The following is a 288,358-nucleotide window of genomic DNA, read 5'->3' as shown; positions in this document are numbered from 1 at the left end:
ATCATCATTGTCACATTTTCTGTTTCAAAATTTGACACATTCTTTATTGGGGACAGAGGGGACAGGCACCCTCTTCTTCTACAAGCCTTTATAATGTGTGCAGAATGTAGTTTTGCACTGTCATGTTGAAATATATATGGGCATCCCTGGAAAAGATGTAAGCATATGTTGCTCCAAAATCTCAAAGGGCACTGACACAACCCCATACCATGACAATCCCTGGCTTTTGGACTTGTTGCTGGTAACAGCCTGAATTGTTTGGAGTGCATGGCATCCATTTCTTCCAAAAAAGACCTAGAATACTGATTTGTCTGACCACAATACATGCTTCCATAGTGTGATAGTCCAGTTCAGATGCATTAGAGCTAAGTCAGCGATGCTTCTGGATAAAGTAAACATAAGGCTTTCTTTATACATAGTAAAGTTTTAATTGCCATTTGTGGATGTAATGCTGTATTGTAGGGTATGAGAAAGGTTTGCCAAAGTAATCCTGAGCCCATGTGGTTATATCAGCTATAACTGAATGATGATTCTTGATGCAGTGTTGTCTGAGGCAGTGTTTCTCAACCACTAGGCTACAGCCCATTAGTGAGCAGTGAAACACTATCTAGTGGACCGCGAATTTTTTTTTCCAAATTGAAGCTAATTTTTACTTGAAGTAGGGTACAATTGCTGGGTTGCATCTGACATCACATCCACCTCATTAAGCTATGGTCATGCTACAGCTCTCGATGCTTTGTGAAGAGTTATTGATGAAAATGAGGCATTTTGGTGGTGATGCATGGCGATATACACATGAGCTAAAAGTTCTGGTCACACAGCAGGCAAACACTTGACTGTCATGCCTTTGCACGCTTGAGCTCGAGCGGATGCATGTGCTCACGGGGAGTCAGTGACCCAGTTGTTATGGGCAACACCTGATGCTGATTTGAGCACAATCAGCACATGCAGATACAGACACTTTTCACAGAGGCTTTGCGAAGAATTATCATTATCACTGTCATGTTTGTTTTGAGCCATGTTTATAATGCTGTTTAAATACTCTGCTTTATGATTCTGCTTTGCTTTCATTTGTGTTTTGTTTTTGGAAATATCACGCCTACTAATAAACACTTCCTGGGGGTCACGTGATGACGGCCTAGGAGACGGTCGGTTTTGCGGGAGCTCTGCCAACACCCTTCATATATTTTGCATTCTCTCTTAAACCACGTTATCTTTTTATAATGCCAGTGCAGTAGTATGACTCTCGAACAATTCTGGACAAAACAACACCAAACAATGCCAAAGGGAAAGACTAAGTCGCAACAGCCAACTGACAACATGGCTTTAGAGCTAGCCCAACATGGCGGCGAGCATGATGAAGATGATGAGGAGGCAGAACTTGAACCCGGACTCGCCAAAGCGCTGGATTTAATGACTAATAAGCTAATGATGGATATTAATGACAAGCTCGAGCCTTTGGCTAAAACAGTCCTCTCTCATACTACCGAACTGAAGAGAGCTAATGACCACTTGGATGAAGCAGAGGCTAGGATGCTGCAGCTTGAGACTGTTAACAAGCCACAAGCTAATCATATAGCAGCCTTGGAAAGAAAAGTTGGATCCCTCCATAACCATATAGATGAACTGGAAAACAGAGGGTGGCGAAAAAATATCCGCATCTTCAACCTGCCTGAGAATATGGAGGGGAGAAATGCTTTGGACTTCTTTCAACACTGGCTACCAGATTTTCTCAGCATGGATACTAAAAGGGGCCAAGTTAAGCTAGAGCGGGCTCACCGCTCTTTAATGCCCAAGCCCGGGTCTGACCAGCGACTGTGTCCTGTCATCATCCGGTTCCACGTGTTCCCGGACAAGCAGAGAGTGATGGCAGCAGTATGGAGAAAAGCAGCGGACGGGAATATTACTCTGGAGGAAAGGAAAATGTCCTTCTACCATGACCTGTCTGCCGCTGTACTTCATAAACAGAAAGAGTTTAATGAAGCTAAACAACATCTCAGACAAATCGGCACTGATTACTCTATGCTTGTCCCTGCAAAGTTACAAGTATCACTGAATGGCACCAAGAAAACCTTCCTCTCCCCGACAGAGGCTCTGATCTTTGCAACCAGTGCAGCACATCAGGAATGACGGATTCTCCGACCATATGAGAGCTAAGTTTGGACACTCATGTATACTGGTGATTATACTCTGTTATGATACATCTTACATACATGTGAATGATTACTCATCATCATAATATGTATTAATGTGCCCCCCTTGCTTAATTATACACCAGTATTCATTCAGTGGAAGTCCAGCTGGTTTAAGAATAGATGACGATTCACATTTAGAGGCTTATAAGTTGAAAACTTTTGTTTATCATGTAATAATTTGGTGTTGCTGTGAGCCCCAGTCAACTGGGTTATGTCACTTGCTTTGTTTTTTTTTTTCTGTTTACATGGTGTGAGAAACACATTCGGCCCTAGTGGAGGTGCCTTACAGAACAGCAATCCCCCCACAACCTGGGGAAGGACCCCCATTATCCATTTTCTTTTCTTTCAACATTTCCCTTTTTTGCTTTTTTGACATGCATACTTTTTTTCTGTTATGGTTTCATGTGTTCTGTTTTTGTTTCTTGTAGTTCATGCTCAGTACTGGTTTCCCACATTCAGTGTATCATGTCGACGTATTTGGATAAACTGCCTAAATTATATTTGCCAATAGAATGATGCCACCTTATAAGTTAAAACTCTGTTCATGGAATATAAGGGGTTTAAGAGGTAATGTGAAGCGAAGAAAGGTCTATTCTTTGTTGAAAAGGGAGGGGGTAGATGTGTCTCTATTACAGGAGTCCCACTTAAAGGACAATGAGCTTCTTAAACTTAAATACAGTTGGGTTGGCCAGGTGTACTTTTCCTCTTTTACCACCAGTAGCAGAGGGGTTGTTATACTGATACACAAGAATCTACCATTCCAATTAAAAAAGTGTATAAAAGATAAGTACGGAAGATTTGTGATTATAAATGGTGTCTTATATGGCAAACAAATTACTATTATGAATCTTTATTGCCCACTTAACTATTCCCCAGATTTATTAACTAAAGCATTCTCAGAATTTGCAGAAGTATCTTCGTCATTGGCCTTGGTGGGAGGTGACTTTAATTGTTTACTTAATCCTCGACTTGATAGACATCCCCCATGAAATTCTCCTCTGTCAAACCAGACTAAGGGCCTCTGCATACTCTTGCGACACGGCTTTCGCAGACAGCTTTTCGCAGACAGTTGTAATTTATCATTGAGCGGGGAGTAATAGGCGTGTGCGATGTTATTCACTGCCACAACGCAAGGGGGCGCGAAGTCGCGAAATCACTAGGAGTAGTTGGTGGGTGTGGTTAGTGGAGTGTTTATCCTCCATTTACTTATAATGACTAGAACTGGAGTCGTATAGATGTACGTACTTCCTCACTTCCTTGATCAACTGCTCTTCGTGCTGCTCCATCTTCGCTTGTGTTTTTAAAAATGGCGGTAGTGAAAACAAACCAAACCGGGAAAGTAGGGAAGCGGAAGTGCGTGTACAGCGGATGCAGAGTGGACCAATCAGAGCCCTCTTGTCTGCGACGCTGTCTGCGAGGCTTCTGCGGTGGTCACAATTTTTGGGAGGTGCGCGCAGAGCATCTGCGAAGGTGGGGGGGCTACGCAGACACCATCTGCGATGCCGTCTGCAGGACTGTGTTGTCAGCAGAAATTGGCCTTAAGGCCCTCTTGTCAACTTGTGGGGAAATCAACCTGGTTGATACATGGAGAGTATTGCATCCATCTGATAGAGAATTCACCTTTTACTCCCCTCCTCACAAATGCCACACACGGATTGATTATTTTTTCGTACCCGTCTGTGATGCAATTTGTGTCTTCCTGCTCAATAGGCAATATTGTGGTTAATGATCATGCAATTCTGCTCCTCGAATTGTCTCTTGACATAGAATCTGCAAAAAGTAAATGCTGGAGATTTGATATGCGTATCCTGAAAGATGACAAATTTATCTCTCATCTGAAAAGTGAATTTAGGATATTCCTGTCTATTAATTCACAATCTACTAGCAACCCATCCTTACTGTGGGAAACTGCCATACGTCAGGGGTTTAATTATAGCCTACTCAGCCTCGAAAAAGAAAAAAACAATTGGAACAGCAACTAAAACTTGAAAAAGAACTGGCAGATATTAAAGGTGCACTTTGTTTAACATCAGACCTATTACTGTTGCAGAGGAAATGCGCAATACAGACTGCTCTGGACACTTTACTAACCCAACAGGCTTAGAGTGCTCTCCTCTTCTCAAAGCAAAGGCTATATGAGTATGGAGATAAGCCCAGTAAGTATTTATCTCATTTGACCAAAATTAAAAAGGACCTTCAAGTTATTCCTTCAATTTTAGATGGGAATGGCATCCGCCACTTTGACATCAAAAACATTAATAACACTTTCAGGCAATTTTACACTAGGTTGTATGAATCGGATCAACCACAGGGAGTCTCGGATATGATGGAAACCTTTTTAGGGAGACTAACCTTTCCAACCATTTCTGATTATCAAAAATGTGAATTAAACGCTCCCATCTCCAGGGAGGAGGCCCTGTTAGCACTTAAAGGCCTGCAGTCAGGCAAGGCACCAGGGCCTGATGGCCTGAGTAGTGAATTTTATCTAGAATTTCAAGGTGTGCTTATAGACCCCTACTTGGAAATGTTGGAACATTCTTTCATCACTGGTAGCCTCCCCCAGTCACTAAGAGAAGCCGATATCACCTTAATTTTAAAAAAAGGAAAGTCCCCTGAGGACTGTTCAGGATACAGGCCTATTGCTCTTCTGAACCAGGACATCAAAATACTATCCAAAATATTGGCAGTACGTCTCAAGAAAGTTCTACCTTTTCTTATTAGAGAGGATCAGACAGGCTTTATCAAAGGTAGAAGTTCTAGTTACAATATTAGGAGGCTCCTACATATTATCAATATTTGTCAGACTCAGGAAATTGATTGTATGGTCATTTCATTGGATGCAGAAAAAGCATTCGATCATGTCGAATGGTCATACCTGTTTAATGTCCTACATAAATTTAATTTGGGAGATAATTTTATTAGATGGGTCAAATTATTATATAAAAATCCCATGGCCGCAGTCATCACCAATGGCTATAGATCTGGCAACTTCCCACTTCATTGTTCAACACGTCAGGGCTGCCCTCTTAGTCCTGCTCTTTCTGCCCTTGCAATAGAACCTCTCGCTGAGGCCATAAGGCAAGACTCTGACATAATTGGCATAAAGGTGGGTGGGATCCAACATGAAATTTCTCTTTACGCGGATGACTTTTTGCTTTATGTGCTGGAGCCTGAAACTTCTGTTTCACGTCTTGTTGACGTAATCACTTTGTTTGGATGTTTTTTGGGTTACAAAATCAATTTCTCAAAATCTTTAGCTATGCCAATGGGAAGTCTTAGAGATAGAACTGACACACTACCCTCATTCCCATTTAAATGGTCCATAACAGGTTTTGTCTACCTGAGTATTCATATCACACCTTTGTTTCATGGACTGTTTAGGGCCATTTTTAACCCCCTCCTAGACTCCATAAGGAAGGAGCTGAACAGATGGGCTCCACTCCCCTTGTCATTGCTTGGTAGAGTTTCTATTATTAAAATGAATACTTTGCCAAGATTGTTATACCCCCTACAGATGATCCCATTACTCTTGTCAGGCAAGGTACTGAAGCTGCTTAATGGCTGGCTGAGTGACTTCATTTGGAACAAGAGAAAGCCCAGGCTAAAAGTAGCAAAACTACAACTTCCCAGTTCGAAGGGTGGTCTAGATCTTCCCAACATCAGATGGTATCAGCTGGCATCCCATTTAAGATTTATAGCAGAATGGGTCAAGGAGGAACCTACAACCCCAATTCCAAAAAAGTTGTGACAAAGTACAAATTGTAAATAAAAACGGAATGCAATAATTTACAAATCTCAAAAACTGATATTGTATTCACAGTAGAACATAGACAACATATCAAATGTCGAAAGTGAGACATTTTGAAATTTCATGCCAAATATTGGCTCATTTGAAATTTCATGACAGCAACACATCTCAAAAAAGTTGGGACAGGGGCAATAAGAGGCTGGAAAAGTTAAAGGTACAAAAAAGGAACAGCTGGAGGACCAAATTGCAACTCATTAGGTCAATTGGCAATAGGTCATTAACATGACTGGGTATAAAAAGAGCATCTTAGAGTGGCAGCGGCTCTCAGAAGTAAAGATGGGAAGAGGATGACCAATCCCCCTAATTCTGTGCCGACAAATAGTGGAGCAATATCAGAAAGGAGTTTGACAGTGTAAAATTGCAAAGAGTTTGAACATATCATCATCTACAGTGCATAATATCATCAAAAGATTCAGAGAATCTTGAAGAATCTCTGTGCGTAAGGGTCAAGGCCGGAAAACCATACTGGGTGCCCGTGATCTTCGGGCCCTTAGACGGCACTGCATCACATACAGGCATGCTTCTGTATTGGAAATCACAAAATGGGCTCAGGAATATTTCCAGAGAACATTATCTGTGAACACAATTCACCATGCCATCCGCCATTGCCAGCTAAAACCCTATAGTTCAAAGAAGAAGCCGTATCTAAACATGATCCAGAAGCGCAGACGTCTTCTCTGGGCCAAGGCTCATTTAAAATGGACTGTGGCAAAGTGGAAAACTGTTCTGTGGTCAGACAAATCAAAATGTGAAGTTCTTTATGGAAATCAGGGACGCCGTGTCATTCGGACTAAAGAGGAGAAGGACGACCCAAGTTGTTATCAGCGCTTGGTTCAGAAGCCTGCATCTCTGATGGTATGGGGTTGCATTAGTGCGTGTGGCATGGGCAGCTTACACATCTGGAAAGACACCATCAGTGCTGAAAGGTATATCCAGGTTCTAGAGCAACATATGCTCCCATCCAGACAACGTCTCTTTCAGGGAAGACCTTGCATTTTCCAACATGACAATGCCAAACCACATACTGCATCAATTGCAGCATCATGGCTGCATAGAAGAAGGGTCTGGGTACTGAACTGGCCAGCCTGCAGTCCAGATCTTTCACCCATAGAAAACATTTGGCGCATCATAAAACGGAAGATACGACAAAAAAGACCTAAGACAGTTGAGCAACTAGAATCCTACATTAGACAAGAATGGGTTAACATTCCTATCCCTAAACTTGAGCAACTTGTCTCCTCAGTCCCCAGACGTTTACAGACTGTTGTAAAGAGAAAAGGGGATGTCTCACAGTGGTAAACATGGCCTTGTCCCAACTTTTTTGAGATGTGTTGTTGTCATGAAATTTAAAATCACCTAATTTTTCTCTTTAAATGATACATTTTCTCAGTTTAAACATTTGATATGTCATCTATGTTCTATTCTGAATAAAATATGGAATTTTGAAACTTCCACATCATTGCATTCCATTTTTATTTACAATTTGTACTTTGTCCCAACTTTTTTGGAATCGGGGTTGTACTTCTGATCTGCTGAGTTTAGAGAAGCCACAGACCTCAGGCTCCCTGTTAGGCTTTTTGGCCTTCAAAGACTTAAAGGCAGCCAGGAGCCATTATAAAAATAACCCTATAATCTCTAATACTTTAAAAGCATGGTTTATTACACAAAAGCTTGAAGGGAGGTCTGGTCTAACATCTTCATTGGTTCCAATTAGGGCAATCCTAACTTCTTACCAGGCATAGTGGATGGTGGGTATAGCACTTGGACATCTCTAGGGATAAAAAGGATACATGATTTATTTCAGGGTGCATCCATGCTATCATTTGTACAACTTCAAGAAAAGTATAATCTTCCCAGGCATGACTTTTTCAAATACCTGCAGATTCGGGACTTCATATACAGGGAAACTACTCTTAATATTGATGCCACTACATCTGCAGTTGAACTATTACTCCTCCTTGGCCCAGCTAAGAAATCCATTACTCGTTTTTACAATGTCTTAAGCCAGACTGATGTGATAAATGTACAGGATGTTATGCAGACGTGGCAAGGTGAACTTGGTATAGACATTGATGGGGATAAATGGACTAAGATATGGACTCAAACAAAGAAAATATCTGTGTGTAACCGTGCCAGATTGCTGCAATTTAAGATTGTGCACCATTTACAAATCTCTCCCAACAAAAGACATAAAATGAACTCTCAACTCTCACCTGCATGTTTAAAATGTAAAATCTCAGTGGGCACCTATACTCATTGTATCTGGTCGTGTCCTAAAATTCAAGCATATTGGATGGATGTCTTGCAAGATTTGGAAAATATATTTGGTGTTGTGTTGCACATGGACCCTCTTTCCTTAATCCTGGGTTACCCCAGTCAGGATACTATTGTGGATGCTAACTCTACCAAACTGTATAAATATCCTCACATATGCAGCAAGGAAGAACATCCTTTTGTCTTGGATAAGTGACAAACCCCCCACTACATCAAACTGGCATAAGATAATTATGGAATGTTTTCCCCTTGAGTACCTGACCTGTCTGCTTCACTCTTCAGAGGGACGGTTTATGAATATTTGGACTCCATATCTTAACTTTTCCAACTCTACAGTGGCTTCAGTGCTCTCGAGTGTTGTCCTTGGCTAGCCTTTGGCTCTTTATCTGTGTCTTGTTGTCATTGCACTGCTCGGGTGCATGCGAGTTGTAAGTATGTATAGACTGTCTAGATCAATGTTGTAGTGAGTGTTGTTGTTTTGTTATGTTAATATATAGAAAGCTCAATAAACATATTCGAGAAAAAAAAAACACTTCCTGCACTTAGATCCGTCTACCGCCATCTATCTTCTTGTGTCCTGATCCCCGGATCTTTAACCCAGCCATATAAAAAGTTGTATGCCTCCATGGTCTTCCAGGTTTTCATCTGTTTGTCTGAGTAGAATGATGTCTGCAGCACCAGGTAGTTTAAGAGGTCAGGGAACTCAACTGATGGATAATTTTCCAACTCATAGGAAAAAATCCTTCTTTGTTAATGTGTAAGGATCTATCCCATTAAGTGGTTTTTATATCCAATTATTTTGAGTGTACTTCTTGGTTTTAATAACTTGTTTGTTTGCTTTACACAAACATGGCAATTAAGTTCATGTTAATTGACCAGACTCCACTTTTAGATCATTAATCCCTTTTGACGGAGAATGTCCTGCATGCATGGTTTAATGTTGGCTTCTGGCACATACATACAGTTATAAATACATCCATCCATCCATTATCCATAACCGCTTATCCTGTGCAGGGTCACGGGCAAGCTGGAGCCTATCCCAGCTGATTATGGGCGAGAGGCGGGGTACACCCTGAACAAGTCACCAAATCATCACAGGGCTGACACATAGAGACAAACAACCACTCACACTCACATTCACACCTACGGTCAATTTAGAGCCACCAGTTAGCCTAACCTGCATTTCTTTGAACTGTGGGGGAAACTGGAGCACCCGAATGAAACCCACACAGACACGGGGAGAATCTGCAAACTCCACACAGAAAGGCCCATGTCAGCCACTGGGCTCGAACCCAGAACCTTCTTGCTGTGAGGTGACAGTGCTAACCACTACACCACCAAGCCACCAGTTTTAAATACAATAAAGCAATGTTGCATTCCATTAATATACTTTACAATAGATTAGATTCTAATAGAATAGATGAGCCAAAATAATTGGGGATCTTTTTTAATGGGCCCCAACTCATGAGTATGAATAGATGGGCCTCAAAGCAGAAAATGTTGAGAACCCCTGGTCTGAGGAATTGGGGATCACAGTTGTTCAGCTTAGGCTTGCATCCTTGCACTTTATACACTGAAATTCCTCCAGATTCTTTGAATCATTTAATGATATTGTGCACCATAGAGGGTGAAATATCCAAATCTCTTTATAGCTTTCTTTGAGGAACCTTGTTTTTAAGCATTTCAATAATTTTCTCATGCATTTGTTGACAAACTGGAGATGCTCGGACCATCTTTGCTCCTCAAAAATTAAGACTTCCTTGGATACTGTTTTTGTACCAGATCAAGATTACAGTTACTTTTTGACATCACCTGTTTCTTATTACATCATAGTTTTAATTGCTTTACCTCATTACTAGTCCTAAATTGCCCCGGTCCAAATTTTTTTTGGAATTTGTGTGTGACTCTCTCACGGATTGGGAAATGAGTAACTGGGATACAAGCTTAACAACTCAAGGTGCATTTTATTTTCTCCTTCACTTACACATTCCAGTGATTTTATTTTACTACAAGCACACACAGACACAGATGACACACGTTGGGTGACACAGCTCTCTCTGGTTACTGGACAATGAATAATAAAAGACACACCTTAGTAGACAGCCAGTAATTAACCACAGGTGTTACTCATCACATGTTACCTACTGGTTCATCTGACTTCTTGCCATTCACAACCGATGCTCGACCATGTCCCTACTACCACATACCCCCACCACCCGACTCAGGCCAGGGAGCCATCCAGCCTAAAGCTAACTACCCACCGGTGGGAGAGGTAATCTGCCACCAATACGCGTAATATGCGTGGCCCACCTCAAATGAAAAGGCCTGAAGAGCTAGATATCAACGATTGATCCATGCATTGGCATCCTTCATGCAGTGTGGAAACTGAAGTGCGGCATGGTCAGAACAGAGGGTGAAAGGGTATCCTAGCAGGTAGTACCATTGAGTGAGGACCACTCACTTGATGGCCAGACACTCCTCCTCTATGGTGCTGTACCATATGTAGAGTGCTTGCAGTTGACACACAGCACTGGGTGCTCCTCCCCCTACACCCCCTGTGACAAACCTGCCCCCAGCCCTCTGTCTGACATAATTGCTCTGCAAAACAAGAGGGAGAGAAAAGTCAGGTGATTGCAACAATAGGCCCCCGCACAAAGCTGCTTGAACCCGAGCAAAAGCCTGTTTGCATGGTTCTGTCCACTAGAATGGATCTGCTGTCCCCTTTTTAATGAGGTCAGTCAGTGGATTTGCTGTTGGTCTAGTGGTGTTTCTTGGTCACACTTATTAATTTGGGCAGACAGTGATTGCCATGTAGGATTACATCATGAAGACCTGCATAATAATATATTACAAAGCTGATTAAAAAAACCCTTAAACATTTGTGAAAACTGTGCCTTTTAATTGGTGATAAAGCTCACACAATAATTCAAAAAAATTCACACACACACACAGAAGGAGAAGGGTTTGAGGAGACATGGAGAGAGATACAGATTGAGGGAGTGGGTTTCGGGGAAGTGGCCCCTGTTTCTGTGCAGCTGGGGTAGGAAAGGGGTGAAGAGGGGGGTTGAGAGGAAGAGAGAGAGACATTGCAGGGCTGCCTGCTTCCAGAAACACCATCAGGCAGGGTTCCTACACATTTTCCATTTCAAAATTCCATACTTTTTACATATTCAAATTTGCAGACTTTACCGTATATTTTTCAGACCATATTTGATGCCACAGTACAAGTAGCTCATACAAATCAGTTAAAACCAAACCCAGACAAGTACAATGCACAACATTTTATTCAAGCTACAATACTAAAACAATGCAGTGTTACTTTGTTTTTGCCATGTAAATTAAAAAAAAAAACTAAACTGATATCTTCTACCTGTAACAGTAACAGGAGAGATGTACAACTCTTCAAAAGAAAAGGGAACAGAAATCCACTAACTTTGCTTCATTGAATATTAGATGAAGTAAAACTGTTTAAAAATCATTGGTCACAAAAACTTTAGAACACTCTCCCCCATTGTCTTAAGGCTCTCCTTCTGTCATAAGGACAGGACATATACATCATATTTTATATATATCACACAAATACACACACCACAATGGAAACACAGAGGAAACCAGTTGGATCTTGCTGCAAAGACTGATTGAATGACAGAGAAATCCATACACACATGCTCAAATATGAAGATAAAACATGGTAGTATGACAGTTATTAGGATAAGAGGTCTTGTGCTAGTGCACCACACACAAATAAATAAGGGCAACTATGTTTTCTCTCTCTCTCTCTCTCTCTCTCTCTCTCACACACACACACACACACACACACACACACAATACAAATGCATTGTCATGCAAATACACAAATACACAGAGACATACACACCAGGGTTGGAAATTAGCCTTTTTATCCACCTGCCACTGTGGCTGGTGGATTCTAAAATCTACCAGCCACTCAATTTTTTTTTTACCAGGCACTTTCCTGTTTTTACTAAAAGTGTGTAACTGCTTGTGAAAAATAATACAGTAAGAGCTACAATATTCAATAATGGTTATTGAGGTAAATAGGCTATTTTATTTCATAAGTTAAATCTTTAAACTTGATTTTATTTCATAAGTTAAATCTTTAAAATACTGACATATTTCTCTCATGTGCACGTGCACACACATACTCACTTGTGAACTGATGGAAGTTAAGTTTGATGAGTTGGGCAGATTTAAAAAGAAACATGAACCATTCACAGGACTCTCCGTTGTTGGCTTTTCTCCACTTCTCATTAAACAATGTTTTTTGACCTCCCCTTCTTTGGTCTGTGTCTCCTGGGAGGTTTTCACTTCAGACCTCTAAATCCCTACGATGAAACATTTGTTTGTTTGTTTGTTTGTTTGTTTGGTGCAATGTTATCCCAGGTTGCTTGACCTGAGGTAATTCTCTTTATCTCTTTAACTCTTAAATATAGAATATAATGTAGTTTGCATTCTATGCTCAAGTTTCCACATTCAATCTCCTCATTAAAGTGTCTAAGGGGAACAAGAAGACTTGCGATTCAATGTGCACTGTGGAATGTCACAAATAGGTCTGTTACAATTGCATTATTTCTTTGTTTATGCTACTTTTATTTACCCACCACTGCAGCTAGTAGGTTGAGCAAATTCACCCGCATTTGGCGGGTATCAGGTGTTAATTTCCAACACTGAAACACACACACACACACACACACACACACACACACACACACACACAGACACACACACACCATGCCTGGAGCAGCCCCAACACCGGCAAAACTTGCCAGCTCTTCGAAAACTTGCAGTTACCCATTCTTACATTTGTAGTGTTGCAATGTGTACTTGTGCCAATTTTTTTTCGTTCTGCAGATATACAATGGAGCCCAATGTGCGAAGGTCAGATAGTTCACTGATGGCACATGCCACAGAAATCACCACAGACATATTGTGCACGTCTTGCCTCGCTTAAATTCAATGACATCAGACTCACATTGGTTTGAACATTTTGCCTTAATTTTATATTTTAGAAAAGAAAGTCAGGGCAATAGTCTGGAAACAGAAATGTTTTGCCATACTCTAGTTTCCTTTTTCCATATTTATGCAGACCTGGATTTACTAAAATCAAATTCCATACTTTTCCATACTGCATAGGAATCCTGATCAGATGATCCTCTGCCAGTTGGACCACCTCTTCCAATAATGCTACACGGTGACACCGGATCCAAGTCAATGTTTCGCTTGGCAGTTGTGTGAGAAACTGCTCCAATACCACTCAATCAATGATGCCCTTGGCTGTATGCTAGTGCACAGAAGTGCTGGCGATGCTCTTCTGGTGCATGGCTGACCCACTGCAGTACAGCCTGCTTCAGGTCCGGGCACTCCAGCATGGTGGTGACAGAGAGCTGCTGAACCACTAGCTGGGCTTCCCTTGACAGGAGCAGCAATAGACGGGCCACCCACTGTGAGGTTGGCTATGAGTTTGCCTCTGTGAAATGCTCAAACAACTCGATGAAAGCTTCTGGGTTGTCCTGCAGCCCCATCCTGACCAGCTGGACAGGAATGCTGGCCGCAGGAGTGACTGCTAGAATACCAGCTGACTGGACCAGGCTCTGGATCACATCCTGGTCCTCCACCTGGGCCTCAAGCACAGCCCAGAAGCATTGCCCCTGATCTATGGACAGTGCGATGAGGTCTTGATCCTGGCACTGAAGGTTACTGACAAGTGTCTGGAGGAGCTCTTTGGCTAGGTTGGACTCCATATTTGTTCCTTAGTCCCAGGTTTCATCACCAGTATGACACTCTTACAGATTGGGAAATGAGGAACTGGGAGACAGGCTTCACAACTCAAGGTACATTTTATTTTCTTCTTCACTTTCACTTTCCAGTTATTTTACTTTCCCATGTGTACACAGACAGATGAAACTCATTCGGTGACATAGCTCTCTCTCTAGTTAATGGCCACTGAAAGACAAAAGACACACCTTAGTAAACAGCCAATAATCAACCACAGGTGTAACTCATCACATGCTACCTGCTGGTTCACCTGATTCCTTGCCATTCACAGCTGATGCTCAACCATGCCCCTGCTTCCAGAGTGTTGCATGCCTGAAATGCAGGAACAGATGTATATTAACAAATGAAATGAAATTCACCAGATAGAACATGAAATATTTTGGGTTTATACTGTCTGCAATGAAGTACAAGTCATAGTAAATTTAGAAATCACTGCTTTCTTTTTTTAATTTGTATTTTCCATCCTGTCCCAACTTTTTGTCATTTGGGATTGAAATGCGTAAGTGTAAAGTTCTGTTTGATTAATTTCTTTCATTTCTGAAATTTGTTGTTTTAAGTCTACTTAAAACAACACTACTTTCTTCAGCTATCATGATATGACAAACTCTGCTAATGTTGACCTGATTTTAGAAAAGTATTTTGGCCTAATTTCAACCCCCCCGGCCATACAACTTGGCCCTACCCCTCTGTTTTGTGCGTTCCTGCGTTGAGAAGGGTGTCCCATTTCTTTTTAGGATTGAGGGGTAGTGCTCATCTATCTAATCTCATAAATGTATATATAATCTTCAAAAATAATCATGAAAAAAGTAAAAGCCATTGGAACATCTTATACAAAGGAATATATAATCAGACCCTTATCACAAGCATTTCAGAAACATTACTATTCACAATGTCAATAGATGTAAACAACTGTGTAAATGATGATTTGTAAGTAACAGTACAGGTATTTATTTCCATGTCCCATGTATGAAGCTTGAAAAATGACTGAGCAGCAAATTTTCTGCACTTCCCCGCTCATCTGATATCAGTGTCGGTAGAAATGTCTATAGGCAGGACCACACCTAAATAGGTGATGTGTAAACATGCTTACTGGCTATTGTCATTTGATTAATCTGTGCCAGTATTGTGGAAACCTCTGTCTAGAATCCCTCCTTTATTTGGTTTATAAATTATTTCTCTCATCACTTAAAACTGTACTACAGTAAAATAGCAATAAATATTTGTGGGGCTATATCTCATTTCTTCTTTTGATTTATGCTAACCATTTTTGAAATCTTTGCTCTTCCCCCCGTCCCTCTGAGTAACATGTCAATCCTGAGATTGAGATGCTGACCTCTTCTGCTCCTCAGACCTGCCTGATCCATCCTGATGGCCTGTGTCTGGTTGGAGTCTCATCACATTGCTCCTGTGGAAGATGGCCCCATATGGACAGTTGAAAGTCACACTTGAAAGATGCTCTGGACACTTACAGTAATGCTTTTATGGCCGAGGACTACAGTTGACTTGTTAACTTTAGGACTGCAGTTGTCATGAATAGTTTTGCACTCAAGTTTCCATCAATGAAGAGTTATAACATCAATTAAACTGACTTCATGTTAAAACTGTTAATGTTATAATCATGTTGCCTGTTGTCACCCAAATGAGGATGGGTTCCTTTTCGAGTCTGGTTCCTCTTGAGGTTTCTTCCTCATGTCATCTGAGAGAGTTTTTCCTTACCACCATCACCACAGGCTTGCTCACTGGGGATAGATTAGGGATAAAATTAGCTCATGGTTAAATTCATTCAAATTCTGTAAAGCTGCTTTGCGATAATGTCTATTGTTAAAAGCGCTATAGAAATAAACTTGGCTTGCTCTTTTTTTGTTGTTCTTGTTTTATCTATGCCTAGTGATTTAGAAATAACTGCACTTTTATACTGTGCATTTATGTTTTTACTATAAATCCTCCATGTTTTTTCTTTACTTATGTTGATAGTGCTTATATTGTTTTATATAATATTTACATCGTCTCTAAGTTCTGGTATGTTCTTTATGTTTATTCAGAAACTAACTAACTAACTACAGTAAATAAGTAAATGAATAAATAACCAATCAATCCTCTGTCTACAATGTGAATAGGGATTGGGCCTTTGATGCCCATACTTATGAGGAGAGACTGAAAAATAATGATGTATGCATTTACTTCAAACTGGAGTGGTTCAGTTATGTTTTGGGTATAGTAGTGGAGAGGAGTGTGTGATCATCAGAGGGTGGTAACTTTAACTGACGTATTTGCATAATGTGGGGTGGCACCATAAATATATTGTAGATTCCTTATGGGTGTCTCAGGCCACATGTATACATGTATATGTTTTTGAAAATGTAAGTGTGGCAGCGGGGGCGTGGTCAAGCACCGGTCTGTGACAGGAGGGCGGAGTCAGGGAAGGTAAGTGGCAGAATCACTACACCTGATGTCAATTAATCTGTGTCTGTGTGTCTTCCCAGTGACCGCGCCCTACTTAAGGAGGGAGAGCGAGAGCAGAGGAGCTCTTCCCCGAATCAGACGCTGGTTGTGAGTGTGTCTGATTAAGTTTATGAAGTTGTTCACTGCAAAGTGTGGCAATAAAACCCCGTTTTCGAACCTGATCTCTGTCTTGCCATCCTCTGTGCTCCACCCACCCATACAAACCGTTACAGTGGTGCTGAAACCCGGACCCTGGACCGCAGAAGCCAAACAGCCCCATGGAGTCTTCCCCGTTTGCCAACCTGGTCCACGCCCTCACCACGGCCCAGCAAAGCCAGCACCAGGCGCTAGTCACTCTCCGTAAGGAGCAGGAGCAGCGGTTCAAGGCCCTGGTGTTGGCCCAGCAAGAGGATCGACAGGTGTTCCGGCACCTCCTCACGTCAGCGGGGTCCACCAATGCTCCCACCGCGGGCCTGTCCCCCCCCACCCTAACAAAGATGGGCCCGCAGGATGACCCCGAGGCATTTATCATGCTCTTTGAGCAAGTTGTGGAGACCTCGGGAAGGCCGATGGATCAGCGCGCGGCGTGCCTCCTCCCCCTGCTAACGGGAGAGGCGCAGCTGGCCACGCTGCAGCTCCCCGCCGACCACTGGCTGGCCTACGCAGACCTTCGCCGGGCCGTCCTCCAGCATGTGGGGTGCACCCCCGAACAGCAGCGCCAGCGCTTCTGCGCTTTGCGCTTGGAGGAAGTCGGCCAGCCGTTTGCGTTTGGCCAGCAACTCTGGGACGCCTGCTGGCAGTGGTTGAGGGCCGACAACCGCGACACCGAGGAGATCGTCGACCAGGTGGTACTGGAACAGTTCATCGCACGCTTGCCAGCAGGAACCGCGGAGTGGGTCCAGTGCCACCACCCGGCGTCGCTGCATCAGGCCATCGAGCTGGCGGAGGACCATTTGGCGGCTGTCCTGGCGGCAGGACAGCAGACAGCCTCTTCTCTTCTCTCCTCTTCTCTCTCTCTCTCCCTCTCCTCCTGTGTCCCATCCTCGCTCCATTCCCCCACCGCGGAGGCGGGGGCCGGCGCCACCCCAGCCGGCCCACCGCACCCGCGGTGCCCTCCCGTTTCTCCCTTCCGTGTCTGTCTCTCCCCCCCCTCAGGTGAGTGAGTCCCAGAACACTGGTGCAGAGAGGAAGCCCGGGCCGGTTTGCTGGTGCTGTGGGGAGCCGGGCCACCTCCAACAGCAGTGCACGGCAATGGAGGTGGGTGCAGTGGTTTGGATCCCCGACACGCCAGGAGCCGCCCTTGATTGGGCCAGAGCGTATTGCATACTGGTGAGTATTCAAGGGGATACATATCAGGTGTTGGTGGATTCCAGTTGTAATCAAACCTCAATTCACCAAAGCCTGGTGCAAAACGAGGCATTGGGGGGAGCACAGGGGGTGAAGGTGTTGTGTGTGCACGGGGATGTTCACAGCTACCCTTTGGTGTTGGTCCACATTTTTTTCCGAGGGGAAAAATTTATAGTAAAGGCGGCGGTTAATCCTCGCCTCACCCACTTGATAATTTTGGGGACTGATTGGCCAGGATTCGGGGAGTTGATGAGCCATTTAGTGATGAGTGGGTCCTGCCATACGTCAGCAGGGGGAGGTCCCGGTGTCGCCTTGGCGGGAGCAGCTGTCACAGAGCCGTCTATGTCATCTCCGCGTCAGAGTGAGGAGCCACAGGCACCTCCTCTCTGTCTCGGGGAATCCCTTGCGGATTTCCCGTTAGAACAGTCGCGAGACGAGACTCTGTGGCATGCATTTGACCAAGTGAGAGTAATCAATGGTCAAATGCTCCTGCCGAACGCCACCCCGTCCTTCCCCTATTTTTCTATTATGAAGGATAGATTATACCGAGTGACGCAGGACACTCAGACGAAAGAGCAAATCACACAGCTTTTAATTCCAAAGAGCCACCGGGAATTGGTATTCCAGGCAGCTCACTTTAATCCCATGGCTGGACACTTAGGGCAGGATAAGACACTAGCCCAAATAATGGCCCGATTCTATTGGCCGAAGATTCGCGGCGATGTTCATAGGTGGTGTACGGCGTGCCACAAATGCCAGTTAGTAAATCCAGCGGCCATTCCAAAAGTGCCTTTGCGCCCTCTACCATTAATCGAGACCCCGTTCGAAAGAATTGGGATGGATCTTGTCGGGCCATTAGATCGGTCAGCACGAGGGTACCGCTTTATATTAGTTCTGGTGGACTATGCAACGCAATACCCGGAAGCAGTGCCTCTGTGCAATATCTCAGCACGCAGTATTGTGGAGGCGCTCTTCCGCGTTATCTCCCGAGTTTGAATCCCGAAAGAGATTCTGACTGATCAAGGCACCACGTTTATGTCACGGACACTGTGCGAACTGTATGGGTTATTGGTGATTAAGCCGATCCGCACCAGCGTGTATCACCCACAAATGGACGGTTTAGTTGAACGGTTCAACCGCACCCTCAAGAATATAATTAAAAAATTCATAAGTGAGGACGTACGTAATTGGGATAAGTGGCTCGAGCCCTTGCTGTTTTCACTGCGAGAGGTCCCCCAAGCCTCCACGGGGTTCTCCCCATTCGAATTATTATATGGCCGTAAGCCGCGTGGCATTCTAGATGTGCTGCGGGAAAATTGGGAGGAGGGACCTACACAAAGCAAAAACGAAATTCAATATGTTATGGACCTGCGTGCAAAAGTCCACACCCTCACCTACCTAACCCAGGAGAATTTGCGGCAGGCCCAAGAACGGCAAACCCGCCTGTACAACAAGGGTACATGCCTTAGAGAGTTTGCACTGGGAGATAAAGTACTTGTACTGTTGCCCACATCGAGCTCCAAATTGGTCGCCAAGTAGCAAGGACCCTTTGAGGTCACACGGCGAGTCGGGGATGTCGACTACGAGGTGAGGCAAACGGACAGGGGTGGGGCGCTACAGATTTACCACCTCAATCTGCTTAAACTCTGGAATGAGGAGGTCCCCGTGGCGTTGGTGTCGGTGGTTCCGGAGAAGGCGGAGCTGGGGCCGGAGGTTCAAAAAGGGGCATTTGCGTCACGTACCCCTCTGGTCCCCTGTGGAGACCACCTCTCCCCGACCCAACTCGCGGAGGTCGCCCAGTTGCAGACCGAGTTTTCAGATGTGTTCTCGCCCCTGCCCGGTCGCACTGACCTCATTGAGCACCACATAGAGACGCCCCCGGGGTGGTAGTGCATAGCCGCCCTTACAGGCTACCCGAACACAAAAAAAAGGTGGTTCGGGAAGAACTCAAGGCCATGCTTGAAATGGGCATCGTCGAGGAGTCCCACAGTGACTGGAGCAGCCCGGTGGTCTTGGTACCCAAGGCCGACGGGTCGGTCCGGTTCTGTGTGGACTACAGAAAAGTCAACGCGGTGTCTAAATTTGACGCGTACCCAATGCCTCGGATTGATGAGTTGCTCGATCGACTAGGCACGGCTCGCTTTTATTCGACACTGGATTTGACAAAGGGATACTGGCAGATCCCCTTGACTCCACTATCCCGAGAAAAAACGGCCTTTTCCACACCATTCGGATTACACCAATTTGTCACGCTTCCTTTTGGGCTGTTTGGGGCACCCGCTACATTTCAGCGGCTGATGGACAGGGTCCTCCGCCCCCACGCCACTTATGTGTCCGCTTACCTCGATGACATTATCGTCTATAGCAATGACTGGCCGAGGCACCTCAAACATCTGAGGGCCGTCCTTAGGTCGCTGAGGCGAGCGGGGCTCACAGCCAACCCAAAGAAGTGTGTGATTGGGCGGGTGTAAGTACGATATCTGGGCTTCCACTTGGGCAATGGGCAGGCGCGTCCCCAAATTAACAAGACAGCAGCGATTGCGGCCTGCCCGAGGCCCAAGACCAAAAAGGGGGTGAGACAGTTCCTGGGGCTGGCTGGCTATTATCATAGGTTTATACCTAATTATTCGGACATCACCAGCCCGCTGACTGATCTGACTAAAAAGGGGGCACCAGATCCGGTCCAGTGGATGGAGCAATGCCAGCAGGCTTTCTCTGAGGTAAAGGCTGCACTGTGTGGGGGGCCTCTTTTACACTCCCCTGACTTCTCTCTCCCCTTCTTGTTGCAGACGGATGCATCGGACAGAGGGCTGGGGGCTGTTTTGTCCCAGGAGGTGGAGGGGGAGGACCGCCCAGTCTTGTACATCAGCAGGAAGCTGTTGGTGCATGAGGGGCACTACAGCACCATCGAGAAAGAGTGCTTGGCAATCAAGTGGGCGGTCCTCACCCTCCGTTACTACCTGCTGGGACGCCCTTTCACCCTCTGTTCGGACCATGCGCCCCTCCAGTGGCTCCACCGCATGAAAGATACCAACGCGCGGATCACACATTGGTATCTGGCACTCCAGCCCTTTAATTTCAAGGTGGTCCACAGGCTGGGGGCGCAGATGGTCGTGGCGGACTTCCTCTCCCGTCAAGGGGGGGGGGGGGAGTCGGCTGCAGGCCAGACAGCCTCCCGGCCTGAGTCGGGTGGTGGGGGTATGTGGCAGCAGGGGCGTGGTCAAGCACCGGTCTGTGACAGGAGGGCAGAGTCAGGGAAGGTAAGTGGCAGAATCACTACACCTGATGTCAATTAATCTGTGTCTGTGTGTCTTCCCAGTGACCGCGCCCTACTTAAGGAGGGAGAGCGAGAGCAGAGGAGCTCTTCCCCAAACCAGACGCCGGTTGTGTGTGTGTCTGATTAAGTTTATGAAGTTGTTCACTGAAAAGTGTGGCAGTAAAACCCCATTTTCAAACCTGATCTCTGTCCTGGCGTCCTCTGTGCTCCACCCACCCATACAAACTGTTACAATAAGTTTTACACTTTCATTTTAAAACAAACAAAAATCCTGTTGTAGAGACTCACAACTATGACAGACAGAACACAAACATGGACCCAGGCACATTGGCAGGCTAAGGTGCTCTTTTATTCAGTCTTCTGTGAGGAGGGATTGGAACGGGAGCAGAAAGAGCGTGCAGGTAGTATCCAGGGTGAACTGTGCAGGTAGCTTCACATGGGGACATAGTTGGGACCTCTGAGTGTTGGGCAGTGGGGTGCAGCAGACAGTGGGTGTCATGGAGGGAGGTTAGGAGCTCTTCTTGGCAGTGAGAGAGTGAAGGGATCCAGCCAGTAAAGGTTTCAGTGGGAGTGTGTTGGTCTTGGTAGTTGTCTGAAAAGATAGCAAAAGATACCCCCTGCTCTAAGCCTACTGTCCATGAAGTGTGAGTCCAGAGGACTGTTTGGGAGTGGCCATCTGCAGTGCCATACTAGACCCCCACCCAGTGTTGGACCTGAAATAAAAAATCCTGCAATGAGACAAACCAGTGGGCTATGTGGGCTTTGGTGTCCTTAGCCTTTGCCATCCATTATAGTGGAGCATGGTCAATAGTAACTGAGCACCTCCACGGCCACACAACACTGTTCGGCAGGGGTCAGTTTCCTACTTACATACAGTAGGGGGTGTTCTCTCTTGATGGTCTGAGAGATTATGGCACCCAGGCTGGTTTCTGATGCATCCATGTGCACAGTGAAGGGCCTGTCAAAGTTGGGGTTCCTTAGCACTGGCAAGCTGGTTAGCACTTGCTTCAGGGCCTGGAATGCCTGCTCTGCTGCTTCAAACCACTGTACCATGTTTGACTGTCCCTTCTTTATTAGGTTGGAAAGGGGAGATGCTAGGGAGGAGAATTTGGGGACAAAGCTCTGGTAATACCCCACCAACCCCAAGAAAGCACATACCTGTCACTTGGTGGTGGCTCAGGGGTACCCTTTAATGGCCTCAATCTTTTTCTCCTGCAACTTCAGTGACCTCTGGCCTATGCAGTAACCCAGGTATTGTGCCTCGGTCAGCCCCAGGTGGCACTTGTATGAGTTCACCATGAGTCCTACCTTTCATAGTTCACCAAGGACCTCTCTCTGGTGGTGTAGTTGGTCCATCCATGTGGACAAGTGAATAATGATGATGTCAAGGTAGACAGTGGTGACGTGGCAATGGGGAAGAGGACAACATCCATGAGCCTTTAGAAGATCACTGGTGCACTATGGAGGCTGAAGAGGAGGACCCTATATTGCCAATGGCCTGACAAGGTGCCAAAAACTGTTTTTGGTCTCGCCTCCAAGACCAGGGCCACCTGCTGGCATCCCTTGATTCTGCTCCTCCTACTCAAGCGAGTAGGACGCTTCTTTGCTTTGCTCCTGCTTTCTTAATCTTTATTTCTATACTTTACTTTCTCATTGAATTTCCACTATTTTATTTTTTTTATTTTTTATCTTTATAAGCTTTTAATTTAATTTTAATTTAATTTCCACTTTTTTTTTTTAAATGCCAGGAAGCAAAAAATCCTGCAGAAAATGCATGGAATTAGAACAGAGGATTTCTATTCTGGAATCAAAGATTAATGCTCTGCCAAAGACGGACGAATTAAAAGCGATATCTCAGGAAAGGAGTACTGAAACAGTGGCTGAGAATGCAGAGATTGCACTCTGACAGACTGAGGACATTGCAGACCAAGTGGAAGAATTCATAACTCAACCTGTAAGTACTGAAAACTGGCAAATGATGGGTGCTAAGCCAAAAAACAAAAACAGAAGAGTAATTACTTCAACACCAGCTCGTTCTACAAATTACAATAGGATCTACAATCCTATGGAAAATCCACACCCCATAAGGCTTCAGAACAAATTTGAATGCCTCAGGGATGTGGAAGAGGATTTGTCAAGCGGACAAACACATAGTAAAAAGAGATCACACCAAGATCGAAGAGCTGTGAGAAGAGGCAAAAAGCAGCTCGTAACACCACCTGATCCCACAACCCTTGTTCTTGGTGATTCCACTGTAAGACAATTAAAAGGTTATGAGATGATTATTTGTTGTCTTCCAAATGCATCCATCTCTGACACCAAAGACAGCATTTTGAAACTCATGTCCGAGCATAAAACTATTAAACATATCATTGTGCATGTGGGAGCAAATGATGTTTTCAGAGAACAGCTGTTTGTCCAAGATGATTTCAGAAAACTTTTCTGAGCTCTATAAGACTGGAATTCAATCTTTTATCAGTGGCCCACTCCCAGCGAGAGGAAGTTTTGCTTTTTCTCGACTCTTCAGTCTTAACACCTGGCTTGGAAAAACTTGTTCTTCATTTGGTATGAATTTCATAGACAATTTTAACCTTTTTTGGAATCGCAAAGAATTTTACAAGCCAAATAGCACTGAACTCAGCTGGATTGGAGCCAAAGTCTTAGCAGACCACTACAAACTTGTAATCTTTTCTCAGCCAGCACCGAGGAAAACAGTTGATAAGATGTCGCAGACTGACATAGTTACAAAGCCTAAACAATCATCTTTGCAAGTCGTCATCAAGGACACACAAACATCTGACTTGCAGGCCTCCCAACATTCAAGGACAGACGACTCCACTTCTCCTCGGATGGATTTCCCAAATAGCATGAAAAAATTGCTCCCAATGGCTACACTTTCCTTTTCCAGCCCAAATCTGTCGCGACAAGCAGTGTATCCAGTTCATCAAAATTGTGTTCGTCCAGGACTTTCAGCTGGCTACAAATCTTTTTCACCATCCAAAAGATACATGTCATCTCCAATCCTTTCACCCTCAAACCAAATGGAACATTTAGAAAGTCTTGTTTGATGTACTCTGGGTCCCTGCAAATGGATGTAATGTTGAAAAAAACCTGGGACCCGATGTTGACACTATTCCTGTGTTGATAAGAAACAGAAAACATAGAGCACATTTAACCCTGGGGGTGAACCAATCTAATCTCCTTCCTGTTTTAAAACAGCATCAGAGTGCACAACCAAATATTGCTTCTAGAATTTCTGTAAAGCTAGCTCTTCTGAACATTAGATCACTTTTAAACAAGTCATTTTTAATTAATGATCTTATTTGTAAACACAATCTTGATTTTTTGCTTCTAACTGAAACCTGGCTGGATCAAGCAAATAGTGCTACCACCCTTATCGAAGCAGCTCCCCCAAATTTTAATTTTTTGAATGTTACCCGACAAGGGAAAGATGGAGGGATCGCAAATATATTCAAAGTCTCTTTTCAATGTAAACAATCCTCACTTGGTGATTTTACGTCCTTTGAACACTTATGTGCATTTGTTACATGCTCTCCTAACATATTATTATTAACTGTTTATAGGCCTCCGAGACATTCAGCCAAAGTCTTTCTTGAAGAGTTTGGTGAACTGTTATCAGTCATTTGCTTAGAGTTTGATTGTCTTATTATATCTGGGGATTTTAACTTGCATGTAGATAATACTGATAACATTTATGCCAAAGAACTATTTGCAATTATTGATAACTTTAGCCTGGTACAACATGTACAGGGACCGACCCACTCTCGTGGTCATACTCTTGACCTCGTCATCACAAAGGGTCTTACTGTTTCTAATACTGTTGTTGACCTGGCCTTATCTGATCATTTCTGTGTTTTCTTTGAAGTTTCTATGTCTCCTCACATTCAGAATAGCTCAACGACTATAGGTAGGAGAGTCATAAATGACAACACGTGTTCTTTTTGAGCAAGCTCTCTCTCAGAACTCAACCAAAATGTCAGACTCTGTAGATGATTTACTGGAATTTTTTAATTTAAATATGACCCAAATTATGGATGATATTGTTCCATTCAAAATAAAAAGAGTCAATGATAAGCAGAAAGCACCATGGAAGCAGTACCCGGCTGTTAAACTGCTAAAGAGAGAATGTAGAAAGACTGAAAGAAAATGGCGCAAATCTAAACTTCATATCCATTATCAAATCCATAAAGAGATGCTTTGTAATTATAATTATGAAATTCATAAAGCAAGACAGTCTTTCTTCTCCAACATCATCAGCAGGAATATGAACAATGCCCGTGTGCTATTTTCAACAGTAGAGAAGCTAACTAATGCCCCACCACAATTAGCACCTGAACTTCTATCAGTTAATAAATGCAATGAGTTTGCATCTTTTTTCAAAGGTAAAATTGATAAAATAAGGCAGAATATTTCTCATAATGTATCTCAGTTGCAAAAAATTGAAAAACTGCAATCACCAATGACACAGATAGATAACTTTAACACAATGTCAGAATTTTGTTTAATTGATTATGAGACTCTTGAAAAAACTGTACAAAAATCTCAGTTCTTCAACATCTGAACTGGACATTCTGCCCACCAACTTTTTTAAGTCTGTTCTTCATCTTATAATTACAGATGTGCTTCAAATTATAAATACATCCTTGGAGACTGGCGTTGTTCCTGTGTCCCTAAAAAAAGCTGTTGTAAAGCCCCTTCTTAAAAAAAATAATCTGGATCCTTCAGTGTTAAATAACTACAGGCCAATATCAAATCTACCATTCATCGGGAAAATCCTGGAAAAAATTGTCTTCAATCAATTAACTGCCTTCTTGATATCAAACAGCCGTTTTGATAATTTTCAGTCAGGATTTCGTGCCAATGAAACAGCGCTGATTAAAGTTATAAATGACATACGTCTTAATACTGATGCAGGCAAAACATCGGTCCTGGTATTACTGGACCTCAGTGTAGCTTTTGATACTGTTGATCACAACATACTGCTATATTGACTTGAACACTGGGTTGGATTGACTGGTAAAGTTATCAATTGGTTAAAATCTTACTTAAAAGATAGAAGCTTCTTTGTTACCCTGGGAAATTGTTCCTCAACGTCAATGCCCTTGACCTGTGGTGTCCCCCAGGGGTCGATTCTTGGACCATTACTTTTCAACCTTTATATGCTCCCACTTGGGCAAATTATCAATAAAAATTAAATTTTGTATCACTGCTATGCAGATGATACCCAAATTTATTTTGCTCTATCACCTAATGACTATGCCCCCCTTGAATGTCTCTACCAGTGTATCGATCAAATCAATAGCTGGATGTCACAAAATTTTCTTCAGCTGAACACAGATAAAACAGAAGTAATTCTATTTGGAAAAAAAGACGAAAGACTCAGGATTACCACTATTCTTGACACAAAAGGGATTAAAACTAAAGAAATGGTTAAAAATCTTGGTGTTTTCATTGACAGCGAGCTAAACTTTGATAGTCACATGAAAGCAATCACTAAAACGGCATTTTATCACCTAAAAAACATTTCCAAACTAAGAGGACTTATGTCAAAAAATGATCTGGAAAAACTAATACATGCCTTCATCTCTAGTAGGGTTGATTACTGCAATGGCCTTTTCACAGGCTTGCCAAAAAAGACCATCAAACGACTTCAGCTGGTTCAAAATGCAGCGGCAAGGGTTCTCACACGAACAAAAAGAACAGAGCACATTACTCCAATTCTAAGGTCCCTTCACTGGCTTCCAGTAAGCTACAGAATTGACTTTAAAGTATTGCTGCTGGTATACAAATCTCTAAATGGTACAGGGCCCAATTACCTCTCTGATATGTTGCAGCGGCCTAACCCAATCAGATCTACCAGATCGCAACAGAAAAATTTACTATTAAAACCAGTTGTTAAAACAGTGTGGTGAAGCAGCTTTTAGCTACTATGCAGTACATCTATGGAACCAACTGCCAGAGGACATTAAAAATGCTCCTGCTGTTGGCAGCTTCAACTCTAGGTTAAAGACCAAGCTGTTTTAAGATGCTTTCTGTTAAATAATTAATATTTTTACATTTTTTATAATCTTTACTTTCTCTGCATGTTTTAAATTTACTTTAATTTAATTCTATTTTATTCCGCTGGTTTCTTTTTCTTTTTCTCCTTTTTTCTTTTTGGCATTTTATTACTTTATTTCTACTATTGTTTAATTCTTATTATTTTCTTTTGATTCTTTTAATTCTTTTAATTAATTGTTTTAGAATAAAAATAAAATTATTTTATGTAATTTTATTTCTCTATTGTTTACTGTTTTTGTTTTTGCTTCTGTAAAGCACATTGAACTGCCATTGTGTATGAAATGTGCTATATAAATAAACTTGCCTTGCCTTGCCTTGCCTTGATGAGGTCTAAGGTGGAGATAAACTGGGCCCTCCCAAGATGGTCCACAAGGTCATCTACAGTGAATATAAAAAGTGTACACACCCTGTTAAAATGATAGTTTTTTCTGATGTAAAAAAATGAGACCACGATAAATAATTTCAAAACTTTTCCTACCTTTAATGTGACCTCTAACCTGTACAATTCAATTGAAAAACAAACAAATCTCATTCTTATTATCTCTATCCGCTTTATCCTGTTCTACAGGGTCGCAGGCAAGCTGGAGCCTATCCCAGCTGACTACGGGCGAAAGGCGGGGTACACCCTGGACAAGTCAGCAGGTCATCACAGAGCTGACACACAGACACAGACAACCATTCACACTCACATTCACACCTACGGTCAATTTAGAGTCACCAGTTAACCTAACTTGCATGTCTTTGGACTGTGGGGGAAACCGGAGCACCCGGAGGAAACCCAAGCGGACACGGGGAGAACATGCAAACTCCGCACAGAAAGGCCCTCGTCAGCCACAGGGCTCAAACCTGGACCTTCTTGCTGTGAGGTGACAGCGCTAACCATTACACCACCGTGCCGCCCACAAACAAATCTGTTAGGGGAAAAAACAAAAAACAAAAAAAACATACAATAAGCTGGTTGCATAAGTGTGCACACCCTTAAACTAATACTTTGTTGAAGCACCTTTTAATGTAATTACAGAATTCAGTCTTTTTGGGTAGGAGTCTATCAACCTGCCACATCTAGACTTGGCAACATTTGCCCACTCTTCCTTGCAAAAGCACTCCAAATCTGTCAGATTGCGAGGGCATCTCTTGTGCACAGCCCTCTTCAGGTCACCCCACAGATTTTCAATTGGATTGAGGTCTGGGCTCTAGCTGGGCCATTGCAAAACTTTTTGGGGGTCATTGTCATGCTGAAGGATGAAATTCCTCTTCATCTTCATCTTTCTAGCAGACACTTGAAGGTTTTGGGCCAAAATTTTCTGTTATTTAGAACTGTTCATAATTCCCTCCACCTTGACTAAAGCCCCTATTCCAGCTGAAGAAAAACAACCCCAAAACATGATGCTGCTACCACCATGCTTCACTGTGGATATGGTGTTCTTTTGGTGATTGTGTTCTTTTTGTGCCAAACATACCTTTTGGAATTGTGGCCAAAAAGTTCAATCTTGGTTTCATCAGAACATAACACATTTTCCACATGCTTTTGGGGGAGTTGATGTATTTTTTTTTTTTTCAAAATTTAGCCAGGCCTGGATGTTTTTCTTTGACCCTACCTCATAGTCCAGACATATGGAAAATATGGGAGATTACTGTCACATGTAGTACACAACCAGTACTTGCCAGAAATTCCTGCAGCTCCTTCAGTGTTGTTGTAGGCCTCTTGGCAGCCTCCCTGACCAGTTTTCATCTTGTCTTTTCATCAATTTTGGAGGGATGTCTAGTTCTTGGTAATGTCACTGTTGTCCCGTATTTTCTCCACTTCTTGATGACTGTCTTCACTGTGCTCCATGGTGTATCTAATGCCATGGAAATGTTTTTATACCCTTCTACTGACTGATACCTTTCAACAATGAGATCCCTTTGATGCTTTGTAAGCTCTCTGCGAACCATGGCTTTTGCTGGAGGATGCAACTAAGTAAATGTCTGAACTTTATTTGGGGTTAATCAGAGTCATTTTAATTGATGGCAGGTGTGTACCCAAAAAGACTGAATGCTGTAATTAAATCAAAAGGTGGTTCAACAAAGTATTAGTTTAAGGGTGTACACACTTATGCAACCAGCTTATTCTATGTTTTTTATTTTTTATATTTTCCCCCCTAACAGATTTGTTTTTCAATTGAAATGTACAGGTTATAGGTCACATTAAAGGTGGGAAACGTTTTTAAATTATTTATCATGGTCTCATTTTTTTTTTTACATCAGAAAAACCTATCATTTTACTGGGGTGTGTGCACTTTTTTTATCCACTGTACCAAAGGAAGAGGATACTTTGAGACCAGGTTGAGCTTTGGGACCACAGCAGTGGGGCTGGACCAAGGGCTGGTGAACTCCTTGATAACACGATCATGAAGCATTCTGGCCACCTCCTCCTTGATGGTCTGGTAGTGGGTCTCTGGAATTTGGTAGGGTCATTGCTGGACTATGACCCCAGAAAGGGCTTTTATGTTGTGCTGGATTAGATGGGTCTAGCCTGGCTCTGCTGAGAACACTTCATTGAACTGGTCTATCAGCTCCCCAAGCTCCTGTTACTGTGAGGGGGTGAGGCCATCTCCCCATTGGACCAGGGTACACAATGGCAGCTCTGTGGGGACAATGACAAATGCTGACAGGACAGGCAAAGATTCTATCAACTTTTTAAGCAGGTTAATGTGGCACAACTGAGTGTTTTTGTGCTCATCCAGGTGTTGCAGTCAGTAGTTCACTGGCCCCCACCACTTGAGGAGGTGCATTTGGCCTTGCCAATGGGTGAGAAACTTGAAATTGGCACTGGGTAGCAACAGGAGCACACAGTCACCTGACTAGAATTTGTGGGGTTGTGCCTGCCAATTTTCCATCTGGCTCTGCTCTATCCTGGACCTCCTGCAAGTGTTGGCACACAATCAGTCTGCTCTTGCGTATCCTGGACAAATTCGATCACCAAGCAGAAAGAAGTTGACTGTTCTTCCCAGACATCTTTGGCCACATCAAGCAGACCCTAGGGCCACTAACCAAACAGGAACTTGAAGAGGGTGAAGCCCAGGGATGTCTGTTGTGTTATGTAGCTGTAGAACCCAGTTCTTCCCCTTCTTGTCCACAGTTTGGTGATGATAGAAAGAGGTCCTGGTTTGTTTGACCTGTAACAGCTGGCACATGTCAAGTTTATTTGTATAGTGTTTTTAACAACATATTGTTGCAAAGCAGCTTTACAGAAAATTAAAGACTTTTAACGTGAGATAATTTTATCCCCAATTTATCCCTGATGAGCAAGCCTCTGGTGACGGTGGCAAGGAAAGACTCCCTCAGACGACATAAGGAAGAAACCTTGAGAGGAACCAGACTCAAAAAGGAACCCATCTTCATCTGGGTGATAACAGATCGCATGCTTATAAATAACTTGCTTCTATAACTGTGTCCTATATAGTCACAAAGTACAACTGTGCAACCAGGGAATTCATTATAGTTTTAGCATGAAGTCTATTTTGTTGAAGTTATCAACTGTTCATTGATGGAGATTTGAGTGCAAAACAGTTCATGACAACTGCAGTCCTAAGGGTCTCATGTCAATTGTACAACCCCGATTCCAAAAAAGTTGGGACAAAGTACAAATTGTAAATAAAAATGGAATGCAATGATGTGGAAGTTTCAAAATTCCATATTTTATTCAGAATAGAACATAGATGACATATCAAATGTTTAAACTGAGAAAATGTATCATTTAAAGAGAAAAATTAGGTGATTTTTGACAACAACACATCTCAAAAAAGTTGGGACAAGGCCATGTTTACCACTGTGAGACATCCCCGTTTCTCTTTACAACAGTCTGTAAATGTCTGGGGACTGAGGAGACAAGTTGCTCAAGTTTAGGGATAGGAATGTTAACCCATTCTTGTCTAATGTAGGATTCTAGTTGCTCAACTGTCTTAGGTCTTTTTTGTCGTATTTTCCATTTTATGATGTGCCAAATGTTTTCTATGGGTGAAAGATCTGGACTGCAGGCTGGCCAGTTCAGTACCCGGACCCTTCTTCTACGCAGCCATGATGCTGTAATTGATGCAGTATGTGGTTTGGCACTGTCATGTTGGAAAATGCAAGGTCTTCCCTGAAAGAGACGTCGTCTAGATGGGAGCATATGTTGCTCTAGAACCTGGATATACCTTTCAGCATTGATGGTGTCTTTCCAGATGTGTAAGCTGCCCATGCCACATATACTAATGCAACCCCATACCATCAGAGATGCAGGCTTCTGAACTGAGCACTGATAACAACTTGGGTCGTCCTTCTCCTCTTTAGTCTGAATAACACGGTGTCCCTGATTTCCATAAAGAACTTCAAATTTTGATTTGTCTGACCACAGAACAGTTTTCCACTTTGCCACAGTCCATTTTAAATGAGCCTTGGCCCAGAGAAGACGTCTGCGCTTCTGGATCATGTTAAGATACGGCTTCTTCTTTGAACTATAGAGTTTTAGCTGGCAACGGCGGATGGCACGGTGAATTGTGTTCACAGATAATGTTCTCTGGAAATATTCCTGAGCCCATTTTGTGATTTCCAATACAGAAGCATCCCTGTATGTGATGCAGTGCCGTCTAAGGGCCCGAAGATCACGGGCACCCAGTATGTTTTTCCGGCCTTGACCCTTACGCACAGAGATTCTTCCAGATTCTCTGAATCTTTTGATGATATTATGCACTGTCGATGATGATATGTTCAAACTCTTTGCAATTTTACACTTTCGAACTCCTTTCTGATATTGCTCCACTATTTGTCAGCGCAGAATTAGGGGGATTGGTGATCCTCTTCCCATCTTTACTTCTGAGAGCCGCCGCCACTCCAAGATGCTCTTTTTATATCCAGTCATGTTAATGACCTATTGCCAATTGACCTAATGAGTTGCAATTTGGTCCTCCAGCTGTTCCTTTTTTGTACCTTTAACATTTCCAGCCTCTTATTGCCCCGTCCCAGCTTTTTTGAGATGTGTTGCTGTCATGAAATTTCAAATGAGCCAATATTTGGCATGAAATTTCAAAATGTCTCACTTACGGCATTTGATATGTTGTCTATATTCTATTGTGAATACAATAAGAGTTTTTGAGATTTGTAAATTATTGCATTCTGTTTTTATTGACAATTTGTACTTTGTCCCAACTTTTTTGGAATCAGGGTTGTAGTCCTCAGCCATCATAGCAAAACTGTAAGTGTCCAGAGCCATCGTCCAAGTGCAACTTTCGACTGTCCATATGGGGCTGTCCTCCACAGGAGAAACGTGATGAAACTCCAGCCAGATGTAGGGCATTCAGATGGATCAGGCAGATCTGAGGAGTAGAAGAGGTCAGCATAACTGGTATCTCAGGATTGACATGTAACAAGAGAGAGAGAGCACAAGTTGTTAGATATCCCCAGTGTCACCTAATGGTTAAGAACAGTATACATGGTTGTGGTGTGGTGTGCTGGCCCTGAGGATACCACTGACAGAAGTTATGCACTTTGCCTTCCATACCAGGCCAGTGAAAGTGGTCCCTAAGCATTTTTTGAGTGTGTTATGAACTCCCAAGTGGCCTTCCAGCAGGTGGGAGTGGGTGAGGTGCATCACCACATCTACCTTTGAGTGGGGAACTACCAAGAGGTCTCATGCTTGGTGTGGTAATATAGCAGGCCACCCTGGATCAAGAAATAGGCTGATGGGAGGGCCTGATCACCAAGTCTTTACCCTTGACCTGGTGCACCTGCCCCCAGCAGTGTTTGAGCCTTTTGTCTTCCTTCTGCTCATGACTGAAGTTCCCTTTGCTCATGACCTTGTGACATAATTAAGACAATGGGTAAGTGGCAGGATTTAACTCATCCTCAGCTCTGTCGTCAATGCTATCCTCCTCAAACTGGGCCAGGTAGGTAGGATGTGATGGGGCTGGGCAGCACCAGGGCTTCCTTGGTGACCTAGGGCTTCTCTCCCTCTCTCAGGTGAGTGGGAGCTCTGTGGGAAATCTGGACCAGTCTTACTGTAAGAAGAGAGGGGGAATATCTACTGTAAATATTAATTTAGCATGTACATTCCAAAACACTTTGGTTTAATGTGCCCCAGTAATGTATTTTGTCAGACAATGCTCCTGGTTAAAACCCAATATATTTCCATTTTGGTACCAAAAAAAAAAAAAAGTTTTGGCTGCAATATCTATTGAACAATAATCCATAATACAGCACTTACAGCTTATTGTATCATACTGACCATCATTATCATTGCTGTTTAGAATCTTGACTTTGCAAATATGGAGGACACTCTGAGCTGATTAGGGACTTAAATGGTGTCTTCAGTCTCCTTTTATTCACTGGTCATTGCAGCTATAGTTATAACAGCTGCTTGTTATAAGAATTATAAGCAAATCATACCAACAGATTTATTCACCCCAGGTTTTAGGACAATCAATCAATCAATAAAAATATCTTAAAATCGGTTTAGTCATCTAAATTTAGGTAGAATTGCCTTCCATTGAGATACTATGTGTAAAAAAGGATAGTCCCATTATGACTAACAAAATATCATGCTATGTTACAGTTGGTTGCTGCTGCTGGCTTTAGGCCATTTTAAAATGACTTAAAATATACAGACAAATCTGACAGTGTCCAAGAAAATACTGATGTGTTCTGTGTCAGCAAGGTTTGTGCCAGCAAGGTTTTATAGCAAATTTATGAGTTTTGCATGAACCAACTATATGATATGGATAGGATGAGTGGGGCATTTTTGCTGAGATTGTTTTTAAATAGATAAGTGAACTGAAAGGACTAAGGACAAATGGACAGAAGAAACATACATGGGCTCTCTTAAAGAACATTTTAGTACATATAAATACTGGAATATGTAGAGCTGCATGCCAGGCACAGCTCCAGGTAACAGGGTGGGCCAGGGATATATATATATATATATATATATATATATATATATATATATATATATATATGTGTATGTACGTGTGTGTGTGTGTGTGTGTGTGTGTGTGTTAAGAACCTAAAAATCAGGGAGAGCACAAAAATAAGAGAGTTAACATATAAACTGAATTTATTTAACTAATGTTAACTAAAACACAAAAACAAATTAAAATTATGTAAGTCAGTAGAGTCAGGAATGTGGTGAGTGTGTAAATATGAGGAAAGGTATTGTCAATAAGTACTTAAAACAAAAATAAAAAGCTAACACCCAAAACCAAAGCCCAACCCAAATGTCCAGCCTGATGGAAGGGGGGAGGGAGGGGTGTGAGAGAGAGAGAGAGAGCAAATTGACTGCATCAGTCCTCTTATATAGTAATCAGGAACTGAGTAAGTGCAGATGTAACTCCCAGTCTCCTGACACAACAGGACCGCCTCCTAAAGAGGAAGAAACAACAAACAAAGAAAACCAAAACAGCAAAGAAAGAGTCATCCCCCCCCCCGCATAAGAGCGGAGATCAATCAGGTACTCCACCAAAACAGCTACCAAAACATTTACATTAACTTACACTATGGAAATGGATAAAACACTACAAAGACAAGTCTCACCGATATTATAATAGCACTGTTCTGAAGACAAAAGTCACAATCAACTTCTAGATAGATGCATTCTGCCTATTAAAAAATAAATAAAAAAATAGGCAAATACCTCATAACCGTTCTGCCAAGATCACCACCTACCCTCCGTAACCTTGGTACCTATAGGAGCAATTTAAGAGAGCAGGACGGGACAAAGAAAAACAGAAGGCACAAAAATAGGCAAGTATTACAGACTACCCCACTAGAAGGCCCAAGAGCGAGCATCAGCCATTACATTTTCAGAGCCTTTTATATGGCGAATATCCAAATGATATGGCTGTAAAAATAATGCCCATCTCATCAAGCATTGATTAGGATTTTGTAAAGAGTCCAAAAAAGTAAGGGGGTTATGGTCTGTGTACACCACAAGAGGAGTTCCAGAACCAACATGCACATCAAAATGTTTTGATCCCCAAACTAATGCTAAGGCCTCTTTTTCAATGACAGAATCAAAAGTTCAATTGATAGGAGTTGAACTTTTTTAAAAAGAATCCTACTGGCCTCTCCACCCCCACATTGTCAGCTTGTAACAATACTTCCCCTGCCCCCACATGACTGGCATCAACCTGCAGAATAAAAGATTTATCAAACTGCAGTACTGCGAACACAGGAGATGAACAAAGGAGAGCTATTACATTTTCAAAAGCACCCTGGGCTTTAGCTGACCAAACAAACTTGACCTTTGACTTCAAAAAGGTCAGTAAGGGGTGCAACAACTAAAGAGAAGTTCCTACAAACACTTCTATAATACCCCACCAGGCCTAGAAAATGCATCAACTCCTTTTTAGTGGTAGGAGGTGGAAAGTCCTTGATGGCTTCCACTTTAGCCTCAACAGGCCAAACTTCCCCCTGCCCTACCACTTTTCCTAGGTAGGTAACTGTGGCTCTGGCAAATTCACACTTAGCCAAATTCACTGTTAACTGTGCCCACCGCAACCTGTCAAACAGTGCATGTATCCTCTGCAGATGGTCCTCCCAAGTATCACCAAAGATAACATCATCATCTAAATACACAGCACAACCAGCAAGGCCATCTACCACAATGTTCATTAGCTGCTGGTATGTGGCTGGGGCATCATGTAAACCAAAGGGCATCACTTTATGAGAATACAGGCCAGTAGACGTTATAAACGCACTTATCTCTTAGGCCCATGGAGACAGTGGCACCTGCCAGTATCCTTTAAGTAAATCAAAGTTGCTTACAAACTTAGCTGCACCTACTTGGTCCATGCAATCCTCCATACGTGGCAAAGGAAACATCTGGTTTTGGGACACTATTGATTTTCCTAAAATCAGTGCATAGTCGAAAAGTGTAATCAGGTTTTCTTACCAGCAAACATGGGGATAACCAGCTTGAATTACAAGATTCTGCACTGTTATTGTCTAGCATATACTGAACCTCTCTATCCAGTTGTGCCCTCTTATCTGGTGAAATCCAATAAAAACGCTGCTTGATTGATTGTGCTTCTTCAACATCTATGTCATGTTCAATCAGAGGTGTTTGAGATGGGATATCTAAAAATAAGGATGGATAAGCATTTATCAGTGAAAGAAACTCCTGATGTTTTCCCTCATCCAAGTGCCCAAGTACTAAAGGCAATGATTTTAAGGCCTCTGAATTATTCAGCCATCCCTGCAACACCCCTTCCTCAGCCTGCCATCCCCCCCCCCCCCCAGTTCCCCCACCTGAGAAGACATTTACACAGAGTGCAGGTTTTACCTCTGGGACCTCATTGGAGACAAGGGACAGTGATACATGTGCATAAGGCTTCAGCAAATTGACATGACACAACCTCGTTTTTCCTTTAGGCATTGATATCAAATAATCTTTTTCAGAGACTTGATGTTTTACTGTAAATGGACCAGCAAAACGTGCCCAAAATGGTGAACCCACCACTGGCAAAAGAAACATCACCTGATCTCCAGGACTAAATTGCTTCTGTTTAGCTTTACGGTCAAACAATGATTTCATCTTCCTCTGTGACTTTCAATCTACATTTTGCCATTTGCCCAGCCATATACAGTCTGTGCCTGAAACCATTCACATAGTCCACCAAATTTTGGGGTGATTCAGACTGTTGGCAACCATCCTTCAATACTGACAATGGTCCATGCACTGAGTGCCCAAAGACCAACTCATTTGGACTAAACCTACTGCTCACTTGAACTACCTCTCTGGCAGCCAGAAACATCAAAGGCAGGCCTTCCTCCCAATCATGACCCAACTCTGTGCAATAAGCACACAGGAGTGATTTCAAACTTTGATGGAAGCACTCTAAGGCATATTGACTTTGGGGATGGTAGGCCATCACCTGGTTATGCTTAATATGAAGCTGCTGCAAAACTTGTGAAAACAATTGTGAACGAAAATTCGAACCTTGGTCAGTCTGTATGACCTTAGGAATACCAAACACTGAAATGAACTGAGACAAGACTTTTACCACAGACTTAGCTGTAATGGAACGCAAGGGATAAGCTGCCGGATAATGTGTAGCCTGACATCACAGTCAACAAATATTAGCTACCAAATTTTGAAGGAGGCAGCAGACCCACACAATCCATAATCAAGTACTCAAATGGTTGATGTATAGCTGGAATAGGATACAGAGGGGCTGGGCTTATAGTTTGATTTGGCTTACTTGTCAGCTGGCAAGTGTGACATGTTTTAATGAAAGCTGACACATCCCTCTTCAACCGTGGCCAAAAGAAGTGACACAAGATACAACTAAGTTTTCTGAACCCTCATATGACCAGCCACCCCATCATGGGAGACTTTTAATATAGTTTCTCTGAACTTAGGCACCACAATTTGCACAACTAGGACTCCCACAAAATAGTCCCTTTGAACAGACCACTTATGCAACAGCACCCCATTTTGCGCAAAATACCCCTGAGCTGCTGATTCCATCTCAAAAAGGGCCATCAGAGAGGGATCAGACTTTTGTTCCTGAGCTAAGTCAACATGAGAAAGAGATTGAAGAGGCACTGCTATGGTTACACCTTTTTGTACCTTCTCCACCTGCGGAGTATCCTGATTTCTACAAGCTATAGCTCAAGTTACTGCACAGACAGGGAACAACTCCACCTCCACTTGTTCCACCTCAAAAACAGGCTCCCTAACTTTACAAAATATTCAACTCTGATGTCACTAGTACAGGAACCTGGGTAACAACATTAGGTGGTGGAGCATCAGCCCAAACTTTACATCCTGCAATATCATTCCCAAGAATCATATCTACCCCTCCACCGGCAATGCTGGGCATACCCCCACTGTTACCTCTCCCGAACACCAGAGGTGGAAAGAGTACTAAAATATTATACTCAAGTACAAGTACTGTTACCCTGATGAAATTTTACTTAAGTACAAGTAAAGTTACCAGACAAAAAAATCTACTCAAGTAAAAGTAAAAAGTAGATCATTTAAAATGTACTTTGAGTAAAAGTAAAATGTTACTTTTAACAATGGGTGTTTTCTGCCTCCATTGTGTTGTGCAAAAATGAAAAAGAAGAGGAAACAAGGATATATGTACATCTCAACCCAGATGTTTTATTTAAAGGAAGTGTATCAAATTGAATGCTTAGGATAATGCTGCATTAAAACTGAGACAAACAAAAAAGGTCAATACACACAGTCATGTCGTTTACATCGCCCTGACCACACACAAAGCATTGTACACGAAATATGAAAGTGAAATGTTGCACCAAAATCTCGTAGCTTGCCTGTGTGCACTGTGTTATTGAACAATTCAATTCAAACATTATTTGTTTTGCTTAGTATTCCTTTCTGGCCTGTTGGATGTAGAATGGTAGGAGGACTGATCACGTCAGGTTGGCGAGCTAACTTGCTTGCATGATTAGCCAACCGAATAACAGACTAGTTACCGTTATGTTACAGTACCAACAGGTTGCTACTTCAACATTAGCAATGCCATCCACTATTTTTGGAATATAACCAGCCTATTGTCGGTTTTACTATGGAAAGGAAACATTATGATCAGGGGCGCAGATACGTTTTTTGAACTGGGGGGGACAAAAAACTGGGGGGGGACAAAGCTGCCAGCAAACCAACCCCAATCCCGATATGCCTGTCAAACTTGTTGTGGGTAACCATAGCAACCAAGCTCGATCTCGCAACCTGTGCAGTCTGCGCAGCTCAACCAACCGAATATCAGTCTTTGTTTTGTTTTATGTGAGTTGTTGCAACTATGTATACACTGCTGTGCACCTCAATAAACCGAATGGTAATTAGTCTTTTGATTTTTCCATGAGGTTTGCCTTATGCAAAGAAAGACAGCAAAGACGTTTTTTCCTCCCTATAAGTGGGGGGGACCGAACGAGGTGAATTTAAATCTGGGTGGGACGAATCCCACCCGTCCCACCCTCTATCTGCGCCCGTGATTATGATGCCAATGACAATACTTACCTCAACATGCTTGCGCAGATTAGACATCGAATTTTTGTATGCCGCAATGGTTGTCTTCTTGGGCACACATAATCTGCATTGCATAATGAAACTGTCACCCCTTTTCTCTACGAAGCTGAAGTGATCACGTATGTAGGGCCAGGGGTGCACTTCATTACTGGAAGAAATTGCGTTTTCTGCAGGGTCGTCCACCACAGGTTCCTCGGTCTCATCCATGTCCGCAAGGGCGTTTTATCAACACCCGTGGCCCAGGGGCTAGGCCCCTCATAGGCTACCTGTCAACCCTACCCTTACCGTTGGCCAGGAAAACACTCTTATTTTATTTGCAATACGTGTCAAGCATTTACAGTGTAAGCGTGTAATTAGCCTAGAAGCCTACGATAGGTTATGTTTGGCTCAGCGTAGCTGCGCAAGGCCCAAGCTCACATCGCTCAACACATCCGACCACAGAGGGAGAGAAGAACGCGCGCATTATCATTACAGAGCCGGTTCTGATTATTACCACGGACAGGACAGTGATACTGCGTAACTTTCACGCAGGGGCATGGCCAGAGATAACCACACAAGCACGCGTGCGCTAATGTAGACCTATGTGTTCTAAACATAAAACACACACACCTACAGACAAGTCCTTTTAAAAAATAAAATACATAAAAATAGCTCGGCGGCATGAAAACAAACATTCACTGCAAGACAAGGTGCCCTAGAATCGCCATCAGTTTTTAATATCTATATGGACTTTGTTGTCAGGATTGCACAGCATGAGATATCAAAACTGTACCCAGATACAGGCTTCAAGTTCAGATATTGCATTCCAAATGAGGTATCCACAAGAGAAATGCGTACGAAAGCACAAGCATCAGGAGAGGGTTGCATAACAGAGATTCTATACACAGATGATCAGGCCATACTCACTGGATCCATCGAGGAGCTTCAGAATATTCTTCAGTTGTATGATAAGACCTACACCCGCTTTGGTTTACAAATATCATATGTCAAAACAGAAACAATGGCTTTTAACGTCAATGAGGATATCAAATGTAAACCAAGTATCATTTCCCTTGGCAGCACTAATATTAAAAACGTCCGCACCTTTAAATATCTTGGTTATAATGTCAGCAACTGTGATGAATCCTCACACTTCCTGCATGCTAGGATAAGTGCTGCATTCATGAAATGGAATGAACTGAAACACGTTCTAACCGACCACCAAATACTACTAAAAACCCGTATAAAGTTCCTAGTGGCATGCGTTCAATCTCGTCTCCTGTACAGCACACAGGCATGGCAACTATCATCCAGTGAAATTCACAAAATTGAGGTAGTGTGGCACGGCTTCCTAAGGAAAATGATTAAAGGTGGATATAAACGAAAGAATGCCCCTGACCAAAAGAACACTACAAATGAAGATATATACTGGAGCTACAAGATGTCCAATGCTGACCTCCGGAAACTGACAGGAAGCCAGGATATAAAACTATCCTGCTACGTACAACAGCTAAAATATATTGCACACGTTTGCCGGATGGGCAATAACCAAGTGCAAAAGCAGCTCCTGTTTGACAAAAATGGTTACAAATGGACGAAATGGGAAAATCTGCTGGGCATAGACACCCAACAGATAAGACGTATGATGATGGACAAATCAAACTTTGAGCAACTGCTGCAACTGCTACAGCAGAAGCACCCCTAGAGAGTTTAACTTTTGACAGGGGAACATGATGATGATGATGATGATGATGATGAAGGTACTTGGCTCGGCGGCCACATGAAACGTAAACACCATGGACAGCGGCCAAACTCATAACTCTACAGACCGAAATACACGAAACCAAGTCCTACTAGGGTCTATTTTACCAATCTATGTTCAAGCATCATGCAAGTCTTCCTTCTCCTTGAATAAGACCGTGCATTCAACTGCCTTTTTGACATGACTGCATAGAAATACCACTTGCAACAATATTTCACGCACTCCATCAAGAAAAAAGTTAAACATGATGAACACGGGCATACTGTTTTGAGCCTACGATTTTTTAAAAAGAAACTAGCTACATCAAAGTCCTTCAATAAACCCATCCTTTAGCGCAAATGAGCTTAACCTAGTTCAAAGCATGACGCTAGCAGTAGCTGCATAAGGCAAAATCATGTGGGCCTTTCGTCAACAACAAGCCACGGCGGGCAAACAATAATCAAGTGTCCTTACCTTAAAACATTGTCTTGACCACAGAACTTCTCAAGTATTTCACTTAAATCCACACGGGTTAACAACACACCCAACACAGCTAGCGAGAAATGTGGATATGCGCTAGCTTTGTATTGCTATTCCCCTCAGTATGCTTACTCTGTCTGCTGCCCGAACTGTGAACATTATAGGCTACAATCTTTTCATCAATTTCTTCAGTAGATGCCGTTTTAGACAGGGGCGTCAGAAGCATTTTTAATGTGGGGGGGGGGACACACTGGTGGGGGGGTCCTCTGCCAGGAAATTTTTAATTAATTTTCAACAATAAGTCCTCATTCAAGTAGTCCATATATTCATCAGCCTGTTTTTAAACCCACCGCTATGCCTAAGATAATGAGATGAATGTGACACAATTTATCACCAACAATGACTTTATGGGTGCATTTTACTTTTTATTTTGTGTTTTCTATTTAGTTTTAGATGTAACACAACATGCCACTGGGCCAAGCAATAGTGACACTCAACTGTATGTTTAAAAATAAGAATATTCATAATCTCACACAATGAACAGGCATGACATGGCATCATGCAAACTTCATAACACAAAATCACACTGTGTCAAGCAACGGTGACACATAAAAAATAACTTCACACAATGAACAAGTGCAGTTTTGTCAACCTACATGCAATGGTGGTACTACAGTAGCATTTACAGATTAGTATAACAAATAGATTTATAGATATAACTCCTTCTTACATTGGTGCCACCACAATTTCTACCACTTCATAACTTTTATCCCCCTTTCCTTCACAATCCACCTGGAATAACATCCATCTCTCTCCATCGCTTTCCTCTCTACTATTCCTTTCCCATACACTGATTTCCCATCTTACTTTCCAGAAAACTGCCAGAGACCAGACAAAACAAGGAATCAATAAATATCATCAGAGCAGACTTGACCTCATTCTTGGCATTACAGTAAGGCAGGCCTACTGCATTTGAATTAAATGATAGCTAACGTTAAGCTAGCTGATACATCTCCTAACATTGACTAGCCAGCTAACTGCACTAACATTTCCATTGGGACAAAAAACCCTGTCCTGTGGGGAAATTTTGACTCACTTTCCGCTTCTTTGTAAAGAATGTCCTTATGTCCATTGTGTCTGGGGAGGAGCAAATACTGCAAACAATTCATCATCAACCAAGAATACCCCATTAGGCTAAGCTTATTTCACTGTTTAGTTGAATATTAATTTAACATGGCCTAGGGTTGATTTTGAGGGCAGATAACAAAAGAATACGGTTTTAGCAAAAGCTAGACATTGTGAGGTTGCAATGGGGCTGACGTCACCTCCTCCACTTTCCAGCAGCTGCACCAACATTTCTCTGCTCGCACTGAGATTCACTTCACTCGCGCGCGGTGAGTTGTTGTAGGGAACGCCCGGAAAACCCGGAGTGGATTTTCAGTGGTCTGTGTATTCTCTTATCGATCAAGTGGAATGGATTCTTTCACGAAGCAATAGAAACGGCGCTGGGTGAACTAATATTTTATGTTAAATGTGGGGGGGTCCAAACGAAGAATTATGAAATGTGAGGGGGACATGTCCCCTTCACATTCAATGGTGGCGACGCCCATGGTTTTAGACATTTTATTATCCCCATCGAAATATGCTATTATACTAACAGGATTATAACTCAAATCACACGACACGTATTCAAATCACAACTGATTTATTTTACTGTTGGACAGATCATAGCATATCTAGCCTAGCTGCACATAGCCTAGCTGCTGGTAGGCTGATAACTGATAAGTAGCTGATATTCTGAACAGATTGGTGATCCTTACCTTAAAAAAGTCTGTGACTTTAGGCAACGATTCTATCATTACCTGCATCTCTCTCTTTTTTTTCCTTTTATGCACCCCGCTAACATGTGAATGCTTCATCTTTCAAAGCCTCTAAATTTGTGTCTCAGTAGTCTGCAGTCTTTGGCGCGCTTTCGTGCGTGACGTTACATTTTGTTACATTTTATTCTGGTACAGTTGTGGGTGTTCGTTTCGCAAACCACATCCACCATGTCTCTTACAGTAGGCTACTGTGTGCTCATTTATTTCTAACCTTATTTCTATCTATACATTAATGTAGGCCCACGATTCTGACAGTTTATTATTTTATTAATATTACAAGGCCCCTGATTGGCTGTGGCCCAGGGGCTTGAGCCCCCCGAAGCCCCCCCCCTTAAAGCGCCGGTGCATGTCCGCCATCGTCTGTGTGAGACTCGCGCGCGTGACAACTGTCCTTCCCGTGATTCATTTCCAGAACGCATTTCCCCTTCTCCGTTTTAGCCTTTTTTAATTTATTTATTTTTTTACTCAGTAACAGTTGTGATATAAAATGTACCGAAGTACACTACTTAAAAGAAAACATACTTAAGTAAAAGTAAAAGTACACTCTTTAAAAATTACTTGAAAAAGTATAAGTACACAAAAAAGCTACTCAAGTACAGTAACGCGAGTAATGTAATTCGTTACTTTCCACCTCTGCCGAACACAAACTACAGACAAGCTCCATTCTATGCACTGGTACTGGAATAATAGTCATACCCATACCCCGCATCAAAATAAAACCCTCAGTGTTTGTATCTGAGGAGAAAGGAAGAACTGAAGCTTGAATAAAAGAATACATTGTGCCAGTGTCTCTCAGGATTTTAATGGCTACTTCCTTCTTTCCAGGTAGCGACACAACCCTCTGAAATAAATGCTGATTAATAACCTTTACTTTCCAGTACACATGAAGAGGGACACAGAACATCAAAATGACTTTTTGGTGGAACCACCAGCTGGTGTGAAGGAACCACGGGGCAGTCAAAGCAGCAGGCATTACTTGTACATTACTTGAACTCTTTGCTTTCCCTTTAAGGGCCGAACATTCACTTTTCCAGTGCCCTTTACGTTGGCAATAATTGCAGGTGGTACTGGAATCACTCTTCTTCCAAGCACCATGCTCAAGTCTGTGTACATTGGACTCACCATATGATGCAGAAGATCTATCAGCACGTGCCACAAAACTATTTTGCTGAACATTAGCATAATCTTCACAAAATGTACTTTTATTCGTCAGAATATACTCATCGGCCAAAACTGCCACTTCTTGAGGTATTTTAACTTTTCTTTCATTTATGTATGTAGCAATATTCTTTGGAACACAGTTTTTAAATTGTTCAAGTGTTACACTAAATCACACAGCCCCTGAAAAGTCTCAACCTTTGATGCAGAACACCAGCGATTAAAGTGTACAACCAACTCCCACACAAATTCAACAAAAGTCTGGTGGTCTTTCTTTCTCGAATTCCTGAACCGTTGCCGATAAGCTTCAGGAACTAACTCATATGCTCTCAACACAGTTGACTGAACATCATCAGAATGTTTACTTTCAGCAACAGTCAAAGAAGCATACCGGTAAACTTCCTGTGCCTTACCTGTGAGGACACACTGTAAGAGTAATGTACGCTCTTCATCAAACCAGCTGTGGCAGTGGGGGCATGGCCAAGCAGCAATCTGTGAATGGAGGGCGGGATCGGGGAAGGTAAGTGGCTAAGTCATTCCACCTGCTGTCAATTGTGTGTGTGTGTGTGTGTGTGTGTGTGTGTGTGTGTGTGTGTGTGTGTGTGTGTGTGTGTGTGTGTGTGTTACAGGGATGGAGCATAAAAGGAGAGAGAGAGAAGAGAAAGGGAGCTCTCTCCCCGACCACAGCGCATGTGTGAGTGAGTGAATGAGTGAGAAAGAAAGAAAGAAAGAAAGAAAGAAAGAAAGAAAGAAAGAAAGAAAGAAAGAAAGAAAGCTAAATAAAGTTGTTTGGGTAATATCAATTCTCGCCTGCCGTGCTTCTGTGCTCCACCCACATCAGGGATTGCTACACCAGCCCTGTGACTCTGCTACCTGATCAAACAAAGAAAAAAAAAAGAGTCTGGATCTTTTTCTGTGAACTTGGGAAGCAATTTCAGGTTAGTTCCAACATCAAATTTATTTTCAAATTGAACAACACCCTGACCAAACATCTTCCTCTCATTTATCACTTTCAGTTTATATTGTTCGAGTTCCAGCTTTGCTTGCTCATTTTTTTGTTTCATCACTTCCAATTCCATATTTTTCAGTTGCAGCATCTTATGTTCTAATTTCATCAATAACAACTCTTTTTGCTGTTATTTTTTAAAATAGCACTTTCATGTCTCAAGATCTGAAATATTAAATTGCAAATTTGCAGAACACTGCAACACTATTACACTGTTAACCCGAAAGTTCATTCTATGCAAACAGTTTGAGTAAATACCACTTTTAAAGATTAGTTTTATTGCATTACTTAAACAGTATGAGTATATGAAGAGTATATGAGACAGTCATTGGGTGTACTAATTTTTGTAATTTAAACAAACTTAAACTACCATGTTTTACCTCATGGCCACAGTGCTGCCCTGTTGTGATTGGCTCAAAACTCAAGACAAGTCTGTGCTTGTCCATTGACGGCTACAGAGGAAGTTGCGGCATTTTCTAATTTACACAGAGCAATTTTAGGTCTTTGCACTTTTGACAGCAAGCTAATTAGCATTTGTTACCGGCTACAGTTGGTACTCGGCACATTAAAAGTGGGTCAGTGTTGTAACGACATAACATTACTGTACAAGCAATGCTTATTTAACGGTAACAAACTTAAGCCCTGTATGTTGAAATTCCTATCTTATTCATTCGTTAATTTATCACACAGTCTTACCTCAGTCAACTTCTTCCCTCCTTCTGTGAAAATTCAACATCTCAGACGTGGACACAAGTGGGCGGGGGATGCGTTTGATTAAGTCTCCTGGTTGGCTGGTGATAGATTGGTGTCATTATAGCACGTCGGAGCGGTTCATGCCAGGCTCGAGTCTGATCCACCACTGATGAGTTGCCCAATAAGAATCCAGAATGTCACCAAAAGATGTATTTTTTTCTCAATAGACGCAGGTGATGTTAAAGCCTATTGGCAGTCACAAGGCAGACTACAAAACCGCAAAACTGCAGGGCATCAAGGCCACTGTGGCCTTACGGCAGATATTTTTTTCCAAGGGCACAAGGCCAAATTGAGAGGGCATGAGGGCCATGGCCCTCGTGGCCCTCATGAAATTCCTGCCCTGGTACAGTGGTATAATACATGGAGGATAAGAGATATGATCACAATATTGCTATCAGTAAACCTACTAGAAGGGAATAGAATACATTTTTATTCCATGGAAAAAGTGTCCTACAGTGCTAAGCGTACAGTGGTGCTTGAAAGTTTGTGAACCCTTTAGAATTTTCTATATTTCTGCATAAATATGACCTAAAACAACATCAGATTTTCACACAAGTCCTAAAAGTAGATAAAGAGAACCCAGTTAAACAAATGAGACAAAAATATTATACTTGGTCATTTATTTATTGAGGAAAATGATCCAATATTACATATTTGTGAGTGACAAAAGTATGTGAACCTCTAGGATTAGCAGTTAATTTGAAGGTGAAATTAGAGTCAGGTGTTTTCAATCAATGGGATGACAATCAGGTGTGAGTGGGCACCCTGTTTTATTTAAAGAACAGGGATCTATCAAAGTCTGATCTTCACAACACATGTTTGTGGAAGTGTATCATGCCATGAACAAAGGAGATTTCTGAGGACCTCAGAAAAAGTGTTGTTGATGCTCATCAGGCTGGAAAAGGTTACAAAACCATCTCTGAAGAGTTTGGACTCCACCAATCCACAGTCAGACAGATTGTGTACAAATGGAGGAAATTCAAGACCATTGTTACCCTCCCCAGGAGTGGTCGACCAACAAAGATCACTCCAAGAGCAAGGCGTGTAATAGTCGGCGAGGTCACAAAGGACCCCAGGGTAACTTCTAAGCAACTGAAGGCCTCTCTCACATTGGCTAATGTTATTGTTCATGAGTCCACCATCAGGAGAACACTGAACAACAATGGTGTGCATGGCAGGGTTGCAAGGAGAAAGCCACTGCTCTCCAAAAAGAATATTGCTGCTCATCTGCAGTTTGCTAAAGATCATGTGGACAAGCCAGAAAGCTATTGGAAAAAATGTTTTGTGGACGGATGAGACCAAAATAGAACTTTTTGATTTAAATGAGAAGTGTTATGTTTGGAGAAAGGAAAACACTGCATTCCAGCATTAGAACCTTATCCCATCTGTGAAACATGGTGGTAGTAGTATCATGGTTTGGGCCTGTTTTGCTGCATCTCAGCCAGGACAGCTTTCCATCATTGATGGAACAATGAATTCTGAATTATACCAGTGTATTCTAAAGGAAAATGTCAGGACATCTGTCCATGAACTGAATCTCAAGAGAAGGTGGGTCATGCAGCAAGACAATGACCCTAAGCACACAAGTCGTTCTACCAAAGAATGATTAAAGAAGAATAAAGTTAATGTTTTGGAATGGCCAAGTCAAAGTCCTGACCTTAATCCAATCAAAATGTTGTGGAAGGACCTGAAGTGAGCAGTTCATGTGAGGAAACCTGCCAACATCCCAGAGTTGAAGCTGTTCTGTATGGAGGAATGGGCTAAAATTCCTCCAAGCTGGTGTGCAGGACTGATCAACAGTTACCGCAAACGTTTAGTTGCAGTTATTGCTGCACAAGGGGGTCACACCAGATACTGAAAGCAAAGGTTCACATACTTTTGCCACTCACAGATATGTAATATTGGATAATTTTTCTCAATAAATAAATGATCAAGTATAATATTTTTGTCTCATTTGTTTAACTGGGTTCTCTTTATCTACTTTTAGGACTTGTGTGAAAATCTGATGATGTTTTAGGTCATATTTATGCAGAAATATAGAAAATTCTAAAGGGTTCACAAACTTTCAAGCACCACTGTACATCCCCTTTGAAAAGGAACATTTTAAACAATATCTCAATGAACACAAACAATTTCCAAAATGTTGACAAGACAAAGTTTAATATAACATCTGTTTAACTTATAACATGAAAGTAAGGTTAATAATATAAACTTAGATTACACATTTTTTTCAGTTTTACTCAAATTAGGGTGGTGCAAAAATGAGTACACCCCACAACAAAAACTAGTACTTTGTATGGCCTCCATGATTTTTAATGACAGCACCAAGTCTTTTAGGCATGGAATGAACAAGTTGGCAACATTTTGCAACATCAATCTTTTTCCATTCTTCAACAATGACCTCTTTTAGTGACTGGATGCTGGATGGAGAGTGATGCTCAACTTGTCTCTTCAGAATTCCCCAAAGAAAATAATTTCTTTACACCACAAAGGTGAAGGCTACACGAAGATCAGCAAAGCTTTACTTATCAGTCAGAATACTGTAGCAAAAGTGGTACAAAAATTTAAGAAAGATGGAACTGCAACCATCTCACAGAGACGTCCAGGTCGTCCACAGAAGTTAACACCTCGACAGGAGCATCTTCTGATGAGAAGGGTTGAAGAAAATCGGCATGCAAGTTCACTGCAGTTATCTAAAGAAGTAGAAAGCCAAACTGTGGTGACTATTTCCCATGACAGAATACGGCATACACTGCAGAGGAATGGCATGTATGGATGCCGTCCACGAAAGAAGCCTCTCCTAAAGCCCAGGCACAAAAAAGCCCACCTAGAGTTTGCCAGGGCCCATGCTGACAAAGATGAAGACTACTGGGACTCTATACTCTGGAGTGATGAGACCAAGATAAATGTTTTTGGAACTAATGGCTTCAAAACTGTATGGTGTCGCAAAGGTGAGGAATACAAAGAAAAATGCATGGTGCCTACAGTGAAACATGGTGGTGGCAGTGTCCTTATGTGGGGCTGCATGAGTGCTGCTGGTGTCGGGGAACTGCATTTCATTGATGGCATCATGAATTCACAGATGTATTGCTCTGTACTGAAAGAGGAGATGCTACTATCACTCTGTGCCCTTGGTCGTCGTGCACTTTTCCAACATGACTAAACACACATCTAAGGCTACTGTTGGATTTCTGAAGAAGAACAGGGTGAAAGTGATTCATTGGCCAAGTATGTCTCCTGATCTGAACCCAATCGAACACCTATGGGGAATTCTGAAGAGACAAGTTGAGCATCACTCTCCATCCAGCATCCAGTCACTAAAAGAGGTCATTGTTGAAGAATGGAAAAAGATTGATGTTGCAAAATGTCGCCAACTTGTTCATTCCATGCCTAGAAGACTTGGTGCTGTCATTAAAAATCATGGAGGCCATACAAAGTACTAGATGTAGTAGTTTTTGTTGTGGGGTGTACTCATTTTTGCACCACCCTAATTTGAGTAAAACTGGAAAAAATGTGCAATCTAAGTTTTTATATTATTAACCTTACTTTCACGTTATAAGTTAAACAGATGTTATATTAAACTTTGTCTTGTCAACATTTTGGAAATTGTGTTCATTGAGATATTGTTTAAAATGTTCCTTTTCAAAGGGGGTGTACTCATTTACATTGAGCACTGTATATGTATAATAATGATGTATATTTAGCATATTGTTTTTGTTTGTGTCTATATTACAGTCTAATCAACAAAGCTGCACAAGAACCATAACTAGGACAGGCAATCCATCAAGAACCATTATTAATATTTTATACACTGTCAGAAACAGGGGTACAGTAGGAGTCCATTTCTTACCCCCAAGGTACAGTCTACACTAATGTACCCCCTAGTGCTCATTACTGGACCTCAAAGTAACTGTGTGTACCTTGTTCAGGCCAAAAGGTACATGTATGTTCCCAAGCAGTATGATGAACCAAACACTGGCTTTGGAGAGCACCTTTTCATGTTTTGCGTCATTACAAGTGGCAGCTTGAATCCAGTACTGGAAGGAAGACGAAGATGATGAAAGAAGAGGTAAACGTCAGTGAACTTGCATTCTTGCTTGTGTAATTGTTTCAGTGGTTCAAATAAAATTATATGACACTCACAATAAGATGATGCTCTGTTTGAAGTAAAGTTTTATTCCTGCACATGTAGTGTAAGTGTACACATAAAGCCCAGACAAACACAAACCACATACAGGCTTTCAGTTTTCAAAAAGAAAAAAAAAACGTGAAGGGTTCAAAACAGTTTATGACACAAGTGTCGTTTTATTTTAGTTTTATATCACAAATTTATCCATAACAATTGTTGAGGAGTCTAATGCCTCGGTCACAACCGGCCATACGTGCTCCTACGGCCGGTCTACGTGCAAAAAACTCAAGAAACACATGGAGGGCACGCGTGTAACGTGCTGATTTTCGAGTCGTAGACTGGCCGCAGACCGGCCGCAGAGGTTCTTTGTCATGTCAAACAAACTCTTTGGGCGCTTACGTTTTTTTCAGATTGCAAGACAAACTTACAGCCAACGTGAGTCTTTCTCCATGAACAAAAAAAACGCAGCGATTTGGGAAATGCCAAAAATTGCACAGCCAAAAAATCGTACGTCCGGTTGTGACCTAGGCTTAACATTCACTATGATAAACCAAAAAAAAAGTGTCCACACATGCTTCAGCTGGGATGAAACTGCTGGCAGAAAACTGCAGCTCTCCAAACAGATGTTATTGCACCTGATGCACTTGACAGTAGTGTTGTAGGACTTGAGTAGACTGGTCTCAAGACCACTTTTAGAAGGGCTTGGTCTCATCTTGGAATCGAATGCATTTTTACTTGGTCTTTTCTCAGTCTCAGACATGGAGGACTCAGGATTTTATTTCAAGACCACAACTGTGAGGATTTCACTAAATTGCCTATACATTGGGGTTTTGGTGAACTGCTCTTAGTCTGGCCTGTCACCTAGGACCTGTCTGCCTTGGGAGACCCTAACAGGGGCGTAATGCCCCCGACAACATAGCTCCTAGGATCATTCAAGCACACAAACCCCTCCACCACAATAAGGTGGCAGTTCTAGGAGGGGTTCACCAAAACCCCTTATGGATAACAATCTATCAAGGACCGTGACGTCGCCCGGTATGGCGCAGCCGGGGCCCCACCCTGGAGCCAGGCCCGGGGTTGGGGCTCGTATGCGAGCGCTTGGTGGCTGGGCCTTTGCCCACGGGGCCCGGCCGGGCTCAGCCCGAAGCAGTGATGTGGTCCCCACCTCCTGTGGGTTCACCACCCACAGAGGTAGCCGTAGGGGGCTGGTGCAGTGTGGATTGGGCGGCAGTTGACGGCAGGGGCCTCGACGACCTGATCCCCGAACACAGCGGCTAGCTGTTGGGACATGGAATGTCACTTCGCTGGGGGGGAAAGAGCCTGAGCTTGTGCGGGAGGTTGAGAGGTACCAGCTAGAGATAGTCGGGCTCACCTCCATGCACAGCTTGGGCTCCAGAACCCAGCTCCTTGAGAGGGGCTGGGCTCTCCACTTCTCTGGAGTCGCCCATGGTGAATGGCGGCAGGCTGGTGTGGGGTTGCTTATAGCTCCCTAGCTCAGCCGCCATGTGTTGGAGTTTACCCCAGTGAACAAGAGGGTCACCTCTCTGCGCCTTAGGATCAGGGAGAGGGCTCTTGCTGTTGTTTGTGCCTATGGGCTGAATAGCAGTATAGAGTATCCGGCCTTCTTGGAATTCCTGGGAGAGGTACTGAGAGGTGCTCAGACTGGGGACTCCATTGTTCTACTGGGGGACTTCAACGCTCACATGGGCAACGACAGTGACACCTTGAGGGGCGTGATTGGGAGGAACGGCCTCCCCAATCTGAACCTGAGTGGTGTTTTGTTATTGGACTTCTGTGCTAGTCACGGTTTGTCCATAACAAACACCATGTTCGAGCATGGGGTGTCCATAAGTGCACGTGGCACCAGGACACCTTAGGTCGGAGGTCGATGATTGACTTCGTTGTTGTTTCATTGGATCTCCGGCCCTATGTCTTGGACACTCGGGTGAAGAGAGGGGCTGAGCTGTCAACTGATCACCACCTGGTGGTGAGTTGGATCCGCTGGTGGAGGAGGAAGCCGGACAGACCTGGCAGGCCCAAACATATGGTGAGGGTCTGCTGGGAACGTCTGGCCAAGCACTCTGTCGGGGGGGTCTTTAACTCCCATCTCCGGGAGAGCTTCTCCCAGCTTCCGAGGGAGGTGGGGGACATTGAGTCTCAGTGGACCATGTTCTCTGCCTCCATTGTCAACGTGGCTGTTCAGAGCTGTGGCCGCAAGGTCTCCGGTGCCTGTTGTGGCGGCAATCCCCGAACCCGGTGGTGGACACAGGAAGTAAGGGATGCTGTCAAGCTGAAGAAGGAGTCCTATCAGGCCATGTTGGCCTCCGGGACTCCTGAGGCAGCTGATGGGTATTGGCAGGCCAGGCGTGCCCCAGCTCTGGCAGTTGCGGAGGCAAAAACTCGGAACTGGGAGGAGTTCAGTGAGGCCATGGAGGAGGACTATCGGTCGGCCTCGAAGAAATTCTGGCAAACCATCCGGCACCTCAGGAGGGGGAAGCAGTACTCTGCCAACACTGTTTACAGTGTGGGTGGGGAGCTGTTGACCTTGACTGGGGATATTGTTGGGCAGTGGAAGGAATACTTCGAGGATCTCCTCAATCCCACTGTCACGTCTTCCATTGAGGAAGCAGAGACTGATGACTCAGAGGTGGACTCATCCATTACCCAAGCCGAAGTCACTGAGGTGGTTAGCAAGCTCCTTGGTGGCAAGGCACCGGGGGTGGATGAGATCCACCCCGAGTATCTCAAGTCTTTGGATGTTGTGGGGCTGTCTTGGCTGACACGCCTCTGCAAAATCGCGTGGTGGTCGGGGACAGTGCCTCTGGAGTGGCAGACTGGGGTGGTGGTCCCTCTTTTTAAGAAAGGGGACCGGAGAGTGTGCTCCAATTATAGGGGAATCACACTTCTCAGCCTCCTAGGGAAGGTTTACTCCAGGGTACTGGAGAGGAGAATTCAGCCGATAGTCGAACCTCGGATCCAGGAGGAACAATGTGGTTTTTGTCCTGGTCGCAGAACACTGGACCAGCTCTATACCCTTCATAGGGTGCTCGAGGGTTCATGGGAGTTTGCCCAACCAGTCCACATGTGCCTTGTGGATTTAGAGAAGGCATTCGACTGTGTCCCTCATGGTATTCTGTGGGGGGTGCTTCGGGAGTATGGGGTTCGGGGCTCTTTGCTAAGGGCTGTCCGGTCCCTGTACGAATGTAGCAGGAGTCTGGTTTGCATTGCTGGCAGTAAGTCAGACCTGTTCCCAGTGCATGTTGGACTCCGGCAGGGCTGCCCTTTGTCACCGGTTCTGTTCATAATCTTTATGGACAGAATTTCTAGGCGCAGCCAGGGGCTGGAAGGAATCCTGTTTAGGAACCACAGGATTTCATCTCTGCTTTTTGCAGATGATGTTGTCCTGTTGGCTTCTTCAAACCAGGACCTTCAGCATGCACTGGGGCAGTTTGCAGTCAAGTGTGAAGCGGCTGGGATGAGAATCAGCACCTCCAAGTCAGAGGCCATGGTTCTCTACTGGAAAAGGGTGGCTTGCTCTCGCCAGGTTGGTGGAGAAGTCCTGCCTCAAGTGGAGGAGTTTAAGTATCTCGGGATCTTGTTCACGAGTGAGGGAAGTATAGAGCATGAGATCGACAGGCAGATCGGTGCGGCCTCCGCAGTGATGCGGTCGCTTTATCTGTCCGTCGTGGTGAAGAAGGAGCTGAGCCAAAAGGCGAAGCTCTCGATTTACCAGTCGGTCTATGTTCTGACTCTCACCTATGGTCATGAGCTTTGGGTAATGACCGAAAGAACAAGATCGCGGATACAAGCGGCCGAAATGAGTTTCCTTCGCAGGGTGGCTGGGTGCTCCCTTCGAGATAGGGTGAGAAGCACAGTCACTCGGGAGGAGCTCGGAGTAGAGCTGCTGCTCTTCCACATCAAGAGGAATCATCTGAGGTGGCTCGGGCATCTCTTTTGGATGCCTCCTGAACACCTCCCTGGGGAGGTGTTCCAGGCATGTCCCCCCGGGAGGAGGCCCTGGGGAAGACCCAGGACACGCTGGAGGGACTATGTCTCTCGGCTGGCCTGGGAACGCCTCGGTGTTCTTCCTGAGGAGCTGGCCAAGGTGTCTGGGGAAAGGGAAGTTTGGGCTTCCATGCTCAGACTGTTGCCTCCGCGACCCGGTCCCAGATAAGTGGAAGAAGACGAGACGAGACAAGGCCTGTGCATTGTCTGATTCATTTGTTAACATCATTACTGTGATTGAATGTAAAACTTCCTGCTTCAAATTCTAAATAACGTGATTCATTGCAATGTCTATCACCCCTCCCCATCCCCCTTCACACCCACTGGTTTGGTCCTGGTCTTAATTAGGTCTCACCCTGCTATGGTCTTGGTCTTGACTTGGTCTCAACCCTTCAAAGTTATGATGATATGGAAATCATTCTCGATCTTGATACACTTTGGTCTTGGTCATGACTTGGTCTTAGTTGAGCTGGTCTTGACTCCAATACTCCCTGACAGTCCCTATAGGTTCCAGTACATGCTTGGAAAGAGAGGAGTATTCCTTTGGGTGCAATCTGCATCCTGACTACTAGATGCCACTAAACCCTACATCTTATGGGAATCTGTCGTGTCCGATGACGACTAGGAGGTGTTTAGCATTTGTTTGCTCACTTTGTTTGCTCATAATAAAACTACGGCCATATCTTTCACATATAATGTTTGACACCAACTGCCCATGACGTGATATGTTCATATGTTTATTATGATAACAACATACTGATATTCCTCCTCCCTTTTCTCCTCAACCGTTTCAACCGATTGTTTCACAGTCTTTCTTCACTTGTATCTGTCTCTGGCTTTTTCTTCCCAGTTGTTCTTCACAGTCTATTCTTTTAAGATGAAGCCAAGGCCTAGTGGTTAGAGGAGCAGCTTTGGGACAAAAGGTCATTGGTTCGATTCGGGAACTGGGAAATGTGAACTGGGAAGTGGGAAATGGGAACAGGGTGGCTGTAAATGGAAAATTGGAGGATGGATTAGAAGAATGGAAGGAAATAGAAAATTGGGTGATGGATGAAAATGGGAAATTGGGAATGGGGTGGATTGAATTGGGAAATGGGGTCAATGGATTTGAAAAATTGGGGGATGGATTGGCAATTGGATGCAAATGAGAAATTGGGGATGGGAACTGGGAACTGGGAAGCCGGAACTCGGAAGTGGGAGTTCGGAACTGAGAACTCGGACATGGTAGGTGGGAACTCGGAACTGGGAAGTCGGAACTGGGAAGTCAGAAGTGGGAAGTCGGAACTCGGAACTGGGAACTCGGAACTGGGAAGTCGGAGTACCTACTCATCTTAAAATTCCTACAGGAGTGCTCGACATCCTACACTGCGAACACATACAGGTCCAAAAGCAGCAAGGGTTTTGGCGTTTCTTTCTGATAATTTACAGTCCACTAAACCTTAAACTTCCTACAGGTTATATTTGTTGTAGGGCCTAAACCATCATCCTACTGGATGAATGGTAAGTAAGTTGCTGCAGGATATATAGACTGCATTTAATTGTCGTGGACCAAACATACTGTGAGACTTTTATTTCGTAATTTAAAAAAACCCACCCCTGCACACACCTTTATTCATGCATATACTTAATTTCAAGGTCATTAAAAAGAAATACAAATGCATGCTCAGTTTCAAATCCAAACACTTCTGATACTACCATTTTACCAGATACCCAAATTATGTCACATAACTGTTTATTAGTCTTCAGTATAGACAATTCCTGATGACATTTGATAGACATTCTGCCTTATCAAACAATTGAAAATTTCAGTTGAGTAATTATATAGGTTGCTCATAAATTAATAGTTGTACAAGGCAAAACAACAAAATAACCACAATATTGGAACTACCTTTTAAAAGGGTAAAATTACCTCCATACACAAAAGTAAATTAAAATAGTTGTTGAACTCCCCACTTTCTCATATCTAGTGGTCATTTTTCACAAAGCCTGACACAAAATGATATAATTAAATAATATTGGCTGGCTTTTTTTTGTGGTCTATATTCCATGCTAGCATGATATTGAACAAGGCCAGCATGGTGGTGTAGTGGTTAGCACTGTCGCCTCACAGCAAGAAGGTCTGGGTTTGAGCCCCGTGGCCGGCGACGGCCTTTCTGTGTGGAGTTTGCATGTTCTCCCCGTGTCTGCGTGGGTGTGCTCCGGTTTCCCCAACAGTCCAAAGACATGCAGGTTAGGTTAACTGGTGACTCTAAATTGACCATAGGTGTGAATGGTTGTCTGTGTCTATGTGTCGGCCCTGTGATGACCTGGCGACTTGTCCAGGGTGTACCCCGTAGTCAGCTGGGATAGGCTCCAGCTTGCCTGCGACCCTGTAGAACAGGATAAAGCAGCTAGAGATAATGAGATGAGATGTTGGCTGGCTTTTTTTGTGGTCTATATTCCATGCTAGCATGATATTGAACAAGGGCGGCACGGTGGTGTAGTGGTTAGCGCTGTCGCCTCACAGCAAGAAGGTCCGGGTTCGAGCCCCGTGGCCGGCGAGGACCTTTCTGTGTGGAGTTTGCATGTTCTCCCCATGTCCGCATGGGTGTGCTCCGGTTTCCCCCACAGTCCAAAGACATGCAGGTTAACTGGTGACTCTAAATTGACCGTAGGTGTGAATGGTTGTCTGTGTCTATGTGTCAGCCCTGTGATGACCTGGCAACTTGTCCAGGGTGTACCCCATAGTCAGCTGGGATAGGCTCCAGCTTGCCTGCAACCCTGTAGAACAGGATAAAGCGGCGAGAGATAATAAGATGAGATGTTGAAGATGAGTTCAGTACCATGCTAGCTGAACGGAATATATCTGATAGACCACGAAAAAAGCCATTATTATTATATGTATAATTATTATTATACATACACACTCTCTTCATATCAACATTCTCAAAGGCCAATGCTAGCTTACCCATGACTAGATGCTGTTAGCATGGCAGTCCAGTTACCTTCCAGCTGGTGTACTGTGAGCAAAGGCCAACATTAATTTACCCGCGCCTCGGTGCTGTTAGCGTGGCAGTCCAGTTACTTTCCAGCTGGTGTAGTGTTGGCGAAGGCCAGTGCTAGCAGAGTCAAGCTGATTATTATTATTATTATTATTATTATTATTATTATTATTATTATCATCTTTCCTGTGGAATTTACTTAATTACTTTTAAAATCAACATTGACAACTACACACAACAGAGTGACCTGGCAGCCAAAATTATCTCAAAATCTTCTGTTTTTAACGAAAAAAACCTGGCAGCCATGTTTGTTTGAAACTGTCACAGGCGCTCACTAACATGGAAGTTTTATGTCGCCGACGTCTGATGTGTTTTCTTGACAACGTGCAATAGGGCAAGGCCACTTGGCCTTTTGTGCTGTCAATTTTTTGAGGGCACAAAGGCCAAAAGCCAGGGCACCAAGGCCATAAAATAAAACAATTATTTTAAGTTCAGATCTATCATGAATTTAATTTAAGGACTAGTGACTCTTCTGAGGAAGATTGGAGTCCCAGTCGAAACTATCAAGCAGGCAAAGAAACATCTCCTACACTATTATGTCTGAAGATAAGAAAATATTGAACACATCTAAACTTATCAATCCGTCACTCACTTCAAAAATTTTAAAACTTATTAAACCTATATCCTCCCACAATTTTTGTTCAATTGACACCGAATGTGCAAGAGCATCTTCAGACTGTACTACTACGCAGATTTTTGATTAATCAAAATTGAGCCTGGAGTACATCAAAATGTTTGACTGTAAATGGAACATACTAGCATGCAGGCTACTGATTAACCCATAAGAGCCCAGACCGATTTCTCAATCAAGGAAAATTATTGAAATAAAATGAACTAAATAGACGACAAAGAAAACATTTCTGACCTTTTATTTTTTAAAATAGCACTTTCATGTCTCAAGATCCGAAATATTAAATTGCAGATTTGCAGAACACTGCAACACTATTACACTGTTAACCCGAAAGTTCATTCTATGCAAAGAGTTTGAGTAAATACCACTTTTAAAGATTAGTTTTATTGCATTACTTAAACAGTATGAGTATATGAAGAGTATATGAGACAGTCATTGGGTGTACTCGTTTTTGTAATTTAAACAAACTTAAACTATCATGTTTTACCTCAGGCCACATTGCTGCCCCTGTTGTAATTGGCTCAAAACTCAAGACAAGTCTGTGCTTGTCCATTGACGGCTACAGAGGAAGTTGCGGCATTTTCTAATTTACACAGAGCAATTTAAGGTCTTTGCACTTTTGACAGCAAGCTAATTAGCATTTGTTACCGGCTACAGTCGGTACTCGGCAAGTGGGTCAACGTTGTAACAACATAACATTACTGTACAAGCAATGCTTATTTAATGGTAACAAACTTAAGCCCTATATGTTGAAATTCCTATCTTATTCGTTCGTTAATTTATCACACAGTCTTACCTCAGTCAACTTCTTCCCTCCTTCTGTGAAAATTCAACGTCTCAGACACAGACACAAGTGGGCGGGGGATGCATTTGATTAAGTCTCCTGGTTGGCTGGTGATAGATTGGTGTCATTATAGCACGTCGGAGCGGTTCATGCCAGGCTCGAGTCCGATCCACCACTGATGAGTTGCCCAATAAGAATCCAGAATGTCATCAAAAGATGTATTTTTTTCTCAATAGACGCAGGTGATGTTAAAGCCTATTGGCAGTCACGAGGCAGACTACAAAACCACAAAACCGCAGGGCATCAAGGCCACTGTGGCCTTACAGCAGATATTTTTTTCCAAGGGCACAAGGCCAAATTGAGAGGGCACGAGGGACATGGCCCTCGTGAAATTCCTGCCCTGGTTGTGAACATCACCGTGCACACACAACATCTTCACCATTCGTGCTTTGGTGGATTGAGGTCTGGTTACAGCCGGAATCCTCCAAAGCCTGATACGTATCCTCTTGGACACTTACCGGTATTTGATATGCTCCGGCCCGATTGAGGGCGGTTTCTGGTGTGTAGGGGACCCGGACCACCGCACCCACTTCCATCGCGGAGCACTGATGTTGGAGATGTCCCGGCTCCCCGCAGCACCAGCACACCGGCCCAGGCTCTCCCTCTGCACTAGTGTTACAAACATCACTCACCTGAGGGGGAGGAGACACAGACAAGGAAGGGGGAAACGGGAGGACACCGCAGGCGCGCCGGGCCAGCTGGGGGGGAGCCAGCCCCCAGCTCCGCGGTGGGGGAATAGGGCGAGGACAGGAAGCAGAGGGAGAGGGGGAGAGAGGAGAGAGAGGAGAAGAGGAGGCACACCTTCCTGCTGTCGGAAGTGCCACCATGTGGTCCTCTGCCAGCTCAATCACCTGGTCCAGCGATGCCGGGCGATGACACTGGACCCACTCCGCCGTTCCTTCCAGAAGTCATGTGACAAATTGTTCCAGTTTCACTAGGTCGATCACTCCCTCGGCAATGCGGTCGTCTACCCTCAGCCACCGCCGGCAGGTGTCCCAGAGTTGCTTCCTGAACGCGAACAGCCGGCCGACCTCCTCCAAGCGCAGCAAGCGGAAGCGCTGCCGCTGTTGCTCTGGGGAGCGGCCGACACGCTGGAGGATGGCTCTCCGTAGATCCGCATACATGAGCCGGCTGTCGGTGGGGAGCTGCAGCACGGCCAGCTGTGCCTCGCCCTGGTCCACCGGCCAACCCCACGCCCCCACTGCCTGCTTGAAGAGTGCGAGGAAGGCTTCCAGGTCATCGTGCGGACCCATCTTCATTAGGGTGAGGTGAGGAGGATCCGCTCCGGTGGCGGTCGTGGGCCCCGCCGATGCGAGCAGGTGCCAGAACGCCTGGCAGTCTTCCTGTTGGGTCAGCACCAAGGCTTCGAACTGTTGTTCTTGCTCCTTCCGGAGGGCGACCAGCGCTTGGTGCTGGCTCTGCTGGGTTGTGGCGAGGGCATGGATGAGGTCCTTGAACAGTGAGGACTCCATGGGGCCGTTCCCTTCTGCAGTTGTCCCGGGTTTCAGCACCACTGTAGCAAGATTCGAGTGTGGGTGGAGCACAGAAGCACGGCAGGCGGCTGTTTGCGTTGAAGAGGGGTTTTATTTTTACTGCTATTCAGCAGAGGGCTCCAAAAAACTCTCACTCTCTCACACAGACGCACACACACACATACAGGCAGTCAACGAGCCCTCGGCGCCGAACTCCCCTTCTCACTCTCCTTTTTTGGGTGCAGTCACTGAAGGAGAAACACAAACACACGTTAACTGCCAACAGGTGTAGTGAAATGACCACTCGCCTTCCCTGACTCCGCCATCCATTCACAGACCGATGCTCGGCCACGCCCCCGCTGCCATATATATACAGTATCTCATCTCATCTCATTATCTCTAGCTGCTTTATCCTGTCCTACAGGGTCGCAGGCAAGCTGGAGCCTATCCCAGCTGACTACAGGCGAAAGGCGGGGTACACCCTGGACAAGTCGCCAGGTCATCACAGGGCTGACACATAGACACAGACAACCATTCACACTGACATTCACACCTACGGTCAATTTAGAGTCACCACTGAACCTAACCTGCATGTCTTTGGACTGTGGGGGAAACCGGAGCACCTGGAGGAAACCCACGTGAACACGGGGAGAACATGCAAACTCCGCACAGAAAGGCTCGAACCTGGACCTTCTTGCTGTGAGGCGACAGCACTAACCACTACACCACCATATATATATATATATATATATATATATATATATATATATATATACACACACACACAACCCCGATTCCAAAAAAATTTGGACACAGTACAAATTGTAAATAAAATCGGAATGCAATAATTTACAAATCTCAAAAACTGATATTGTATTCACAATAGAACATGGACAACATATCAAATGTCGAAAGTGAGACATTTTGAAATTTCATGCCAAATACTGGCTCATTTGAAATTTCATGACAGCAACACATCTCAAAAAAGTTGGGATGGGGCAATAAGAGGCTGGAAAAGTTAAAGGTACAAAAAAGGAACAGCTGGAGAACCAAATTGCAACTCATTAGGTCAATTGGCAATAGGTCATTAACATGACTGGGTATAAAAAGAGCATCTTGGAGTGGCAGCAGTTCTCAGAAGTAAAGATGGGAAGAGGATCACCAATCCCCCTAATTCTGCACCGACAAATAGTAGAGCAATATCAGAAAGGAGTTTGACAGTGTAAAATTGCAAAGAGTTTGAACATATCATCATCCACAGTGCATAATATCATCAAAAGATTAAGAGAATCTGGAAGAATCTCTGTGCATAAGGGTCAAGGCAGGAAAACCATACTGGGTGCCCGTGATCTTCGGGCTCTTAGACGGCACTGCATCACATACAGCCATGCTTCTGTATTGGAAATCACAAAATGGGCTCAGGAATATTTCCAGAGAACATTATCTGTGAACACAATTCACCGTGCCATCCGCCGTTGCCAGCTAAAAGTCTATAGTTCAAAGAAGAAGCCGTATCTAAACATGATCCAGAAGCGCAGACGTCTTCTCTGGGCCAAGGCTCATTTAAAATGGACTGTGGCAAAGTGAAAAACTGTTCTGTGGTCAGACGAATCAAAATTTGAAGTTCTTTATGGAAATCAGGGACGCCGTGTCATTCAGACTAAAGAGGAGAAGGACGACCCAAGTTGTTATCAGCGCTCAGTTCAGAAGCCTGCATCTCTGATGGTATGGGGTTGCATTAGTGTGTGTGGCATGGGCAGCTTACACATCTGGAAAGACACCATCAATGCTGAAAGGTACCATATATCCAGGTTCTAGAGCAACATATGCTCCCATCCAGACGACGTCTCTTTCAGGGAAGACCTTGCATTTTCCAACATGACAATGCCAAACCACATACTGCATCAATTACAGCATCATGGCTGCGTAGAAGAAGGGTCTGTGTACTGAACTGGCCAACTTGCAGTCCAGATCTTTCACCCATAGAAAACATTTGGCACATCATAAAACGGAAGATATGACAAAAAAGACCTAAGACAGTTGAGCAACTGGAATCCTACATTAGACAAGAATAGGTTAACATTCCTATCCCTAAACTTGAGCAACTTGTCTCCTCAGTCCCCAGACGTTTACAGACTGTTGCAAAGAGAAAAGGGGTTGTCTCACAGTGGTAAACATGGCCTTGTCCCAACTTTTTTGAGATGTGGTGTTGTCATGAAATTTAAAATCACCTAATTTTTCTCTTTAAATGCTACATTTTCTCAGTTTAAACATTTGATATGTCATCTATGTTCTATTCTGAATAAAATATGGTATTTTGAAACTTCCACATCATTGCATTCCGTTTTTATTTACAATTTGTACTTTGCCCCAACTTTTTTGGAATCGGGGCTGTGTGTGTGTGTGTGTGTGTGTGTGCATATATATATATATATATATTAGAAAGTCCCCTGTGATGACCTGGCGACTTGTCCAGGGTGTACCCCGCCTTTCGCCCGTAGTCAGCTGGGATAGGCTCCAGCTTGCCTGTGACCCTGTAGAACAGGATAAAGCGGCTGGAGATAATGAGATGAGATGAGATTAGAAAGTCGAATTGGGGACAGGGCATCTTCTTGGTATATGCTGCACTTGATGGTGACCTGTGTTATTGACTTGAAGTTAGCCTCTAGGTTTGTTTTCCACAGCCTCATTGAGTTCTTGATGAAGGTCCTGAGAGTCCTGTTGATGTTGTACAGTTTCAAGCATTCCAGGATCCATGTCATAAGCTTTCTCATAGTCAATTCAGGTGGTACACAGATTGTATGTCTGGTTCTGCAGTCTCAAGTTACTGCACTCTCTACCAGTAGCTAATGTTTTGCTCCTATGGTGTTTCTACCAATTCCTTTCTGGGCCTCACTCATATATTGAGTCATGTGCCGACTCATCTTATCTGCTAAGATGCCTGACAGGAGCTTCCATGTTGTGCAGAGGCAGGTTATCGGGTGGTAGTTGGATGCAACTGCTCCCTTCTGTTGGTTCTTCAGGATCAGGAATGTCCAACCTTCAGTCAGCCATTCTGGGTGAGTCCCATCCATGAACAGCTGGTTCATCTGTGTTGCCAAACGCGCATGTATTGAGGTTAGCTTCTTTAGCCAGGAGGCGTGAACCATATCCGTGCCTGGTGCTGTCCAGTTCTTCATTTTCGAGACTCTTACTTGGATGTCTGCCATAGTGATGGTTACTGGGTCTTGTTCAGGGAGATTGCTATATTTGGCTCTCAGGTCACTTGGCCACTAAGCACTGTTGTTATGTAATGTTATCTTCTCCCGTATCCCTTTCCAATATTGTTCAGTCTCCAGCCTTGGTGGATCTGGAACCATGTTGTTATTACCCTGCCACTGGGTTTACACCTTTGATGGTTGAGTGGAGAACATCCTATTTATTCTCCTGGCTTCAGCTTTGCTTGTGTACCTCCTTAGGTGGGTAGCCAGGGCTATGAGTCTCTGTTTGGCAGTCTCTAGGGCCTCAGGTATGGACAGCTTGCTGTATTTCTTAGGTAAGCCTTTCCTTGCCATACCTTTCTGGAGCTCTGATAGCTGGCTAACTTTTCTCCAGGTTGCCTTGGTCTTAGCCTCTAAACTTCTCTTCCATGGTGTATATTGCACCTTCTGGTTAGTATCCAACTTATAGCCAAGCATTTGCCGGATCACTGTTGCTGTGATGTATATCAGCTTGTTGGTCTCAGTGATGGTTGTAGTAGGGATCATTCATACTGCTGCATTCACATCTTCTTGGAGATTTTTCAGGAGGTACTTCACACAGTCATGGTAGTCGGACATGGTGGTTCCAGATGTTCAGCTTTGTTACTATATAAAAAAAAAAAATCTCCTTCTCACCCCCGGCGGGGGGGTGGTATCCATGTCATCCTCAAGCTCGGGTCCTCTACCAGAGGCCTGGGAGTTTGAGGGTTCTGCGCAGCATCTTCGATTTTCCTAGTACTGCACTTTTCTGGACTGAGGCTTCAGATGTTGTTCCTGGGATTTGCTGGAGCCACTCTCCCAGTTTGGGGGTTACTGCCCCAAGCGCCCCCACTACCACGGGGACCACGCAACCCTTGACCTTCCACATTCGTTCCAGCTGCTCTTTCAACCCTTGATACTTCTCAAGTTTCTCATGTTCCTTCTTCTTGATGTTGGCGTCAGCTGGGATCGCCACATCTATCACCACCACCCTCTTCTGCTCTTTGTCCACCACCACTATGTCCGGTTGGTTAGCCAGGATCTGTTTGTCAGTCTGGAAGCTGAAGTCCCACAGAACCTTGGCCCTGTTGTTCTCAGCCACCTTCTGTGGTATGGCCCATTGGGACTTGGGTACTTCTATTCCATACTGGTTGCAGATGTTCCTGTATACTATCCCAGCCACTTGGTTGTGCCTCTCCATGTACGCTGATCCAGCTAGCATCTTGCACCCTGCTACTATGTGCTGGACTGTTTCAGGGGCTTCTTTGCACAGTCTGCATCTTGGGTCTGATCTACTCTGGTAGATCCTGGCCTCTATGGCTCTTGTGCTTATGGCCTGTTCTTGTGCTGCCATGATTAGTGCCTCTGTGCTGTCTGTCAGTCCTGCATTATCCAGCCACTGGTAGGATTTCTTGATATCAGCCACTTCCTCTATCTGACGGTGGTACATGCCATGTAGGGGTTTGTCTTTCCAGGTTGTCTGTTCCTCCTCCTCCTCTGCACTCTCATCAGGGTTCTGCTGCCTGAGACATTCACTTAGCAGTTCATCCTTTGGGGCCATCTTTCTGATGTATTCTCGGATTTTCGATGTTTCATCCTGGACCGTGGTCTTGACGCTCACTAGCCCTCGGCCTCCCTCTTTCCGCTTAGTGTATAGTCTCAGGGTGCTGGACTTGGGGTGGAACCCTCCATGCATGGTGGGGAGCTTTCTAGTCTTGATATCTGTGGCTTCTATCTCCTCCTTTGGCCAGTTTATGATACCAGCGGGGTATCTGATGACTGGTAGTGCGTACATGTTGATGGCTCGGACCTTGTTCTTACCATTCAGCTGACTTTTCAGGACCTGCCTTACTCTCTGGAGGTATTTGGCTGTGGTTGACTTCCTTGTGGCCTCTTCATGGTTTCCATTAGCCTGTGGAATGCCAAGGTACTTGTAGCTGTCTTGGATATCACCTATGTTGCCCTCTGGTAGGTCAATCCCCTCAGTCCGGATCATCTTGCCTCTCTTTGAGACCATCCGGCCACACTTGTCCAATCCGAATGACATCCCTATGTCATCGCTGTAGATCCGGGTGGTGTGGATCAGCGAGTCTATTTCTCGCTCGTTCCTGGCATACAGCTTGATGTCATCCATGTAGAGCAGGTGGCTGATTGTTGCCCCACTACGGAATCGGTACCCGTAGCCGCTCTTCGTGATGATCCGACTGAGGGGGTTCAGGCCTATGCAGAACAGCAGTGGTGATAGCGCATCTCCTTGGTATATGCCGCACTTGATGTTGACTTGGGCAATGGGTTTTGAGTTGGCCTCTAGGGTTGTCTTCCACATTTCCATTGAGTTCTGGATGAAGGTCCTTAGGTTCCTGTTGATCTTATACAGTTCCAGACATTCCAGTATCCATGTGTGTGGCATTGAGTCGTAGGCTTTCTTGTAGTCAATCCAGGCAGTGCACAGGTTGGTCTGTCTCTTCTTACAGTCTCGGGCGACTGTTCTATCGACCAGTAGCTGGTGCTTGGCTCCTCTGGTGTTACTGCCAATTCCTTTCTGTGCCTCGCTCATGTATTGAGCCACATGCTTACTCATTTTTGCCGCAATGATGCCTGACAGGGCCTTCCATGTTGTGCAGAGACAGGTAATTGGCCGGTAGTTGGATGGGATGGGTCCCTTCTGGGGGTCCTTCATGATTAGGACTGTCCTGCCTTGGGTTAGCCATTCTGGGTGGGTTCCATCCCTCAGCAGCTGGTTCATCTGTGCTGCTAGGCGTTCATGGAGTGCAGTTAGCTTCTTCAGCCAGTACGTATGGATCATATCGGGGCCTGGTGCTGTCCAGCTCTTCATCTTTGACACTCTTTCTTGGACGTCTGCCATTGAGATGGTTACTGGTTCTTGTTCTGGGAGGTTGCTGTGGTCAGCTCTTAGGTCCACTAACCATTGGGCATCGGTGTTGTGTGATGCCTTTCTTTCCCATATGTCTTTCCAGTATTTTTCCACCTCAGCTCTTGGTGGGTCTGACCGGTTGTTGTTCCCCTGCCACTGAGAGTACACCTTGGCTGGTTCAGTGGAGAATAGCTTGTTTATTCTCCTGGCCTCTCCCTCCTTGGTGTATCTCTTCAACCGGGTGGCCAGAGCTGTTAGTCGCTGTTTGGCAGTTTCGAGTGCCTCTGGTATGGAGAGTGAGTTGTACTTCCTGGGTGCCCCTTTATTCACCATGTTCCCTTTCTGTAGTTCAGCTAGCTGGCTAACTTCTCTCCGTGCTGCCTTTATCTTGGCCTCTAATCATCTCTTCCATGGTGGATACTGTTTGTTATGTCCCGAGCCCACCTTGTGTCCAAGCATCTCCATGATTACTGTTGCTGTACTGTGTATCAGCTTGTTGGTCTCAGTGATGGTTCTTGTGGAGATTGTCTTCAGAGCAGCATTCACATCTACTAGTAGATCTTCTGAAGGTACTTGGCAACTCAGCTTCGGTATTCGTCGGGGGCTCCAGGTTTCCAGTTGGGTCACGATCTTCCTTCTCAGGTCAGCAGCTCTTGTGTTGAGGCTGTTAGTTGTTGGGGCTTGGTACCCAATCTCTGGTTGTGGGGATGATGATATCTCCCCGCTGACCTGTCTTCCTGGCTCCCCCTTGCCGTAGCATCGTTGTTGTATTTCATTAATCTCTAGTTGTGATAGTAGATTTCGATTACGGATGTTGGAACACTGGGCTAATAGCTGTTTCTTTGTTAGCCTTGATTGTGGGTTTCGAAGTATCCAATGGTCCCACATTCGCTGCATGTATCCCCTCTCTCTGGGATTGCTTGTATAGTAGCATTCCAGCAAATCCGTATTTTCTGTCCTCGTCCATCGATGTCTTGTTCCAGTAGCCCATTTCTCATCAGTTTGCCCTGGTTCCCTAGCAACTGACGCAGACCTTGTTGACCCGGGCGACGTCTGAGCCGGTATGACTCTATCAGTTATGTCTTCACTCATATATATATATATATATGTGTGTGTGTGTGTGTGTGTGTGTGTGTGTGTATACAACATTCATTATAGGCAATCATCAACGTATTTTTCAATATAACTACACATAACTGAGTTGGTCAAAGCACACAGATTTAAACAGTCAAAATATAACTGAACAGTCAAGACGTGCAGGAGAGGCCTGGCCCACCCACCCAAGAGGGAGAGTGCTAGAAAAATTGCGCTATCACAAGGATATCAAGCACAACTTTTTTCATCACACACTTGTGAAATTCCTCTTTGCATTTAACCCATCTGAAGCAGTGAACACACATGAGCAATGAGCACACACACATACCCAGAGCAGTGGGCAGCCATGCTAACAGCGCCCCGGGAGCAGTTGGGAGTTACGCACCTCAGCCCAAGGCTGTCCCATATTAACCTAACCGCATGTCTTTGGACTGTGGGGGGAAACCGGAGCACCCGGAGGAAACCGGGAAGAACATGCAAACTCTACATAGAAAGGCCCCTGCCAGCTGCTGAGCTCGAACCCAGAACCTTCTTGCTGTGAGGCGACCATGCTAACCACTTACACCACTGTGCCTTGTGATTATATATATATATATATATATATATATATCATCTCATCTCATTATCTCTAGCCGCTTTATCCTATTACAGGGTCGCAGGCAAGCTGGAGCCTATCCCAGCTGACTACGGGCGAAAGGCGGGGTACACCCTGGACAAGTCGCCAGGTCATCACAGGGCTGACACATAGACACAGACAACCATTCACACTCACATTCACACCTACGGCCAATTTAGAGTCACCAGTTAACCTAACCTGCATGTCTTTGGACTGTGAGGGAAACCGGAGCACCCAGAGGAAACCCACGTGGACACGGGGAGAACATGCAAACTCTGCACAGAAAGGCCCTCGTCAGCCACGGGGCTCGAACCCGGACCTTCTTGCTGTGAGGCGACCGTGCTAACCACTTACACCACCGTGCCACCATGCCTTGTGATTTTATATATATAATCACAAGGCACGGTGGTGTAAGTGGGAGTCTTTGCACGGTCGCCTCACAGCAAGAATATGTGTGTATATATATATATATATATATATATATATATATATATATATATATATATATATATATATATACACACAGTTAGGTCCATAAATATTTGGACAGAGACAACATTTTTCTAATTTTGGTTCTGTACATTACCACAATGAATTTTGAACAAAACAATTCCGATGCATTTGAAGTTCAGACTTTCAGCTTTAATTCAGTGGGTTGATCAAAATGATTGCATAAAAATGTGAGGAACTAAAGCATTTTTTAAACACAATCCCTTCATGTCAGGGGCTCAAAAGTAATTGGACAAATTAAATAATTGTGAATAAAATGTTCATTTCTAATACTTGGTTGAAAATCCTTTGTTGGCAATGACTGCCTGAAGTCTTGAATTCATGGACATCACCAGACCCTGTGTTTCCTCCTTTTTAATGCTCTGCCAGGCCTTTACTGCAGCAGTTTTCAGTTGCTGTTTGTTTGTGGGCCTTTCTGTCTGAAGTTTAGTCTTTAACAAGTGAAATGCATGCTCAATTGGGTTGAGATCAGGTGACTGACTTGGACATTCAAGAATATTCCACTTCTTTGCTTTAATAAACTCCTGGGTTGCTTTGGCTTTATGTTTTGGGTCATTGTCCATCTGTATTATGAAATCCCGACCAATCAGTTTGGCTGCATTTGGCTGGATTTGAGCACACAGTATGTCTCTGAATACCTCAGAATTCATCCGGCTGCTTCTGTCCTGTGTCACATCATCAATAAACACGAGTGACCCAGTGCCACTGGCAGCCATGCATGCCCAAGCCATCACACTGCCTCCACCATGTTTTACAGATGATGTGGTATGCTTTGGATCATGAGCTGTACCACACCTTTGCCATACTTTTTTCTTTCCATCATTCTGGTAGAGGTTGATCTTGGTTTCATCTATCCAAAGAATGTTCTTCCAGAACTGTGCTGGCTTTTTTTAGATGTTTTTTAGCAAAGTCCAATCTAGCCTTTTTATTCTTGAGGCTTGAGTGGCTTGCACCGTGCAGTGAACCCTCTGTATTTACTTTCATGCAGTATTCTCTTTATGGTGGATTTGGATATTGATATGCCTACTTCCTGGAGAGTGTTGTTCACTTGGTTGGCTGTTGTGAAGGGGTTTCTCTTCACCATGGAAATTATTCTGCGATCATCCACCACTGTTGTCTTCTGTGGGCGTCCAGGTCTTTTTGCATTGATGAGTTCACCATTTCTTTCTTTCTTTCTCAGGATGTACCAAACTGTAGATTTTGCCACTCCTAATATTGTAGCAATTTCTCGGATTTTTTTTTTCTGTTTTAGCAGCTTAAGGATGGCTTGTTTCACCTGCATGGAGAGCTCCTTTGACCGCATGTTTTCTTCACAGCAAAATCTTCCAAATGCAAGCACCACACCTCAAATCAACTCCAGGCCTTTTATCTACTTAATTGAGAATGACATAACGAAGGAATTGCCCGCACCTGCCCATGAAATAGCCTTTGAGTCACTTGTCCAATTACTTTTGGTCCCTTTAAAAACAGGGTGGCACATGTTAAGGAGCTGAAGCTCCTAAACCCTTCATCCAATTTTAATGTGGATACCCTCAAATGAAAGCTGAAAGTCTGGACTTTGTCCATGTCATGTCCATTATATAACTATAACTTGAATATGTTTCAGTAAACAGGTAAAAAAAAGAAAATTTGTGTCAGTGTCCAAATATATATGGACCTAACTGTATATCTCCATATATAAAATTTGATTTGATCCTTGTGATAACACGATTATATAAAAAATCGCGTTACCACAAGGATATCCTTGTGATAACACAATTTTTCTAGTGCTCTCCCTCTTGGGTAGGTGGGCCAGGCCTCTCCTGCACGCCTTGACTGTTCAGTTATATTTTGACTGTTTAAATCTGTGTGCTTTGACCAACTCAATTATATGTAGTTATATTGAAAAAAATGTTAATGCTTGCCTATAATGAGTGTTGAAATAATTCAATAAAGCTTGATTTTAGAAGGTAAGAAGGCCTGACCACTTATAATTCATGCGTCACTAATGAGGTTATCCAGGCTAGTTCTAGCCTACTCAGAACATCTGGCCTTTGATTGGCGCAAACTGATCTGCGTGGCGTGTTGTTTTTACATCACAGGCGAGGAATCTTTTTAAAAGCATCGCCACACAGAGATCATTGTTAAATGGTAGCACGAGTTTCACATGTTGCACTCTCTCGACTACTTCATCAGATTTTAACTTCATGATGCTTTTGAGATCCTGCGCCTGAACTGTAACTAGTAAGCAGGTTTGGACGCGGCATCTGTCTTGTTATCACTCAGCAGGCGTCATCAGTTTCTAGTAGGCCCATAGATCTGGCTCTGTAGGGACTTAGTTGGTTCTCACTTTGTTCGCTCGCACCTTCCCACACTCGAGTGTCTCTCTCCTCCTCTCTCATTACGTACTTAATCCTGTTCAGCGTTCGCGCTGCCAGAGGAGCACTCACTCACTCACTCACTCACACGGAGCAGTGATGCATGCGAAGTGATGTAGACTGTCGTAGTCAATAAGGAGGATATCTATAACGTACAAGGGCGCCGCTTTCTTTTCTTTCCTTCTTTGCATCGTATTGCTTCGGTGTGCAACGAAACGGAGGCACCGTAAGTTGCTCGCGCTTCTCTGACAACCGACTGTTGCGCCTGGAGAGCGTCCGTCAAACATGAGCGGAAACGCGGACGGCGGAGACGCGCTTGCGGAAAACGAGCTTCTCGCCACTTCATGAGGCGCGAGCTTCGATTCTTTCTGTGTTCCAGATCTTGGAACCGGGTATTTAAAAAAGGAAGAGCGCGCGCAGGATGAGAAGCACGGAGCTGTTGCTCGCCTACTTTCTCGTGAAAGTTGTGGCGTGCGATGGAGCCGGTGAGAGCGCTAGACAGGTCGGTTCGGTGGCTGTGTCTGGCTCCAATGAGTCCCGAGACGATGAAAGTGGTCTCTCGGAGCCTCCACACACAGAGGATAAATGTAGGGGCTACTACGACGTGATGGGTCAGTGGGACCCACCGTTCGTGTGCCGCACGGGCAGCTACCTGTACTGCTGCGGGACGTGTGGCTTCCGCTTCTGCTGTGAGTTCAAGGAGTCGCGCCTGGACCAGCGCTCGTGCTCTAACTACGGCACACCGCCGTGGTCAATGACGGGCAGACCGCCACCCAAGAAGAACGACCCGGCGCACGACCCCACAAGGGATAAAACCAATCTCGTAGTGTACATCATATGCGGAGTAGTCGCCATCATGGCTCTGGTGGGGATTTTCACCAAACTCGGGCTTGAAAAGGCGCACCGACCCCAGAGAGAAAACATGTCTAGGTAGGTGACACGAGGGAACACTTAATACCATCACCTGTAGAGATAAATCACACACACACACACACACACACACACACACATATAGGCTGATAAATATCATGGCAAATATCAGTGATAAATTTCACACACTATAATGAACCCATATAGCTCAGTGTGCCAATCCATTATCCACACTAATACAGCAGTAATATATAACTATTCATCCTAGACAACTCATAGAATCATAATTCTTAACAATGTTACAAGAGTTTGCCCCTCAGATAGATCATAGCTTGACATGTTAACAGGTAGATGAATAGATACATAGTACAGGAGTCTTCAGTATGATTTGCAAAGGGCTGAAGTGGCTGCAGGCTTTCATTACAGCCAAACTGGAGACACACTTGATAGTTGATTGAAGATGAAATGATTGAACAAGTGAAATCAGGTGTGGCTCCTGTTTGGTTGTTGTGAAAGTCTGAAGCTACCTTTTTGGATAAGATTGAAGACCCCTGACATGATATAGCTTAGTTGCTCTCATATTTAACCATTTAAATGCTATCAGCAAATGATCTTACCTGTCAATGAAATGTGTTTGAAAGTGTGTGGGGAAAAAAAAAATCAGAAATAAAGGGGTGTAGGAGTGCAGAGTGAAATGCTGTGAACATGGTTTTACACTACGTCAAAAATTAATTCTAGATTATAGAGATGGAAAATGTGTGATTTTTAATGTAGTTAGCTCCACAGCAGCAACTGCCAGAGTTTTTACAACTGCAGTTTTAATATAAATACAGTTGGATATATTTTAAACCCTGCTTCGAATTAATGTCACAATTTATCCCAATCACTAACTAGTTAGATTATTGATGTCCTCATCAGGGCCGGCTCTAGGTCTTTGGCTGCCCTAGGCGAGATTGAGTTTTGGCGCGCCCCCCCCAAGAAAAAAAACCCCTCTAATAACATCTAAATAACACTTTAATCTAATCACTCTATTCTATTACTATTAAACAATATACGGTGCATGGACAATAAACAAGAAGTCATTTTTATCTTTTTCATTATTGTTATTATTATCATTATTCACATAAAGTGTCACAAAGTAAAATGACCACACAAATTCAATACATATCTCCATATAATGGGCAAAAACTCTTCCGCACCCTGTTCAAAGTGTAGTGCATGGACAATAAACAAGAAATTATTTTTAGTTTCTTTTTTGCTATTAAAAGTTAAGTCATCTCTGAAGAATTAACAAATTAAATGAATAAAAAATTCTACAATTCTAAATTGTGCAAACTTAAGCGCCCTGTTAGGACATCAATGGGCTGTATTTTCAAACAAAAGTGCTATTATGGGTACTTTGTTATTGAAGTAACATTACAATGGGACTCATCTGGTCTTCCTAATGGCAAATTAATATCATCAAATGATATTTCTCTTGAGATCTCTTGGTTGATGCTCATCAGAGCAAGCCCATTCAGACGTTCTTGACTCATTGTTGACCTTAAGTATGTCTTCAGCAGTTTTAATTTTGAAAAGCTTCTTTCAGCAGAAGCTACTGTCACAGGTAGTGTAACAGCAGAGGTAAGGAGCGCGTATTTCTACATCCCCAGCCGCATGGGTGTTGTAAAAAAGGTTTTCAACCTTTCATGAGCCAGGGCGCACTTTTTTCAATGAAAAAATCTCAAGGCACATCACCAATAGAAAATGTTGACTGAAACTAAAACGCTGTTGCCAATATTTACAATATACAGTCATTCTATAATTTTCCACGGTACACTTGGTGATCTCTCACGGCACACAATCGGTTCTGCGGTACTAGAGTTCGGCAGCACAGTGGTTGAAAACACTGTACACCACTGATGCACTTGGTAACATCTCCATTCAGTAACTCCATCCCTCCTTTTTGGTGGGGTTTTGGTCGCCCTTGGCGCCCCTGGGCACACTTTGCGCTCTAGGCAATTGCCTAGGTCGCCTATAGCAATCGCCGGCGCTGCCACCCCACTTTTTTTTGACAAATCGCACCCTGACTACATGCTTTGCTGTACAATTAAATTAGGCTAAGACATTATAATGCTGACTTGTTTTCAGAATAGTGGAAGTCATAATTTTTCTCCCCCCGTTTCTGTGCCCCTGGGTGGACGCAGCGCCCTTAGCATTTGCCTATATTGCCTATGCCACGGGCCGGCTCTGGTCCTCATTCAGGACACGTCTACTAGGCTTTACCTATACAAATCTATTTAGATTAGATCAGGCAAATTATTTTCAGTCACCATGATTTCTCATATCCATTTTTAAATGTGCGATTTATGAGTAATATATATCATGCATGGTTTTTCTTTTTGAACATGGCATGATCACAAAAATACAAAATCGACTTCATGGTGTTGTGTGTCAGTTTTCGAATGAGAATTCAATGACATGAAAATACATCAAGAAAGCAGCACAGTGCCACATCTCTAATAGTTTCAAGACCTGAAAGTATGACATGTGTCTCTCTGTAGAGTGCTGGCGCAAGTGATACGGCAGACAGGAGGAGAGGATCATGAGGAGAGCATGGCTGTGCCTGGACAGCCTTATGAGAACCTGCAGGGCAGGACAACTGGAAATAACCTGCGTGAGTATACATGCTTTTAGAACTGTAAGACCAAGATCAGTGTTTTCCAGCTGGCAGTGCAATATAGGGTGTGTGTATATATAAAGTAAGTAAATATTTAACATTAGTTATTGAGAAGATGCAGTCTTGTAGCACTTATCTGCTGAGTTTTATTTGAGTTTCCCTGTTGTGTACAAGATGTTTAGATCAGATCTCCTGGGATACACGTGGATCACGGACCTCGAGTAGTAATCAATTACAATGGAGTTTCAACTAAGTAAACGACAGTTTTATTTCAGATTGCGGTAATACATTTGGGCCCTTGAAATGGGTTAAGTGTGTATTAACAGAGTTATAGATCCTATATATTTCTGATGGTGAAAGTCTTTATGGTTCATTATGGATCCCAGTATGATTTTTCTTCAGGGTGGATTAGATTTAGAGTCAAGGCAAATAAGATTTAGAGTTGGGTTAGTTTGATTCAGAGTAAAGGTGATGCTGATTCAGAGTCAGGTTGTGATTGATTCACAGTGAATTACAGGGAGAAAACAGATGCAAGAGAAACTGTTAGAAGCAGCTGAAGCTTATTCACCTCAGAGAGGCAGCTGTGAGGTCTTCCAGCTATTCACAAGGGTACAGATCTCTGACTTGGCCTTCGTTGTGGAAGGGAAGTTGTTACAACAGGCCATTTTTGGCACATCCGGTGGGCCACAACACCCCTTACATCAACAGTGATCATTTAATCCGCTGGGGTGGTAATTGCCTTGGCTGACTAATACACTTAGCAATGCTCTCGCTCTCTCTCACTTTCTACACACATGCATTCAGAAACATGCTGTGAACGCATACGTAAGCAGGACTCTAATCACCATGATAGCAAGCTACTCATGCTGCGCTGCTACCAGTGTGCACACCTCCTGGTCTTCCCCATTAACCCAGCTTGAAGGAATCAAACTATTGATTTGAATTTATGTCAGAGATTACACTTGATTATTATTTTTTAATAGAAAAACAAAAAAACTGTGTTTGTGACAAATCTTTATTGTGCAAATGTTCAGAGTAAATGCTTGTTGCCCAAGTGTGTCCTTCTACAAATACTGTCTGATGTGGTACATCAGTGTTGCCATGGCACTAGTGGATAGTCTCTGTTGAGCTTTCCTGTTGTTTCTGTTGGGTGTGCAGATCAATATGCTTATAATAGACTATATGGCCAATAGTTTGTGGACATCTGACCATCTTCCCTACAGTGCCCTCCAAAAGAGCTGTAATGGCAATGATAAAATATGTTTTCCCTTTTGCTATAGACTGAAAACATTTGACTTTGAAATGAAAAGATGAACATGACATGATAGATCACAATTTCAGCTTTCATTTCCTGATATGTATATCTAGATGTGTTAAACAACTTAGAACATAAAATGTTTTGTTTGAACCTACCCATTTTTCACATGATCAAAAATATTGGCCCATGTGACTGACAGCTGTTTCTTGTTGCCCAAGTGTACCATGTTAGATTGACTGTTAAAACAAGTAATAGCTCTGAATATCTAACCTTGATTTGCACCCTGGGTTTAACCTGTAAAGACTGCATTTGTTATTAAAAAGGATAAATCAACATGAAGACCAGAGACCTGTCTATGGGAGAAAAGAAGGAAAATTTTACTAAAAATTATACATCAAACAGTTTACCAAAGGAAAACGGCAGTTGATAGAATTATTGTGTGAGCTGTGAAGAAAAACCCCAACAACAACATTCAGTGAAATCACCAACAACTCATTGGTCATTCATGGTGGAGGTAGTGTCATGAATTGGGCTTGCAGGACTGCTTCTAGAACAGGCTCACAAACCTTTATTGGTGATATAACTCATGATGAACAGCAGAATGAATTCAGAAGTCTACAGAAACATTTGGCAAATTTACAGAGAAATGCATCCAATCTAATTGTGAGGAACTTTATCATGCAGCAAGGCAAAGACCCAAAACACACTGCCAGTACAACAAAGGACTTCATCAGGGGGTGAAAAGTTTAGGCTTAGGCTTTAGTCAATCACCAGACCCGAAGCCAGTTGAGCAGCATTTCACCTCCTGAAGAGGAGACTGAAGGGAGACCCACCAATATAATATCCATCCATCCATTATCCATAACTGCTTATCCTGTGCAGGGTCGCAGGCAAGCTGGAGCCTATCCCAGCTGACTATGGGCGAGAGGTGGGGTACACCCTGGACAAGTCACCAGATCATCGCAGGGCTGACACATAGAGACAAACAGCCATTCAGATTCACATTCACACCTACGGTCAATTTAGAGCCACCAGTTAGCCTAACCTGCATGTCTTTGGACTGTGGGGGAAACCGGAGCACCCGGAGGAAATCCACGCAAACACGGGAAGAATATGCAAACTCCACACAGAAAGGCCTCTGTCGGCACTGGGCTCAAACCCAGAACCTTCTTGCTGTGAGGCGACAGTGCTAACCACTACACCACCAATATAATATCACAGCTTATTTCAGCTACAACTGAAATAAGCTGTGATACAAGCCTGGAACAGCATCACATAAAAGAATGGAACAGTTTGATGATGTCAGTTGGCTTTGATGCAGTTATTTCAAACAAGAAATCCATCCATCCATTATCTGTAGCCACTTATCCTGTTCTACAGGGTCACTGGCAAGCTTGAGCCTATCCCAGCTGACTATGGGCAAGAGGCAGGGTACACCCTGGACAAGTCACCAGGTTATTGCAGGGCTGACACAAAGACAAACAACCACTCACATTCACACCTACGATCAGTTGAGAGCCACCAGTTAACCTAACTTGCATGTCTTTGGACTGTGGGGGAAACCGGAGCACCCGGAGGAAACCCACGCAGACACAGGGAGAATGTGCAAACTCCACACAGAAAGGCCCTCACCGGCCACTGGGCTCGAACCCAGAACCTTCTTGCTGTAAGGCGACAGTGCTAACCACTACACCATCGTGCTGTCCCCAAAGAAGAAATATGCAACCAAATATTCAGTCTATTTACTTAAACTCTATTGGTTTCAATACTTCTGCTCACTGAAAATTGCCATGTTCAAAGTTGTTTAACACAAGTAAATGTACATATGGGGTAATACAATACAAGGCAAGGCAAGTTTATTTATATAGCACATTTCATACACAGTGGCAGTTCAATGTGCTTTACAGAAGTAAAAGCAGAACAGTAAACAATAGAAAATAAAATTACATAAAATAATACAGTCATGTGTGTGTGTGTGTGTGTGTGTATATATATATATATATATATATATATATATATATATATATTTTTTTTTTTTTTTTTCTATCCACATTCACTGGATATGAGCAATCGCGTGCTCTGATTGGCTACTCTACTACTAGGATATCAGCTCATATACCATGAGTAGAGAAAAACAAAATGGCAGAGCATGTTGCTGAACCAACCGAGGATGAAATAAAAACTCTACTTGAAAACAAAACCCCAAAAATTATCATCAAGTATTTAAAAGAAAAAAATAGCTAAAATAATGTAGTATTTTGTTTGCCCCCCCAATATCTCCTGTTTCACACTCCAACCCAGTCAGTAGCAGTGTCATTTCCTTTTTTCTTTTCAGAGGACCAAAATGGAAATAAGTTTATTGCTTTTTTGGTGTCATCCTTGGCAATGTATTTTTTTATGTACTTTATACACATGTACTTTTATTACCAAATAAATCAAATTTTTAAAAATGCACCTTTAAGTTGGTTTGTCAGCTGAGAAAACCCCTAAAGAAGAAGACAAAAAAAAACAAAATAGAAAAAAGCAATCTCTAGAGTTTACACAGAATGGTGCAAAAAACAAACAAAAAGCAAACAAACAAAAAAAACCAGAGTGAGCGGCAGTTCTATGGGTAGAAACGCCTTGTTGATGAGAGCGGTCAGAGGAAAATGGCCAGATTGGTTTGAGCTGCCAGGAAGGATATAGCAACTCGTATAAACACCTTATAACTATGCTGAGCAGAAAAGCATCTTAGCATGCAACAGCAGAACACCACATTCGGTTCCACTCCTGCCAGCCAAGAACAGGAATCTTAGACTCATGAACAGTGGGTGGTGAGTGTGTGTGTATACATACATACATACATACATACATACATACATACATGCATACACACACACACACACAGACAGCAGACATGGACAGATTTGTTGGTAACCTTACAGCTCGTTGAAACAATGCTTTATTCCTCCTGAAAATTCAGGAAATTAAAAGTACTTTTCTCATGTATACTTGCATGCCTTTGGTATGTCATGGAGTAAACAAAAAAAGTGTGAAAAGAAATTATTTATTGTTTATTTTACAAAGATATTCTAAAATAGCATGGACAGACTTGTTAGTACCCCCAGAAAATATTATAAATAAGTGGATGATATTGATATTTCAAACTATTTGTTTCCAGGGCTGTAGCCAGCATTTTAAAATCACCGAGGTACGTGATGCGCAAAGCACATGCCGAAAAATTTTCAACATATTTAAATGAGAGGGGTGAATTACACGTCACACAAGAGATCTATTCCTGAAATTACTTTTAATGGTGTTTGAACTGAATATCATCAGTTTTTAAAAAAAAAAAATCATGTATGTGGCAAGAGTAAGAATAATTTAAGCTCGTTTAATGGTTTGATCTGGCCCAAGCAATGATGACAAAACTGCGCTGCTTTGAAAATGTAAATTTAACAGCTTCATGAAAGTGCACTGATGGTTACCATGAAAAAAAGGTGTTTACTGCACTGCATTCCCTCCTCTGAGTCGCACACTCTTTCGTTTTTGTGTTCTTGGTCTCAGAGCCGCACGTATGAAACAGACACAGAAGACAGAATCAACGTTTAACATAATTAACAACGCGCTTTTTACGGAGACGTTTTAATGTTATTCTTTATTTTTTTATCCAGTTGAATATTTAGCGTACAAATGTATTTTCAGCTCTTAAAAATGACCGAGGTCCGGACCTCGGTGGCCTCATAGCTGGCTACGGCCATGTTTGTTTTACCTTAATTAGTATCACAGGTATCTTCAATCTTGTAATCAGTCATTCAGTCTCTTTAAATGGAGAAAAGTCGTCTGCTGCCATTTGGTATAGTTGTGTGCACTACATTAAACATGGATCAGAGAAAGCAAAGGAGAGAGTTGTTTGAGGATATCAGAAAGAAAATTATAGACAAGCACGTTAAAGGCAAATGCTATAAGATCATCTCCAAGCAGCTTGATATTCCTGTGAATACAGTTGCAAATATTATGAAGAAGTTTAAGTTTCATGTGACTGTAGTCAGCCTTCCTGGATGTGACTGTAAGAGGAAAAACCATCACAGATTGGACAGAAGGATAGTGCCAATGATAGAAAAAGAGCCAAGGACAACTCATCTCATCTCATTATCTCTAGCCACTTTATCCTGTTCTACAGGGTCGCAGGCAAGCTGGAGCCTATCCCAGCTGACTACGGGTAAAAGGCGGGGTACACCCTGGACAAGTCACCAAGGACAACTTCCAGAGATAAAAGTTGAACTCCAAGGTCTAGGTACAGCAATATCTGTTTGTACCATCTGTCAATTTTTGAGTGACAGTGGACTCAATGGAAGAAGACCCAGGAGGACTCCATTGCTGAAAGTAAAACTTAAAAAAAAAAAGTCAGACTGGAATTTACTAAAATGGATATTGACAAGCCACAATGCTTCTGGGAGCATGTCCTTTGGACAGATGAAACAAAACTCAAGCTTATTGGCAAATCACATCAGCTGTATGTCCACAGAAGAAAAAAAAAGAAGCTTTCAAAGAAAAGAACGCCATACCTGTGAAACACGGAGGAGGCTTGGTTATGATTTGGGGCTTCTTTGCTATGTCTGGCACGGGGTGCCTTGAATCTGTGCAGGGCACAATGAAATCTCAAGACTATCAAGGCATTCTGGAGCGAAACACACGACCCAGTGTCAGAAAGCTCTGTCTCAGTCACAGGTCATGGGTCCTCCAACAGGATAAAGACCCAAAACACACAGCTAAAAGCTCACAAGAAAGGCAAAAAACAACACATTGGACTATTCTGAAGTGGCCTTCTCCGAGCCCTGATCTGAATCCTGTCGAACATCTCTGGAAAGAGCTGAAACATGCAGTGTGGAGAAGGCACCTTTCAAACCTGAGACAGCTGGAGCAGTTTGCTCAGGAAGAGTAGGCCAAACTACCTGTTGCAGATGCAGAAGTCTCATTGAGAGTTACAAAGGTCACTTGTCAGCAGTGATTGCTGTTAAAGGTTGTGCAACAAAATATTAAGTTCATGGTACCATCATTTTTGTCCATGCCATTTTCATTTGTTTTGTTATGTAAAATATTCAGTTGAGTAAAAATCAAAAGCAAAATTTGTGCTAAACATGGAATAAACAGTGATGGATGCCATTAATTTTTTCAGTTTCCAGTTATTCCAGAGATAGTTATGTTTTTTTTTTTGTGGAAGGGTACCAACAAGAGTGTGTGTGTGTGTTACATTACATACACTCACTAGCCACTTTATTAGGAACACCCATACATCTGCTGTTTTATGCAGTTATCTAATCAGCCAATCCCTTGAGAGCAACATAATGCATAAAATCACGCAGATACAAATCAAGAGCTTCAGTTAATGTTCACTTCAAACATCAGAATGGGAAAAGAATGGCTTAAAAAACAAACCAAAACAAAAACATTGAGTGAGCGACAGTTCTGTGGATGGAAATGTCTTGTTGATAAGGATAAGAGGGGTTAGAGGAAAATGGCCAGATTAGTTTGAGCTGCCAGGAAGGATATAGCAACTCTTTACAACCATAGTGAGGAGAAAAGCTTCTCAAGTATGCAGCAGCACAAGACCACATTGGGTTCCACTCCTGCCAGCCAAGAACAGGAATCTTAGAATCAAGAACAAGTTCCTGTTAAAGTGGCCTGTGTGTGTGTGTGTGTGTGTGTGTGTGTGTATTAGATTCAGATGTACTGAGATACCATTTTCTTTAGAAAATAACTTTTAATAAAGATTTAACAGGAAATCAACAATTAATAACAGATTAAGGGGATTTCATCCAGAATAAATATATTATGATCGGCCCATTATTATTATTATTTTTTTATCAATTGGACTTTTAACATTATTTTTAAATAAATAATGCCTGAAAACACTTTGTTTAATTATAATAAATAATTTGATTTTATATTAATAGTCTATATATTATGAAAATAATTGAAAGTATTCAAATCTATCAAAGTATTATAAAATAGCTCATTTTTGTTAACTTGGCTTTCCATTGATTTTTCTTGTCCACAGAAATCTTTTTTGACTATTTTCTACATTGTAGAACAATACTGAAACATCAAAATTACGAAAGAATATATGGAATTATGTGGTAACCAAAAAAAAGTGTGAGGAAAAACATTTCATATTTTAGATTTTTCAAAGCAGCCACTGTTTAACTTGATGACACTTTGCACACAATTGGCATTATCTTAACCAGCTTCATGAGGTAGTCACCTGGAATGCTTTTCAATGCTTTTCAAATTTTGTCTCATCAAAAGTTAATTAGAGGTGTTTCTTGCCTTCTTAATGTGTTTGAGATTGTCAGTTGTGCTATGTCAAGGTAGTGTTGGTATACAGTAAATAGACCTATTTGACAACTTTATTAATCCATATTACAACCCTGATTCCAAAAAAGTTGGGACAAAGTACAAATTGTAAATAAAAACGGAATGCAATGATGTGGAAGTTTCAAAATTCCATATTTTATTCAGAATAGAACATAGATGACATATCAAATGTTTAAACTGAGAAAATGTATCATTTAAAGAGAAAAATTAGGTGATTTTAAATTTCATGACAACACCACATCTCAAAAAAGTTGGGACAAGGCCATGTTTACCACTGTGAGACATCCCCTTTTCTCTTTACAACAGTCTGTAAATGTCTGGGGACTGAGGAGACAAGTTGCTCAAGTTTAGGGATAGGAATGTTAACCCATTCTTCTCTAATGTAGGATTCTAGTTGCTCAACTGTCTTAGGTCTTTTTTGTCGTATCTTCCGTTTTATGATGTGCCAAATGTTTTCTATGGGTGAAAGATCTGGACTGCAGGCTGGCCAGTTCAGTACCCGGACCCTTCTTCTACGCAGCCATGATGCTGTAATTGATGCAGTATGTGGTTTGGCATTGTCATGTTGGAAAATGCAGGGTCTTCCCTGAAAGAGACGTTGTCTGGATGGGAGCATATGTTGCTCTAGAACCTGGATATATCTTTCAGCATCGATGGTGTCTTTCCAGATGTGTAAGCTGCCCATGCCACACACACTAATGCAACCCCATACCATCAGAGATGCAGGCTTCTGAACTGAGCGCTGATAACAACTTGGGTCGTCCTTCTCCTCTTTAGTCCAAATGACACGGCGTCCCTGATTTCCATAAAGAACTTCAAATTTTGATTCGTCTGACCACAGAACAGTTTTCCACTTTGCCACAGTCCATTTTAAATGAGCCTTGGCCCAGAGAAGACGTCTGCGCTTCTGGATCATGATTAGATACGGCTTCTTCTTTGAACTATAGAGTTTTAGCTGGCAACAGCGGATGGCACGGTGAATTGTGTTCACAGATAATGTTCTCTGGAAATATTCCTGAGCCCATTTTGTGATTTACAATACAGAAGCATGCCTGTATGTGATGCAGTGCCGTCTAAGGGCCCGAAGATCACGGGCACCCAGTATGTTTTTCCGGCCTTGACCCTTACGCACAGAGATTCTTCCAGAGTCTCTGAATCTTTTGATGATATTATGCACTGTAGATGATGATATGTTCAAACTCTTTGCAATTTTACACTGTCAAACTCCTTTCTGATATTGCTCCACTATTTGTCGGCGCAGAATTAGGGGGATTGGTGATCCTCTTCCCATCTTTACTTCTGTGAGCCGCTGCCACTCCAAGATGCTCTTTTTATACCCAGTCATGTTAATGACCTATTGCCAATTGACCTAATGAGTTGCAATTTGGTCCTCCAGCTGTTCCTTTTTTGTACCTTTAACTTTTCCAGCCTCTTATTGCCCCTGTCCCAACTTTTTTGAGATGTATTGCTGTCATGAAATTTCAAATGAGCCAATATTTGGCATGAAATTTCAAAATGTCTCACTTTCGACATTTGATATGTTGTCTATGTTCTATTGTGAATACAATATCAGTTTTTGAGATTTGTAAATTATTGCATTCCGTTTTTACTGACAATTTGTACTTTGTCCCAAGGGCAACACGGTGATGTAGTGGTTAGCGCTGTCGCCTCACAGCAAGAAGGTCCGGGTTCGAGCCCCGGGGCCGACGAGGGCCTTTCTGTGTGGAGTTTGCATGTTCTCCCCGTGTCTGCATGGGTTTCCTCCGGGTGCTCCGGTTTCCCCCACAGTCCAAAGACATGCAGGTTAGGTTAACTGGTGACTCTAAATTGACCGTAGGTGTGAATGTGAATGGTTGTCTGTGTCTATGTGTCAGCCCTGTGATGACCTGGCAACTTGTCCAGGGTGTACCCCGCCTTTCGCCCGTAGTCAGCTGGGATAGGCTCCAGCTTGCCTGCGACCCTGTAGAAGGATAAAGCGGCTAGAGATAATGAGATGAGATGAGACTTTGTCCCAACTTTTTTGGAATTGGGGTTGTATGTGAATAACCACTCAAAGAAATAAAGAGAGATGACAATCCATCATTACTTTGAAACAGGAAGGTCAGTCAATCCAGAAAACTGCAAGAACTTTGAATATATCTTCAAGTGCAGTTGCAAAAACCATTAAATGCTCTGATGAAACTGTATCTTATGAGGACCATCCCAGAAAAGGAAGACTAAAACTTTCCTCTGCTGCAGAGGATAAGTTCATTTGAGTTACCAGCTTCAGAAATTGCCAATGAACAGCACCTCAGATTAGAGCCTAAATGAATGCTTTACAGAGTTCAAGTAGCAGACACATCTCAACATCAACTGTTTGGAGGATACTATGTGAATTAGGCCTTCACGGTTGAATTGCTATAGAGAAACCACTGAGAGAGGCCAATAAGAAAAGAGAATTGCTTGGGCCAAGAAACACAAGCAATGGACATTAGACCAGTGGAAATTGGTACGTTGGTCTGATGAGTCCGACATTGGTTCAAATCATTGTATCTTTGTGAGATGCAGAAAAGGGGAATGGATGGTATCTGCATGTGTCGTTCCCACTGTGAAGCATGGAGGAGGAGGTGTGATGGTGTGGGGGTGCTTTGCTGGTGACACTGCTAGTGATTTATTCAAAATTGAAGGTACACTTAACCAGCATCACGACCACAACATGCCACCCCATCTGTTTTATGCTTAGTGAGACCACCATTTGTTTTTCAACAGGATAATGACCCAAACCAGGTGATGTAAGGGTTATTTAACCAAGAAGGAGAGTGAAGGAGTGCTGCATCAGATAACCTGGGCTCCACAATCACCTAGACCTAAATCCAAGTAAGATGGTTTGGGATGAATTGGATTGCAGAGTGAAAAAAAAGTAGCCAACAAGTGCTCAGCATATGGTTATACCTTTAAGACTGTTGAAAAGCCATTCCAGGTAACTGTCTCATGAAGCTAGTTGAGAGAATGCCAAGAGTATATAAAGCTCTCATCAAATCAAAAGGTGGCTACTTTGAAGAAGATAAAATATAAAACATTTTTACTTTGTTTACACTTTTTCTTTGCTTACTACATAATCCCATCTGTTATTTCATAGATTTGATGCCTTCAGCATTGTTGTACAATGTAGAAAATAATAAAAATAAAGAAAAGCCATTGAATTAGAATGTTGGTCTAAACTTTTGACTGTTACTCTACATACATACATGCATACATACATACATATAGACAGACCTTTACATGCTTCTCTTCACAGGCATGAGCACACATAATAGTTGGATGGAATATGCCATAGACAAGAATTGTTTTCTTATTTGATGTTGGTATGATTAATGCTGACTTTATGACATGCAATATTAAATATTATTTATATCAGCATAAATATTCTCTATGCCATAAATATTATTATTTATACCTGATCATTCATGTAGTTCTCTAGTCAGCTAATCATGTGGCAGTAGCAGAATGCATAAAATCATGTGTATACTGTACATCAAACACCAAAATGGGGAAAATGTGATCTCAGTGACTTTGAATGTGGCATAGTTCTTGGTACCAGATGGGCTGGTTTGAGTATTTCAGAAACCACTGATCTCCTGAGATTTTCCTGGAGGAACAGTCTGTAGAGTGTACACAGAATTCTGAAAAAAAAAAATGGACTGAGTGTCAGTTCTGTGCGGTAATACCTTTTTGACCCAGAGTTCAGAGGAGAATGACCAGACTGGTTTGAACTGTCAGGAAAGCTACAGTAACTCAAAAACCACTCTTTACTACTACATTGATCATTAAAAAATGCAGATGGGCTACAACAGCAGAAGACCACATTGAGTTCCACTCTTATCAGCCATGAACAGGAATCAAAGGCAACAGTGGGCACAGACTCTTCCAAACTGGACAGCTGAAGATTGGAAAAATGACTTGGTCTGATGAATCTTGATTTCTGATCTGACTTGCAGATGGTAGGGTCAGAATTTGGTATCAACAGCAGGAATCCATGGACCCAATTTGCTTTGTGTCAGCAGTTCAGGATGGTGGTGGTTGGTGGTGTAATGGTGTGGGGAATGTTTTCTTGGCATAAATTGGGTATTGTGTTGCACCTGAGTATTATTGCTGACCATGTGCATCTTTTATGGCCACAATTTGCACTTCTTATCATGGATGTGCCATGTCATAAAGTACATATTGTCTCAAACCAGTTCCATGAACATGAAAATGAGTTCAGTGTATTTCAGTGGCTTTCAGTCGTAGAATGAGAGATTCACAACATGAATATACAGCTTACAAATCTGCAGCAATAATGTGATGCAATAATGTCAACATGAAACAGAATCTTAAAGGAATGTTTCCAACACATTGTGGAATCCACGTCATGATGAAATGATATTCTGTGAGTCCTACCGAGTATTTAATATGATCAAAAATATAAAATGGGCCATTTTGATCCAAATAAAACATGAAGCAGGTTAAAGCAGGTTACACAAAGAAAACAGGCCAAGAAAGTAGGTCATTTCAAAGTAGGAGTATTTCTATAAAACAATATGAAGCCTTTAACAACCACAACAACAAAACACTGTACAGTTGTTTTAAGGTGTATATTAAAATGTTTACTTTTATTGTTAATTAATTTAGAGAACTAATTGTTCTCTGATAAAAAAAATCAAACTAATCTTTATTGATTTATATTATATTATCCATCCATTACCTGTAGCCGCTTATCCTGTACAGGGTCGTAGGCAAGCTGGAGCCTATCCCAGCTGACTATTGGCCCTTTTCCACTACCCTTTTTCAGCTCACTTCAGCTCACTTCAGCCCGACACGGCTCGCGTTTCGACTACCAAAAACCAGCACGACTCAGCTCGTTTCAGCCCTGCTTAGCCCCTAAAACTCGCACCGTTTTGGAGTGGGGCTGAAGCGAGCCAAGCCGTGCCGAGTGAGGTTGGGGGCGTGAGCAGACACTCCCCTGTGCACTGATTGGTGAGGAGGAGTGTCCTCACATGCCCACACACGCCCCGCGAGCGCGCTGGGATCTGTAAACACCGCAAACCCGGAAGAAGAATAATTACGAATTACGAGAATTTCTGAAGCCTTATGCGCCTCGCCTCATCTATACGCTCTTGCCAGTATCTGCTGGCGTTGTCGGTGACAACAAGCCACAGCACCAAGACCAGCAACACTAACGACTTCATGTCCTCCATGTTTATTGTTTACTATTCGGGTCGTGAGACTACCGCTTAAAAGCTCACTGAATCAGTGACATACAGAGCATCGTGGACGAGTTCGCGGAGCGCAAGGCTCGTCGTATGCCCTTCAAATAATGCGCGCAGTAGGCTATTGATGTTTTATTATGAGCCATGTACAGTATGTCGCCTAATGTTTTTTTGTTTCTGAGTTACATGTTTGTTTGAAGGACTTAATGTACAAAATAACATAGTTGCACCCCGTAGTGTTGAAATTGGTAAACACAGTGCATTCAGTGAGGTTTGCACCGCCCTCCTTTTATTTCTGACTCTTCCTGTCACCGTTGCAACCTCTGAGCGCTCATTCGTATGCCCTTCAAATAATGTGCGCAGTATAGGCTATTGATGTTTTATTATGAGCCATGTACAGTATCCTAATGTTTTTTGTTTCTGAGTTACATGTTCGTTTGAAGGACTTGATGTACTAAATAACATAGTTGCACCCGGTAGTGTTGAAATTGGTAAACACCGCAGTTGCGGACATTTTGTAGCCTAAAATGATGTTATGATAAGCTTTAATAAAGGGCCCGGTCATTTGCCCCGCCCCCGGCCCGGCTCTGACTTGTTCCGCCACTGTCACTGATGTCACTGTTTGCGCTGCTTAACGACATCACGTGACGTCCACCCACTTTCGCTAACTCCACCCAATGTGTCCACCCACTTCCAGCCAGCACGGTTCAGCGCGGTTGTAGTCGAAATGCAACTCCAACAGCCCCGCTCAGCTCGACTCAGCTCGACTCAGCACGGCACGGCTCAGCCGCGTTTGTAGTGGAAAAGCGGCATAAGGGTACACCCTGGACAAGTTGCCAGGTTATCGCAGGGCTAACACATATGCCGCTTTTCCACTACAAACGCGGCTGAGCCGTGCCGAGTCGAGCTGAGTCGAGCTGAGCGGGGCTGTTGGAGTTGCATTTCGACTACAACCGCGCTGAACCGTGCTGGCTGGAAGTAGGTGGACACATTGGGTGGAGTTAGCGAAAGTGGGTGGACGTCATGTGATGTCGTTAAGCAGCGCAAACAGTGACATCAGTGACAGTGGCGGAACAAGTCAGAGCCGGGCCGGGGGCGGGGCAAATGACCGGGCCCTTTATTAAAGCTTATCATAACATCATTTTAGGCTACAAAATGTCCGCAACTGCAGTGTTTACCAATTTCAACACTACCGGGTGCAACTATGTTATTTAGTACATCAAGTCCTTCAAACGACCATGTAACTCAGAAACAAAAAACATTAGGATACTGTTCATGGCTCATAATAAAACATCAATAGCCTATACTGCGCACATTATTTGAAGGGCATACGAATGAGCGCTCAGAGGTTGCAACGGTGACAGGAAGAGTCAGAAATAAAAGGAGGGCGGTGCAAACCTCACTGAATGCACTGTGTTTACCAATTTCAACACTACGGGGTGCAACTATGTTATTTTGTACATTAAGTCCTTCAAACGAACATGTAACTCAGAAACAAAAAAACATTAGGCGACATACTGTACATGGCTCATAATAAAACATCAATAGCCTACTGCGCGCATTATTTGAAGGGCATACGACGAGCCTTGCGCTCCGCGAACTCGTCCACGATGCTCTGTATGTCACTGATTCAGTGAGCTTTTAAGCAGTAGTCTCACGACCCGAATAGTAAACAATAAACATGGAGGACATGGAGTCGTTAGTGTTGCTGGTCTTGGTGCTGTGGCTTGTTGTCACCGACAACGCCAACAGATACTGGCAAGAGCGTATAGATGAGGCGAGGCGCATAAGGCTTCAGAAATTCTCGTAATTCGTAATTCTTCTCCTTCCGGGTTTGCGGTGTTTACAGATCCCAGCGTGCTCGCGGGGCGTGTGTGGGCATGTGAGGACACTCCTCCTCACCAATCAGTGCACAGGGGAGTGTCTGCTCACGCCCCCAACCTCACTCGGCACGGTTTGACTCGCTTCAGCCCCACTCCAAAACGGTGCGAGTTTTAGGGGCTAAGCAGGGCTGAAACGAGCTGAGTCGTGCTGGTTTTTGGTAGTCGAAACGCGAGCCGTGTCGGGCTGAAGTGAGCTGAAGCGAGCTGAAGTGAGCTGAAAAAGGGTAGTGGAAAAGGGCCAATAGAGACAAATAACCATTCACACCTACGGTCAATTTAGAGCCACCTATTAGCCTAACCTGCATGTCTTTGAACTGTGGGGGAAACCGGAGCACCCGGAGGAAACCCATGCAGACACAAGGAGAACATACAAACTCCACACAGAAAGGCCCTCGTCAGCCACTGGGCTTGAACCCAGGACCTTCTTGCTGTGAGGCAACAGTGCTAACCACTACACCACTGTGCCACCATTACAGTATATTATATTAGTAGATTTACAATATCAGCATTCAGACATCATCTGGACAATCCAATGCTAAAAAATAAATAAATAAAATAAAATCATCTTACCACACACAGAGCACAGATGTGCTGTGCTGGGTCAGTAGTCCCTAAGCTGTGCTTTTAAACATATTATTCAGTAACCACAGTGGATATGTCAGTTTGAGGAGCAGCTTAGCCAAGTTGTGGCTGCAAATGACACTGTAATTAATTCTCCTGAGAGCTTGTTGTGTGCCATGCTCTGTCCCTCCAGCAACAGTCAGCTCAGCTCTGACGGATACTGAGAATTCATTACAGTGGAGTAAACTTACATTCGGCTTCATCATCTACTTATGAGAACAGCTGAGAGAGCATTGGATTTAAGCAGAATTTGGGTTACAAAAATAATGGCCGTCCCATTTGGAGGGCAAAAGAAACACAGCTTTCTTTATTTGAATATGGTGAAAGAAGCCACATTATTCTGTTTACTGGGTGAATATGAAATACAAGTCAGACATTAACAGTCCTAACTGTGTTTGTTGACTGCTCATATTATGATAACATTGTAAACCACGAGGCGGCACGGTGATGTAGTGGTTAGCACTGTTGCCTCACAGAAAGAAGGTCCTGGGTTCGAGCCCAGTGGCTGGCGAGGGCCTTTCTGTGTGGAGTTTGCATGTTCTCCCTGTGTCTGCGTGGGTTTCCTCCGGGTGCTCCGGTTTCCCCCACAGTCCAAAGACATGCAGGTTAGGTTAATTGGTGGCTCTAAATTGACCGTAGGTGTGAATGTGAGTGTGAATGGTTGTTTGTCTCTGTGTCAGCCCTGTGATAACTTGGCGACTTGTCCAGGGTGTACCCTGACTCTCGCCCACAGTCAGCTGGGATAGGCTCCAGCTTGCCTGCGACCCTGTAGAACAGGATAAGCGGCTACAGATAATGGATGAATGGATGGATGTAAACCATGATGCATGTTTATGCCATTTTTTATATGTAAATTTTAGGTATACTTACCAGTCATGTATCTTATCCTTATTTCACATGCTAATATTGCAAGGCATATTTTAATATGTTTTATTACAATACAGTATATGCTTTACAAAAACTGTCCTATCAGGAAAAAAGTAGGTTATGGAGCTAGTAAGTAAGCAAGCAAACAAACAAAACCCACGTGAGCTCTATGGCTGTTTTTAAATATTTTATATATCAGGGATCCCAGACGTCCGCTATTTAGCGGAATTCCGCTATTTTTCTAGCCAAAGTGGTGGTGTTTTTTTTTTTTTTTAAATCTCTTGTATATCCGTTAAAAATATGTTTGTTTAAGTAAAATGACCAGGAGAATACGTTCTGATTTGGTTTGCTTGTTTAGCGATGTTTTTGTCAGCTTCGTTTGTTCTCGTTGACATTCGGGAACACTCGGAAGTTAAATTGATGTAAATACCGCGAGACTGTACGCGATAGAACGAGAAAATAATATAGCTGCGCCCATTTGCTAGAAAATGTGTTTTAACTCCTTTCGTGCTTTTGTTTCTAATGCGTTGAACTTAATTCAATATGTCGTGGAAAAAAGATATCGTCCATAAAAGAGATAGCGGAACAGTGTCCAGGTTAGAAGAAGTATATTCTTCAAAGCTACATTTTCATCTAATTTTTATAAATAACAATTTTTTTTTTGCCACTTATGTCATTGATTACAAAATATGGCATCAAATAGATACACATTATTGTTAAATTCTGTTGCTTTTCTATGTTAAATCTATGTAAAAAATGTGTTCTATAGCATCTTTAAATGTTAAAATCTCAACAGCTTCAGGGGGCTTGCAGCCCCCTTGACCCCTGCTGATAGTTTCTTACATTTCTCTATTTTTTTCAATTACTGCTGGGATCCCTGATATATGAAATATGATTTTAAATATTATTTTATTTTATTATTATAATTATTTGGGCTTGGCAAGATGGCAGCACGCATAGACGCAGTGGCTCAGCGCTCTCCTTTTTGGTGCTTTGTTTGGTTTGTTTGTTTGTTTATGTGTGAGTTGTTACTCATCCTGACAACATTCTCTAGGGCAAATAAAATTTACAGCCGGCATGATCTTATTGAAATGGGATTACACAGCGAGCAGACTGTTACAACTGAGTTTCTCCGCTCCCATGACATCCCGCTGGATATTGCTAGCCCCCCCCAGCGCTCCATGGATTACCATCCCTGCGGAAAGGTGACGAAGGCGGCGCAGGGAGAGGAGGCAAAAGCAAAGCTACAGAACCGGCATGCTGGTGAGGCTACAAAGGCAGCCACATAAACCACCGCTCCCTGGTGTTTTTCTCACCAACGCCAGATCTGTCACTAACAAGATGGATGAACTGGAACTACTGGTTGCAATGAACAACATTGTGAAGAACAGCTGTATCCTGCTCGTCACAGAGACCTGGCTTCACTCATCCATTCCAGACACAGCTGTCGAGCTAGCAGACCGTACATTACAATGGCACGACAGGACCAGGGACTCTGGTAAGAGCAGAGGAGGGAGGTTATGTATTTATGTGAACAACAGCTGGTGTACCAATACCAAGACTGTTAGTAGTCACTGCTCTCCGGACCTGGAGTATATGACTGTTAAATGCAGGAGTTTACTGTTGTCATGGTAACTGCTGTGTATATTCCACCAGATGCTAATGCTAACTCGGCCCTTGGATGTTTACATGAGATCATTAGCAGTCAACAGAGTATTTATCCAGAGGTTGTTCACATCACGGCAGGGGACTTTAATCATGATGATTTAAAGACAGTGCTCCTTAAATTCCATCAGCACGTCAAGTGTGCTACGAGAGGAGCAAACACACTGGACAAGGTCTATTCTAACATCAAGATGGGCTTCAGGGCAAAGCCACTACCACACCTGGGCCAGTCAGACCACATGTCCCTGTTCTTTTTTTTTTTAAATATTTTATTTTCAGTTTCTTATGTAATGTGTAATGAGTACAAACATATCAGTATACCAACAGTATAGAGACATAACAAAGGACAAAGTGTGAAGGATAACCCCCCCTCCCCTCGTCGAGTGCCGAGTGCAGAGCCCATCCCACTGGAAATGCACGGGATGGGCTCTGCACTCGGCACTCAACTTTTACGGACTGTCCCATGAAGATGGCGTCTGGAGAAGACCAAATTCAGGTAAGGTCACTGGCTTTGTATTTACTCTTCTACACACTCTATCCGTGCACTTGCAGAGCCAGGGACACTTTGTTTTGTTTGTAGGAACCCTCTACTCACTTCCACAGAACTGTCATGTTGTTTTGAGCTTTGCAATGGTTGTAAAACTAGTGTTTTGTATCGGCAAAAAGACATGCTCCGCGCACTGCCGTGTTAGCGCTTTCCGGTTGAAATTGCAAAAAACTAATTTTCTCAAAACACATCCGATTGACGTGATTGTGGTAGCAACTCAACGTATGCACTCCCAATAATGCGAAAATAGACCTAGAAAGCATTTCACTCCGGAGTATTCCTTTAAGTCATGAAGTATTTGGTGTAAGAGATGTACCAATATGGTCTAAATATGGCTGCCAAATTTTCAAAAAGGTGTTATATCGTTTTCTGAGACAATAAATGATTTTTTCCAGGGGGATGCAACTATTCATCTCAACAGACCACCTGTCAATAAGAAGAGGGGAGTCAGATTTCCATGACACTGCAATGCACTTCTTAGCCACACATAGAGCAACTTCAATGAATTTGAGTTGTGCATTGGTTAGAGAACGGCGAATACTTATGTTCCCCAGTAAACAAAGTTCAGGGTCTACTGGAACATTAACTCCCATGATCCTGGTTAAAGTGAAGCAGTTATCATGCCAGAAAGGCCTAACTTTCATACACAGCCAGGTACAATGCAAAAAGGAACCAACTTCATTATCACATCTAAAGCACATTTCTGACAGGTTAGATTTGAATGAATGTAATTTTTCTGGGGTAAAGTATAATTGATGTAGAAAATTATAGTTAATCAATCTGTAACGGGCATTGATAATAGTTGACAAGCTGTTTTGACATAGTTCTGTCCAAAATTGTTCGTCAATCGTAACATTCAGATCTGACTCCCATTTCATTCTAGACTTATGCACACCTGGTTTTGGGCCCTCAATCAACAACAGGCGATACATTTTAAAAATAAATTTATGTGTGTTCCCATCATAAAGCAATCTTTCAACATCATTCATAACAGGCAGTGTCATTTCAGGACCCAAATTAGCCCTCAGAAAGGATCTTAGTTGGAGATAACAGAAAAAGGTTTGATTGGACAAGTTATATTTCCTCTTCAGGTGTTCAAATGACATGAAAAGTCCTTTATCGAAGCAATCCTCCAAGTGTTGGATTCCCTTATGGTGCCATCTGTCCAGAATCTTATTATCAAGAGTCATGGGTATAAGTTCATTTTGCTTTAAATGTGTTTTAGGTGACAGCCCCACCTTCAATCCAAGACTTTTGTGAACCTCATACCAAATTTTTATCAGATGCCTCAATATAGGGTTGTCTGTCCTGTTGTTTACAGTTCCAGAATTATGCTTATAAATGAAGTCACCGTGGACCTTTTCATTCAGGGGGTGCAGTCTGATTTGTGTCCAAGAAGGGGCGTCACTGCTCTCAGAAAAGGATGACATGAACCTCAGTTGGGCTGCCAGGTAGTAGTTTTTAAAACTTGGTAGTTGAAGTCCTCCCGAGCCATAGTCCCATGTTAGCTTCCCCATAGATATCTGGGGTGCTTTAGAATTCCATAAAAATTGTCTGACATATCTGTTGAGAGCTTTGAAGAATGATTGTGGCAATGGAATGGATAGGGATTGAAACAGATATTGCAATTTCGGTTGTACATTCATCTAAATACAATTCACTCTTCCAATCAAGGTGAGAGGCAAGCCCATCCAGCTACATAAATCATCTTCAATCTTACTGAGCAGTGGGAGGTAATTCAATTTGTACAGGTTTTTGAGGTTGTTGTCTACAAATACAGTATACCAAGGTATTTTATACCATCCATAGACCATCTAAATGGACTTGTGCGGTGGAGCTCGGAGTGATCAAAATTTGTCAATGGAATAATTTCACTTTTTTCCAAATTCACCTTATAACCTGAAACACTACTATAAGTATTTAATACAGTTTGTAATTTGGAGAGAGAGTTATCAGGGTCTTTTAAGTACAAAATAACATCATCTGCCAGCAAACTAATTTTATGAACTGCCTAACCCACCTGAAAGCCTTTTATATCAGGATCTTGTCTGATTGCTTCAGCTAAAGGCTCAATTGCCAAGACAAAAAGTGCTGGAGACAAAGGACATCCCTGTCGACTTGATCTGCTTAAAAGGAATGTAGATGAAATCTGTCCATTGGTGCTGATTTTTGCCTGGGGTTTATGATATAGAGTTTGAACCCAACTAATGAATAATTGACCGAACCCAAACTTGGCTAACACTTTAAATAAATATGGCCACTCTAGCCTATCAAAGGCCTTCTCAGCATCCAAAGCCACAGCTACACTGGGTTCCGTTTCAGATTTTGTTGAATGAATAATATTAAAAAGCCTACATAGGTTATTAGCTGAGGAATGCTTTGAAATAAAGCCACACTGGTCTGGATTTATTAGTTGTGGCAGGTATTGGCCAAGTCTGTTGGCCAGGGCCTTGGAAATTAATTTATAATCTGTATTTAAAAATGAAATTGGCCAATATGAAGAGCATCTCAAAGGATCTCTTTTTTTTTTTTGTGAATTACAGTAATTATGGCTGTAGAGAATGACTCAGGGAGTGTTCAAGTCTTGGGGGCCAAGTTGATGACATCCATGAGAAGTGGGAGGAGTAAATCCTTAAATTCCCTGTAAAATTCTGGAGGGAACCCATCTTCTCCTGGTGATTTGTTTGCTTGTAATGAGCCCAGAGCTTTTTCAATTTCTTTTTGTGTAAAGGGCATATCAAGACTATTTTGATCTTCCTGGCCAAGTTTGGGCAGTTCAATCATGGACAAAAATTCATTGTAAAACTTCGAGCGGGTGGGTGGAGCACAGAAGTACGGCAGGCCAGAACTGAGTTTCCAAAACTCTTTATTTTCGCACTTTTCAGTGATTTACAATCTCCCAGCCACACAGACACGCACACACACTTAAGTTGTCTGGTTGGGGAGAGAGCTCCCTTCCTCTGCTCTCTCTCTCCTTTTATAGGGTGCGGTCACTGGGAAGACACACAAACACAGGTTAACTGACATCAGGTGCAGTGATTCTGCCACTTACCTTCCCTGACTCCGCCCTCCTTTCCCAGACCGACGCTTGACCACGCCCCCGCTGCCACATACCCCCACCGCCCGACTCAGGCCGGGCAGCTGTCCGGCCTGCAGCCAACTCCCAACTCCCCTTGACGGGAGAGGAAGTCCGCCACAACCATCTGTGCCCCCGGCCTGTGGACCACCTTGAAGTTAAAGGGCTGGAGTGCCAGATACCAATGGGTGATCCGCGGGTTGGCATCCTTCATGCGGTGGAGCCACTGGAGGGGCGCGTGGTCTGAACAGAAGGTGAAAGGGCATCCCAGCAGGTAGTAACGGAGGGCGAGGACCGCCCACTTGATGGCTAGGCATTCCTTCTCTATCGTGCTGTAGCATCCCTCATGCACTGAAAGCTTTCTGCTGATGTACAGCACTGGGCGATCCTCCCCCTCCCCCTCCTGGGACAAAACAGCCCCCAGCCCTCTGTCCGATGTGTCTGTCTGCAACATAAAGGGGAGAGAAAAGTCAGGGGAGTGTAACAGTGGCCCCCCACACAGTGCAGCCTTCACCTCAGAGAAAGCCCACTGGCATTGCTCCGTCCACTGGACCGGATCTGGTGCCCCCTTTTTAGTGAGATCAGTCAGCGGGTTGGTGATGTCCGAATAATTAGGTATAAACCTCCGATAGTAGCCAGCCAGCCCCAGGAACTGTCTCACCCCCTTTTTGGTCTTGGGCCTCGGGCAGGCCGCAATCGCTGCTGTCTTGTTAATTTGGGGACGCACCTGCCCATTGCCCAAGTGGAAGCCCAGATACAGTACTTCCACCCGCCCAATCGCAGACTTCTTCGGGTTGGCTGTGAGACCCGCTAACCTCAGCGACCCCAGGACGGCCCTCAGGTGTTGCAGATGCTGCGGCCAGTCATTACTATAGATTATAATCTCATCTAAGTATGCGGCCGCATAGGTGGTGTGGGGGCTGAGGACTCTGTCCATAAGCCGCTGTAACGTAGCAGGCGCCCCAAACAGCCCAAAAGGAAGTGTGACAAATTGGTGTAAGCCAAATGGCATGGAAAAGGCTGTTTTTTCTCGGGGTAATGGAGTCAAGGGGATCTGCCAATAACCCTTTGTCAAATCCAGGGCCAATCAGTCCCCAAAATTATCGAGTGGGTAAGGCGAGGATTAACCTGCCGCCTTTACACTAAATTTCTCCCCTCGAAATAGAATGTGGACCGACACTAAAGGGTAGTTGTGAACATCCCCGTGCACACACAACACCTTCACCAATTGTGCTCTCCCCAATGCCTCGTCTTGCACTAGGCTTTGGTGGATTGAGGTCTGATTACAGCCAGAGTCCGCCAAAGCCTAATACATATCCCCTTGGATACTCATTGGCATGCGATATGCTCTGGCCCGATCGAGGGCAGTCCCCGGCGCGTCGGGGATCCAGACCACCACGCCCACCTCCATTACCGAGAACTGATGCTGGAGGTGCCCCGGCTCCCTGCAGCGCCAGCAAACCGGCCCGAGCTCTCTCTCTGCACCGGCGTTCTGGGGCTCACTCACCTGGGGGGGGGAGAGACAGACACGGAAGTGGGAAACGGGAGGGCACCGCAGGTGTGGCGGGCCAGCTGGGGTGGAGCCGGCCCCCGCCTCCGCGGTGGGGGAATGGGGCGAGGATGAGGAACAGAAGGAGAGGGGGAGAGAGAGAGAGAAGAGAGGGGAGAAGAGGAGATATGCTGTCCTGCCATCGGAACAGCCGCCAAATGGTCCTCCACCAGCTCGATGGCCTAATCCAGCGATGCCAGGCGATGGCACTGGACCCACTCCGCGGTCCCTTTGGGGAGTCGGCCGATGAACTGCTCCAGTACCACCAGATCGACAATTCCCTCGGCGTTGCGGTGGTCAGCCCTCAGCCATCGCCAGCAGGCGTCCCGGAGTTGCTGGCCCAACACGAACAGCCGGCCGACCTCCTCTAGGCGCAGAGCGCGGAAGCGCTGGCGTTGTTGTTCTGGGGTGCGCCCCACATGCTGGAGGACGGCCCGGCGCAGGTCTGCATAGACCAGTCGGCTGTCGGCGGGGAGCTGTAGCACGGCCAGCTGCGCCTCGCCTGTTAGCAGGGGGAGGAGGTGCACCGCGCACTGTTCCACCGGCCAGCCCCAGGCCTCTGCTGCTTGCTCATAGAGCGCGAGAAAGGCCTCGGGGTCGTCGTGCAGGCCCATATTCGTTAGGGTGAGGTGGGGAGGGCCCGCGGTGGTGGAGGTGGTGGACCCCGCTGACGCGAGGAGCTGCCAGAACACCTGACAATCTTCCTGTTGCGCCAGCACCAGGGTCTCGAACCTTTGCTCTTGCTCCTTTTGGAGGGTGACCAGCACCTGCTGCTGGCTCTGTTGGGCCGTGGCGAGGGCATGGATCAGGTCCGCGAAGGGGGAGGACTCCATGGGGCTGTTCTCCTCTGTGCTCCGATTCCTGGGTTTCAGCACCACTGTAGAACTTTGGGCGGGTGGGTGGAGCGCAGAAGTATGGCAGGCCAGAACTGAGTTTCCAAAACACTTTATTTTTGCACTTTTCAGTGACTTACAATCTCCCAGTCACACAGACACGCGCGCACACACATAAGTCGTCTGTTTGGGGTGAGAGCTCCCTTCCTCTGCTCTCTCTCTCCTTTTATAGGGTGCGGTCACTGGGAAGACACACACAGGTTAACTGACATCAGGTGCAGTGATTCTGCCACTTACCTTCCCTGACTCTGCCCTCCGTTCCCAGACCGACGCTTGACCACGCCCCCGCTGCCACATTCATCAATGTTACTCAGATTCTCTGGTGGTTCTGATGTGCATAAATGTGTGTAAAATTGTTTGAATGCATCATTAATTTCTGTTGGGTTATATGATACAGAACCTGTTTCAGTTTGGATTTAATTAATTGTCCTAGAGGTTTCTTCTTTTCTCAGTTGCCAAGACAGAATTTTGTGTGCCTTCTCTCCCAATTCATAGTATCTCTGCTTGTTTCTTAGAATGTTTTTTTTTTCATTTTTTTAAGTATGCAAAGTATTGTATCTAAGCTTTTTGTTTACCAATAACTGGTGTACTTCTTTAGACCTTGATTGTTGAAACTCCTTTGCCAGTTTCAAGATGTCTGCTTCCAATTCTTCTATTTCTGCCATGTATTTATTTTTGATACCTTTGGTATAAGAGATTATTTGTCCCATTAAAAAGGCTTTTAGTGTGTCCCATAATATAAAACTATTGGGAGAAGAAGCACAGAATAGCCCAATTTGATCCCTTATAAATTTGCAGAAATCTGGCTTTTGAAGGAGAGTAGGGTTCAGACGCCACCTATACATATTAGTAGTTTTTTCAGGCATATGAATGGACAGGGTCAGAGGTGAGTGATTTGATAGTGCTCTAGATAAGTACTCAGATTCTACTGCCCTGTGAATCAGCTGTGTCGACAACAAGAAAAGATCAATCCGAGTAAAAGAGTTGTGGCGACCAGAGTAAAAAGAATAATCTCAGGTTTGAGGGTGCATTTGTCTCCACACATCAGTTAAGTTTAATTCCTTCATGAATTCTACTGTGATTTTGGCTGCTTTAAATTTGGATACTGATAGAGCTGACTAAAGGCCAATTTATGCTGACAACCCAGTCCTCGCAGATAGCGTCGCAGACAGTGTCTGCGTAGCCCCCCCCACCTTCGCAGACACTCTGCGCGCACCTCCCAAAAATTGTGACCACCGCAGAAGCCTCGCAGACAGCGCCGCAGACAAGAGGGCTCTGATTGGTCCACTCTACATCCGCTGTACACGCACTTCCGCTTCCCTACTTTCCCGGTTTGGTTTGTTTTCACGACCGGCATTTTTAAAAACACGAGCGAAGATGGAGCAGCACGAAGAGCGGTTGATTGAGGAAGTACGTACATCTATACGACTCCAGTTCTAGTCATTATAAAAAAAAAGTTCGTCATTATAAGTAACCGGAGGATAAACACTCCACTAACCACACCCACCAACTACTCCTAGCGACTTCGCGCCCCCTTGCGTTGTGACGGTGAATAACATCGCGCACGCCTATAACTCCCGCTCAACAATAAATTACAACTGTCTGCGAAAAGCTATCTGCGAAAGCCTTGTCGCAAGAGCATGCAGAGGCCTTTACTCAGAACAGGATCTAGGCAGAAATTAAAGTCACCCCCTATAAGAATGTTTGGCCGTCCTGCTGACACCTTCAGGAATATGTCCTGTACAAATGACTCATCGTCATAATTGGGTGCATAAAAATTTAAGAGAGTCCAGGATTCTGAGTAAATCTGACAATTCACTAAAACATATCTCCCCAATGTATCAACAATGGTTTCTCCAATTGTTACAGGTGTGTTCTTATTTATCAAGATGGCCACTCCCCTGGCTTTAGAGTTAAAGGATGATGATATTACATGCCCTATCCCAGGGGTTTTCAAAGTGTGGGAGAGTCAGCCCCCCCTCAGAGAGCAAATAAACAGCGCCCCCCCTACAATTTTTGTTGTTGCTATACTTAATGTTCCATTCGTATTTAAAAAAAATGATTGTTGTGCACATTTTTATTTTTTTCTTTTACACATTTTAAACATCTGTGCTTTTTAAAACATCTTTTTTTACACATTTTAAACATCTGTGCTTTTCTTTTTAAAACATCTTGTTTTACACATTTTAAACATCTCATAGCATCGTTAGCTAGCACGTCTTGGCAGACAACACACTGTGGCAGTGGAGCATCTTTAGATCCAGTCCATGAAAATGCAAACTTTAAATAATCGTGGTCATACTTCCTTCTTTTTTCAGTCCCCCCAGGATTCCACGGGCCTTTTTTGTGATTGTTGCGGGCTAAAATGTCTGATGTTGCGGGGGTTTTCCAAAAAATTGTGATGAAGGTTGCGGTGTTTTTTAGGTTTTTGTTGCGATTACATTGCGGGAGGAAGTGAAAGTTGCGAGAAATTGCTGCGATTTTCTCTTTTTGTGATTAAAATTGAGTGATATGTTAAATATTAAGTTATTACTGAAAAACTATTGATTAAAAAAACAGACACTGAGAAATGGTCCTATAAACAACTTTACCAATATAAAAGATTACCAGGACTACAAAAATGCAGAAAAATAGGCTTTACTTATCCAAATGCACCTGTTGGTTCAAAAGTTAAAGTGCAGAGAACCTCACAGCACAACATGAAGTTACCTTAAAATATAATATAAATGCCTCAGCTTTCATATAAGAAAAAAAAAAACTATTAATACTAGTACTGTGTGCAGGCAGTCTCTCCTGAAGACTAAATTAAACAATAATTATAAACTAATAAAATAAATGGCTCAGGCTTCATAGAAGAAAAAAAAACAATTTGAACAGAATCTCACAGTATGATGCTGAAGCTGCCTAAACAATGGAAAATAAAATTCCATTTTGGCAAAAATGTTGGCATCCATTAATTTCTTGTATTAAGTAAAAAAATAATGTAAAGTGCACACAGTCCTTCACTGTAAACATAACACACTTTCAGTAACAGAATTTAAGCCTATATAAACATTGTCTCGCACATGCAGTGTTGCCAGATATTGCTGATGTTTTCCAGTCCAAAATATGTTCAAAATCTGCCAAAAGGCATTTAAAACCGCCCAATCTGGCAACACTGCACGCAGGCGGAAGGTAGTTTGTCGACGTCACCTCAAGACGACGCCAACGATTGGTCAAATTTGCGGGAAGGTTGCGATGATTGGATATAATTGCAACACTGCCTTGAATTCGCGGGAATTGGTTGAATCACAACATCGCGAAATCCTGGAGGGTCTGTTTTTTTGCCTGGCCCAGACTCTGTCTCCTCACTCACTGTAGCTTTAGGTACTAAAAATCGATCCATTTTGTCTCTGGCAAAGGCTAGCTGAAGTTCGCTAAATGTCCGCAATAGTAACTTATTCTGGCTTATGTTTCCTCACGTTGCGCCCCCCCCGAAGAACTCTGGTGCCCCCCAGGGGAGGCGCGCCCCACACTTTGAAAAGCCCTGCCCTATCCAATCCCTTTTCAATTTTCTATGCTCCAGGGGCGTCAGATGGGTTTCCTGTATAAAGGCAATGTCTATTTTCAATTTTTTCAAATGTGTTAGTACTCTCTTCCGTTTAACAGGTCTGTTTAACCTATTCACATTAAAGCTCACAAATTTCACCACCCTGTTCATCAATAGCAAATGATTTTACAGAGATATTGCCCCTTCTATAAGACAAATGTGTCTCTTACGACCAAGTAATGTAAAGTAAAGCACTGACCATATGAAAAAAAACAGTAGAAGACAAAAAAAGAGAACAGTAACATCCCTCCCACCCCGCCTTGTGCCTCCCCGAACCTGGCACATAGCATCTTGTATTCATCTCAAAGGGAGCTACTGGGCAAATAATTAGAATATGTGACCCCTCACCGAATCCAGGGACACATGTCGGCCGAAACGAATCCGAGATAATCGCAAAAGAAGCATTTTTTTTTCGAAATTTGTGATTTTTGTTTTTCCATCATGTGCAAGTTGAGATCTTGAAGAATGCAATCAGTATTTCAGATAATAGATTGTTTTGTTGGAAAAGCATACATTTTTTGTTGCAAATTGTCTCGTTTTTGTCAGGACTGTAGCCTGCTGGGGGGTGTGGGTAAATTACCATATGGGCCATTCACATGAAGATTTAAGTCATTTGTTTTTTTTTTCCGCGAATCAGCTGTATGATCCGACTTGAGCGCATGGCTACTTAACCTGCATACAGGCGTGTGATTTCACTATGGAATGAGTTACTAAACAGAGCGCAGAGGAGCAAACACCGCGAAGCAAACAGACACACGGTATTTACATCGGAGATGACCATTTCTAGCAAAAAAAAACGCAACCTCGTTTTCCAGATTGAATGGAATACTTGAATGATTGGATGATACACGGACTGTTCTAGGATTACATTCCATCGGAGGCATTGGTGTGTGCAAGGCGCCGTTTCTCTTTCTGATGGGGTAAGTTTATTAATCTAAGGCTGTGTGGTTATTTTTGCATGTAACAGAGAGTGTTGTGGTTTGGTTAAGCCTAGGTCACAACCGGACGTACGATTTTTGGCCGTGTGATTTTTGGCGTTTCCCAAATCGCTGCGTTGTTTTTTTTTTCACGGAGAAAGACGCGCGTTGGCCGTAAGTTTGTCTTGCAACCTGAAAAATACGTAAGCGCCCGTAGAGTTTGTTTGACATGACAAAGAACCTCTGCGGCCGGTCTGCGGCTCGAAAATCAGCACATCACACGCGCGCTCTCGTGCGTTTCATGCGCGCTCTCCGTGTGTTTCTTGCGTTTTTTGCGTGTAGACCGGCTGTAGGAGCGTGTACTGTACGGCCGGTTGTGACCGAGGCTTTACATGAAACTAGTGTTGTGTTAGTTGTGTCATCATCGTGCTATCTTTCTTTCTTACGGTGTGAGTAATTTTTCAACCACAAAACGTTAAAGTATACTTTAGGACTTATTTTTGTACTTCATAATTGTGTTGGGCATACTTTGCATGGAAGGAAAATTGACGTGGTGATCTTTGTTTACATGAAAGTAGCATTGTGCTAGCTCGTAGGGGGTAGGGCTTTCCTTAATGTCATGCAAATGAGCACCATTATGTGCCCGCCCTACACCCAGAGTAGCTGAGATGGAAAACTTTGAGGGCAATTTTCTCCCTTTTCTGTTTTAAGAAGTATACACTTTCAAAAGGCCACACATTCTTCAAATATTGTCAGATCTCCACATGGAAGGCATCATTGGAAAGCTTAGAAACTGTACTTTCTGAATCTGTCAATAACTCAAAATGCCCCCGGGCCGACATGTGTCCCTGGATTCTGTGATCTGCCACATATGTTACCACTAGCCCCCTCCCCGTGACAATATAGTAACATTAACTATATGATACCACGATATAAAGCAATTAAAGCAGTGAAAGTATAAACAGTATCAGCACCTCAGGTTTTGCGGATATGGCAGCAGTTCAAAGTGGGCTGTTGTAATATAGTGTATATAAAACAATATGCAAAAAGGTCCCAGTGCTGCGAGCAGCAGGTCAGCTGCTTTGAACAAATAGTTGCCTCACCTCGGCGCAACCGTGAATTGAATGAAGAATGTCAGTGTATGGACCTACTCCCCTTCTCGTACATTATTCCTTTCCAGGGACTTTGCCGCCTCCTTCGGCTCCACGAAGATCCTGGGTGCTTCGCCATCTCGGGGATAAACATAAAGTTTGGCCGGGTATCACAGAGTGTGTTTTATTCCTTCATTGCACAGAGCCTGCTGCACTTCTCTGAAGGTGCGGCGCTGAGCCATGACCTCGCTGGTGTAATCCGGGAAGACAAGGACCTTGTCTCCCTTGTACTCCATGGACTGTTGTCTGCCGAGGCGAAGAATCAACTCCTTCTCCTGAAAGTGATGGATGCACGCCAGGATGGTATGCGGTCTGGCGCCGGCAGCTGGTTTCGGTTGGAGGCAGCGGTGCGCCCGGTCGACTTTTACTGGATGCGGAAAGTGTTCGTCGCGGAGCAGTTTGGGGATTAATCTGGAGACGAATTCTGTGGGTCTACCGTCCTCCTCACCCTCTTGGATCCCCACAATTTTGATGTTGTGCCTCTGAGAGCGGGCCTCCAGGTCAAGCACCTTGGTATGAATCTGAGTGTTGCATCCTGTCAGCTCAGTGTATTTAGCTTCAAGTACTAGCATGCGGACATCAAGGTCGCTAGTAGCTTGCTCCTGGTTCGCTACACGGGCTTGCATTTTGGCCTGTGAGGCTGCGAGTGATTGAAACTTAGCCTCAAAGGCATCGAAATGTTCATTAATGCAGCGCAGGACTGACTCTGACACCTCTTTGCACAGCTCCTTACACATTTCATAAGTTTTATCTGGAGGTATGTCCGACCTAGTGGGAGCAGGGCTGCAGCTACCGGTGGCACTAGCTCCAGCTCCAGCAGCTTGACTGTAGGTGGATTTGGCTTTGCTGGAGACGTTTGGCATCTGCATTTTGGATTTTCAGTTTGATAGAGTTCTTAGGGAGATATATACACACACACTTGTGGTCTATGGGCAAAAAAGACGCGGTATAAAGATGATTTTGTAAGTCGCGGAGAGGAGCACAGACTAAACATGTCTACATCATTTGCATGCGCACTAGCACCCCCCATGTCCCTGTTCTTGATCCCAGCATATACCTCCCTCATGAAAAGTGCTCGGACCATATCCAGAACTGTTAAAACATGGCCGGAAGGTGTCTCTCAACAGCTACAGGACTACTTTGAGTCAACAAACTAGGATGTTTTTGAGCATCAGGACTTAGAGCAGTACACAACAGCTGTCCTGGGATACATCAAGTTCTGCACAGACACTGTTACTGTGGATAAGTGTATCCAGGATTATGCCAACAAAAAGCCCTGGATGAAAAAAAAAATTAAGAGCCTGGTCAGGGAGAGGAACATTGCCTTCAGGTCTGGTGACAGAGCATTATATAGTGCTACCAGAGCCATTCTGAAGAGAGGCATCAGAGAGGTCAATGCTGCTTACAGGAGGAGGATAGAGGACTGCTTTCAGAGCAACAACTCCAGGCAGGTGTGGCAGGGGGTCCAGCATATCATCAACTATAGACCCAGCAACCTCATAGCTGATGGTGACTCCTCATTGGCAGAGGAGCTGAACCACTTCTTCACCCGTTTTGAGGTGGAGTCACAAGAAGCAGCCATACTACATTCACAAGCCCACAACAGCCACACTCTTGTGGTGGAGGAGCATGAGGTGAGGCACACGGTGAGCACGGTAAACCTGTGGAAAGCTGCAGGACCTGATGGCGTCTCAGGACAGGTACTGCAAGTCTGCGTGGATCAGTTGGCTGGGGTCTTTACCGAGATCTTCAATCTGTCCCTGTCTCAGGCTGCCATCCCACCCTGCTTAAAGTCCTCCATAATTGTCCCCCTCCCAAAGAAGAACACCATTAGCAGCTTTAACAATTACTGGCCAGTAGCACTTACACCTATCATTATGAAGTGTTTTGAGAAACTGGTCCGAACTCAAATTATTTCACACCTCTCACCCAGGTTTGACCCTCATCAGTTTGCCTACAGAGCTAATAGGGCCACAGAGGATGCAGTGGCCATGGTTCTCCACCTTGCTTTGTCCCATTTGGAGCAGCAGGGGAGCTATGTACACTTCGGCTCTGCCTTTAACACCATCCTCCTGAACAGACTGGTGACCAAACTTACAAACCTGGGAATATCCCCCACCATCTGTCGTTAGATTAAGGACTTCCTCACTGATCGCTCCCACAAGAGTGAGAGTAGGCTCCTACATTTCCACTGCCCTCAGCATCAGCACTGGCTCCCCTCAGGGCTGTGTGCTGAGCCCCCTACTTTAAACCCTCTACACCCACGAGTGCATCCCTGCCCACTCCAGTAACAGCATCATCAAGTTTGCTGGTGATACCACTGTGGTGGGGCTCATCTCCGGAGGTGAGGAGTCCGCATACCGAGATGAGGTGGAGCAGCTGTCAGATTGGTGTACAAATAACAACCTGGTCTTAAACACCACCAAGACTTAGGAGCTGATCATAGACTTTAGAAGGAAGAAAACAGACATTCTGCCCCGTTTATTAGTGGGAACTGTGTGGAGAGGGTCTCAGAATTTCGGTTGCTGGGGGTCCACATTCAGGATGACATGACCTGGAGCGTCAACACTACAACTGTTATCAAGAAGGCACAGCAAAGACTGTATTTCCTGAGAGTGCTCAGGAACTACCATCTTTCACAAAAACTACTGGTGTCCTTCTATCGTTGCTCCATTGAGAGCATATTGACTTACTGTTTCTGTGTGTGGTTTTCTAGTTGCACAGTAGGAGACAGGAAAATGCTCCAGAGGGTCGTCACTATGGCCAAGAAGATCATCGGCTGCCCTTTCCCTTCTCTGGAGGATCTGTACAGTTCCCACAGTATAAAAAAAGCAAAAACATTCTCAGGAACCCATCTCACCCTGGACACACTGTGTTTGAACTGCTGCCTTTGGGCAGATATTACAGGTCATTAACAACTAGGACAAACAGGATTAGGAACAGTTTCTATGCCAGTGCCATAAGGGCATTAAATAAAGCAAACCTGTATATTCAATAATACAAATATGATACAATATGGGATTATGCAATGCCCTCCATACCATAGGATGTGAATGTTTGCGAGTGATGACTGCTGTTTTAAAAAACTTTTTAAATTATTTATTTATATATTTATTAGTTTATCCTGTTGTATTATTTTCATAGGTTTTTAGATGCACTTTTTTTGCATCAAGGATTGCATTTTAATTTCACTGTATTTATTTACAATGACAATAAAGATATTCTCTTCTCTTCTATTCTATTTGCCATCTTTTGTACTGATCTTTGTAGGTTTATAATTACAATATTCATGCAATAATATGGTGTAATGGTATAGCATTTAATTGTGATTATAAATAAATATTTTAACTTTTTGCATTATTATTATTATTATTATTATTATTATACATGATATGCATAATCCATTGATCACATCTACCAGTGGCTCTACCACCAACATGTCCTAAGAGTTTACATGGTTTAACATCATGCTACACTATACATGTACCATATTATGATTATGTGAGGAGGAGTTTATCAAGTGGTTACTGCAAATGACACTATAATTAAGTCTCCTGAGAGCTTGTGTGTGCCATTTTAAAAAATAAGAACTCACATCCTTTCTTTCCTATCCATCCATCCATCTATCCATCCATCCATCCATTATCTGTAGCCGTTTATCCTATTCTACAGGGTCACAGGCAAGCTGGAGCCTATCCCAGCTAACTATGGGCGAGAGGTGGGGTACACCCTGGACAAGTCGCCAAGTCATCGCAGGTCTGACACATAGACACAGACAACCATTCAAACCTATGGTCAATTTAGAGCCACCAATTAGCCTAACTTGCATGCCTTTGGACTGTGGGGGAAACCGGAGCACCCGGAGGAAACCCACGCGGACACGGAGAGAGCATGCAAACTCCACACAGAAAGGCCTTCATCGGCTGCTGGGCTCGAACCCAGGACCTTCTTGCTGTGAGGCAACAGCGCTAACCACTACACCACCGTACTGCCCCTTTCTTTCCTATTAGCCATTATTTTCTTTATCATTTTGGGAGAAGGTCATGACAAACTCTTTTCAATACAACTCACAAGTGACATTTCCTATCAGGTCAGAGCAAATGAAATACTTATTTCAAGTGTTACAAAAGTTGTGGTACCTGAAGCTGAAAAAACACAGATGAAAGCATGGATATGATAGATAAAAAGGATGTCAGATACATAGACAAACATTAGGGTGACCAGACGTCCCCGTTTTACCGGGACAGTCCCGGTTTGGGGTTGTGTGTCCCGAGTCCCGACAAAAGTCTGTCGGGACACGGATATGTCCTGGTTTTCACCACTCGCGACGTTTGCGACTGAGCAGCGTGGGAATCATTAGCGGAGAAATGTCTGCATTTACTATTTTGATGAATTGACAGGAATTTCAAACTTTCCTGGTTACTGCCCCCTGGCCCTGTGGCATGGGTGTTTATTTAGCCACATTATTCCAGACAACAGAACGGGTTGCCATGCAACAATAAAATAAACATTAACTGGCGTGAATGTTCTTTGTCTAGCAGCTAGCAGCAGTAATGCTGCAACAATTATGCCGAAAAGAAAATTTACCTTTTCCAAAGATTTACAGGGCACCTACCCCTTCCTCCGAGAGGTGCAGAACAATGCGCACGAAGCCTACTGCACACACTGTAAGTGCTTTGTTCTTGTACTGAGTTGGGTAGCCTATGCTGCAAATGCTGTGCGCTCCTGTGGAGGCTTTCCTCGGGCTGTCGCCCCTCTCCTCCTTTAGTGCTGTTTTGTTTGAGTGTATATTTACGGAAGCTGCGAGAGGCTCTTCATATAATCTTTTTTTATTCACCTTGTTATCCCGAGATAATGACATAATTAATTCAGGATCTCGAGAAAACAACACAACTAATTCGAGATCTCGAGAAAACAAAACTGTTATTCCGAGATCTCGAGAAAACAAAACAATTGTTTCATGATCTCAGCTGGATCACTGTATCTCCGTCGGTAGAGACGAAGCCGGGCCAGTCTTCTGCGGAGGTGCCGCGGACTAATTTTGAAATTATCCCTTATTAAAAGACTTAATGCAATCTCTCTCTGTGTCAACCCCTGATCAAAATATTGCCTTATTAGGTGATCAATTATTCCAGACATTCTAATGACCAAAGTTGCGTCTATACAGAATGAGAAATAGCCCCAAAGTCAGCATATCACAAGTCTCTTGGCGTACCTGAATGAACCATTTCTCAGCTGTTTACTTGAGATCTCGGAATAACGGTTTTGTTTTCTCGAGATCTCGAATTAGTTGTGTTGTTTTCTCGAGATCCTGAATTAATTATGTCGTTATCTTGGGATAACAAGGTGAATTAAAATAAAGGATTATATGAAGGGTCTCTCTCGGCTTCCGTAGTATATATTCTCAAATCACTTGTCTCTTTTTTGTGTCTGTTTAACATACCATTCTGACAGCAATATGGCCAAACTGTGTTGAACAGCTTGTTGCACCTTCCATTAAAGTGTTCACTTTTGTACACATCTTCTTGCTTTATTCATTCAGTTGTGGGGAATGGTTAGTAAGGTTGATTCTGACCTAGGCTATGTTGAGGTCACATATCTACTTTTTAAGTTCATGCTATAGTGCATACAATTTTAAAGATATAGCCTACATGTGCATATGCATTCTTCTTGGTGTTCTCACAAACAGGTGAGATAAATCAGTTTAAATTTAGCCTATGGACATAGCCTGGCCTATTCTCAGCCATTACAAAATCTGTTGTCTGACCATAATTTAACTGATCTGTATACCACCGTGCTACTAGATAACAAAATGCCTGTTTGTTTTATTTCATGTGAGATGTTGATAAACGTGAGCTTCAACAAAATAAGAGCACCTCTCTGAGTGTCACGTTTACGTAAAAAAAAGGTGTGCGTGCACGAGCATGGTCGCGCGCAAAAGTGTCCCGGTTTCAGACTAGGGAAATCTGGTCACCCTAACAAACATGCATGGAATTACTTTGATCCCTAGTAAATCTCAGAAAGGATTTGAGCAATTTATATGAAATTATAACATTTATTGCCATTTTAGCAGCATTTATTCTTCACACAAATCCTGTTCAGTATCCTGTACCTTCTTAGCAGTAAAGTCACATGCTGCATGAGAATAATGTTGAAACAATGGGTTACTTGCACTTAGGTCTGTGCACATTTCTTTTTTGAAGTTGTATAGTTCTTGAGCTTCTAGTAGCAGTGTTTACATGTAGAGCTCTGGGACATGGAGAACTTTGGGAGGAAGATAAAATTAAAGATAAAGTTTGATCTATACCAGAGAGAGGTGAAAAAAGGGCTTATGATTAAAAAAAACCTCCAAAAACCCCAAACAGCATTCCATCTGATCTCTGAGATATAACGCTATGGGCACATAGGTCTGTCTGATTAACTGGTTCACTTATTTTTACTGAGGTAATGGTTGGCAGCAGTAGCAGCTGAATTAATTCTGAAGAGTATAGAAGCACCTTAACCATACATGTCACCCTTTGGTCAATCAAACCTGTATAACCAACCTCCAAAATCCGTATTTCCCTTATAAAATCCGTATAAGATGCAAATTAAAATAATTTACCTAAAATTTGAATGATAATTAACAATGATATATCCAAGTTACTTTTTATTCAATATTAATAACAATAAACCTTCAGAATGAATACAAAGCTCCAATGTTCGACAAAAGCACAAAGTGTCACTCTAATGTTCTGAATTGTACTCCATGACAGCTTTTTTTAGCACTCTGCACCAATACTCACTAGGCTGCATGTCACAGTAAGTGTCTGTGTTCATCTTGCCGGAGTGCCCATTCAGAATCTTTTCAGTCGCTAGTGAAAGTCGCTCAGGTGGAAATACGCGTTTCAAACAAAATATTTCCCGGTTGGCGGGATTCTCGTAATGCGGTGTGCACATGATCAGAAGTGGAACGAAGTCTCGCTACCACAAGATAACGCACGATTTCATAAGACTCTTTACTGGCTGTTTGTGCTTTCTGTGATGTACAGTATGTTTATAAATGTTATGCGCTCTTTTATCATCGTGGGAATTGATTATAGCTCTAAATAAATATTGAAGTTTTTTTAAAGAATCCGTATAACTTTATTTGTACGCCCATATACTACGTTTATTGAATCAAATCCGTATAAAATACGGACATTCCGTATAGGTTGACATGTATGCTTAACTGGCAAGGATCTAACCAAGAGCAGCAGATGGCATTTCATTTTGCAACAGGAAAATGACCCAAAAAGTATTATCTCATCTCATCTCATCTCATTATCTCTAGCCGCTTTATCCTTCTACAGGGTCGCAGGCAAGCTGGAGCCTATCCCAGCTGACTACGGGCGAAAGGCGGGGTACACCCTGGACAAGTCGCCAGGTCATCACAGGGCTGACACATAGACACAGACAACCATTCACACTCACATTCACACCTACGGTCAATTTAGAGTCACCAGTTAACCTAACCTGCATGTCTTTGGACTGTGGGGGAAACCGGAGCACCCGGAGGAAACCCACGCAGACACGGGGAGAACATGCAAACTCCGCACAGAAAGGCCCTCGCCGGCCCCGGGGCTCGAACCCAGGACCTTCTTGCTGTGAGGCGACAGCGCTAACCACTACACCACCGTGCCGCCCCAAAAAGTATTATCAAGTTTTTAATGGCTCAAGTACATTAAAAGTAGCCCAGAAAGGTCTTCTTAAATGCATAATCCCCCCGTTCTCAAAAGTTGTTTTGTCAAGATCTTAACTTATTTTTCTGATGTGTCAAAATGTATTCAGTGTTGCTCCTAAGTTTACTGGTTTGGGGTGGGGTGTGTGTGTTTGTGTGCTAGATGAGGATGGTCCTGCAGAACCCCTCCCCATGGCTCCTATTATAGAGCATTTGGACCCGAACAAACAGTTAAAGGAGTCATATTTAAGCCTTCACATTTATTTTAGAACAAGAATTAGAACACTTTTTACAATATATATATATATATATATATATATATATATATATATATATATATATATATATATATATTTTACAACAGAACAATTATTTTATAATAATTTGTTTTAGAATCTTTTTTAACAAGTATTAAGAGATTAAAATGACTTGACTTAAAATGGCATTTATAATTCTAATTGATGTATAATTTGAATTAGAAAGTCAGATAGCTTATTTCTTCTTTCTGTAATTTTTCACTCACCTCTCTACTGCCTATCACTACTTTGATTTATGTGTTGAGTGAAGAAGTACAGTAGTCGACTGACTATGCTCATTTGAAAGAACGTAAGAAATGAGTCATTTTCTATGGCTAGTGTAACAGTTCCTGATGTGGGTGGAGCACAGAAGCACGGCAGGCGAGAGTTGATATTTGTACAATATCTTTTATTCGGGCTTTTCAGCTTGCTTATTTGCTTCATTCATTCATTCATTCATTCATTCATTACTCACTCACTCACTCACTCACTCACTCACTCACATGCATTGTGGTTGGGGAGAGAGCTCCCTTTCTCTGCTCTCTCTCTCCTTTTATGCTTTGTCCCTGTAACAAACAAACAGAGACACACATTAATTGACAGCAGGTGGAATGACTTAGCCACTTACCTTCCCCAACCCCGCCCTCCATTCACAGACTGCTGCTTGGCCACGCCCTCGCTGCCACAGCTAGCTAACTTAAAGATGTTTACAAAGTGATATCATATTCCAACATGATCTCACTATAAATATTCTTAACATACAGTAACATTAGCTAACTTAAAGTGATACTGACACAAACAGGTCTCCTCTGTGTCATTTTATAGATTTTAATACAAACTTTCAATTTTTGATGTAATTGCAAGGTGTGGAGATGAAAACTCAACAAAATAAAACATTTAAACCTTCCATCATGAAGTGATGCCTGGAATTCCCTTCCCTCCTGCTGAGAATGGCTCCAACCGGAAATGACATAGATCGGGGAACCCCTGCCTGGAAGGGGCGGTGACAGAACGTGTTTTCATGACAGAACATGAGCTGTGAGCTGTGTCCAAAATCACTCATTCATTCACTACTCCCAACTCATTATCTAGGGAATTCTATATAGAGGACTATATAGTGCACTCATAGGTAAAATGAAAAAACGCTTTTGGACACTACTCCGCTGCACTGTTTTTTACGCCATTACTGTCGCACACTTAAAACACGCCAGATCAGTTGGCTGGTGGGTTTTCAAAATAAATACATGCATGTATTTTTGTGATAAATACATATTGTACTATTTCCCACATTAATAAATACAAAGTACCTTGTGTCTGCTGTATCTTTCAGTTCTTTTAAATCAAGGCTGAATACTTTCTTCTTTGCCACTGCCTATGAGTCCACTATATAGGGTGTAATAATTCTCACTATATTAGGACAGCACTACAAAATGGTGAACTCACTATATAGTCCACTATATAGTGAGTAGTGAGTGATTTCGGACACAGCACACATCTTGTATGATGGGGATGAAGAGGAGTTAGTTGAGGAAGAGGAGATTGGAGAGGAGGAGAGGGATTGGTTTCAAGATACATCTTTATGATGTGCTGGGATGCATCCTCAGTGATGTGCCTAGGGTCATTGGGGGTTTTGGGTCTTGCAACATCAGACTCCCTCGCCCAGGTGACCCAGCAGGGGTTGATCAGGTCCCAGCTTGCATCCCAGCAGTAACAAGCCATGGGTCTCCCCTCTTCATCCAGAACCACCTTGTAGCTCTTTCTGTGGCTTCAGTGATGGAGCGTATGGCTCCCCTTCTTTGTGCTCCAGTCACTCCCAGCACTGTCAGGGCCTTGCAGAGAGAGTGGCCTATGAACCCTCGACAGCCCACTTCGATGGCGTAACAGCGAGCTCGCCAGCTGTTGCTTCTGCACTCCTCCACGAGCTCCTGGTATTTGCCCAATTTCCTCTCATGGGCCTCCTCCATGTTTTCTTCCCAGGGCACTGTGAGTTCCCACATGATGACTTGTCTGGTGGATTCTGAGGAGATGACCAGGTCTGGGCAGAGTGTGGAATTGGTGATGTGCTCTGGAAACTTTAGTTGTTTTCCAAGATCCACTCTCAGCTGCCAGTCCGGGGCTGTGGAAAGCAGGCACAGTCTTGTCCGCAGTGGTGGGGGAGCCTTGCCAGCTTTTAGGAAGTTAATGGAAACCTTCCCAGGATGGAACTTTCTGGAGTTGATGGCAGTGCTTACCACTTCCGCAAGCACCTTCAGCACCTGGTTGTGGCGCCAGCGAGAGCGACCATCAGGGAGAATGTAGTGCTCAGGATGGAGCCCTACCAGTTTGAGCTGTACCAGGACCCTTATATTGACAACCACAATGAGGTGAGTGACTGCCACTCAGGTCTCGGCAAGCTGACAAGTGGACATGGTCGAGGGATGATTGTAACAGACCACCTGTTTTTGTTTACATTAATAATTACCAATACCAGGTGTTGCTAGAATCTTCATCTCATCTCATTATCTCTAGCCGCTTTATCCTTCTACAGGGTCGCAGGCAAGCTGGAGCCTATCCCAGCTGACTATGGGCGAAAGGCAGGGTACACCCTGGACAAGTCGCCAGGTCATCACAGGGCTGACACATAGACACAGACAACCATTCACACTCACATTCACACCTACGGTCAATTTAGAGTCACCAGTTAACCTAACCTGCATGTCTTTGGACTGTGGGGGAAACCGGAGCACCCGGAGGAAACCCACGCGGACACGGGGAGAGCATGCAAACTCCGCACAGAAAGGCCCTCTCCGGCCCCGGGGCTCGAACCCAGGACCTTCTTGCTGTGAGGCGACAGCGCTAACCACTACACCACCGTGCCGCCTTGCTAGAATCTTTTGCTGACGTAATTGTGAGTATAATAATAATTCCTGTCAATAAGTTATAGCTCAGGCCAAGATAAAATAATAATTTTTTTTCCAATTCAACAATTGCCTACCCAATACTGACCTCCTGAAAGCACAGTGTGGCACAGAGATATGTTGCTTAGTGTGTCAGGTGGGCGAAGTATTCTGTCAGGAATGGGTGGGAGATGGATGTAAGTGCAGAAGATAGTTTATTATTAAGAAAAGTGAAAACAGGCAAACAGTCCAAATCAGCGAGCATAAATCAAGAAACGGTGAAATAGGCAATAGGCTGAGTGAGGCACAAACAGACGATCAAAGGCTAGGCAGGAAACAAACACGAGAAACAGGAAATCAAGGCTCAGAAACCAAGAGAAACAAACAGGAACTATGGCTCAGTAATGTGTTAGCAATGCAATGCTTCACGATCTGCGAGGGTTTTCCAGGTTCTTATATAGGTACGCTCATTGTGCCTTAATCCTGTGCAGGTGTGAGTCATTTATAGTGTGCGCGCTGTCTGGAGTGCCCCCGAGAGTCAGCCTGATGTATGCGTCATGGCAAGCAGGTGTGACATAGCGTAGACAACTGTTGTGGAAAGTAGTCACTAGACTGCAGCCAGTGTACCAGAACAGTGCTAGTTTAGATCTACTCTACTTATTTTCTTATGGTCCGTGAGGATGATAAATGGATGAGTAGCTCCCTCTAACCATTGTCGCCATTCTTCAAGGGCTATTTTTATGGTGAGCAACTCTCTGTTCCCCACATCATAATTCCTCTCAGTAGACGAGAGTTTGCTGGAAAAAAAAAGCTACAGGATGAGTTTTCAATTTCTCCCCAAAATGTTGTGACAAGATGGCCCCTACCCTGGTATCTGATGCGTCTATCTCAAGGATGAAAGGCTTCGATGGATGGGGGTGCTGTAATATTGGAGCAGAGATGAAAGCTTGTTTCAAACAATTGAAGGCTTCTTCTGCCGCGGGGTTCCACTGGAGCCGTTTGGGACCCTTCTTGAGCAAGGCAGTTAAGGAAGTGGTGACCATGCTGAAACCCCCAATGAAGCAGCAATAGAAGTTTGTGAAGCCCAGGAAATGTTGGAGGTCCTTGATGGACTTGGGAGTCGGCCAGGATATTACTGCTGAGGCCTTGGATGAGTCCATGCTAACCCCTTCAGCACTGATGACAACCTAAGAAAGAGATACATTTCTGATGGAATTCACATTTCTCCGCTTTGACATATAGGTAGTTCTTGAGCAGGCGATTGAGAACCACTGTAATGTGATCCACGTGGGTTGCTTCATCTGGAGAGTAGATGAGGATATCATCTATATACACAATGGTGTATTTGCCTAGCATGTCCTGTAGAATGTAATTTATTAGGTACTGGAACAAACTAGATGCTGAACAAAGGCCATACAGCATTACCCGGTATTCAAAATGGCCGGCGGTAGTGTTGAAGGCGGTCTTCCACTCATTTCTCCTTTTGATTCTTATGAGATTGTAAGCACTGCGCAAGTCGAGCTTGGAAAAGATTTTCACAGACCTGAGTTGTTCCAAAGCTGCCGGAACCAGTGGAAGAGAATATGGATACTTTACGGAGACTTGATTAAGTCCTATATAGTCGATGCAGGGCCAGAGACCGCCACCCTGTTTCTCCACAAAAAAAGAATCCCGCTGATGCTGGGGATCTGGAAGGGCAGATGTAGCCCTGCTTGAGGGCCTCCTGAATATATTCCTCCATAGCTGCATGCTCCTTCTGGGAGAGTGGGTAAATGCAGCTTCGTGGTGGTGACATACCTGGCAGCAAGTCGATCATGCAGTCATATGGATGATGAGGTGGTATCCCACAGGCTTTTCCCTTACTAAATCCTTCCTTGAGGTCCAGATAGCACTCTGGGACGTTGTCAAGGGAATCGGGTTGAGGACTTTCCACCGAGATTGATGAAATGTTGACTTGGGGTCGATCTGTGCAACGTTGGAAGCAGGCTAGTGACCACTGGAGTATTTCTTTATTTTGCCAGGAGATCAAGGGGTTGTGAAGTTGTAGCCAAGGGTAACTGAGGATGATGTCGTGGTTCTCTGTAGAGGTGACACAGAGAGAGATGAACTCGGAATGCAACACCCCCACCTGGATGTGAAGGGGGTGGTGTGCCTTGTGATGAGACCCTCTCCTATGGGTCCTCCATCAACAGCTCAGATGCTGAGTGTGCTTTGGAGAAGGGTAGTAGGTAGGTTGAACCTCTGGGTAACTGAGTTGCTGACAAAAAAACTGCCTTCAGAGCTGGATCATTCCACCCACTGGCTGCCGCCAGTGTTCTGAAGTCCAGGGCGTATTCAGCCACGCTCTGGGAACCTTGAAAAATGTTGAGAAGGCTCTCTCCTACCTCAATTCCCTCAGGTTCATGGTCGAATACCCTCTTAAATTGAGTGAGAAACTGCTCATAAGACTTTGCTCCTCTCCTTGGTTCCAAATGGCACTGGCCCATTGGAGTGCTTTGCCAGTGAGAAAAGAAAAACTTTGCAATTTTATATTCATCAGACAGGTGAGGCATATTAGCAAAATATATGCAGCATTGTAGCAGGAAACCCTTACATGCATTAGTGTCCCCAGTGAATCTTTCCAGAGCTGGAAGTTGCAGCGCAGGGCTGTCAGAATGCAGGCACTTACGGATGTATGTGCAGAAGAAGGCATGAAAAAAACTGTTAATGAAGCCAAAACATGAGACAGGAATTGTGGTCGGTAACAAGCAAAGGTCAGGCGATCAGCGAACAACGTGATAGAGAAGAGACAAAGGGGGAAAACAAGAAAGAGCAAGCAAAAAGTCAGAAAACGATAAGCAGTCAGAGAAACATGGCTTGGTATGTAATGAATAGAGCAGAACGATACTTCACACTGAAGTGGCGTGTGTGAGAGGCTTAAGTGGGGAGAGCAGTGATTAGGGAAATGAGTGTCAGCTGAGTTCAGTAATCGGGAGATAGAGGGTGCTGTGAAACTTGGTAATTGTAGTTCGAGGTGTCCATGTTTGTAGTCAGAGTGTTCTCAGCCGATTCACTGACACACACTGCAAAGTGTGCATGCCATTAGGACTAATTACCATGCACCTGTTCCTGATTAGAGATCAATCACAGCACCTGACAACTTAGCAGATTTTGGAAACAAAATAAATTTTACAGGCTCCTAATTTTGGAAATTAGTGGTTTTGATTGTAACATTCTGCTACACACTTATTTATTAGAATATATCACAATACTTTTGGTTAATTTAATGCTTTAGCATACTTTTAATTAAACTAGACTTCAGTCTGTCTCACCTTATGTTTGTCAGGATTAGACCAATTCCAAATTAGTGTCTGTCTCTTGACAAGGTATCTCAGAAATCTGCAATTATATCATAGTGATCCTGAACTTATGGTCAGTTTAATTGCCAGTCAATTTGCGGGATTAGGATGTCTCCATAATTAGACAGATAGATGTACTTTATTGAGCTCAAAGTGGAAATTTGGGAAGAACATTCACCCAAGCTCAGGATCAAATCCACAACTTTGGAGCTATAAGGCCATAAATCTACCACTGTACCAGCAACTTACTTTCAAGGAGCTGCCTGATGTAAAGTGTGTATGCTCAATAATGCATTTCGATATTAAAAAAAAAACATGAGTCATGATCTCAAGAAAGCAACTTTTTTATCTTGAGCAAACAAGAAATCTTGAGATCACAAGAAAGAAAAAAAAAGAAATTACATTTGGCCTTTCTGGACTTCCATACTCCTGTGATTCTGTGAGGCACACACATAAGGCAGTATTTCATTTCATAAGTTATGCAACCAAGTACTAAACATACTGAGAGCCTGTAGTAAGTATTGTAAAAGTTTCAGTGTAATGAAGGATCTCTAGAGCTGGAATTTTATGTAGCAACAGGTAGAATGATCCACATAGTGATATGTCCCAGATATTTATGTAAAATGTTAGCACTCTTGGAACACCGCTCGTCCAATCAGATTAGTGGACCAGAACTAACTGTGGCCCTGTTGCTAGACAGATTCCATCATATGAAATCAAAAAGTTACATGATTACTCCTTGTTTGTTTCATAAGCAAGAACATCTGCTTGGTTGTGAAGGGAAGTGAGGGAGTATTGAATTTAGCTGATGACAGAGATGGTTTAATGATCTGACGCACTCACACTGAACACCAAATACTCTTGAGTCATGAAGATGCTATAGCCTATGGTACAGTAGCCCATGTGTTTAAAAGCTTTTTTCAGAAATGTGTCAGACTCTAAGATCTTTGATAGACACCCAGCATGACTGGGAATGCTTAGGATAATACAGTACAGCCTCAGTCTTTTCCTAAAATTACTGCTCTAAATTCATTAACATTAATAAGCAGAGGAGTGAGGCCCAGCAGACCAATCATTCATCTTTCTTTAAACAGAGACCTCTCCTTTTCTCTCCTACCTCCCCCTTCTGTAATAATTATCAGTTAATTTCCTGCCAGCAGCACTGCTGATAGGTAGGTGGCTATGCACTGTGGCAGCTCAGGTGGATGGCTGTAGTGGCTGGCACTCAATGTGCTGAATTCTGTTTCACAAATACCACAGACTCAGGATAGATATATAAAAAAATGAGCACAGACGAAATCACAAACATATAAATAAGCATTCATTAGCATTATGGCATAAATAGTAAGTGGTTTTGGAAAGGGAGCGCAGATTGTGGATCTTCGCGCTTCTAAAGCTGACATTCACAGATGAGAGCCAAAAAAGGGATACATGTGGTGCAAGTGTGTGATGTGGCTCTGTGGAGAGCTCTGAGCCAGCAGGGCTGGCAGACTTAACTGGGTCCTCATCAGAGAGTGCCATCAGTCAAACATTCCTGTTGTTCCCTCTGCAAGTGATTATGGGTGATTGTAGGTATAAAATTTCTCATTTGATGTATTGTGAGCTATTAGATATTAGTTTGTATATTCACTTAAAAGGGCAAAAAACAAACAAGCCCAAGTTTAGCTAGGTGTAACTGTAACAGCACCTGGATTTTGATTTCGGTTAGTGTATGTTAATACAGAATTAAGATGGAGGACAGCTGTAGGCCTACAGGCTGATGGTAATGCACAACAATTAATACACTTTGATACCATAAGCCATATACCATACCATCTTCAGGGTATTAACTAGACCAAAATATCAGCATAGTGGCACCACTCATAATGGCCGGGGCTTTGGGGGCCGCCTTAGGCTCCTGAAAGCTCATGGGTTCTACATGCTTGGAGATGCATTCTAGTACATTTCCTGGCACTCGCCAGATCTAACTCATATCATACCTTCCCCTACTGACCGTTACTCCGATGATTTCAATGAACTGTGTTGCGTCACAAAAAAATTGCTGGGGATCGGCATGTATTATGTGCATGGTGCGTAAGCGCCTCTTAACAGGGATGGCACTTTACCATGACACAGCATAAGGAAGGAGGTAAACCGGACTAGCATGATCAGTGACAGTCTCCACACGGAACTACTCGGGCAGCTATGCAGTAGGCGCTTATGTGAATGGGGAGTAGAGTATGTCCGAATGTAGAACGTTTGCATGGCAGCACACCGTCGCCCCTGCGTGGGGTTAACAAGAGAAAATTAAACAAAAGACCACATTTTCAAGATTGACAAGTCTTTTTATTAGTGTAGCAGCAACTTTTACAGACAGGAATATTGTGGGTGTAACAGTAAGGAAGCATTGCGTATCAGCCTGATATGCTGAAAAGGCCAAGTTAGAACCCTGTGTCTTTACATTGTGGTGGAAAAGCGTAATACTTCAGTACCTCGAGACTATTAGGAAAAAGCAGACATAAATAAGGGTTTATTATACTCTTGCGGGCAGCACGGTGGTGTAGTGTTTAGCACTGTTGCCTCACAGCAAGAAGGTCCTGGGTCCAAGCCCAGGAAAACCACTGTCCCTTCATACAGCTTCAATATATGTCCATCAAAAAGTAAATCGTACAAATTTTGTTCAGGTTACATTTGAAAGGGCATTATTTCACAGCATGTTGAAGGTATCGATTCGGTGGTTGGAAAAATAGGTAAAAATTGGATGAATGAAAAAAAATCCTTTATTTCATGCTTATCTAGTCCATTTAAGATTGCTTTGTTAAAAAAAAGATAAAAATAAAAAACAACAAGTGAATTTTTTTTTTCATATTTATTTATGGAAAGAAAATTTACAATAGGTCCACAATCTAATATTCATTCCAAGTCCTTGGTGACATTGCAGAGTGGTGTGTACTCATGCAATACTGTGAGAGTGTTTGGTGGGCAGATGACTATTGTTTTAATGTTTGAGTAAATTGGTAGCAGGTTTCAATGACAGCAGTGTTAGAGACACTGTTGTGACTCAAAGGTGTTTTCACACATGGTGGATGAACTTAATTTGAACTTGCTCCTTTTGCTTTTACTGAGAAAATCATTTTATATATATATATATATATATATATATATATATATATATATATATATATATGGAACCAAGGGTTTTCCTGGGAAATACATCACTCGTATTTTTCATATGTGCTATATCTGGGACATGGAGATCCAAAACTGTGACAGAAATCTTGATATGTCACTTATGAGGAAATTGCTAAATTGTTTTGATAAATTTGGGTACTTTTTGTTTGTGAATGTGTTTATACAATAAAAAGAAAATCACATGTTGGCTTGACGATATGAAGTTTATCTTCTCATGTTGAAAAACTTGCATTTTTCATGTGAAATACATTGCGAATCTGACTGACATATTTAAATAATATTGACTGGCTTTTTTTCATGGTATATCAGATATATTCCATTCAGCGAGCATGATATTGAATGAGTCAAAGACGAGTTATACAACCCTGATTCCAAAAAAGTTGGGACAAAGTACAAATTGTAAATAAAAACGAAATGCAGTGATGTGGAAGTTTCAAAATTCCATATTTTATTCAGAATAGAACATAGATGACATATCAAATGTTTAAACTGAGAAAATATATCATTTAAAGAGAAAAATTAGGTGATTTTAAATTTCAAGACAACAACACATCTCAAAAAAGTTGGGACAAGGCCATGTTTACCACTGTGAGACATCCCCTTTTCTCTTTACAACAGTCTGTAAACATCTGGGGACTGAGGAGACAAGTTGCTCAAGTTTAGGGATAGGAATGTTAACCCATTCTTGTCTAATGTAGGATTCCAGTTGCTCAACTGTCTTAGGTCTTTTTTGTCGTATCTTCCGTTTTATGATGCGCTAAATGTTTTCTATGGGTGAAAATGGCGGCGCACAGTAGAGCAGCGGCTTCTCGAGCTCCCGGGACTAAGCCCTTTTTTAGCTACTCAGAGGCCGTTTTTAGCGCTAGTTTAGAGCTAATTCAGCGTGTGAAGTACAGCCCAACCGAACTTATGCTCATCAGAGATAGTTCGGTTACTACGATCTCACCGAAGCTGAAATCCGCACTTGGAAGACAGGGGCTCCTGAGGACAACGGAGTGGCGCAGCAGAGTACGGGGAGCGGCCGGCAAGAGGAAACGATGTGCCCGAAAACAAAAGTGAGGAAAACGGGCAGGCGCGCTTGCCCAGCTGAAAGCTAGCAGGCCACCAGTTCCAACTCTCTTCCTGGCCAACGTCCACTCCCTGGACAACAAGGTGGACTTGTTACGTCTGAGGCTGAGTGTTTCCACAGAGATGAGGAACTGTGCTATCCTTTGCCTCACGGAAACCTGGCTAAATCACAACATGCCAGACTCAGCGTTCCAGATTGACGGCCTGCAGCTCTTCCGGGCGGATCGCGACCACCGGTCGGGGAAGTTACGAGGAGGAGGGCTCTGTGTGTACGTGAATGAAGGTTGGTGTACAAATTGTGGACTGATAAAAGCCTACTGCTCTGAGGCGATAGAACTTATGACAGTGAAATGTCGGCCGCACTATCTGCCTCGGGAGTTCACCGCGGTGTTCGTCACCATTGTTTACATCCCTCCGGGTGCTAATGCTAATGAAGCGCTACAGGAGCTACATGAAACTATTAGCTCGCTGCAGACTAGGCACCCGGAGGTGTTTTACGTGGTTGCGGGGGACTTTAATCACGTGAAACTGACGGACACTCTGCCCAGGTTTTATCAGCATGTCACCGTACTCACACGGGGAAACAACATTCTGGACTGTGTGTACACCAACATCCGCGATGCATATAGAGCTCTTCCTCACCCCCACCTTGGCCTCTCCGACCACATCTCCATCCTGCTGGCGCCAGCTTATTGCCCCTTGCTGAGACGGATTAGGCCAACAAAGAAGACTGTCACTGTGTGGCCCAGTGATGCAGCCTCTGTGCTTCAGGACTGCTTCTAGTGCACAGACTGGCAGGTCTCCAGAGAAGCAGCTACATATGAGGGAGAGGTGGACCTGGAGGAATACACCTCCTCCGTCCTCGGCTTTATCTCCAAGTGTGCTGATGATGTCGCCACCACCAGGACAGTAACCTGCTTTCCCAACCAGAAACCCTGGCTGAATGCTGAGGTGAGAGCTCTCCTGAAAGCAAGGGATGCTGCGTTCAGAGCAGGTGAGGCATCAGCACTGAGAGTAGCGAGAAAAGAACTGACGGCAGGCATCAACAGGGCCAAAGCCACATCTGCTCGTAAAATTCAGGGGTACCTCACCTCCAACGACCCCCGGAGCATGTGGATGGGCATAAAGTGCATCACGGACTATAGCATCAGAGATGCACAATGCCCAAGGGACCCCTCCCTGCCGGACAAACTCAACAGGTTCTACGCTCGCTTCGAGGATCCTGACACCCCCCCCCCCCCCCCCGCACTAGACTTACACCACTACCCGGTGACACACCCCTCTGTGTGTCCACAGCGGATGTGAGGAAGACCCTCAAAGGTATCAACCCCCGCAAAGCTGCTGGCCCAGATAACATCCCAGGGCGTGTACTGAGGGACTGCGCACACCAATTGTCTGAGGTGCTGACAGACATCTTCAACACCTCACTGTCAGTGGCGTCCGTCCCCACTTGCCTAAAGACTGCCACTATTGTCCCCGTTCCAAAGTGTTCCACAGTGACAGGCCTGAATGACTACCGACCCATAGCTCTGACCCCGGTAGTCATGAAGTGCTTCGAGAGGCTGGTGATGGCACATATCAGAGACTCTATCGACGTCACAGTGGACCCCCACCAGTACGCCTACAGGAAAAAATGCTCTACGGATGACGCCATCTCATCAGTGGTCCACACAGCCCTCACCCACCTGGAAAGCAGAAACTCCTACATCCGCCTGCTCTTCCTGGACTTCTCCTCTGCTTTTAACACCATCGTCCCACAGACCCTGGTACAGAAACTCTCCACCCTTGGTCTGAGTCACACACTTGGGAACTGGGTCCTGGACTTCCTGACCAACAGACCTCAGACTGTCAGGATCCACAACTTCACCTCCTCCTCCATCACCCTCAGCACTGGCTCCCCCCAGGGCTGTGTGCTGAGCCCCCTCCTGTTTACTCTGCTGACGTACGACTGCTCAGCGAGGCATCCCAGCTGTCACGTAGTGAAGTTTGCAGACGACACAGCAGTGGTGGGACGCATCAACAACAACAACAATGAGTCGGGATACAGAGAGGAGGTGGAACACCTGGTGCAGTGGTGCAGAGAAAACAACCTCTGCATCAATGTGACGAAGACCAAAGAGATGGTGGTGGACTTCAGAAAGGACAGGCACCCCAGCCCTCCCCTGCACATCGGAGGAGTAGCTGTGGAAGTGGTCTCCAGCTACAGGTACCTTGGTGTGCACCTAACCGAGGACCTTACCTGGAACACCAACACTTCCCAGCTGGTCAGGAAGGCCCACCAGCATCTCTACTTCCTCAGGAAGCTGCGGCGAGCTGGGCTTGGGAGCTCAGTCCTGAGGAGTTTCTACCACTGCGCGGTGGAGAGCGTCCTCTGCACCTGCATTACTGTGTGGCATGGCAGCTGTACTGCTGCTGAGAGGAAGGTTCTGCAGAGGGTGGTAAAGGCTGCACAGAGGACCATGGGGGGCTGTCTCCCCACCACCTCAGACCTCTACACAGCACGATGCAGGGGGAGGGCCCTCCGCATCATGAAGGACTCCACCCATCCAGCACATGGACTCTTCCAACCCCTCCCCTCAGGCAGGCGGCTGAGGAGCATCCGGAGCAAGACCACCAGGCTCAGGAACAGCTTCTTCCCCGAAGCTGTCAGACTGCTGAACTCCAGCCATGCCCTGTAGTCCCCCCCCCACCCCCCTATATCCATATACACACACACACACACACACACACACACACACACACACACACACCCTTGACCCCCCCTCCCTCCCCACCCCCCACTCCCGTGCACTACAAACACTTTATCCTATAAGTGCAATTGCAATATTAAGGACTCACAAGTGCAATAGTAAGGACCCACGAGTGCAATACTAAGGATTACTTTTTGGATTACCTCATACTTGCACACACTTGCACATGCATATTTAGGCTGCTATATGTTAAAACCGGCTTCTTATTTAAGTTTGTTTAGCTTATTTAAATGTCTCGTTTTATATTCTTTGATTTTATTTTTTGTTAGTTTTACTTCGTATTTTATATTTTTATATTTTATAGTCCATTTACTGCTCCCGGGACCTGAGTCCTAATTTCGTGCCATAAACATGTGAATGTGAGCTGGTATGACAATAAAGCTCCTTGAACCTTGAACCTTGAAAGATCTGGACTGCAGGCTGGCCAGTTCAGTACCCGCACCCTTCTTCTACGCAGCCATGATGCTGTAATTGATGCAATATGTGGTTTGGCATTGTCATGTTGGAAAATGCAAGGTCTTCCCTGAAAGAGACATCGTCTGGAGGGGAGCATATGTTGCTCTAGAACCTGGATATACCTTTCAGCATCGATGGTGTCTTTCCAGATGTGAAAGCTGCCCATGCCACACGCACTAATGCAGCCCCATACCATCAGAGATGCAGGCTTCTGAACTGAGCGCTGATAACAACTTGGGTCGTCCTTCTCCTCTTTAGTCCGAATGACACGGCGTCCCTGATTTCCATAAAGAACTTCAAATTTTGATTCGTCTGACCACAGAGCAGTTTTCCACTTTGCCACAGTCCATTTTAAATGAGCCTTGGCCTAGAGAAGACATCTGCACTTCTGGATCATGTTTAGATACGACTTCTTCTTTGAACTATAGAGTTTTAGCTGGCAAGGGCGGATGGGACGGTGAATTGTGTTCACAGACAATATTCTCTGGAAATATTCCTGAGCCCATTTTGTGATTTCCAATACAGAAGCATGCCTGTATGTGATGCAGTGCCGTCTAAGGGCCCGAAGATCACGGGCACCCAGTATGATTTTCCGGCCTTGACCCTTACACACAGAGATTCTTCCAGATTCTCTGAATCTTTTGATGATATTATGCACTGTAGATGATGTTCAAACTCTTTGCAATTTTACACTGTCGAACTCCTTTCTGATATTGCTCCACTATTTGTCGGCACAGAATTAGGGGGATTGGTGATCCTCTTCCAATCTTTACTTCTGAGAGCCGCTGCCACTCCAAGATGCTCTTTTTATACCCAGTCATGTTAATGACCTATTGCCAATTGACCTAATGAGTTGCAATTTGGTCCTCCAGCTGTTCCTTTTTTGTACCTTTAACTTTTCCAGCCTCTTATTGCCCCTGTCCCAACTTTTTTGAGATGTGTTGCTGTCATGAAATTTCAAATGAGCCAATATTTGGCATGAAATTTCAAAATGTCTCACTTTCGACATTTGATATGTTGTCTATGTTCTATTGTGAATACAATATCAGTTTTTGAAATTTGTAAATTATTGCATTCTGTTTTTATTTACAATTTGTACTTTGTCCCAACTTTTTTGGAATCGGGGTTGTACGTGTATACACACACACACACACACACACACACACACACACACACACACACAGAGTATTACATGGTTCTGCAAAGATATAACTTTTATCTTCAAGTGATGAATATATTAGCCCAGTTACTGAGTTTGGCTGGATGCACAGCTCTAGGAAGAGTCTTGGTGGTTCCAAACTTCTTCCATTTCACAATGATCAAGCCCACTACACTCCTAGGAACTTTCAAAGCTTTAGAAATGGTTTTCTACCTTTTCCCAGATCTGTCTTGACACACCTTGCTCACAGAGGTCTACAGAGAGTTCCTTAGACTTCATGGCTTAGTTTTTCATTTGACATGCACTATGAGTTGTGGGACCTTATACACACAGGTCTGCATACTGTACATGTCAACCTATACGGAATGTCCGTATTTTATACGGATTTGATTCAATAAACGTAGTATACGGGCGTACAAATAAAGTTATACGGATTCTTTAAAAAAACTTCAATATTTATTTAGAGCTATAATCAATTCCCACGATGATAAAAGAGCGCATAACATTTACAAACGTACTGTACATCACAGAAAGCACAAACAGCCAGTAAAGAGTCTTATGAAATCGCGCGTTATCTTGTGGTAGCGAGACTTCGTTCCACTTCTGATCATGCGCACACCACATTGCGAGAATCCCGCCAACCGGGAAGTATTTTGTTTGAAACGCGTATTTCCACCTGAGCGACTTTCACTAGCGACTGAAAAGATTCTGCATGGGCACTCTGGCAAGATCAACACAGACACTTGCTGTGACATGCAGCCTAGTGAGGTATTGGTGCAGAGTGCTAAAAAAGCTGTCATGGAGTACAATTCAGAACATTAGAGTGACACTTTGTGTTTTTGTCAAACATTGGAGCTTTGTATTCATTCTGAAGGTTTATTGTTATTAATATTGAATAAAAAGCAACGGATATATCATTGTTAATTATCATTCAAATTTTAGGTAAATTATTTTAATTTGCATCTTATAAGGATTTTATAAGGGAAATACGGATTTTGGAGGCTGGTTAAATACAGGTTTAATTGACCAAAGGTTGACATGTATGGGTCTGTACCTTTCTAAATAATGTCCAATTAACTGACTTTGCTGAATGTGAACTCCAGTCAAGTTCTAGAGACATCACAAGACAATCAAAGCAAGCAGAATGCACCTGGGCTCAATTTGGAGTGCCTTAACTAAGGGTCTGAATACATTTTTTTTTTTTTTCATTTTTGATAAATGTGCATAAATGTTTTAAAATTATTCGATTTGTCATTATGAAATATTTTGTGTAGATTAATGGCAAAAAGTAAATTTAATCTATTTTAAATTAAATCTATAATGCAAAAAATGTTCAGAACTGATGGGGTCTGAACTCTGTCTTGTGTATATTTCAAGGCCAAATATTGGGTATATATAGTACTACAATTGATTGAAAAGGTGAATCACTGAAAAGATGTGCTGCTTTCATATTTGCATATTGACACATTTGATACTTTCTTTTCCTATCCACATTTGACTTGTCCAGTGCAAAATTGTTGAAGCTCTGCTCTCAACATGGCAGCATAAAAAAAGCTGCTATTATGGTGTCAGTGCTGCAGAAGCATGTAATCCTTTCTCAATACCTGAATAACATGAACAGCCTGTCAAGAGACATCAAAGTTGGTAATAATAACAACAGCTTTGTCTTAAAACCAAAGGAATCCACTAAAGCACTCAACATCCTTTTCAAAGAATAATGATTCTTCTTTCTCTTCATATGATTGTGTTGCCTGCAGAGTCTTAGAATGAATAATTTTGTCTGATTTTATCTAGTGCATCTAGTGATACATGTAGTAAAACATTTTGTGACACTTTATGTTGCTTCCTGGTGGATTACATAATATTGAGATGGCTATGGAGTAGGTCATGGACCTTGATAGGGAAATCTGAAATTCTTACTTGATTAATATTACAGTATGTTATAATGTATTATATATCAGATTAAACAAAGTAGGGAAAACAAATGAACAAACACAAAATCAGGTGTGTAATAAGTTACAATCTTAGTAAATTAAATTCTAGAAATAATAAATAAATAATATATGCCCTGCCCTATATCAACAACGAAAGATGTGTATGACACATCTGACAACCTTGCCAATGTGAAGCAGGTGGGGTCCAAAAGTCTGAGCCCACTTGTGAAAATGCTTCTATTTTGCATTTATTTCTAATTTAATATAACACTTTTCATTACAAATTATATTAGTGACAACAACTTGAATGAAAAGGAGACTCTTTAAAATGTTTGAGTTTCAGAGTGTACACTTGAACTGGCATGGATTGCACAAGTTTGTGCAAAACTTTATAATCCATTTTAGATCAAATCCATCCACTTGTCCTCTGAACATGCGCTTCAGTAGATTAATTAGACATGAGGAAAATCTGACCTTTTGTACAAATTAGCTAACATGGCCCATATCACACATTTGCTTATATTTAAATAGGGACTTAGAAATAGTGCAGAATATTGAATATTAAATATTCAAGATATTGAACATTTACTTTCTTTCTCTTAAATATTTCAAAATTTTACAACCTTCTGTTTATTTCCAAAAATGATCACAGTTTTTCACTGTGATCTTAGACTTTTGGAATCCACTGTATCTTATCGACATGAACTTAAGAGGCTGATCTAAGTCACCAACTTATCTACATCATGGGCTGTATTTTGAGTATGAATGTCACTGAAATATTAATGTAATGCAAGCATTTTATGAATTTGAACAAGGGGCCACACTGAAATAATAATGTGAACATATTTAGGGGCCATTTAGGTGGTCTGTGAATTATCACTAAATTATTGTTTGTTATTAAATTATTACTAAATTACCATTTATTATTATATTATCACTAATTATCACTATTAATTTATTTTAACATTATTTTTACATTGACTCACAATTGTATAACAGTGCAATAAACAACATCTTAGCATGTGAAAATATCTTAAGTTTAAGTCAGATTTATCTAATATTTCCTATTAAAGTGTTACAACAAACAAAATATGATTATTAATCCTATTTATTATTTTTTTTTTACAATACACTGTTTAAGAAGTTGTTACTGAATATTTTTGGAGTATCTCTTTTCATTGTTGTACTTTATACATGATCACTGAGCATTTGTCTCACAGCCGGCTGCACAGAGACCAGTGTTATTTTGTCCAGCTTGGAGGATGGCGCGTTTGGATGAAAATTAGGTTGTAGCTTGTTATCTACTTTACTACGATTGAAAAGAAGTGTCTTTTGTATTTTAACGTTTCGCTTATGGTTTTTTGATCTGGGAACTTTGAGTCTATGAATATCTTTCCAACTTTACGGAACTTGCCCCTGGTCTGTTGGTCAGACGCTGCAGCTGTGGAAACATTCGTCAGGATTGATTCTTTCCGCCATTAACAAGGTAAGCTGACTAATTAAAATACATGTTTTGCTATGTGTGAAAGTTTAGATTGATTAAGAGGTTATATGTCTAGCTAAAAAAACAAACAAAAAAACAACAACCCAATATTACATGATAAAGTTACTTTTAGACTTGAATGTGAGTGATGACTGGTTTGCCAGTGCTAATCCTCATTTAGTCACTAGCTAGCTAACATGAACCAACACGATTTAGAATATAGTACATTATTAATTTGTTTTATTCAACAAAGTAATATAATCTATTAAATAATGTAATATTTCAGTAAAATTAACTCATTAAAAATTATCTTTTTAGGTGCAAAATGCACCTGGACACATCGCTCATTCACACTCACTCACTGATCGGTGGCTAAATTCAAAAATGGTGCTAGCACAGTGTGTCCTTAATAAATCATTGAAACAAGGCCTTTTTATAAGAAAAGTCTCAGGTTGAACGGAGTTGGTCATTCAAGCCTGAATCAATTAATATTGATGGTCATTTTAGTTGTAAGGCATCCTACCTCCATTCTTGACTGGGTTTACAACTTTTTTTCACAGTGTACTATGTCTAGGAGGAGGCCTCTTGTACTGTGGAGTTAATTCAATGGTAAGACACCTTGTTTCTTAAATCTAACTTTTTGTACTTTGCATGCCTCATTTCACTTAAAAGTCACCAAATAATTGCTGTTGTATCCTGCTATGTTTGCAGACATTTCATTGGGATAAACCCAGAGAGGGGTTCAAAGACTAGCTGGGGCAAAATGTTGTCAAAGAAGACAGTAAAACCATCAACAAGAAATCTCTCACAGCCAACCTTCATGTCTCCACTCTCCTGAAAAGTCGCATGGACTTTCGGTGGCACTTCATTTAGGCAAGAAAATTTTCACACACTCACAATAATGCAGACACTAGTTTATAAAGAATTTTGGACATATGAGAAATTGGAATGCTGTTTTTTCAACAAACAAACCAAAAAATCTAGGAAAGAACATTTTAGCTGGATTGTACTGATTTCTCCCAAAAAAGTATCCTGTTTACATGTACTTATGTGCCTACAAACTTTTATTCAGCTACAAATGACCTTTTTCCAGATTGTTCAGACTCATTCAGTCTTTTTACTCTGAGGTTGTTAATGTGTTGTCATTTTATTTAACAATGTACATGAATACATACCATCTGAACATTAATCCTGGTATGTTTATAAAATTTATCCTTATGTGCATTTTTGTCATTATTTAGCATTTAATGTATTGTGTAATTAGCATTTTAATGTATTTTAACTGTAATTCAGAATACAATATTATACTGTAAAGCTTATATTCTATACAGCACAGTATTGTGATATTGTACAGTAATAACCTGTTATCAATTACAGTAGTGCACTGTAGAGAAACAGTTCAATGCTGGTGACTGTAGCTGCCTGTAGTTTACTGTAATTTAACAGGGAAATTTGTTGCAGCGTGTGTTTTGTTGTGGTTGATTCAACTGTATTTATTAAACTGTATTTAATTACTGTATTTAACTGTATTTATTATTTAATCAGCAGTATTTTTTTTTTATTTGAAGAGGTTAACTTCACAGAAATATTCACCAGAAACACAGAAAGTATGAATCTGTGGCAAACTTGCTGCGAACCGTAAACATTTTAACAAACCTGTAGCAGCAAATAGAATTTTGAATCAATTGTTTGCCATAATATTTACAGAGAATTAGCCAGAAGTCCCCCAGATGTTTGCCACAAAACTAATTTTCATGTGAAGATATGACCTTGCCACAAATTTGTGGCAACTTAGCCAAAGGTTAACCACAATTGTCTGCCAGAAACCTAAAATTTGTACAGCCTTGATAGGCCTAAATACTGTTTTACTCAGACCCAGTCTTATGTGACAATTTTAACTGCTTTAGTTTAAATGAACTACAGTATATTAACACCTGTAGGTAAAAAAAAACAACAAAACTGTTTCTGATAACCATACACATTTGCATACTTTTTTACAGAAGAACTACTGAGCAATTAGAGATAAAGTAACAAGTGGGTTTATTCTACAAAATACAAATACACAATATTCAATAAAAATGCAGATTGCTTACAGAGTCATGGGCATACAGAGGGGAATCGTCAGGGCCTTCTAGGCCTTCAGAGAAGGCCCAAACATATCAGCATTTCAAATGCTATATTTAATTTATTTCATTCTTTAATTTCTTTCATTATTTCATGATAATTATTCTCTTCTAATTCTAATTTGGCCCCATTTTCTATCAAATTTGCTTCCAGAATGAAAAGGTTATTGTCCTGAAAACATTAAAATAGAGTTATCCAATGAGATATTTTTGTTTTGTTGTCCCTAGGCTGAGAAGAGTTTAGAGCTGGCTCACTCATTGGTTAGAACTTCATTACGAGGACAGAAGGCCATGGCAGTGTATGTTTATGTAGGAAGTGACAGATGAATTAAGCAATCAGATTTTGATTTATAGTGGGAGGGAGCAAAAACTTATCGCCCTCTGCCTTCTCAAAGGCCAACACAAGCTTAACCGTGAGTCAGTGCTGTCATCGCATCAGTGAAGTCATTTTCCAGCTAGTGTAGCAGTCATCAGTAGTGTTAGCAAATGCTAATAAAGCAGTCAAACCAGTGCTATTGAGAGCAAGTCGCACAGGCTAACAACTGAGAAACTAAGATTTCTGTCTCCAGACTCTTCTTCCATGTACGGTATGTTCGCCACAGTATTTTTTCACTCAGACTTAAATATTCATTTCCCTGTGTAATTTACTTAGTTACTTTTAAAATCAACATCGACAGCTACACATAATGGAGCTACCTGGCAGCCTGCTACTAATCCCTTGCAAAATCCTTTGCCCTCTTGCTTTTTTGGTCTGTCTGCTTAAGTTTTGGCTGAGCTGAAGTCCCAGCTCTAATAGTAACGGTTTGCCACTGCGGGCATAAGATGTGTGATGGTCAAAGCATCTATGGAGGCATGATGGAAAATACCTCTTGATGCATGATGGTATAGCACATCTCTCAGGGGCATAATGGAAAATGCCTCTCTTACATTGTGTAATGCATACCTTTATATACCTCTGAGACTCCTTGAAATGTATACTGATCAGAATAGCAACTGAGAGAGACACAATATGTTTTATGGCAGGATGGACCCCCAGCTCTATAGCACACCCTACTTTATGTTAATGTTAATTAGGTTCCCAAGAATGAGTCTGTGAGAACAAAAACAGGTTGTCCCAGTATGTAAATTACACATACACATTGCCAAATACGAAACTGTGTAATGTACAAGTTATTTCCTAAACTTATGTGATAGTTATGATGTCACCACATTGTTTGCCATGAAGCATGGATTATATTGATACTAAACCTAGCCTGAGAACTGCTGTAGTTAAGCATAGTTTATATATAATTTACATTTCTAATCATTTTAATCATTTTAATTAAAGACAAGTTACCGCCACAGTTTCTAGTTTTACTATATAATTATAAAGAACCTTATTATCTGGTTAGTTGGATTACATATGTTAAACCAGGGACAGCAACAAAATATTCAGAACAGAGCTCTACTCGGACCAGGTTTGGAAACTGCTGGTCTAAATCACATACAGCCTGACAGCAGTACTGAGTAATAGCTTTGGGATTATTTTTCCATTAATATTTATAGCATTTCAGGCACAGTACTGAATATTTATAATAACCACAGGAGAATGTTACTGTTAGGGTTTTGCTGGGATTCGAACCTGGTTCGTTGGTGTGATAATCCAGCAAACCCCCACTAGGCCACCAGGGGGATGACTCAAATGCAGAGGCGTGAGGCGGAAGTAGAAAAAGAATCAAAAGGTTTATTTAAACTATATACACTATATACAGGGCAAAACAAAAGACAAAAAAAAACCAAAGAGTATAATCCAAAAGAAAAGCAAAGTGCAAAAATTCAAAAGCTAAGAAGATCAAAAAACACAGTACAAAGGAAACTGGAGATAAACATAACAGCACAAAGACTCCGTGACAAGAGGACTGAACTCAGGGGTATAAATAGACAAACTAATTAAGGACACAGGTGAAGATAATTAGGCAATTAACACAAACACAAAACACAGGAACAGTGGCGGCCTCTAGAGGCCAAAATAAACACGACATGAAAAGGAAATAACAGCGGCCTCTAGAGGCCAAAACAGTCCTAGTCCTAACAGGACCCCCCCCTCTAGGAGCGTCTCCTGACGTTCCCAGGGCGATCCGGATGGGCCGAATGGAAGTCCCGACATAGTTCTTTATCAAGGACATCCCGAGCAGGAACCCAGCAGCGCTCCTCAGGACCATAGCCCTCCCAGTCCACCAGATATTGCAACCCGCCGCGGACCCGGCGGGAGTCAAGCAGGCGATTCACAGTGAACACAGTCTGCCCCTGGAAGATGCGGGGGGGTGGGGGGTTCCTAGGGGCAGGGGCATACGTAGACGTCAGTACGGGCCGTAACAGGGAAACATGGAAAGTGGGGTTGATCCTCAGAGTCCGGGGCAACTGGAGCCGGTAGGAGACAGGGTTCACCCTGCGCACCACCTTGAAGGGGCCAATGTAGCGAGGAGCAAGCTTGCGGTTCTCCACCCGCAGTGGAAGGTCCTTAGTGGACAGCCAAACACACTGCCCAGGGCGGAAAGCGTGTGCAGGTCTTCTATGGGGGTTGGCCTGAGTCTGGTTGGTTCTGGAGGTCTGTATGAGGGTCTTCCTGACCTTGCTCCAGGTCTTGCGACACCGTCTCACATATTGGTTGACCGAGGGCACCCCCGCGTCCTCCTCCTGGTCCGGGAACAGAGGTGGCTGGAACCCGAATTGGCACTGGAATGGCGACAGCTTGGTGGCCGATGACTGCAGGGTGTTGTGGGCGTACTCCGCCCATGGCAGCCAGGTGCTCCACGATGTCGGGTTATCCATAGCCAGGCCTCGCAGGGTGGTTTCCAGGTCCTGGTTGAGCCTCTCCGTCTGACCATTGGACTGTGGGTGAAACCCAGAGGAGAGGCTGGCAGTGGCTCCGATGACCTTGCAGAACCCGTGCCACACTCGGGAGGAGAACTGGGGCCCTCGGTCTGAGACGATGTCCTGTGGAAGACCAAAGACTCGGAAGACATGATTAAACAAAAGTTTCGCAGTTTCAAGAGCAGAGGGGAGTTTGCACAGTGGTATGAAGCGGCAGGCCTTGGAGAATCTGTCAACTAAGACCAAAATGACCGTGTTACCTTGTGACTCAGGGAGACCCGTGATAAAGTCGACTGCCACGTGGGACCAGGGACGCCGGGGAATGGTCAGAGGATGCAGGAGACCCTGGGGACGCTGTCGTGGGTTCTTGGTTCTGGTGCAAACCTCACAGGACAGGACAAATGACCTTACTTCCTTCTCCATGTTAGGCCACCAGAAGCGTCTTTTCAGGAAGTCCAGGGTCCTCCGAGCTCCCGGGTGGGCGGTGAGAGGGGAAGAGTGACCCCACTGGAGAACCTTGGCCCGGGCTTGATGTGGGACGTACAAGAGGCCTGGTGGCCCCGTCCCAGGACCGGGGTCCTGGCGTTGGGCTCGTCGGACAGCCTCCTCAATACCCCAGCGGACAGGGGCCACAATCCGGGACACAGGGATAATAGGCCCGACTTCATTCTCCCTGTTAGTGGCAGAGAACAGTCTGGACAGTGCGTCAGGTTTGGTGTTCTTGGAGCCGGGGCGGTATGAGAGGGTGAAGTCAAACCGACTGAAAAACAGGGCCCACCTAGCCTGTCGAGGGTTCAGTCTCTTGGCTTGCTGGAGGTACTCCAGGTTCTTGTGGTCAGTCCAAACCAGGAATGGATGTTGTGCTCCCTCCAGCCAGTGCCTCCACTCCTCAAGGGCCAGTTTGACCGCTAGCAGTTCTCGATCCCCCACATCGTACCGGGACTCAGCAGGACTCAGGCGGTGGGAGAAGTAAGCGCAGGGGTGCAGCTTTCCTTCCGAACGTTGAGAGAGCACCGCGTCGACACCACTGTCCGAGGCGTCCACCTCCACGATGAATGGTTGGGAGGTGTCCGGGAGAACCAGAATGGGTGCCGTGCAGAAGCGGTCCTTGAGGTCTTTGAACGCCTTTTCTGCCTGAGGAGACCAGCCATAAGATCCACCTGTCCCTTTGGTGAGGTCTGACATGGGTGCTGCCACAGAACTGAAGTTCCTGATGAACTTGCGGTAGAAGTTAGCGAATCCTAAGAACCGCTGAACCTCCTTAACGGACTTGGGAGTAGGCCAATCCCGGACGGCCAGGGTCTTGGCAGGGTCCATTTGGAGTTGGCCTGTCCGTACAATAAATCCCAGAAAGGAGACCTCGGGAACATGAAATTCGCATTTCTGGGCCTTGGCGAACAGATTGTTCTGTAGCAGCCTCTGGAGAACCTGGCGGACATGGTGGCGGTGCTCCTGCACGGTCTTGGAAAAGATAAGGATGTCGTCGAGGTAGACAAAAACGTATAGGTTAATCATGTCCCTTAAGACGTCGTTGATTAGGGCCTGAAAAACAGCTGGTGCGTTGGTGAGTCCGAAGGGCATCACCTGGTATTCGTAGTGCCCAGACGGGGTGTTAAAGGCAGTCTTCCACTCGTCTCCCTGTCGGATACGGATGAGGTGGTATGCGTTCCGTAGGTCCAACTTGGTGAAGACGGTGGCGCCTTGGAGCAGGTCGAAAGCTGTGGACATCAGCGGAAGGGGATATCGGTTGCGCACAGTGATCTTATTCAGGCCCCTGTAATCAATACATGGTCGGAGCCCCCCATCCTTCTTGCCGACAAAGAAGAAGCCAGCTCCAGCAGGTGAAGTGGAGGGTCGAATAAACCCAGAGACCAGGGCATCTTTGAGGTATTCCTCCATGGCCTTGCGTTCTGGCTGAGAGAGTGAAAACAGTCTGCCACGAGGAGGGGTAGTCCCAGGGAGCAAGTCGATGGCACAGTCGTAGGCCCGGTGCGGAGGAAGAACGGCGGCCCTGCTCTTGCTGAATACCTCCTTGAGATCCCAGTACTCTGTGGGAACTTGAGATAACTCGGTGAGATCAGGGGGCTCGGCAGGAGACACAGGAGAGCTAGAGAGCAGACAAGAGGCATGGCATGCAGGGCCCCATTCCACAACCTGGCTTGTTACCCAGTCTATGCGAGGGTTGTGGTGAGTAAGCCAAGGAAGGCCTAGAATAACTGGGAACTCAGGTGAAGGAATCAGGTGCAGGGATATTTCTTCCTTGTGACCTTGAGACTGGAGGAAAACTGGAGAAGTAACTTGGGTGACTCTTCCATCACCTAACGCTTGGCCATCGAGGGCAGACACAGACAGTGGGACTTCAAGAGGTGCAGTCGGAATATTGATGCTTTGGGCGAAGTGAATATCCATAAAGTTCCCAGCCGCCCCTGAGTCTATCAAAGCTTGACAAGAGTGGACAGACTCACCCCAGGAGATGGAGACCGGGATGTAGATTCCTTGGCCAGGGAGTCCGGGAGAGAGGGTAGGCCCCGTCACAACCCTCCCTCGGCTGGACGGGGCGGTCCTTTTCCCAAGAGTTCGGGACATGATGCTCGGAAGTGACCAGGCTTGCCACAGTAGATGCAGCACTTGTCCCTCCTTCTGCGCTCCCTCTCAGATGCGGAGAGGCGAGTACGACCCACTTGCATGGGTTCTGGACAGTCACTGAAGGAGGTAGACGGTCTCCAGGTAGAGGTAGGGAGGCTGGGGGGGCTCAAGGCTTGGTGGCGTTCTCTCATCCTGTTGTCCAGACGAATAGCATGTGAGATGAGGGTTTCGAGGTCACTTGGGCATCCAATAGAGGCCAGACCGTCCTTGATGGGGTCAGACAGACCATGGTGGAAGGCTGACACCAGGGCAGTCTCGTTCCACCCACTTACTGCTGCGAGTGTTCGGAACGAGATGGCGTAATCTGCGACGCTTCCTCCTTGCCGGATGGACATGAGCTTTCGGGCTGCGTCGGTACTGATGTCTGCCTGATCGAAGACCCGAAGCATCTCTTCAGAAAACAGCTGGAAATCAAAGCACTCAGGTCCCTGTCTTTGCCAGATAGCAGTAGCCCAGGCTCGCGCCTTACCAGCTAATAAGGTGATCACAAAGGCAATCTTGCGGCGATCCGTAGTGTAGGTGGTAGGCTGAAGCTCAAAGGTGAGTTGACACTGGGTAAGGAACTCTCGGCACTCACTGTGCTTGCCGTCATACCTCTGTGGTGCAGGAAGGCTGGGTTCGCGAGGTGAAGAAGGCAGCATTGCAGGAGGCACTGGAGCAGGAGTGGGAGCTGGATCAGGAGCAGGAACTGGATCAGGAGATGCAGGCAGAGATGTCAGCTGTGCCAGGGTTTTCCCAATTTGCTGAAGCAGTTCCTCGTGGCGAGCGAGGGCCTCACGTTGGCTGGTGAGCGTACGTCCATGAGCGTCCATGGTCGCTCCGAAGCGTGTCAAAGCTGCCATAATTCCCTGAAGGTTGGCCGGGTAGACAGTTGAAGCAGCCTCTGCTGAGTCGGTCATGACGGAGTCTTTCTGTTAGGGTTTTGCTGGGATTCGAACCTGGTTCGTTGGTGTGATAATCCAGCAAACCCCCACTAGGCCACCAGGGGGATGACTCAAATGCAGAGGCGTGAGGCGGAAGTAGAAAAAGAATCAAAAGGTTTATTTAAACTATATACACTATATACAGGGCAAAACAAAAGACAAAAAAAAACCAAAGAGTATAATCCAAAAGAAAAGCAAAGTGCAAAAATTCAAAAGCTAAGAAGATCAAAAAACACAGTACAAAGGAAACTGGAGATAAACATAACAGCACAAAGACTCCGTGACAAGAGGACTGAACTCAGGGGTATAAATAGACAAACTAATTAAGGACACAGGTGAAGATAATTAGGCAATTAACACAAACACAAAACACAGGAACAGTGGCGGCCTCTAGAGGCCAAAATAAACACGACATGAAAAGGAAATAACAGCGGCCTCTAGAGGCCAAAACAGTCCTAGTCCTAACAGTTACACTGTGATGATGACTCCAACTTTTTTTTTTTAAAGAATTTCATGGGAAAGCATAGACTGCCACATTGGTAAAGTTGTTACAGTTTTTGAATGGCAGATCTCGAGTGATTGCCTTTACATTTTACAGTGGTGCTTGAAAGTTTGTGAACCCTTTAGAATTTTCTATATTTCTGCATAAATATGGCCTAAAACATCATCAGATTTTCACACAAGTCCTAAAAGTAGATAAAGAGAATCCAGTTCAACAAATGAGACAAAAATATGATACTTCGTCATTTATTTATTGAGGAAAATGATCCAATATTACATATCTGTGAGTGACAAAAGTATGTGAGCCTTTGCTTTCAGTATCTGGTGTGACCCCCTTGTGCAGCAATAACTGCAACTAAATGTTTCCGGTAACTGTTGATCAGTCCTTCACACTGGCTTGGAGGAATTTTAGCCCATTCCTTCGTACAAAACAGCTTCAACTCTGGGATGTTGGTGGGTTTCCTCACATGACTGCTCGCTTCAGGTCCTTCCACAACATTTCGATTGGATTAAGGTCAGGAGTTTGACTTGGCCATTCCAAAACATTAACTTTATTCTTCTTTAACCATTCTTTGGTAGAACAACTTGTGTGCTTAGGGTCATTGTCTTGCTACATGACACACCTTCTCTTGAGATTCAGTTCATGGACAGATATCCTGACATTTTCCTTTAGAATTCGCTGGTATAATTCAGAATTACTTGTTCCATCAATGATGGCAAGCCGTCCTGGCCCAGATGCAGCAAAACAGGCCCAAACTATGATACTACCACCACCATGTTTCACAGATGGGATAAGGTTCTTATGCTGGAATGCAGTGTTTTCCTTTCTCCAAACATAACACTTCTCATTTAAACCAAAATTCTATTTTGTTCTCATCCATCCACAGAACAGTTTCCAATAGCCTTCTGGCTTGTCCACGTGATCTTTAGCAAACTGCAGACGAGCAGCAATGTTCTTTTTAGAGAGCAGTGGCTTTCTCCTTGCAACCCTGCCATGCAGTCCATTGTTGTTCAGTGTTTTCCTGATGGTGGACTCATGAACATTAACATTAGCCAATGTGAGAAAGGCCTTCAGTTGCTTAGAAGTTACCCTAGGGTCTTTTGTGACCTCGCCAACTATTACACGCCTTGCTCTTGAAGTGATCGTTGTTGGTCGACTACTCCTGGGGAGGGTAACAATGGTCTTGAATTTCCTCCATTTGTACACAGTCTGTCTGACTGTGGATTGGTGGAGTCCAAACTCTTTAGAGATGGTTTTGTAACCTTTTCCAGCCTGATGAGCATCAACAACGTTTTTTCTGAGGTCCTCAGAAATCTCCTTTGTTCATGGCATGATACACTTCCACAAACATGTGTTGTGAAGATCAGACTTTGATAGATCCCTGTTCTTTAAATAAAACAGGGTGCCCACTCACACCTGATTGTCATCCCATTGATTGAAAACACCTGACTCTAATTTCACCTTCAAATTAACTGCTAATCCTAGAGGTTCACATACTTTTGCCACTCACAGATATGTAATATTGGATCATTTTCCTCAATAAATAAATGACCAAGTATAATATTTTTATCTCATTTGTTTAACTGGGTTCTCTTTATCTATTTTTAGGACTTGTGTGAAAATCTGATGATGTTTTAGGTCATATTTATGCAGAAATATAGAAAATTCTAAAGGGTTCACAAACTTTCAAGCACCACTGTAGATCCCCATTTTCTAAATATAAACTGTCTCTATGTGACAGATATTTTTGTGTCACTGTTTGCAAATTCTATAAATATAAACTGTTTAAAGCCTTTATTTGCATCCATAGTTCAGTGACTGTTCTTGCATTCATACATTCTCAGTGAATTTTAATAAAGCAATATGACCATGAGGGCAAAAATGCCCTTTGAAATTCACAGCTCTCTGTGGTGCTTGAAAGAATGTTATTATAAGGTAATAAGATAATATTATTAGGCAAGGCCAGGTTGGTTAATATGGCTTATTAGCTACCAACAACCGGGACATCCATTTAAAAACAACTTTATGATGTGGAATCTTCTTCTTTTTCCAAAGTGTTTTTGCTAAGACAACTCTTCCAAGTGGAAATATCTATCTTAAAAATATTCCAAATACTTTCCACAGTTTCACTTGTAAACTTCATACAGTGCTGTTTGAAAGTTTGTGAGCCCTTTAGAATTTTCTATAGTTCTGCATAAATATGACCTAAAACATCATCAGATTTTCACACAAGTCCTAAAAGTAGATAAAGAGAACCCAGTTAAACAAATGAGATAAAAATATTATACTTGGTCATTTATTTATTGAGGAAAATGATCCAATATTACATATCTGTGAGTGGCAAAAGTATTGTATGTGAACCTTTGCTTTCAGTATCTGGTGTGACCCCCTTCTGCAGCAATAACTGCAACTAAACGTTTCCGGTAACTGTTGATTAGTCCTGCACACCGGCTTGGAGGAATTTTAGCCCATTCCTCCGTACAGAACAGCTTCAACTCTGGGATGTTGGTGGATTTCCTCACATTAGCTGCTCGCTTCAGGTCCTTCCTACAACATTTCGATTGGATTAAGGTCAGGACTTGGCCATTCCAAAACATTAACTTTATTCTTCTTTAACCATTCTTTGGTAGAACGATTTGTGTGCTTAGGGTCATTGTCTTGCTGCATGACCCACCTTCTCTTGAGATTCAGTTCATAGACAAATGTCCTGACATTTTCCTTTAGAATTCGCTGGTATAATTCAAAATTCATTGTTCCATCAATGATGGCAAGCCGTCCTGGCCCAGATACAGCAAAACAGGCCCAAACCATGATACTACCACCACCATGTTTCACAGATGGGATAAGGTTCTTATGCTGGAATGCAGTGTTTTCCTTTCTCCAAACATAACACTTCTCATTTAAACCAAAACTTCTATTTTGGTCTCATCCATCCACAAAACATTTTTCCAATAGCCTTCTGGCTTGTCCACATGATCTTTAGTAAACTGCAGATGAGCAGCAATATTCTTTTTGGAGAGCAGTGGCTTTCTCCTTGCAACCCTGCCATGCACACCCTTGTTATTCAGTGTTCTCCTGATGGTGGACTCATGAACATTAACATTAGCCAATGTGAGAGAGGCCTTCAGTTGCTTAGAAGTTACCCTGGGGTCCTTTGTGACCTCGTCGACTATTACAGGTCTTGCTCTTGGAGTGATCTTTGTTGGTCGACCACTCCTGGGGAGGGTAACAATGGTCTTGAATTTCCTCCATTTGTACACAATCTGTCTGACTGTGGATTGGTGGAGTTCAAACTCTTTAGAGATGGTTTTGTAACCTTTTCCAGCCTGATGAGCATCAACAACGCTTTTTCTGAGGTCCTCAGAAATCTCCTTTGTTTGTTCCATGATACACTTCCACACACATGTGTTATGAAGATCAGACTTTGATAGATCCCTTTTCTTTAAATAAAGCAGGGTGCCCACTCACACATGATTGTCATCCCATTGATTGAAAACACCTGACTCTAATTTTACCTTCAAATTAACTGCTAATCCTAGAGGTTCACATACTTTTGCCACTCACAGATATGTAATATTGGATCATTTTCCTCAATAAATAAATTACCAAGTATAATATTTTTGTCTCATTTGTTTAACTGGGTTCTCTTTATCTACTTTTAGGACTTGTGTGAAAATCAGATGCTGTTTTAGGTCATATTTATGCAGAAATATAGAAAATTCTAAAGGGTTCACAAACTTTCAAGCACCACTGTACCGTATGTAGTGCCATCCATCTTTCCTTCAATCCTGACCAGCTTTCCTTTCCTTGCAGATGAAAAACATCCCCACAGCATGATACCACCGCCACCACCATGCTTCACTGTATGAATGGTGTTCTCAGGGTGATGGGAAGTGTTGGGTTTGCGCCACACATGGCATTTCCCATGATAGCCAAAAAGTTCAATTTTAGTCTCATCTGACCAGAGAATCTTCTTGCATATGTTTTTGATGATTCTGCCACATGCTGCTGGGCAAACTCCAAACCTGTTCTCTTATTATTTTTTTCTTTAAGCAATGGCTTTTTTCTGGCCACTGTTCCATAAAGCCCTGCTCTGTGGAGTGTATGGTTTAAAGTGGTCCTATGCACAGATAGTCCCATCTCCGCTGTGGATCTTTGCAGCTCCTTCAGCGTTATCTTTGGTGTCTTTATTGCATTTCTGATTAATGCCCTCCTTGCTTGGTCTGTGAGTTTTGGTGGGTGGCCTTCTCTTGTCAGGTTTGTAGTGGTGCCCTGTTCTTTCCATTTTGCTAGAATGGATTTCATGGTGCTCCCTGGGATAGTCAAAGTTTGGCATTTTTTTTTTCATAACCCAATCCTGATCTATACTTCTTCACAACTTTGTCTCTGACCTGTTTGGAGTACTCCTTTGTTTTCATGTTGCTTGCTTCATAGTGTTGCAGAGTCAGCGTCCTTCCAGAACAGGTGGATTTATACAGACATCATGTGACAGATCATGTGACACTTTGAGTGCACGCAGGTGGCACTTAGTCAACTAATTATGTGATTTATGAAGTGAATTGGTTGGACCAGCTCTTATTTAGGGGTTTCATACAAAAGGGGGTGAATGCCTATGCACTCCAGATTTCTGTTTTTTTTTTCATCTTAATTGTTCTTTGTATCACAAAAAAAAAAAAATTGCACCTCTAAAGTGTTACACATGATGTGTAAATCAAATGGTGTTAACCCCCCCAAAAATCTATTTTAATTCCAGCTTGTAAACAGCTGGAACAAAACAAGACAAACACCAAGGGGGATGAATACTTTTGCAAGACACTGTATTTCCATTATACTCACCCATAAATGAAGGATCACATCCTTCCTCAGCACTACCGCTATATTAATAATGGATATTTTAAGATTAAGTTACATCCATCCATCCATTATCTATAGTGCTTATTCATCAGGGTTGTTGGGGAAGCTGGAGCCAATCCCAGCTGACATAGGGAGAGAGGCAGGGTACACCCTGGGCAGGTCGCTAATCTATTGCAGGGCTAACACAGAGACGAACAACCATCACACTCACATTCACACCTATGGGCAATTTAGAATAGCCAGTTGTAGGCATGTAACAATATATCATGTGATGATAAATTTCGATACAATTTATCATGATTTGAATCAATGAAATAAAAAAAAAAGAATCATGATTATTATCAAGCTGTGTAATCTCTTAGTTTTTCCTAGATGTAATTGCATTAGTTAGACAGCAAATAGCGGAATAATGTAAACTAGCGGGAATGTACGTGATTTCACCATAGGTAGAAGTAACACATCTCTAACACAGCTCCATGAAAACACACAAAAACAGATCTAAATTGGGAAAGAGCTGTTGTATAATTGACTGTACAAATAGATTTAACAAGAAATCAGAGCTCTCTTTTTACAGACTGCTGAAAGATGAAAGGAGAGGCAAGTACAGGTAGTATTTTCATGAAAGTTTATTTAAAAAAACTTATTTTTATTATTAATTTTTTCATTTTTAATAAAAAAAATATTTTAGTTAATCGGCTATTATATTTTATTCAAACCTTTACAAATGTGGATAAATAATTATTGTTGGTTATGAAGAAAATGAAAAAAAAGAAATTTAGACTACATTGATAAATAGAATTTATTTGTTAAATAAATAGAATTTAACTTTAGCAAAAGGAATATTTAAGTTGATAAAGAACAGGAAAATAAACGTTGCTTTTTTGGTAATAAACTTTTCTTCATTTAATATTTTTCAAATATGTCATGGGAAAATCAAATTGTGAATCCAATAGCATTGTGAATTGAGTGGATGGGTACCTGCCTAGCAAGTTGACCCAAACTGCGTGTTTTGGACTGTGGGAGGAAACCGGAACACCCAGAGAAAACCCATGCAGGCATGAGGAGAACATGCAAACTCCACACAGAAAGGTCATGAGGTTCGAACCCATGACCCTCTTGATGTGAGGCAACAGTGCTAAACACTGCATCACTGTGCCACCCTAACATTAACTGTTGTAGTTAACTTATTTGAAGCAACAGTCTTTATTGTGTTTGTCACAGTATCAGTTAATACACTGATCCCTTTTGGCAAGGTTTTCTCCTTTATAATCCTTTTGGTAAAAAGTACATTTGAACTATTAACAGTTTCTACTTTCAGTAAAATGTACATGACATTTATACAGATCTATGTTGTGAAGTTTGATGACAGATTGTTTACACTGACACTCATTTCAAAGGCTATTTGAAAAAAAATGAAGCGCATGCTGTTATCTCTTACTTTTTCTCTAGCACTGGAAAGCAATTTAACTTTTTGTGCTGTTTGGAACCCATGTTCTGTTTGGTATTACTGAACATAATTCTGTCTTACCTCACAGACCTTCACTGCTTGATCTCGGAAAAGAGCTCAAATTGAATTGTATGTCAGATATGGCATATTTTATTTCACACACACACACACACACACACAATATACAATATATATATATATATATATATATATACATACACACACACACACACAGGGCGGCACGGTGGTGTGGTGGTTAGCGCTGTTGCCTCACAGAAAGAAGGTCCGGGTTCGAGCCTCATGGCCGGCGAGGGCCTTTCTGTGCGGAGTTTGCATGTTCTCCCCGTGTCCGTGTGGGTTTCCTCCGGGTGCTTTGGTTTCTCCCACAGTCCAAAGACATACAGGTTAGGTTAATTGGTGGCTGTAAATTGACCGTAGGTGTGAATGTGAGTGTGAATGGTTGTCTGTGTCTGTGTGTCAGCCCTGTGATGACCTAGCGACTTGTCCAGGGTTCCCCGCCTTTCACCCGTAGTCAGCTGGGATAGGCTCCAGCTTGCCTGCGACCCTGTAGAACAGGATAAAGCAGCTAGAGATAATGAGATGAGATATATACACACACTTGTCAGTAATGCTGTCGAGAGCGCCAGTCTGAACCCAACTACAAACATGGTCACTCAGAACTACAACACCCATGAACCACAGCACCCTCTATCACCTGTTTATTAAATACACCAGTCACTCATTTCCGTGTTCATCAGCCCCCGCTATATAAACACCTCTCCTACTCTCACTTGATGCGAAGTATCGTTCAGTGTTCATTCCTGTCATACCGAGCCTTTATTCTACTGCCTGTTCTCAACCCTCGCTCTCATATCTTTCTCGTTATTCTCTAGCCCTGTCCACATTGCCCCGTCTACCGATCGATCGACCCTCGCCTGTCCCACAACCTTGATTCTGGTCTCACCTTTTGGCTTTGTCTCCAGCTTGCTTTCCCCGCTCTCCCCTGCACATACATCCATAAGTGCCTGCACCCTGACAACACTAGAATTTGGTGCACAAGTTTTCATTTTCTTTGGGTTTTCTGAAATCAACAGAGGGTCAAAATTATATATACAGGGTCAAAAATTTACATATGCTCACTTAGATTGTTAATTCAGAGGTGCTGAAACTTCCAAAATGTCCAAAATCTTGCCAAGGCCAAGGTCTCTTAACTTCCTATTAGTGATCATTATTGACTACAGCTGGTAGCTTCTTTGTGCCTTCATAAAAAGGGTTTGTTTACAGCACTCATTGGATTGACCAACACACAATACAATGGGAGCTCAGTGCAGATCTGAGAAAGAGGATCGCAGATGCACATAACTCTGGAATGTCTCTTGGAGCCATTTCTAAACAACCGCAAATTCCAAAATCAGTTCAAACAATTGTATGCAAGTTATTGTGAGGTGTAGTCACTTTGCCAAGCCACTTTGCTTCATGAAAACCCAAACTGTCACCCTCAGCTGAAAGGAAATTGGTTTGGATGGTCAACAACAACCTGGGAACCACCATGGCACAGCCCTGCCATGAACTGGAAGCTGATGGATCACTGTCTACAGTTCAGATCACCATGGACTAAGAGGCTGCTATCCAAGAAATAACCCCGTGCTCCAAAATTGACACCTTCAAGCTTAACTAAAGTTTGAAGCTAACCACATGGACAAAGAAAAAGCCTTCTGGAGCAAAGCTGTATGGTCAGATGAGACAAAGATTGAGTTGTTTGGCCATAATGACCACCATGTACAGAGGGACACTGTACCAGCTGGTGGTGGTGGTAGCAGCATCATGCTCTGGGGCTGTTTTGCTGCCAGTGGAACTGGTTCACTGCACAAAGTGGATGGAATAATGAAGGAGGACTATCTCAGAATTCTTCAGCATAAGCCATCAGAAACTTGAGCATGACTTGGGAGTTACAACAGGACAATGAACCCAAACACACATCAGAGCTGGTTGTGGAGGATAAAGCAGGCTAATATTAAGCTTAAAACAAGTCCTGACTTCAACCCTATTTAAAATATATGGACCGTGCTTATAAGTTGAGTCTATGCCAAGAAAAAAAAAACAAGTTTAATTGAACTCTACTAATTCTACTATGAAGAGTCATGAAATATCCAACCAGAATTCTGCCAGAAGCTTGTTCATGGTAAACAAAAATGTTTGGTCAAGGTGAACCTTGCGAAGAGACATTTTACCGAAATATTAGGTGTGCTGTATGTATATTTTTGACCCTGTATGTATAATTTTGACCCTGTGTTGATTTCAGTAGACCCAAAGACAATTAAAACTCATGCACCAAATCTCATCTCATCATCTCTAGCCGCTTTATCCTGTTCTACAGGGTCGCAGGCAAGCTGGAGCCTATCCCAGCTGACGACGGGCGAAAGGCGGGGTACACCCTGGACAAGTCGCCAGGTCATCACAGGGCTGTGCACCAAATTCTAGTGTTATTTATTTATTTGTAATTAAAGATGTATGCTGTACATCTGCCACAGAAAAAGAACAGTTCAAAGAAATTACCCAAAGCCCAAATATTGCCATGACATTCATATCCAAGATAACATTCATGTCACTGTACCGGTATGTAAATTTCTGACCCTGTTAGGGTTTTGCTGGGATTCGAACCTGGTTCGTTGGTGTGATGATCCAGCAAACCCCCACTAGGCCACCAGGGGAATGACTCAAATGCAGAGGCGTGAGGCGGAAGTAGAAAAAGTAACAAAAGGTTTATTTATACTATGTACACTATATACAATCCAGGGCAAAACAAAAAAAAACAAAGAGTATAATTCAAAAAGAAAAAGGCAAAAATGCAAAAGCTCAGAAGATCCACAAAACACAGTACAAAGGAAACTGGAGATAAACATAACAGCACAAAGACTCCGTGACAAGAGGACTGAACTCAGGGGTATAAATACACAAACTAATTAAGGACACAGGTGAAGATAATTAGGACTAACAGGCAATTAACAAAAAACACAAAACACAGGAACAGTGGCGGCCTCTAGAGGCCAAAATAAACAAGACACGAAAAGGAAATAACAGCGGCCTCTAGAGGCCAAAACAGTCCAAGTCCTAACAGGACCCCCCCCTCTAGGAGCGTCTCCTGACGTTCCCAGGGCGATCCGGATGGGCCGAATGGAAGTCCCGACACAGTTCTTTATCTAGGACATCCCGAGCAGGAACCCAGCAGCGCTCCTCAGGACCATAGCCCTCCCAGTCCACCAGATATTGCAACCCGCCGCGGACCCGGCGGGAGTCAAGCAGGCGATGCACAGTGAACACAGTCTGCCCCTGGAAGATGCGGGGGGGTGGGGGGTTCCTAGGGGCAGGGGCATACGTAGACGTCAGTACGGGCCGCAACAGGGAAACATGGAAAGTGGGGTTGATCCTCAGAGTCCGGGGCAACTGGAGCCGGTAGGAGACAGGGTTCACCCTGCGCACCACCTTGAAGGGCCAATGTAGCGAGGAGCAAGCTTGCGGTTCTCCATCCGCAGCGGAAGGTCCTTAGTGGACAGCCAAACCCGCTGCCCAGGGCGGAAAGTGTGTGCAGGTCTTCTATGGCGGTTGGCCTGAGTCTGGTTGGTTCTGGAGGTCTGTATGAGGGTCTTCCTGACCTTGCTCCAGGTCTTGCGACACCGTCTCACATATTGGTTGACCGAGGGCACCCCCGCGTCCTCCTCCTGGTCCGGGAACAGAGGTGGCTGGAACCCGAATTGGCACTGGAATGGCGACAGCTTGGTGGCCGATGACTGCAGGGTGTTGTGGGCGTACTCTGCCCATGGCAGCCAGGTGCTCCATGATGTCGGGTTATCCATAGCCAGGCCTCGCAGGGTGGTTTCCAGGTCCTGGTTGAGCCTCTCCGTCTGACCATTGGACTGTGGGTGAAACCCAGAGGAGAGGCTGGCAGTGGCTCCGATGACCTTGCAGAACCCGTGCCACACTCGGGAGGAGAACTGGGGCCCTCGGTCTGAGACGATGTCCTGTGGAAGACCAAAGACTCGGAAGACATGATTAAATATAAGTTTCGCTGTTTCAAGAGCAGAGGGGAGTTTGCACAGAGGTATGAAGCGGCAGGCCTTGGAGAATCTGTCAACAATGACCAAAATGACCATGTTACCTTGTGACTCAGGGAGACCCGTGATGAAGTCGACTGCCACGTGGGACCAGGGACGCCGGGGAATGGTCAGAGGATGCAGAGGCGTGAGGCGGAAGTAGAAAAAGTAACAAAAGGTTTATTTATACTATGTACACTATATACAATCCAGGGCAAAACAAAAAAAACAAAAACAGAGTATAATTCAAAAAGAAAAAGGCAAAAATGCAAAAGCTCAGAAGATCCACAAAACACAGTACAAAGGAAACTGGAGATAAACATAACAGCACAAAGACTCCGTGACAAGAGGACTGAACTCAGGGGTATAAATACACAAACTAATTAAGGACACAGGTGAAGATAATTAGGACTAACAGGCAATTAACAAAAAACACAGGAACAGTGGCGGCCTCTAGAGGCCAAAATAAACAAGACACGAAAAGGAAATAACAGCGGCCTCTAGAGGCCAAAACAGTCCAAGTCCTAACAGACCCAAACTGTGTGTGTGTGTGTGTGTGTGTGTGTATATATATATGTGTGTGTGTGGACATGTGACAAATTAAAGGAAAGTCTGTGGCTCTGATATGCTATGGAGGGCATTTTGCTGCATTGGCTTGGCTCTACTTGTCCTCTTCGAGAGAAGGCACACTGCAAATCAAAACAAAGTCATTCTGACCAATCACCTTTATCTAATGATTAAATGTTGCTATCCTGATGTTGATGGTTCACCTCTATCCTTCAGGTTTTAATAGTGTCTTGGACAGTTCTTAACCCAATTCCAGTCATTTCAGCAATCTCCTTAGTTGTTTCCTTTGCTTGATGCAGGCCAATTTTTTGACCCTTCTGAAATACAGTAACATTATTTCCACGACCACAGGCATGTACTTAGTGCGTCAATTAGGGTTAAAAGAATTATTGCCAGCTGAAACATATTAAGCACTGCAGTAATCATCCAATCAAAGACCCTTAAGTATTTGTTTATTTACAAACCCCAAATCAGAAAAAAAATTAGGACAGGATGGAAGATGCGAATAAAAAAAGAGAGCAGTGATTCCTAAATTTACTTTGATTTGTATTTCACTGCAGACAGTATGAACCAAATATATTTAATGTTTTACCTGATCAACTTTATTTAATTTGTTAATATACAATCACTGGCCACTTTATTAGGAACACCCATCCACCTGCTGTTTTATGCAGTTATCTAATCAGCAGCACAATCTAATCACCATTGACAGCAGCACAATGCATAAAATTATGCAGATACAAATTAAAAGCTTCAGGTAATGTTCACTTCAAACATCAGAATGGGAAAAATTGTGATCTCTGTGACTTTCACTGTGGCATGGGTGTTAGTGCCAGATGGACTGGTTTGAGTATTTCAGAAACTGCTGATCTCCTGGGGGGGGGGGTTACACACAACAGTCTCAAGAGTTTACACAGAATGGTGCGAAAACCAAAAAAACTTTGAGTGAGTGACAGTTCTGTGGGTGGAAACACCTTATTGATAAGAGAGGTCAGAGGAAAATGGCCAGATTGGTTTGAGCTGCCAGGAAGGATATAGCAACTCATAACAACTCTTTACAACCATGGTGAGCAGAAAAGCATCTTTTTTTTATAAATTAATTATTATTTTTATTTAGGTTTGCCATAGTGAGATATGTACATATAATGGTTGGGAAACTACTGCAGTCTACGCCAATTACAGTGGCCCCACTGTACCTAATATTGCATGTCTTTGCATGTCTGTGAACATCTCAGCATGCAACAGCAAAAGACCACATTGGATTCCACTCCTGCCAGCCAAGAACAGGAATCTTAGAATCAAGAACAAGTTCCTATTAAAGTGGCCGGTGAGTGTACACCCATTCTTGTGTTTCAGACCTGCAATATATTCCAAAAAAAGTTGGACCTGGGGCAATTTAGGGCTAGTAATGAGGTAAAGCAATTAAATAATGATGTGATTTGAAACAGATGATGTCAGCAGGTGATTATAATCCTGATTTGGTACAGTATCAATCAAATCAGTATCCAGGAAAGGCCTAGTCTCTGAGGAGCAAAGATGGGCTGGGGATCTCCAGTTTGTCAACGAATGCATGAGAAAACTGGTGAAATGTTTAAAAACAATATCGCTCAAAGAAAGATATGAAAGGATTTGAATATTTCACCCTCTATGGTGCATAATGTCATTAAATGTTTCAAGGAATCTGGAGGAATCCTGCACATATCTGGTGTATATATCCGGTGCAAGCCTAAGCTGAACACCCATGATTTCTGATCCCTATGACGGCACTGCATCTAAGAGTTTCATTTCTCTGGAACTGATATAGATGAATTATGTAACATCACAAGGACTCGGGATTACTTGGGCAAACCTTTGTTTGCTTGATTTTATCAAAGTTATTCATTTATTTCATTCAAAATCTCACTAAAAGACAGGGATTCTTCATGATGTTGACAGTAAGTGGGAGCTGCCATGACTGTTTCTGTATTTGAATGGTGTGCTATGATTGGTCAATCACGTTCTGTGGAAAATCAGTCGTGGTATTTGTTGCAAAGAAAGAAAGAAAGGGGATATACAAGGCAGGGAAATGTGGCGGATATCACGTTCTACATAAACTTGATATTGGAAAACTTCTGTCGCGTTCTGTTCTGTTGGTGGGAACTTAATTTTTTTTTTAAATAGTGCTTATCGTGTTTTGGAACTAAACGCTTCATATTGGCACAGTATATGAGAAGAGATACAGAGCATGTTGGAAGGAGAATATTGGGTCATTCCATGCCAAATCAACAAATATCTGACAAATTTATGCTCGACCATCTCAGATTTCAATGAAATGTGGAGGGCTCAGAGATACTATTAAAAAAAGTTAATCCCCAAAATTTGAGCTTCCTATCTCCAACGGTTTCAGAGATACAGGCATTTGAATTTTTCGATTTTTTTGCATTTTGCTCAAAACATACATATTTCAAAGTGCAATATAATCTTTATTATGCAAGATAGAAACCTAAAATTTGCACAGAGAGACTCAGTGTCTTGTACTACAAGCTTCAACTTAGAATTTCAATGGTCATTGTATATTAGATGGTGATTTTAACAAGGAAATTAAAAAGACAAATTTGCATTTTTAATTCATTCTGGAAGTTTGCCTGTGGCAGTAATGCTTAAACTAAGAATGTTATTCAAATCTACACATAAATATCTACCAATTTCAGTTTTACCAAGTCTCCACTATTCCTAGTTTGTCTGTAATAGGGTTTTGAAATTCGTGGATTTCTAAAACATGCCATTTTCAGTAGCAAGAAATTCAATGTGGGATAGCAGTTAGGAACTTGTAAATTTTTTTCAGTAATCCCCAAGACCCATATTTTATATTTCCAAATTTTTGTTCTGTGTCTCTCAAGTATTTTTAAACTACAGGAGTTTAAAAAATCCATTTTCACCAAATTCGAATTTTTGATATATTTTCATATAACTGATATTTGAGGGTTAATAAATGCTTCAGTAAGGCTCAAGTAGGTTAGGAGACATGTTTCTTCCTCAATTTTAAATAACATTTCAATTAATGCTCAGTATTAATTATTTGTAAATTGATTTTAATCTAAGACTGTGTAACATTAGCAATCAATGACCAGCTATTGTGTACCAGTCAACAGCCAGCCTTATCAATATCAACACAGCACAATAGGTGACCTTTGATACCAGAACAGGTGGCTCATATCTTATAGTTTTAGAGTCTGTAAACTGCATACTTGTTCAGATAACATTATATTGCTTGGATTATATTAAATACATTGTAATACAGAGCACTGAGAAAATTTACCAATGTTATTAACTGAATGTGTTTCTTTGCAAGGATTGGATATTTTGAATAGTTGACTAAGGAATTTAATTGTAGTTGCTTTCAATTTGAGATCAGTATAAATGAGTTTGTTCTTAGACATCTAGAAATGGCTGAACTTCCTCCCTGTTCTATAGGAATTGGACTAAAGAAAGATTCTGACTGCCATAAACTAACATACAACAGAAATTGTAAGTTAAATACACTCAGTATAGTTTGGAGCAAATTTCATTAATTAATAAAATTTCATTTTAGAATGTAAAGTTTCTTCTACTCGTTGCAGCTTTGCTTTGCCATATGCAGCTTTCTGTTTGTGGCTATACTTGGCAATTTTCAGTGGAGAGCAACCAGTTGACACAAGGCTTTTGTCAAGTGATTCAGCTACCTCACCAGTGTATGTTGGATCCACATCTACACACATGCTCTCTTGTTCTGATTCTGTAGAACCTGCTGAATCTGCTTGGCTTAAATGTTCTTTCACTCTCTGTGAACATTTAGAACACAATTTTTGTCCAGGTTTAATATTTTTATTTATCAGTTTTGAAAGTGAATCTGCTGTTTCAGGAAGAATTGAATGTAATTCTGTTTTAACTTTTTTCTTGTGCCTTTCATATGGATCACAACAACTTTTCTGTAGCCCTTCATATTTCATCAGAAACAGTTTCTCATGATGCAGACATACTGTGTCTGTGCTTGAAATGTTCTCAAGTTCAGCTCTCTAATTAATGAAATTTGCTCCAAACTATACTGAGAGAGTGTATTTAACTTACAATTTCTGTTGTATGTTAGTTTATGGCAGTCAGAATCTTTCTTTAGTCCAATTCCTATAGAACAGGGAGGAAGTTCAGCCATTTCTAGATGTCTAAGAACAAACTCATTTATACTGATCTCAAATTGAAAGCAACTACAATTAAATTCCCTAGTCAACTATTCAAAATATCCAATCCTTGCAAAGAAACACATTCAGTTGATAACATTGGTAAATTTTCTCAGTGCTCTGTATTACAATGTATTTAATATAATCCAAGCAATATAATGTTATCTGAACAAGTATGCAGTTTAAAGACTCTAAAACTATAAGATATGAGCCACCTGTTCTGGTATCAAAGGTCACCTATTGTGCTGTGTTGATATTGATAAGGCTGGCTGTTGACTGGTACACAATAGCTGGTCATTGATTGCTAATGTTACACAGTCTTAGATTAAAATCAATTTACAAATAATTAATACTGAGCATTAATTGAAATGTTATTTAAAATTGAGGAAGAAACATGTCTCCTAACCTACTTGAGCCTTACTGAAGCATTTATTAACCCTCAAATATCAGTTATATGAAATATCAAAAATTCGAATTTGGTGAAAATGGATTTTTTAAACCCCTGTAGTTTAAAAATACTTGAGAGACACAGAACAAAAATTTGGAAATATAAAATATGGGCCTTGGGGATTACTGAAAAAAATTTACAAGTTCCTAACTGCTATCCCACATTGGATTTCTTGCTACTGAAAATGGCATGTTTTAGAAATCGGCGAGTTTCAAAACCCTATTACAGACAAACTAGGAATAGTGGACACTTGGTAAAACTGAAATTGGTAGATATTTCTGTGTAGATTTGAATAACATTCTTAGTTTAAGTATTACTGCCACAGACAAGCTTCCAGAATGAGTTAAAAATGCAAAAAATGCAAATTTGTCTTTTTAATTTCCTTGTTAAAATCACCATCTAATATACAATGACCATTGAAATTCTAAGTTGAAGCTTGTAGTACAAGACATTGAGTCTCTCTGTGCAAAATTTTAGGTTTCTATCTTGCATAATAAAGATTATATTGCACTTTGAAATATGTATGTTTTGAGCAAAAAACAAAAAAATCGAAAAATTCAAATGCCTGTATCTCTGAAACTATTGGTGATAAGAAGCTCAAATTTTGGGGATTAACTTATTTTAATAGTATCTCTGAGCCCTCCACATTTCATTGAAATCTGAGATGGTCGAGCATAACCTCTTGTTGATTTGGTATGGAATGACCCTATTGAGGATGGAGCTGCCAGGCACACAAAAATGAGGAAGGCCAAAGAGGAGATACATGGATGTGGTGAGAGAGGACATGAAAGTGGCAGGTATGGTAGAGAAGGATGTGGAAGACAGGGAGCAATGGAGACGAAAGATCCACTGTGGCGACCCCTAATCGGGAGCAGCTTAAAGAAGAAGAAGATATCGCGGCACGGTGGTGTAGTGATTAGCACTGTCGAGGCGAGCCGGCGAGGGCCTTTCTGTGCGGAGTTTGCATGTTCTCCCCATGTCTGCGTGGGTTTCCTCCGGGTGCTCCGGTTTCCCCCACAGTCCAAAGACATACAGGTTAGGTTAATTGGTGGCTGTAAATTGACCGTAGGTGTGAATGTGAGTGTGAACGGTTGTTTGTCTCTGTGTCAGCCCTCCGATAACCTGGTGACTTGTCCAGGGTGTACCCCGCCTCTTGCCCATAGTCAGCAGGGCTTCAAAGCACTACTCCTGTTCTTGGTGAAGGGTGAGCAGCGCTTGGTGCTGGTTTTGCTGAGCAGCAGCGAGAGCATGGACGAGGTCCTTGAAGGGTGAGGACTCCATATGGGCTGTTCCCTTCAGTGTTCCCTGGGTTTTGGCACCAGTGTAATGGTCTCTGGATTGAGGTGGAACACTGAGACACTTTGACAGGTGGGTTAATTGTAGGGCAACCTTTTTATTCAAACTTTTCAGCTGTAACACTTTTCTCTCTCTCTCTCTGTCTCTCTCTCTCTCACACACACACACACACACACACACACACACACACACGGCATGCAGGGAGGCATGAAACAATCCCACAGTGAATTTGCGCCATAATCAAAGCGAAAGGTGGTCCAACAAAATAATAGAGTGTGCGACTTTTTTTAGCCAGGCAGTATACTTTCTTGCAACTCGAGCCAGTCTGGCCATTTTCCTCTGACCTCTCTGATCGACAAGGCGTTTCCACCCACAGAACCCACATTGTCATGTAATGTTTTTTGTTTTTCACAAACATTCCATGTAATCTCTAGGGACTGTTGTGTGTGAAAATCCTAGGAGATCAACAGTTTCTTAAATGTTCAACCCAGCTCATATGTAACCAACAACCATGGTACAGTTAAAGTCACAGAGATCACGTTTTCTCTTCATTCTGATGTTTGATGTGAATATTAACTGAAGCTCTTGACTTGTATCTGCATGATAGTTTCTTTTTCTTTTTTTTGCATTCTGCTGCTGCCAGATGATTGAATAACTGCATTAATGTGCAGATGAACAGGTGCTCCTAGTACATGTGCTGATCAGGTATCCACAAGCCTTTGGTTTATATGATAGTTTATATGATAGTACAGAAAATAGTTAACCTTTTTGAACATATGTGATAGATGCTAGTAAATTTTTTTTTAACACTAGTGATGTATTATTTAATGATACTAAGCCATACAATGTTCCAGTATGAAGTCCACTGAATGGCCTCAGATGCTATACTGAAAATGAGCAAAAATAATTATTTTAAATCAGGGCCGTTGACAGCTTTGGCTGGGCCCGGGACAAAATAATCTGAGTGCCCCCCCCCACACACACACACACACAGGCGCGCGCACGCACATCGCCACACAGCAACCACCCACACCCAACCCCTCTTTTCACAGTCTCCATTCACTCCAACCCTTAAATAACAGGTATTCCAAGCCCATTATAACAGTCAACCATTTTATTTCAACATTTCAACATATTTTACAGTTTGAACATTTCCTTAGTCTGCAACTATTCAGGTGCGAAATGCAATGCGCCGGACTTTTGCTGTGGCAAAGTCGTCAATAAGGTCATTGAAGTCCAGCTTCTTTGCAAGTTCGCGCTCTATAGAGAGCATAGCCAGCCCATTGAGCCTCTCCTGTGACATGTTTGAGCGCAGGTAGTTGATAAACCAAAATGATTGTTTACGGGATGGAACTGGGCCTCAATGAGAACGGAGTTATGGCTTTCCCAAAATCTGAACATAGAAGCATCACCACTAGTCACACACGGACTGGCCATTGGGAGTAGTGGGAGTTTTCCCGGTGGGCCGGTGGTTCAGCGTGGGCCGCCGGAGAAAAAAAAAAACAGTTGCGCGCTGGCCTTTAATATGATAAGCAATGTTAACAGAAAGAAACTGTTAACATTGCTTATCATATTAAAGGCCAGCGCGCAACTGTAATAAGCAATGTTAACAGTTTCTTAAAGAAACTGTTAACATTGCTTATCATATTAAAGGCCAGCGCGCAACTGTTTTTTTTTTTTTCTCCGCCGGCCCACACTGAACCACCGGCCCACCGGGAAAACTCCCGCTACTCCCGATGGCCAGTCCGTGTGTGCCACTAGTGATGTGTACAGTGAGTTTTTCAGTGTATTTTTTTGTCTTGTTTTTCATAAACGTCCTTTCCGTACTCGATTTAGAATGTTACAAAAAAAATTGACACCCTCCCAACCACGTAACATTAGCCTATCTGACCTGGGGGCTGACACGTTTATTACGGATAAACCAAAAGGATTACAACGTTCCCTGGATATAGAACTGGACCGAGAAGATTTCAAAATCTTAACGTGTAAGCAGCAACAATAAAACAGAGGTTGTTTTATTCATTTAGGGCTTATTAGGCTACTTTCATTAATTGCGCTTTTCATACAGGCCTATCATTTTTCACTTGAGCAAGGGAATTGTTTGAAGAGTATCCAGTCTAAGCGACAGTTTAATGTTTTGCAACAGACTAACCTCAAAACACCCCATTTATAGCCCATTCGTTACATTAAACTCTATCTAGCTGGCAATTTCACATGCCGTCGTATCTACACGGGATGATTTCCAACAAAATAAGGTTTAATTAACAAGAGGCAGCGTTCCACGGGCTTTCAGCTAACCGGAGTCCAGCTCAGCGCAGCTCAGCAAGCGTGCCTAAAACATTCGGATATGATTGCGGGCCAATGTGCTATTCTTTGCTTCATTGAGATATATGCAACACAGTGTTATTAAACCGATATGTTTATGAAATAATTCAATGCCCTGTGCATTTCAGTGTTCACTCAGTGTACCCTGCTATCCCCTACTTTATAATTATGAATGGCGCGTCGCGCGTGCTGGGGTTACATTACGGGGCTGGAAAAAAGTTATCTGTGTCTTACCTGGCTCAGCTGCCCCACTGCCTTCACCACCTGCTGCATCATCTAAATCTTTTCTAAAATATCTATGCAGTGAGCCCCTGAGGCTCTTGGCTTCTTCATCTCTTTTTCTCTTTTCTTTTCTTTGCTCCTGACTTGTGCATATTGGCAAACGGGCTCGCACGCTTATTGTCGAAGCGTTATGATGGAATAGTGCTGTGTTATTTGGCGCCTTAATCAACGACCAAACCATTTCTGCATTAGGGGTGGTAGGTGGGTTCTTGAATCTATTTTCGAAGACATTAAAGGCAAAAGAACCAGAAATCATTCATTGAATGCAAATATAGCACATTTTTCTCCCCCAAATCAACACATTTTGAAATGAAACAGAATGATTAATGGCATCTTCATGAGGGACCAGTTCTGGGCCCCCCTCATGCCTGGGCCCGGGACAAAATACCCGGTTGTCCCCCCTTATCGACGGCCCTGTTTTAAATATTGAAAAATACTACTAGAATGCATAACTTCCATTCCTGTAAATCATGCCTTTTTGTCATTTAAGCAAAATACACTAATTAAAAAAAGTTGTGTATAAAAATTTGATTAGCAGTTACACATTATATATCATAAAACATGCTACACATAAAACTGCCTCCAGCTATTACAATGCTCAAATGTTTGTAAAAGTAATGTTTAGTAATACAGATGGCAAAAATAGGTTTGGATTTAAGGGTTATTATATCAATGTTGATATTTCTGACAATTTAAGAAAGTAGCTTTATTGGTTTGCACTGCAGCAGCATGTACTGGATTTAAAAGATAATGTACAAAGTTTTGTTTTAGGTGATGTGAGTATAACTTGTGATGGGGTGAACAACAAAAATGGTCAGAATAGAGAATAAAGCCTGCCTAACCAAACCATGAATTAATAATGACCACTGAGCCTTTGGTGACTCTGAGACACAGTGGACCAACAGAAAGCCAAAATATGTACAGCAGACGGAAGCTGGCCAAAGTTAAGGATATGCTGTCTGGAGACATTAAGCACCCTTACAGGTTAGTCAAGCTTGAAAATATAGTTACTGAAAGTGAAGAATTTGTCTCAAACAAGTGGAGAGCTGGAAGAATTTGAGGTCAAACACAGGGCTTGATGAGAGAGATCTGAAAACTTTAAGTTTTAGTTTTTTGGAGTCCCCGACAATCCATTAATGCAATGATAAAGCAGAAATTAATAGACAAGTTGGGCTAATTAGGACATAATTTCCCAGTGGTCAAATGAGATATAACTTTGGAGTTAATTGCTTGGAATGATCTGTTGTGTCTGATTAAATGTTTGAGGGCTCACAGGAAATGCCTCTTCAGTAGCTCAACTATTTTTATTAACTTTTATGGTAGCCTAATTTCTATAAATTTTTCTCTCAGTCAGATTCATATGCCAGGATGTTTTGTTAAAAATAAGTGTCAGTCTAATGGCTTTGGTATTATTTTGAAGTGCCCTTTAAAGGACATGGGACATGAAACATAAATGCACGCTATATCAGTTTCTTTCCATTAAAAATATGAATTAATTGCATCAACAAATACAAAATCATCTATTAAATTCAGCAAAATCGTTATATTCGTGATGATTATATGGCATTTCTGCTCGAGCTCCGATATGCATATTTTACAACCGGAAGAGCCGCTGTCACGTGATCATACGTCACAAAAACTTTCGGGCACAGCACAAGCGGGTAGATGAATGGAGAAGTGAATGACAAGAAAATTGTTTTTATAGTCTTTAACGTACATTGAACATCATGGTGTATTGTGCTGCTTATGGTTGCAATAATTCCAATGGGAAATGCCCTGGAGTAAGTTTTTTTGCATTCCCCAAGGACCCGAAGCTGAGGAAAGTGTGGGCTCACTACTGCCGTAGAAAAAACTTTGCACCTACTGTTTCCCACAAACTGTGTTCGGACCATTTCACTGAGGATTCTTTCAACATTAATACTCAGGTACTGAGCGATATTAATTGCCAAGCCAAATTTAAGAGGCCGTATAGCCGGGTTCATGGAGGCAGTGATAGCGCCATAATATACAGGGCCTAACATTCCTACAACTGTAGAGACAGTCAAGAAATCCTGTAACATTAATGGACATTTAAATAGGAACAGTCCACCGTACTTCCATAATGAAATATGCTCTTATCTGAATTGAGACGAGCTGCTCCGTACCTCTCCGAGCTTTGCGCGACCTCCCAGTCAGTCAGACGCGCTGTCACTCCTGTTAGCAATGTAGCTAGGCTCAGCATGGCCAATGGTATTTTTTGGGGCTGTAGTTAGATGCGACCAAACTCTTCCGCGTTTTTCCTGTTTACATAGGTTTATATGACCAGTGACATGAAACAAAGTTCAGTTACACAAATTGAAACGTAGCGATTTTCTATGCTATGGAAAGTCCGCACTATAATGACAGGCGTACTAACACCTTCTGCGCGCTTCGACAGCGCATTGATACCTTCACTCGGAGTTGTACCATTATTTTTTAGACAGGGCGGACGGACCAGGGCATTCGCCCGCCTGGCCGTGCCTGATGAGGAGCGCTCTCGGCCGGCTTGGGAGGCAGATGGCAGCCCCTCCTGGAAGTGTGGTTTTACCATGGGCCTCATGCGGAAAAATGCCGAGGTGCATTTGCTAAGCGACTGAAAGCCGAGGTAAGGATTAGTATTATAATTTTGGGTGTATCAATTATTGATTATCATAATCCTGAATCGTTTCGCCATTTTGAATGTTTTCATCTCGGACTCTGGAAGCATTGTATCTCAATCAATCTCGAAAAATATCAGCAAAAAAAACCTAGCTTGCAACGGACTTTAGCTAGATCTATGATGAACTTTCAATGTATGATACAAAAATAATACTTCTTTCAACAGATCATTAGCCTTTGAGCAGAATTGTTTTTAACTTACCAGGAAGTGTTATCGAGCCGACCGCTTTCAGTTTCATGGGGATTGAATGAACTCTCACTCTCAGAATCATCTGACCCGTCAGAGTAAATACAAGATCTATGTTCATGTGAATTTCCAGCTATCGGTTCGAATTGATAGGGTCTAACTTCACATCTCTGTGAAACATCGGGAATGTCACTGTCAATGGTGTCCATTTTGGTAACCTGTTTACATTAGATTCCCAAGCGCTGGCTCCTTGGAAAGTTTTTGTGACGTCACGGGTCACGTGACCGCTTAGCTAATTAACGAATCATTGTTTTACGCTGATGTATAAAAAAGTTGAATAATGTGATGATTTTCACATTTTTGACGCCCTGCAGTGATTTAGATGGCATTTCTTATGTCCTTTATACATAATTATACCCAGAAAAAAATCCATGTCCCATGTCCTTTAATTTGCACAAGCATATACTAGTTTTTTTTATTGGTTAACTTGCATATAAATGAATCACTGTCACTGTATGTAACTCCTAAACATTCATGAAGTGGTAGAGCTTTTGGAGATCTAGAGTGTAGGAGCAATTTGGCAAATGGGAGGACACAATTATTTTGCCCACATTTGGAGCCAACGACCTAAGTTAGCTTTGAGTTTTGGCATTGCTTAGACATGGAGAATTTCTGAAAGCCCAGTGCCATTTCATAACTAAATTAAAATGAACTGAGCAGGATTTAGTCATGGTTCTTATAGTATAAGACTCCATACAATCTCTGTTGTTCTTTCTTTCTTTCTTTTGGGCAGGGGTGGGTCAGGGGATATTTGATTTAGGGTTCTGAATTTTTAAAATCTGAAACCTTTGGGCTCTGATTTTTTTTTTTAAAGAAAATCTAAACTATTACCCCTAGCAAGTTCAAAGAAGAAAAGAAAGAAAACATAGATACAAATGTAAATTTATTAAATACACCATGGAAAAAAATAGGGTTGTCCTGAATACTCATTTATCAATAAGCCTCGATGAAGGTTTTATGTAATCAAATATTCAGCAAATAATGCCAGTCTGAGAAACTAATAGAATGGATTTTTTTTATTGGTTACACTTAATTGTTTAGTATTTTAGTATATTATATTCTCCATCCATTATCTGTAGCCGCTTATCCTGTACAGGGTCGTAGGCAAGCTGGAGCCTATCCCAGCTGACTATGGGTACACCCTGGACAAGTTGCCAGGTCATCGCAGGGCTAACACAGAGACAAACAACCATTCACACCTATTGAGGTTTTTCACCTGACGTCACAGGGTCATGTGACGCCCCGGTGTCCGCCATTTTGAACGTCAAGCTAGCTAATGTCAACATAGTACCTAGTATGTTACTGTAGCAACATTTACGTTCAGTCATTTGGATGACTGTTAAAACCTTTCAGTCTCAAGTTTTTCCTTTACTGTATTTACTAGTTTACTGAGCTAGCGCGCTCCGGGGCAGGCTGGCGCTAGCTCCGGGGCAGGCTGGCACTAGCTCCGGGGCGAGCTAGCTAGCGCCAGCCTGCCCCGGAGCTAGCGCTAGCTAGCGCCAGCCTGCCCCGGAGCTAGCGCCAGCCTGCCCCAGAGCTAGCGCCAGCCTGCCCCGGAGCGCGCTAACTAGCGCCAGCCTGCCCTGGAGCGCGCTAGCTCAGTAAACTAGTAAATACAGTAAAGGAAAAACTTATAACGGGCCATGTCTCAACAGACTAAGAAGTTATTTCAATGACATTTAATAACATTTAGTTTATCCTGAGGACCGAAAGTAAATGAAAATGTGAACAAACCTTAGCTGTCAGTGAACAATCCTGGTGGAAGCAGGTAAACGTCGTTCTCTAAGCCTGCTAACCTCAATTTTTGCAAATACCTCTCCCTCTGCTCGCCCTGTAAATGCCCTACGTCACTGGATAGTGAAGGTGTTTTCTGCATCTCGCTCCTTTTTCTTTTATGTTTTTCGTTTGTCGCCTTCCTCGCATTCAAACCGATTCGAGCCGTGACGTCCAAAATGGCAGCCTCACATGACTTGGTCACGTGGGTGAAAAACCTCAATAGTCAATTTAGAGCCACTAATTAGCCTAACCTGCATGTCTTTGAACTATGGGGGAAACCAGAGCACCTGGAGGAAACCCACACAGACACGGGGAGAACATGCAAACTCCACACAGAAAGGCCCCTGTCAGCCACTGGGCTCAAACCCAGGACCTTCTTGCTGTGAGGCGACAGTGCTAACCACTACACCACTGTGCCACCTTGATTTAAACAATATTAATCCGAATTTGATTAAATATCTTATCAAATCTTTTCTGCATACGCAGTCAGACACATCTCTCTGCCAGCTTTTGCCTGATGCATTGCACCAAAAATACACACAATAATATAGTTAGCCTTTGGGAGGACTGTGAGTTAGTGCGTCTCTGCATGCCATGCTTACCCATGATCCCCTTCTCTGTGTCGCCGTACAGAGAAGCGTGATACACTGCAAAAGTATAAATTGGCCTTAACAGCTACTTTAGTATTTTTTTAAAGTATATACTTTCTTACTCATACGTAAGTAGGCATTTAGATAACTTTTATTTTTACTTGAGTATTTTTAGTAATGGTACTTGTATTTGAGTAACTCATCTCATCTCATTATCTCTAGCCGCTTTATCCTGTTCTACAGGGTCACAGGCAAGCTGGAGCCTATCCCAGCTGACTACGGGTGAAAGGTGGGGTACACCCTGGACAAGTCGCCAGGTCATCAAAGGGCTGACACATAGACACAGACAACCATTCACATTCACACCTACGGTCAATTTAGAGTCACCAGTTAACCTAACCTGCATGTCTTTGGACTGTGGGGGAAACCGGAGCACCCAGAGGAAACCCACGCGGACACAGGGAGAACATGCAAACTCCGCACAGAAAGGCCGTCATCGGCCACGGGGCTCAAACCCGGACCTTCTTGCTGTGAGGCGACAGCGCTAACCACTACACCACTGTGCCGCTTACTTGAGTAACTATTTTTGATATTCTAACCACTTCTGACAACAAATGTATGTTGTTATTATTATGAAAATACAATCTTTTTTTATAACATTGCAACTTTAAAGCCTACATTTTGTTTTCATTAATGGACAATTTATAAAGTTATGATGAAATAAGAATTTGTTAATTTTACTTGCTGTTTTTACTTTGCTGTTTTATTATAGCAATTTTTTACAAAAAAGTATTAGTTGAGAATTTTTTTTCATTAAAAATTCAGAATTTAGAAAAAAACAAACAAACCACCAAACATATATTTACCATACCAGTCAAAAATTTGGACACACTTACTCAATACACACTTACTCAATACCATGAATGAGTAAGTTTGTCCAAACTTTTGGCTGGTACTGTATATAGCACTTATGTAGTAGTATTTACATTACATTACATTGCATTACAGGCATTTAGCAGACACTGTTATCCAGAGTGAGGTACAACATATCCAGAATAGCCTGGGGAGCAGTTGGGGGTAAGGTGCCTTGCTCAAAGGCACTTCAGCCATTCCTGCTTGTCCAGGGAATCGAACCAGTGACCTTTTGGTCCCAACGCTTTTCCTCTAAAAAATAAAATAAATAAATAAATTGTATAATCTGTACAAATGTCTGTAGAAGTAAGTTTTAAGATGGTATATGATATCAACTCAATTATTTAATCAAATGAAATGGTCAACTAATTTATGATGAAAATATTCAATAAAAACAGTCCCAAATTTAGTGTGACGTATATAATTAACATAAGTAAAAGTTAAAAAAATTCATATTCAGTTCTTTTGTCAGATTCCAAGCTCCATGTACCAGAACACCTAAACATGCACAGTAATAGAAAACGTGTTTAGTAAGCTAGGTATTCTAGAAGATAAAGCTTTAACTCTTATCCTTATGATATGCTATATCATAAGTATATGAGTCTGTAGTATAATAGCATTGTTGAATTGCCAAATCTGGTTTGTCAGAAGGCATTGATTAACTTTTTATAACAGCAGCCCTGACTGTAGCTCTGGCTGTAATTGAAATTACTGTATAGGTTTATATTAATGCACTACAGCGAATATCATTTGGCATTTTTGTTTATTGTATTTTTTCAAGAATAGAATGTAAAACAAAACTGTGACAAGAAATGACAAATACATTTGTATTGATATGTGATTATTTCCTTTACAATAACCATTCCCTATTTCAACGACATATAATATTACATATTTATTTAAATAAAAAGACAGGACTCTTGCAATTTTTGGAATTAAATGGTACTTTCTCTCTACTTCTTTATCAAAATTTTATGAAATCACACTGATGTTCTTTAATAATCTTAACAAGCAAAAAAGAAAAATAAATAAATAACCAGCATAATTAAGCTATGAATATGCTATACATATTTATCTATATAAAAAGATAAATCAAAATCAATTTGCTGCTATAAAAGGCATCTCCGTATAGCACACACTGCATTGATGTTATTTATTTATTTATTTTGTATTAAACTATCAGTGTTTTAGGTATTGCTTTTTTGACTCCTCTCTTACTGCCTACATAATTTCATATTTCTGTCTTTGAGATAGACTACAACTTGTGTTCCTCCATCCATCCATTTTGGCATATCACTACAGTGATGTGGCCGCTCTGATGGCTTCAGCCATCAATGTCTCTAGGGAACATTACAGTAGTGGTTTCTTGTGTTCTTATCAGTCACATTTAAGTTCAGATGAATGGCATTGTTACAACCTTGTTACACATTAGGTTTGATGGCTCTGTATAGCTTCTTGTTTTTTAAACAAGAAAAGTTTCAAGCCACTATGGTATAACATTCAACCCAGGAATGGAGGCTTATACACTCGTCTTTTGTTCTGCACAGGATGTGTCAAATATACAATCCTGTGCAAAAGTCTTAGGCTTTCAGGCCATGGTGATGTACAACCCCGATTCCAAAAAAGTTGGACAAAGTACAAATTGTAAATAAAAACAGAATGCAATGATGTGGAAGTTTCAAAATTCCATATTTTATTCAGAATAGAACATAGATGACATATCAAATGTTTAAACTGAGAAAATGTATCATTTAAAGAGAAAAATTAGGTGATTTTAAATTTCATGACAACAACACATCTCAAAGTAGGGAGAAGGCCATGTTTACCACTGTGAGACGTCCCCTTTTCTCTTTACAACAGTCTGTAAACGTCTGGGGACTGAGGAGACAAGTTGCTCAAGTTTAGGGATAGGAATGTTAACCCATTCTTGTCTAAAAGTTTGTGAACCCTTTAGAATTTTCTATATTTCTGCATAAATATGACCTAAAACATCATCCGATTTTCACACAAGTCCTGAAAGTAGATAAACAGAACCCAGTTAAACAAATGAAATAAAAAATATTATACTTGGTCATTTATTTATTGAGGAAAATGATCCAATATTACATGTCTGTGAGTGGCAAAAGTATGTGAACCTCTAGGATTAGCAGTTAATTTGAAGGTGAAATTAGAGTCAGGTGTTTTCAATCAGTGGGATGACAAACAGGTGTGAATGGGCACCCTGTTTTATTTAAGGAACAGGGATGTATTAAAGTCTGATCTTCACAACACGTTTGTGGAAGTGTTTCTTGTCACCAACAAAGGAGATTTCTGAGGACCTCAGAAAAAGCATTGTTGATGCTCATCAGGCTGGAAAAGGTTACAAAACCATCTCTAAAGGAGTTTGGACTCCACCAATCCACAGTCAGACAGATTGTGTATAAATGGACAAATTCAAGACTATTACTACCCTCCCCAGGAGTGGTCAACCAACAAAGATCACTCCAAGAGCAAGGCCTGTAATAGTCGGCGAGGTCACAAAGGACCCCAGGGTAACTCATAAGCAACTGAAGGCCTCTCTCACATTGGCTAATGTTAATGTTCATGAGTCCACCATCAGGAGAACACTGAACAACAATGGTGTACATGGCAGGGTTGCAAGGAGAAAGCCACTGCTCTCCAAAAAGAACATTGCTGCTCATCTGAAGTTTGCTAAAGATCACATGGACAAGCCAGAAAGCTATTGGAAAAATGTTTTGTGAACTGATGAGACCAAAATAGAACTTTTTGGTTTAAATGAGAAGTGTTATTGTAGCAGTTCGGATGGGTGGGTGGAGCCCAGAAGGACGGTAGGCCAGAACTGAGTTCACAAAACCCGTTTATTTTAGCTTTTCAGCCTTAACTATACACATACACATGCACAGACTCAAGTTGTCTGGTTGGGGAGAGAGCCCTCTCTGCTCTCGCTCTCTTCCTTAAATAGGGCGTGGTCACTGGGGAAGACACACAAACACATTAATCAACCTCAAGTGCAGTGATTCTGCCACTTCCCTTCCCTGACTCTGCCCTCCGGTCACAGACCGATGCTTGGCCATGCCCCCGCTGCCACATACCCCCACCGCCCGACTCAGGCTGGGCGGCCATCTGGCCTGCAGCCGACTCCCCCCCCCCCCTTGACAGGAGAGGAAGTCCGCCACGGCCATCTGCGCCCCTGGCCTGTGGATCACCTTGAAGTTGAAGTGTTGGAGTGCCAGATACCAACGGGTGATCCGTGCGGTGGAGCCACTGGAGGGGCGTGTGGTCCAAACAGAGGGTGAAAGGGCATCCCAGCAGGTAGTAACGGGGGGCGAGGACCGCCCACTTGATCGCTAGGCACTCCTTTTCAATGGTGCTGTAGCGCCCCTCACACACCAACAGCTTCCTACTGATATACAACACTGGGCGGTCCTTCCCCTCCACCTCCTGGGACAAAACAGCCCCCAGCCCTCTGTCCAACGCATCCGTCTGTAACATAAAGGGGAGAGAAAAGTCAGGGGAGTGTAAAAGTGGCCCCCCACACAGTGCAGCCTTTACCTCAGAAAAAGTCCGCTGGCATTGCTCCGTCCACTGGACCGGATCTGGTGCCCCCTTTTTAGTCAGATCAGTCAGTGGGCTGGTGACGTCCGAATAGTTAGGTATAAACCTACGATAATAGCCAGCCAGCCCCAGGAACTGTCTCACCCCCTTTTTGGTCTTGGGCTTCGGGCAGGCCGCAATTGCCGCTGTCTTGTTAATTTGGGGATGCACCTGCCCGTTGCCCAAGTGGAAGCCCAGATACCATACTTCCACCCGCCCAATCGCACACTTCTTCGGGTTGGCTGTGAGCCCCGCTTGCCTCAGCGACCTAAGGACGGGCCTCAGATGTTGGAGGTGCCTCGGCCAGTCATTACTATAGATAATGATATCGTCGAGGTAGGCGGCCGCATAGGTGCCGTCAGAGTGGAGGACCCTATCCATCAGCCGCTGAAACATAGCGGGTGCCCCAAACAGTCCAAAAGGAAGTGTGACAAACTGGTGTAAGCCGAACGGTGTGGAAAAGGCTGTTTTTTCTCGGGATAATGGAGTCAAGGGGATCTGCCAATAACCCTTTGTTAAATCCAGTGTTGAGTAAAAGTGAGCTGTGCCTAGTCGATCAAACAACTCATCAATACGAGGCATTGGGTACGCGTCGAATTTAGACACCACATTGACTTTCCTATAGTCTACACAGAACCAGACCGACCCGTCGGCCTTGGGTACCAAGACCACCGGGCTGCTCCAGTCACTGTGGGACTCCTTGACGATGCCCATTTTGAGCATGGCCTCAAGTTCTTCCCAAACCACTTTTTTCTTGTGTTCGGGTAGCCTGTAAGGGCGGCTACGCACTACCACCCCCGGGGGCATCTCAGTGTGGTGCTCTATGAGGTTGGTGCGGCCGGGCAGGGGCGAGAAAACATCAGAAAACTTGGTCTGCAACTGGGCAACCTCCGCAAGTTGGGTCGGGGAGAGGTGGTCTCCACAGGGGACCGGAGAGGTACGTGATGCCAATGTTCCCTTTTGAACCTCTGGCCCCAGCTCCACCTTCTGTGGAACCACCGACACCAATGCCACGGGGACCTCCTCGTTCCAGAGTTAGAGCAGATTGTGGCGGTGATAAACCTGTAATGCCCCACCCCTGTCCGTTCGCCTCACCTCATAGTCAACGTCCCTGACTCGCGGTGTGACCTCAAAGGGTCCTTGCCACTTAGCGACTAATTTGGAGCTCGATGTGGGCAACAGTACGAGTACTTTATCTCCTGGTGCGAACTCCCTGAGGCGCGTACCCTTGTCGTACAGGTGGGTTTGTCGTTCTTGGGCCTGCCGCAAATTCTCCTGGGTTAGGTGGGTGAGTGTGTGGAGTTTTGCATGCAGGTCAATAACGTGTTGGATTTCATTTTTGCTTGGTGAAGGTCCCTCCTCCCAATTTTCCCGCAGCACATCTAGGATGCTGCGCGGCTTACGCCTGTATAACAATTCAAACGGGGAGAACCCCGTGGAGGCTTGGGGGACCTCTCGCACTGAAAACAACAAGGGTTCAAGCCACTTATCCCAATTACGTGCATCCTCACTTATGAATTTTTTAATTATATTCTTGAGGGTGCGATTGAACCGTTCAACTAAACCATCCATTTGTGGGTGATACATGCTGGTGCGGATCGGCTTAACCCCCAACAACCTATACAGTTCATTTAGTGTACGTGACATAAACGTCATCCTGCGGGCCCATCTTCGTCAGGGTGAAGGGGGACGGCCCCGCGGCGGTGGACCCCGCTGACACGAGGCGGTGCCGGAACGCCTGTCGCTCTTCCTGCTGAGCCAGCACCAGGGCCTCGAACCGCTGTTCCTGTTCCTTCCGGAGGGCGACTAGTGCCTGGTGCTGGCTTTGCTGGGCCGTGGCGAGGGCGTGGACCAGTTCGGCGAAAGGGGAGGACTCCATGGGGCTGTTCTGCTTCGGCACTCCAAGTCCTGGGTTTCAGCACCACTGTAGCAGTTCGGATGGGTGAGTGGAGCACAGAAGGACGGCAGGCCAGAACTGAGTTCACAAAACCCGTTTATTTTAGCTTTTCAGCCTTAACTATACACATACACATGCACACACTCAAGTTGTCTGGTTGGGGAGAGAGCCCTCTCTGCTCTCGTTCTCTTCCTTAAATAGGGTGCGGTCACTGGGGAAGACACACAAACACATTAATCAACCTCAGGTGCAGTGATTCTGCCACTTACCTTCCCCGACTCCGCCCTCCAGTCACAGACCGATGCTTGGCCACGCCCCTGCTGCCACAGTTATGTTTGGAGAAAGAAAAACAGTGCATTCCAGCAAAAGAACCTTATCTCATCTGTGAAACATGGTGGTGGTAGTATCATGGTTTGGGCCTGTTTTGCTGCATCTGGGCCAGGGCGGCTTGCCATCATTGATGAAACAATGAATTCTGAATTATACCAGCGAATTCTAAAGGAAAATTTTAAGACATCTGTCCATGAACTGAATCTCAAGAGAAGGTGGGTCATGCAGCAAGACAACAACCCTAAGCACTCAAGTTGTTCTACCAAAGAATGGTTAAAAAAGAATAAAGTTAATGTTTTGGAATGGCCACTTCAAAGTCCTCACCTTAATCCAACTGAAATGTTGTGGAAGGACCTGAAGCGAGCAGTTCATGTGAGGAAACCCACCAACATCACAGAGTTGAAGCTGTTCTGTATGGAAGAATAGGCTAAAATTCCTCCAAGCCGTTGTGCAGGACTGATCAACAGTTACCGGAAATGTTTAGTTGCAGTTGTTGCTGCACAAGGGGGTCACACCAGATACTGAAAGCAAAGGTTCACATACTTTTGCTACTCACAGATATACTGTATAATATTGGATCATTTTCCTCAATAAATAATTGACCAAATATAATATTTTTGTCTCATTTGTTTAACTGGGTTCTCTTTATCTATTTTTAGGACTTGTGTGAAAATCTGATGTTTTCGGTCATTTATGCAGAAATATAGACAATTCTAAAGGGTTCACAAACTTTCAAGCACCACAGTAGTTCCATAATTATGCTAATTAGTTCAAGCTCCTTGCATTCGGCTGTTTCTGTGGGGCCATACTGTTTGGCTCCAAGAGGTAGGATATTCGGTCCCAAAACGGAGGAAAGCAACCTTCAGCACATCCAAATGATCACATCTCATGCATATGATATTGTTCTTGCGAGACAGGAAAATGCCATGTACAATAAAAAAAAAAAAAAAAATTAAAATTTCAGATGTCTTTGCAGTCAGTACTTTTAACAAAGAAAAATGTATATTCATTGATATGGTTTTCTTTTGAGAAGATGTTTATTTGACATTTATGGAATGTATGTCACATTTCAGTGCTGATCTCTGTAATATAAGTGATAATAGAAACTAGCTTGTCTCAAGAATGTTCAATAAAATGAACTATATATGAGTTTAAAAAATGCAGTCAGTAGCAAATTGTAAAGTATTTTTTGTATTATGGGAATGTTTTTGAGTAGGTGACAAGCAGTGGGAAATTGATGCCATCTAATAGTTTAAGCATCATAACACACTCCCTACAGTACATAGGTTATGGTGTTGTCTCAGTTCACATTTTGCATGTTTGATACTGTTTTGCTATTAGCTAAGGCAAGGATGAGGGGTACATTAAAAATATCAAATAATTGAGAACTATCAGAACATGCAGTCATAGGTGATTAAAATATTCAACTATCTTTAGCCCTAAAATGCAGTGTTTTTAAAATAGAAACAAAATGATAAAAGAATATAATGACTTGATTGTAGCAGCTAAGGACACAAAGGTTGTCTGAAGCAATTGAGACCAATCCTAAGCGAGCCGAAACCAGAGATATAGACACCCGTCAAGAACTCATGAAAAATGCAAAGCAGTATTTTGGGATCTTGAAACCAATGCAGTTGGACTATTGGAAGGGCAGTGCTGTTCTCATACAAAAGCACCAGTCAGACCTAAAATAACAACTAGCTGAATCCTTCTAAGTTTGTTCATTCAGTACACACAATAGAAAGCAAAAATTATGCTTTATTTTTTTCAGTGATGGCTCAAGTCCTGTGTTTTATGGATACGGTAAACAATCCTGTCAACCTATAGGGTATAGGCTTGGACACACATGATAGAAAACTCATGTGATGTGATGTAGTGTTGCATTTCTCTGTTAGCCTGGAAGTCTCTATACGTAAGTAATTTAAACTATAACATTTTATTCTCAAACATTATAAGCCTATGTATTTTTGTTAGTGCTGAAAAAAAATTGAAGTGGTCCTTTAGCAGGAAAAAAAAAACAGTTGGAAGTTTATGGGTTCACATAATTTCAGCTTTGTGATGAATTCAATACAACCCCGATTCCAAAAAAGTTGGGACAAAGTACAAATTGTAAATAAAAACGGAATGCAGTGATGTGGAAGTTTCAAAATTCCATATTTTATTCAGAATAGAACATAGATGACATATCAAATGTTTAAACTGAGAAAATGTATCATTTAAAGAGAAAAATTAGGTGATTTTAAATTTCATGACAACAACACATCTCAAAAAAGTTGGGACAAGGCCATGTTTACCACTGTGAGACATCCCCTTTTCTCTTTACAACAGTCTGTAAACGTCTGGGGACTGAGGAGACAAGTTGCTCAAGTTTAGGGATAGGAATGTTAACCCATTCTTGTCTAATGTAGGATTCTAGTTGCTCAACTGTCTTAGGTCTTTTTTGTCGTATCTTCTGTTTTATGATGCGCCAAATGTTTTCTATGGGTGAAAGATCTGGACTGCAGGCTGGCCAGTTCAGTACCCGGACCCTTCTTCTACGCAGCCATGATGCTGTAATTGATGCAGTATGTGGTTTGGCATTGTCATGTTGGAAAATGCAAGGTCTTCCCTGAAAGAGACGTCGACTGGATGGGAGCATATGTTGCTCTAGAACCTGGATATACCTTTCAGCATTGATGGTGTCTTTCCAGATGTGTAAGCTGCCCATGCCACACGCGCTAATGCAACCCCATACCATCAGAGATGCAGGCTTCTGAACTGAGTGCTGATAACAACTTGGGTCGTCCTTCTCCTCTTTAGTCCGAATGACACGGCGTCCCTGATTTCCATAAAGAACTTCAAATTTTGATTCGTCTGACCACAGAACAGTTTTCCACTTTGCCACAGTCCATTTTAAATGAACCTTGGCCCAGAGAAGACGTCTGCGCTTCTGGATCATGTTTAGATACGGCTTCTTTTTGAATTATAGAGTTTTAGCTGGCAACGGCGGATGGCACGGTGAATTGTGTTCATAGATAATGTTCTCTGGAAATATTCCTGAGCCCATTTTGTGATTTCCAATACAGAAGCATGTCTGTATGTGATGCAGTGCTGTCTAAGGGCCCGAAGATCACGGGCACCCGGTTTTCCAGCCTTGACCCTTACGCACAGAGATTCTTCCAGATTCTCTGAATCTTTTGATGATATTATGCACTGTAGATGATGATATGTTCAAACTCTTTGCAATTTTACACTGTCAAACTCCTTTCTGATATTGCTCCACTATTTGTCGGCACAGAATTAGGGGGATTGGTGATCCTCTTCCCATCTTTACTTCTGAGAGTCGCTGCCACTCCAAGATGCTCTTTTTTTACCCAGTCATGTTACTGACCTATTGCCAATTGACCTAATGAGTTGCAATTTGGTCCTCCAGCTGTTCCTTTTTTGTACCTTGAACTTTTCCAGCCTCTTATTGCCCCTGTCCCAACTTTTTTGAGATGTGTTGCTGTCATGAAATTTCAAATGAGCCAATATTTGGCATGAAATTTCAAAATGTCTCACTTTCGACATTTGATATGTTGTCTATGTTCTATTGTGAATACAATATCAGTTTTTGAGATTTGTAAATTATTGCATTCCGTTTTTATTTACAATTTGTACTTTGTCCCAACTTTTTTGGAATTGGGGTTGTAGTAAAATAAGACCAAACACTGTTTTCCCCAGTCTTCAGCTGTCCAGTTTCAGTGAACCTGTGCCCACTGTAGACTCGGATTCCTGTTCTTCCCTGACAGTATGCTACTGTAGCTCATCCACCTCAAGGTTTGGTGTTTTTTTTTTTTTTTCTGAGATGTTTTTCTCCTCACCACAATTATAAAGAGTGGCTATTAAAGTTACCATAGATGACCTGTCAGCTTGAACCCATATAGCCATTCTCCTCCACCTGACCCCTTCGCACTTGGACAAAAAGAACAGTTACATTAGAATGCTATTTATTGACTTCAGTTCAGCATTCAACACAGTCATCCCACAGAAGCTTGTACAGAAGTTGGACTGGCTGGACATGAATACCTCTCTCTGTAATTTGATCCTGGACATCTTGACTGATAGGCCCCAGTCAGTCGCCATAGGCCACAACACCTCTGGGGTCCTCTGACTGAGCACTGACACCCCCCAGGGCTGTGTGCTCAACCTGCTGCTGTTTACTCTGCTGATGCAAGACTATGCGGCCCAGCACAGCTCAAAATACATCATCAAGTTTGCAGACAACACAGCAATAGTGGGTCTCATCAGTAACAATGATGAGTCTGCATACAGAGCAGAGGTTAAACACCTGGTGGAATGGTGTCAGGACAACAACCTGACTCTTAATGTAGAGAAGACTAAATAAATAGTTGTTGACTTCAGAAAGAATCCTGCTGCTCTTTCCCCACTGAACATCAATGACTCTACTTCTGAAACAGTCATCAATGTGAAGTTCCTGGGAGTGCACATGGAAGCCAACCTCTCCTGGACCCTGAACACCACCACTATCAGCAAGAAAGCTTAACAGCATTTACATTTTCTGTGAAAGCGGAAGAAGGCCAGCCTCCCTCCTCCCATCCTTCTACAGAGGAACCATTGAGAATGTTCTCTGCTGTTATATCACTGTCTGGTTTGGGAACTGCAGTGTCACTGAACAAAAGTCCCTGCAGCGGATAGTGAGGACAGCAGAGAGGTCTCCCACCCATCTCCCAACTCTATAAGAAGCACATCACCTGCTGTGCCAACAGCATAGTGCAGGACAAGTCCAACCCATCACATGCACTGTTCTCCCTCCTGCCATCTGGCAGAAGGTACCGAAGCAGCCGAAACATCACTGCAAGACACTGCAACAGCTTCTTCCCTGAGGCAGAGTCCTCGACTAACTGTCACCCCTGAAGAACTGACAGAAACCAAACAGTCCAAACTTAAAGCACAGTTTCCCATCCACTTCTGATCCATTTGCACTACACTGCCCATTTGCACAACATACACAGTGCTCACTTTCAACTTGTCTTGTTGTAATATCCTGGTAAAACTCTTCAAACTGAACTGCAGTCTCTTGCATTTTTGCACTAAAATGAACATTTGCACACAAATGCACAATGCCATTTTGCACCGGTCTTTGTCTTGTGATTTAGGTTGTTTATTATACTTAGATAGCAAGATGTTTATATAGCTAAATGTTTACTTAGACAGCTATAGATATAGTTATGTATATACCTTGTTTTGTAATCTTCTATTTCTCTATAAATGCACCATGGGGAGACTGAGGGAAATGGTATTTCCATCTGCTGTATACTTGTATAACCCCGATTCCAAAAAAGTTGGGACAAAGTACAAATTGTAAATAAAAACAGAATGCAATGATGTGGAAGTTTCAAAATTCCATATTTTATTCAGAATAGAACATAGATGACATATCAAATGTTTAAACTGAGAAAATGTATATCATTTAAAGAGAAAAATTAGGTGATTTTAAATTTCATGACAACAACACATCTCAAAAAAGTTGGGACAAGGCCATGTTTATCACTGTGAGACATCCCCTTTTCTCTTTACAACAGTCTGTAAACGTCTGGGGACTGAGGAGACAAGTTGCTCAAGTTTAGGGATAGGAATGTTAACCCATTCTTGTCTAATGTAGGATTCTAGTTGCTCAACTGTCTTAGGTCTTTTTTGTCGTATCTTCCGTTTTATGATGTGCCAAATGTTTTCTATGGGTGAAAGATCTGGACTGCAAGTTGGCCAGTTCAGTACCCGGACCCTTCTTCTACGCAGCCATGATGCTGTAATTGGTGCAGTATGTCATTTGGCATTGTCATGTTGGAAAATGCAAGGTCTTCCCTGAAAGAGACGTCGTCTGGATGGGAGCATATGTTGCTCTAGAACCTGGATATACTTTTCAGCATTGATGGTGTCTTTCCAGGTGTGAAAGCTGCCCATGCCACACGCACTAATGCAACCCCATACCATCAGAAATGCAGGCTTCGGAACTGAGCGCTGATAACAACTTGGGTCGTCCTTCTCCTCTTTAGGCCGAATGACATGGCGTCCCTGATTTCCATAAAGAACTTCAAATTTTGATTTGTCTGACCACAGAACAGTTTTCCACTTTGCCACAGTCCATTTTAAATGAGCCTTGGCCCAGAGAAGAGATCTGCGCTTCTGGATCATGTTTAGATACGGCTTCTTCTTTGAACTATAGAGTTTTAGCTGGCAACGACGGATGGCACGGTGAATTGTGTTCACAGATAATGTTCTCTGGAAATATTCCTGAGCCTGTTTTGTGATTTCCAATACAGAAGCATGCCTGTATGTGATGCAGTGCCGTCTAAGGGCCCGAAGATCATGGGCACCCAGTATGGTTTTCCGGCATTGACCCTTACGCACAGAGATTCTTCCAGATTCTCTGAATCTTTTGATGATATTATGCAATGTAGATGATGATACTCCTTTCTGATATTGCTCCACTATTTGTCGGTGCAGAATTAGGGGGATTGGTGATCCTCTTCCCATCTTTACTTCTGAGAGCCGCTGCCACTCCAAGATGCTCTTTTTATACCCAGTCATGTTAATAACCTATTGCCAATTGACCTAATGAGTTGCAGTTTGGTCCTCCAGCTCTTCCTTTTTTGTACCTTTAACTATTCCAGCCTCTTATTGCCTCTGTCCCAACTTTTTTGAGATGTGTTGCTGTCATGAAATTTCAAATGAGCCAATATTTGGCATGAAATTTCAAAATGTCTCACTTTTGACATTTGATATGTTGTCTATGTTCTATTGTGAATACAATATCAGTTTTTGAGATTTGTAAATTATTACATTCCGTTTTTATTCACAATTTGTACTTTGTCCCAACTTTTTTGGAATCGGGGTTGAATATGGACGCATTGACAATAAAGCTCTCGAACCTTGAACCTCTGTTCTCTCTCACCAATAAGGTTTTTCCGTCTGCAGAACTGCCACCCACTATATATATATATATATATATATATATATATATATATATATATATATATATATATATAGTGGGTGCACTATATATATATATATATATATATATATATATATATATATATATATATAGTGGGTGGCAGTTCTGCAGGCGGAAAAACCTTATTGGTTTATATATATATATATATATATATATATATATATATATATATATATATATATATATTTGCACCATTCTGTTTAAAGTCTTCAGACAGTTGTGTGTGAAACTTAATCTAACTACCGTGCTATGATCAAAGTCACTGAAGTCACTTTTTTTCATTCTGATGTTTGATGTGAACATTTTGCATTCTGCTGCATTTTTTACAGCATGAGCAAGAAATGTAAAGTTTTACAATAACAATAGATGATCCAAGTTTCCATGATTGGTACAGTACAAGATTTGGCATTGTAGTACTCCACATAAGCTGAGCAAACAAACATAACTATGTGGCAAAAGTTCTGTAGGTTATGTGTCTGTTTTACAAACAAAACTGTCTGATTGCATGTGCAATTTCTTTTTTTGCCAACATGAAAACAGTACAGAATACATACAACAAATATATGAATAAGGAAAATGATAAAGTAAGCAAGTAAATGAAATAAAAATGTAAAAAAAAAAACACAACAAAGAAAAAAGAAAATAAATAAAATTTAAATAAATAAATACCTGGGGGGGGGGGGGGGGGGCCTCAGTCATCGCAATCAGGCAGAGAAGTCAAAGATTCAATATAATTCAAGAGAGGTCTCCAAGTCTTTTCAAAAGGACCTAAGGAACCATTGAGGGAAAATCTAAGCTTTTCAAGTTTAATAGACAATAGTATCTCTTTCACCCACCTGCTGTGAGAGGGAGGTTGAGGGTGTTTCCAATTAAGAAGTATGAGTCGCCTGGCCAACAGGGTGGCAAAGGCAAGAACAGTTTGCATAACTTTAGAGGCAAAAGGCTGCAGGGAGGAACCAAATAGGGCCAAGAGAGGATCAGGAGAGATAGTAGTGTTATATGCTGTGCTAAGAGTATTAAAAATTTCAGACCAAAATGTGGCAAGCCTGGGACAGAACCAAAACATATGGGAATGGTCGGCTGGAGATTGTTTGCACCTATTACATGCATCAGTTACATTGGGGTAAATCCAAAATAGCCACAAATTAGTGTAATGAACTGTGTGTACAACTTTACACTGTAGGAGGCCGTGCCTCGCACAGATTGAAGAGGAGTGAACCAACCGTAAAACATGTTGCCAGTAATCATCGGGCAATGTGACTCCAAGATCTTGCTTCCAGGAATCCTTGGAACCGGATGCTGGGGTGTCAGTAGCAGAATTAATAAGGCTGTAAATGCTAGAAATTTGCTGCTTTTGTTTAGGATCAAGAGCCAATAATGAGTCAACCAAAGTTTCTGGGGGATGGCTAGGAAACTTGGGGTTCTGAATAAAATGCCTTGCCTGAAAAAAACGAAATAGGTGGGATTTAGGCAGGTCAAATTTTGTTGAAAGTTCAGCAAAGGACATAAAAGTCCCTTGGTTGTAAAGGTCCCTAAATTTAGTTATCCCTTTATCAAACCAAGTCTTAAAAGTCAAATCAGTGCAAGAGGGCAGAAATAGGTGATTGTTTACAATGGGGGAGAGGTCTGAGGCTCTATGGAGGCCTAAGCTTTTCCTCATTTGAATCCAGATTCTAACAGAGTTAGTTACCACAGGGTTTGAGGTAAGGTTGGAGACAGTCAAAGGGAGTTGGGAGCAAGCCAGGGAGTGAAGGGAAAGTTTAGAGGATGCTAGTTCCATATCTACCCATGCAGGGCGCTCTTCATCTGCTGTGTTGGTAATCCAGTATAAAAGTTTATGAACATTACAGGACCGATAATAATGTAAGAAATTGGGCAATGCTAAGCCACCAAGAGCCTTTGAGAGCTGTAGGATTGATCTTCTGATACGTGGATTTTTATTGCCCCAGAAGAAGGAACTTATTAATTGACAGAGCGATCTAAAAAAGGACTTTTTAATAAGGACGGGGATATGTGAAAAGAGATACAGAAACTTGGGTAAAACAACCATTTTAACTAAACTAACACAACCTACTAGGGATAGAGGGAGACCAGACCATCTGTCAAGGTCTGATTTACACCTCTCAAGGAGAGGAGCAAAATTTTTGGAGAAAAGTTGATTGAATGAATTTGTAACGTGCACCCCCAAATATTTGAATCTGTCTGTAGCATATCTGAAAGGGAAAAAAGCAGGGGGTATATTTCTGGCCAGGTGGTTGATGGGCAGAAGTTCACTCTTGTGGAGGTTAAGCTTATAACCTGAATAGGACCCAAATTTGTCTAAGATATTTAGAACCACGGGGAGAGAGGCAGCTGGATTAGACATGTATAAAAGGAGGTCATCAGCATACAATGATAATTTATGAACTGTACCAGCTCTGGTGATGCCCTCAAACCCACCCTCCTGACACAGCCAGATGGCTAGGAGCTCAATAGCTATGGCAAATAGGAGGGAGGAAAGAGAGCAGCCCTGTCTGGTTCCACGATAGAGGGAAAACAGGGCGGACTGGAGTCCATTTCTGTGGACGGAGGCGACTGAGTTGGCGTAAAGCAATTTGATCCAAGATATAAATTCTGGGGTAAAGCCAAATTTCTGCAAAACATAAAAAAGGAAGTTCCACTCCACCCTGTTGAAGGCCTTTTCTGCATCTAGTGAGATAATCACTTCCGGGGTAGTTGAACTGGGAGCACTAATGATATTCAAGAGCCTCCTTGTGTTATGAAATAAGTGCCTTCCAAGCATGAAACCTGTCTGGTCAGTTGATATTATATTTGATAGGACCCACTGTAGGCGTTGGGCTAGGATTTTTGATAGGATCTTTAGGTCAACATTTAAGAGAGAAATGGGCCTATAGCTACTGCACATAAGAGGGTCTTTATCACTCTTAAGCAGGAGAGAAATAGAGGCCTCCGACAGGGTGGGAGGTAGGCGGCCCTCAGCAAAGGATTCATTATACATTCTCTGAAGGGCTGGAGCAATGGTGGCAGAGAATAGCTTAAAAAACTCAACAGTGAAACCATCAGGGCCTGGGGTTTTACCATTCTGAAGCGACATAATGACCTCCTGTACTTCCCTGGCAGAAATTGGATTTCCCAGCTCCCTACACAAATCCTCATTTATTTTAGGAAAAACAATCTTATCTAGGGGGTTGTCTACATCCCAAACATCTGAAGAGCATTGTGAAGAGTAGAGGTTAGAGTAGAAAGAACAAAATATCTTATTAATCTTGATAGGGTCTGAGGTAACTTCACCTGATGTAGATTTGATCTTGGGGATCAGTCTGGATAGCGTGGCTGCACGAGCCTGATGTGCTAACAATCTTCCTGCTTTGTCCCCAGTCTCAAAGAAATGTTGTTTAGCGAGGAATAACTGCTTCTGTGTTTTACTTGTGGACAATAAATCAAATTTAGACTGAAGCTTACGGCGTTCTTTGTAAAGAGCAGGGGTTGGAGCAGTGGCATACAAATTGTCAATTTTAAATATCTCCTTGGTGAGTGTCTCTGACTCCACCCTTTCTGCCTTCTTCAGGGATGAAACATATGATATAATCTGCCCATGCATAAATGCCTTAAAAGTTTCCCACAAAGTGCATCTAGAGATCTCTGGAGAATCATTAGTATCAAAGAACAAGGAGATCTGCGCATGAAGGAAATCTTTAAAGGAAGCCTGTGCTAGCAAAGAAGAGTTAAGTCTCCACTGTCTAGAGGGAGGAACACGCCTAGGAAAGCAAATATCTACAGACACAGGAGCATGGTCCGAAATAACAGTGCTATGGTACTCACATGAGTGGACCTCTGATAAAAAATAATTATCCAGGAGAAAAAAAAATCCATCTGCGAATATGAATGATGCACATGCAAGAAAAAAGAGAAAGCTTTGTCTGAATGGGATTTAGCTCTCCATGGATCAAATAAACCTAAACTGGTCTTAAGGCCTCTGCATGCTCTTGTGACAAGGCTTTCGCAGATAGCTTTTCGCAGACAGTTGTAATTTATCATTGAGCGGGGAGTAATAGGCATGCGTGATGTTATTCACCGCCACAACGCAAGGGGGCGCCAAGTCGTGAAATCGCTAGGAGTAGTTGGTGGGTGTGGTTAGTGGAGTGTTTATCCTCCGGTTACTTATAATGACTAGAACTGGAGTCGTATAGATGTACGTACTTCCTCACTTCCTCGATCAACCGCTCTTCGTGCTGCTCCATCTTCGCTCGTGTTTTTAAAAATGGCGGTCGTGAAAACAAACCAAACCGGGAAAGTAGGGAAGCGGAAGTGCGTGTACAGCGGATGTAGAGTGGACCAATCAGAGCCCTCTTGTCTGTGACGCTGTCTGCGAGGCTTCTGTGGTGGTCAATTTTTGGGAGGTGCGCGCAGAGCGTCTGCGAAGGTGGGGGGGCTACGCAGACGCTGTCTGCGACGCTATCTGCGAGGACTGTGTTGTCAGCATAAATTGGCCTTTATATGTGTCAAGGACTTTAGCTGACTTGGATAACACCTGAGGATTAGAGGAGGACTTGTCTAGGGAGGGGTTTTGAGTCAAATTGAAGTCGCCACCAATAATTAAGTAGTGGTCATCAACTTTAGGAAGTTAGGAGAAAAAGCTTGTTATGAATTTATCATCATCCCATGTAGGTGCGTAAACACAGGCCATTACCACAGGCATGACACATAGATTACCAGAAATAATTACAAATTGACCATTAGGGTCTTCAATGGAGTTTGACAACTCAAACGGAACACTCTTATGTACACTACCATTCAAAAGTTTGGGGTCACCCAGACAATTTTGTGTTTTCCATGAAAAGTCACACTTTTATTTACCACCATAAGTTGTAAAATGAATAGAAAATATAGTCAAACATTTTTCTGGCCATTTTGAGCATTTAATCAACCCCACAAATGTGATGCTCCAGAAACTCAATCTGCTCAAAGGAAGGTCAGTTTTATAGCTTCTCTAAAGAGCTAAACTGTTTTCAGCTGTGCTAACATGATTGTACAAGGGTTTTCTAATCATCCATTAGCCTTCTGAGGCAATGAGCAAACACATTGTACCATTAGAACACTGGAGTGATAGTTGCTGGAAATGGGCCTCTATACACCTACGTGTATGTAGATATTGCACCAAAAACCAGACATTTGCAGCTAGAAATTAAGAATAGTCATTTACCACATTAGCAATGTATAGAGTGTATTTCTGATTAGTTTAAAGTGATCTTCATTGAAAAGAACAGTGCTTTTCTTTCAAAAATAAGGAAATTTCAAAGTGACCCCAAACTTTTGAATGATAGTGTATGAGGATAGCTGCACCCCTTGCCCTTACTGGGAATTTAGAATGAAATATATACCCTATCCAAGGTTGCCTGATACGGTTAACCTCTGAAGAGCAGAGGTGAGTTTCCTGTAAGAAGAAAATATCACCCCTAAGTTGCTTTAAATAAGTCATTACCTTGTTACGTTTAATGAGCTGGTTGGCACCCTTCAGGTTGCGAGAGATTCTTACCCTGAGACGTCATATCATAAAGAAACAAGGAGCTCTCTGAGGCCCGCCGCGGCACCTGAGCCAAAGAAAAAGGGGGGAAAACAAAAACACAAGACAAAAACAAACATACAAAAATACCTCCTTCCCACCCCCCTCCCACCACCCTTTCCCTTATACAAACCGGACACATCCACATCTTCAATCCCAACAGGATAACACTTTTTGCTTCCATGACCATCTCTCGTTCAAGAGGTCATCCAAACAAACAATATACTGTATAAAACATACACCAAATTTTTAAAGAACAACTTGAGATTACAGAAAATCAACATGGGTCATAACATTTACCTAAGGTAAACAGGGCATTAATGAGTTTGCCTCAGTATTTTCCTCAATAAAGAAACCATCCTACTTAATAAATTCCACCGCAAGGCAGAAAAGTAAACAAAGAGGTAGTGAGGTTAGAGGAAAATAAATAATAAAATTAAGTGTCTAATAAAGTAATGTTTTACATTTGATAGACATGAGTGCGTGACATGAGCTCAGAGGCACATCAGCCAAACCAAGGATTCATTGAGACCAACTTAAAATGTTTACCATCAAAATTAGGACAAAATGATAACATCACATATGAATGTTACCCACACTGCATAGTTGGAAGAAAACAAAGTCCCCGATGTAACGGAGCAAAATACAATAAGTCTATGCACATAGCTCCCAGAGCATGATCAGAGTAAACACAGTTCACATGCTTACCCGTTTCCGTGGTTACCATGACTCTCGTTGAAGATGTCTACAAAACAGCAAGTCCACAGGGCAGCAAGCAGTGGCAGGAGCAGACGGCCTCATTCAAACAAGCGGGGAAGAAAATCCAGGTGTGGATGACAGCGGGGAACACTATGCTGCGTCTCACTCTTTGTCCATCACTCGCTCGTTGTAAAATGCCTGCGTATCCTCCGGAGTTTCAAAAGAGAATGTTTCACCCTCATATGAAACTTGCAGACGAGCAGGGAAGCGAAGCCTGAACTTAACTCCTTTCTGGTAGAGAGCTTGCTTGATTTTGTTGAAAGCGGCTCGTTTCTTTGCAGTAATGGCGCTGACGTCTGGGTACACCTGGAGCATTGTTTCGCGTTGCTTAAGCTCGTGTTGTCTGGCCCAACGAAGCACTTTCGCCCTCTCCTGAAAACAAAGAAAGCATATCACAAAAGGCCTGGGTCTACCTCCCGGTCCAGGTTTAGGGGCTAGGGAGCGATGTGCTCTCTCGAGCTCCGGGGGCCTGGTGAAGACGCCGGGGCCGAGGTTTTCCAGCAGCAGCTCAGATATGAACTCGGTCGGGTCCCGTCCCTTTTCACTGCCCTCAGGGATGTTAATTATCCGGAGGTTGACCCTACGGGACCTATTTTCCAGATTGTCGAGGCGGTCTTGAAGAGACTTGTTCTGGGCTTCCAGCATCTTCACTGTCTTTTCCGTGCTTGTTACGCGCTCAAAGTTGTCCCCGGCCAGGGTCTCTGCAGCAACGAGGCGGCCATTAAAGTGATTCACCATCTCACAGAGTGCATCCACCGAAGACTGTAATGGTTTAACAGACTCCTGGGTTAAGGTTGACATGTCCTTCAGCAGCGAGGCTCGTTGTTTCTCCAGTTCAGAAACCAGCTGGCTCGTTGATAAAATGCCTGGTGAGATTTTGATAAGACCAGGTGTGTTGCTGGCATCCAGGCTCGCGGTCGCCATTTTAGCAAGTTTGCTAGCTATAGTAGCTGCCGTGGTGACGCCACGAGTGACTGGACAGTTAGAAGTATTCGCTTTAGTTTTAGACATTTCACGACCGAGTTGAAGTTTAAACTGTGAAGTTTAAAGTGTGTAAACACTTTCCCGAATAAATTGTGGTGTTTACGGGGATGTATTAACAGTTCGATCAGGAGACCTCTTCCGAGCGACTTTCTCCTACATCGTCACCACCGGAAGTCAGATTGCATGTGCAATTTAGAAATTTTTTTTTTCTTTCTGCAAAATGGGCAAAGCCTAATTGTTCTTGATGCTTGTTTTGTTTGGTTTAAGTCAAGAAATAGAAGCATCTATAGGCTAAAATGTAAAACTATCATGCCTTTGGGGGTTCCATATGCCTCCATAGTAGAAGAAGAAGAAATAGCTGCAATCTGCTATCATCATGGTCCAAGCAACAATTGGCAACTGGGTTGTAATTTGCAGTTACTGGTAGAACATCCCCCCCAGTGATATTTTAAAATTGAGAAATTTACATTTTAACGTATTGGCACAAAACTGTACATTATTATTATTATTATTATTATTATTATTATTATTATTATTAATAATAACCCCATTTCCAGAAATGCTGGGATATTTTCCAAAATGCAATAAAAAAATTCTGTGTGTTGTTAATTCATGTGAACCTTAATTTAACTAACAAATGTACAAAGAAAAGCTTTTCAATATTTTTACTGACCAACTTAATTGTATTTTGTAAATATGAATGAAGTTAAAATTTGATGCCTGCAACACACTAAAAAAAAAAAAGTTGGAACAGAGGCACTGTTATGATTGCATTACATCACCATTCCTTTAATAACACTTTTTAATTGTATGGGAACTGAGGATACTAATTGTTGCAGTTTTGCAATTGATCAGGATGAAGCGGTTACTGAAGATGAATAAATAAATGAATTTTGTGAAAATATGGCAAAAACCCTATGACTAGATTGTAAAAGTAAGTTATCATAAATTTAAATTGGCAGGGTTAAAGGTTTCAAAATTTGTTTTATGATTTTAGCTGAAGGATCAACACAAAAATGGAAGATTCACAAGGTACCTTAATTTATGAGAGATATGCATGTCCAAAAACATGAAGAGGATCCTGGCATGAGTATTTTAAAGCAGTTATCCTGTTTTTCCCAATTTAGGAGGCCCAGTACTCCATTTGAAATAAATAAATCAATTAAATGTAATTAAATAAAAAAATCCACCTGCCTCCTGGTAAAAGCGCATTACCACAAGTCACTCTTACTCATCATGCATAACAAGAAATAGACATGAAAAAGAGTGCAGAGAATGAGCTCATTGCTGAGCTTCAGGACAACTTACTTTGTAAATTAGTCCTCACACTACACACTGCAAAAAAACTGAAAACTGAATTTGAGGAGAAAATTCCTTAATACTAGTGAAATTATCTTGCTGCATGGACAGATAATTTTACTTGACAAGACATCTTGGAATAAGTTGGTTACAAGAACTAATTTTCATAATCTCAGAGTTGTTGTCTTATATTCTTCTACACTGCAAAAATGATATCTTAACAAGTTAGAATATCTTGAACATAGTTGAAACGATCTAGTTCAAAGACATGCGATTAGGTTAATATGGGACGGCCTTGGGCTGAGGTGCCCTTGAGCGAGGCACCTAACTCCCAACTGCTCCCCGGGTGCTGCTGGCATGGCTGCCCACTGCTCTGGGTATGTGTGTGTGCTCATTGCTCATGTGTGTGTGCATGTGTGTGTTCACTGCTTCAGATGGGTTAAATGCAGAGAGGAATTTCACAAGCGTGTGATGAATAAAAGTTGTTGTTGTTGTTGTTGTTCTTCTTCTTCTTCTTCTAGCATTTCCTATTAGAAGAATACAAGACAGTGCCCCTGTGCACAAAAAAAGAAAGAAAGAAAGAAAGAAAGAAAGAAAGAAAGAAAGAAAGCATAACTTTATTAATCACACACTTGTGAAATTTCCTCTCTGCATTTAACCCATCTGAAGCAGTGAACACACACATGCACACACACGTGAGCAATGAGCACACACGCATACCCAGAGCAGTGGGCAGCCATGCTACCAGTGCCCGGGGAGCAGTTGGGAGTTAGGTGCCTTGCTCAAGGGCACCTCAGCCCAAGGCCATCCCATATTAACCTAACTGCATGTCTTTGGACTGTGGGGGAAACCAGAGCACCCAGAGGAAACCCACGCAGACACAGGAAGAACATGCAAACTCCACACAGAAAGGCCCTCGTCAGCCACTGGGTTCAAACCCGGAACCTTCTTGCTGTGAGGTGACCGTGCTAACCACTACACCACTGTGCCACCCAGTGAGCTCCATGTAGACATGGTGGATTAAATGGGAACTGAAATCATTTTTAAACTTGCTTTATTTCTTAATTAACGTGTTATTCAATTACATTTTCGGTTTTAATAACCTTAAATGACTCGTATTGACTCATATTGGCAACTAATTGCAATTAAATATGATACTTATCAGCCTATTCGATTTTTAGCCATGTTGAATTTAGTTCGTTTGGTCCATGGTAGGCGTCGCTTATCTGCACAATCTTCATGAGACTTGTGCGAGACTTCGAAATGTGAAGTGTCAGCCAGGTGTCAGTGCCGCCATTTTGAAAACTTTTTTCCAAACAAAATATTGCACAAAAACAAGTTTAAATGATGATTACTGCCTACTTTTTTCAAACTTTCCTGATTGCTATCAAAACAAACAAAACTTCTGGCTTGATTACATCAGCATTCAAAAGAGGGCACGCACGTCTTTTGACAACATTGGCAGATGCTGGTCACTTTGATTTCCGCTGTACGTTTTACTTCCGTCCTACGATCTCTCACACAGGTCTCAACAAATTTCGTTTATGGCCATTGCTTTGACATATGGACTGATATATTACATAGCATATTTCAAACACTTATAACTTGCTATAGCAGTGATAAAATAGCTATCAAAAATGCATTCCTATATTTAATAAAATGAGATAAATAGAATTTTGATAATTTAAAAAAATTGCCTTCAGTGTTCCTTTAAGATTGCAGTGGAAGAATGTGAGTATCTTGCACAGAGCGCTGATCTCAACCCCACTGAACCCATTTGGGATGAACTGGACCACCAAGTGCACACCAGGCCTCCTCACCCAACATCAGTGCATGATCTCACTCATGCTCTTGTAGCTAAATGAACACAAATCCCCATAACAACATCCCAAAATCTAGTGGAAGGCCTTCCCAGAAGAGTTGAAGTTATTATAAGAGCAAAGGAGGACTAAATCTGGAATGGGCTGTGCAGCACGCTCATGTCGATGTGATGGTCAGGTGTCCACAAACATTTGGCCATATAGTGTATGTCAGTAGTACAGAAGTGATTTACAGTACTTACACAAAATCAGACTCCAGAAAGTTTGTCAAGGTTAAACAATAAACCAAACCAACAAATACAAGCACACCTGGATAATTTTCACCTTGGACACCACACAACAGAAAAAGCAAGCAATTAAATAGTATACATGTTATGATGGTCTGCATTGCATAAAAAATACTATTTTGAGTTAAAATTAATTATTTTCATAATGTCACTAAATATTGTTATCATAAAAATACCCTAAATATTGTGATTATATGAACGCTATATCATATATCTCCATTTATTGTCACCAAGGTTTCACTGTGCTGATGCCATGGCAGAAACTGTCGTATCTGGATATGTAATCTCTTACCAATCAATCAACCAGAACAGTCTGTTTGTCAAATGCATCATTCACACATTGTATTGGTTGTATTGTGCCTAATGGCATTGTGTCTGTTTCAGTGGTGAATGTTTTCACATTGCCTAAATTCATGATTTCCATATTATGTTCAGTTGATATGAATGTAGACAGAGAGAGAGAGAGAGAGAGAGAGAGACTCTGTTTGGGGTGTCCATTGAAAAACTGTACAGGGAAAACGGTTCCTACTACAAAGCATAGTTTAGCAAGCATAAATAGCTTGGTGCTGATAGTTCGCTGGCCCTTGGGTATTTTTTTCTGGATTAAGGGAGCATCATGTTTGAATTAGGGACCTCCTATCTCAGGCAGTGGGTCAGGTGCCTCACCAACATTTGGGGCTTGGACACTTGCATGCCTACTGCTAAACTGTGTTCACCTTTAGTGATTGTTTCTGTGTAGTTTAGTTCCTAGAGTGTACATATTTATCTGATAATGTAATTGAATTTTAGTGTAACAAAATCCTTCAGTCAGAGCTATACACAACTGTTCAATGGCATGTGTATTTAGTGGGACTGCCTGGTATGTTTTACTGTTAGATGTTTTCTAGTATAATTTGACATGCTCTCTTTACACCAACAAGGATGAGAGACACATGGTTCCTCAGTCAGTAATCATACTATGGTCTTGTTTATGAAATACTGACTCCGGGCCTTGACAGTTGACAGTAATAAAGCTTAGTGGCTGTGTGAAATATTCTGTCTGCAGTCTGCAGAACCATAGACGAGGACGCATGTGTAACTAATGCTGGCATATTCATTATGTTGCTGTCTGCAGAAATGGCTTAAAATCTAATCAAAGAGTGTGCCAGAGGAAAATGATGGGAAAAGAAGCCTGGGTCACATTTTGGTGATAGCTGACATGTCCTCTCAACAGGACAAATGCCTGTTCTGTTCAAGAGCCAGTCACAAATTATAGCAATTTCTGCCAGGCTGACACTCAATTTTGTCACCTGAGAAATAATTTATACCCAAATCTGAACAGCTTTGTCGGCCATTTGCCCAGTACCTAACCATTTCAAGTGATGATTTACAAACAGATGATACAAAAACAGGATCAGTTTGGTTTCAAACCAGATTGAGCAGTGTGTACTAAAGTAAAAAAAGACAGTACAGCAATGCTATTCTGATGCTTCACTTAAGTTTCATGGTTGAGTAAAGGCTCATGGCAATATAGTATTGGGGAACATCCCAAACAAAACTGAAAATAAACGAGGTGACAGAGAACAGGGTATGAGAGAGAGAGAGAGAGAGAGAGAGAGAGAGAGAATTGAGCCAGTCGAATTATGTGCATGCATCACTGACATATATAGAAAAATTATCCCATGATCAATACATGACTATATGGATGAGCTTCTACACACACATAATAACTTGGATAATGCATGCTGTGAAGGACGAGACATCAGAGAATGCATCACAGTGTGAAGATTACTAATGTGGATCAATATTAGTAATGTGGATCAGCTGGGATAGGCAAGCTGGAGCCTATCCCAGCTGACTACGGGCGAAAGGCGGGGTACACCCTGGACAAGTTGCCAGGTCATCACAGGGCTGACACCACATACATCAGTGGCGGCTGGTAGTCTTTCAAACAGGGGAGGCTGGTCGGTTACGATATTTCCAGATTTTAAAAGAAAAAAGAAAAAAACACATCAATTTTGCCCATACTCTTGCCTCTGATCTGGCTGATTGTTGGCAGGGTCACAAACTGTGAAATAACAGGTTCTTTTGCCCCATTAGCCTACTGTCCAATATACATGATGGTGGTGTTGGGGGGGTATATTTTAACATTTTATATTTTAAAATTGTGGCATGTGGCATGTTGTTTAAAAATTGATCATTATTGAAAGCAGCTCTTTGTCAGGAACCTCAGCAGTAACAGCAGAGTGTTCTAAAATAGGCACAAGCACTGACCTTGGGGAGCCAAACATAGAGCTGGGTGCCACACATTTCATTCAATGACACTTTCCCTATATTTTACTTATTTTGACTGAGAAATGTTTTATTGACAATTTTGATAACCCTTCACTTTTAATCCAGGTCTGTAGTGTGAAATGTTCTCGGCTGTGTTTTTGTTTAAAAATGTTTTCCAAATTGTAGCTGTATTTAATTCATATCCAGAAAAATATATATTCCAATATAATATACTCAGCATAAACATTTTAAATAGATTCTATATTTTTGGTCCATCCATGACATATTACTAAAGTAGCCTATTTACTGTTGTTGATGTGGGTCACTTGCTGTTAGCCAATTCACTTTCTCGTACCAGGAGAGCTGAAAGGAACGAGTATTATTCCCTACCTTTTTCACCAAGTCAATTTGAGGCGTTGGTCTACCCTGCTCTTTAATTTTAATTTTTTCCTCGAAAGGAAGACTGGCAAATGGCTTCGCCAAAATTAAATCAGCAATGCTTGGCATCCGTGCGCAGCTTTCTTGCTAGCTGACTAGCCCCCTCAAGTTCAAGTTCAGTCACTCAAATAAACGAAATTTCTGGAACTAAGATAGCAAACTTGACAACACTATATTTACACTTTATTTACAATGAAAATATATACAAACTAAAAAAGCTGGTAGAAACCGTATGTAATGAATGAAATCGAAATGTAAGCTGATCTCTTACAATAGAGGTCTGCGCGGGACAGAATTTTCAGTCCCGCTCCCGCGTGCTCCCACATTGTGCAGTCCCGCTCCCGCCCACGCCTGCCATATTTTGTCCCGCTCCCGCCTGCAAATCCCGCATGATGCAGACGTTCGCGTTATTTCTCACGAAAGTTCTTGTCATTGGCTTGGGGAATTAAACATGCTGAGCTTAGCTGAGCTCTCCACTGACCGATCCTTCACCTAGCGCACGTAGCGAGGGTGTGCGTTGCCAGGTGGCATGCGCAGCTGAGGCTTTACAGAGATACCCAACACACCTACCAAAATCTACAGTGGATATTAAGAATATTGTACATTGCACATAGTTTATATGTCACTCCTCACATTTACATTCTAGGAAATACAAGTAGGCCTATAAGAAATTAATATAATTTAAAGACACAGCGTGGTGCCCCGCCCCCTACTTTGAGTGGATTTGAGCATAAATATCTACAGCTCACATTCAGGGGTGCGTTTCCCAAACAACCAACCAAGTTAGCATTAAACCAATATGGTATGATGTAAGTTTGAACTAACTAACATCCAAAAAACGACTGTTTCCCAAAGCTGTAGTACCAACTTGGTCTGAACCAAGTTGATTTGAACCAACACAGTTCAAACCACAATGTTTTCAGATGTGTTCGGATGGTCTCGTTTATTTTCGGAATTCAGAGAAACAACCCGAAGTTGGCTGACAGTGCGAACGGCATTTCACCATTAAATGACCGTTAAGCCAAATTTGGTGTGTCCATAATCTTCCCCTGATGCTTGCAACTTGGTGTAGATGTTCATTTAGACTAATATAAAATTGCAATAACCCTCATTTGGAAATCACGTGTAAACAAAAGGCATCTCCATAAATTAAAGCATCATATACTAGTTTTGGCTATAAGGCTATTTGCCCTGATTAAAAATAGCTAAGCAAACTGCTGTGAGGTGGCACAGATAACGTTATGTAGATCTACATGTTGTGTATTTATAGGTGGCATTGTTAGGTTTATTGTAAGTTTATTGTTTAGACTCTGACATTCTGCTGACACATTCCAAGTTGAGCGCTGCATGCGCTCATGATTGACAGCTCTCGCTTTGATTGACAGCTCTCGCTTTGCGCACTCGGACTCCCACTTCCGAGAATGAACAGGTGAATGTGCATTCTCTTTGCGCACTCGCACTCCCACTTCCGAGAATGAACAGGTGAATGTGCATTCTCTTTGTGCACTCGCACTCCTACTTCCGAGAATGAATAGGTGAATGTGCATTCTCTTTATGCACTCGCACTCCCACTTTCTTTTTAAAGCAGCACTTATTTCTGAAGCACTGTGAGCTTCACTAGAGGAGCTCTTCTGCCATGATCGGAGATCTCAAACACGGAAGAGCGGAAAGGAATCAGAAATGTACGCGAGATTAGACCCATGGATTAAAGCAAAAAAAAAAAAATCATCTGACTGAAAAAAAAAGCTCCATGTCATTGGCCCCTACCATGTCAGCGATGCGTCAAATTTTAAATGCCATGTTGTCCATTATCCCCTAGGCCCCTACTTATAGTACATTTACATAATTTTAGCAAATGACTAAAGCTAAGGCAAGACTTTACCATTGTCATTACTGGCTATTCATGATGAAACATCAAGTTTTCAGCGCAAAGTGCAAATTTATTTCAACAATACTTTAGTAATGCACAACAGTGGTTCAGAGAAAAGTGCAAGTGCAGTCGAACTTGAACCATGCTTTCAGAAGAGTGGAACAGAAAGAAAAATAGGAAAATCTGTTGAAATAAAGCCAGGAAACAAGAAAAGTAAAGTGAAAGTTCACTTTTTCTGCTTCTTCGCAGTGAAGCCAAAGGCATCTAGTTTGGCAACACCTGATGCCTGTTTTTGTTTCTTTTTCCTTGGCACAGCAGCAGGAGCTTGCCATTATCACCCATTTCATTTCGCCAAGCCCATCTCCACTTATTCTTTACCGTTTTGTCGATGTCTGACACATCTGTGCCTTCATTTAAAAGAAGCGCGTCCATGCTGGCAAAACCGAAAGTAATTTGACGCGCTCTAGTGATGGAAATCGAAGGGCCTATGTCAGGTGAAATATGGCCTTATACGCAGTACTCGAGTTGAGGGGGGGGATGTGGGGGGATGGCATCCCCCTTCTGAAATAAAAATCTCAAATCATCCCCCTTATAAAACGGCCATCCCACCATCACATCCCTTGGGCCATTTTACCAATTAATGTGGAAATTAGCCTACTATTATTTTAACAAATATTACTACCATTTCAACATGCGCAGTGATAGCCGACATGTAGCTGGATAAAAAAGACGCATATTTATTTATTTGGTTGCACCTCTCATTCACACCTATACGGAGGTTTCAGTCACTGAAAACAACTACTTTTGCAAACTCTGGGCAGAGTGGAGATTTCTGAAAACTCCATCTTCAGACACTCGTGTAAATAGGGAAAACGAAGCAACAGTGGGCGAGAGGGCGCGCGTGAATATAATGAGTCATAGGTGTGAATCTGTCACCGAATGCCAATTGTCCCGGTTCTTCATGAAATCGCACGCGCACGCACAAATTCATTAGGTTAACTTTCAAATAATTGTTCTTGTGCACTTGCGACATCGGAGCCACTTTCCTGAATTTTGAGCTTTGGAGTATTTGGTTCTTTATCTATTTAATCAATGAATTTATTTGTCACATACATTAAATTACTAATGTAAACCATTAGTAGCCTATTTAAGCAATAGCTGTTTTCTCCACTGTTTTCCGACCTTTTGTGCTTAGTGAATGAGACACTTCATTACACTCCACTGACCGACATCCAATTCCGGACTTTTTTTGAAAATGTAAAATATAGGCCTACGAGATGTTTTTTTGGGACTTAATTCACGTTGGTCCTTCACTATTAATTTTTGAGACTGACGAGGCACTAAATACTGTGGAATTATTTTCTCCTTACTATGAAGTTTGGCATCTTAAACAAGTGTCGGGAAATCTTGCAGCCCGACTCTGCAGCCTCCAATGTTTAAGCGAACTGCTGAAACCATAATGTTTAAAGATTAAATCGTAGGCTAATCAAACCAAAGAAGAACACAGCCTTTCCAGAACGCTGTCTGATGAAGCCTGTTTAACCTACAAAAGGCTTAATAGCATAGATCTTGCTGCGGCTTCAACAGGGCTGTTTAGATTTTTCACCTGATCACCTTTCAATAGGCAAATATCATCATTATTATTATTACTACTACAATAGGCCTAGTATTCGTAGTAGGCAAGTAGTTGCCTAGTAGTAGGGCAGCCAAATTGTTTCATCAGTGGAGCCGCCGTTAAAAGGAAACTGATGCGGAGCGCCGCGGCTCGCCTTGGGGTGAATCGTGTCCCGAGGCATGGGGCTGGCCCGCCCTGGCAGCGCTGGTTCGTTGGGGAGAGGGCAGAGGTCGCTGGCTGCCAAGTTTGGAGAGGCTGGGACCTCCCCTGGCCGAGTTACGAGCGTGCAAAGTCAGGCTGGAGCCGCCGATAGAAACGAAACTCAAGCCGAGCACCGCGGCTCGCTGCCTACGCCGAGCCTCCCCGGGACTAGACAGTAGCGTAGGCTGTATTTATTTATTTAGGCCTATCTAGCGCAACAACTTATTCCTTTACATATACTCAAACATAGCACAAGAAAGGGTTCAACAACAGGCAATCACAGCAGCTTGGTGAAGTTCTAAATCACATCGGTGTCAGACCTATATGGGCCTACCCCCGTTTTTTCCTCGGATCTGCATCACTCTCATTATTGATCTTTAGCGCTCCCAGTTGACGGAAATCCGTCGTAGCGACGGAAAACTTTAATCCATGTTAGACCACATCCGCAAATTTAGGCATCTTAAAATGTTTTTATTAATGGCAAATAAAATATCCAGCACAAATTATATATGATAGGCATAAATTAATAATTTATAAATTTTATTTTAAACACGTTTTTAGTTAGCGGGACTGCAGCTTATCACCTCTCCCGCCCGCTTCCGCATTGTGCACTCCCCCTCCCGCCCGCGCCCGCAATGAGCTTTCAAAATTTGTCCCGCGCCGCACTGCTTTGCGTCGGGTCCCGCGGGACTCCCGCGGGAGTGCAGGGCTCTGTCTTACAATACACCACAGCACTTGCGAATCCGCATGGGACTGAACTGAAATTCACCGCTGCCTGTCTATATTTGAAACGAGCTGTCAAAGAAAATATCCGGCCGCTTTCACCAATCACCAGTCTCCTCGCGGAAAGCTTTACCATGTCCCTCCCACTGTGAGGCTGGGAGTCCGGTGGGCGGGCGTTTTTGCAGTATTTGTCCAATAACCGTCTTGCATTTTGATACTGAAAAGTGCATAGCTCCCAAATGCCATTGAAGTCCACTGAGGCTGGGAGTCCGGTGGGCGGGCGTTTTCGCAGTATTTGTCCAATAATTGTCTTGCATTTTGAGATTGAAAAGCGCATAGCTCCCAAATGCCATTGAAGTCCACTGAGGCTGGGCTGCATCACACTGTCACGAGGGGGAAAAACTCACGCACACATTAGGCGAACTGGGGAAAGTTATAAAGGAATGATTTTGCACTGTAGTTGGGTTGAGCACATATATTTCTGGATCTGAAATAGCAATGTTATAAGGTCGGCTATAACATAAGCCTAGCGCAATTCATCCTACACGATGTTCATCATTTTTAGAGGAGGCTGAGCCTCCCTAGTTGTCTTAGAGCAATCGCCCGTGATATATATACAAACCAGATTCCAAAAAAGTTGGGACAAAGTACAAATTGTAAATAAAAATGGAATGCAATGATGTGGAAGTTTCAAAATTCCATATTTTATTCAGAATAGAACATAGATGACATATCAAATGTTTAAACTGAGAAAATGTAGCATTTAAAGAGAAAAATTAGGTGATTTTAAATTTCATGACAACACCACATCTCAAAAAAGTTGGGACAAGGCCATGTTTACCACTGTGAGACATCCCCTTTTCTCTTTACAACAGTCTGTAAATGTCTGAGGACTGAGGAGACAAGTTGCTCAAGTTTAGGGATAGGAGTGTTAACCCATTCTTGTCTAATGTAGGATTCTAGCTGCTCAACTGTCTTGGGTCTTTTTTGTTGTATCTTCTGTTTTATGATGCGCCAAATGTTTTCTATGGGTGAAAGATCTGGACTGCAGGCTGGCCAGTTCAGTACCCAGATCCTTCTTCTACGCAGCCATGATGTTATAATTGGTGCAGCATGTCGTTTGGCATTGTCATGTTGGAAAATGCAAGGTCTTCCCTGAAAGAGATGTCGTCTGGATGGGAGCATATGTTGCTCTAGAACCTGGATATACCTTTCAGCATTGATGGTGTCTTTCCAGATGTGTAAGCTGCCCATGCCACACGCACTAATGCAACCCCATACCATCAGAGATGCAGGCTTCTGAACTGAGCGCTGATAACAACTTGGGTCGTCCTTCTCCTCTTTAGTCCGAATGACACGGCGTCCCTGATTTCCATAAAGAACTTCAACTTTTGATTCGTCTGACCACAGAACAGTTTTCCACTTTGCCACAGTCCATTTTAAATGAGCCTTGGCCCAGAAAAGACGTCTGTGCTTCTGGATCATGTTTAGATACGACTTCTTCTTTGAACTATAGAGTTTTAGCTGGCAACGGCGGCTGGCACGGTGAATTGTGTTCACAGATAATGTTCTCTGGAAATATTCCTGAGCCCATTTTGTGATTTCCAATACAGAAGCATGCCTGTATGTGATGCAGTGCCGTCTAAGGGCCCGAAGATCACGGGCACCCAGTATGGTTTTCCGGCCTTGACCCTTACGCACAGAGATTCTTCCAGATTCTCTGAATCTTTTGATGATATTATGCACTGTAGATGATGATATGTTCAAACTCTTTGCAATTTTAAACTGTCGAACTCCTTTCTGATATTGCTCCACTATTTGTCAGTGCAGAATTAGGGGGATTGGTGATCCTCTTCCCATCTTTACTTCTGAGAGCCGCTGCCCCTCCAAGATGCTCTTTTTATACCCAGTCATATTAATGACCTAGAGGTGAAGTGGCCAAGTGGTTAGAGCGCTTGACCACTAAGCGAACGGTCCCCAGTTCGAGCCTCGCCTCAGACGGTGATCTGGGGCTCGCCTCCTGTCCACCCAGCAATGAATGGGGACCTGGTGGAAACACTGGGGAAGTTAAAGATGGCGAGGAAAGGAACTGGCCACCCTACTTCACCATGTCGGCAGCCTAGACAGAGTGTGCTCTCTAAGGCAGCTGGGCCATAGAAGGTTCACGCTGCATGCTGCACGCTACACGCTACACGTTCACGTGAAGAACCGGACCCTGGGCCATTAAACTTCATGCTTGGATGTTCACGTGTTGCGTCTGTTCTACTTTGACCGAGTAACCAACAATATGGACTCTTCGGATGACGACGATTGCCTCATTCTGCTTTTACTGAGACAGAGGAAGAGAAAAAGGAACAGAATTTGGAGCCGAGAACACTTCCTTCTGAGAGAAACCCGTGGTGAATTTCACCGAACATTCTATAATCTGCTTGACAATCCCGATGAAGAACTATTTTTCAATTATACCATTCAATGATATTTTTTCTGAAGTTTTCCCCTGAAAGCATAGAGTTATCTCCCTAGACCCGTTCTGATTGGCTGGCGCGGCGGTGACCGCATGCATTGACTGGAATTTCCATCTTCACGCCTAGAAAAAAGTGTGCATGTTCATTTCTCGCTTCACGCGTGAAGTGTGCAGCGTGCAGCGTGCAACGTGAACGCCATTCTATGGCCCAGAGCAAGTCATGCTACGTTTGTCCACTTTTATTTACACGCGTGTAGCGTGCAGCATGCAGCGTGCAGCGTGAACCTTCTATGGCCCAGCTGCCTAACAGGCACTCCCCAACGTATGTACAAAAAACATATATGGGACTCTTTGACTTTTTGTTATTGACCTAATGAGTTGCAATTTGGTCCTCCAGCTGTTCCTTTTTTGTACCTTTAACTTTTCCAGCCTCTTATTGCCCCTGTCCCAACTTTTTTGAGATGTGTTGCTGTCATGAAATTTCAAATGAGCCAATATTTGGCATGAAATTTCAAAATGTCTCACTTTCGACATTTGATATGTTGTCCATGTTCTATCGTGAATACAATATCAGTTTTTGAGATTTGTAAATTATTGCATTCTGTTTTTATTTACAATTTGTACTTTGTCCCAACTTTTTTGGAATCGGGGTTGTATTTTAGAAATTATTCGCGCTCCTTAAGAGCAGCATCAATGAATTATTTGCAAATGCCTAGATCACACACGAAAACATATAGCGACCATGCTTTCTCTATTGCTGGTCCAAAGTTATGGAACCAACTGCCGCTTAACCTTAGGCAAATTGAGAATGTAAATAGTTTTAAAAGAGCTTTGAAGACTCACCTTTTTGAATTGGCATATAATATATAGAAACTATTAATAATATTTTAAATCCTATATTTTCAATTCCTATTGTGTCATATGTAAGTTTGTTTTTAATGGATAGTTTAGTTTAGAAGTTGTAAAGTTTTTTTTCAGTAGTTCATTTGTAAGAATTATTATTTCATTATTGTTCAGCGCTTAGAACAATTACTGATTTAGTGCTATTTAAATAAACATTATTATTATTATTATTATTATTATTATTATTATGTTTTCCTCTAGAATTGCCCTGTATTTAGTCCCATCCATCTTTCCTTCAGTGCTGACCAGCTTTCCTGTCCCTGCAGATGAAAAATATCCCCACAGCATGATGCTGCTGCCACCACCATGCTTCACTGTAGGAATCGTGTTCTCAGGGTGTTGGGTTTGCGCCACATATGGCATTTCCCATGATGGTCAAAAAGATCAATTTTAGTTTCATTTGACCAGAGAGTCTTCTTCCATGTGTTTGAGGAGTCTGTCACATACTGTTGGGCAAACTCCAAATGTATTTTCTGAAGCAATGACTTTTTTTCTGGCCACTCTTCCCTAAAGCCCCACTCTATGGAGTGTATGGCTTAAAGGGGTCCTATGGACAGATACTCCTAACTCCACTGTGGATCTTTGCAGCTCCTTCAGTGATATCTTTGGTGTCTTTGTTGCATCTCTGATTAATGCCCTCCTTGCCTGGTCTGTGAGTTTTGGTGGGCAGCCTTCTCTTGTCAGATGTGTAGTGGTGCCATATTCTTTCCATTTTGCTATAATGGATTTAATGGTGCTCCCTGGGATATTCAAAGTTTGGGATATTTTTTTATCACCCAACCCTGATCTATACTTCTCCACAACTTTGTCTCTGATATGTTTGGAGTGCTCCTTGGTTTTCATGTTGCTTGCTTAGTGGTATTGCAGAGTCAGGGTCCTTCCAGAACAGGTGGATTTATACAGACATCATGTGACAGATCATGGGATGCTTTGATTGCACACAGGTGGACCTTAACCACCTAATTATGTGACATATGAAGTGAATTGGTTGGACCAGTTCTTATTTAGGGGATTCATATGAAAGGGAGTGAATACCTATGCAAACTCTTGATTTCTGTTTTTTCATCTTCATTCTTGTTTGTGTCACAATAAACCAACAATTTTCACCTTTAAAGTTGTAAGCATGTTGTGTAAATCAAATGGTGCTAACCCCCCAAATATCCATTTTAATTCCAGCTTCTAATGTGATAAAACAGGACAAACACCAAGGAGGATGAATACTTATATATATATATATATATATATATATATATATATATATATATATATATATATAAGTATTCATCCTCCTTGGTTTTATATATATATATATATATATATGTAACCCTGCTCTTCTGTCACTCCGCGCTCGCCTGCCGGCTCTCTGGCACCTTCACACGCCGAAGGCTCTGCGTTGTGTTATTGTGTAGTGGGCAGCTGACGGGGGCACAGCCGGTTGGAAGGACTCAGACGCACACGGAGGGGTTTGGGATCGATGGGGTTGATTTATTGTTGCTTTTCTGGAATACACATCTATAGGGTTGATTATCAATACTCGAATAAGTTTTCAAACAGTAAAAAAAAAGAAAAAAAGACGTTGCTATAAAAGGCTAATACAGCTCCATACAAATTCCCATTACCGTTAGCATTCATTTTCAGTCATAGTGGAAACCGTTTATAATACAAAAAATACAAGTGTTAGATTCACAAATCACTCAGCTCGTAAGAGCTTAATATTTCAACATACAGAATAACTCAACAAAACGAACTTTCATGGGGTCATATTTCAAATATTTTATAGTTTAAATCTGAGGGAAAAGTACGTGGCTTACCTATAGGGTTGATTATCAATACTAAAGAAAATGGCGAACGAACTACAATCAGGTATCAACCCTACGGGGTAACAGAGGGACCAAAAAGCAATTCCAAAATATCGAACTCCTATCAAAACGTAATCCAACAGCGACACCTAGTGGCACCAGCAATACACTTACATACACTTAATACCTTACATCCACCCCTTCTTTAAGAGATGGCGTCCTCGCCATTAGACTCACCCAAACATATATATATACCATACTCTCAGAGATTTAAATAAAAGAGAAAAAACAAAATAAGTGTGTGATGTGTGTAGTATTAAGTGCATACATGGGACTAGCAGTCATCTAGGTGTGTGCACTAGTGGTCCTAGATGTTTCCAGCCACTCTTCTCGCTTTGGCTCTTTGCCACAATTTCCTTCCTCTCTCTATCTTCTCTTGGTCAGTCTCAGTTTTCACGATATGACACTTATATGACAGTTTCAGGGGGGGACGTCGATTCCTTCTCGGGTACCTCCTTGGGATGTTACTCGTTTCAGGGGAAGCAGCTCCAGCACTGGTCACTGGGGTATCTGCCTGTGCCTCCGCATTGGCCTGCTCCATACTGCGCTGTTCCTCCACATCTGTCTCAGTTGCCACTCCATCTCTCACTGCTTCTATATTGCCACTCTCCATTTCCTCTTCTCCATCAGTCTCACACGGCTCACTATCTGACCGGCCCTCCTCCAAGACCACTCTGCTGCTTCGCTCCACCGGGAGGAACATGCACTGGGTAAGGAGGTTTCGGTGAACAACTCTCTCAGGACCTCCACTCTCAGGGCGCACCACGTAAACAGGTAAGTTGGGCTGCTTCTTCACAACAACGTATGGGCGTGACTCCCACCGGTCTCCCAACTTCTGCCTCCCCTCCACCTGACAAACCTTGACTAAGACTCTGTCCCCTGTGTCAAAGTCTTCACTCCTGGCCTTCCGGTCATAGTACTTTTTCTGATGTTCCTTGGCATGCTGAGATGTCTGGCTAGCCAGAGCATAGGCCTGCATCAGAGAGTCATGCAGCGTTTGGACATAGTCACTGTACTCGCAGGGCTTATTAACGGTGGAGGACTGGAAGATCAGGTCATTTGGGAGTCTTGGATGTCTACCGAACATCAGGTAGTATGGGCTATACCCCGTGGAGTCGTGTTGTGAGCAATTGTAGACATGGGTCATGGCATCCACATGTTCGTGCCAGCGGGGCTTCAAGTGAGGTTCTAGTGTTCCAAGCATGTTCATCAGGGTGCGGTTGAACCTTTCGGTTGTCCCATTGCCCTGGGGGTGGTAGGGTGTCGTGTGTGTTTTAGTGATGCCGGTACACTTGCATAGCTCCCTCACAATGGCACTTTCGAAGTTGCGCCCCTGATCTGCATGCAGCTTTGCGGGGAAGCCAAACCGACAGAAGAAGTTCTTCCACAGTACTCTTGCCACTGTGCCCGCCTTTTGGTCTCTGGTGGGGTAGGCCTGCGCATAACGGGAAAAGTGGTCAGTGACAATGAGCACATTCTCCAGGCCACCTTTGGACTTCTCAAGCATCAGAAAGTCAATGCAGACCAGCTCCATGGGTGCACTTGTGTGGATACTGACTAGGGGAGCCCTGACGTTGGCCATGGGGGTCTTTCTCAGGCAACATCGCTCACACTGTTCACACCAGGCTTTGACCTCCTGGAACATTATTGGTCAGTAGAATCTCTCCCGTATTATCTGCAGCGTTCTCTTGAATCCCAAGTGCCCAGAGTCATCATAAAGAGCGGTTTTCACAGCTGCACGCAGCCTCTCTGGCAGTATTAGCTGCTCCACCTGTCCTCTATGGCAGTCCCGGACCTGGCGGTACATGACACCATTTCGCACCACCAATCTCCTCCACTCTTTTAAGAGAAGGCCCCCACTTGCGCTCACCTCCATCCTCTCACCACGGCTTGGTTTCTGGTTGCGGGTCTTGAAGTGCAGGACTGGGCCGATGGCTGGGTCTTCTTTTTGCGCTGCTCGGATCTCCTGTGTTGTCATGGCAGGCAGTGCCTCCATTCCCACCTCTGCATATAGCTCACTGGACTCTGGTGACTGACGGCTCTCAGGCTCCTCCATCGCAGCAGCAATCTCCACAGTGGGGGACTCCACTCCCTGAGCAACTTGTGCCGCATCATGCCTCTGCCCAGCGTCGATCACTTGCTGAGGACAGGTCTGCAGGATCTCAGTGACTTCCTGGTAAGACAGACGTGAGAGGGCATCGGCGTTGGAGTTGTCTTGCTCTCTCTGGTACTGGATGTCGAAGTCATATATTGACAGGTGAGAAACCCACCGCTGGCCGGTGGCGTCGAGTTTGGCTGTGGTCATCACGTACGTCAGGGGATTGTTGTCTGTGAGAACCGAGAACTTGCGCCCATAAAGGTGGTCATGGAATTTGTCTGTGACTGCCCACTTAAGAGCGAGGAACTCGAGCTTGTGTGCAGGATACCTTGTCTCAGGAGGGGTCAAGCCTCTGCTGGCATACGCGACGACTCTCTCTGTTCCACCCTGGATCTGTGCGAGCACAGCACCGAGCCCATCTCTGGATGCGTCAGTCTGCAGCAGGAACGGTAGACTGTAGTCTGGATAGCCCAGCACCGGTGCGTTGGTCAGCTTCACTTTCAGTGCCTGGAAGGCTTCCTCACATTCAGCAGTCCACAGAAAGGGTTTTTCGGGGCGTGGACTTTTCTGGGCCCCTTTCTTCTTCATTCTGGGGTCCCCTGAGGTGAGGCGGTACAAGGGAGCAGCCAGACTGGAGTAGGACTTCATGTACCGTCTGTAGTAGCCAGCAAACCCGAGGAACTGGAGTACTTCCTTTCGATCTGTTGGCTGCGGCCAGTCCTTCACCCGGCTGATCTTCTCTGGGTCCATCCTGATGCCGTGTGCCGACACCAGGTGACCGAGGTAGTTCACTTCCTTCCGAACAAACTGGCACTTTGAGGGCTTAAGCTTCAGGCCATGCTCCCTAAGTCTGTCAAACACCCGTTGCAGTCTTTCCAAGTGTTCATCAAAAGATGAGGAAAAAAATTATCAAATCATCCAAATAAATAAGAAGTTGTGTGAAGTTCAAGTCACCGAAGCAGCAGGTCATCAGTCTTTGGAAGGTGGAGGGAGCATTTTGGAGGCCAAATGGCATTCTGTTCGCCTCGAAAAGCCCCATGGGAGTGCTGAATGCAGTCTTGTGCTTATCATGTTCTGCAACTTCCACCTGCCAGTAACCGGAGGTAAGGTCAAGTGTGGAGAAGTACTTGGCTTGCCCCAATGACTCGAGGGCCTCCTCAATCCTTGGTAGAGGGAAGGCGTCTCTGGTGCTGCAGGAATTGAGTTTTCTGTAGTCAATGCACAGTCTCAGCGATCCATCTTTCTTGGTCACGACCACCACTGGTGAGGCATAAGGGCTCTTACTGGGACGGATGACCCCTGCTGCCTCCATCTCAGTCAGCATCTGCCGCACGTCTTGAAACTGGGATGGGGGTATCTTCCGGTACGGCAGTCAGAAGGGCCTGGAGTCCACCAGTGGAATCTCATGCTGTATGGTTGTGGTGTGACCGTAGTCCAGGGAATGCTGGGAGAACACATCTGCATTCTTGTCAAGCAGCTCTTGGAGGCAGGCTGGTCTTCATTCTCCACAGCCGCTTCACTTACGTCCACTCCACAACTTGTCACGACTTGGCCCAAACTGAGGCATGCACCTTCGTTGCCAGTTTCACCCTGTTTGTTCTCAGGAAACTCCATGATGCTTTGTACCAGGACTGCATTGGCCAGGTGAGTGTGGGGCTTGATGATTATGACACGCTGGGAGAGATTCATCACTCTGACTGGAGCACACCCTCTCTGTACATCGGCAAGGACCTTGGCAACCAGGAGGTCCTGGGGAAGCCGCACCGAAGCCTGGCTTTCGATCAGGGCGGTGTAGGTCTTTCTCCGGGGGCCAGCTTGAATCTTGCACCTCAAATCCATCTCTTTCCCTGCAGGTATACGCACTTTGCGACCGGTGTACACAGCAGGACCTACGACATCATGCATTTCACTCTGCTCGGTGCTCCCCACCTTCAGCAGTGCTGTATACCACTCTGGGTGCTTATCCTTCACCAGGTGTAGGAACTGCTGGCCATAGAACGCTTGGAGGTGACTGCGGGAGGCTCGAATGACATTTGTGCCGACAAGAAGGGGGACTGAAGAGCGGTAGTCAGAGTCAGGAATGACAAAGGTAGGCACAGCTTTATGCTCTTTTCCAAGGACATTCAGGTCAATATGTACAACACCATGGTAGGGAACAGCCTGGCCTGCTGCACCTTCGATGGGTAACTTGGATGGCTTTAATCGCAGCCCCTTTAAGACAGGGTGGCTCTGCCAGTAGCTGTGCATGATACTGGTTATCTGAGAGCCAGAGTCAATGAGAGCCCTGCACTTCATGCCGTTAACTTCAACCTCTCTCTCATTCCTAGGTTCAACTATGGGTGTTCCATTGTCTCCAGTGCTTTCGTTTCTTTGTGATGAGTGGGGCTCTTGCTGGATGCCCATGGTTGCCCCGGTGACCACGGGCTTTAAGCGTTTAATGACTGGGCAGACTGGGGTGTGGGCCTCTCGGCAGGGGTGGTAGGTTGGGGAGTCCCAGCCGGGCTGAGAGGGGGGAGCACGGCTCTACAAACTCGGGCGGTGTGGCCAGGCTTACCACAACGGTGACAGATGAAGTTTGGGCGTGGGGCTGCTCTCACCAGTGCTGGCTGGGCTGCTGGTAGGGGGGCAGGGGGTGGCGAAGCTATAGACCCCTTTCACATGACGTCACCGCGCCGCGAGATTTTGTTAGGCGTCATATTGGAAGACCAAGTAAATGCGCTCACAATATAAAACAAAGTACGAGCGAGAGTAAAGTGACACGATGGATGATAATTCGGGTTATGTGAGTACATTACCAGTTGCAGAAAGGGCACGGTATGTGGAGAAACTGGCTGTGATTGATGGGTTTGACCCATATGATAAGACTCGGGGCAAGGGAGAATGGAAACATAAGGAGGACCTGACACCAATTCTGCCATCTGTTTGCTACCCAGACATTGTAAACCAGGGGTGTCAAACCTGATCCATAAAGGGCCGTGTGGCTGCAGGTTTTCATTCCCGCCATGCAGCAGCACCCTGATTTGGCTTATTCAATCAACTGACACACCCACCCTTTAATCAAGGGTGGGTGTGGCTGCAAGTATTTGACTGTGTGAAGACAGTTCAGTTGATTGAATGAGCCAAGTCAGGTGTGCTGCTGCATGGCTGGAATGAAAACCTGCAGCCACAAGGCCCTTTATGGATCAGGTTTGACACCCCTGTTGTAAACTATTTGTTGTTTACACCCAGTGCCTACACTCAGTGTTCGAACTATGCCGATATTTTCGGGGGGCCCCTTTTTTTCCCTTGGGGGTGTGTGTGCTTGCGCTTGTCTCGGAGCGCGGATCTCCAAACACATGAGAAGCCTATCTTATGCACATATCACGCGGACTCCACACCTCCACACACGCATCGCATCTGAAGTCATAACTCATCAGGGGAAATCGTGTCCGCGTTGGCATGTTCAAAAAACAACCTCGCATCAACAATGATACCACACGCAAGGAAAAAAACAGTCAGGCTACTCAACAACCAACCTGGCAGCAGCAAGCAAGCCCCAAACCATCCTAAATTATTATTATTATTAAATTGTAGAAGTCTGGGAGGCTTGCTCCTCATACAGTTATCAACTTGGGGCCACTTTAGCATGTTTTAAATCTGAATTTCTTGCGTTTGCTTACCTCAAAGTGTCCGCAGATCATGCACAGACTTATCCATTATATCCACAGTTTTTTGCCAAGTCTCACACAGGTTTCTTTCAAGTCTACTGTTGGGCCAATAAATCATAAATAAAACAGCTCAGATTTGTTTGTTTAAGTCGTTTGCCACTCCACTTTATTCTCGTGGGTTCACATACCGCTGCCGTTTTTATCCCCTTATCACGAGTATGTTGGTCTTCCAAAATGGCGCAGGGTCTGTTTACTTCCGGTTTCGGGTGACATCAGTGAAAGGGGTCTATTCTTAGCTCAAGGTGGGACAACTTTGCCATCTGTTCCTCCTGATTGCGAGCTAGCCTCTGTATCATCTCTGTCAGCTCAGACAATTGAGAACTTTCCACATTTTCTCTTTCCTCTGACATGACATGAACTTGTGTTACTGCCTTCTTTGTTCTGTTTTGGGGCTGGAACCTTTTGCTTTCTCTTGCCATGTTGCAAAGCTCAGACTGCAGCTCTCGAAAACTCATAAGACGGGGTGTCATGGGTGCTATTCTCATATACACTTCTTCATCAGTGAGGCCTCTCATGAACTGTCGGACGAGTTTGCTGTTACAATCAGGGAAGGGCCTGCCACCCCTCTGCTTCTCCTCCACATCCCGCAATTTCGACTCTAGAGCTATGGCAAAGGAGCAGGCGGACTCACCGGGGTTCTGGCTCAGCTCATAGAAGTCAGCCAATGGGTCTAGTGAACCTCGCGTGTCACCATACTCTGCTTTCAGTTCCTCAAAGGCTTTCTCTGGGGTCTGGGTATGGGCAGGCAGGTTTAGAACCAACTTTCGAGCCTCACCACTCAGGTGCCTTACCACCGTGGAAAAACGCAAGTGCAGAGGGAGCTCTATCGCTTCTAGAAGGTATTGCATGTCACGTATCCAGTCCTCCACTAGGATCTTACAGTCAGGGCTTCCAGTGAAAACTGGGACATTTTTCACTTGATGAGTTTGCATGAAGCCACCATAGGCTGACACTGGGGGGACTTGGCTGACCATGGCTTGAACAGGGATGACTGACTGTGGCACATGTGGATAAGTGTACAGACTGGGCAATGTGGTGGGGCCAGGGTGTACACCAGCAGTGGTATGCTCTGACACTACTTGGGGGCTATAGGTGTTTGTGTTCGGGGTGCTCACATGAGGAGTGGGTAGAGGCAATGGACTCAGAGCAGTGTAAGAAAAATGCACTTGGGGGGCTGGCGTTGTAGTGCCGGGACTGCTGGTTGTGCTCACTGACAGTGGTGGTTGAAAACGTGGCTCGGGCACCTGGGTAGCAGGGGTGGAGTGTGGGTAGCTTAGAAGCACCTGAGGGGTTGGTCTAATTGACTGGGGTGCATAAGGGTGAGCAACTGGGAAGGGCTTAGTAAACAGGTATGGAGCTGCTGCTATGGTGCTGACACTAGAGGAGGTTATTTGCAGAGGCAGGGGGCCTGTGGAGCCATGTACACTGGGGTTGGGAAGAGTAGCACCTGCCAATTGCTCTGTTTAACTGCTGGGATTAGTGACAGGGCTGGTGTCAAGGCAGAGTGGGGGTACCTGTCCTGGAGCCCTGGAGCCGAGCAGCCTGGATGGAAGGGCTGAGGTGATGTGCTGATCCATGTAAGACGGGTGCATGAGGGGCGGGGTAGTGTGTCGCTCAAGGGGTGGCAGGACATCAGCAGCTACAGCAACTGGAGGTAAGAGGCTGGACATCACAGTGGAGGGGGACTGCAACTCAAGTGCTGGGTTAGTGTAATTCTGTGTCATCTTGTTTATATGTAGAATATGGAGAGCAAATGAAATGTCATAGCAATGTAATATGTATGTGGATATGTACTGTGTGCACAAAAAAAAAGTTTCAAAACTATTAGTGTGTGATTCAATACTAATAGAGTAAGCAATTATATCATTTCTTTAAAGCAAGTAAAGTAAGTAAAATAAGTAATAAAAGGCTGCTCAGCTAAATACTATCAGTTCACTTCAGTTTTAAGCTCAAAATGTCACTAAATACCAGTTAGCTGCATTAACAAGCATAGATAAACTCCAAAAGATGTCATATATCATAAAAATTCAGTAATACCACTTAAATGTCACTCATAAATACTCAAAATACGCAGAAAAATACTCAAATTGCAATAGAAAAATGATTTAGATTCATAAAAGTCATTAAAGGATATAAAGGTATGAAGATCACGAAATCACTGGCAAAAGTCCATTCATCAGATAAACAGTTCACAGTTCAATATTTGATACCAGTCTGGATGTACGATATCCTTCTCAGAATGCAACGCCACCATCCGGGTCACGGCACCAAGATGTAACCCTGCTCTTCTGTTACTCTGCGCTCGCCTGCCGGCTCTCTGGCACCTCCACACGCCAATGGCTCTGCGTTGTGTTATTGTGTAGTGGGCGGCTGACAGGGGCACAGCCGGTTGGAAGGACTCAGACGCACACGGAGGGGTTCGGGATCGATGGGGTTGATTTATTGTTGCTTTTCTGGAGTACACATCTATAGGGTTGATTATCAATACTCGAATAAGTTTTCAAACAGTAAAAAAAAAGATGTTGCTATAAAAGGCTAATACAGCTCCATACAAATTCCCATTGCTGTTAGCATTCATTTTCAGTCATAGTGTAAACCGTTTATAATACAAAAAATACAAGTGTTAGATTCACAAATCACTCAGCTCGTAAGAGCTTAATATTTCAACATACAGAATAACTCAACAAAACGAACTTTCATGGGGTCATATTTCAAATATTTTATAGTTTAAATCTGAGGGAAAAGTACGTGGTTTACCTATAGGGTTGATTATCAATACTAAAGAAAATGGCGAACGAACTACAATCAGGTATCAACCCTACGGGGTAACAGAGGGACCAAAAAGCAATTCCAAAATATCGAACTCCTATCAAAACGTAATCCAACAGCGACACCTAGTGGCACCAGCAATACACTTACATACACTTAATACCTTACATCTATATATAAAATGAAGAATTGTACAGCAAAAGGCCCGGTTATGGTTCACGCCTACTGGCTGAAGAAGCTAACCTCACAACATGAGCTCTTGGCAACACAGATGAACCAGCTGCCTGTGGATGGGACTTACTGGGAATGGCTGACTGAAGGTCAGACAGTCCTGATCCTGAAGGACCCACAGAAATGAGCAGTAGTATCCAACTACTGCGCGATAACCTGCCTCTGCACAACATGGAAGCTCCTCTCAGGCATCATAGTGGATAAGATGAGTAGGCACGACTCAATACATGAGTGAGGCCCAGAAAGGAATTGGTAGGAACACCAGAGGAGCAAAACATCAGCTACTGGTAGACAGTGCAGTAGCTCGAGACTGCAGAACCAGACATATCAATCTGTGCACTGCCTGGATTGACTAAAAGAAAGCCTATGACTTTTTTGTAGTCCCACACTATGATGCCCCACACATGGATCCTGGAGTGCTTGAAACTGTACAAAATCAACAGGAATCTCAGAACCTTCATTAATAACTCAATGAAGCTGTGGAAAACAATCCTCAAGGCCAACTTCAAGCCAATAACACAGGTCACCATCAAGTGAAGCATATACCAAGGAGATGCCCTGTCCCTGCTGCTGTTCTGCACAGGACTGAACCCCCTCAACCAGATCATCACCAAGAGTGGTGTAATTCATTCTGGTTGGTGTTTACATTCCACTGCAGGCCAACATGCAGAACGCACAGCACATGCTGGCCGACCAGATACTGGATGTGGAGCAGACTAACCCGGACTCTCTAGTTATTGTCTTCAGTGACTTTAAGAAAGGTAACCTCAGCCACTAACTACGCAAATGCAAACAGTTTATTAAGTTCCTGATCAGGGAGGAGAATATTTTGGATCACTGTGACAGTACAGGCAACAATGCTTATCATGCTGTCCCCTGTACTGCACTGGGCCACTCTGACCACGTCATGGTCCATCTAATTCCTTCATACAGGTAGAAATTAAAGCTGAGGAAACCTGTAGTGAGGATATTAAAGAATGGAGCAATGAGGCTGCGGAGAACCTTCAGGTATGCTTAGACTGTGAAACTGGGATGTGTTCAGGACTGCTACCAATATTCTGGATGAGTACACAAAGGCTGTCCTACATCATCTTCTGTGAGAACTGCTGCATTCCATCACACACCAGGGTGAGTTTAGCAAGCTGGTAAGATAAGCTAAACAACTGTACTCTGAGAAACTCCAACACCATTTCTCAGCCAACAACTGCGTGTCTGTCTAGAAAGGGCTCAGACACATCACTAACTATAAAGCTACAGCACCCCCCCCCCATTAATGGCTTGTGCCTGGCCAACCAACTCAATATGTTTTACTCTTACTTTGAAAGACAATAGGACTGTCCTGATATCATCCCCTGTGACTCCACACTCCAGTTCTTTCTCATCATCCCCGCCTCTAATGCTGCCAGGGCCTCTCTACAACCTCTCACCCTGGAGGCCTGGCCCCCAGTCTGTTAAGGACTTGTGCCTGGCCAACCAAATGAATGAGTTCTACTGTTGTTTTGAAAGACAATGGGACTGTCCTGATATCATCCCCCATGACTCCACACTCCAGCTCCTGCCCACCACCCCCACATCCCCCACCTCTACTGTTGCTGGGGCCTCTCTACAACCTATCACCCTGGAGGCCCACCCAGCACCACCACAGCCACAACTCTCTCCATTCTGGAGAGGGACATCAACAAGCTCTTTAAGAAGCTGAACCCCTGAAAAGCAGCAGGTTCCTCTGCCTCACCATTTACCCAGAAGCACTGTACTGATCAACTGTCTTCAGTGTTCACAGACATCTTTAACACCCCACTGGAGACATGCCATGTGCCAGCCTGCTTCAAGACCCCCTCAATTATCCCTGTCTCTAAAAAGCCAAGGATCACAGAACTAAATGACTACAGACCCATCACCCTGACTTCTGTGATTATCTTGTGAAATCTTTTGAGTGCCTTGTGCTTTAGCACCTCAAAGCCATTACTGACCCACTCCTGGAACCCATGCAGTTCGCCTACAGATCCAACAGATCTGCAGACGATGCTGTCAACATGGCTCTTCATTTCATCCTCCAGCACTTGGACTCCCCAGGAACATATGCTAGCATCCTGTTTGTGGATTTCAGTTCCATCTTCAATGTTATCATCCCGGCTCTTCTGCAGGACAAGCTGTCCCAGCTGAGCATGCCTAACTCTACCTGCAGGTGGATCACTGACTTCCTGTCTGACAGGAAGCAGCATATGAAGCTGGGGAAACTCATTTCTGACTCCCGAACCATCAGCATTGGATCCCTCCAAGGCTGTGTCCTCTCTTCTCTACTCTTTTCACTGTACACCAACAGCTGCACCTCCAGTCATCAGTCTGTCAAGCTGTAGGTGCTAAAGAAGGCAACTGGACTTGCTTGAAATTCCTGAAGATGCTTCACCTTTCATCTGAAAGACTTCTTCAGTTCTGACTGACTAGTGGGGAGTTCCAGGTATTTATCCTCTACTGGACCAAAAGCAAACCTAAGGAGAGTCATTGAGGTCACATGGGTCATTGACACTCAGTCATCCTGTAGGTGTTAGGGTCCCTGGAGGCCGGGTGTGAACTATGTTAGCAGCCTAGAGGGTCATAAAGCTTGGTTCAAGGGGAGACATTGGGTACAGCCTGGTTGGTGAAGGTTCAGTATGTGCGTGGGGATATTTACGAACACCCGCAGGGACTGGTAAAATACAATTTTGGGGAATAAATTATAGTGTCAAGTCAGCAGTTAGCCTGCACCTTACCCACCCACAGATTCTGGGGATGGATTGGTCAGGGTTTAAGAGCTTAATAGAGCAAGTGGTGGTGGGTGAGTCCTGCAGTAGAGTGTTGCAGGGGGATTCCAGTGTGATGTTGACTGGGGAAGCCATCCCAGAGCCGTCTACATCAGCTCCACGTCATAGTGACATGGAGTGCCGGGAGCACCCTGGCCCTCCCTGTTCTTTTGGGCATTCCTTAGTAGATTTCCCTTTGGAGCAGACGTGAGACAAGACCCTGGTGCTTTCAACCAAGTGGGAGTAGGAGATGGTCAGAATCTCCAGCTGAACATGACACTCTCCTATCTATACTTTTCCATAATTAACCCTCTGGGGTCAAGAGCTTAGCTGGCAAAGCTTAGCAGGTTTAGAATGAGTAGGTCATGTATTTAGATAAATATCTTCACAAGTTTCTATCATACAAGCATGATAAACATATTGACAGAAACTTTATACTTTACACTTTCCTATGTGCCCACTTCCAAATAATAATATATTTTTAAAATTACCTAAATTAGATGAAAAATAAAACTTCCCTACTAACAATTTCACTTTAGTGAAACGGAATGGAACGGAACATAAGCCTTTGGTTCCCGTTACATTCCCTGAAAGTAACTTTTGGTTGTGTGAAGGTTGTCACTTGGTTTTTTTGGAAAGTTTTTTTCACGTTCCCTAAACGTTAGCTGTTAGCTGTTTGCAACGTTGCAGTAACATTCCAATAACGTTTGTGGTTACATTTTTGGTTCCATAAACGTTCTTCTAATGTTCCCCCAAGAAACGTTGAATAAGAAAAAGAAGAATAAATAGCCATAGTCATAGCCATAGTCATAGTCATGTTTATAAACCTCATATTTAAAAAAAACTATCCCAAAAATGCAACCAGCAAATCAAAACAAAAACTTTCTGGATGATTCTCAGAGCAACCAAAAAACAACCAAGAATAACATTGGCTGATGGTAGCAGTGCAACTACAGGCTAACGTTTCAGTTGGGTGGTTCCCTAAATGTTCAAGGAATGTTAGCCTTTGTTAGGTTCTTTGCATAATGAAAGGGAACGTTCTTTAAACGTTAGGTTTTGGTTTGGTTTTAACCTAGCCTTTAGAGAACCAAATGCTAACGTTCGTGACAATTTTCAACTTCCTCAGTCACACTGAGCACGGAGTGCACACTTATGCATTCATAAAGGACTATTCACATGGTAATGGTATGATAATCACTTTCACTCAGTTTCAATTGGTTTCTCTTTTGCAGTGGGAATGCCCACCATAAACAGGAATATATCAGCCCTAGTTTAGGAGACCTGTTTGGAGGTGAAACTTGTTGTGAGATGGAATGGCGATGTTATGCTCAGGAAGTGGTTTGGATGATTCATGACAATTATTTAATTTCAGGACAGCAATTCAATTCATGATTCAATTCATGATTCAGGACAGTGATTCAATTCAATCTTGAGAACTGCGACACTGAAAATGAGCCGTGCCTTTTTTTTTTAACTTCAACTCAATTCAGCCGAAGATCAACTTGAGTAAGTGTAAATATTTCTTCTATTTCTTATGAGCATATTGGTTTATATGCTTGCACTGTAGTGCATGCACAGGAAAAAATGACTGAGCAATTTTTCCAGAGTTAAAAGTATTTTCCTCAAAAATAGTTAATTTTACCCTATTTTGAATTTAGAGAGTAAAATTTGGAGTTAGAGCAAAATTACAGAGTACTTGTGTAGCAGAATGATAGAGTTGGTCGTGGCTCCGAACTGAGTAAAATAGTACAAGAGTTAATTTCAAGACACAGTGAATAGAGTCAGATACCACCACAAAGAGTAAAATATTAACACTGAATTGAAGGGAATTGGCTCTGGAAACACAGCTCTATCAAACGAGTAACTTTTACTCTTTTTAGAGAGGGACCAAATGTTATCTGGTGTGGAGTAAAATTTTCTTCAATTTGAGCAAATTTTACTTAGGCAGCTTTCCTGTGTAATCTTTGTGTGCTTCTTGAGGAAACAAAATGTGCACCGGAGCTTGTTTGCTCTCTTTTCTCTTTCGTTTTTTTCTGGCACTCTGATGATTTTGGCATGTTCTAATGTTGTTGTCAATTTCAACAAATCTAAGCAGTATTTTCAGTCATATGACATTTAATCACAATTACCTTACCATTTGTGATGAACCGTTTTGCTCACTTGACTTGATGGGATTAAGAATTGGTAGTGGGAGGGGTATTCTACTTCTCATCGAATGGAATTTTTTACTCTTCTCATTAAATATCCCTTCTACTGCCAACCCTTTATCCCAAAACAATAGGATATACATTTTTGATGGCCAGTTAATTGTCTAAATCAGTAGAGCAGATGAAAGTTTTTGTGCTTAATACATTCTGAACAGAATCACCTCAAATAACCAAAATGGTTCGTCACAATGGGTAAGGTAATGCTTTTTCACACATTCCAACACAGTTCTAAAACTGCTTTTTAGAACATCTTCATTTTTCTGTTATTGTTTTTAAAAGTACAATCATGACATACATACTACATAGATATTATTGTAGCTGAACTTGTGCTGAATACAAAAAAGTCGTATGACTGAAAATACTGCTTAGCTTTGTTGAACTTGACAACAAAATCAGAGTATGCCAAAATCATTAGAGTGCCAGAAAATACTCTCAGACTCCAGAGGGTTAAGGGTAAGCTTTATCGAGTGACACAGGACACTCAGACTGGAAACCAAATAACACAGCTCTTAAAGGAACAGTCCACCGTACTTCCATAATGAAATATGCTCTTATCTGAATTGAGACGAGCTGCTCCGTACCTCTCTGAGCTTTGCGCGACCTCCCAGTCAGTCAGACGCAGTCAGACGCAGTGTCACTCCTGTTAGCAATGTAGCTAGGCTCAGCATGGCCAATGGTATTTTTTGGGGCTGTAGTTAGATGCGACCAAACTCTTCCACGTTTTTCCTGTTTACATAGGTTTATATGACCAGTGACATGAAACAAGTTCAGTTACACAAATTGAAACGTAGCGATTTTCTATGCTATGGAAAGTCCGCACTATAATGACAGGCGTACTAACACCTTCTGCGCGCTTCAGCAGCGCATTGATACGGAGCTCAGATATCAATGCGCTGCCGAAGCGCGCAGAAGGTGTTAGTACGCCTGTCATTATAGTGCGGATTTTCCATAGCATAGAAAATCGCTACGTTTCAATTTGTGTAACTGAACTTGTTTCATGTCACTGGTCATATAAACCTATGTAAACAGGAAAAACGTGGAAGAGTTTGGTCGCATCTAACTACAGCCCCAAAAAATACCATTGGCCATGCTGAGCCTAGCTACGTTGCTAACAGGAGTGACAGCGCATCTGACTGCGTCTGACTGACTGGGAGGTCGCGCAAAGCTCGGAGAGGTATGGAGCAGCTCGTCTCAATTCAGATAAGAGCATATTTCATTATGGAAGTACGGTGGACTGTTCCTTTAATACCAAAAAGCTGCAGGGAACTCATATTTCACACAGCTCATTATAACCCAATGGCCGGACACTTAGGGCAAGACAAAACACGAACCCAACTCATGGCCCATTTCTACTGGTCGGGGGTTATACAGGGATGTCCGCAAGCGGTGTGTGGCATGTTGTGAGTGCCGTCTGGTAAATTCAGCGGCCTCCCCAAAAGTGCTATTATGCTCTCGTCCCCTTATTGAGACCCCCTTTGAAAGAATTGGGATGGATCTTGCCGGGCCATTAGATTGGACTGCAAGAGGGTCTCACTTTATTTTCGTCCTGGTGGACTATGCAATGTGATACCTGGAAACAGTGCCACTGCATAACAGTTTTGCATGCAGTGTCACAGAGGCACTGGTTAAATTATCTCCCAAGTCAGCATTCCAAAAGAATTCCTGACTGATCAAGGCACTATATTTATGTCACACACACTTCGTGAACTCTACAAATTACTAGGGGTTAAATCAATCCGCACCAACATTTACCACCCACAGACAGATGGCATGGTCAAGCTATTTAACCAAACCCTTAAGAACTTAATTCACAAGTTTGTGGGCAAAGATACTCGTAACTGGGATACATGGCTTGAGCCCCTGTTATTTGCAGCACGAGAGGTCCCACAAGCCTCCACAGGGTTTTCACCATTTGAACTGCATTATGGGTGCAAACCTTGTGGCATCTTAGACGTCATCCGAGAAAATTGGGAGGAAGGGCCTTCTAATAGTAAAAGTGAAATTCAGTACATTCTTGACCTGCGTGCAAAGCTCCACACACTTAGACACTTAACCCAGGAGAATTTGTGGCAGGTGCAAAAGTTTACCCATGTTGAGCTGGAAATTACTTGCCAAGTGGCAAGGGCCCTTTGAGGTCACATGGTGAGTTGGGGACATTGACTATGAGGTGAAATGAACAGACAGAGGTGGGGCGCAGCAGATATATCACCTCAGCCTACTCAAATGATGGAACGAGGGGATCCCTGTAGCATTGGTAATGGTAGTTCCAGAGAGGGCGGAACTGGGACCTGAGGTAAAAATGAAATCTGCTACACAATCCACCGCCTCCTTTTCTGGTGTTGCCCAGGGTGAGAGGCACCAGGCAGGTGTGGGGATACTCACTTTGTGTGCCTCTTGAGTAAATAAAACATGCACTGTCAGTTGTTTGCTCTCTTTTCTTCTTCATCTTTTTTTCTGGCACTCTAATGATTTTGGCATGCTCTGATGTTGTTGTCAGTTTCAACAAGTCTAAGTAGTATTTTCAGTCATATGATTTTTGTATTCAGCACAAGTTCAGCTACAATAATATCTATGTAGTATGTATATCATGTGTTAGCCCTGCGATGACCTGGCAACTTGTCCAGGGTGTACCCCGCCTCTCGCCCATAGTTAGCTGGGATAGGCTCCAGCTTGCCTGCGACCCTGTAGGACAGGATAAGCGGCTACAGATAATGGATGGACGTATATCATGATTGTACTTAAAAAAAACAGATAAATGAAGGTCTTGTAAAAAGCAGTTTTAGAACTGTGTTGGAATGTGTGAAAGAAAACATTACCTTACCCATTGTGATGAACCATTTTGATCACTTGTCATGATGGGATTAAGAGTTGGCAGTGGGAGGAGTATTCACTCTTCTCATTGAATGGAATGGATTTTTTTTTATCTTCTCATTGAATAACCCTCACACTGCCAACTCTTTATCCCAAAACAATAGGATATATATTTTTTGATGGCCAGTTAACAAATAGCTCTTATCAAAAGTCTCATTTCTAGGATAAGATTTCCATTGTGGTTGACCATCTGTCCATCCTGCTAAATTATCAATGAGAGGTTGTATAAAATAGTCCAAACTGCTATCATACACGAATTGATTTGAAGTCCTTTATTTACTCTTAGACTAACCACTTCCACCCATCTTGGCCCACACAAAACACAACACACAAAAGACAAAACATAAAAGGAGGAGAATTTCCTAGGTGGAGTGAGGTAAAATTTGCGGTGCAACTTCCGGTGGCGCTGCTCTGCGGCGACACGGACAGCAGAGCTGCCGCTTTTTTTTGTTTGTTTATTAAGTTGTAAGTCGTAATGTTTTTGTTTTCTTCGGTCTGAGTTTGTTTAATGTTACACGACATTACGAGATGGCGTCGCTAAAGGTTTTCGGCATTGGAGTTCTTCTGTTTCTATCGATACTGAAACCATGCCAAACAGTTGGCAGCAGCCAGGAGATGTACATCTACGATAGGGGAACACTCCTATCCCTGCACAACAGTTATACGGGGGAATCACCGGTTCTTGCCAACCTGCCAAAGGAATTACAACGACCCATGGGAGTCAGCCGGCTGGACGTAAATACGGACAACAGGCCGAGGAGACTGCGGCGGAGGGGCCGATCCGGTGGCGTGAGGAAGAGGCTCCGAAGGAGGGGGAGTAGGCCGCCATTACCGTCGCTTATTTTGGGTAACGTGCGATCTCTCAAAAATAAGATGGACGAACTAAAACTGTACATTAAGAACTGCAATGAATACCGTGAGTCATGTGCTATGGTTTTCACGGAAACTTGGCTTTACCCAGACATTCCTAATTCACTCGTGGAACTGAGCGGCTTCTCCCTTGCACGGCTGGACAGAAGTGTTGAGTCGGGCAAGAGGAGAGGTGGTGGATTGTGCGTCTACATAAATGATAAATGGTGCAGACAGTATGCAACAAAAGAGTCTGTGTGTAACCCGGACATTGAACTGCTGTGCTTAAGCCTCAGACCATTCTATCTTCCAAGAGAGTTTGGAAACATCTTAATATGCGCTGTTTACATACCACCAAGTGCTAACGCATGGAGAGCTGCAGGTATTGTGGCTGATTGCGTACACAGACAGCTTCAACGTACTCCTAATGCCCCCATGCTCGTCTTGGGAGATGTAAATCATTGCAAACTGGAAATGTCTTTACCTGGGTTTGATCAGTACATTACATGTCACACAAGGGATAAGAACATACTGGACAAATGTTATGGGAATATTCGAAAAGCATACACGGCCATAGCCAAGGCACCATTGTCCAATTCAGACCACAACATTATACACCTTATTCCTATTTACCGCACCGCACTGAAGAGTAGAAAACCTCTGGTGAAAACGGTAAAAATCTGGTCCATGGACAACATTGAAACTCTCAAAGGGTGCTTTCTTAGCACAGACTGGGATATCTTTCATGAACCGGACCTGAGTACATCCACAGATGTCATTACTTCATACATCAGCTTTTGTGTGGATGCAGTAATACCACACAGGACAATTAAGATATACCCCAACAATAAACCACACATTAACAAGGACATTAAGGATTGCATCAGACGTAAGAGGACTGCTTTTAAAAACAAGGACCTATTGCAATAAAGACTTGTGCAAAAGGAACTAAAGCAGAAAATAATTTCAGTAAGGCGTCAATACAAGGACTCCATCGAAAAGGACTTTAATGTAAATAACACAAAAATGTGGGATACCATGAAAACAATTACAAACATGACCCCTTCCAGGAAAGCATTGCACTCAACTGATGACAATGCTATGGCAAAAGAATTAAATAATTTTTACCTCAGGTTTGACACGCAAGATCATACTGCAGAGTGTAACAAGGTCATCAGCACTTTATTATCAGGGGTTGGAGCCCCAAAAATAGACATAGACTACACAGCCGTTACAAAAATGTTCAAAAAATTAGATACAAACAAAGCAGCTGGCCCAGATGGCATCTCATCTTTTCTTTTAAAAACATTTGCAGAAGAACTGACGCCAGCTTGGGCTCCTGTTTATCAAAGATCAGTGGACTCACATATGGTTCCATCTCTGTGGAAGAGGGCGACTATCATCCCTCTTCCCAAAAAAGCAGTCCCTCAGGAAAACAATGATTACAGACCAGTAGCCTTGACCTCTATTGTTGTTAAGAGTTTTGAGAAGTTTTTGGTGGGGAAGCTGAAATCAAACTTACAAGGCTGCCTAGATCCATATCAATTTGCCTATAGAGACAACCGTGGCACAGATGATGCAATTTTGACCATAACACACTCTATTCTGCAACATCTTGAAAACCCTAAGGCTTATGCCAGATTATTGTTTGTTGATTTCAGCTCTGCGTTTAACACCGTGCAGCCACACATCCTTCTGAGTAAACTCAAGCAAATGTCTGTTAACCCATATATTATCAGGTGGTACCACTCCTTTCTAACAAATAGGACACAACAAGTCAGAGTGAACCAGACAATGTCTCAGTTAAAAACAATAAGCACGGGAGTTCCTCAAGGCTGCGTGAGTTCCCCCCCATTGTTTACAGCATACACAAACGACTGCATAAGCAGCCACCCTACTGTTTCATTTGTTAAGTTTTCTGATGATACTGCCATCATGGGTTTGTTAGAGAAGGATTCAAATACCTCTGTTTATAAACAAGAGGTACATCGGTTCGTGCAGTGGTGTGAGGACCACCACCTCACTGTAAATGCTAAAAAGACTGAAGAAATGGTCTTTGACCCGGGCCATGTGGGGGACCATACTCCACTACTCATCAGTGATACCACTATTGCTCAGGTTGATTGTTACAAATATTTGGGTGTTTATATTGACAATAATTTGTCCTGGAGTGTTCATGTTAAAAATGTGTGTGCTAGGATTGAACAGAGACTACACTTTCTACGTAGGCTAAGGGTGTTTGGTGTACAACAGAGAATATTGTTACTTTTTATCGTGCAGTTGTTGAGAGTGTACTACGCTATGGAATTACTGTTTGGTTTGGGAATTTAACTGTAAAACTAAAGTCCCAAATTAATAGACTGACTCGCTCAGCACTCAAGGTGGTGGGGGTGAGGGAGCACCCCACCACTCAAGAAATATATGAGGAGTCTGTACTCAAATTGGCAGGAAAAATAATTGAAGATCCCTCTCACGTATTACACTCAGAGTTTGAGCTGTTGCCCTCTGGCAGACGATACAGAGTCCCAGTTAAAAGTAGAAAAAGGTTTTTGAATAGGTACAAATTTTCTTTCATTCCAATATCGGTGAATCTTCTGAACTCAGGCCGTTAACTGGTGTTGCTGTCCTGTAATGGGGTGTGTGTGTGTGTGTGTGTGTGTGTGTGTGTGTGTGTGTGTGTGTGTGTGTGTATGTGTGTGTGTGTGTGTGTGTGTGTGTGTGGGCATGTGTGTGTGTGTGCATGTGTGTATGTAAGTTTGGAGAGGCACGTGGGATGCACCTTGGGTTTGCACTTTAGGTAGTGCACTTTATGTATTTTATGTATCTTTATGTGTATTGTCATCATTCGTATGAAATTGTCAATGTCGTGTTGGATGTTCTGTGGCAGCTATGTGTTTGTCCAAGACAAATTTCCTTCGGGACAAATAAATATATCTTGATCTTGATCTTGATCTTGAAATTTCAACAAATTGTAAAATTGGGAAATAATTCTCAGCTTAGAGTGTATAAACCTCTCAACCTGTCTCTGGGAACGCCATTGAGACCATATACATACAGTATATGACAGTTTTAGAATATACATGGTTGAGTAAGACTCAGTGACCCTCTTTTTCCCAGGAACACTTGGAGATATGGATAACTTGGGCAGATCAGACAAATCAAAATCAGACAACTCAAAATCACAGTTCCTTCCAATTGGTCCTAGGAAACACCATAAAACTTTATATATGATGCAAGTATGTGTGCTATAGGGATAACCAAATCTTTGAAATCCAGTTGGCCCTAGGAAACACTATAGGGCTTTTTGTATGTTGCATGTATGTGTGCGATTGGGATAATAAAATCTTTTACATCCAACAGGCCCTAGGAAACACCGTAGGACTTTTTATATATTGCACATATGTGTGCAGTTGGGAAAACCAACTCTTAGACCTCCAGCTGGAAGAAGAGAACCCAAGATACTTAATTAAAAAAAATTATCTTACCTTCCATGTGGAGATCCGAGACAAGCCCCTGTATACTGATAGGTTGAGCTGTCTGTACTGAAGGAGGTTGAACTGACAAAGTATGATCTAAGAATGTAGACCTCTGTCACCTAGGAAATTCTGCCTCAGAGATCAATAGGAGCAACATTCACTGATGCAGACACAGCTGTTCAGAGATGTTTCTCACTTTATTGATAGACAAATGAGTAGATCTCCACATTCAAGAGTTTGTTGTAGCTAAATCATTGAAAGATGGGATCTAAGAGTGTGGTGTAGCTATATGATTGAAAGATGTGATGTACAAAACCAAGTTATCTGTGTTTGACAGTGTAACGTCAAGGGGTGATGAAGCATTACATCACTGGTTAGGATAGCCTTATGAAAACAGAAAGCAAATGTGTGAGCAAGGATAAGTTTCAAGGGTTTAACTGGAACTAGCCAAAACAATTAGTAAACAAACTGGCCAAAACGAGTTTCAAGAATGCTGTTAGATTGTGATGTAAATTTTCAGTTTTCCTCTTCATTAAAGATGCAGGCAGGTGTAAAACTTGGAGGAGGAAAGGTTTTATTGAAGCTTCATGTTCGTACACAAGTCTCTCTCTCTCTCTCTCTCTCTCTGAATGCTAGTTCACTGCTCATGCTCTCTTTTTCACAACTTCTCATAACCAAAATACTCTTTTCTATAACACCCAAGTCATAACAAAGATAAACATCTTCCTGTGGGCCTCTGAGGCCTTGAACACACACACACACACACACACACACACACACACACACACACACACACACACACACACACACATTTGTCTCAGTATCCTTCTGAGGACCTTCCATTGACATAATTATTATTGCAGTTAATTAATGCTGTGCCTGCACCTAAACCTAACCCTAACCTTAAATTCAGTAAGGAAAAGGAAACTTTTTGGCTCTTTTTTTTTAACACAACAGCAGGAGTTTGCATGTTCTCCCCGTGTCCGCGTGGGTTTCCTCCGGGTGCTCCGGTTTCCCCCACAGTCCAAAGACATGCAGATCAGGTTAACTGGTGACTCTAAATTGACCGTAGGTCTATTGTTGCTATGGACTGGCTTGACAACGGGGATATACAAATATCCACTGTGGATCGCATATCAGCAACGCAGCGGAGAGAAATCAAATTTCATGGTAAGTAATATAATTTTCAGATATCAGTAAAACTGTATTTAGATAGCTGCTATTTTGTCAGATATCACAGCTGTGTATGTGGTATGAGTAGACAAGTCAGTATATTAAAAAATACATTAGGTATAAAAAGTTGAATCACATTTTGAAAGTAAGACCCTTTTTTGTAAAAGTGTAGTCTGTGGGGTAAAACGCCCCCTTAATGGCAGGGTAAATGGCCCCCAGGGGGCATCATTTCCTTTTATCATAATTACTGTATTTCATACATTTCTGAATAGCAGATACATAGTTTTTAATAACATCTCGCTTACCTGGTTGAGTAAAGCAAGTAATTTGAACTTAATATTAAAAATAATTGAAATAAAAAAATTGAAATTAAAATGCGAAATATAATAAAATAATGCATCTATTCATTAATTCAGGGATATTTTCTTGTTTCTTTCACATTATAGGCTTAAGTAAACACTTTTGCTATCCAAACAGCTTTTTTTGAGTGAGGGGGCCTATTGCCCCACCTCAGGGGGCCTTTTATCCCACTGGGGGGGGGGGGGGGAAGGCCCCCTTGGCACAATGTTTGTTTTTGTTAAAAAAAAATTAAGTATTAACTTTAGGCAAACTTTAGGTGGCATTATTGTTCATGTCACTGTTGTCAAAAACTATGATTAAAACTAAACACATGGTTCATTTCAACTTGGAGAAAAACTGAATTTTCCTTAAGGGGGGCTTTCCCCCCCACTCTACTCTATATTGGATCATTTTCCTCAATAAATAAATGACCAAGTATAATATTTTTGTCTCATTTGTTTAACTGGGTTCTCTTTATTTACTTTTAGGACTTGTCTGAAAATGTGATGATGTTTAGTTCATATTTATGCAGAAATATAGAAAATTCTAAAGGGTTCACAAACTTTCAAGCACCACTGTACTTGCTGAAGAATTCATTCCAAACCATGGCCAATAATATGGAATTGGTCCTCCACTAGAGTGAGAACATGGGTATTTGCCATTTAGCCACAAGTGCAGTAGTGAGGCAAGATGGCCTGGGGTACAGTCAGTGCTCCAATTCAGCACTTGAAGCTGAGGTAAGGGTTCTGTGCAGGCCACTTGAGTTTTTCCACTCCAACCTTGGAAAACCACTTCTTCATGGAGCTTGCTTTGTGTGCAGGGACACTGTCATACTAAATCAAATTTGAGCTTCTTAGTTCCTGTGAAGTGAAATTGTAATGCTACAGCATGCAAAGACATTATATACAATTGTATCCTTCCAACTTTGGAGCAATAGTTTGGAGAAGGGTATTGTCGTGTTGGGTTCTTTGTGGAGCAATAAATAAAGATGCTGAGACCTGGATTTCACGTTGAGTGCTTTACTTCCAAAATCATATAAACATTAACTCTGTGCTTGGTCCACAATTACACTGATGTTCCCCCTTTGACTGCCCCCTGATGTACTGGCCTATTGTTGACACATATCCAGATCACACCACATCTCCCCTTCTGAGAAATGATAGACTGTGAAGCACATTATACTTCATACATTTGCATTAACCTATTAACCTTACTGCAATCACATGCTGTGCTTTGCTCAACAATTCCCTTAGAGAGCTTACATAACACTGTTACTTCTATATGGACCCTTTCTTAAAGTCAAAAAGAATATTAACTCATTTAGGCCTCTTTAGGCTACCTAAGAACACACCTTAGACAACATGAAGTCAACATACAACAGGGTCTGTTTCCCCTTAACCCTTATTTAACATTACACCACTATATCACACAGTATAACTCCATAAATTTGTTTCTTTTTTTCACATTGTTCTGTTCTCAAACATACAAAATCATCACAAATCCAGTCGATCTGGCTTGATGACAGCTCTACTGGACCTGGTTCTAATGGTTTAGGGAGAGCCATGCAACCCCTCTGGGGACACCATACCAGTGTCTGTAGGAGTGTCCTGCAGGTCTGCCCCAGCAGTTTGTTCTTGATTCTTACTGCAGTTGTTTGTTGCCATGGGCACAAGGTGGCGACGATTCCTCCTAAGAGTGCCCTAGGGTCCACTGACCAGGTAGGATCTTGGTGTTTCATGTGCAGATGTCACAGTACCTGGTGTCTTAGCATCTGTGATCCACACAGGGTCTCCTGGACACAGGTCAGAGAGATTTCTCACTCTGTGTCTGCAGTCGTAGTTGCTCGCATCCATCAACCTCCTCTCTCTTTCTTTACACTGCACTGACCGAAGGTCTGGAATGGCTGGCTCAAGCACTGCGGGAAAAGCTGGCACTGTGGTGTGCAATCGGTGCCCCATGAGTAGCTGGGCAGGGCTGAAGCCGTTGCTCAAAGGAGTGCTCCTGTAAGCCAGCAGCGCACAGTAGGGGTCTGCTGCTTTCTTCAAGAGGTTTTTAATGGTTTGGACAGCACGCTCAGCCTCACTGTTGCTTTGAGGGTATCTCGGGCTGCTTGTTATGTGTTCAAACTCATACTTGGTGGCAAACGCTGACATTTGGGCACCTGAGAACTATGGCCCATTATCGGTGACTAAAGTCTCAGGTATGCCGTGCCTTGCAAAAATAGACTTGAGGTGCACAATAGCATCTGCGCACCTAGTCAGGCTCAGCTGTGCAATCTCAATGTACCTAGAGAAATAGTCCACAACAAGCAGATAGTTAGTGTTCTTCAGTGTAAAGAGATCGGCCCCTAGCTTCTACCATGGCCTGTCTGGTAGCTTGATGGGCATAAGATGCTCAAACGCATTTTGAGCATCTTATGCAACACTGATCATACAACTGCAACACTGGCGTGGACGACAACTCCTGCTTGAGACTGGCGAATGCTTTCCATTGATCTGGCCCCCAGTACCACTGGTTCTTCTTTGACAACAAGTCCTTTAGAGCTTTATCTTTTTCAGCTAGATTGGGCACAAACTTGCCTAGTTGATTCACCATGCCCAGAAAACTCCTGAGCTCGCTGATGTTCTGTGGCAGATCCATCTCCCGCACAGCATGTGTCTTTTCTGGGTCTGGGCTTACCCCATCCACTGATATGACATATCCCAGGAATTTCACTGTTGTTTTGCTAAACTCACACTTAGCTGTGTTCAGTGTGATGCCAGCCACCTGCATCCTCTGCAGAACTGCATGTACCCGGGCATTGTGCTCTGCCTGTGTAGAACCCCATATGAACCCCCACTACAGAGAGGTACATGTCCTGGCCCATGCAATGCCTAGTTACCTGGTGCGAGGCTGCTTAAGTCATCTCCACATATCTGTCTGTATACCTGTTCTGGTACGACGGTAACATTTGCCCCTGTGTCAATCTTGAATGTTACCTTTGTGTCTCTAATCTTTATGTCTACTGTCCATGCATGTTTGCCTGCATCAACTGTGCCAAGGAATAGATCTTCATCTGTGTCTTCTGAGACAGCACTCAGACGCTTGGTAGACTTGCATACTTTGCCGTAATGCCCCCTTTTCCCACAGTTATGGCAGTCTGCATTCTTTGCAGGGCACTGGAACTTAGTATGAACTGAAGTCTTACCGCATCTCTAGCATGACTGTTCTGCTCCTGACTGTGTCTCGTGCTTGTCCTTGCACTGTCTAGCTGGCTGTTTTTTGTTTTTCCAGGCTTGCTTTTTCCCTTTGTTACTGTGCACCGCGTCCACTGTAGCTTTAGTAGCATGTGTGCATCTCCTCTTAAGTCTGTCATCGTTTAATGTCCTCGGCCTGTCTGACCATGTTAATGGCTTTTGCTAAATCCAGTTTGCGTTCCATCTGCATTTTCTGTGATAGTGCACTGTCTCTAATGCCAGCAATAATCCTGTCTCTTAACAGTTCGTCTTGAAGTGCACCATATTCACAATCTTCCGCCAATGCATATAAAGCAGTTATAAACGAGTCTGCAGATTCGGTCGGCCCTTGAGCTCACATGTTGAATTTGGCTCGCTGATAAATGACATTCTTTTTAGGCACAAAAAAGTTTGTGAAATCATCCTTAATGGAGCTGTACACAAGTCTCTGTTCAGCGGTTAATGTTCGCCCCTTCAACATGTCATCTGCCTTGTCTCCCATGCAGTATATAAGCATGTTCACCTGGTTAGCTTGTGATGACTTGTCCAAGTTGCTGGCTACTCGAAAGCACTCAAACCGTCCTATCCATTTTTCCCAGTCCTGTGGCTTTGAAAAGTCGAAGGATTCTGGCGGGTTTATCGAGAACATTGCTGAAGGCTTTGTTGGTATCTGTGGGCTGTCGTGCTGCTCAGGCTGTTCCTCATGCTTGCTAGGTTAGCTCGGCTAAGCATGACGTCCACTTATTTGCTAGCACTTTAGTTTATCTTCTCGTATGGTGCCCTCTATCCTTCCCTTCACTGCAGAGCCACTTCTGACACCATGTCATGTTGGGTTCTTTGTGAAGCAATAAATAAAGATGCTGAGACCTGGATTTCGCGTTGAGTGCTTTACTTCCAAAATCACACGAACAATAACTCTGTGCTTGGTCCACTATTACACTGACATTCCCCCTTTGACCGCCCCCTGGTGTACTGGCCTATTGTTGACACATATCCAGATCACACCACAGGTATGATGGTCAGGCTTTCGCATACTTTTGACCATATAGTGAATATATAATGGTAGAGGTAGTAGTTAGTTTTCAACACTTAAAACAAGTTTACACTGAAATATAATTTCTTTTGGGGCGGCATGGTGGTGTAGTGGTTAGCACTCTCGCCTCAGCACAAGAAGGTCCTGGGTTTGAGCCCAGTGGCCAACGAAGGCCTTTCTGTGTGGAGCTTGCATGTTCTCCCCGTGTCTGTGTGGGCTTCCTCCGGGTGCTCCGGTTTCCCCTGCAGTCCAAAGACATGCAGGTTAGGCTAATTGGAGACCCTAGATTGACCATAGGTGTGAGTATGAATGGTTGTTTGTCTCTATGTGTCAGCCCTGTGATGACCTGGTGACTTGTCCAGGGTGTATCCTGCCTCTTGCTCATAGTCAGCTGGGATAGGCTCCAGCTTGCCTGTGACCCTGTACAGGATAAGCGGCTACAGATAATGGATGAATTGATAATTTCTTTTGTCAGTTGTGTCTCCAGAGTGCTTCTGTAGTTTAAAAAAAAAAGGTCTGGAATAGATACCACCAGACACTGAGTTTCTTCCCTGGTGATGCTCTGTAGCTGTCTTCAGTTTGTGATTGTTCTTGGGACATTTTGCCTTCAGCAAATGAAATGTATGCCCTGTTGGATTTACATCAAATGAATGACTTGGCCATTGCAGAAGATTCCACTTTTTTGCATTGAAGAGTCTTGAGTTGCTTTTGAAGTATGCTTCTTTTCATTGCCCCTTTGCACTGTGAAGTGCTGCCCAATGAACTTTGAGGCATAATTTGATCTACCTGTTTTTGAGGCTTACCAACAGTTTACATATTGTGGGAAGCCCTCTGTATTTACGCTGGTGAAATTTTTATTCTTGGGCCAACTGTGCCACCTGGTGGTGGCTGTTGTGTAGGGTTATGGCTTGCTTGCTCCAAGTTCAGTTGAGGCAGCTCTTTGTGAAAGAAGCATGCCAATAAAAAAAACTGCTGTTAATGATTCCGTGTGCCTCTGTACATGCAAGCATGATGTCAGAAGCTTGGGGGCCAGAGAGCAAAGCTGTTTAGTTGTATTTCAGATAAGCTATTTGTGAAGTTCAGTTTAGCATTACTTTACTGCCACCGTATATATACAGTACAAAAGGCTACAGTTCAACCATGCCTGCTAACAGGTTTGCCTCTGGCCAAGATGAAATTTCTGACAACATAGCTACCAACTCAAGGAAGAATTTGAAGACTGAATGCTTTTCAAGTTTTCCTCCTCATGTTGTCACAAGGAGTTTTCCCTTGCCACTGTCTCCTCAGGATTGATCAGTAGGGATAAATTTATAAATTAATATGTTTAAAATTTATATCCAGAATTTATATATTTCAGAAAAGCTGCTTTGTGACAATGTCTATTGTTCAAAACACTATACAAATAAAATTGAATTGAATCAGGATTGCATGACAAAGCACCAGAGGTACCGTACAGGCAGTTGCCAATCTATTGCAGGACGAACACAAAGATGAACAACTATTCACATTCATATGAATGGGCAATTTAGGGTAGTCAGCTGACCTAATTCGGATGTCTTTGGACTGCAGGCGGAAACCAGAACACTCAGAGGAAACCCATGCAGGCACTGGGAGAACATGCAAATTACACTCAGAAAGGTCGTCAGTTTATGTGTATAGTGCCTTTAACATCAGACATTGTCACAAAGCACCTTTATAGAAAAAATAAACACTTTAAACATATGACCTAATTTTATCCCTAATATATTTATTTATCCCTACTGAGCAAGCCTGAGGTGACAGTGGCAAGAAACAAACTCCCTCAGATGACATGAGGAAAAAACCTTGAGAGGAACCAGACTCAAAATGAAACTCATCCTTATTTGGGTGATAACAGACAGTGTGATTATAAATAACTTGCTTCTATAACTGTGTCCTCTGTAGTCACAAAGTACAACTGTGTAACCAGGAAATTAATTAGAGTTTTAGCATGAAGTCTTTTTTGTTGAATTTATTAGCAGTTCATTGATGGAGACTTGAGTGCAAAACTGTTCATGACAACTGCAATCCTAAAGTTATCATGGCAATTGTAGTCCAAACCATCATAGCAAATCTGTAAGTGTCCAGAGCCATCTTCTAAGAGGCTGTCCACACGGCAACGGATTCAGGTGAATCTGATAAAATTGTTTATTGTTTCGGCCTGGCGTCCACACGGCACCGGCGTTTTGGGTGCCCCAAAACGAGAACGGGTTCCAGAGTGGAAAAATCTGGCAACGGCTCCGTTGCGAAGTCGTCTGGATGAGTAGGATGGATTTGTTTACGATGACGTCACAACCACATGACTAGAACAAGCAGCACTCTCGCTGTTTTGTATGAACCACTGCATTGCATTCACTTTTGTATACAGCTTTTCTTTTAAATAAACAAGTAACTGAACCATTTCTTGAATTTCTTTTTTTTATTGGATAAGACTGCTTTTCAAAATGTTCACACACAATATAAAAAGTTATATAAGTTATATAAAAATGCTTTTCAAAATGTTCACACACAGTAAGAAAATTAAGTTATATAAAACTATGCACACTAATAAAACTAATTTGTACACACAGAAGGCACGATTTCCTCGCGTAGTCGCAGCCATCTTCTTCTTGTTGTGTGCTTGTTCCTGTGAGTGCTTCACGCTGGGTAGAAGAAGGGGTTTATGCGCATGCGTCCTACTTCTTCTATTGTTCTGGTGTCTCCGATGGGACCATCTTACAGCGCACGTAGAGGTGTGGCATGTGTATTGCATCGTTTTCAGCAAGCGTTGCGTTGCCATATGTACCTGATATTTTACTGATCCGTTGCCCATGTGGACGCGATATTTTTTTAAATAAAATCTCGTTGCCGTTGTGGATGTAGCCTAAGTGTGACTTTCAACTGTCCATATGGGGCCATCCTCCACAGGAGCAATGTGATGAGAACTCCAGCCAAAAGTAGAGCATCAGGATGGATCAGGCAGGTCCAAAGAGCAGGAGAGGCCAGCATTACTGGTATTTCATGATTGATGTGTAACTCGACAGAGAGGAAAAGAGACAGAGACAGAGAGAAAATACAGATTGTTAGGTACGCCCATTGTCACCTAATGGTTAAGAACATTGTGTGCTAAGTGCAAGCAGGGACTGCTGCAAGACTAAGGCCCTGTCCACACGGCAACGGATTCAGGTGACTCCGATACAATTGCTTATCGTTTAGGCCTGGCGTCCACATGGCACCGGCGTTTTGGGTGCCCAAAACGCAATCTTTTTGAGAACGGGTTCCAGAGTGGAAAGATCTGGCAACGTTGCCGTTGTGAAGTTGTCTGGATGAGTAAAACGGATTTGTTTACGATGACGTCACAACCACATGACTGTGAGTGCTTCACGCCGGGTAGAAGTGTAACGAATATCACCAGGAAAAAGCCTTACAGAGCACTAGTGAGAGTGAAACACGAGCTTAGATATTATTATTATTATTATTATTATTATTATTATATTCAGTGTTAGTTCACAGTAGTAATGCAAGAAGCAGAATAGTGACAGTAATAGTGAAGCAAAAACATGCAATTGTACAAACACTGCAGCTCTACAGCAAAATATTCATTTATGAAATGGTCTGATTCTTAACACCAGTAGTGCCAATGATCTTCTCATTGCGATGCGAGTTGTCAACAAATCCTATAACTTGGTTCATGAAACGCGCTTACAAAATATTTTCACTGTGAATATTTATTGTGTAATGGTGCAAAGTGAGAGAGAGAGAGAGAGAGAGAGTCAATCCCGCCAGCAAAAATAGAGAAAAAAAGAGCGATCTCACCTCTTCAGATGTGGGTTTAAGTCCTACAATACATTCCTCAAAAAGGGCGTAGAGGAGCAAATTAATCATTATTTAATTAGCATTCAATTTATTCCGGACCATTAAAGACACCGCCTTCCGCGTAGAATCATAGGTCATCCTCGCCGCCATTTTGGAGAGGTCAAAGCGGAGAATAAAGATTAGCTGCGTTTAACTGTACCAACAGGTTTACCATCCAAACGAGATCACATGGGATTACCTTTCACAGGTGAGACTGGAAAAATACTTTTCATTGTATTTGGTCATTATAATGTAATTTTACAAACAGATTTTCCTGACTTTGTGGCTAATATGCATCCTTACTTCTTCTATTGTTCTGGTGTCTCCGAAGGGACCGTCTTACAGCGCCCCTAGAGGTGTGGCATGTGTATTGCATCGTTTTCAGCAAGCGTTGCGTTGCCATATGGACCTGATATTTTACTGATTGTTGCCCATTTGGACGCGATATATTTTTAAATAACATCTCGTTGCCGTTGTCGTGTGGATGTAGCCTAAGTATGATAGCATAACTAAAAGAGAAAGCCAGAAGGTAACACAGACATGAGGGAGCCCTTAGACAAAAAGCAGCCAGCCATTCCATTGTCAACAAATGTGGGTGGGGGGGTGTGCAACATACATCCCAGTTTACCAAAACACTAGTTTGAATTCATAGGTCATAGTTTCAATCCAGAACCTTCTTGCTGTGAGGCAACAGTGCTAACTACTGCACCACCCTGTCAGCACATCTACAAGCATAATTTGAACTTATCTGAGCACCAAGTAACTGATGTAGTATCCATCCTAATAGCGCTTGAGAGATATTTCAAACCTCCTAAAAGTGTTATCTTGTGCTTTGTGTTTAGGAACTTAAAACAAGTGGAAGGAGAATTGATAGATGCTTATGTGAGTAGACTGAGACAGAAATTTGATCTGTAACTATGCCCAAAGGAGGAGCTCATTAGGGACACATTAGTAAATATTGTGGACACCAGCATAAAGCCAGGAGAGAAACCTGCCAAGCATTCACGAAAACCTGTCACTACTATGGAACACCTAATCACTTTGCTAGCGTGTGTCTGAAGAAAAAGACAGAGCAACACCATTTAAACATCATAGAGATCTTAACAGACTCAGTGCAGGAAGAAGAGGTTGATGTGAAGCACTGTGATTTACAAAACTACAGTTACAGTATTTACACGACTACAGCTCTCAGGGTACATACAGTGGTGCTTGAAAGTTTGTGAACCCTTTAGAATTTTCTATATTTCTGCATAAATATGACCTAAAACATCATCAGATTTTTACACAAGTCCTAAAAGGAGATAAAGAGAACCCAGTTAAACAAATGAGACAAAAATATTATACTTGGTCATTTATTTATTGAGGAAAATGATCCAATATTACATATCTGTGAGTGGCAAAAGTATGTGAACCTCTAGGATTAGCAGTTAATTTGAAGGTGAAATTAGAGTCAGGTGTTTTCAATCAACGTGATGACAATCATGTCATGATCCGCCCTGGACTTCCACTCCAGAGATTTACTATCTCCCAGTTCAGCGCAATCCAGATCCGGGACGGGACTTCCATCTTGCCGGCATTTACTTCTTGGTCTGCTCTGCTGTGTATAAATAGGCCGTTCTCAGAAGGGGACTTTACCAGGAGAGAAATCCCGGAAGTGAAGCAGTAAAGTTGAACGGAGGGGGATTCGAGTGGTAACACCTAATCTTAAGGCTAAACTACGAGTTTTCGTAGTATGCCTTTCGATAATTTAGGGGATGATATGGGGTTTTCAGATAGTATGGATAGCGGGGGTGAAGAATTTCAGGTAGCTAATCATAGGAAACGGAAAGAAAGAAGTAAATCTTTAAGTACGGGGAGTGAAGGAGAGTCTCGGCGTTTGAAAGAGAGGAGAGTTGGAGAATTTAATGTAATTGTGAAGCTGAGTGGCAATGGGGGCAGGGGAATAAATCCCATTAAATTGGCTGAGCTATTAGGTGAAGAAATTGGTAGCTTCCAACATGCAATATCCCTCACCAATGGCAGGATTCTTGTGGAATGTAATTCCAAATGTCAGCAAGAAAAAGCGCTTGCGCTAAAGTCATTAAAGAAGTTTGATGTGGAGGTTTATGTACCCGGGACACACACAAAGGCAAAGGGGGTAATATATGGAGTTCCTTTGGGAATATCAAATAATGAAATTATGCAGGAGATAAACAGCGAAGTGGTTGTTGAAGCAAAGCGAATTCAAGTAACGAGGAATAGTGTAAAAGTGGATAGTCAAACAGTGGTATTGACATTTAATTCGCAAACGATCCCATGCCGAGTACAACTTGGATACCTGAGCTTTCAAGTGAAACCTTATATCAGACCTCCTCGCCGATGTTTTAATTGTCAGAGGTATGGACATGTTGTGGCTGTATGCAGAGGGAGAAGGAAGTGTGGCAGGTGTGGTGCGGATCATAGTTATGGGGAATGTGAACCACAGGCTTCTCTTTGTTGTCCAAATTGCGGGGAAGAACACAGTGCAGCATACAAGGAGTGTTGTCAGTATGTGAAAGCGGTGGAAGTGCAGAGAGTTAGGACTAACCAGCGAGTGTCGTATGCAGAGCCTTTGAGACGAGTAAATATTCAGCAAAATGATAAGCAATATCCTCAAAAGCCCCCGCAACCCCCTAGAGTGCAAATTGTGCACACTCTGCCTGATGACAGCATTATGGTTAAAAAGATTGACTTCCTGGCATTTATTGCTGATGTGGTTTCAGGGTCTAAGTTTTTAGGTCCAAAGAATAGATCAGACATGATTAAACTTGTCTCAATCGCAGCGGGGAGATATCTGAAAATGAGCGTCACTCCCGAATCTCTTTTCCAGTTTCTTAAAAGTGGCGAAAACCGCACAATGTCGCAGAGTAGTGAAGTAGCTGCAGCAGGAGAGGGGCAGATGCCCCTAAACGTCTTGCAATGGAATGCCCGTAGTTTAATTGGGAATGGGCAGGAATTTAAAAGATTTATCACCACTAATGACGAGGTATTTCACATTATCTGTGTCTAGGAGACATGGTTGAAGCCCATTTTAGATTTTGTGCTGCCTGGGTATGTCTCTATTCGTAAAGATAGAGAAGATAAACAAGGGGGTGGTTGTGTAACTTTTATTAAAGATGGTATAGAATACCGGACCGTGCCAATTGTTTCCAATTTAGAGCTTATTGTTACGGAAATCTGGACTGACACAGGAAGAGTCACATTACTTAACTTTTATAATTCCTGTCTGCAGTTAAATGGGCATGAGCTTGAGGATGTACTTAGGCAAGTACGCTCTCCTATTATATGGACCGGTGACTTTAATGCACATGATGTTTTATGGGGAAGCAACAAGACAGATGGGAATGGAGCACTTGTTGAATGTCTTATGCAAGATTTTAACTTGGTGTGTGTAAATACTGGACAACCTACAAGGATCCAGCTAAACTCATTAACTATGTCCTGCTTGGATCTTATGATAGTTACGGGTGAATTAGGAGGTAAAAGTGAGTGGGAAGTACTTGGTTTAAACAGTATGGGCAGTGGTCATTTCCCAACTAAGGGGACCTTTGGCTTGAGGCTAAGGGCTGAAGTAAATAGGGTAGGAGGAAGATTTAATTTCACGAAGGTAGATTGGGAGAAGTTTGAAACTTTGTGCGATGACTTTATATCTGACCTTAGGGATGGAACAGTAGATGAGTGGAGCAACGCTTTTACAGGGGCTATCTCTGCAGCAGCAACAGCCGCTATCCCAAAAAAAGGTAAGGAACTGCAGAAGAAAATGGTTCCTTGGTGGAACAAGGAGTGTGATGAGGCTATTAAGAAAAGAAATAAAGCCTTCAGAGTGCTGCGGAGATTTCCAACACCTGAAAACTTAATACAGTATAAATATTATAGGGCTCTGGTAAGAAAAGTTATTAAAACTGCAAAGAAAAACAGCTGGGGGGAGTTTTGCTCCAGTCTGTCAGGGGATACTCCTGTGTCTTTACTGTGGTCCACTATAAGGAAAATGAATGGGGTTGGGAAAAAACCCAGCCTCCCTGCTCTGTCTGATGGAGCGGACTTAGCTGTGACCTCTGCTGAAAAGGTGAATATGTTAGTGGAACACTTCAGAAGGGTGCACAGTTCTGATAACCTTGAAAAGGAGAGTAGGGAAATAAGGGATCAGACTGTAGGTGAGTTTGCAATTCCCCAAGAGTCACTGTGTAGTGAAGTGAATGTTTACTTCTCCTTAGAAGAGCTAAAGAGAGCTATAGCTCGAGGTAGGAATACAGCCCCTGGAATGGACAACATCTACAATGAAGTGTTTAACCATGTCTCTGACTTTGTGCTAGATGAACTACTTAGCCTCATGAATGAAATTTGGAGGCAAGGTAAGCTACCAAAGTCGTGGAAGCATGCTGTTGTCATCCCCATTTTAAAGCCTGGTAAGGACCCTAGTTCTCCATCCTCGTACAGGCCCATAGCCCTTACCTCTGTTCTGTGTAAGATAATGGAGAGAATGGTGACTGACAGATTGGTCCACTTCCTTGAAGTTAAGGGGGCACTGGTAGATCACCAAAGTGGATTCAGGAAGGGTAGGAGTACTATTGATAATGTGGTTGCTTTGGACATGGAAGTCAGGAAAGCTTTTGCTAATAAAGAAATTCTTATTGCTGTCTTCCTAGATATTGAAAAGGCATATGACATGTTATGGAGAGAGGGCCTTCTTTTAAAGCTATCAAGTTATGGTGTTAGTGGGAGAATGTTCAAGTGGATCAAGACCTTTCTAGAAGATCGCACAATCCAGGTAAGAGTAGGTGCAACTACCTCAAATGCAGCCTTGGTCGATAATGGCACCCCCCAGGGCAGTGTGATCAGCCCGGTACTATTTAACGTCATGATTAATGATATGTTTGCTGATTTAAACCATGGGACTGGAAGAACATTATATGCAGATGATGGCGCTCTGTGGGTCAGAGGAAGAAATCTATCTTTTATTACTAATAGAATGCAAGGAGAACTAAAATCTGTAGAGAAATGGGCTGGGAAATGGGGTTTCAAAATTTCTGTATCCAAGTCAAAATATGTTTTTAGTCGTGCAAGGAAAAAATGGGATGGTACCTTAACACTTTATGACACTCCCATAGAAAGGGTAGACTGTTTTAAATATCTGGGAATGTGGTTTGATAGACTCAACTGGAACACTCGTATCTCAGAAGTAGTAGCTAAAACCAGCAAGGTTTTAAATGTTATGCGGTGTTTGACAGGATTCTCTTGGGGTGCAGAAAAGAGCACCCTTTTGACTATTTATCAGGCTATGATTAGGTCAATTTTTGATTATGGGTGTCAGGCTTATGGAGCAGCTGCAAAATCTGCTTTGAGAAAGTTAGATGTCATTCAGTCCAAGGCCCTTAGAATATGTTGCGGTGCATTTGCCTCCACATCCACTTCTGCTCTTCTTATTGAAACAGGAGAGAAGCCATTAAAAATAAGAAGAATCCAGCTTTCAGTTCATTACTGGAATAGACTCAGGGAGAAATCTAGCATCTGCCCTGCAAGCTCGATTTCTACGGATTGTTATGAATTTGCTACTGAGCAGGTAAGGAGCCAGCCTTTTATCAAGCAGTGTATGCAATGGGCCAAAGACTGTAATCTACTTGAAATGGTCCCAGTGAAGAGCTCTTATTGGGGCTCAATCCCGGTTTGGCTGCTTCCCTCATTTCTAGTTGATTTTAGGTTGCATGAATATAAACACAATGATGAGGTGGAATTTTGTAGTGAGTCCGCAGTAGAGTATATTTGGCTTAACTGGAACTCATGTCTGCAAATATACACAGACGGATCCAAAGACCCAGATTCAGGGAAGGTAAGCTGTGCTTTTTACATCCCACAGCTAAATGTCCGAAATGGGTACAGGCTCAGTGACAACATTGCTGTCTTCATGGCAGAATCTGTGGCCATTATAAAAGTCCTGCAGTGGGTAATGGAAGTGAGACCTAACAGTGTAGTGATATGCTCTGACTCTTCTTCAGTCCTGCAGTGCTTAAGAGTCCATTCTTCAAACGCTAGGCCTGATCTAATTATGGACATTCTGATGAGTGTGAATGAGTTACATAAATTGGGTTGTGAAGTATCTTTTCTATGGGTTCCTGCCCATATAGGCATTGAAGGGAATGAGGTGGCAGACAAACTTGCAAAAGAATCCTTAAAAAAAAGACTCAATTTCTGCCCCAATTAGACCAGGGAGAACAGAATTAAGGAGTAAGTTGATGTAGGGGGTTATTCGAACGTGGCAATACCAATGGGATAGGGATGTAAAGGGTAGGCATTTGTATGCAATCCAACCATCAGTCTGCTCACAAAGCATTATATCTGGGAATAGGTCTGAGCAAGTCGTATTGTCCCGTCTCAGATTGGGGCACTGTGCCTTAAATTCAAATTTACATCTGATTCATAAACATAGGGATGGATTATGCGATGTTTGCAAAGTTCCTGAGACAGTTTTCCACAGTTTATTAGAATGCAAGATGTATAGTGAGTACAGGCATACACTGATAACTGACCTATCCAGCTTGGGTGTTACCACTATTACCCTCCCTGCTCTGCTGCAAGTGAAGGATCCAAAAGTAACTTCATGCCTAATTAGATTTTAAAATCCTCTGGCCTTTTTGCCAGAATATGAGACTGATGGTCTAGTAGTGGACATAATTATCCTGTAGGTGGCGGTAATACACCGAGTAGTGTCTAATCCGCCATTTCACTTAGAAGAAGAAGAAGGGGACTTTACCAGAATGTCTTGTCTGTTTCTCATGTTGGCTCTGTGCTATTTTTTTGCTTCCTGGATTTTTGCTGTCTGTTTTACCTAGTCTTAGCCACAGTTTTTTGCACTCACGTTTTGTCAGTTTTTAAAGTTTTTTGCACTACTTTTTTTTTTTCTTTTTTTTGTCTCCAGTTTTTGTCGGAACTATTTTTCATGTTTTTTCACATTAGCACTTTATCTACCTTGTTGTTGTCTGGATTATTTTGCTATTTTTGTTCATTGACTGACTCTTTTTGGACTTTAATTAAATCATTTTTTTATTCATTGGATTTTCTGGTTTGTGTTCTGCTATTGGATCCTAACTCACCACATCTCGCCACCCTTAACAGTACATTCTGGCCAATATGGATCCAACGGAACTTAACCATCTGAGAATGGCTGGCTATGTAGCAGCAAGGAGCCCTCCTTGGGACCCACCAACAGAAACTCAGGCAGATCACTCAGAACCTGGCCACCTTGTCCGACTCACTCAACCTCCTAGCCACACAACTCCAGCACTCCCAAGCTATGCCTACCCCTGCCCAGCTGTCTTTCTTCACCTCCCGCCACCACCACTCTCCATGAACCAAGACTCCCTTCGCCTCAGCCCTACAGTGGAGAACCAGGTACCTGTAGATCTTTTTTGTCAGTGTTTGCTGATCTTGGAGCTTCAACCTCTGGCTTTTCCCACAGAATGCTCCCAGGTAGTCTATACCATCACACTCCTCACCAGCAAGGCCAAGGAATGGGGGACAGCAGTCTGGGACACCAATGCGCCCTGTTATTCCAGCTTCAAGGAATTCTCTGAGGAAATGAGGTGAACATTTGAGTGCTCTCTGTCTGGCCTGGAGGTGGCAAGAGAGCTCATGGAGTTGCAGCAGGGGTCCTGATCTACCTCGGATTATGCCAGTGGCGGCTCCTGAATTTTTTTTCGGGGGGGGGGGGGCAATTTTCCCCCATTATGTCTACACGGACCATAAATGTCCACAGGACTGAATAAATTGACCTAGGTAGCAAGTCAACTGTTCTACAGAATGTTCTGTAAATAGATTTTGTACTTCAAACTCCATGACCAGCAAGAATTTTACAGACTGTGCAACTTAAGGCCAAACAGGAAAGTGCACTTACTGTAACAAAACATTGTAAATAGTTGGCTAACATAACAATAGCAGTTGAATAAATAGATGAGTGGATCTTTAGATCTTGCAATTACTGGTATTTACCAAGGATATTACCAAAGTGCTAACTCTCAGAGCAAAGTGTGGCAAATATAAAAATGCACATTGAAAACATCAAAAGTGAACGGATTCTGTGAGTGTGTGTGTGAGAGAGAGAGTCACGAAGTCAACCAAACCCAGAAAAACACCACGGTGACTGGAGCCCTCAGTTTCATCTTTGCCTCGTAGAGCTAACTCGAACATTCCACAAAATTCCACGCATTGGATGAGCCAGTTTAATATGTGCCTGTTCTTGCTCACCTCATCATTGTGGCGGTGAACTGCTAGCCTGTAGCCCTCATCCGGTTGTGTAGCGATGTTCACTCTCCCAAAAGCCGAAAATTTCAGGCAGCTGCCCATGTGAATCTTTGATGACTCATGTTTTTTTTTTTTCTCCTACAAATGATGCATGTCTGAAACTCCAGTGACTGTCCAAACAGTGTTGTACATGGAGCCACTTCCAGGGTGGAAAAGTAAACAGGGGGAGCAGAAAACCACTGAGGCGTCCTCGCAGCCAGCTCACCTGGATTTGCTCTGGGACCATGTTGAAGTAAAACCTCAAGTATATGATTTCCCCCCCTTGTCAAAATTTGTTTTATGTTTAGATTTGGTCAAGGGGGGGTCCAGCTTGTTTTGTTGCCAATTTAGCTCAATTTGATCGCTGACTAAATGGAACTTCTTTTAAGGACCGCACTGAATTGCTTTCCGCATCCATCTCACCTCAGAAACTGAGCGGATCGAACGCAACTTTGCCGTGCTTTGCAGTGACGTAAGCACATTAGGGCAAGTCCCCCCGGAACCCATAGAGATTGCATTGAAGTGTCAGTCAGGAGAAAAAACATATATTAACATGGGACTCTATCAGTGAACTCTTGGGCGATTTTCAGCATGACTGAAATCGCCCCAAAAGGGGTGGTACTCTAGAAGCAAGACCACCCTGATTGGACAATGATACCCAGAGACAGATTAAAATGGCCTTGAGCAGCGCTGGTGAAAGTTTGTTTTAAAAAAAGAAAAAAAAAACTTTTTTTCGTTTTGGCAGTGCGTCGCCCAATCGCCCTTATGCACCAGCCACCCTTGGATTATGCCATCGAGTTCCGGACATTGGCAGCATCATGCGGTTGGAACGAGAGTGCCCTGGTCGACGCGTTCCTACATGGCTTATCCGACGCCATCAAGGATGAACTCCTCTCTCAGGAACTGCCATCGGACCTCTCCAGCCTGATGGACCTTGCCAATCGTATTGATGCTCAGGTCCAACAATGGAGGAGAGAGAGGAGCCGCCGCAACTTCAACCCTTCTCCACCACCCGCCTCGTCCATTGAACCCATGCAGGTAGATCGGGTATGGGTGTCAGTGGAGGAACTGACAGAGCATGGGGGCTTGTTTCTACTCCGGTCAGCAGGGACACATCTGCTGAGCCTGCCCGCTAAAAGGATGAGCCCACCAGTGAATCAAGGGGCCCTGGTGGGCAATGCTTGGAACCAGTCCCCTGCCAACTGACCACTGCTCCCCGTCATCATCACTCTCAACAATCGGCATCACCATCTTCAGGCGCTCGTCGACTCTGGGGCAGACAGGAACCTGATCTGCTCCGCCACCGCCAAGGATCTCAGAATCCCGTGACTCGCCCTTGAGGTCCCTCTCATCTTCCTGACACTCAATGGTGCTGGCTTGACCACCATCACTCACCTCACCACCTCGCTCACCCTAAGGATTTCAGGCAATCACTCTGAAACTATACAACTTCACGTCATGAACAGCCCTCACGTTTCTGTTATTCTTGGATTACCCTGGTTGATGCAGCACAACCCCCACTTAAACTGGACTGACCACACAATCTTAGGCTGGAGTCCTTCCTGCCTGGCCTCCTGCCTGAACCCCGCTCTGCCTCCCGCCAAACCACCTCAGCCCTCAGCCAGCGAGTTTCCCGACCTTTCTCATGTGCCTTCGGAATATCTGGACGTCAAGCCTGTCTTCAGTAAGACACAAGCAGTGTCCCTTCCCCCTCATAGGCCCTATGACTGCGGTATCGACCTCCTGCCAGGGATAGCACCACCCAAGGGACGTCTCTACTCTCTTTCCCCCACCGAGAGACAAGCCATAGAGAAATACATCACTGAGTCTCTGGCAGCTGGGATCATCCGCCCTTCCTCCTCCCCAGCAGGGGTGGGATTCTTCATGGAGAAGAAAGACAAGTTGCTCTGCCCCTGCATTGACCATCAAGGTCTCAACGCCATCACAGTCAAGAACCGCTACCCACTACTTCTCGTGACTACAGCCTTCAAACTACTCCAGGGAGCTAAGGTGTTGACTAAACTAGACTTGCGCAATGCCTATCACCTAGTTGGGATCAGGGAAGGGGACGAGTGGAAGACTGCCTTCAACACCACCACAGGCCACGATAAGTACCTCGTAGTCCCTTTCGGCCTGACTAACGTGCCTGCGGTATTCCAGGCATTGGTTAATGATGTCTTGAGGGACTTTCTTAACACCTTTTTCTTTGTTTACCTGGATGATATCTTGAGCTTCTCTTGCTCTCTGGAGGGACATCGGGGTCACGTCCGGCAGGTTCTTCAACGCCTGCTGGAGAATAAGCTGTTCGTTAAGGCAGAGAAGAGCGAGTTCCACCAAGGCTCTGTTTTGTTCCTGGGGTTCATCATTTCACCAGCCAAGCTCCAGATGGACCCCCTCAAGCTGGAGGCAGTCACTGACTGGCCCACCCCATCTTCGAGACGAGCTCCAGCACTTCCTGGGGTTTGCCAACTTTTACGGGTGTTTCATCCACAACTTCAGCACAGTGGCCGGACCTCTCTCAGCCCTGACCTCAACCAAGACCCAAGTTCAAGTGGGGGGAGGAAGCAGAGAGATCCTTTTCCAGTCTCAAGCACAGGTTTACCACAGCACCCATTCTCACCATACCCGATTCTACCAAGCAGTTTATCGTCAAGGTTGACATCTCCAAGTCAGGGATTGGCGCCATCCTATCCCATAGGGCCAATGACAACAAGGTCCACCCATGCTCCTTCTCCCACCAGCTATCCTCAGCTGAACGAAAGTACGATATCGGCGACCGAGAACCACTGGCCGTGAAACTAGCCTTGGAGGAGTGGAGGCACTGGCTCGAGGGGTCTGACCTCCCGTTCCTAGTCTGGACCAACCATAAAAACCTGGAGTACCTCAAGTCTGCCAAATGTCTCAACTCTTGTCAAGCCCGTTGGTCTCTCTTCTTCTTCCGGTTCAACTTCATACTCTCCTACCACCCAGGCTCCAAGAATGGCAAACCCGCCGCCCTGTCCAGGATGTTCTCTTCCCATCAAGAGGAGTCCAAGCCACCTGAGACTATTATTCCTCCATGCTGCCTGGTGGGAGCCACTATTCTAGAAGTTGAGACACTCGTGCAGAAGGCCCTGAAGCAGGACCCCAGTGAAGGTAACTCCAACAATATTCCTCTTAACCATCTGTTTGTTCCCTGTCATGTGCGGACTCGGGTGCTGCAGTGGGGTCACAGTTCCAAGCTGGCCTGTCATCCGTGAGCTGCCCGAACCCTGGCTCTCATCCAGCAGCGCTTTTGGTGGCCATCCATCAAGAAGGATGTCCAGGAGTTTGTGGCAGCCTGCGACACATGCTCACAGAACAAGACAGCCAATTGACCCCCTGCCGGCTTACTAAGACCCTTTCCTACTCCACATCAACCTTGGTCTCACATTGCCCTGGACTTCATCACATGACTCCCCAACTCAGGTGGTAATACATGCATCCTCACTGTCATTGACTGTTTTTCTAAGACTGTCCATTTCATTCCTCTGCCCAAGCTCCCCTTAGCCAAAGAGACTGCAAAACTACTCATCTACCATATTTTCCACCTACATGGTCTGCCTACCGACATAGTTTCTGACTGGGGTCCTCAGTTCACTGCACAGTTCTGGAGAGCCTTCTGCAAACTCATTGGGGCCACCTGTAGTCTCTCCTCAGGCTTCCACCCACAGACCAACGGCCAGGCAGAACAGGCTAACCAGGCTTTGGAGGTTGCACTCAGGTGCATGGCGTCCAGGGATGTCAGTTCTTCGAGCAAGTACCTACTTGGATCGAATACACACATAACACTCTCCCTTCCTCTGCCACAGGTCTCTCTCTGTTCCAGTGCTCACTAGAGTACCAACCACCACTGTTCCCCAGCCAGAAGGAGGAGGTCGCCGTATCATCAGCCCAGGCCTTTATACACCACTGCAGGAGAACATGGGCATTGGCCCGGAGAAGACTCCTTCGCTCCGCACTCGCATCCAAGAAGCAGGCTGACAAATGTCACTCCAAGGCACCCACCTACCAAGTGGGTCAATGAGTTATGCTCTCCACCTGCCACTTAGGGCCATCTCTTGCAAGCTGGCACCCAGGTTCCTTGGAACCTTCCTCATCAAGAAGGTAATCAACCCATGTTCCATTAGACTGGCATTACCACTCACCATGCAACGTGTTCACCCCACCTTTCATGTATCACAGCTTAAACCTCTGGTTTCCAGTCCTTTCTTCACATATCCCAGCTTGTTAGGAAGTTGGGGTCAGACCGCAGGGTCAGCCATGATACAGCACCCCTGAAGCAGAGAGGGTTAAGTGCCTTGCTACAGGGTCCAGCAGTGGCAGCTTGGAAGTTCTAGGGCTAAAACTCCAGTAAATTGAAATTTTGGAGCAACATATGCTGCCTTCAAGATGACCTCTTTTCCATGGATATTTCAACAAGACAATGCAAAACCACATTCTGCACACATCACAAAAGCATGGCAGTGGAAGAAGAGGGTGCCTCTTCCCTCTGTCCCCAACAGAGAATGTTTGGCAAATTTTGAAACAAAAAATGACACTGGCGACCCCATGCTGTTTCACACATTAAGACCTACAGTTGTAGTCCGAAGTTTACTTCCAGTGACGTGAATGTCATCTTCGATATGAATGTCATGGCAATATTTGGGCTTTCAGTAATTTCTTTGAACTGTTCTTTTTCTGTGGCAGAATCATTGTACAGCATACATCTTTAAAAAAAAAAAAAACACCAGAATTTGGTGCACAAGTTTTAATTTTTCTTTGGGTTTTCTGAAATCAACACAGGGTCAAAATTATACTTGCAGGGTCAAAAACTTACATACACTCACTTAGATTATTAATTCAGAGGTGCTGAAACTTCCAAAATGTCTCTTATCTTGCCAAGGCTGAAGTCTCTTAACTTCCTGTTAGTGATCATGATTTGGCTACTGGTAGCTTCTCTGTGCTTCCTTAAGGCCCCGACACACTTATTTGGAATTAGCAGGAATCAAGCAGAACCAGCTGGAATGAAAAATTTTTCAAAATTTGTGCCACATTCGGGCAGGAATTTCAAACTGACCAATGTTCTTACAGCTTTGTAAGAATGCTGTTCAAATACTTAGAATATGCTTCGAACCCACCTCGAAAGATTCTTGTACATTCCAAGTGTATTAGCTTTTGAATGCAGTTCAAATGTAGTTGGAACACAGTAGGAATACCTAGAATGCTGTTAGAATGCAGAAAGAATATTAAGAATGCACTTCAAATGCTGTACGAGTGTGGTTCGATTGCTGCCCGAATACCACCCGAAGTCTGGTCGGAAGGTGCCTCGAATGCTGTATGAATTCACCTCAAATGCAGTCAGAATGCTCCCAGAATAGCCGCTGAATATGTTTCAAAGAGGGGCAAGTTAGTTGTCCATTATCATTGGAATTATTTTTTTGAAGTGTATGTTTGTGGGCTAAATTACTGTAACTGTATTCTAAAATAATAATTGGAAATATTACTGGGCAAATTATTCACACAAACAACATAGATTTCAAGGGCACATATTTTTTGTTAATGTAAGACAGGCAACAAATTTACAAGTACAGTTATAATCAAACCACACATCCTGTACAAAGTATCTGTCCTGAACAAACACTATCCACAATGTCAAAATGTCACAAAAATACAACTACTCCTGGCCTCCATCACCCTGTTCTGACTGCTGGGTAGGTGTGGGAGAGTGCACAACTGGATGAGGGGTGTTGAGTTCTTGGTTGCCATCATCCTGGTTGGTGTTGAGTAGCTGGGTGAAGCTGTTGTAGGAACCACTGCTGAAGCCACTCAGGCCACTGAAGTTTCCCATGCCCTGGCTCTGGATGGATGTTGATGAAGTCTGTAGCAGTCGGGTGCTGGCACTGTAGGTGGGTAGAGCACTCTGTGGTCTGATGGGAGGCTCTTGCTGGAACTGTTGCTGCACCCAGCTTGCCTCCTGGGAGCCCCAGACAGAAGTCAGTTGGTGGTTCTGTGTTGGCCACAGTGCTAGATGAGGCTGCCAGCCCATTGAAGGACACTGTTGACTACTGGGCCCTGGGATAGGTGCAGGAGCATAGGGTCTAAGTAACTCATTGTGCTGCTGCTGATGTCTGTGTGGGAGGTGCCTGGTGAAGCTCAAACTGGTACTTCTGCAATAGGCTGCTGACTTCACTCTGGAACCTCAGCCACATGGGGGGAGGGAATGTGTAGGTGACCTCCTTCATGAATTCAGCAAAGGTGTCTTTCTGGCATTGCAGGGGTGACTTCTCAGCCTTGGAGAGCTTGTTCAGCAGCTGTCTTTGCAGTTCAGCAATGTTGCTCCTGGTAGCCTCAGTGTCATCATTAGCCCTGGACTCCCAGGAAGCGTCTGCATCAGACTGAGCGGCTGTAGGGGGATGATGATCAGCGGCATCAGACTCACACTCAGACTGGGCAGTTCCTGCTGTTGCAGCCAGGGCTGCCCTGGCTTGGACCTTGGCCTTCATCTGGAGAAGAAACAATCATATAAGTAAAATGTGAAAATATGTGGACAATTGTTGCAATTTCATCATCAAAATGAAAACATGAAATAATGAAATAAAATACTTACACTGACAGTGACCCTCTTTTTGACCTGGATGATGAGGTGGGGCCTGAGAAATTTGAAGTGGTGCAGGATCCAATGGTCCCTTGCAGTCAGTTCAATGTTTCCAGAACCTGAGGGAGTCTGCTTCAGCTTGCCAAATCTTGATCTCATGTTGGCATACCACTTCTTCAGCAGGTCACTGGTCTTGCCCATCTCCCTGGCCTTCTGCTCCCACAGTGCGTCCTTCAGACCCTTCTTGATGTAGTTGAGGTGCTTTTTGTTGAGGATGCAGTCTTGCTCAGGGGCCTTGAGCCAGTCAACCATTTCCTGCTCCTCGGTGAAGCAGCTGTCACCAGCTCCCTCTTGTGCTTCTTCTGGGACTTGGCAGCCTCACTGGGAGGAAGCTCATCACTGTCAGAGGAGGACTGTTCTGCTGGCTGATGGACCTTGGTGACTGTGTCTATCTGGGAAGCAGGGGGAAGGGCTGTGGACTCAGCTTCAGACTCTGAAGCTGCTGGGGCATCAACAACAGGAGCTGGCTCTTCAGGGGCTTCTTGGGCTGCAGCACCTGTGCCCCGTCCATGGCCGCGGCCAGTGGTGGAGTTCTTGACCTTCGTTCTCTTCTTCCTTGGTGGCATGACATTTGAAACTTGGGAAACTTTTTTTTTTAATTAAAGTTTTTATAACAATGAACAAAAGGTTGATGTTGAGCAGGTGGCTCCTCAATGCAGACTGAAGCTCCAGTGGCAGCTAGCTGCATTTTTATGTGATTCAGTGGTGTTCTTAATTACCTCCGGACTCATTCGAGGGCCAAGCAGGACGTTCCAATTGCATTCAAGATGTATTCGAGCGGCAATTGAAATATTCAGATGGCATTCGAAGTGCATTCCAGCTGAACGATTTTAATATCGAAATAGATTCTGGCAGCAGTCAAGGTGCATTCTGGCTCATTCAAGGCACATTCGGGACATTCTGGCAGGATTTGAAGTGGCTTGCCATTTCAATTTTTCCTTTGAATGTGATTGGAATGTTTGGAATGCCATAAAAATATTTAGAATGCAGTTAGAATACACTTCGAATGCCATTCGATATTTCTCCTCTTCGAATGTACCGCGAATGTTTTGAGCATGAGCAAAACATTCGGGCCTGCCACAAGAATGGGCCCGAATGTTTGGAATGCATTCAGAATGCAGTCAGAATTTTTAGGGCCTGTCCACACGAGTACACAGCCTCACCCAATACGCTGTCGTTTGGGGAAAAAAATCTCCGTAAACATGGTGTCGTTTCCAGAAATATCTGCGTCCACACGGATTCACTGGAAACGACCCAAAATGCTGTAGTACATATGCCAGGCCTGTATGTGGCGCTGTGAGGCCGCCACACCATTACACTAAAACCGGAAAAGAAGCCATGGAGCATGCATATAAATGTCACGTGCTGTTTACAAACAAGCTCATAACACGAAAAGAGGACGATCATGGCCAGCGCAACTCTGAGAGGAAGAGGAGAGTCTTTTGTGTGGACCGACAATGAAGTGGAACTTCTACTTCGTGTCACATTGGATGTTTCTGCAGTACGAGCACAAGCCTGTAGTCCGCCATTGTTATGATGCATCCAGCGGCGGCTGAGGTTAAAGGTTAGAGAGGTGGGGCTTATATGTCATCGTTTCTGAAAAAATCTGCATTCGCTGTCCAGACGACTCCGGGCTATCCGGCGTTTTTAGGATTTTCCCACTCTGGGACCTGTTTTCAAAAAATACCGGTTTCACACCTCGAAAAAGCCAGATCCGTCTGGACGCGAGGCTGAAATGATAAAGTATTTATGCGGATTCGACCAAAACACACTTGTGTGGACGGGCCCGAATGCACTTTGAATATCCTGGAATATATGAAGAATTTTCATTCCGACAGCATTCCGGCTCATTCCACCTCTAGTGTGACTACCCTATAAAAAGGGTTTGTTTACAGCACTCACTGGATTAACCAACACACAGTAAAATGGGAAAGTCGAAGGAGCTCAGTGCAGATCTGAGAAAGAAGATCAAAGATGTACACAATTCTGGAATGTCTCTTGGAGCCATTTCTAAACAACCGCAAATTCCAAGATCAGTTCAAACAATTGTATCCAAGTTACTGTGAGGTGTAGCCACTTTGCTTCAAGAAAACCCAAACTGTCACCCTCAGCTGAAAGGAAATTGGTTTGGATGGTCAGGAACAACCTGGGAACCACCATGGCACAGCCCTGCCATGAACTGGAAGCTGATGGATCACTGTCTACAGTTCAGATCACCATGGACTAAGAGGCTGCTATCCAAGAAATAACCCCCTGCTCCAAAATTGACACCTTCAAGCTTAACTAAAGTTTGAAGCTGACCACACAGACAAAGAAAAGCCTTCTGGTGGATAGCTGTATGGTCAGATGAGACAAAGATTGAGTTGTTTGGTCACAGTGACCACCATGTACAGAGGGACACAACCAACTGGTGGTGGTAGGATCATCATGCTCTGGGGCTGTTTTGCTGCTAGTGGAACTGGTTCATTGCACAAAGTGGATGGAATAATGAAGGAGGACTACCTCAGAATTCTTCAGCATAAACCATCAGAAACTTGAGCACGACTTGGGACTTGAGAGTTACAACAGGACAATGAACCCAAACATGCATCAGAGCTGGTTGTAGAAGATAAAGCAGGCTAATATTAAGCTTAAAACAAGTCCTGACCTCAACCCTATTAAAAATATATGAGCTGTGCTTGTACAGTAAGTCAAGTCTATGCCAAGAAAAATAAATAAATTTAATTGAACTCTACCAATTCTACCATGAGTCATGAAATATCCAAACAGAATTCTGCCAGAAGCTTGTTCATGGTAAGCAAAAATGTTTGGTCAAGATGAATCTTGTGAAGAGACATTTTACCGAAATATTAGGTGTGCTGTATGTATATTTTTGCCCCGTATGTATAATTTTGACCCGTTGTTGATTTCAGAAAACCCAAAGAAAATTAAAACTTGTGCACCAAATTCTGTTATTTTTAAAGATGTATGCTGTACATCCTGCCACAGAAAAAGAACAGTTCAAAGAAATTACTGACAGCCCAAATATTGCCATGACCTTCATATCAAAGATGACATTCATGTCACTGTATGTAAACTTCTGACCACAACTGTATTTGCAGGAAATTTGGGACAAAATAACATCTGAAACACTTCATCATTTGGTGTCTTCAGTCCCTAAACATCTTTTAAGTGTTGTTAGAAGGAATGGCGAAATTATAAAGTGGTAAATGCTTTGCCATCCCAACATTTTTTGAAATGTGTTGTAAGAATCAAAATTGAAATAAGTAATTATTTTGGGGAAAAAATATTAATGAGGTAAAACATCATATAATGTGGTGGCATGGTGGTGTAGTGGTTAGCACCGTTGCCTCACAGCAAGAAGGTTCTGGGTTCGAGCCCAGTAGCTGATGGGGGCCTTTCTGTGTGGAGTTTGCATGTTCTCCCCGTGTCTGTGTGGGTTTCCTCTGGGTGCTCTGGTTTCCCCCACAGTCGAAATACATACATGCAGGTTAGGCTAATTGGTGGCTCCAAATTGACCCTAGGTGTGAATGGTTGCTTGTCTCTGTGTCAGCCCTGCGATAACCTGGTGACTTGTCCAGGGTGTACCCTGCATCTCGCCCATAGTCAGCAATGATAGGCTCCAGCTTGCCTACAACCCTGCACAGGATCAGCAGTTACAGATAATGGATAGATGGATCATATAATGGGGGCAGCACAGTGGTGTAGTGGTTAACACTGTCGCCTCATAGGGCCCTGGGTTTGAGCCCAGTGGCTGACGAGGGCCTTTCTGTGTGGAGCTTGCATGTTCTCCCCATATCTACATGGGTTTCCTCCGGGTGCTCCGGTTTCCCCCACAGTCCAAAGACATGCAGATTAGGCTAATTGATAGGCTCTAAATTGATCATGAGTGTGAATGGTTGTTTGTCTGTGTTAGCCCTGCAATGATCTGGCGACTTGTCCAGGGTGTACCCTGCCTCTTTCCCATAGTCAGCTGGGATAGGCTCTAGCTTGCCTGTGACACTGTACAGGATAAGTGGTTACAGATAATGGATCATATAATGCGCTGATTTATTGTTTTGAGTGCAATACAGGTCAAAGATTATTGAGATCTTTGTTTTCAGTTTTAAATTCAATTTCAACATACTATCCCCACTTTTTCTGGTTTGGGGTTGTATAAAAGATCATTTCTGTACTAAACATAATTTTTGTTCAAAGCAAATTGTAAAAAGGGAGATGTTATTGGACCAGCTGTGCCATCTGGCAGTGGCTGCCGTATTGGGTTACTGCTTGCTTGTTCCAAATTCAGTTAAGGCAGCTCTTCGTGGAAAAAGCATGCTAATAAACCCTGCTGGGGTTAAGCCACTATTAATAACTTGATCATTCTCTTGATTATTGACTTTGACACAGATATGCCTACCTCCTGGAGGGTGGTGTTCATCTGGCAAATTTTTGTGAAGGGGTAGTTCTTCACCAGGGAAAGAATTCTTCTGTCATACATGGTTTTCAGTGGTCTTCTGGGCCTTTTGATGTTCCCAAGCTCACCAGTGTGTACTTTTCTTTTTCTTTTTTAAGAATATACTACATACAATAATTGAGCTTATATTCATTATTTAATTTCAAATCCAATACTGTGATAGACTGTGAAATGGCCTACTGGTTAGCATGTCCACCTCTTGACCTGGGAGATTGTGAATTCTACTCACAGTTGGGTCATACCAAAGACCATCGTAAAAATGCAGTAGTACCTACTGCAATATAGATGTGAGTAGGGAGTCAAACTCTTGTGGTTACCAGAGGACTGGGTCCCCACTGTAGCCCTAGTTATCTAATAGGCAGGAGGCCGAGGGCTATAGAAATGGGTGTTGGCACTACCCAATGTGTGTTAAGGGCCTGGTTAGCATGAGGAGGGGAGACTGCCTTGGAAGACTAGCTCCTGGCTTGGGAGGAACTTTGATACTGTGGTAGACAGCTAAAATAACAATAACTTTGTCAATGTCAATTTTTATGGCCCGAACTGTATACTGTGTTTTTATGTTTTGTACGTATACGAAAAAAACTTTCACAAGTATTCAGACTGTGTTTTTCCTGGAACATTTCAATATTGAGTGTTCACCTTTGTTATATTCAGTTGATTGGATGTGTTTTGGTAGGGCCTGCCTCTGTTTATAAAGCCCAATTATAAAGCACAACTAACAGTGTGTGTCAGAGCACAAAACAAGCCATTAGTTTATCCAAATCTGTGGAGGTTACTGAAAGACTTATGCAGCTTTGGTGGATCTGAAGAACACAGGCGGTGTCAACTACTCTTAAAATGATATAAGTTCAGACCCACCAAAACTCACAGAACTAGACTCCTGTCTGAGCAAATTTTATCAATTTGGAAATGAACCTGCCCATGACCCAAGTGGAAACCCAGACACTATAATTACACCAACCCAATTGCACACTTCTTTGGGTTTGCTGTGATTCCTACTTATCTCAAAGATCTTAGGACATCCCTCAGATATTTTAAATGCCGCTGCCAATCATTACTGTAAATGACTATATCGTCTAAGTAGGCAACGGTATATGCACTGTGTGGGAAGAGGATTCCTGTTCATGAGATGTTGACATGTCGCTGAGGTTACAAACAACCCAAACAGAAGGATGACAAACTGGTGCAACCCAAATGGAGTGGAAAAGGTCTTTTTTTTTTTTTTTTCTCAAGGGAATTTGCTAATGTCCCTTAGTCAAATCCAGTGTCACATAACAGCAAGCTGCACCTAACCGATCAAACAATTCATCAATGTGAGATATCAGATATGAGTCAAATTTAGACTCATTTCTAAACTCAACACAAAAACAGACTGACCCGTTAGACCTAGGCACCCAGACCATCAGGCTACTCCAGTCATTGTGGGACTCCTCAGTTTCCCCTCTAATCTCAATTAAATTAGTGTAATTAAGAAGAGGAGAGAACTCATTCCTACTGCAACCTGGTAACCTGTGTTCTCCTGGATGGTGAGAGGTGGTTTACACAGGGGACTAGGGTTAATTGGGCCATGCTTTTTTGAACTTACCTCTGGTACCTCCAGTCCTCCCCTTTGGGAATCACCAGTGCCACAGGGACCTCCTCTCTCCACAGTTTTAGGAGATTGAGGTAAGTAAGTTTAATTTGTATAGCACATTTAAACACAGCATACACTGACCAAAGTGCTGTACAAACTGTACAGCAGTCAGTATTAAAAGACAAATGATCTCATCTCATTATCTCTAGCCGCTTTATCCTGTTCTACAGGGTCGCAGGCAAGCTAGAGCCCATCCCAGCTGACTACGGGCGAAAGGCGGGGTACACCCTGGACAAGTCGCCAGGTCATCACAGGGCTGACACATAGACACAGACAACCATTCACACTCGCATTCACACCTACGGTCAATTTAGAGTCACCAGTTAACCTAACCTGCATGTCTTTGGACTGTGGGGGAAACCGGAGCACCCGGAGGAAACCCACGCGGACACAGGGAGAACATGCAAACTCCACACAGAAAGGCCCTCGCCGGCCACGGGGCTTGAACCCGGACCTTCTTGCTGTGAGGCGACAGCGCTAACCACTACACCACCGTGCCGCCCAAGACAAATGATCAAGAAGAAAAATAAAAAAAATAAAAAACTATAATAATAACAACAATAACAATAAGCTGATGGTTAGAGAAAGGCCAAGGAGTAGAGATGGGTTTTTAGCCTAGATTTAAAGGCAGAGATGGAGGGAGCAGATCTGATGTCCAGTGGGAGCTGATTCCAGAGGCATGGAGTAGCAACAGAAAAAGCTCTGTCACCTCTCTGCTTCAGCCGTGAGCGAGGTACATGAAGAAGCCCTGTGTTAGAGGATCTTCGAGACCTTTGGACTGAGTGGGGCTGTAAAAGGTCATTAATGTAGGCTGGGGCCAGCCCACTGAGTGCTTTAAAAACAAATAATAAGACTTTAAATTGTATTCTGAAAAAGACTGGGAGCCAGTGCAAGGAGGCCAGAATGGGAGTGATGTGCTCACGTCTCCTGGTGCCAGTTAACAGACGTGCAACTGCATTTTGGACCAGCTGTAAACGTCTAAGTGAGGTTTGAGGGAGGCCAAGATAAAGAGAATTGCAGTAATCCAGTCATGATGTGATAAAAGCATGGATGACTATTTCAAGATCGTTATGAGATAGGAAGGATTTGAGACGGGAAATCACTCTGAGTTGGTAAAAACTATTTTTGACCACAGTGCTAATCTGTTTGTCAAGACAGAGATCGGAATCAAGGAAGACACCCAGGTTTCTAGCAGAGGGTGTGACATGAGGAGTGAGGTGACCTAAATTGTTCACTGTAGTGCATCTTGCCTTGGAGGGACCAAAAATAATTACTTCAGTCTTGTCACCATTTAGCTGGAGAAAGTTGTTAGCCATCCAATTTCTGATGTCTTCGAGACAGACAAGGAGAGATTGGATGGAGTCCTTAGATTTTAAGGGCAAATACAATTGAGAATCATCTGCATAAAGGTGAAAGGAAATGTTGTGCTTTCTAATAATGCCACCAAGTGGGAGCATGTAGAGACTGAAAAGCATGGGACCCAAGATGGACCCCTGGGGGACCCCATAGGAGACAGAGGCAGTTGATGAAGAGAAATGGCCAATGGAAACAGAGAAGGTCCTATGTTTAAGGTAGGACCTGAACCAGAGAAGAGCAGTGTCCCTGATGCCCACCTGCTGGTCTAGATGGCTGAGAAGGATGTTGTGGTCAGCAGTGTCAAATGCAGCGCTAAGGTCGAGTAAAACCAAAATGGCATTATCACCAGAATCTAAAGTGAGGAGCAGATCATTAGTTACTTTAAGCAAGGCTGTTTCAGTGCTGTGAAGAGATCTGAATCCTGACTGAAAAGGTTCAAATATGTTACGGGTGGACAGAAAAGGAATCAGCTGTAACAGTATAGCTTTTTCTAAAACTTTTGAAAAAAAGGGAGCTTGGAGATGGGGTGATAATTTTGCAAACATTGGGCATCGAGGGTGGGTTTTTTAAGCAGGGGTTGGACGACTGCATGCTTAAAAAAGGTAGGGACAGTGCCAGATGTGAGACATGAATTTAGAATTATTTGAATCGATGGCCCAACAGCATCAAAAACATCCTTTATAATACAGGAAGGAATGGCATCATAGGGGGATCCAGTAGGTTTCATATGTAAAACTAGTTCCTGCAATTCACTGAGAGAGATGGTCTGAAATTGGTTAAAAGTAGAAATAGCTAGTGCACGAGAGTGAACAGGTAGAGCAGTTGATAAGGAGGGCGTAAACACTGATCTGATGTTCTCTATTTTATCAGTGAAAAACTTGAGGAATTTTTCACAGGTCTCAGTAGATACGCCAGCAACTGGAGAGTTAGGAGGGTTAAGAAAAGAGTTAATAGTGCTAAACAGAATATTGGGTCTGTTAGAGTGTGTACTAATTAAGTCAGAGAGGTGCTTAGTTCTGGCTTTTTTAGCCGTTGTCTGGAAGGAAGCTAAAGTCGATTGGAAAATTTCATAGGAAACAGTGAGATGGTCCTTTTTCCATTTCCTTTCAGCTTTACGGCAGGCTTGCCTGAGCGAGCGGGTGGCCTCATCCAACCAATATTGAGACTTTAGCTTAGGGCGGATGAACGTGAGAGGAGCTACAGAGTTAAGTATGGAAGAGCAAGAAGATTGAAAAACTAATTCGTCTGGCCCAGAAGAGGATGATGCCGCTGTTGCAATGGTAGCTGCAACAGAGTTACTGATGAAACTATCTGAGAACTGGGATGCAGTTTGAGTGTTAATGTGGCGAGAGTGACGACCTTGAGTTTTGACAGTTTGCAGAGCATTTGATAGACTAACATTAAACATAATAGGTTTATGATCAGAGAAAATGGCATCCTCAATCACAATGTTATCCACAGAAAAACCATAGGATGGAACAAGGTCGAGTGTATGTCCCAAGATATGAGTAGCTTTGTTTATATGTTGAGTAAAACCAAAGGCATCTATTACACCACAGAATTCGTTAACCATGGGTCTGTCAGGACAGCAGACATGGATATTAAAGTCGCCAAGTATAAGAAGGCGATCGTGCGATGACAGGAGGTGGTAGAGAAGGTCGGAGAATTCTGTTATAAAGTCTTTGTTGTGCTTAGGAGGCCTGTAGACGAGTACACATACCAGCAGTGTCATAGCACATTCTACAATTACGCATTGTAGTTCAAATGTGACAAAACTCCCCACAGAGGGTGTCCGTAAATTAAGACTGTTTTTAAAAACGAGAGCTACCCCACCTCCTCTTCCAGTGCACCTGGGTGTGCTAATGAACGAGCACTGAGGCGGGCAGAGTTCACTAAAGACAGAAGACTGGCCAACTCCAGTGCTAATCTATGTCTCAGTTAAAAACAGGAAATCCAGGTTGTAACGGGAGAAAAAGTCATTTAGAACAAAAGTTTTGTTAGACACAGACCTGCTGTTGACCAGGGCGACTTTTGCAGTGAAGTGGACCGTAGCCTGAGGACAAGGGAAATATTCCAGAGGGCGGATGTTTAAGGAATTCACCCCACCGCTACGTATCCGCAGTCTCGGGTGGGCAGAGCAGACAGGTGTTTGAGGTTGGTCCTCCAGAGTGATGGGAACATGGCAGGAGTACCAGCGGTCCCACGAACGACGGGCCAAGAAGAGATCTGTCCGGCCTAGATGGACTGCAGAGAGCCGACGAGGCCCAGGCTGGGCGAGAGAAACACTCGCGATTTTCCTCATTGCCACTCGGACGCCTCCACGCTTGCCTCGGTGCCTGCGGCGCTTCTTCCGTAGAGAACTACAACAAGGTAGGTGAAGGACACAATCCAGGGTGGGGTAGACAAACGGAGGATGACATTCGATGTATGGAATAAGAGACCCATCGGTGGTCACCAGTGCGCTTCTAATGGCCCTTTTCCACTACCCTTTTTCAGCTCGCTTCAGCTCACTTCAGCCCGACACGGCTCGCGTTTCGACTATCTAAGAACAGCACGACTCGGCTCGCTTCAGTCCTGCTCAGCCCCCAAAACTCGCACGGTTTTGGAGTAGGGCTGAAGCGAGCCAAACCGAGCCGAGTGGGGCTGGGGGCGTGAGGAGACACTCCCCTGTGCACTGATTGGTGAGGAGGAGTGTCCTCACATGCCCACACATGCCCCGCGAGCACGCTGGGATCTGTAAACTCTGTAAACACCGTAAACCCGGAAGAAGGAGAATTATGAATTACGAGAATTATGAAGCCTTATGCGCCTCGCCTCATCTATACGCTCTTGCCAGTATCTGTTGGCGTTGTCAGTGACAACAAGCCACAGCACCAAGACCAGCAACACTAATGACTCCATGTCCTCCATGTTTATTGTTTACTCTCCGGGTTGTGAGACTACCGCTTAAGTCACTGAGGTCACTGTTTGCGCCGCCTAACGACATCACGTGACGTCCACCCACTTTCGCTAACTCCACCCAATGTGTCCACCCACTTCCAGCCAGCACGGTTCAGCGCGATTGTAGTCGAAATGCAATGCCAACAGCCCCACTCAGCTTGACTCAGCCCGACACGGCTCAGCCTAACTCAGCCGCGTTGGTAGTGGAAAAGCGGCATAAGGGTAGCAGAGTCTGACGATCATAAATCCAGGTAGGGCCAGCAGAGCAGTGGCAGCATGGCATGAGTAGCAGCATAAACAGACATAGCGCAAATCGGACAGGTAGCAGCTCACGGAGCTGACGGCAGGCCGACAGACACACTGGCGCCATCTTGCAGAGGTGGTACATCTGAAGTGATTCACCTCTAGCCATTCACCTGACCTCAAAGTCAACATCTCTGACTCACCATGTGACCTCAAAAGGACTGACATGGGTAGTAAAACAAGCACTTTAACTCCCAGTGCAAATTCCCATCTCCAAGCACCCCTATTATACAGCCAGGATTGTCATTCTTGCACCTGTAGCAAATTCTCCTGGACTAAGTAGCTCAGTGTAGTTTTGCTCTCGGGTCAAGCACATACTGAATTTCATTTTTCCTTGCAGAAGGTCCCTCCTCTCAATTTTCCCTAATGAGGCCCAAAACACCATGAGGCTTACGAGCATACAATATTTTAAATGGGGAGAACCCAGTGGAGACTAGCAGAATCTCCCCAACTTCAAAGAAAAAGGGATCCAGCCATCCAATTCCACATGTCCCAGTGATGTGAATGTATGAATCATGTTTTTAATCATTTAATTAAACCATTCGACCAGTCCATTCATTTGCTGATGGTAAACATTGGTGCGAATCAATTTAGTTCCCAATAATTTGAACAGTTTGCAAAGTGTGCGTGACATGAACATTGTGCCTTTATCAGTCAGAAATATTTTTCAGGACCTTGGCTTGGGAGATAATGTGGAAGAGTGCCTCCAAAACACTGCATGCAGAAATGTTGCATAGAGGCAGAGGGACGTTGAAACGGCGCCGATTCTTGGTCAGAATGGTCGGTTTCCGTCGTAAGTCAGAAAATCAACGCTGAAACGGCGCCGTGAAACGTCGATTTCTCCGCCGTCGGAGAAGGTCGATTTATCAATGTTGAATCACCGTGGGTAAAGGTTGATCTGTCGACCGTCAGAGAAGGTCGAATATACGATGTTGAACCATCGTCACTTTTGCCGGCCAGTTTTCAACATTGGTAGGATGAGCAACTAATTCTGGCCCGTAGCCAGGGGGGAGGGTTCATTCGATTCCCCCCCCCCCGCGACACCGCGCCCCGGACACACACGCCCCTCAAGATTACTCAAGATTTATTCATTTGTTCATGTCCGATGAATATACATTGATTCACATTTAAATTTACAATATCAAATCCAGACTAATCAAAAAAGAAAAGTAGACTAAGTGAGGACGAATTAGAAAAACGGGTTCATGTCTCCTATGTTTATGTTTACACGTTTTGTTCAGACTGCTTTACACCCCAATCCAGTGGGTGGCGGTAATGCCCCCATTAGACCCCTTTCACTGACGTCACCCGAAACCGGAAGTAAACAAACCCTGCGCCACATTGGAAGACCAACAAACTCGTGATTTGGGGGAAATAAAGGCAGCGCGCGGTATGTGAACCCACGAGGCACTTGGTTCATCAAAAACCTACAATGGTAAACTTTTGTGCTGTGTTAGGGTTCTAACAAAGCTGATGGGAAAGGTGAAAAGAAGTCTTTCTACAGAATACCAGCTGTGATTGAGACAACAAGCAAACCAAGGAGCTTTCTGCCAGGAGACAGAGAGAGGATTTAGCTGCTTTATGCAGAGCGGATCTGAATACTTCGTCTATTTTGTTACTGGTAAGTCACTAGGCTAGAGTGTTGTAGAACATTTTTTTAAATGTTTACTGAATAAAAACATCCTTAATTTTATCAGATATTCTCTACTCTATATTTCATTTCTTTCTTTTGTTTTAATTTTCCTCCCTCCATCCCTCTTTGGATTTTAAATATAGTTTTTCCCCATGTCCAAATAATGAGGTAGGGTGGCATTTAGAAACCCATAGCCTACTGCTGACTTTCTTTATCAATGCTGCATCAAATTAATTTTGGTTATGTTTTTCTGTTTCCATGTACAGGTGTGCAGGAGGAAGCCACAATTATAAATTATAAATAAATCATAAAATGTTTCTAAGAACTTGTTCAAGTGTGTTCTGTTCCTTATAAATGTTAAAAGTTATGCCTCATTAGATAGCTTGACAAACATTAGGAGAGGTGCATTGTTGCATGCATTTTTATATCCTGTTGTACATTAAACAGGACGTAGCCTACGCACATTGATATAAATTAAGTTTCACTTTCATGGTTGAAGTATGCATGTGTGTGTGTTCATCCTAGGCAAGAGCCCCGATGCTTTAATGTTAGCTAGTTTAATTTAGCCTGTTTTGCTTAATTTGTAGCCTTCCTGTTGTACATAAAACAGGAAGTAAAGTTGGATGAATCATCACCAAAAATTAAACTATAAATCGACCGAAATCTGTAGTTGAATAAAGGGTGAAAGGGGGTCTATTCTCCGTCGGCCACCATCCACTTTTCAACGTCGTTTCAATGCAAACTCGTATGAGCAAAGCGGCGAATCAACGCCGGTGATCCACGATGATTCGACGGCGTATGGTCGAAGAACATGCCGATGATTCCCCGTCGAATCAACGCCCTTGTGCTATCTGGGACTGCTTCTGGGTATCATGTTGCATAATCCACTAGGACTAATATAAAGCAATGCCCTTATGCAGTGTAGTCGAGTGGCCTGATGAGATCCATACCAATTTTTTCTCTCGATTAATGGTAAAGAGTGCAATGCCACTTTTGGAGTGGCTGCTGGATTCACAGCCTGACATTCATGACGTGCTACACGCCACCTGCGAACAGCGGCACAAATGTCAAGCCAGTAGAAATGGGCCATAAGATGGTTCAGTGTCTTATCCTGTCTGAAATATCCTGCCATGGGATTATGAGCCACATGGAACAAAAGATCCCTACAGCTCTTTGGAACCAAAAACTGGGTCAATTCCTCCTTACAACCCCACTTCCAAAATAGTTGGGACACTGTGTGAAACATAAATAAAAACAGAATGTGAAGATTTGTAAATCAAGGAAACCCTATATCTCATCTCATTATCTCTAGCCGCTTTATCCTTCTACAGGGTCGCAGGCAAGCTGGAGCCTATCCCAGCTGACTACGGGCGAAAGGCGGGGTACACCCTGGACAAGTCGCCAGGTCATCACAGGGCTGACACATAGACACAGACAACCATTCACGCTCACAGTCACACCTACGGTCAATTTAGAGTCACCAGTTAACCTAACCTGCATGTCTTTGGACTGTGGGGGAAACCGGAGCACCCGGAGGAAACCCACGGGGAGAACATGCAAACTCCACACAGAAAGGCCCTCGCCGGCCCTGGGGCTCGAACCCAGGACCTTCTTGCTGTGAGGCGACAGCGCTAACCACTACACCACCGTGCCGCCCGGAAACCCTATATTTCATTAAAAATAGTATAAAGACAACATATCAAATGTTGAAACAGAAATTTTATTATTTTTTGAAAAAAACGTGCTCATTTTTAATTTGAGGTCAGCAATACATTTCAGAAAAGTTGGATCATCAGGCTGGATCATGACAGTAATCCCTTCCTTATGGACCCTTCTGGGCATCCCAGATAGAGCTTCTGGTTTCTGCAGTGGAAGTCCCTGATGAGCAAAGGGTCGAGGATGAAGCACGCTGGCACCCAACACCTCTCCTCCGGACTGTAACCCTTCTAGTCAACTAAATACTGGAAGCCCCAACCTTGTCAATGGACCTTTAGTAGCTATATGAACGTGTAGCCCTTACCTCCATCGATGACCCTGGGGGGAGGGACTGGAGACCAGGGGTCTCAGTTGAGAGACATGAAAGGAGGGGTGGACATGATGCATGGACTTGGGTAACAACAATCTGACAGTTGTGGGGTTAATGACATTAGAACTAGGGAATGGACCAAGAAACCTATAGGTTTACAAGAGAAATGGAACACAAAAACACGGTTCAGGACCTGGAAGTTTTGGGCTGGATTGTGACAGATAAAGGCTTCAAGAGTGTAGAAATATTTGGCTTACCGTAGGTACTTTGAAAGTGTGCCACAGTGGTGTTGTGGTTAGCACTGTCGCCTCACAGCAAGAAGGTCCTGGGTTTGAGCCCAGTGGCTGGCGAGGGCTTTTCTGTGTGGAGTTTGCATGTTCTCCCTGTGTCTGTATGGGTTTCCTCCGGGTGCTCAGGTTTCCCCCACAGTCCAAAGACATGAAGGTTAGGTTAATCGGTGGCTCTAAATTGACCGTAGGTGTGAATGGCTGTTTGTCTCTATTGGCCCTTTTCCACTACCCTTTTTCAGCTCACTTCAGCTCGCTTCAGCTCACTTCAGCCCGACACGGCTCGCGTTTCGACTACCAAAAACCAGCACGACTCAGCTCGTTTCAGCCCTGCTTAGCCCCTAAAACTCGCACCGTTTTGGAGTGGGGCTGAAGCGAGCCAAACCGTGCTGAGTGAGGCTAGGGGCGTGAGCAGACACTCCCCTGTGCACTGATTGGTGAGGAGGAGTGTCCTCACATGCCCACACACGCCCCGCGAGAGCGCTGGGATCTGTAAACACCGTAAACCCGGAAGGAGAATAATTACGAATTACGAGAATTTCTGAAGCCTTATGCGCCTCGCCTCATCTATACGCTCTTGCCAGTATCTGTTGGCGTTGTCGGTGACAACAAGCCACAGCACCAAGACCAGCAACACTAACGACTCCATGTCCTCCATGTTTATTGTTTACTATTCGGGTCGTGAGACTACCGCTGAAAAGATCACTGAATCAGTGACATACAGAGCATCGTGGACGAGTTCGCGGAGCGCAAGGCTCGTCGTATGCCCTTCAAATAATGCTATTGATGTTTTATTATGAGCCATGTACAGTATGTCGCCTAATGTTTTTTTGTTTCTGAGTTACATGTTCGTTTGAAGGACTTAATGTACAAAATAACATAGTTGCACCCCGTAGTGTTGAAATTGGTAAACACAGTGCATTCAGTGAGGTTTGCACCGCCCTCCTTTTATTTCTGACTCTTCCTGTCACCGTTGCAACCTCTGAGCGCTCATTCGTATGCCCTTCAAATAATGTGCGCAGTATAGGCTATTGATGTTTTATTATGAGCCATGTACAGTATCCTAATGTTTTTTGTTTCTGAGTTACATGTTCGTTTGAAGGACTTGATGTACTAAATAACATAGTTGCACCCGGTAGTGTTGAAATTGGTAAACACCGCAGTTGCGGACATTTTGTAGCCTAAAATGATGTTATGATAAGCTTTAATAAAGGGCCCGGTCATTTGCCCCGCCCCCGGCCCGGCTCTGACTTGTTCCGCCACTGTCACTGATGTCACTGTTTGCGCTGCTTAACGACATCACGTGACGTCCACCCACTTTCGCTAACTCCACCCAATGTGTCCACCCACTTCCAGCCAGCACGGTTCAGCGCGGTTGTAGTCGAAATGCAACTCCAACAGCCCCGCTCAGCTCGACTCAGCTCGACTCGGCACGGCACAGCTCAGCCGCGTTTGTAGTGGAAAAGCGGCATATGTCAGCCCTGCGATAACCTCTGGACCAGTGGTGAGTCAAAAGCACTATCCTGATTTGCATTTGTATAGCTCACAGCATTTCATTTACATATGAAAGCCTCCCCTAGACCTAGGGGCTGCCAGGTTCAAATGCCAAGGTCCCCCACAACAATTCCTGGTAATTTTCTGTGCTCCCTACAAATTGTCATGAACAGTCATTAACCTGCACTTCCATGATAAGTTACAGTGCTGCTTATAGAGATCTTGCAGTCACGTGACCGGAAAGTACACAACCCCCATCTTGTCAGTCAAAAACACCGCTGAATACTGCTGCACTCGTGTACAGAATGGATCAATTTCAACCGACGGACTACACAGCTCATTTTTCTAATGAACAGATAACTAGATATATGTCTAAAATAAACGATCTACAGATTTGTGACCCTTATGGCTTACCGGACGGAGTTTTCACGACCGGATTTTGAACTGCCAGCGGAATACCCGGACGTGTATGATTACCTCATTAACTTTCCCTCGCTGTTCAGTGGTGAAGCACTGCGTGCTTATAAATCTCTGGACAGTTATTTCTACAGAAATTCAGGGTTTGTCAGCGACTCAGATGTGGCATCTTGTAAACAAGAAAATAATCCTCATTGGATGGGTAAGTCACTTAAGTATTGAGTATAGCACTGACCAGCCGATTATAGAATAGAATAAGGTAATTCCAAATCGTCCGTCTTGTTTACATGGATCTGGCGTTGGAGAGGTAGAGGCTTGGCAGTGGAGGTTTGAGTAGCTGTTTTCTGAGCTTAGTCAACAGGCCGCTCTGCCTGTAGCCTCGCTTTTGCTTCCGCTCCCAGCGCCGCCTCCTTCCCTTTGCTTCCAATAACAATCCACGGAGACCCCGCTGGTCTCGCCATCTCGTCCGGAATGTTTTTTTTTTTCTTGTCCGGAATGTTGTGCATGCGATGGAAATCGCTACAAACTGTCATTTTCTGCTGGAAACCAATGTCCAGTAAGTCCACACGGTTGTAGTGGATACAGACGAACAACACGCAAATTATAAATTAAATGGGAAACATGCTTCAGTTACATTGTGTTCACTATGATTTCCGGGGCGCCAATAATAGTGGCACGTGTTTTTTGTTGAAAATAATTATTCTTGATGAGAGGGAGATTTGCTTTTCTCTGAATAAATAAATTTCAATTAAAGGTTGGATTTTTCCTCATATTTTCAGTGTGAGATGAAGCAACTTTACCAAAAGTTGGACTTTTTCTAACCCTTTTTACTAATCTTTATAAGGGGTGCCAGTAATTGTGGAGAGTACTGTAATTTGCCATGCTGTTGTGCACCCTTCAACAGACCAGCTGTCTGTTGCTGGATCAGAACATCTCATAAATAGTTCTGTGACTTAGGGCAGCTGTGTCCCTCAACTGGACAAACCTTGAAAACTTCATACCAAAGTAATGTAGAATAGAAATCAGAAGAAAAATCTAATTTAATTTATAATTGAATATTAAAGGCTTTCTCATCAAGAACTCACTATTTGTTTGAAAATTAACCTGTTTTGAGATTAGCAGTTTAAAGGATTCAGTGAGATTTAGCTTCTTTCCTGGAGATGGCATACAGAAAAGCAGATGATAAAGAAGTGACAATAATACAAGTTCAATAACAATAAACAAAGGCAAGATAGTTGTAGGAAGAACAAAGCAAGAGGTTGTAGTAAGTGCTTGTACTAAGTAGTGCACAAACAAGTCAGATTACCAGTGACTTTTTCAATCATAGCTGGCTAGAATTGCAAGTAATGATCTAACAATTTGCAACGTATATGATTCATCAAAAGCTACACTCATTACTTCAGAACCAATTACAGCACTCTTTAGGGGACAAAGTATGTAATAGCTTGTAAACCCTTATGGCTTCTTTACATACATACCTTGCACATAGAAATCTCTATCATATCAAGAAGCTTGTCCTGTTCCTCATTCTCTTGGCTTTTCTGTTATCTTCTTTTCAGAAAGCAACCAGTTAAACAATGTGGGTTCAGGATCAGGTCTAATGCAGGCAATGACCCAGTACTCTACACTGGGACAGGTCTCTCACGCCTATGAGCAACCCCAGCCTGTCAAGGAGCTCAACAAATATGCATCATTGAAAGCAGTAGGTAAGCATGTTTGAATGTGTCATTTGCATACTTGCCTCTATCTTAAAAGAACCAGCAGGAATACAATCCAAGTGCACACTGTAGCTGAGAAGCTGGTTATAAACCTTAGGAAAGAGTAGAAGCATTTGGTCAGACATTGGCAAAGATTATTACATATTTTGTATTTAGCATGGATTATTGAACTTACCATTAATTAAACCCAAAGGGTTTTTTTTCCTACTGCATTCCTCTTCTGAAAAATATATTACCCAAATTATATTACCAAGATAAATAGTAAATATGATCTGAGAGTCAGTGCCAGAGTTTTTATTATCAATGTTTTATCAGTTAAAATGGACAAGTGATGTCAGTAATCAAAATTCAGCGGATTTTAATAAGTGATGTGCCACTTACTTAATGAACAGCAAAAAACATGTTAACAATATCTACAACCCCGATTCCAAAAAAGTTGGGACAAAGTACAAATTGTAAATAAAAACGGAATGCAATGATGTGGAAGTTTCAAAATTCCATATTTTATTCAGAACAGAACATGGATGACATATCAAATGTTTAAACTGAGAAAATGTATCATTTAAAGAGAAAAATTAGGTGATTTTAAATTTCATGACAACACATCTCAAAAAAGTTGGGACAAGGCCATGTTTACCACTGTGAGACATCCCCTTTTCTCTTTACAACAGTCTGTAAACGTCTGGGGACTGAGGAGACAAGTTGCTCAAGTTTAGGGATAGGAATGTTTACCCATTCTTGTCTAATGTAGGATTCTAGTTGCTCAACTGTCTTAGGTCTTTTTTGTCGTATCTTCCATTTTATGATGCGCCAAATGTTTTCTACGGGTCAAAGATCTGGACTGCAGGCTGGCCAGTTCAGTACCCAGACCCTTCTTCTACGCAGCCATGATGCTGTAATTGATGCAGTATGTGGTTTGGCATTGTCATGTTGGAAAATGCAAGGTCTTCCCTGAAAGAGACGTCGTCTGGATGGGAGCATATGTTGCTCTAGAACCTGGATATACCTTTCAGCATTGATGGTGTCTTTCCAGATGTGTAAGCTGCCCATGCCACACGCACTAATGCAACCCCATACCATCAGAGATGCAGGCTTCTGAACTGAGCGCTGATAACTTGGGTCGTCCTTCTCCTCTTTAGTCCGAATGACACGGCGTCCCTGATTTCCATCAAGAACTTCAACTTTTGGTTCGTCTGACCACAGAACAGTTTTCCACTTTGCCACAGTTCATTTTAAATGAGCCTTGGCCCAGAGAAGACGTCTGCGCTTCTGGATCATGTTTAGATACGGCTTCTTCTTTGAACTATAGAGTTTTAGCTGGCAACGGCGGATGGCACGGTGAATTGTGTTCACAGATAATGTTCTCTGGAAATATTCCTGAGCCCATTTTGTGACTTCCAATACAGAAGCATGCCTGTATGTGATGCGGTGCCGTCTAAGGGCCCGAAGATCACGGGCACCCAGTATGGTTTTCCGGCCTTGACCCTTACGCACAGAGATTCTTCCAGATTCTCTGAATCTTGTGATGATATCATCATCTACAGTGCATAATATGTTCAACCTCTTTGCAATTTTACACTGTCGAACTCCTTTCTGATATTGCTCCACTATTTGTCGGTGCAGAATTAGGGGGATTGGTGATCCTCTTCCCATCTTTACTTCTGAGAGTCGCTGCCACTCCAAGATGCTCTTTTTATACCCAGTCATGTTAATGACTTATTGCCAATTGACCTAATGAGTTGCAATTTGGTCCTCCAGCTGTTCCTTTTTTGTACCTTTAACTTTTCCAGCCTCTTATTGCCCCTGTCCCAACTTTTTTGAGATGTGTTGCTGTCATGAAATTTCAAATGAGCCAATATTTGGCATGAAATTTCAAAATGTCTCACTTTCGACATTTGATATATTGTCTATGTTCTATTGTGAATACAATATCAGTTTTTGAGATTTGTAAATTATTGCATTCCATTTTTATTTACAATTTGTACTTTGTCCCAACTTTTTTGGAATCGGGGTTGTAGTTCAGACTCAGTTGGATTTCACTTGCAACATTTAGGCTTGGTGACACTAATGAAATAGACCAATTTATTTTTGGTAGCAGCTTATTTTACTTTATGCTGAGAGATTATTTAATAATCAAAACAAATAGTTGACAACTTATTTAATCATATATAGAAGTAATTGTAGCCCTGTGATGACCTGGCGACTTGTCCAGGGTGTACCCCGCCTCTTGCCCATAGTCAGCTGGGATAGCCTTCAGTTTGCCTGCGACCCTGCACAGGATAAGTGGCTACAGATAATGGAACAGTGGATGGATAGAAGTAATTGTTTGTTGCAGTTATATAAGAGACAAAAATGCTATGCCTTTATTGTTCTACTCTTATTCTGTATTTTGGTTGAAAGTACTGTATAGTGTATGTGACAAACAAAATGGGGAGAAAGAGAATCCTTAACATATTTTCTTGTTGGATTTTTAAAAAGCCTTTAAGCCCTAAATGTTTAATCTCCTTCAAATGTAAAAAAGAATCTGATTATTGTGTAAAATTAGAGATTTAAAAAAATAGATCAAAAACTCAACAGCAGTAAGAGCGATGATGGTGATTTTCCTGATAGCATTTAATATGGATGTTTAATATAAAATAAATGATTCTGCATCAAGGTCCAATTCATTAAAAGATGTTAGTTGGTGAGGCAGCCATCAGAATTTGAGGACAAATGCTGGCTGAAGAAACAATGCCTAATGGTGAATGTCTTGCCAAGACAGTCAATTGCTACCAAGGTTTCCCTCCAGGTAATCCATGAAGTGCTGCCTTTTAAGATGGATTATTGAGGAAACAAGTCAAAGAGAAGACAGGAGTCAGAGAATTTAAATGTTTGGCCCACTCCTGACTGAGACATGGTGTTCATTGCTGCTGACATTTGCTCATGTCGGGGTATTGCTGTACATAAATGAGCCTTGTTCTCCAAGGAGACTCTGACTCTACTGCCTGGCTTGTTTTATATAGTACCCTCCCTGTAGCTAAGCCTTAGTTCAAAGCATGCAGGGAATCAAGAGGTTGTTAGGGTTAGAAAGGTCACCTGAAGGATCTTTAATTAAGCAGTCTAAAATATTGTAAAGATTTTATGCACACTAATGATGTCTCAATTACAGCCTTAGACAGTTTCAAGGCAATACTAATGTGTGAAAGGTGGGGAATTTACATCTCACCCTGACTCACTGGGGATGGGCTTAGAAAAAAAGATGATGAAAAAACAAATCCGTAGAGAATGGAGATCAAAGATAAATTACCTCCATAAAAATTTAGAAAAGCAAAATTAATTATCATCATTATGGCTTTAACATCTAAAACTTAAACATGTTTTTGATTGCTTTATTATTACCCAAAAGAAGGTTACCATTCCAAGGGCTCCTATTTAATCCAGAACTTGGATTACTATCTGTGTGGAGCTTTTCATCTTCCCTTGTGGATTTCTCCCAGGTTCTCTTGTGTCAGGCCCAGTGTGGGGCCTGGAATGAACTTCGGCTCCACTGTGACCTTTACCAGGATGAAGTGCTTAATGAAGATTAATGAATAGTTGTTAATTATGGATGCAAATAATTTAAAATAACTAGAACAATCTGTGGCTGACTGAATAATTAAATAAATTTTACAATCTCAGATGATTTAGATACCTTGCAAACTTAAAACCTAATGTAGATCGCTTGCCACATTAAGAGATTAATTTTCCATAGCTACTTCTTATGCTTGTAACTATGTGCCTAGAATATTTTCCATAACCTTCTTGTTGCAAACATGCAACCCCAATTCCAAAAAAGTTGGGACGGTGTGTAAACTGTAAATAAAAACAGAATGTGATAATTTGCAAATCATGGAAACCCTATATTTCATTGAAAATAGTGCAAAGACAACATATCAAACACTGAAACAGAGACATTTTGTTTTTTGAAAAATATATGCTCACTTTGAAATTGGTGTCAGCAACACATTTCAGAAAAGTTGGGACAGGGGCAAAAAAAGACTGAAAAAGTTGTGTAATGCAAAAAAAAAAATGATTAGGTTAATTGGCAACAGGTCAGTAACATGATTGGGTATAAAAAGATCATCCCAGAGAGGCAGAGTCTCTCAGAAGTAAAGATGGGTAGGGGTTCACCACTCTGTGAAAGACTACATGGGCAAACAATGTAACAATTTAACAATAATGTTCCTCAATGTAAAATTGCAAAGAATTTGGGGATCACATCATCTGTGGTACATTATATCATTAAAAGATTCAGAGAATCTGGAGAAATCTCTGTATGCAAGCGACAAGGCTGAAAACTGACATTGGATGCCTGTGATCTTCAGGCCCTCAGGTGACACGGCATTAAAAGCAGACACATGTCTGTAGTGGAAATCACTGTATGGGCTCAGGAACACTTCATAAAATCATCATCTCTGAAAACAGTTCATTACTGCATCCACAAATGCAAGTTAAAACCATATATAAACAATATCCAGAAACACTGCCACCTTCTCTGGGCCCGAGCTCTTTTATGATGGACTGAGGTGAAGCGGAAAATTGTCCCAAGGTCTGATGAATCAAAAGTAGAAATTCTTTTTAGAAATCATGGACATCACATCCTCCAGGCTAAAGAGGAGAGAGACCATCCGGCTTATCAGTGCACAGTTCAAAAGCCAGCATCTGTGATGGCATGAGGGTGCATTAGTGCACATGACATGGGTAGTTTGTACAACCCCAATTCCAAAAAAGTTGGGACAAAGTACAAATTGTAAATAAAAACGGAATGCAATGATGTGGAAGTTTCAAAATTCCATATTTTATTCAGAATTAGTCAGGGTTAGTTATACAAAAAAGTGAACCCTGGAGGCAAATCGTGTTAATTTTTGGTATACAACTGTTTTAGGGGTATTCAAGGGTGCTGAATCCAAATCCGCTGTATACCAGGCTCAAAAATGTCCCATAATGCCTCAAACCTGAAAAATCCAAGATGGCCACCGCAACCAGGTCAAAACCTCATAATCACTTATCTTTTTGACTAAACAAGGTATAAAATTGAATCTGACATCATTTTTTATGTTTTCATACATGAGGAACCCAATGCTGTCATCAGATTTAAGATTAAATTAGAGGAAAATGCTTATCTCATTGGCTAGTAGCCATTTTCAAACTAGAAAGCTTCATATCGTCAACTTTTTCTAGCATTTTGACTGCCTTTTTAAGACGTACAGAAAATAAGGTTCTATGCCTATGTCAACACTAATATTACCAAAATTAACCTTCCACAGTCTTCATTTACCCAAAAAAAGAAGTTTGTTTATACCTTTTTCCATTCTTGAGTTGTCAGCTGTAGAACATAGGTTGGTGTCACAGGTTTTTGACCAAATAACTGGCTTTATGTGAAAGGCTACATTTCTCTTTGTTGATATTTTTGTTGTAATGTCAAGCGACATTTGGGTGTGGTGATTATCGGTATACACCACTTTTAAAGGTATTGAAGGGTGCTGAATTTAATTTCACTGTATGCCAGGGTCACTAATTTCCCATAAGGCCTCAAAAGGCAGAAATCCAAGATGGCCACCGTCACCAGACAAAAAGCCATTTATGTGCATGCCTCTTTGATTAAACATGGTGAACTCAGAGATATGATGTATTTATATGTTTTCATACATAGATAATTCATTGCTATGATTACATTTAAGATTAGAAACCATGTAAACCTTCTGTGCATTAATAAATAGAGTAAAAAGGAGCAAGAGACAGATTAATATTATGGTGAAGAATTTACTCAATATACTATGTTATCTTAAGCCTATTTCTAGTCATCCTCCTCCTCCTCTCCAGTGTTTTGGCAGGAGCTTAGCTTGTGGCAGCTGCATGATTCCATGCACTGCATGCCGCTTCTCCTGCAGCTACATCTTTGGCTCAGGCACCCCTTGAGGCAAGCACAAGTTATGTTTTTGCATGCTTTAGGAATAGGTGGGAGAGATAGAAGACGTGGAACTAAAGTCCCATTCAATTCCACCCATCCCATTTCAGTCACTGGTGGGAGAACAGGATGGGGCCTGTGGGCCTGACTCCATATGCTGGCTTGATGTGCATGCATAATGTGGAATCGCGCTGCATCTGAAGTAGGTGGCAAAGACTCCTGAGACCGACCACTGCAAAACAATTTCACCCTTGCTTTGTCAAGGGTATGAACTTCAGGAACCCCATATATCCTACAGATGAATGTCTCAGTCAATCTGATTATATTGTCTGTTAAAGGTCCTTTTCCAAGGCCAAGAAGATCCTTATGATGATCAAGGAACACTTTTCAGGCTGTTTTCTTGCTGTGACCACTAAACTGAGATACACTATCACACCCTGTGACAGCATGGAAAGCCAGTAATGCATGTAATTGGTCCGCGGATAGCAACTTATGAATTCCATGCACTGGAAAATACTTTGGCGCTTTGGACGTACCAGCCTTCATATAAAGATATGTACAAGTCATTTTGTCAAAGTGTGCTAGAAGTAGAAGAAGCACATCTGTATCTTGTGCTGACACAACTATTGTTTTCACCTTTGCATGTATGCAATGAAGAATAAGTCTTGTATCAGCTTCCTCATGTTCAGCTTGTAAAGAAGAGATTTCAAAACTCGGATTGGATGACATAGCAGTGGTTGCCTTGGCAAACCCCCCTGACACCACAATTACAGGTTCATCTTTTGGGCTGTGTTGGATGACATGGTTTGAGAGGAAAAGTGCAAGATCTGCTTTATTATCATCAAGTGCCATAAAGTTGGACCAGTCTGTTGGTAAAGCCACTGATTCACTTTCAATTTTACGCCGAATTGGCTGATGGCGTTGCGTCCTCTTCATCCTTGTGCCTGCCTTAATGGATTGTTTCTGGTACCAGTCAAAGACAATATCGACCCTCTGGTATGAAATGGCCATTTTGCACACTGTGTTGGAAAACATGCGGGCATATTCACCAAAGGTAGTTATGTCAGGTGGCTTTCCAAGGGCCATCACAAGTGCTTGGCCATCAATGAGAAGGCAACTAGGTGCAGCAGGGGTTACACTTGCCAGAGTTTGGACTTCTTTTGTTAGAATGCTGAGCATTACTGATTTGTTGGTTGAATGCAGGCTACCATTAGTTGATGCCAGAGATAGTGGAATTGACATGAGTTCATGCTGGAGGATGTTTTCGAGCTCTGCTCTAGAATCTTTGGTTTTGATACATTGTAGGTGGGCGTGAGCACAGTCAAGCTTGTGTGGCTTTTTGTCTGGTGATGGCGGCCATCTTGGATTTCTTCCTTTTGAGGCCTTATGGGAAATTAGTGACCCTGGCATACAGTGAAATTAAATTCAGCACCCTTCAATACCTTTAAAAGTGGTGTATGCCAATAATCACCACACCCAAATGTCGCTTGACATTACAACAAAAATATCAACAAAGAGAAATGTAGCCTTTCACATAAAGCCAGTTATTTGGTCAAAAACCTGTGACGCCAACCTATGTTCTACAGCTGATAACTCAAGAATGGAAAAAGGTATAAACAAACTTCTTTTTTTGGGTAAATGAAGACTGTGCAAGGTTAATTTTGGTAATATTAGTGTTGACATAGGCATAGAACCTTATTTTCTGTACATCTTAAAAAGGCAGTCAAAATGCTAGAAAAAGTTGACGATATGAAGCTTTCTAGTTTGAAAATGGCTACTAGCCAATGAGATAAGCATTTTCCTCTAATTTAATCTTAAATCTGATGACAGCATTGGGTTCCTCATGTATGAAAACATAAAAAATGATGTCAGATTCAATTTTATACCTTGTTTAGTCAAAAAGATAAGTGATTATGAGGTTTTGACCTGGTTGCGGTGGCCATCTTGGATTTTTCAGGTTTGAGGCATTATGGGACATTTTTGAGCCTGGTATACAGCGGATTTGGATTCAGCACCCCTGAATACCCCCAAAACAGTTGTATACCAAAAATTAACACGATTTGCCTCCAGGACCTTAAATAAGCACTTTTTTAGAAATCCTGCCTAGACTAAATAGAACATAGATGACATATCAAATGTTTAAACTGAGAAAATGTATCATTTAAAGAGAAAAATTAGGTGATTTTAAATTTCATGACAACAACACATCTCAAAGTTGGGACAAGGCCATGTTTACCACTGAGACATCCCCTTTTCTCTTTACAACAGTTTGTAAATGTCTGGGGACTGAGGAGACAAGTTGCTCAAGTTTAGGGATAGGAATGTTAACCCATTCTTGTCTAATGTAGGATTCTAGGTGCTCAACTGTCTTAGGTCTTTTTTTTGGTCGTATCTTCCATTTTATGATGCGCCAAATGTTTTCTATGGGTGAAAGATCTGGACTGCAGGCTGGCTAGTTCAGTACCCATACCCTTCTTCTACGCAGCCATGATACTGTAATTGATGCAGTATATGGTTTGGCATTGTCATGTTGGAAAATGCAAGGTCTTCCCTGAAAGAGACGTCGTCTGGATGGGAGCATATGTTGCTCTAGAACCTGGATATACCTTTCAGCACTGATGGTGTCTTTCCAGATGTGAAAGCTGCCCATGCCACACGCACTAATGCAACCCCATACCATCAGAGATGCAGGCTTCTGACCTGAGCGCTGATAACAACTTGGGTCGTCCTTCTCCTCTTTAGGCCGAATGACACGACGTCCCTGATTTCCATAAAGAACTTCAAATTTTGATTTGTCTGACCACAGAACAGCTTTCCATTTTGCCACAGTCCATTTTAAATGAGTCTTGGCCCAGAGAAGACATCTGCGCTTGTGGATCATGTTTAGATACGGCTTCTTTCAACTATAGAGTTTTAGCTGGCAACGGCGGATGGCACGGTGAATTGTGTTCACAGATAATGTTCTCTGGAAATATTCCTGAGCCTGTTGTTTTGTGATTTTCAATACAGAAGCATGCCTGTATGTGATGCAGTGCCGTCTAAGGGCCCGAAGATCACGGGCACCCAGTATGGTTTTCCGGCCTTGACCCTTGCGCACAGAGATTCTTCCAGATTCTCTGAATCTTTTGATGATATTATGCACTGTAGATGATGATATGTTCAAACTCTTTGCAATTTTACACTGTCAAACTCCTTTCTGATATTGCTCCACTATTTGTCAGCGCAGAATTAGGGGGATTGGTGATACTCTTCCCATCTTTACTTCCTGGGCTGCCAACTCTCACACAATGAGCGTGAGACACACGCATTTGATTGTCTTCACACGCTCACACGCCATACCTCCGATTTCTCACGCTAGAAAAAAAAATCTAGTTTATCTATCTAATCTAGGCACGGGCGATTGCTCTAAGACAACGAGGGAGGCTCAGCCTCCTCTAAAAATGCCCTTATAACTTTAATGTGTGCGTGAGTTTCTCCCCCTCGTGACAGCGCGATGCAGCGCAGCCTCAGTGGACTTCAATGGCTTTTGGGAGCTATGCGCTTTTCAATCTCAAAATGCAAGACGATTATTGGACAAATACTGCGAAAACGCCCGCCTACGGACTCCCACGGACTCCCAGCCTCAGTGGACTTCAATGGCATTTGGGAGCGATGCGCTTTTCAATCTCAAAATGCAAGACGGTTATTGGACAAATACTGCGAAAACGCCCGCCTACGGACTCCGAGCCTCACATGGGAGGGACATGGCAGTTTCCGCGAGGAGACTGGTGATTGGTGAAAGCAGCCGGATATTTTCTTTGATTGACAGCTCGTTTCAACTATAGACAGGCAGCGGTGAATCTCAGTTCAGTCCCATGCGGATTCGCAAGTGCTGTGGTGTATTGTAAGAGATCAGCTTACATTTCGATTTCATTCATTACATACGGTTTCTATCAGCTTTTTTAGTTTGTATATATTTTCATTGTAAATAAAGTGTAAATATAGTGTTGTCAAGTTTGCTATCTTAGTTCCAGAAATTTCGTTTATTTGAGTGACTGAACTTGAACTTGAGGGGGCTAGTCAGCTAGCAAGAAAGCTGCGCACGGATGCCAAGCATTGCTGATTTAATTTTGGCGAAGCCATTTGCCAGTCTTCCTTTCGAGGAAAAAATTTAAATTAAAGAGACCAACGCCTCAAACTGACTTGGTGAAAAAGGTAGGGAATAATACTCGTTCCTTTCAGCTCTCCTGGTACGAGAAAGTGAATTGACTAACAGCAAGTTACCCACATCAACAACAGTAAATAGGCTACTTTAGTAATATGTCATGGATGGATCAAAAATATAGAATCTATTTAAAATGTTTATGCTGAGTATATTATATTGGAATATATATTTTTCTGGATATGAATTAAACACAGCTACAATTTGGAAAACATTTTTAAACAAAAACACAGCCGAGAACATTTCACACTACAGACCTGGATTAAAAGTGAAGGGTTATCAAAATTGTCAATAAAACATTTCTCAGTCAAAATAAGTAAAATATAGGGAAAGTGTCATTGAATGAAGTGTGGCACCCAGCTCTACTGCTGAGGTTCCTGACAAAGAGCTGCTTTCAATAATGATCAATTTTTAAACAACATGCCACAATTTTAAAATATAAAATGTTAAAATATACCCCCCCACACACCACCATCATGTATATTGGACAGTAGGCTAATGGGCCAAAAGAACCTGTTATTTCACAGTTTGTGACGCTGCCAACAATCAGCCAGATCAGAGGCAAGAGTATGGGCAAAATTGATGTTTTTTCTTTTAAAATCTGGAAATATCGTAACCGACCAGCCTCCCCTGTTTGAAAGACTACCAGCCGCCACTGAATCTAGGCTACCCATTGCGTCGCTCCAACCACTTGCGATCGATCAATTACGCCTTATGCACGGCTAAACAGGCAGAGAGGTGTTCCCTTCTGTACACACTCCCCTATGGTAGGTGGCGCATCTAATGATGCTGCACTCGCCGGAAGTTGGATAATTGCCTACCGTCAATTTAGAGGAAGAGGAGAGAGAAGGTATCCGAGTTGAAGATGGGTGTCTCAGACAGGTTTCTACATATGCACGCCAGTGTGTGGTGTTACTGGCGTAATTATGAACTTTATATAAAGTTTCTGAATCGTTTTAGCCTATAAGTGTTGTGAGAATATTTAATGCCATATTGAGAGCTGTGTACTAGGCGTGCTAAATCATTATAGGCCTCCTGCCGTGCCACAGCCTCTATCTTCCCCAACAAGCAGCACGGGAGAACACCTCCTTAGCACACGTTTATAAAGGCGCATTTTTAGTTTGTTCACTGTATGTTATCATACTTTATGACTTTATTTGAAGCCATACTGGAAATGTTGTAAAATAAAGCAAGTAAGAGATAATATTACAAATGCAAGAAGAGCCATTAGCCACCATACCTATTGTTTATTTACAGGGTATTTATTTTTAATTATTTATGATGTATGTAATTGCTCAGTTAAAGTAAATAAAGCATGGTCACCTGTAATATCAAAGAACTTGAACTTGTGAATAATTAAAAAAAAAAAGACAGAGAACAATATACTGAGGAGACAGGGTTTCAAAGAGGGCAAGACAGGTAGAGAATATTTGTCAGATAACAGGCCCTGACGAATGCTCTGTTACTAATAAGAAACATGGATAAGAAATAAATTAATAAGAAATATATTAATATAGCTTATTTAAGTATGACCAAAATTTTTAAGCCCAACTTTGTGTGTGCAGTCCCACCTATGGCCAAGGTTCAGCTTTTTGTGTTTCAATACTGTTCACACTTAATCATTTTAATGTTTCTTGTATCACATGCACATTTTGCTTACTGTTTAAGCATTTTATTTGTTCTTTTGCTGTTGATATTTTTCCCCATGCCAATCTTCTGCTGAGCCCAGTGGTGGGGAAAGCCCTTAAATGCATAATGAATAGTCAGTGAGGGACAATCTTATTTTTTGCAACAGTTATTAAAAACTTAACATTTAGTTTCAATTCAGAAGGTGTTTAGGCTTAGCTGATGAAATATTTTCAAACATGAACTTGCCTTTAAATCTGAAACACAGGTCTATAGGGCTACAGGAACATTGGCAGTCATCTGTAGTTTTCTAGTGTGGGGGCTTTTAAGCCAAAACTTGGTGCTTTTGTTGGCCACAAGCTGAAGGCCTGGCAAGTCAGGGTGTGTAAGAATGTAGGTATGGCACAGCGGGCCACTCCAAAAATCCACCAGAATGCAGGAACATCTACTAAATCCAAAATCTCAACACCCCCCCTCATTGTCCATCTCCAGCTGGACGACCCACAAACAAAACACCAGAATGCAGGGGGACAAGTGAATATCAAACTGAATACAAAATTCCCACTTACTGCATGGTGTGTGGAAAAATTTTGCCGTCGACCCCCCCCCCAAAAAAAATCTCACTCCAAGGAATTTCGAAAAGTTGGCAGCCCTGTTACTTCTGAGAGCCGCTGCCACTCCAAGATGCTCTTTTTATACCCAGTCATGTTAATGACCTATTGCCAATTGACCTAATGAGTTGCAATTTGGTCCTCCAGCTGTTCCTTTTTCAGTCCCTTTTTTTCACAAAGGGACTGAATTTTGTGTGTACCTGGCCAACAAAGTCCTCACTGGAGAAAAGGAAACTACAGCATGTTTGCCACAAGGCCAAAATAACCTCACAGTTTTGCATATACAGCAGCTTTGCAGATTTTATTGGCTCACTTTGAACACCTGTTTGTTTCTGCTTGTGTTTTCAGCTGAGAAAGCTAATGAGAACTTTTACACAAGTCGGAGACATGGGGTGGAATTGACGACCAAAGGCACATTACCCCTGCACCCAGTGCAACTTGAGCCAGAGCCAACCAACCCTTATAGCCCAGAGCTGCCTTGCCAAAAACAAAATGGACACAAGGTCAAGAGCATTAAGGTGTTGGGCTCACACCCACTGCCCTATGGCTCCAATACCATTTCTGCCCCAGGCATGCTGAGGAGCCGGGAGGGATCAGAGGCGCTTGGGCGTCGCCACACATACGGCCCTAAAAAGCACAGCACTCTACTGGAGCAGGTAAATGAGCTGAGCTCAGCCAGCCAGCATTACCTGCCTCCCCACCCATACTTCATCACAAACAGCAAGACTGAGGTGACTGTGTGAGAGGTATGACACAGCTAGCTGACTTGAGCCAGACTAGAGTAACAGAAGAGGGAAAGAAAGATTTGAGAAGGTCTGAGAGGTATTTTTCTCTTAGGCTCTGGCATTGGCAGAGCTGCATCTGACCATCTGTCTGGGCCCTATGTGTAGGATCTGTACTTTTTTCTTTTCAGGAATGACTGACTGTGTATGAAAAAGGATGGTGTCGGACTCAATCTGCAGCAACAAGCAGTTTATTTTATAATGTGTACTCGATCTGTGCCGAGTTTCCCAAAAGCATCATAGCACAAAGATCATTGTTAAATGGTAGCGAGAACAGCACAATGAACACTCTGTCCTAGTTAAGATGCTCTTAGCATTAAGAGGCTTTTGGGAAACCCAACACTGTTTCAGTTACTGTAATGTCTGCATTATAATGAAATTTAACAGTATAGTTATAAGCTTATGATACAAACAAATTGTCCAGCAGACTAGAATATTGTAATGCAATTACACTAATCTGCAGTGCATTATGGGAACAGTAGTACGCTGTTCAATCAGTCTGTAATGCTGAATACAGGGCTACATAGTTTGGTTACATGGCCAGCAATGTGTCCGAGTACCCCAGGCTCAAGTGGGGCAGAAAACCACTATTTTGAGACAGTTAATTTTTCTTAATCTTGCATCATTCATTTTGATAGTCTCAGAACAATGTGTACCAAAATGTCTATACTGATACAGCACACATCTGTTAAACTTGGGGCCTATGCTTGTTCATCAAACCTGACATCTAAAAAATGTTGTGCTTTTTTTTTTAAAGGCAATTCCAGTATTTTGTCAAGAACAAAGATGAATATATAGGGATATATTTCCATATGGATGTAAGTGTAATTTGCTTATTAATGCCAGCCTGTTACCATTTTAGCTGGGCACAAGACAATTTTTTCACATTTGTTCACATTTTCTCACTGTTGCTATTTTGAGGGTCATGAATGAATGATGGTAGAATGGCAGAAAAAAAGGTGTGTGTCATTTGAAACCTGCCAGTGCAGTGGTATTTTTAAACCCATGTGGTCCAAAAATGCATGTGGTTTACCACCTTTCAAGACCTATTCTTGGGAGAATGCATAGTTAAGGCTCTATTTTCCTGACCTGAGACACAATTATTAGTCTTGTCAAATTTCCTGTAACTCTGTTTTGTGGAAGTTCACTATTTATATCACCCGTCTTGAACATAAATAGGTCACTTCACCTAAATGCTAACTAAGTACAATAGTTATTTATTTTCTCTGTTACAGTAAGAATGCTAGTTACAGATGCAATGCACCTGTGCATGCATGCCTAGACCTTCAACAAAGTCAAAGTGGCAGTGATGGAGTGTTTGCTGTAAATAAGTTGACACCATTGCACATCAGTGTGATGGTGGAACTGAGCATTTAGCCTGTTTGTGGGCTGTGGTGATATAACTTCTGTCACCCAGTGGGTCTTTGCTTAGACAAGGGAGCGTACATACACTGAGTTCTTCATTCTGGCAGCTGAATAACTGGCCTGGTGAAAAAATATCTTGCTTGTAGTTCAAATACTACCATAAAGTATCTACTGGACACAGTAGGGAACATTCTGCAGATTGACCTTCGTAGAATGATGCAAGGTCGGTATCTTCATTCACAAATTTGAGTGAGTTAAACTTGGGCAGGAACTGTGGGGTTGGCCATAATTTCCCTGACCTGAGATGCAGAATTATTTGTCTTGTATCTGGAAGCCCATGCAGCATGAACATGAGCTTATTGCCTGGGCATGCAGCTCTCCAGTCCTTTTTCCTCTGGTGATCTCCAACAAAAAGCTGTCTTCAATAATTACAGAGTATCTCATATGGATACTTGTATGGAAAGGTTGAATGGACTTCTGTAGTATTTAGGATAATGTTCTTGGACTGCTACAACACAGTCATTGAGCTGCCCACTGTTTTGAGGGGCCAAAACCATAGGCACAGAAGACTGACTGGGGGTGCCACAGCTCCCCATTTGTTATTTTATTTGCTGCTTTACATATGTGTGGGTGAAGTAAGTGCAAGGCAACCTTTTATTATTATCAACAGGTAAGTATTTTATTGCAGATAGTGGCTGAAATTACTCCACAGAGGTAGATGATTAAAAAGAGTCAGGGTTAGCTTGCCCCAGAATTCCCTACCTGGGCTATGGGACTGTATAGATTATACCACACCATTCATCTCAGAAAATAAATCTTCCAGGAGAGGGATTAGCCAAGGCATGCCAACCACTCGCAAGAGCAGCAGTGGAAACCAGGTTCTCACTGGCCATTCCAGGGCCATGAGTAGAACTCTTTGTTTTGCTTGCTGAATTGCTAAACCACATTTGCCAAACAGCCAACTCTCTGTCAGCAAAGAGGTTTATCTGTGCCTGGCCAAAGTTTTATCAGACCTGCTGCATGTTTTCTGGGTGCATGTACTCTTTGGGGTACATGCTGTACCTCGACAGTGTGTCTGCTGCCCAATTGTGCTGAACTGGTAGATAAATTGCTGTCAGTGAGGCTAGCCATCAGTGAACCTACTTGATGAATGCCTGGGTAAGGCCAGAGAGCTGCAGCTTTTTGGGGGTATAAAATTGAAGGTTTGTGCCCCAAGAAGATTGTCAATGTTGGTAATGATGTTTGTGAAGGCTACCAGCTCTAGCAGTGAAGGCTCATTCTGCAAGGGATACTATTGAGTCTGGAGATGAGTGGCATGGCTCAGCTGCCAGTTAATCCTCTGAATGAATGCAACATACCATCCTCATGCTCCAAGAGGGAGCTTGGACCCTGAGGTTTCAGGAAGGCTCAGCTGAAGGCCTGAGCCATTGTATGGGGCTTTGCCCTAAAATTATGCATTTTCACTGAACTACGTCTGATGCCAAGCTATCTATATGCTTGAAGAGAACCTTAAAACATTTCTGACTTGTTCTGTATGTCAGCTGGTGCAGGGCCTGAAGGTGTGCATCTGGGACCTGATTAGGTTAATACAAAGGCAGTAGACTCACAATGCTCAAGTCCTGATCAAGCCATGTTAGTGCTGAACGCTCCTGTGCATCTGAGGGACATGAGTAGGTGAGGATGCTGCTGACAGTGTGAGGGTGATGAAGGAACATAATGCTGATAGCCTTGGTGAGTGTAAGGGAAATGTTGGACACATGCAGCAACACAAGAAAACAGGTGTCTATCACAGCTTTGGAGGAGAGAAGAACTGTAGCTCTAACTGTAGTTACAAGCTACATAGAATAACTCAAAATTTACATGTGGTCTAACATGTGCATGAATGCAAGTAGGGAAAAGAAGTGACATGGCCTGAAGATACTGTATTTTAAAACAAATGCTATGTCACTGTCAGTTTGTCACTTTATTTTGTTGAAGCTCTTGGCCTGTATGTGCACATTCACCACAGAATATCATGGTGTTAGCTACTGCTTCTGATGAAATAGAACAAACAACTCAGCTGTGGTATGTATGGGCCAAGTCACATTGAAATCTCTTATGAAGCACCTTTGAGGGTCAAGGCAAACTCTATGTATCTAACCAAATGCAAATTACAACACCCATCTAAAATGTTATGAATGCACATTTCTGTTGTACATATTCAACATGTTCTTGTGTTATTATAGCAGTTATTAAGCTCAGAAGGCTGCCCAGGGCAGCACGGTGGTGCAGTGGCTAGCACCATCTCCTCATAGCAAGAAGGTTCTAGGTTCAAATGTCATGGCTGACAGGGGCCTTTCTGTTTGGAGTTTGCATGTTCTCCCTGTGTTTGTGTGGGTTTCCTTTGGGTGCTCTGCTTTCCTTCCACAGTTCAGAGACATACAGACTAGGTAAAAATACCCAGCCAGTGCATACTTAGTGCCAGTCCCAAGCCCAGATAGATTGAGGAGGGTTGTGTCAGGAAGGGCATCCAGTTTAAAAAAAAAAAAGTCTATGCCAAACTAAATATGCAGATCATAACTTCCAAAGGATGATTTGTTGTGGTGACCCCTAATGGGAGCAGCTGGAAGAAGACTCAAGAAGGCAATAAAACATTTTTAAAATTTTTAAAATCTTTTCAAGGAAAATTACTAAATCATGGTAAACATATAAAATCAAAGGATCAACCAAGCATTTCCAGAATACCAGGATAGCCATAGCCCCTCACATCATCCCCGCAATGGACATACTTCAAACTTTTCCTGTCTCAGATAAATCTCTTCCAAAGCTGTTCCCATTTTCTCTTGATACACTTTTTGTCACAACTAATGGAAGCCAGGCATTTTCCTCAATTGCTGTTTGAATGAAGTGTAGAGCCAATGATACATCACATATACTGTATGCTTGTGTAGGTGTAATTGGTAATTAAGTGATCAATCTCATTAAATCAGTCTCATTAATTATTGTCATTAAATCAGTCTCATATCATTAAATCACTCATGGAATCAGTCTCATTGGATCAGTCTCATTAATTAATACCATTAATTTTGGTGCTTAATAATAAATTACCAACAGCTAAATTATGGTATATTCCAAATTATTATGATCACTTACCATATTACATAAATCATATGCACCTTGGAATCCTTTGAGATTTGGGCGACTTCAAAAGTATTGGAACAACAAATAAAACACAGTTTTAATAATAATTGAATTTATTATAACAAAGATAAAAATGAATAATGTCAGCAGAAAGTATACTTTAATGTTTTGTGGTTGAAAAATTACTCACACCGTAAGAAAGATAGATAGCACGATGATGACACAACTAACACAACGCTAGTTTCATGTAACCAAACCACAACACTCTCCGTTACATGCAAAAATAACAAAATACTCACACCGTAAGAAAGAAAGATAGCACGATGATAACACAACACTAGTTTCATGTAACCAAACCACAACACTCTCTGTTACATGCAAAAATAACCACACAGCCTTAGATTAATAAACTTACCCCATCAGAAAGAGAAATGTCGCCTTGCGCACACCAGTGCCTCCGATGGAATGTAGTCCTAGAACACTTCATTTTGGTTGTGTTTTTTTTTTTGCTAGAAATGGTCATCTCCGGGCAGCACGGTGGTGTAGTGGTTAGCGCTGTCGCCTCACAGCAAGAAGGTCCTGGGTTCGAGCCACGGGGCCGGCGAGGGCCTTTCTGTGCGGAGTTTGCATGTTCTCCCTGTGTCCGCGTGGGTTTCCTCCGGGTGCTCCGGTTTCCCCCACAGTCCAAAGACATGCAGGTTAGGTTAACTGGTGACTCTAAATTGACCGTAGGTGTGAATGTGAGTGTGAATGGTTGTCTGTGTCTATGTGTCAGCCCTGTGATGACCTGGCGACTTGTCCAGGGTGTACCCCGCCTTTCGCCCATAGTCAGCTGGGATAGGCTCCAGCTTGCCTGCGACCCTGTAGAAGGATAAAGCGGCTAGAGATAATGAGATGAGATGGTCATCTCCGATGTAAATACCGTGTGTCTGTTTGCTTCGCGGTGTTTCAGCTCCTCTGCGCTCTGTTTAGCTTGCTCATTCCATAGTGAAATTACATGCCTGTATGCAGCTTAAGTAGCCACGAGCTCAGCTCGTATCATACAGCTGATTTGCAAAAAAACCAAAAGACTTAAATCATCATGTGAATGGCCCATATGGTAATTTAACCACACCCCCCAGCAGGCTACAGTCCTGACAAAAACGAGACAATTTGCAACAAAAAAAGTATGCTTTTCCAACAAAACAATCTATTATCTGAAATACTGATAGCATTCTTCAAGATCTCAACTTGCACATGATGGAAAAAAACGAAAATCACAAATTTCGAAAAAAAAATGCTTCTTTTGCGATTATCTTGGATTCATTTCGGCCGACATGTGTCCCTGGATTCGGTGAGGTGTCACATATACATATAAACAAGCATCAACGGTGTGTGTGTGTGTGTGTGTGTGTGAGAGAGTGATTGGAATCTTATCTGAGGTGTGTGTGGTCGTGACCACGTGTTTCTAAGTACAGCAAGAGAGTTAGCTTTGGTTGCTAATTGAGATGGGTTGGCCACGTGTGGAGACACAGATTAGCCTTGTGTCGCTAGCTAAGACAAAGGAATGCTAGCTCAGGTGTGTTTGTGTGTATGGGGCCTAAGCAAAAGTTAGCATGGATTGCTAGCTAAGGTGTGTTTGTGGTAAACAAAAGGTTAGCCTAGCTTGCTAACGAGACAAAAGAATTTAGCCGTGTGGCTAGCTAAGGAGGGTGTGTCACCACGTGGGGTTTGAGAACAAAGGATTTAGCTCTGGTTGCTAGCTAAGATGTGTTGGCCACATGTGGAGACCCAGATTAGCCTTGTGTCGCTAGCTAAGACAAAGGGATGCTAGCTAAGGTGTGTTTGTGAGGCCTGTGGAGGAGGGCCACCACGTGTTCCCTTGAGACAATACAATTAGCTCTGGATGCTAATGAGACAGAAGAATTAGCCGTAGCAGCTAACTCACTAGCTTTATAACATTACCAAATTCACTGAAACCTTGATGAGGTCAAAATGTGTAAGAATGAAATTAAGAGTGTTAGGAAGGAATAGAAGATAGCATGCAACCTGTCTATTAAACAATTGAGAGATCAAAACAAAATAGAACAATCAATTCAACACAAAAATCAGTGTGCACACTTAAACAGTTCCTGAGTTTAAATTCACACTACTTCAATAAAGCAAATTCCTAAGACTAGTTTTATGCCCAAAAATTTGCCAGTCTTACTTAGTATCTTGCTTATAGCAAGATTATGAGAAGAAGTTCCGAGACTTTTGGAGTTTCACCATTGTGAAGCACGTGAAGCGCAGAGAATTTCTTGGTCCGACGCGTGGTCGCTCGTGATGAAAAGAAAGTCTCTGATCAGACAATGTGCACAGCTTTTTTTAATATTAGAAGGATCCGGCCGCTTCTAACTTTTAAATTAACTGCTTGGTGGCAGTTTGGTACGTACTTGATAATAGGCAAACAAACCGGCTGTAGCTCAAGCTGAGTTTAAAATTGCGCGATCCTAGAATCAACCGTGGCCAAAGGTGAAAGAAAAGCGCGAAACTCTGATTCTTGAGGAAAAGAAAAGACGTCTTTATCTGGTTTTCTGGTGCAGGGTATCTCTTTGTGTCTAGATGTCTTGGGATCCAGACGAGAGAGAGAGAGAGAGAGATGGAAGCGTTGTTCCGTTTCTTATGCTTTCATGGAGGATGTGACGTAGATGATCCCGCCCCGGCGTGACGCAGGTCAACGCGGAAGCTGGTGATGGGAGTTGTAGTCCTTAAAGGGACTGTTGTAGTTCTTAGACGGACTGTGTACCTACACTTGGATGAGCGAACCAGCTCTGCATGAACTCTCAAACTACTGGTCTGCCATGACATTTGACTGGGAGAAACCTGCCTCTATCCTTAGTCAACTATAGCACTCCCTTACTGTAATGCTCAGAATTCAGCTTGTGATTATGTTGTGTTATGCTGTAAAATTTGCCATGACACATTTCAAATGCAATGACATGTAAAATCTATTTTCATAACTAAAAGCATATTCATTTGTGTAGATATGTAGGGTGTGTTTCAGCCCTTTTCTTTGCACATACTTCTGTTTTAACTACTTTTGAAATCCATATAAGCTGTTAGAAATGAAAATGTACATGTCTCTGGAATTTTTGCTGGACTTTCAATTTTGCTTTTTTCTGACCTTCACACTCTATATATGGTATAGGCAACTATATGAAACTAACAGTGTGAAAAGCTTTTGGACACGGGGTCAAATTCTCCAGCAGTATATAACGATTTGATAAAAATATAGGCATGGCAGAGATTGTGTTTTGCAAAGAAAATTTTCAACAGATTAGATTTGACCTTTTCAGTGGGCGTTTGCTTGCAGTGCGATCAGACATAATGCAAGCATTCAGTTCCACTGATAAAAGTATGACGTGCGAAATTGGCATTTATTGTGTTTTGTAAAGAACCTATTGAATATAGCTTATATACTGTTCTAATTCCAAAATTAGTCTCAATCTTTTAGTGTTTAAGTGTTTTTACCAAGAAATCATGGCAAGATAAGAGTCTTCTTGTGCAGTATATGAAAAGGGGAAATGTGTGATTTCTCCAGGTAGAGTTTATAGGCATGTATATCAACAGTTATATTGTGGCCTCATTATTGTAAGGTTCTATCTGCCATTTTGGTCAAAAACGAGATAAGCACAAAAACTTAATCACTGGCTAATACTTTATGCTAATCTGGTGTTTATTATTATTATTATTATTATTATTATTATTACGTTTTTGGTGTAATATTTAAAAAAAGTTCTCAAAACCAATATCTCCAAACGCGCACATAAACTTGGTATAAGGTTTTATGGTCCAGACAATTATCATCCTGGATGAACCCAGCATGAAACTAGTCTTAATTGGCCAAACAACATCCACATTTTGTTTACACTCTGACAGAGAACAGACTTGATGCCTCAGTATGGCAAGCTGAAAGAGAAAGTAACTTTTAGTTGTACATATTCTCCAAGAGAGTAATAAAAAGTATGTGTACAAAATAATTGCAGTGCAGGTCTATCATACTCACTGGTTTAACAATTTATAAATATCCCAGCACATCAGAAGGTCTTCACCATTGCAGAAAGCTAATATTGTGGCTAAAACCAGATAATATTCACATTAAATAGTACTGATAGTAGCTAGCTACATGCACTGTGCTTAATTGCCTGAAGTTTCCAGTATAAATAGGGCTAAAGGTTAACTAGCAGAAATGTAAGATGTGTTTTCACAAAACCATGTATTGTATGTTCTGGTGTATTTTAGTATTGTTAAATGTTTTAAAGTGATATTTAAAAATAAACTATCTTGTTTAAGAACAACTTCATTTTAAAAAAAATATCTTGAATTTTATAACTTAGAGAATACATTAAGAAAAATAAAACTTCTTAACAAGTACAGTACTTGTGATCGTAGTCTTAATAGGCTCAAAATATCTTTCTCTGCTGAGTTTGTTACCAAATATTAGTTATTTTTCATGAGATTAAGAGATTGCTTAATAAGAACCAGCCAGATAGAACCTTATAAAACCAATCAATATAGTAAAGGTCAGAATAAAGATCACAATAATAAAATTCGATTGGCATTGGGCCACTGTTAAAAATTTCTCTTCCTACATGTCTCAGGCTTTCCATAATATAAATCTTAAATAATCTTAGGTGCTTTCAGACCAAAGAGGTCAAGGGACTTATTGAGAGGAACTACCTTCTGGGAAACTCCACCAAGAACTACGTACCTTCAAGGGCCTTTTTTCTGTTTGAATTCTCATAGGAGCACTGAAGTGATGTAAGCCGGCCGATGGTTGCTATAGCGACGTCACTAGTTTCTTGTTTTCATATGAATGTGCATCTTGTCCACCAATGTTCTTGTTTTGCTGTGAAAACAGCAAACTAGCAACATTAGGATTTAAACTTGCCCACTTTCATGTGTTGTGTTTCAGTCACAGGTTTCTGTAGAAATGGATCATTTCACTCCACCATTGATTTGGGGAGACCAGGAAGTGTTACATTCTGACAGTAAATTCATTATTTTACATTATAATGAGCAAATTTGTGGTGGAAAATAGTTAGTGATAGGTTAAAATATGTTTACCTAACATGATGGTGTGGATTATTATTTTATAGGCTGAGGGTTTTCTTACGCAACTACAAAGCCCCATGGCCGAGAACATTTATTTTAATTAATTTTTTTTATATTTCACTTTGACATATCAAAATTGTGTTGTATTTCCTCTGTCACATATAGGCTCAATGAAGCCTAGATTTCACTTTCAGTTCATTTGTCTGTGTGTGGTTTTTTGTTTGCTTGTTTTTTGCTGATAACTGCTGTCTAATGTTTTACATGGATTTTTCAAACCATTGGTTGCTGGTTCTGCATAATGTAGCCTGCATTGGCTCATGTGTTCGACCCATCATCTGGACCAGTCTGGACTTACATCACATATGGTTCCTCTTGTGCTGGAAGAGTACATACCTTGAAGTAGGAGCTAAAAAAAAGTCCTTCAAATCATAGTTCTAGGAACTATAATCATCCTCAGTTCCTGCAGTGCAGATGTGCAAAACAGGGGGAACTTCCTCCAGCAGTTCTAAGAACTATGAAAAAGATTCTTCAATCCAGAAGCACCTTTTGTTGTGTGTAGATATAACTTTTCGGATTCTAGTGTTTTGCTAGCTGGAAATCTCAAACAGCTCTTCACTCAGATAGAACCTTATAATACTAAGTTCATAATTTGAGACTGTTCTCTCTTTAGGTCCTGTTTAATGGTATAAATAAGCAATATTACCTACAATACTCATTCACAGTGTATGAAATGTTCTGGTGGGCAAAGGGATAGTGGAAGGAGCAGTAGTTCCTATCCTACACATCATTTATAAGGTCCTACAGCATTTTGCTTTTCATATTCAGTTTGTTTAAAATACACACTATCAATGTTTTTATAT

General features: G+C 42.9%; 1 protein-coding gene across 1 annotated transcript; it reads left to right on the top strand.

Annotated features, from left to right (window-relative positions):
- Nucleotides 1-71,113: 71,113 nt before the first annotated feature.
- Nucleotides 71,114-277,898, top strand: shisa9b (shisa family member 9b). The gene is made up of 4 exons (XM_060943131.1): nucleotides 71,114-71,947; nucleotides 74,431-74,543; nucleotides 264,633-264,779; nucleotides 277,504-277,898. Exons 1-4 carry the CDS (start codon nucleotides 71,439-71,441, stop codon nucleotides 277,896-277,898), a joined length of 1,164 nt encoding a protein of 387 aa, XP_060799114.1. The 5' UTR covers nucleotides 71,114-71,438.
- The last annotated feature ends 10,460 nt before the right edge of the window (nucleotides 277,899-288,358 follow it).

Source organism: Neoarius graeffei, chromosome 16, assembly GCF_027579695.1.
Source record: "Neoarius graeffei isolate fNeoGra1 chromosome 16, fNeoGra1.pri, whole genome shotgun sequence".
Lineage (NCBI taxonomy): Eukaryota > Metazoa > Chordata > Actinopteri > Siluriformes > Ariidae > Neoarius > Neoarius graeffei.
The sequence above is the reverse complement of the archived record's forward strand: the minus strand, read 5'-3'. Positions and strand labels throughout refer to the sequence as shown.

Excerpts from the sequence above, each read along its gene's own strand:
- shisa9b (XM_060943131.1), top strand. The coding sequence starts at position 71,439 with ATGAGAAGCACGGAGCTGTTGCTCGCCTACTTTCTCGTGAAAGTTGTG. Across the intron at positions 71,948-74,430 it reads CAGAGAGAAAACATGTCTAG|AGTGCTGGCGCAAGTGATAC; the intron begins GTAGGTGACACG and ends GTCTCTCTGTAG. Across the intron at positions 264,780-277,503 it reads TGCATCATTGAAAGCAGTAG|CTGAGAAAGCTAATGAGAAC; the intron begins GTAAGCATGTTT and ends TTGTGTTTTCAG.